The sequence below is a fragment of the Apteryx mantelli genome, chromosome 19 (assembly GCF_036417845.1).
Source record: "Apteryx mantelli isolate bAptMan1 chromosome 19, bAptMan1.hap1, whole genome shotgun sequence".
Lineage (NCBI taxonomy): Eukaryota > Metazoa > Chordata > Aves > Apterygiformes > Apterygidae > Apteryx > Apteryx mantelli.
Genome location: NC_089996.1, coordinates 13678335 through 13929899, shown reverse-complemented (window position 1 = coordinate 13929899; position 251565 = coordinate 13678335). Strand labels below are relative to the sequence as shown.

General features: G+C 42.4%; 5 protein-coding genes and 1 long non-coding RNA gene across 13 annotated transcripts; 4 read left to right on the top strand and 2 right to left on the bottom strand.

Annotated features, from left to right (window-relative positions):
* The first annotated feature begins 15140 nt into the window (after positions 1-15140).
* On the top strand, positions 15141-37589 carry CACNG5 (calcium voltage-gated channel auxiliary subunit gamma 5). Its single transcript, XM_067308218.1, has 7 exons — positions 15141-15245; positions 17045-17222; positions 31338-31573; positions 32732-32818; positions 33575-33715; positions 34981-35126; positions 35572-37589. Exons 3-7 carry the CDS (start codon positions 31366-31368, stop codon positions 35827-35829), a joined length of 840 nt encoding a protein of 279 aa, XP_067164319.1. The 5' UTR covers positions 15141-15245; positions 17045-17222; positions 31338-31365; the 3' UTR covers positions 35830-37589.
* A 33809-nt stretch (positions 37590-71398) lies between these two features.
* On the top strand, positions 71399-112750 carry CACNG4 (calcium voltage-gated channel auxiliary subunit gamma 4). The gene is made up of 4 exons (XM_067308344.1): positions 71399-71621; positions 104738-104821; positions 110776-110916; positions 112212-112750. Exons 1-4 carry the CDS (start codon positions 71399-71401, stop codon positions 112748-112750), a joined length of 987 nt encoding a protein of 328 aa, XP_067164445.1.
* An 11218-nt stretch (positions 112751-123968) lies between these two features.
* CACNG1 (calcium voltage-gated channel auxiliary subunit gamma 1) lies at positions 123969-135424 on the top strand. Its single transcript, XM_013953069.2, has 4 exons — positions 123969-124436; positions 131912-131986; positions 134139-134276; positions 134555-135424. The coding sequence occupies exons 1-4, from the start codon at positions 124196-124198 to the stop codon at positions 134779-134781; spliced, it is 681 nt and encodes a 226-aa protein (XP_013808523.2). The 5' UTR covers positions 123969-124195; the 3' UTR covers positions 134782-135424.
* Positions 135425-142642: 7218 nt separating this feature from the next.
* On the bottom strand, positions 142643-234761 carry HELZ (helicase with zinc finger). Of its 6 annotated transcripts, none has more exons than XM_067308108.1 (31): positions 234727-234761; positions 217859-218086; positions 216062-216098; positions 212662-212786; positions 209775-209831; positions 208913-208961; positions 208407-208482; positions 205155-205353; positions 203944-204051; positions 203320-203617; positions 199602-199869; positions 193349-193682; positions 188763-188893; positions 186131-186310; positions 185485-185589; positions 177854-178032; positions 176094-176212; positions 174024-174169; positions 171426-171573; positions 168387-168570; positions 167192-167420; positions 162673-162877; positions 158404-158455; positions 157430-157623; positions 155340-155550; positions 154777-154853; positions 153079-153646; positions 152475-152715; positions 150823-151336; positions 146390-146696; positions 142643-145269 (listed from the first exon to the last, which is right to left on the bottom strand). In XM_067308108.1, the coding sequence occupies exons 2-31, from the start codon at positions 218066-218068 to the stop codon at positions 144938-144940; spliced, it is 5883 nt and encodes a 1960-aa protein (XP_067164209.1). In that variant the 5' UTR covers positions 218069-218086; positions 234727-234761; the 3' UTR covers positions 142643-144937. The 6 variants fall into 6 exon arrangements, with proteins under 6 accessions (XP_067164209.1, XP_067164208.1, XP_067164210.1 ...); XM_067308107.1 differs by lacking the exon at positions 234727-234761 and adding an exon at positions 221422-221596; XM_067308109.1 differs by lacking the exon at positions 234727-234761 and adding an exon at positions 221422-221596 and having other exon boundaries at positions 185485-185586.
* Positions 234762-235066: 305 nt separating this feature from the next.
* Positions 235067-241303, top strand: LOC136993659 (uncharacterized). The gene is made up of 3 exons (XR_010886052.1): positions 235067-235200; positions 237294-237377; positions 240265-241303. It is a non-coding gene; the product is annotated as an uncharacterized lncRNA (long non-coding RNA).
* On the bottom strand, positions 239560-251352 carry PSMD12 (proteasome 26S subunit, non-ATPase 12). 3 transcript variants are annotated; one of them, XR_010886050.1, is made up of 12 exons: positions 251195-251352; positions 249480-249539; positions 249108-249236; positions 247422-247529; positions 246476-246580; positions 245454-245603; positions 245164-245298; positions 244463-244575; positions 243892-244066; positions 243269-243346; positions 241310-241390; positions 239560-239946 (listed from the first exon to the last, which is right to left on the bottom strand). XR_010886050.1 is itself a non-coding variant. In XM_067308105.1 (11 exons), exons 1-11 carry the CDS (start codon positions 251300-251302, stop codon positions 241705-241707), a joined length of 1371 nt encoding a protein of 456 aa, XP_067164206.1. In that variant the 5' UTR covers positions 251303-251350; the 3' UTR covers positions 241472-241704. The 3 variants fall into 3 exon arrangements, 1 of the variants encoding a protein (XP_067164206.1); XR_010886051.1 differs by having other exon boundaries at positions 239560-239843; XM_067308105.1 differs by lacking the exons at positions 239560-239946; positions 241310-241390 and adding an exon at positions 241472-241914 and having other exon boundaries at positions 251195-251350.
* Positions 251353-251565: the final 213 nt, after the last annotated feature.

Sequence of the window (251565 nt, the reverse complement as noted above, 5' to 3'; positions counted from 1 at the left end):
CAACAGATTACTTAGGCTCAGATTTTTAATAAATAAGGGGCTCTCAAGTTAGTCAGTAAATCTGCTGGGAGCAGGCATTATATGTGTTTTAAGAATGTGAAGTGAAGAAGAGACTTTTGAAAAGGGAAATACAGGGAGAAACAGCAGAGCACAAGTTTCGGAAGTAAGTATAGGGGAGAGCTAAACCAAGCCCAAAAGAGGCAGGAGAGAAAGCTGGCAGGTGGCACAAACCGTTCTGGTTTTGGTGATGAGATATGAATTGTAAAGCAAAGTCCCGTTCTGGGTGGTTGGTGTTGACACACCTGGGACAGACCATACTGTTCATACCGGAGCGTAACGTTAAAGAGCTGGTCTGACATCTGAGCAGAGCTGCTCGTTTTATGGCTGCTTCTCACGATTAGTTTCTTAGGCACTTGTGTTTGTTCTGCGGGTTTTCTAAGGTCAAAGCAGGAATTGCTCTTTAATATTGTTACCTCAAATTCCTGTGCTTGGGACATCTCATGTCTTCTTCTGTAGGTGTGTGTAAGGCTTACTAAAACGTACTGTGAACTCATTGATCCTGCGAGAACAAGACAAGATTGCATAAAGCGGGTCAAATGGGATTGAATATTTGCGTTACTCTTTGCCTAATGCACTAGCTTGCGTGTGGCCGCTGACACTTGGACCAGCCCTTTAAAGAGAATTCAAACGTGCACTGGTGGTTTGTTCATCGTGCAGAAATTTAAAGTAGCAAGTAAATCCTTAAGTATCCAGCAAGCTTGTTCGTAATTTTTTAATACAGAAGCTGCTTATATAAGATTTTTCACTGATCTGGCTTTCTAGAGAACATTTATTAACAGAGAAGGATGCATTAAAACTGCTTTTCTTTCACTTATATTCAATAGCAACAATAATCCTAACACCCACATTTTTACAAAGATTGCTAAAAGTAAAATTGAAAATTATTTTGCACTGAAGCTGGGGTGAAAGTTTGGGGAACTGTGTTGCACAATCCCACATACACTCAAGTCCGAAGTGCTTCGGCTCACGAGGACACTCCATTCCCTTCCAAAGGAGAGCCAGGCAGCCGGCATCTCTGCAACTACCAGAATGCAGCGATGGTGCTCAGAAATTGTAGGTGTCAGTGCAGTTGTACTAACTGACTTGGGGGGAAACACACTCAGAGGACTTAGAGTTTGCTAAAAGTTTAGGTTTATGTAGGATTTAAATTGTTTAGAAAAAGTTTTGTATTCGTAAAGCTAACCTAAAATCTTGTGGAATTAAACAGTGTTCTGGTTTCCCTCAGATTAAAAACAACCTCCCCAAACCCTTCTCAGTACTGCTTTTCTTTTAAGCTACTTGCTGTGTTGTTTTTAAGATACAAGTGACGTGTCATTTCATGATTTGTTAGAAACTCCTCTTACTTGTAGAGAGAAAGTTCTTCTGTTTCCCAGGCTGAAATAAAAGGACAGCTGCGTTGCAAAGTGAGCTGTGCAACAGTAGTTTCTTTCCTTTCTTTTAATGGAGTGGGTCCGTTTCCTGCAAAGAACGCATATAAGGCCTTTAGGCCACTTAAAACTTCCCTGCTGTTTTCAGGGATTAAATGAGACTTAACTGGTTCCTAGGCCCAATGATTCATTATCCGGGCACAGTTTTGGGAGCGTTTATCCCCACTCGGGTCGCCACAGCGGGCCATGGGAGCTGGGAAACGAGCAGGTGTTACAGTGCAGCCCGCTACCTGCTGCCTAGGCTCGTGGCTCTAAACGAGGATTGCACATGCATGAGGAGCAGAGAGCACATTCCTATAATAAAATACTCCAACTTAACACAATTTAGAGGAGAAATGCAATTTAGCTTTCTGATCCTTCGTACCTTACCAAAGTATAATTGAATTTCCTTTTACAATCTGAAGAAAGTTGTTCTGAAAATCAGCTGTTAGTTTAAAAGAAGCTTGTCGTATATAAAAGTCGGGGCCTTTGCAATCTGTCCTGTCTTTCAGGGTGAATTCAACTGCATAACGCTGAGCTCTTGTAAAATTAACAAGGGCAAGCAAGAGAGGAATTTGTTTTCTAGCAGGAAAGATAGCGTGTCCAAGGTTCAGGATTGAACTACACCGCTTGCAATATGTATTTTCTCGTTCAGTGCATCCAGATGTAATCCCAGTTAAATGTAGGAGATGCATGCAGCAAGCAGAGGAAGAAGATCCTCCTTATTAAACAAAATCATTGGAAAAAACAATAATAAGTCTTTGATATTAGTAGAAGGAATACTTACAGTGTTGAGTTTACAGTAGGCTTTCTGAGCTGCCACAGAACTCCTGGAAACATTTAATGTGATTTTGAGTTCTTTTAGTCATTAGCATAAATTATTGTCCTTAGGTTTTGTCTCTTTATAAGTCTGAGTGTCAAGCTGTAGGAAATGTGTTATCTGTGCGCTGTTCCGTAGGCAGACACTGAGCTACAAAGCAGTAAAAGAAAAAAGTATAAAAGCTAAAGCACTTTTTTTCATACTCTTAGGTGTGATCTGAAATAGTAAGTGAAGAGTTAAATAAGAATTGACTCCATAAACATGTATGATTTCATACCAACCAATAACTGTGCCAGGAATGATTGGTAATTAAATAGCCTTATAATGAATAATAAGCATGCACTAAAGCCCTCCTGTGCATAGGAAAACCTTGAGAGAGAGGGAGGGGTGCTCCAGTGCTCGGAGCACAGGCCTGGGAGCACACGACGCAGGCTCGGATCCCAGGCTTGCCACTGACACCCTCGGTGGCCTTGGGCAAGTTACTTAACCTCTCTGCCTCAGTTACCTCATCTGTAAAATGGGGATAATAATACTTACTTACCTCACAAGGAGGTGTGAGGACTTCTTAGTTAATGTTTCTAATGCACTTTTAACCTGAAAAGTGTTGTGTAAGTATTATTATAATTTTTAATATTAAATCAGCTTATTCAACTCACATGGTGTTGCTGGATATACCATGCTATTTCTACTTTTTTATATAACTTTAGTAATTCTACTGAAACCATTTAAAGAAAAAAAGAACAGATCTGATATGTTTCTTACAGAATCCGGAGTACAGCTTAGCTTTTGTTAACTGGAGCCAGGTCGCAGTGTGAAGTGCTGCTTGCTGATTGTGTAGAGGTCAGATGGCTCTTACCTCTTTTCCAGTTACTGAGATTTCTATGTGCAATTAAGGAACTCCATGTAAATGGAAGTCTTAGCAGAATTGATTCTTGTAGGGTATGATTCCCTATAGCTAAATAAAGTCAATACAGCTGTTTTTTAGTAATGTTTATACTGACTTCTTTTAAAGGAGAAGTGATATTCTTTATGCAGCTGGCCCATCCATGACAATTTTATTCAGTGGATAGTTTTCTGTTATTTCTGTGTCATATATCTTCATCTTTTTTTTGCTTATGTGTGACACCATAAATCAAGTGTAACAGAAAATCACCATAGAAGCTATGTTTTTTTCTTCTGTTGATGTTGGTTGACCAAAAAAAATCAACAGACCACTAATAATTTTAAACAGTGAAGTGCAGGAAGAGTAATAATAATAAAAACTGATAATTGGCCCTAACCTGCTTCCATTGCAGTTACAGTACTGGATCTCCAACTGGTTTTAACAGGGAAGCCTCGCTGGTAGTAAGTCGAGCTGTCAAAGAGCAGCATCGTGCTGCTGCTACCAAACGCAGGCCCTTGTGCTGCTGACTGCAGTCGGCGTCCGAGCAGGCTGTGGGTGGGAGCCGCCTGCAGCCCCTGTTTCCAGTGGAGGCAGATCTGGCCAAACGTCCGTTCCTTCCTGCAGGATATATTGGAAAATCTGCAGCTAATGTTACGTTCTTTTTATAGTCATACGTAGGTGAAAGAAACATTTTAATAAAAAGTAAAATTAGGGTTGATCTTTATAAACCTCTCCCTGAGAACTATCTGAATCAGTACACCAGTTACTCAGAGGCAATATTACTTATTTCAGTTATGTTATGGCTCAGTCCTTCCAGAGACGCGAGTGCTCTAGTCTTGGCCTTTGAAGGAATTCAGTGGAACTGCTGAACGTTTCCAACTCAATATGTGCTTAACTGCTTTTTTGGAGCCAAGGCTGGGGGAGCCAGCATCTGGCAGCACTAAGCCTGGAAGCCCCAATTCAGCAGAATATTAAGTATGTGCCGGAGTCCGTTCCCATTTAGCAACGCGTGTAGGTTTGTGCTTACCTTTAAGCAGCACATCTTCAAATCCCACCGAAGTCAAGGGAACTTGCTGACTTGGGGCAGAAACACACGCTCTTGCAGTGATAATACAGACCGAATCTGTGGACTGTTCCCCACAAAGCATTTCATTTAGTCTTTCATGTGCTACTAAAATGAATGCAAGAAAAAGAATTTTAACAAAATGAAGCGCTCTGTTGCCTCTTTTAAAAAGTTTTAGTGCAATTCCCAAAACGTGATTTTGCAAGATAATGCAGAATACACCTGAAACATTTAAAATTGTTGCATGTTACGTTAGTTTTATCTTTTCTCAAACAAGGAGTAATACCTTGAACTCATTCATACTTTTGAATATGATTTTAAGACTCCAGTTTTGTATTTATGAAGAGAACATTATTTTCTTATCATTTATCTGCGAGATGCTACCTGAAAATGTGGAGAGGCCATTCACTTTTCAAAAAACCATTGGAAATATAGCAGGCAAGACTGATGTATAAATTACTGCATTGGTTTTTTTCTTAATTCTTGATATCTTCGATCTTTGTTTGCATGAAATGCTTTTGTTAAATATTACTTGTAGTTTCCAAGCAAGTGTGTATGAATAAAAACACTGATCATTGCTTTGTGAGAGTTTGGTGTGGCTTTAGGAAACGTCGTGTCAAAACGCACCCCGCAGAGGTAGCGACGGGGCAGCGCTTCCCCAGCTTTGAGGCTTCTGCAATCGCCGCAGAGGTCGCTCAAGCCCAGACCTCGCTTCTCCCTGATTTCTGGTGTTGGCACATGGAATTTTAGCCTGGGCCTTTTTTAATTCCTGTTGATAAAGTGAGAGAAAAAGACGCTTAACTGGGGAAAAGATATGCATGTAAGATCGCTCTGCAAGCCTATGGCAAGTAATGTAATTATAAAAAGAAAATTAGGTATGGAATCATTCCTGGAAAACATTTCCTGCACATTCATTTAAAAAAAAGATGCTGGGGAGGCCGAGGAAATTCAGACACCTGCAAAACTCGGAGGGAAATTTTCAAAACCTTCAGACAGGCCCGGTTTTCACGCTGGAGGACTGGTTTCAGTCAAACAGCATTTGCTTTCATTAGCAAGCTTGGCTGCTTGCGGTTTCAGGCAGGGAAGTTATATTCTGATTTTGCATTCTGCCCTCTGCCACTTCTGCTTGGGAAGAGGCTTTGTTTTATGATAAATATGGATGATCAGGGGCCCGGGTTGACCTGAAACACCTGTTTTATTGCTCCTGGGGGAGAACAGTGTCTCCCCGGGCACCTCCCCTAGCCAGGGCTCCCGTGCTCCCTGTTTTGCCTGCTGTGGATCTATTTTCAAAACCCCGAAAGCAATGTTCAAATATTGTGACATCTGGACAGACACATTCTTGTTTTGCTGCTCTCCAAAATTTATAGAATCTCATGCTAATTCATTACTTGGGTTGTTTTAATTTGCAGAAAAATCTGGCTAAATTTGCCCAAAGGACTGGTTGAAATTCGTAACTCTTTTTTCGAGGAGGCAGCGTTTTCAGGCTGCTGCAGGCTCTTCGCCCTTCTCTAATGCAGGCGGCTCCTGCCGAAACGGAGCAACCCTGGCCGAGGTCGCCGGAGGGGCGAGGGGAAGAGACCCCTGGCCTGAGCTGACACCCCCTCGCGGCCAGGACAGCCGAACATACACCTACCAACACCCTCGCGGTCAGGACAGCCGTACGCACACCCACCACCCCCCTCATGGCCAGGACAGCCGTACGCACACCCACCACCCTCACAGTCAGGACAGCCAAACATACACCTGCCAACACCCTCGCAGTCAGGACAGCCATACGCACACCTGCCACCACCCTCACAGTCAGAACAGCCATACGCACACCCGCCACCACCCTCACAGTCAGGACAGTCGTACGCACACCCACCACCACCCTGGCAGTCAGGACAGCCATGTGCACACCCGCCACCTCCCTCGCGGTCAGAACAGCCATACGCACATCCGCCACCACCCTGGCAGTCAGGACAGCCGTATGCACACCCGCCACCACCCTGGCAGTCAGGACAGCTGTACGCACACCCACCACCTCCCTCACAGTCAGAACAGCCATACGCACATCCGCCACCACCCTGGCAGTCAGGACAGCCGTATGCACACCCGCCACCTCCCTCATGGTCAGAACAGACATATGCACACCCGCCACCACCCTCACAGTCAGGACAGCTGTACGCACACCCACCACCTCCCTGGCAGTCAGGACAGCCGTATGCACACCCACCACCTCCCTGGCAGTCAGGACAGCCGTATGCACACCCGCCACCTCCCTCGCGGTCAGCACAGCCGTATGCACACCCACCACCTCCCTGGCAGTCAGGACAGCCGTATGCACACCCGCCACCTCCCTCGCTGTCAGCACAGCCGTAACGCACACCCACCACCTCCCTGGCAGTCAGGACAGCTGTACGCACACCCGCCACCTCCCTCGCAGTCAGGTCACCCCCCTCACCCCCCGTACGCACACCCGCCACCTCCGTGCCTGGGCAGGGGCCATGTGGGCTCTTTGGCCGCAGCTGTGGCCGTCGCTGTGGGCTCAGAAGCGGAACCATTTGCAACGCACCAATGTTTTGCGATCCGGGCACCAAGGCTCTGCGGGAGGAGGCCTTTCGCAGCGTGTCGCTCTGCCCCGCGCCAGCACAGCCAGGCTCCACAGCCAGGCGCCCGGCGCACAGCCCGCGCTCCGCGGGGTCGGCGGCTCTCCCGAGGAGACAGCGCTCGGCGGACAAGGCCTCTCACTGCTCCCCCATCGCCTCCTCTCCGGGGAAGGGCGGGCGCGAGCAGCACGCCTCGGTGACAGGGCGCCCGCGCGGGGCCGAGGCCGCCTCGGCTGTCGAGGCCGAGCGCTGCCGCCTGCCCAGGGCAGGACGGGCTTTCTAATCGTGAAAACAGGATTTAAGAGCCAAAGTCTTTCAGTGCTCCTCCTCGCCTTCCTCCTCACTCCCGCATGAAGCGCTGGACGAGCCGCGGCGCCATTACACGTGTCCGCTGCTCCTTCCTCCTCCTCCCGCCCCCGACTCTCGAGGGAGCCGTGTGTTCGGCTTAGAAAGCTCAGGATATTTTTACAGAACTGGTACTTGAGCAGCAAATACAACCACCTCCTCCGAGAGCGCCTGGGGTATATGAAACGATGGTTGCATTAATTACCGGCAGGTAATTACAGCCCCCAGGCGCTCGGGCCCAGGCAGCCCCGGCTGCGGCTCGCTGGGACGGATGAGCCTTCGGAAAGCCGCCCCCCCCCGTGGCAAAACACGGACAAATCGGCAAAGGGGGCAGAGCGGGAAAGCCTTTGACAAGGGACGTCTTCCCGGACGGTGTCACGAATCCATCACCTTCCCAAAGCGCGACAAAACCCAGAGAAATGGTGGGGGGAGCCCAGCCAGCCCTGAGTTGCTTTTTTTGCTTTTCTTTCTGCTTTTCCCAAAGGAGGAAGGTAAAATACGGCAGCTCTCATGGGGAAGTGAGTCAACGCCGTCTCCATCTCGAGGGATCTGCTGACGGGATGACAGTGTGAGACACTAGCTGCCGCTTCCAGCGCTCATTACCGGTCCCTGACTCGGCTCCTGACTTGCCACCTAAAGGAGATGTTGTCGCACAGGCTGATGAAAGGGAAAAAAAAAAATCCCCAAACAATTTTAAGTGCAATACCTGAGTGAGAAAAAAAAAAGAAACAGGATGAAAGTTGCTTAGAAGTGTTTAAAATCCTATTCTCACCTGACAAGGCGGGCAAGCATCGGCCGGCTCCGTTCCTGCCGCCTGTGCCGCACAGCCTGCGAGTCACACGCCTGCCGGGATTTTTACTTCCCTCGGCAGGATCAGACCCCCCTCTCATAGCACAAAAGCTCAGCCAAAAAAATTCAAAAAAATTCAGCTGCTCTGAAAAGAAAATGTAAGTATGGCTGTTTGCTGTGCTGCTGGTGGTTTTTTAGTGTCATTTAAAGTATTTGACAGGTGTGGCTACACGTTATGACACACGCAACGGAGGGCCTGTCTGCCGCTTAGAAGTGAAAGACAGATGGGCTGTAGTTACCAGCAAGTCTTTGTTTGGTTTACTGCAAACTTCCCATTAAAACTATTTTTGAAAGGAGGTGGGTTTTTGCAGGCTGTGCACACCAGCTGATGCTTCCCACATCAGGTTGAACAGAAAAAAAATGAGTCTACTGAAAAAAAATCTAGCAAAAACTGTCAAAAATCCAGACTACGAGACGGAGATGCAGCGGCGAGGCGGCTCGGGGAAGCCGTGGGTTGCCGGCCCCAGCCCGCGCTCCCCACCAAGGGGGCCGCGAGCGAGCTGCTCAGGCGGCGGCGCCGGGAAACAGGAGGGCTTTTCGGTGCTCGTCGTTTCTACGAGATGGACGGTTTTGTCCTCACCCGCGTTACGGTTTTCCACCCCGGCCTCGCTCTCTTGCACGTGTGTCATAAAGCCGCGGCCAGATGCAGGTGAGCAGAGACGCTCGGCGCTTGGGGGGTCAGAATATCCAAGGGTTTGTAGCAGCATTTCAGCTGTGGGATTTGTACATGGATGTCTGTCTTCCAGGCATTATCCAGGCATTATTCCAGGCATTATTAGTAAACCTATGTATATTCTCTATTTTGCCACTTGCATGCTGGCTACAGGAAGCATCGGTATTTGGGTCAGCCGGGGTACAAACCAGCTGTTTCTCAGCACATAAACCAATGTTTGGTCTGTGTCTGTGTTATTTTTCTTTCAGCTCTGTGGTCTTGATCCATCCCCCTTTATTTCACCCCTCTATTCAGAGCACTTAATAAAACACAGTGCCCATAGCAGGTGGACTTCCTACTCCCCATAAAACACTCCTCAAGCTATATTCAACTTCGTTAAAGCTTCAACGTTTTCAGTGACACCTCTGGAAACAGTCTTCTTTTAACAGGATTGATTTGTTTCTCATACAAGTGTCACCATGTATGACACATTGATTAGGTGAGATTTCAGGAAAAATCCATCAGAAATGTTTATAAAAGCTACAAGTGACGAGTGCAATGGCAGAAGGAAGGAAAGAGCTCAGGCCAGCGATGAGAACATACCAGGGCTCCTTGGATCTGTTCCTAGGCCTTTCAGGATAAGTCATTTAGTGTTTTTGTGCCTCATTGAACCTAACATCATTAGAAGATGGGTAATGAATTTCAGTGCTGTATAAATCACATGGAAAACTATTACCCTTAACACAAGTGTTATGAAGCTCTAATAATTAATGTCATCCAAACTGTTATCCAAAACATGACCTTTTAAATCTGATTGCCGTGGCCAGAGTCATTTTTCATGCTGCAAGCAGCCTGTTTCTCGGGCAGCGCACCCAGACCGAAGCGGTGCCCGCGCGGCCCTGGATGGGTGCCGGGGGGAGCCCGCGCCCGGGAGCTCGTCCTGGCCCGGCGCACCCTGCGGCCGGCCCTCAGCCCCCGCGAACGGGCAGGAAACCAAACTCAGGTTCCCAGCCCTCCCTGTTGAATTCATTTCCGCGTTAAGAGAAAACGGTTAACAGTGAGAGCAACCTTAACGCCAGCATCTGTTGCAGGTTTTTTTCGTGGCCAGGCCCTGCCCACTCGCACGGCGCGGCAGGGGGTCCCGGGCGCTTAATCCCCTTCCAAAGCTCCCCGCTCTCCCGCGTGGGGCTGCACGGGCTGCGTAGGCTGGCGCCCAGCAGTGGGGCACAGCTTTCGCGAGCTGAAAGAAGCAGTTGCCTGAGCTGCCAGGGCACAAATCCTTAATTGGCGCTTCCTTGGCTTTCATTAGCTCGATTTAGAACCCATATGATCGCAGAGTGTGTTTTATTTTAAATAAAGTATATAACTTCCGTTCACACGTGCGCTTTTGTTATTCCGTGAGTCAGAGCCTCTTGGTGAGGCTGTCTATGAAAGGCTCTGCGCTTTTTTTTTTCGAAGCTTTCGCACAGCATGTGGGTGCAGAGATAAAAATAATGTTGCACCTCTCCTTGCACTTCCTCCTGAGCCGCTACCGGGGGGCTGTTCGCCGAGCAGAGGCTTGAGGCAGTGATGTGCAAAGAGAAATAACAGCCCGGGCTTCGCTTCAGGATCCAGCAGCTCATGGAAGTTAATCCCCTTAATTTAGTGATGGTGTAAGGTGGGAGTGGGGAACCTCCCCCAGGAAGAGAGAGCGGCTGGTGTTCATTGATGCCATGAACTTCCCCTGTTTTCCTGCTTTCAGTATTTCAAAGCTAAAAAAGAAATGATGTTGCTGCTGGGATAAGGAAAAGAATTTGAAAAAGCCTCTGCTGGCTCCTGCCAGGCAAGGGGACCCCGGCGTTGGCTGCGTGGTCGCTTCCCCCCGGAGCAGAGCTGTAAACGCCTTTGCCTTGTTGTCACCCCCTGCACAGCAGCGCCAGGGCACGTCTGCCGGCACCGGCGGCAGCAGAGGGAGAGAGCAGGGATCCTCCCCATTTGCACGGGAGTGGGGGGAGGCCTGGTGGCATCCCGCAAGCCTGTTTTGGGGAGACGTGGCTGTACGTTCAGGGCTTACCCCTAACCCCAGGCTGCCGGTGTGATTCGTTGTTGTCCGGTGCCAAACTTTCCCGCAAACAGCCCCGCAGGGAAGGAGACAATCTAACGGGGCTCCACTTCGGGGTTTCCCAGCCTTTGCGAGCTGCCCTGGGGAGCAGCAGCTGCACCAGGGCAGCCCCGACTTTGGTGGCCTCAAAGAGCCCCGCGGGCAGCGTGTCCCTCCCGTGCGACGGCTGCAGCTCACCGCCTCCGGGCTCCGGCAGCTCCTCAAGCCTTACCCCTGCTACGCTGCCTACAAAATGTCAAAAAATAGCTAGCGCTGAGGCAGCTGGCATGGAGCATCAGTCACCTCCTACATGAGTCGCGGGAGCGTCGTTACTTTGCCAGTTCATTGCATCTACCTGCAAGCGCTATACTAGGATTTTTTCTGCTGGTACAGACTTTTCCTTCCTATGACCAAAGTGCTTCTCACATCCTGATGTAGAAGTTAAAGTTGGCTGCAGCAACGTCTCGGGGAAGCGGCCGCTGGGTGCAGCGGGGGCGTGGGACAGCCGGGGCCGGGGTGCCGCGCGGGGCCAGACCGTCCCGCCGCGCGTTCGCGGGGCAGGTTCACCCTCTGAATGACTGAGCAGAGAGCAAACGAGAGGGAGCGGGAGCAGCGGGGAGGCAGACCTGTGGTTGCCTATAAATGCTGTGGCCCATTAGTATGTTGGTCAGGTCGGCAGGATCAGGCACGTTCACTGTGTAATGTCCTAAGTGCCTTCAAGGTTACCTCTGCTGGCAAAGAAAAGCAGACCGGGAAGAGAGTCCCCTCGGGATGTCACCTGCATGAATTAAACACTCGTAACGAGGAGGAGGAGGGACCTCCGAGGCACCGGTGTTACCACGCCTGGGTAATCTGCAATGCGGTCAGAATCGGTTATCGGAAATAACAGCTTTGTGTCCATCTAAATCCCCCGTCTTTCTGCCCTCATGTCTTCTGCTACAGAGCACCGCAAGGGCTCCTGAAGGTGCAGCACACAGCCAGCCGCAGCCCACTCCACACCCTCCTTCCAGCAGCCGTCCCACAGCCCCAGGTGACCTCTCTTATTTGGGAAAGACCTCTGTCTAGTTTTCGACTCAGTGCCTGGGCTGCTGGGGACAGGAAGCGCCGTGGTGTCCTTTTGCTCCAGGTGTCCGGGAGAGTGGCCCGGGCTGGGGGCAGCAGAGGCGCGCGGGCAACACTGCAGCGCGACGCAGGGCGGCCGAATGCGCCTGCTGCAGCCCCACGGCCGTAAGGGATGCTCACGGAAGATCCCTGCTACAGAGAGGTTTATCGTGGCCGCTCTTTGTGGTATTTTGGCAGCCCTCAGGTACTGACTTCTTTCCTACTGCACAAAGTGTCTTTGTCCATTGCATTAAATAAAAGGTTCAAAACCCAATTTTTTATTTCTACTGAGAGATGTTTGTTTCTTCTCGTGCAGGTTAAAATCCCTCCTGCTGGGTTTCCAGGAGGCCGTGACCAGTCCCATATACCAGGACATGCTCGTTCTGCCTTTAATTAATGGCTGGGACATGGCTGTGCCTAATGCACTAACACACCCTGCTACAGGACATGGCAGTGAGCGGTGCCCCACTGCTCCACTGCTGCCGTTAGCAGCCCAGAGAGAGCGACTGTGAAGAACTGCTGCTAGTTTGGGCCGTTGTCAAAGCTTAAATCCCCACTCGCTGTTCTGACTTTGGGCCCATGGCAAAGGATGCCAGCTCCAATGTCTGTGAAATTTCTCACTTGCAGGCTGGCTTCAATGCGGTGCGAAGCGCTGCTCCACGGGCACGAGGGCTGGCAGAGGCGCTCCTGCCGAGTCAGACTCCAGCCCTGCGGAGATATGCACAGCTGCATAACGCTACGCAACCTGCAAAAGCCCATCCAGCTCCGTCAGCCCCGCGTGTGGCTGCAGGGTCAGCAAGATGGCCCTGGAAACGCTGAGACGGCACCAGGCGGTGATAAAAATAGCTGATGCAGGGATTGGCAAAGTCCTGCCCAAAATTTGGGAGGGCAGCAGGGACGCTGAGCAGATGCAGGGTGCCAGCCACTGCCTGCGACTGCTGCTCTGACCCCCTGCGTGGGGGAAAGGGCTCCCGTTGATTTTGTCCTTGCTATTTTTTGTAACTGGCAGGGAGGCTGATGTTAGGAGGAAGGAAAAATAGGAAAATTCAGCTGCACTCTTGCAGGCTGGGGCTCGCCGGGCTCTCGGGAGACATCGCGGGGTGGCTCCAGCACCGACATCTGGAGCTCAGCACCACAACGTCAGGAAGAGTTAGTGCCTGGCATGCTCCCTGCGAGGCGCTTGGCTCGCTCGGGGCGCGTTAACGAACGAATCCTCGCTGTGGAGCTACGCTAGCATTGCCCCCCTGCACGGCAGCACCAGGCACGTGAGCAGTGTCGCGTGGCCCAGCCAGCGCGGCTCCGAGCCCTGCTCGCGCCCTCTCCCCTCCGGGCCTGTGGGGAGCGGATGGGAGACGCTGCCGGTGCCAGCGGGAACGCGCTTTGCAATGGTGGGAGCTGCTGCATGAGACAAGCAGCAGTGTAAAATCCATCCTGGCGTTTTCTTTTAGCCTAAACACATTTGCACAGAAGTTTAAAAAAAAAAAAGAGAGAGAGAGAAAACAAAGCCCAAAATGTGTATTTCTAATTGATTATATGCATGGCTGCTGGAGGCCTCTCACACTGTAATGGTTAATTATGTCACTGTCTGTACACCCCACAGCACTTCTTCATGTTGTAGTCAAATAATGCTGCACAGTATGTAGGCAGCTAATACAGCAGATTGCCTTTCTGGAGACAAATGAAGATCTGGTCTGGGTTTTTTTGTTTGTTTGTTTTTAGTAATACATAGGCAATAAAAATGATGAACTTCAGCCAACTACTGGATTAAACTACTGGAGCCATGACAGAAACATGATGCAAATCTAGGTCTAACCGGCCTCTTGTAGCTTTTTGACTTTACTGGTAGTATACTGCAGGTGAGCTCCATCCAGAAAGCCTCCTCCTTGGTGGCGGTGGGGGCCAGGGGCCACCGGAGAGCGTTGCCTCTTTGCCCCTTTCCAGTGCCAATCCCAGGCTGCCGACTGAACCCCCGCTCTCCCCTTGCTCTCCATCACCGGATGGATTTGCCCCTTTTGGTTCTTCCTCCAGAGCAAATGAGCTGTGTTTGAGGGAGGCTAATTACATTTTGGGTTTGTTTTGAGACATCCACCTGCAAGGAAGGATGTGCTGAAAGATGCGCCTTCGCAATGCCAGGCAGTTCTTCCTTTGGGGGCTGAGATAGGAGCTCAGGAAAACAAACAAATTACTGCAATTTAAGTTTCACTGTAATTTTGCGCGAAAGAACATACAGGCACAGTCCTGCAACGACAGATAACCCCATGTGCTTTGGCTGCCAGCTGGGGCCCAAACAGGAGGCAGGTTTCCACCTGCCTGCATCTCGCAGTGGGTGTCATGCGCTAGGCTCTGCCACCTCATGCTCGGAAGAATAAAAGCTTATACACCTGCATCACCTTTTATTACTGCTACAAACCAAAACGGAGCTCAGCAAGCCAGAGCACATGGCACGACCAACACCTCCTCCACGTCTGGTGTCTCAGTTTATTTTGAACTATCAGTGCAGGACATTCAAGTTTTGCTAACTGAAGACATCTCAGGCAGAGATGCCGGAACTTTAGACAAAACACTGGGAATCGGTGAAGCATCCTGGGGGTAAAGACAACATGTGGGTAAAAGCGTGCAGAAAGTGTGATCCAGTATTTATTACAGACTGAACTTTCTGGACTCAGCACAGTTGCTTGCTCTTGTCCAGTAAGTAATGAGCTGCTTTTGCCGCTTTCCTGCGGGGCAATCCCAGCAGCGCCTCCCCACGAGTGCCACCAAGCCGCCGTCCTGCACTGTTTGCCGCTGTTTCACCGCGTGCCCCGCTCTCTGCTCGAGGTGCGTCTGGAGACGCGGCCCTGCGATGGGCAAAGCCCTTTCGAAGAAGGAGCCCCCGCGGCAGAAACCGCCATACAAATCCGAGCCCCGCGCGCCACAGCGGCGGTGGCCTTGGCGGTGGTGGCCTTGGCGGTGGCGGCCTTGGCGGTGGCCCTGCCGCTCGGGCGCCGCGTCTTCCCGCCTTGGGTGAGCTGCTTGCGCAGCGGGAGCCCCTTCGCCATCCCTGACCTCTTCTCCTTCCTCCTGCACCCAAGCCGTGACCCAACGCCCTGGCGGAGCTGCCTCCTTATCGCTGGCTCCACTCGAGTTTCCTGGGTGTCTGGGCGGTTCGCAGCGCCCCTCCGTCCCTCTCCCCCTCAGCCCTGGCTCAGCCGCCGCTGCGCAGGGAGGGAGGGAGGGAAGGGGGACGGCGGGAGGGAGGCGGGCTGGAGGGCGGGGAGAGAGGGAAGGGGCGCGGAGAGAGGGAGGGAGGGATGGCGGGGGTGGGCCGTCCCCGCCGGCGCCGCCGGGCGATGCCCTCGCCTGCCGGGCTCCCCCCGTCCCTCCGCGGCGCGTCCCCGAGGCAGCGGCGGCGGAGCGCGGTGAGTGCGGCGCGGCCGGCGCCGGCGCGGGGCGGTTGGCGGCGGTTGGCGGCGGTTGGGGCCGGCGCGCGGCGGCCGCAGCGCGGGGGGGGGGGGGGGGGGGGGAGGGGAGGGGGCTTCGGCGGCCCCAGCGCCGCGCGGGGGATGCGGGAGCCCGGCGCTAAGCGGGGCCGTCGCGGGGCCGGGGAGCTGCGCGGCGAGGCCGAGCTGCCCGCAAGGGTGCGTGTTAACCCGGCCGGTTTGCGTTAACGGCCGGTTTGCGTTAACGGCCGGTTTGTGTGTCCTGGCCGGTTTGCGTTAACCCGGCCGGTTTGCGTTAACCCGGCCGGCTTGTGTGTCCTGGCCGGTTTGTGTTAACCCAGCTGGTTTGTGTTAACCCAGCTGGTTTGTGTGTTCTGGCCGGTTTGTGTTAACCCGGCAGGTTTGTGTTAACCCGGCTGGTTTGTGTGTCCTGGCCGGTTTGCGTTAACCCGGCTGGTTTGCGTTAACCTGGCTGGTTTGTGTTAACCCGGCTGGTTTGTGTGTCCTGGCCAGTTTGCGTTAACCTGGCCGGTGTGCATTAACCCAGCCAGTTTGCGTTAACCCGGCCGGTTTGCGTTAACCCAGCCAGTTTGTGTTAACCTGGCTGGTTTGTGTTAACCTGACTGGTTTGTGTGTCCTGGCTGGATTGCCTTAACCCGGCCAGTTTGCGTTAACTGGCCAGTTTGCATGTCCCGGCCAGTTAGTGTTAACCCAGCCAGTTTGTATGTCCCAGCCAGTTTGCATTAACCCGGCTGGTTTGTGTTAACCCATCAGGTTGACGTTAACCCAACCAGTTTGTGTTACCCCGGCCGGTTTGTGTTAACATGCCTGGTTTGCATTAACCCATCCAGTCTGTGTTAACCCGGCTGGTTTGTGTTAACCCGGCTGGTTTGTGTTAATCTGGCTGGTTTGTGTGTCCTGGCTGGATTGCTTTAACCTGGCCGGTTTGCATGTCCCGGCCGGTTTGCATGTCCCGGCCGGTTTGCCTTAACCTGGCCGGTTTGTGTGGTCCAGCCAGTTTGCATTAACCCGGCCAGTCTGTGTTAACTTGTCCAGTTTGCGTTAACCCAGCTGGTTTGCATTAACCTGGGCGGTGTGCGTGTCCCGGCCAGTTTGCATGTCCCGGCTGACCGGCTGTATCGCTGCCGCTCTGCCGGCACGGCTGAAGTGACCTGAGTTCTGCGTGTCGCAGAAGCCGTGCCCGAAAGCCTGGGGCTGACTCTGGCACGTGGTCAATCCTCCGTCCCAAGGCCTTTTCTCAGCAAAGCTAATCAAAACCCCCGCAGGCTGTGCGTGTCTCTGGCACTGTGAGCATCCCCGTCCTCACCAGTGGCTTTTGCATGCTGAGCTGAGAAAAGGAAGTGCATTTTTCACAGGGGATACAAAATCCATGGGAAGTAAGGGGCTGCCGATGTTTTCCAGTGTAGTAAACCTCTGGGAGAGGAGAGTGTGAATTCAAGAGAGGCAATATGGGAAAAACCTGACCTGGTTGTTAAATGAAGTAAAATAAATAAAGAAGAAAAATGCTGGATCATGTGTTGCCATATGAACAAGTGAACAGAGATGTGGCGCCTGTCTTCACTTCTGCACACACTAGTTCTTCACATCCTCTGAAAGGTGGTGAAACAGAAAATGTGTTATTTCAGCCACCGCGGCAGCGGGCTGGGAGGATTTCTGACATGCAGTTTGGCTGTTGATTAATTGCTTGGCATTTTGCAAAACTTTATCAGCTCCTCAAGCGTGATTTTTTTTGCAGCTTTTACCATTGCGTCTTGCAGGCACGAAGCAGTCCTAGGGGTGTCGTCGCCCCCAGCCCGGAGCTGGCGTCGGACGAGCAGCAGGAGGCTTGTCCAGGGTGGCCAGCGCTCCGGTCCGACCCGTGGCACCGCTGTTCCCTGCAAACTCCCTAAACTCAGAGGCGGAGAAGGCGAGGAAGAGGAGGCACTCCCTGAGCCGGTAGGTGGGCTGCGTGGCGCAGGTAAGCCTTTGGGGAAGGGCAGCGAGGAGGTTGCATTCGCTGGACATAATCCTGTTTCAGCAAGAACGCTAAAAAAAAAAGAGTATTTTGAGTTCCGACTGTTGTGAAGGTAGCAGAGGGTGCTGCTGGTCTGACCCTGGGCAGACAGCTTCGCTGGAGGAGCATTGCCGCATTAGCCTTGTTCTTCTCAGTTGCCTTTTGATTTCACAAGTGGCGTATGCTTGGGCTCCTCTCGGAGGCTAACGCGCTGCTGTGTTTTAGGGGGACTGTTTCAGTCTGTCACGTCTTGAGCCATGTGAAAAAACAAACAGCAGGAGACTCGCTTTGAGCAGACTGTCACTCCGCTGTCACTCCTTAGCCGTGGCTGAGATCCGGATAGCGGCTTTTCCACGGCTGCCGCGTGCTCTGTGGGGCTGGCCCGCGGCAGCAGGGTGGATGTCGCTCTGCAGATCCCGCTGTCTCTCGTGGACCCCCCGCTGCGGCGGGAAGGACGTCTTCCCGAGCAAAGGCTCCCCGGGGTGCAGCGGAAGAGATGAGCACACTCCCTGAGCGCCCTGCGCTTCTCCAGCGGGGGCTGATGTGCAGCTGTAAAGCGTGGTGTCCAGGAGACAGAAGCGTTTCTGTATGTTTAATTCTCCAGTTTCTTGTTGCGTTATTGTAGCTGTTGAATATATTCACTGAGCTGAATGAATCCCCATCTGGCAGAGTCCGTACCACAACATTTGCAACTTCAGCTTCAGTTTTGGAGAGGGAAGGGAATATAAGATAAGAAAGGGAAATGATGCACAATGCTACAGAGAGTTTATCTGGATCAGCAAGCTCGGATCTGTGCAAGTATTCAGATAGAGTGAGTGCCGGCAGTTTTTTCTCATGTCCAGCTGGGAAGACTTAAAGCTTTGGGTTTAAGGTGGCACTTTTAAAATAACTAGATGAGTGAGTCTAGGTCCTAGTTTCAAAAAGTTACTTGTCTTAATCTCGCTGCATGTCATCGGGGCTTGGGTTCTAAGCGCGTTCTAAAAACAGGATTTGGAATCACAGTCACTTACACCAATTTTATGGTTGTACAGCCACATGCTTACTTCTGACATTTATACTAAAATACTTACTGAGAAAATGGGATTTATCATAGGACCACAGTAAAGCATCATTGAACTTGGAAAATGTGATATTACGGATCAATGGAGTTTGTGTCCAGTGCCTTTGCAAGATGGGACTTCCAGCTTTTCCTTCATTACTGAGGGAAGCATCATTGCTTGTCAGTGAAAAGCTTCGCTGCAGTGGTGCTTACAACTGCACTGGGGGGGGGATTTTTTGAGCAGTACAGCAGATGGCATCCGCTGACCCAAGACAACTTGCAGATAATTCATTTTCCCATTCAGTGCACGTCCAGTACTCCTGGGTGATATCCCCTTCCACAGGGATCAGAAGCTCAGATCTGTCGGGGTTTCAGTGGAGAACAGGAAGGTCCTCACTCACTTTTGCAGCCCTGCAAATGAGCAGCATCATGCCCCAGATTTCTTCTCAGGAGACATTAAATGTTTGATTAAAAGAGGTTTCCCTTTTCTCTGCACCAGCTCTGGCTGTGAATATCTGTGGTCCCTCACTCTCCCTTTGAGAAGTGCGGTGTATGATGTCCTGCCGAGGTGGCCGGAGCATGGGATTGCAGCAGGGTCTCCCGGACAAGCACCCATGTCCCCCTGATTCCAGTTATTAAATGGTATTAAGCAGAACCCAAGCTCAGCAGAAGAAGTTAATACCGTAATGTCAGCCTGAGCAAGAGAGGAGCTGGTTTATACAGGCATGCCTTGGATTAAGAGTAGTTGAAGCTTCATTCAGCAGAGATACAGAAAACGGGGGGGGGGGGGAGCCAGAAATATCATCCATTGCTTAGATCCATGCATGTAGAAAGAGTTTTTCCAGCCTTCCATTTTTCAGGACAAAGTCACTCACTGGATGCTGTCCCATGCAGAAACTAAGCCATCTGTCCGTGAGGATTAGCAGTTCAGGGATTGAGATATTATTCATCTTGGGAAGAGACAGTTTTTAACTCTCTGGGACTTACCTGAGGCGATAGTGAAGTCAGCCACTGTCCTGTAGCAGAGCCAGGGAGAGGCCACTGCGGGTGCACACGAGGATCGGAAGGAGAGGCAAGGAGGTGCTGCGGGAGGAACGGCTGAGGCACGAGGCGAAATAGGAGACCTTGTGCAGCGTCTGCGCCGGCTCTCACAGTGGGACAGACCGTGAACATGCTGTTCGTGCCACAGCTAAAGCCATGCCTCAAAGCCCATGATCTGCGAGATCTTCCCAGCACTTCAGTGGGGTCTGGGTAAAGCCGTATCAGCAACTGTTGTAGGACTGGCTGCTGCTTTTTCTTCCTCTGTGCTTTTAACCTTCAGACGATCCTCTCTGAGTGTAGGTGTATGCCATTTCTTTTTACAGGAGCAAAAAGCCCAGTCTGTGACATTGTCAAAATACCTGAACTGAGCAGTGGCTCTGCTTTCATTCCTTGCCATTACCAGGTTCCCACCTCCTGCCTCTGTGTCTGGTTTCCCCTAATTCTTGCTGGCAGGGAGGCTCAGTGCTTGTGTCTCTCTGGTGACATTCAGGGCTGCACTGACTTTGCATCTGATAGAAAATGACTGTTTCGCTTGGATACTGATGGAGATCCTGGATGCTGCAGATGGCCAGAAACAACTCCACAAATCCAACCTCAAGAACTAGGTGATTTGGAGAGCTGTGTAAAATATTTTTCATGCTGGAGTTACAGTTTGGGAAGCAGCAGATCTCTCCTAAAGCGTAGAAAAGGTGTACTACAGGCAGGAAAGAAATCAGCACGAAACTGTCCTTTTTTTCCATACAATAACTGAAAGAAAGCCAGGATGGCTGAAGAGGAAAGCAATATCTCTGGGGCAGTGTCATATGTTCTGACTAATAATATGTTCTTACTGTAAAACATCTTACCAACCAAACGGAGCAGAAAACATCAGGTTATTATATAAGCGGTAGGAGAGGTACTGTTGGGTGGTTGCTGCAGGAACAAGCGATGCTATAAAGGGACTGCGTGAATAGGAGGACACAGGTAAAGAACACTGTGCTCCAGCCAAGCTTCATCTAGCTGTGGGTGCCAGCCTGGGGGAAGGATGAAGAAGGAGTGAGGCCAGGTAGACTCTCTTCCTTTTCCCTGCAGACTTTTCCAGGATGCGGCTGCGCTTCCCCGTGCTGAGCAGGGGAATGAATGTGCTTAGGAGGTTGCGCGGGGCTCGACAGAAAGCTGTGCTGCTCCTGTCCAAGTCCTAGATGGCTTGTGTGGGGATCGCTTGGGGGCATGAGAACTTGCAGGGTTTCAGTCTCTGTTGCCCACTGTTTGCAGAGGACCTGGCCAGGTCTTACTGTATCAGTGGCTGAACAGACAGTCTGGGCTCCAGAGAACTTATTGGATATGTAAATCAAGCAGAGGAAAGTTTGGAGGGGCTCAAAAAGGGAAGAGAGTCAGTGCAGGCAGGCAGGAGGCTAAGCCGCGCTGTTTTAAATTGCTGATTCCTTGGGAATAGCAAGAGTCTGTTGTACATTGTACATAGTTTTTCCTATCCCATCTGCTGGGATATTAACAGTTAAATCCTTGAACTGGCAATGAATCTTGCTAAAATCCTGGGCAATACAAAGATTAATATCTCAAAAATGCTGTGAAAATGCTTATTATATACTGTAAAATCACATGTCCTGACTATTAAAGCTAACAAGTGCCGTAAAGCAAAGATCCTCTCTCTGTGAAGATCAGCCCAGGCTTCTGTGGATGCTCAATGGCAGATTTCAGGAGCTTGTGCACAAAGACAACACTCTTGTGAGCTTAGAAGCTGTGTCCCAAACTGCTTAAGCAAAGCCAAGAGAGATGGCGGTTGGATTTGGCCAGTTCCTTTTAATGGAAGCAGCTAATGACCCTGGAGTTGTTTAGATGCTTGTCTGAAGTGTGGGTAACACAGCCCTTCTCCAATTTCAATATGCCGTTGTTTCAGTGCTCAGTGGCTTTGCGGTAAAGCTGGTTTCTAAGTGGGGAAGGGGAGTGTAACCTTCTGTTAGCTGAATAACAAGGCGTCTGCTCCATGCCAGCAATTGTCTTTAATAGCGCGGAGTGGTTAGAGGCCTCCCAGGCCGTGGTCTGCACACATGCAGACTGCGCGATGTGCTGTTAGTCTGCAGGGTTCGTTGTTCAGAGGCAAAAACGGTGCTCGGGGGATTTCTTGCTTTCTCTCATTTATCACACGGAAAGTATTCATAAAAATACTACAGCTGTCAGCACTTCCAAGAAGAGCTCCACCGAAGCGCCGAAAGGGAGGAGAGCTGCTCCAGTGGACACGGAGGACCCTCCCTGCCTCCCCCCGTGCGGGTGCCTGGGGTTCGTGTGCTCCATGGGACATGCAAAACTGGAGAGAAGGGTGAGATGGAGTATTTTTAACTGGGTCTTAATGCTATTTTTTTCCTCCCAACACTGCTTAATTTAACTTGAGCTGTCATGCATTGAGCATTAAAGGAAAAAGAAGAAAAAGGGGTGTTGGCAAAGAGATGAGTCCTCTCCGCTGAACATCTTCGCAATAGCAGTCACATCTTCTGAAACCAGGGCGTGTAACTGGGGCTTGTTCTTAGACCTTCTGTAGCAGTAAAAGTTTATAGCCCAGAGAAATTTCTTGCATTGGTGTTCATAATTCATGGCTCCTGCGGGACTGAGGGAAAGGCTTACACTGCATATGTGGTTTCTGTTCATAGCCACATCAGTTTAAAACAACCTAAATATCCTACATGGCTAAATACGGAAAAGGTGTCTGGGATCTTCAGTCACATTATGTCCTGCCTTGCTGCAGGAAGGACACAGAGACCTTGAAAAGCTGTCATGCAAAGAAGAGATTTATTTTCCTCTTTCCAATATATAACAGAATTCAAACCATTGCAGGACTTTGTGCCATCTTAAACAACATTTGGAAGTGAACAAAAAACAACTGCTGAAGATCTAATATTCCGCTAGACCAAACCAGACTCAGTCCTGATGTGATCTGGATGCATATCTGCTACTGAGCCAGCTGCTCTTCCGCTTTTCTCCGGTTACTGCGCATTCAGGGAGGTTAAGTTGCCTTCATTTAACTGTGCTGCTGGGATTTCACCAATTTCATCTGCGTCAGACAAGGTGAGCCAAGGGTGGCACACTATGCTGAAGCCAGAAGAGGGTCACTGGATCATCGGGTTACTGGAGCTTATGTATTTAGGCTGTAAAGTGCAGCCAGTAAATTACAGCGTACGGAGGTTAATGGGGAAGCACCACTTTGCATAGCACAGAGCAATGAGATTTTTGCAGATCTTACAGCAAAGCTCCCAGCTGATTTGCTTTACAGTGCTAAATATTCCCTGTTATTCTTCCTTTGTAGCTCTTGGTAGTATATTAAAACCTGCAGTTTGAGTCACGTCCCTTATTGGGAACAGTCTAGCATATTGCAAGCAGATGAATATCAGATGTCTGCTTTACCCAGAGAGGGTGAAAGGGCATTGGGAAAGGACTCCGCAAAGCAAAAGTCTCACCCTGGTGTTGGTGATGTAAATTTTGAATGTATATATAGTTCATATCTGGAGAATTGGACTTTGTGTGCATGGGCAGTATTGTGAGCTCAAGGCTTTAGCTCCTACTTCCCTCTTGAGAAATGCATTTTGCATAATGCTTTTTTGCAAAACCGCAGTGTTAGAGTCTATCAGAGCATGGATGTGGCGACTTGCCTGCCATCGGCCTGTCCCCTGTTCTCCCAGCCCAGCACACCCCTCACATTAATCAGTCAGAGGTAGAGAGCTGAGGCTGGGCAGTCCCGTGCGGTCCTGGCGGTCTCGTGCAGTCCCGGCGGTCTCATGCAGTCCAGGCCCTTCCTACGCCGGAGATGGCCTTCCTCCCAGCTCCTCCTGGAGGCAGCCAGCAGCCAAGGCTTTGACTGAGGCGATTTTTGCGCTGCGAAACTTGCCTCTTGGTCACCCTGCCAGAACCAGAGTTTGCTGACCTTCAAAGTGAACATCGCAGGTTTTCCGCTTGCCAAAGCATTACTTCAGCTGGGGTTAAAGGAGGTAAGAGCCTTAAAGTGCCAAGCAGCAATGAGACACTTGATCAGTGGGAAGGTTATGTTCAGCATGAGCTTTTGGGGGGGATATTTGTGGATCCAGAAAGACCATGTGAATAAGCGCTAGCTGTATGTGCATGAGCTGCGCTGGAGACTGTGTGAGCTGGGATTCAGTCATCAGTTGTTTGGTTCGGTTCAGTTGATTATTTTATTTGTTAGAAGTTGCTGGCATTATCAAAAGCTGGACTGGAGCCTGTCACTTCGGTGGCTGCAGCGGGGCGGACTGCGTGGTGGGGGCATCCGTTTCCCGAAAGGGTCTGGTTGAAGGACTGGGTTTGGAAAAGAAATTGAAGTTGCTGCTCCTTTGACCTTGGGAATATTTTATCTCCCTGTACTTCGTTCCTGCACCTGTAATGCAGCAGCAGTGCCTTGCAGTCTGCAGCTGAAGATATATTCGGTTCTTCCGTGACACAATCACCCTTGCAAACCTAGACCAGACAAAAAGGGCAAGTTTTGAGTAGCATGCAGCAAAAGGGCCGAGGCATGGTAGGGATGAGAGGGGAGAGCAGTCATGGATCAGCCTTGGGGAGTTCACTGAGTACGCTGGGGATTCAAGAGAAAAATATGATACTTTCTATACAGCATTTTCTTTGTTCTTGCATTGCAGTAAAATGACTGGTTTTAATCAAGCATGAAAAAAAATAACTTGGACAAGAAATGAAGCATGGGAAGTGCAAGGGAAAAGGGGAATTTCTCAAAGAAGTTGAGTGTCAAATTTAAAAGAAAAATCCTAAGTAATACCATGCATTAAATGTGTAACTGGTGAACATTACAGTGCTGCGGTCACACACTGGTTCTTCTAACTGTTTTCCAGGTGGAATAATTCTGAATGCTCCCTGTGTCTGATCACCAGAAAAAATTAATAGGATTATCATTAGTGTGGCTTAATTTAGGTTTAAATGATTCACAACTAGCCTTTTATTAAAAAAAAAACAAAAACTGTCTCTCAAGAGCCTGCAAGCCCAGTATTCTTGATTGACTCAGTGCTGCTGTTTCCCTAATGCCTATAATGCTAGTTTTTTGTGTTGGGCTGGCAGTACAGAGCTGCTGTTAGCAGCCAGCGGGAAGCTTTCAAGTCCTGTATTGATTCTTTTGAAGTTTGTGGCTGCTGGTAGCAGCAGTTACTAGGTCTTGTTCAAACGGCTATGATATAGACCGTTTCATTTCTTAATAAACCTCTTAAACCTCCTCCACATCAAAAAGATTTATTTTTATACTTAATTTTTCCAGTAGGTAATTTCTATCTCAGAAACTGAGCTGAGGATTTTTTTGTGGCTTTAATGCAGCTCTGTAATGCTGCCGTATATATTTCCATCTTCCCATGGAAAACGTGTCCTTGTGGGGCCCCGCGGCCCAGGACAGGGCTCGCGGGCACAGTGCTCCAGCCAGGTCTTGGATGAACCGGCCGCTCTGGCAAGGGCAGATCTCATGGCGTAGGGCAGATCTCTCCATTCGGTCTTCTTCCATTTCCTTTCTGTTAGAGTTCAGGGAGACGTTGCTTTCCTCTTCAGCCATCCTGACTTTCCTTCAGTTATTGTACGAAAAAAGGGCAGTTGCATGTTGGGTTTTTTCCCTGCCTGTAGTACACTTTTTCTGTGCTTCCCAAGCAGTAACTCCAGCATCAAAAATATTTTACACAGCTCTCCAAATCACTCAGTTTTTGAGGCTGGATTTGCAGAGTTGCTTCTGGCCATCTGCAGCTTCCAGGGTCTCCAGATGGAGTTGTGGACACTTCACATAAGATCTTCCCCTCATCCTCGCTTGTGCTGAGCTGCATATTCCCAGCTGCAGATAAAGTGGTCTCACCGCATGCTCCCTCACGCCAAGATCCTTTGAGGTAAAAACCTCTCTATGAATCAATAGAGTATTAGTCAGAGCGTCAGAGCAAAGCTGACACTGCCTGGCCAGCAAGCTGCATCTTGCACAACCTGTTTCAGTAGCAGAGCATTTGCTCCTGTTGGGTGCTTTTTAAGCTCAGTGGTAGTTGCTATTCCACTTTGTGATCATGTTGCTATTTCATTTTGGTTATTAATGACTGTAACGGCAGCCGTTCAGTTCAATGGGCAAGTGAGGCTCGCGGGGAGAGCCGGCTTGTGCGCGGCAGAGGGCTGAGCTGCTGTCTGCGTCCCGGCAGCGTCGGCTCCTCGCTGCCCGTCAGCCTCAGCAGGCTGCTAGGCTCCAACCCACCTGCTGCATCTCATGGCTTTTAGCCTCCCTGAGCCAAGCCAAGTCTGGTCGCCCAATTCCAGGCTTTGAGGTGTTACTCTCTGGGATACGAAATACCTAACCCTTCCCTCCCCTTTGCACGGGCTGAATTAGCAGAATTATTGAGGATTTCTGGCTCTCACTGTGTTGCAGGTGTGCGGTGCACCTGAAAACCAGCTCTCACAGTGTGGCTGTGGTCTATAGTTGTCCTGATTTGCCCAAGTGGGGGTCAGCCTGGCGTTGCACTGTGTAAAGGGGTGTCCTCACCCTTAAAGCACACTAACAAATTGGGGCATGGCCTCCAGTGAGCCCCAGGGCCCGGTCTTATTGCCCAAACCCTCGCAGCTTGAGAAAGTTTAGTTCTGAAAGAGCCACTCTCCTTGACCTCTCTGTTTTTGCCCAGTTATGTGGCCTGCATGGTCCTGAGAAAGAAATCGTGCTACTTGAAGGCCCTTTATTTTTAGCTAGCCCAATTTTTTTGTCACAGCTTAGTGGGAGCTTGTTCTTTCGGTTTAGCTCCATCACAGCTCCTTCTCTCTTCTTGCATTTGCTGGCTCATACCCAGTTCCCAATGCTCTTTGTACCTCTGATATTTCGCTCAGTAGGTTTCATATCCCCTTTTCACCGTTTGTCATTTCTCTTTCATTACGTTCTGCCTAGTCTCTTCTACTGCCTCCGTTTCATGGCTTGACTGTGATTTGCTTGTGCCTTTGCTCTGCAGCAGGGACCGTGCTTTTAAAATTGCGGAGGCAGGCCGCCACGTTTGTTCTGGATCCCAGCATCCCTCCCCAAATGAAACATTCCCTCCTGTCTGCTCTGATAACCTTGGCTGTGCTTCCCCTCATCGCAAACGTCAGGAAATTGGCAGTGGTGTTCTAGCAACATAAAAATCAATAGCTGCCTCCTCTGCTTGGTTTAGCCCTGCTCTTTCTACTCTTATCCTGGGTAAAAAGGAGTGCTGTTTCCCACTGAACTCGGGAGCAATGATATATTGATACAACTGATCCTGTTCAGCCAGTGACATGTTTATTTTTCACAGCCCATCCACGTAGCCTGGAGCGATGGCTTGTGCTCTGTGTTAGGTCACGGAGGGGTGGGCTCAAAAATCGGACCAGGATAATACTTTCTTTTTGTGACCGTGGAGCAGTAAGTGCAGACTGCAAGTCACGCCTAGAGCTGGGTGAACTGGGTTAGTAGCAAGACCAATATTCATTTCGGTTTCTGAACGTGTCAGTCCTAGAGAGGTGCATGTACAATTCCCATCAGAGGCTATGGCTCCAAGACAAAAAGAAATTCATTGAGGACTGCAGCTCACATTGCAGACTGCCTTTATTATTCCCTGGACTGCTACCAAAAGGCACGGTGTGATTAAAGGAGCAGGAACCGTTCTGAGATCCTATTTCTTGGAATTCTTTGGGGCTATATTTGTTTAATATGTCGTACAGATACTGTTGGAAACCGGACAGCCTCACTTTTTTAGCTGTATGAAACATAACACAATTCATAACGGTTACTGGGGGCTAAATCTCTGCTGTAAATCAAGCCAACTCCTGTTTATGTCCTTGAAAACTCTTTCTCTTAGGAACCCTGCTAATTCTTAAGGCACTGGACTTCAGAAAAGCTTTGTTCTGAGCAGCTGCAGTGCATCATCCCTGCATCCCCGTCCCCTGCTTCGTCAGACTTGATTTTATTTTCCAGCACAGCAGTAATAAGTGATTACATGAAAATTAAAGTGTGAGAGAGAAAAGAAATGAGACAACTGAAAGGTGTGATTTTGATACCTGACCCCTTTTTTTCCTGCTCCTAGAGTTGCCCCAGTGACCAGTATAAATTATGCCAAACCAGCATATTTTTCTAAGCCCTGGGTGTTGACAAACAACAGACCACAGGGAATCACATACTTAGCCATTTCTCGCTGAATGGCTTTATCTGGACTTTCACATACTCCCTGCTTTGATTTTTGGCTCCCTATTAACAAAAAATGCGCAGTAAGGAATTTTGTTGATGATACATGAGCCAAGAATTGATTTGAGCTCCTTTTACCATTTTGGCACCGAAATGCCAACAGGGATGAAACGTTCTATAGTAAACACTGTTCATTTAGTTGTGGCAACTAGAAAATATGACTCAGAGTGGGTTTGGGGGAAGAACTGATGAGTCAGAGGATCTGTGCTTTGCCAGGTCATATCGCAGAATTGAAGGGGATCTTTAAAGGGCTGGGAAAAAGCATGTTCTCTGTAAAGGTAAATGTGATTTTATTCCCTTCCCACATATTAAAACAATTCAGCATTGTTATTGGACTGTTAAAATATAGTGCTGCCTTTGGAGTATGTGCTTCTCTGCCCTGTAACTATCACTCTTTAGCTTACTTCAGCTTCTTCAGCTGCTGCCTAATAATTCCTCAGAAAAAGAATTAGGGAATATATGCTGTGTATCTTGCTATTCATCCTCTCAGCAGTGTGTACCTGGCTTAGACACAATAATCTCGCATGGTGACTGATGCTCCTAGGTAAACAGGAGCACCCGTGGTCCTGTTTCACCCTCTACCCTGTGCTTGCCTGAGAATAGCACCCTCTCTTTCCTAGCCCTCCTCTGTGGACACAACGCAAATGCCCAGAATCACTGCTGGGAATACCTAATGTCCTGGTTTTCTTGACCTGAAGGAACCATTAATTAAAAACATAAAAATAAGACTCCTTAGCAAAGCCAGTGGTGCAAAGCTTGCGATAGTGTGAGATGAAGCATTTGCTTGGGCTGTCTGTAAGTGACAGCACTCCTTTTCCTGTAGGTTGGTACTTTCTGGGAAAACTCTGCTCAGTGTGAAAGTAGGAAGAGCCAAATCCTTAATCTCATATGGAAGAGAATTGTCATAGCTGTTACAGCGTTTGAAAGTGCAAGTACATCTGCTTCCTAGCAAGATGTACTTGACTGCTTTGTACTCAGTGTAGTGTGGGATAAGAAGTGTGTGTGTGTGTGTGTGTGTGTGTGTGTCTCTCTCTCTAATTTGTGAGTCTTCTAGTAGCATTCCCTGTTTTTTATCTCTTAGACTCTACCCAGCGCAGCAAGGTGAAGGTGCAGATAGGCTTTGTGTTGCATCTGTTCGGTAAATGCAGTTAGTTGGACTCCACAGTAACTATATGCTTCCCTTATATTATTCTTGTATGAAACTGCTATAAGATCATCCCAAGATAGGACTGTAGGGGAGCTTAGTTGTGTGCATTGGTTTTATAGGTATGCCAGGGACGTACATTGCAAGAGAAGAGAGCTCCTTTGAAAGAGCTTGACTTGCAAAGCTGTTCAGTGGCAAGAAATAACTATTGGAGCATCATCTGCTTATATTAATCATGATGGAACTATGGTGGAAGTCTCTTTGGAGGCTTTCAAGCGTAGAAGTGCACACTATGAGGGTTTTTGGCATCTCTGAGAGTCACTGTAAGCAAGTATTAATATACTTGCATCAGAGGTGGAAGAAAAAAATCTCTGTCCCCCCCAAACATTTCAGAACAGCAAGCCCCTGTCATCTCCTGGACCAGGCAGGAGTCACATTCCCTGATCTAACTGCTAAATCTCATCGTCTTTCACCGCAGCAATACCAGAAGCAAAACCTTTATTCCAAAGTGCCCCTTCACCAGCATGTGCTGAAATAACAAACACAGGATGTGAATATAGATGTGATTGAGTTTTTCCTGTGTAAGTTCATAAGCTGACATCCAGAGAGATGTATGACGTATGTGCCACCGCTCTAATGTTTATCTGTCATTATTTTGGGAATAGATGTTTAAAATGAAATGAAGTTACCACATCTGTTTGTTTAGGATGATTCTGCCTTTCTTATCACGCAGTTCACCACAGTAGCCAAATGCCATGTCATGTTTGGAGGCTAGTCTTCCGTCATCTCCCATTTCTTGTCCTTTGAAACTTCACACAGCGTGAACAAGGCCTGTGTAATTTGAAAAGAAGGCCAAGGAAGATACATCCTGCTGCTACTGTGTTCAATTTGGTAGCTTTGTTGTCTAGCTGGATTATTTTTTTCCCCTCATTGTCTGCGATGCTGAACAACAGCAAAATGTACCTTGGAAAATATACATGATGCGGCACTTATCTGTGATTCATACTGTCTTTATAAAAGCAGTCAACAGAGCTATCTGCCACATTCCCACTCACCAGAACACCCTATCTCTCATATCTTTTTCTTCTTGCTCTTATTCCTCTAATCTCTCATTTCCGTGGCATTTCTTTCCCCCATAGTAGTTGTTCTTTTTCTCTGCTGCACTAGAATTGTGATTTCTGGTAACACTTTATCAGTCTGGGAGGCACTCTGAGAACTGCTAGCTTCTACAAATTAGCAAAAACAAAAGAAAAAAAAAAAGAAGTTCCATCCATAAGCAACATGGGGTGTGAGGGTGTTTTTGCATTTCCATCTATAACATTTGCCCAGAGCCTGACTGCAGCTCTTTGGCCCACATTTCCCAGTCTCCCACCAAAGTACTAGCTCAGGTTGGACCAGTTTAGTTTCTGTGTTCGGCTGGTGCTGGTGCTTGCAGCCCAGTGTGGCTGCGCTCCAGCAAGCACAAGAAAGAGCAAAAAAGGTAGACCAGTGTGTCACAGGCTGCTCCCCTTTCATTTGCTTGCTGATGTCATTTAGTATGTATAAATGTAGCATGCTTTTGATAAAACAGGAATCTCTCAATAATACAAGAACCTCCCATGAGTAAATCTATCACAGAATCACAGAATGGTTGAGGTTGGAAGGGACCTCTGGAGATCATCTAGTCCAACCCCCTTGCTCAAGCAGGGTCACCTAGAGCACATTGCACAGAATCGCGTCCAGGTGGGCTTTGAAAATCTCCAGAGAAGGAGACTCCACAACCCATCTGGGCAACCTGTTCCAGTGCTCTGTCACCCTCACAGTGAAGAAGTTTTTCCTCATATTAGATGGAACTTCCTGTGGTTCAGTTTGTGCCCGTTGCCTCGCGTCCTGTCACTTATCCTAGAAGTGGAAGAAGGCAGCACCGTGTGGGACATGCTGATGACAAGAGCTGTGGCCAGCGGGACACATGTACCGTGGTTGTCCCCTAGCCATAGCTCCCCAGCCCCAGGTACGAGGCTGGTTTCGTGTCTGGGAAACTCAGGGGTCTGCCTAACTATAGGCATGTCACCGCCTGCATCAAAAACATTTTGGTGCTGGCTGCCTGCTGGTGCGTACATGTTTCTGTAGGTCTGGGAGCTCAATGTCCTCGTACCTCAGTGCCCTCCTGTAGCGAGGAGATACCGCTGGTGCTGCCAACCTCACCTGAGCGTTAGATGATAAAAGACGCTGAGGAAGCCAGATACTGAGCTTGGCTGGCTAAATCCTTAGCTAGATGAAGTATTGGATTTGGATGGAGCAGTAGGCATTCACGTAAAACAAATGAAAGCAGAGCAGATAAACTGCTCGGTGGCCAGGATGCATCTCTGTGTCTCCGGGGCTGGCTCTCACATGCTCTGCAGCACGTTCAGCAAGTCCGTGAGCACTTGGCCGAAGCAGGGCAGCAGTCAGGTAGGATTTGGTTCAAATTCTCCATCTGTCAGGGCGTGCTGTGATTTTTTTAATGGCTTATTTCAGCTTGACCCAAATAAGCAGTTGGGGCGGGGGGGAGGCAAAGCTTTTGACGCTGGCATTTCTTCAAGAAAGCAAAGTTGCAAATAGTTGAGGTGCAGGCTGCAGTAGCTGCTAACCCGCTGTCCCCTGTGCCCCCCCAGGCACCCCGTCCTGGCGCCGTGGCCCCCGATGCTCCTCAGCATGAGCACGTGCGGCAGGAAGGCTCTCACCCTGCTCAGCAGCGTCTTCGCCGTCTGCGGCCTGGGCCTCCTGGGCATCTCTGTCAGCACGGACTACTGGCTCTACCTGGAGGAAGGCACCGTCCAGCCCCAAAACCAGACGACGGAGATCAAGATGTCGCTGCACTCGGGGCTCTGGAGGGTCTGCTTTTTGGCAGGTACAGCCTTCGTATGGAGAAGTTCTCACTGCTGAGGTTTTTGTTGTGTTTTCTGCAGAAAAGGGCACAGGCAACCAGGGTTTTTAGAGGCTGGGCCCAGCTTTGCTTCCAGATTCCCGCCCAGCCACTGGTGAGGCATGTAATTGCCCCGCGCCCAGCTTCGGCAGTCAGATGGATAAATTTTCCTTCACATGCAGGCATGAGGCTGGTTCCTTCCTGCCGCGGCGGCCCCTGCCAGAGCTGCCTCCACGGACCAGGACCCGCAGCCCCCCATGGGCACCGGCACCAAATGTTTTTGTCCCTGAAAAATTTAGATTCAGGTCAGCTGAAATGTTTCCTCTGTTCATGCTGATTTTGATGAAGCAATTTGGCCGAGGGGAGAAAGTTTAACAAAACCCAAATAAATAGGGGTTTCAGACTGGCAGTTTCAAAATGTTGTCAAGTTTGAAACACTGCTTTGAAAAAGCCCTAGGAGAGTGGGAGTCTGAGACCTCTCCTGATGTGACCTTAAATCTTCTGGCTTCCAAGTTTGTGCTTTTGTGTTCCAGGGAATCCTTTTTTTGTAATTCCACATTCTGTGTCAAGTGTTAAATATCTGTCCCACATGGAAAGGGCCCGTCGCCCCACCGCTCGCTAGCCACCTTAGCGCTGTACAGTCCAAAGAGGCCCCCAGCAAGGACAAGGAGATTTGGAGCTCTCCGAATCAAAAGAGCAATTGCTTGTGCTAATTTCATTAGAAAGAGCAGTTTGAGAATGAGGATTTTACCTGTTGTTCCCATCTTGGAACCTGTTATTTTTCCTTTCCAGTATTCCCACAAAAATGTGGGAATTTTTCCCACTGAATGACCAGCACTGTATTGATTGAGCTGATAGGTTTCTGAGCAAAACGCTGGCCTCCTTCCTGTCTGTTCAGCCAGCTATCGTTCTTTCAGCAGGGATATTTTAAAAGGCAGGAAGCTGATCTCTCAATGAGATTGTAGTTAACAGATAGATTCTTCAGCACCAAATACTAACAGTCAAGATAGAAGCAGCACGAAAAAGCAAGATTGCTTTTATGCATGCACTGAAATTAATTTTAAAGCCACTTTTCACGCACACACCTCCAAATAAAAAACTGCGATTAAATTGTAGGCATGAATCAGTCTCTATTTCCTGCAGGTGAAGAGCGCGGCCGGTGCTTCACTATAGAATACGTCATGCCCATGAATGTCCAGCTGACATCTGAATCGACAATCAATGTCCTGAGTAGGTGATCTTTTGCGGGGTCTTATTCTTTGCAGCCTTTGCAAAGCACGACGGGTCACTAGGGATCCCCCTAAAAATCCCCTTTGTGTCCTCGCTGAGGACACTCCTGCTTCGCTGGAGGTGCTACCACACCAGGATGCAACTACATGTTTTACTATGTGAATTATCTGATGTGCTGCTAAGTTTTTGAGTGCATCTTTTCCTATTGGCAGGAAGCTCACAGAGGCTGTAAACGGTATAATTTCCTTTCACTGCCTATTCAGCGCTTATGTTTATGGAAGCATTTGGCTTTATATTCTCCTGTCAGTAATTTGCAGCAGTATTTCTTCTGCAGCAGTCAATTTTACACATTACCCAGTGGGATGAGTTAAAGATGGAGCATCATAGCTCTCACTATAAATTCTGTAGTCACTTTTGATTTAATAAGTAAAAGTCTTGAGTAAACAGTTTTGCAGCGATGCTGGAGAAAAACGCAGGTTCTGATGCATGAGGTTTTTTTCTCCCTATGTAATGCTTCACATGGAAACCCTCAGAAATGCAAACATTAACAGATGTTTCCGCCAAATTGCCACTTCAGCCACCTGGTTAGCAAAGACACCTGAGGAGAGGGGGACCCTTGCAAGGGCCGGGGAGCCGCGTAGGTGGAGCGGGAGCGAGGAGGGACAAGGCGGTAGCAGAGCAGGGCAGGTGGAGCCATCCAGCCAGCCGGGGGGAGGATTAACCCTCTGCACTTTCTTCTGCTCCTCTCCCAACCAGAGATGATTCGTTCTGCTACCCCTTTCCCTTTGGTCAGCCTCTTTTTCATGTTCATTGGTTTTATACTGAGCAACATCGGCCACATTCGGCCTCACAGGACCATCCTTGCCTTCGTGTCTGGAATATTCTTCATCCTGTCTGGTGAGTTTTGTCAGCAAAAATTCCCCTTGATCATGTGTCTGTCGAGTTTTACCGCAAGCTTTTCTCAGGTGTAGAGGAGGGTCATGAAACCCCAATCATTTGACCATTTGCCATAAACTATATTTTAATAAATATTATAATTCATAAACATGAATGTATTATGAATATGAATATTATGTTTCAATTTAATCTAGTCCACAGGTAAAACTGGTGCCACAGGTAAAAGTAGCCCACATGGCACAAGCGAAATCTGAGCCAGGTTCACGCAGTAGTTCTGTGTGCAGAATTCGCCACTGAGAGCAGCAATGTAATGGCACACGGGGGAAAGGCTGCCAGCAATACCTAAAAAATGGCATTGTGAGTTTGGGGCCATTCATGTGAAAATGTTTCTTTTTTGGACTGTTCTTGGAGGGGGGGAGGGTAATTAGGCATTTGTCAAAATCTTCTTTCCCCCAAGCTCTCCCCCAAGTGCCTGCCCCTACATGGGCGCCCCGATGAGGCGACTGGGGCTGGCGGATGTGACAAGCTGGTGAGCGCTGGCCTCAGGGATGCAAGCCCTGCTGGACAAAATGAAAATCAATATTAATATCACATCCTGCGCCCTACATCTAATTAGAAAGAAGCAGCAAATTCTTGACCATAGGGGACATTCATTGTGGTACTTTTCAGTGCTCTCGTAGCCCACTGTTTCGGCTCCTCACTCGAGCTGGTGCCTGGGGGGGCTCCCGGCGTGACCCCCAGCTGCACTGGTTTGCAGTATCAGTGCTTGCCTGCTAGCAGGACTCACTCGAGGCAGCTGTGCCGCAAGGAGGCAGGAGGAGAAGCACCTGCAGTTATTCCCCCAGGAGCAGCTCCTGTGAGTGCAGGGTGGGGAGGGGACACTTACTTCTCACGGTAAGTCGGTCACAGGAGAGATCTGAAACCTCAAAATAATCAGCCAGGATATGTCTACATCAGACAAGTGAATGTTTTATTCATGGTGTTATCATAGTGTTAAACAAATAGCTGTGACAGCTGAGTTTTGAAGCAGGCTCCTACACAGTGCACAGTTCAGAGGAACTTGCTTAACAACATAATGGTTCGACTGAAATGGTGTAAACGCCCTGGCTCGGTTCAGCAGGGAGCAGCCTGCTTCCCCAGTCATTTCAAGCGCAGCCTACCCGTTTGCAGTTTCACCTGCAAGTTTGGTCTTAGAGGAGGCTGCTTCACGAACCTCTTCACACCTAAAGCATTTCCTGCTGCCTTTCTCCCTCGTGTCTCCTCAGGTCTGTCGCTGGTGGTGGGGCTGGTTCTGTACATCTCCAGCATTAATGACGAGATGCTGAACAGGACCAAGGACTCTGAAAGTTTCTTCAATTACAAATACGGATGGTCATTTGCTTTCTCTGCTATCTCTTTCCTTCTCACAGAGGTACTGGCCAGCTGTGAGCTCTGTGACATGCCTGTAATGAGCGTATTCTGTTCTCAGGTGCTGGGCACTAGTGTAGGTATTGTCAAGAGGCTGTAAGGAAAAAGAGGACAGTGATGGGTTTTAAAGGCAGACCGTTAGGTCAGATGAGTAATATATAGCATGGTGGGAGGCATGTATAGTGATGGGACCGAGACCCAAGCCAGGAGCACTCATGGGGTAAATCATCTGATGAGCGCTTGAATCAAGAGGAGGAGGAGATGTTGTTACTCCACAGTATTTATTGCAGGGTCCCAGGAGCACAGGGAAGAGAAGGGTCTTGCCTCAGGTGTCCTTGCGAGTCACCAGCAGAGCGAGAAAAGCAACCTTTCTTTGCCATGCTGGTGCTCGTGGAGGAGGCCGGCAGTGGTGCGGCGAGTAGCCGGCAGTGTTTCTCTCTCCTTTCCAGAGTGCCGGCGTGATGTCCGTCTACTTGTTCATGAAAAGATACACCGCCGAGGACATTTACCGCCCGCACCCCAGCTTCTACCGTCCCCGTCTGAGCAACTGCTCCGATTACTCCGGGCAGTTTTTGCACCCGGATGCGTGGGTGCGTGGACGCAGCCCTTCGGATATCTCCAGCGAGGCGTCCCTGCAGATGAACAGTAACTACCCAGCGCTGCTCAAGTGCCCCGAATACGACCAGATGTCCTCCTCCCCATGCTGAGCGCCGCGCAGGGCACAGTGGCGGTGTCCTGACTCCCTTTGTCATTTTGTAGGCCACTCTTTCAGGACAATTCTCTATTTATAGGATCATAAATATAACAGTAGAAATTGGTTATATAGCCAATAATATAACCAAGACAATTGGGATATTTTCCTTCCTTTTTTCTTTTTTTTTCTTTTGATTCTTCCCTGTAAAGCTAAAATCTCTCTGAAGCCCTGTTCTTTCAGCTCTTCCACACATACAGCGTGCCATTGAGCGCACGGTAGTTCTGCATGTGGAATAAATCCAGGGCTGGGCCTGATAGTAGAGAAAAGATAATCAAGTAGAACAAAGAACAACAAGAAAGTGTGTTTTTTGGTTTAGGTAGGTTGCAAAAGTTTGTGCATTTGACTGTATCATTTAATTGTAGATTTACTGCCCTAAAGGCCAGTCGGACTGAAGAATTTGTGTAAATTTCCAAGTGACAGTAACCATTAGAAAAACACAAACTGTAACCTGATTTGATATTTACTGATTGATATCTCTCTTTGCTGAGTATTAATCAGGCAGTAACAGGAACTAGCTCAACTATACCTCGGAAGGCCAAGAGAGTTAGGTTGTTGTTTCTGTAGGGCCATTTGCAAACTGTTCCTTGAACGTCCTGAGTTAGACCCCCGTGCACCTCAACCCAGGGATGCCTTTACTGTTCGGGGTGGTTCAGACACCCAGATTTACTCCATAGTCCAATAGTCTGGAGGTCTGAAGAGCAACTGAGAGAATTTCAGTGCAGCTAAAAACTACCTAAAACCATCCCATAGGAAATAGTAGGCATAGGAGTTAGGTGAAATTACGGCCGCCTGATTATGGCCTGGACAGAGGTGCAAATTATTTAAAGCCAAGATCCCAAACTGGTTTAAAGTGGCATAGCTGAAATTAATGAAGGTAGTCCACTGTAGCAAAGTAATTGGCTCATATTTTATTTTTGCAGAACATGGTATTTTAGCTGCATCTCGTATTACTTTTTTTCTGAGTCTTATTTTGAGTTTTTAATTTTAACAATTTCATATGATGTACTTTGGTCTTAGAGGACCAAAAGCTGCCAGGGTGTGAATATCAATCTAATTGTAAATGAAGGTTGGGGAGCAAAAAGGTAATGCTCCCTCATGCACTCCCGTGGGAAGTAGGAGCTTGTCACTTTGCAGAAGAAAGTTTTGTCAAACCTTCTATTTCTGTTCCTGTTATTTTAAACCTTTTTGAAATTTTCATTTGTGCAAAACAAAACCCTCCAGGATTCTTGGTACATTTGAGCTTGTTTCATCTTATGGTAATTTAAACAAATAGAATATATGCACTTTCAACCTCATTTGTAACATAATACGTAATGAATGTTGCACTGCTTTATTATTATTTGTTTATTATTTATTAACTACTCCAAACTAGGGTCCAAGTCCTGGAGCAGCACCCACTGTCTGTGTTGATTTTGATGCCACAGGGTTCTGTGGGACCTCACTGTATGTGTGTATGCCAGATGACTCTCGTACAAGATTATTTCTTGTCCAGTTCCTTCAAATAAGGAAAGTAATGTATATTTAGTGTCATTTACTCCTTAATTTGCTAAGTTTTAAAACTAGGGCATCTTTTTTGTAAGTACAGTTGTATTTACCCTTAATTTTTGTATTTCCCTCAAGCATCTGTTTCTCATTCTAAAAGACAATTTGTACATTTTATGTAACAGGTCAGCTTCTAGGAATGTTCAAGCATTAAAGAAAAAACAGCCCTACTGTCCGGTGTTCAGACTTGCTGTTCTTCATCTGTTCACCCCAGCTGAAGGTAAAGCCCACCCTTTTAATTTATGGGCTCCAAACTCCCTGTCCAGTGTCACTGAAATGGTGCCACAGCAGGGCTGATGTTGATTAAAATCAGCCAGTGGATCCCAAAATGTGATCTCAAGAGCCTTTGGCCTTACAGGAGTTTACCGCCAGCTACCAGCCCTGCAGCAGCAGCCATCCGGGCTCCAGCCAGCACGCTGAGCGGAGGGGTTTGCAATCCTGCTAGGAATGATTGTTTCGACCTAGTTTGATGTTACTGGTTTTGGTGGCTCAAAGCTGTTGCCTTTGCATTTTCCTCTTGATGGTTCTTTTATATTCCCAGTTAGTCTTCTTGAAAGGGAGACCTTGGGTATTGCCAAGAGCCGGAATAATTTTGATGCTCAAAAAACCATGAGGGTTGTCCCACATGGCTATGGTCTCTAATGCGAAGGAGCTGTTCAGTGCAGTTAATCCTGTGTCCCCTAAGACAACTCTGTCCCAGGGTGGAATTTTCCTTTGTACTGTTTAGATACAGAATTGTTTGTTTTATAACTTAAAATATCTGCCTACATAAACAGAAGACATAGAAAAACTTCACACCTTTCTCAAGCCCCCAGCAGATTTAGCAGTCTAGAGACAAATTAGAAAACTAAATTATTTTAATTCACAGGAGAGCTCATCATCATGTGGCTCCATTTGTGAGCCCAGGAGTTCACACATTTACCCAGGGAGCACAACCCTCCGTAAGTGCAGGACTGCTGAAAGGCAGAGGTTTAACACCTACAAGATTTAAATCCTTAGACTCCCCAGCTCCTTTCCTGCACCTAGAACGGGACGTGTCAGGCCTCTCCGCTGACTGTCATGAAGACCGCTTGGGCAACACTACACAGAAAATGGTTTGCACTCTTACAAGCAGAAAATCTCACGTTTTGCATGAATGAGTAATTGGTGTTGGGATCCTTGGTGCACGTGTCCACATGAGCTTGAGCTATAGTGCTTAGAGCAAATTACTGGCAGTAAGGGTTAAAAAAATTCAAAGCTGCCTGATATATACATAAATTTCACTGTGCTCGCTGACACTTCTAAATACCACACCAGGCTAAAGCTTTTTCTTTCACCTGCCATCAGCCTCCCACTCAACATACACCAATGCAGCTCAGCAGGCTGGGTGGCATATGGAGTTCATGACACGGGGAGGGATAGACGGTAACTGAAGAAATAGCACGTGGGAGGCAAATGCAACTCCAGCCTGAAAAGATCCTGAGCAGCCTGGTCATGAAGCAGAGCTCGGGGTGGTTCTCAGGAGGGAACCCCCGAGAGCCACCTTCTCCCACACATGTAATTTTCCTTCCTTTTTTTTTTTTTTTATCCCCTTTCTGTAGCCCCAGAGAGGCAAGACAAGGGCTGCACCCTGGGGACCGAAAGCAGCCCATACAAGCCCCTTTCCTCCTCAAATCTTCCCACCAGGTGATCCCAAGCTGTGATGGAGCCCAGGTGTCACGGAAGTGGGGATAGCTCAGCTTGTTAGCTAGGAGCATCCTGGGAAGCCTTACTGAACGTGGAGGCACTGAGGGAGGCAGGAGGGTCAGCAGAGAGCAGCCAGGAGAAAGGAGCCTGGGGGCAGCTCATGGCTTCAGCCCTTCCCAATGTGGCTACAGCTGAAATGAGCTGCAGCCCTCCAGAGAGCTGCTGCCCTTGCTTGTCCCTCGCTGCAGGCCCGTCGTGCTGGGGAGGGTAAGGTGAGGCAGCAGCGCCGTGGGGTGGCAGCCACTCAGCAGCGGGGCCACGGCAGCAGCTCGCTGCGGCCGGGTGCAAAGCCAACACGGGTGCGTTGCATGCGGTTCAGTGGTCTTTAGTAGGGCTGAAAGTCTTTGTGTTGCCTTATTAATACTATTTGCTGGGGCTGTATATTAATTTTTCCCTGGCATGTTAGACCCTATGGGCTATTCAAGGTATGCTAAGACATTAAGTAGGTTTATTCCTCCGTGCTGTTCACTTGTCAGCCGTGCAGACAGCAGCCCTTCGGCTCTGGGGAGCGCTTTGTACACAGGCAAAATGTTCACCCGTAGGAAACGCTCCTCCACTAATGAGAACTAGTTGTGAGATTTTTTTTTGTTGTTTTTTCCTTCTTTTCACCTGAGATCTTTTTTTTTTTTTTTTCCCCTAGGTTCACTGCCCATGAAAGCCTAACATTCACGCCTGCCTCCAAGAAACACCATTTCCTCCCCACTTTTCTCATCTGTTTTTAGGGCCTTCTGGTGGGTTTTTCTCTACTCTGCCGCAGCGTCCCTTGTTGCATGGGTTGAGTTGTTCAGTAATCTCTACTGTCCTGAGAACCACAGCACCGCTTTAATTTTTCTTTCTGTGAGCAGGCTGAACTGCAGCCAGCCAGTGCACGGCAGAGCCCGTGGTGGGGGCAGAGCAACTCCCAGCAGCGCTGGCTGCGAGCGGCTCCCGCTGTGCTGGTGCCACCTCATCATGCGCTTGCCGGTGCACGTTACTCATCTGACCTTTCCTGAGCACACCATGGGGTTTCTATCTATCGCCATCAAGAGGATTTCAGATTGCAGACCATTCCCAAATTGCAAACTGTTCCCATGGCTACAGTAGCTTATGGAAAGGGAGAGGCTGCCTCTGCTTTATCCATATGGGAGGTTTTGTATATCTGATGTTTTGCGTTATGGTGGCCTCCGTGGTCAGTGGTTCTAGCTGGGCAGGCGACGGCTGTGGTGATTACCTTGGGGTGTGCATATCTTTAATTGTAAAGCAGCCCCCTGGATACTGCTGTTTAAAGAGGGGGAAAAAAGAGTCAGTCGGGATGGCCTTTGATCTGCAGCAGTCGAGACGTGTGTTTTAGCAAGGGTGCTATCATGTGTGTGGTGTGAGGGTGCCCATCGCCCCGGCCTCTGGGCAGCAGGGCTTGCAGCTGGCCGTGCCACAGGCGGATGCTCCCAGTGCTCCTGTCTGGTGGTGATCTTGGCAGTAGATCAGAGTGGGTATCATCATGTAAGCCTCTTCCCCTCCTTCTCCTGTTCTTGCTTGTTTTCACACCAGTTCGTCTTTTCTGAGTCTCTGGCCAATTCACTTTCTTCTGATAAACTTTGTAAGAAAAGAAAGATGATTTTTTTTCCTTCTTTTTTCTTTTTCTCCTTGTTTGTAACATAGGAAAGCAGCGTTTCAATCAAAAGACTAGACCCACTTGACTGTATTGCCAGGCTCCTATCCCTGGGGCTGTGTTTAAGGAATACATCGGCTCTAACTGGCTGCTCTCGAGCTCCGAGTGATTTGTAGTGCAGCGCTCGCCAGGCTCAGTCCGGCATTTTTAATCAAACCACCTCAGAAGTCCCTAAACCTCACCTTGCTCTCCCTTGAAAGCAGAATTATTCATACGCAAACAGTGATTAATACTCCTTGAAAATACGCAGTGCCAGCATTGAAGGTTATTCCCCAATAAGCCATCATTTTTGACATGAGCGCTTGATAAATCTTTTGGCTGCGATGAGATGCAGCTGCTTTTAATCTTTAATGTTAGGGCAGCGTGAATTCATTTTTCTAAGAGGAAAAACCGTGTGTGAGCAGGGTGCAGAAAAGGTGTTTGACTTGTACACACTCAGGCTTGCAGCTGTGTAAACCTTGGTCGATGTATTTTCGCCTGTTCAAAGGGCTGTTTGAGCCATCACGTCAGTTCAGGCCAGCCTTATTTGATTTTTGCTTAAATTGATTGTTCTGGAACAAAGCCCTTGTTACCCTAACCAGGCCTAATTGCAAACAAGCTGCTGTAAAAGTGCATGTAGACAAATCCCCAAACCTGAGGTTCGGTTCTCTATTCCTAATCAGCAAAGTGCACGGACACGTGTTGTGACTCCTTGGACTCCGGCAGGATCCGTATCAGTGCCAAAACTAAGCACATGCTAAGTGCTCTGCTCAACAAGAGCCATCCTAATGTATATGCTTAAAAGCCCCTAGTATTGGGCTTCTGTAATAGAACTGAAGCGCACAAATGAGGGTAGAGCCAAGACAGGTGCCCATAAATGTCTTATTGTGCCATCGTGATAATATCTTTAATGAGGTGTCAATTCAAGAAAATGTAACTTCGAGACCCTCATATCCGCCTTGCGTTTTGACACACGCCAGCCTCCTGCTGCAGCTTGAGGGCAAAAATCTGTGGATAAAGCAGGAAGGTGTGATTTAATTAGTAAGAGTTAATTGGAATAGGTACTGAAATGTCATTCAGCTTATCTGGAGGAGAGCTTGTTGATCTGATTTCAGTGGGGAAAATGGGATGCTTCCGAAGCTATCGGTGTCACACATGTGACCAAGGAAATCCATGTCTTAAGTGTGACATGTTGTCATGTCAGTAAGGGTCAGATTCTGCTTGTTTCTTTATATTTAGTAAGTAAATGGTATTTAGGATAAGCATAGCTGGGTGCAGAATGTGGGCTTCAATACTGGTTTAATTTTTCTCCAGCCAGAATCATCAAAGGCTGCTTTAAGTGACTGAGGATAAGCTGCACGCAGGGCAAAAGTGTGCGGAGAATTTCAACCCTTCCTTTAACTGCAGAAAATATCCTAGCAAATGCAAGGAAATGGGAGGAATTATTTACCATGTTCCCGTCATGCCAGTTACCAAAGGAGAAACACTGTGCAAGGAGACTGTCCTCCGTGCGATAAGGACTATTCTCCTCCCGTTCCGGACAGGTAGTGAAGGGATAAATGCAAGAAAATAAGTGAGCTTGTTAAAGTGCTGCAGGCGCTTCCTGCGGGGCCGTAACGATGAGGGAGGAGAGCTGTAGCCAAAACGCTAGTAACAGGTCGCACCCGACTAATTCATGCATTTTATCTGGCCTGGCGCAGAGGCAGGAGGCTCGGCAGGCACAGCGGCATCCTGGCCGCCGGTTCCCAGGCACCCCGGGAATTATGAGAATTGCAGGGCCTCCTGTTCCTGGAGCGCTTTATGAGTTTCAGAATGGCCCACATTTGTCCAGGGCAGTAGGAATATCTATTATTATTCATAATTTAGAAAAACAGAGGAGGTCTCTCTTGCAGTGCAGAACACATGCATTTAAACCCTCATCAAATTATTTAGTTCAATATAAATTAGGCACTGTCAAAACTGCTCTGCCACATCTGAAGGTTAAAGGCCCCATCATGGAGATGTAGCAGCTCGCATTTGTTTCAATCAGAATGTTGTTATTTACAGGAAAAAAAAGCAACCTGGCAGTTGTGGGTTTCCTATTGATCTGCTTCAACGTTTCTGGCTGGTGTAGAAGAGCTGAAACAAATGCAATGAGAAGATAAACCTAAGGCTGTTTTATCTTTCCATAAAAAGTAGGTCATATCCTCAAGTGAGCCGTATTTTATTCATGTAAATACATTTTTACAATTAAAAATGCAACAAAAACTACGTTCATGTCAAGAGGTACAAGCCTAGCGCAGCTGGGTGAGGACTGCGTGGATGATTCCCGGGCTGCCTCAGAGGCAAAGCGAACCTGCTGGGCAGGTGGTTTCCCAGTCCGCTTTGCCCGTAGACATGGGGCCTAAAGCACCCTGCCGAATAGTTTGGGGGGGGGATTTTTTTGTTTTTATTTTTCCAGGGCTGCTGTTCTTTCTGGGGGTCAGCAGCTCATCTCCATCCGGTTCCTCCAGCCCAATGTTAACAATTTTTACAGCCTCCAGGGCTGGATGAGCCCTGCAGCCTGGCCCCCATAACCCCACCAGCTGCCCCAAAACCTCCGGGAAGGGGAGCAAAACGGTGGTGGCCGGTGTTTCGCTCGGGAAAGTGCTGTGAGTCTGGCGCTTATGAGCATCAGGATCAGTAAAGCAGACTGAAGGAGGAAAGAAATGAAAGAACTTAAAACTCTCCAGATTGAGCTTTGTATTGGAATAATTATGGCTGCTATTTTAAGAAGTTGTTTAATAACGTTAAACTGATGACAGCCTGAGATTATAACACTGCCACCTACACACTCCTGGGGGCTTTTTCTTTTCTTTTTTCTTTCTTTTTTTTTTTATTTTTTCACCCTTTATCAGCTCTGACATATTTGCATTTTTCCAGGCCTGTGTTACCAATTTTTGTTCCCAAAAGGCTCTTGAGCAAGCCAGGAATTTCACTTTGCACAAGAGGGGGAGATGAGGCATTGAAGGACAAGGGCAAAGCTGTTAGCTGGCCCCTCTACCGGTGCCGAGGTAGCGAGCAAGAGCGTGTGGGTGTGCGAGCGTGTTCAGGAGCAACATCCACACTTTAAATAGGTCCAATAATATATCTGGGGCAAATTAGACTGGATGGGGAGCGGAGCCTGCAAGGCCATCACTGGCCTGTCTCCGTGTCCCTGTTTATAAACCAGAAATGATATTGCTGATTGGCGTGTTGGTTCATTGAGCGCTTTGGATGAAACAGGCTGCCCTCAGTATGCATAAGAAAATTAATAATATTTTTCTGGAGAGTGAATATTTCTCTTGGCCTGCATGGTAATTAGCACCGGGTTGCTCTTAGCAAGATGTTGTCTCCCCAGCATGGGCCGATGTGTTACAGAGTGCGATGATAATTGGGGCTGCTTTTCGAACTGGCCGCTGGCAGGACGCTGGGGCTGTCCCAGAGGCCGGCACTGCCAGAAAACGAGGAACCTGAAGCGGAGACAAATGGGGAAAAGAACAAGCCATGAAGAATGGGGCTTTCTACCACATCTTCCTAATTTCCTGGCACTTTTCTAATCACAGCATGAAGCTTGGGTCTGCTCCAGCTGGCTGTTATTTGAGAAAGCAGCTGGGAGCGCGGTGCCCCTGGGGAGACGTGGGTGGGATGAGCCGGTCCCACCGCGCGGGCCCACTAACACCAAGGCAGAAACTCCCTATTTCCTCTCTTTAACCAGGTCTTAGGACCTGCTCTGTCCCTGGTGACTTCGTTTAACTTTCATGCGCTGGGTTTTTGATTTGTTTGAATAGCTCTTTTTTTCTTTTTTTTTTTCCTTTTTTTAGGGTAGAATTATTCTTTCTGTTACCAACATCCTTTTACAGCCAGCAAATGACAACTATCTTTCTTTTCCCGTGCTGGAGCAGTATAGGAAACAAGATGTTCGGAAGATTAAATGCTTGTAGCACAATGGAGATAGATCTATCAGCCTGTCCCATTTGCTTGAGGTTCTTTGTTGGTTTTGGGCTTCTTTTTTTTTTTTTATGGTAAGATGTCAGGAAAGATTTCTGAAAATAAATTACGTTTAATTCAGCTTGGAGTAATAATTAAACCTTGGAATGGTCAGGGCCTGTTTGACCAGATCAGTTAAAAGATTGGCACAGAAATGGCCTGTACCTTTGGGTTTCACTAACCTGCTCAGGCTGTGAGACCTTCACACTGAGGTCCCCAGGTCCACCCCACGTGTGTTTCCATCAACCGATCCTATAACTTGTCAGTTATGACGTTCTGGCTAGCGTCACTAATCTGCTGATATGGGCTCCTCACTGAGGAGGTCTTCTCTATCCCTGGGTCTTCCAGCCCATTCTGGTTGCAGCATCTGTGCCCCCAAAATCAACCCAAATTCTCAGCCCAGTGCTCCTGTATGCTGGAAACAGCTGCAGAAGTTGAAAACAGCTGCATGTCCCACCCCAGAAGTGGCTGCTTTTCCAAGAGCAGTGTCATTCCTGGGAAGGATGTGAAGTTAATTCAATGAAATGGGTGGGACTGAGAAATCCTTAGGAAGTACATCCACTATTTCTTACTCCCTCAGTGAGGGAGTTAACGTTTTTTATGATTTACAGCAAAACTGAGACAAAGCTCTAGCTATTAAACACCAGATAGGAGCTTGGGAAGGCTTTGGGTCGTAGCATAGGACATCTGCCACCAGGCCTCTCCAGCGTAGCGACCAAGACCCTGCCCGGCCAAGGAGGCTGCAGCCAGACAGACCACGCAGGAGCTGCTGTTCCTCAGGAGAAGGTCACGGACGCTCAGCTTCGAGCCTGCTGTCATGCCGGGCTCTCCGTTAGCTTGTGCTTCGTGCAGGAGTGATGATGCTATGTGGTGGGTCAGGTAGCACCATTGCCAAGGGGCCTGGTGGGCCCGCAGGGAAGCTCACCAGCTGGTATCAGACAGGGCATCATGATAGTGCCTGGCATCCCCAAGCCCTTTCCACGGGGTCTCCTGCGATTTGTGGTGGGGCCTCCCTCCCCAGGCTCAGCACCCCAAAGGGTTTCTTGCTGGCAGCCAGGATCTTGTCCTGCATGGGGAGCTGCAGTGCAAGGTGGCAGAAATCCCCCTCCTCCTCCGGCTCCAGAGCACGAAGTCTCCTGGCATTTGTTTTTCCTTTGCAAACTGCATCAGGGCGCTCAGATACTGAGCACCTAAGCATGGTGGCACCCCTGGGTGAGCCAGGACAGCATGACGCCCTGGTGGCAGGGTGACTGGGGACCCTCGGGGTGGGCGATGCACCAAATCCCTCTTTGCAGCCCCTGGAGCTCCAGCTTGCCCAGTCAGGGAACTGGTAGTTAAATAGCAGCTACCTGAAAACCCCAATCTGCTCTTCCCTAATGGAAGAAACAACAGGTTGTAAAGTTCATCATTAATTCCAGACAAAAGAGAGGAAAGTCGAAGGATTTAAAATACGGTTTTACAAACTGTTTTACCTTCTTTTTTTGAGTTAAAAATATTTCAGAGTAAGTTGCACAGAGTAGGTTTCACATTGAACTGCTCATTATGGGAACGCTAAAACACTTCCTTACAGGCAGACTTTTTTTTTCCTTCTGTACCCATAGGAGAAAATGACTCTTGAAAGAGCTGGGACTCATTTTCCACTTGTCAGGCTCAGAGCCGGTGCTTGTTTCGTGGCACCCCCTCCTGCACCGATGGCGAAACAGCAGCTGGCAAAGGCTGGGGATACGGCTCAGACTCTCTGAAATGATTTTCTTATTTTCTTCCTCTCCAGCGATGTGGAGGAGGACCCCGGGTGAGAAGGGGCTCCGAAACATGCCGAGTGCCCAAACGAAGGCAGCGGCTGCCGGCGTCAATCTCCTTTGTGGCTCCGCAGCTACCGCAGCGGGAATTTCTAGGGACGCGAGAGTGCGGTCTAGCTTGGCAAGGGCTTTCTGAGAATCGGCTGATGAGATGCTTTAAGATGGCATTTAGCCAGATTGTATTTGAAAAGTTTTTTTTTTAATCCCCAGCAATAATATTAATATATTGTTTTACATTTAAACAAGTGACGTGCCAAAGGACTGTGCTAATTCAGGAGAATAAGAAAGAAACCAAGCGAGGAGGTAGCCAGGCAACTCCTGCTCGCGTGTGGCATGCAGGTTGCTCTGCCCTTGAGATATCTTTTAGCCCTGGACCCTAAGCTGCAATTTGCCCATTGCTTTGGCATGTGAAAGGTCATTTCTGGGAATAGAAGCTACCCAAAAAGCAGGTGAAACCCTTGCTGGAGAGGCAGAAGTGGTGCTGTGCACCATAAACTAAACCCCTCCTGCAGAAAGTACTTTCTTCTAATAGTTAAAGCAGAATATGAAAGATCTGTGCACGACCTGCTATCGATAACAGAGCAGTTTCCATCCGAGGTTTATGTCACAAGAAATCTATTATCGTTTTGGGGCTTTTTGTGGATGTGGCAAATAGTGTGACCTCAGAGTCAATTCCCATAGATGACTGGGATTTTCCCAGAGCAGAGGACATAATATTGCTTAAGAGCAGAAATAAATGAATATAACCCAGTTAACGCAGTGGGAACCCACTGCCCCAGTGACACAGCAGTGTGTGGCTGGAGCGATTAACACGGGCAAAGAAGTGTGAAGCCGCTGGGTCAGTGAGAAAAAGCTTTGCCCTGGGACCAAGCCCTGACCAAAGGAGGAGGTACGTAACGCTATGACCGGTCGCTGCTCTTGCAGTGCGTCTGGCTTTGCCCTGGACCGTGAACAAATCGCAGCGAAATCTCTAGCAGATGCTCCTGCTCTGTTTTAAGCAAGTGGAAAAAAATGTATTAAGAAAACAAGAAGTTTCACAAGCAGTGAGACACCAGCACCCGGTTTCTGGAGGCTCTGCACTTGGTGGCTGGAGCCTCTGCTGCCTGGTGGAGATGCATTCGTACGGCAATCTTTTTATCTTTTTCTTTCATCCAGCTCTTTATTTTCAGTGACTTTGTAGTACTCTGATATTGTTCAAAAGCTATGGCGAGAGACTGACCCATCAACCAGCGTTCACACAAAGTTGCACATACACTCACAAAGAGTCAGCATTGCAGGGCGATTGCACAAACCACCTTCTCTTAGGAAACAAGGGTGAAAAGAGACCAGCTGAAAGTCTTATGAATTCTTACCAGACATGCTAGGAATGGGAATGTTACATGAAAGGTCTTTAGGGCAGAATGAAGGACCTCTAAAGGGCTACCTACGTAGTACTGTGATGGAGGAAATGCAACACCTTCAAGCAGACAAAGCTAAACAAGAACGTGGGTTTAGAAAAGGAAGTGGAAAACACAGAAGCAAAAGAACCAGTTAAATCAGCACGGAGGAGCAGGAGATAATAGGGAGAGCAGTGTGTCCTGCCTCAGAGGGGTAGAAAAGATGACCAGGAACTTTCTGAAAAACAGAGGCAAAAATGTAGCAGCAAATATCCAGGTAAAAACGTTCCCACAAGCCTAACGATCCATTTCATGTGTTGTCTCAGCTCCAGCATGTCCTCCCGCCTCTCCTACCCCATGCACCATGGAGGGCGTTTGAGAGCTGAATAGTTGATATCGTTCTGAATTTTTTACTCCTCAGTAGCTATGGGTACACGGTCCAGCGGGAAATCCTTGATGACATCCTGATTGCAGGTGCCACACTCCAGTTGCCAGATTTTGTCATATGCGATTACTGAAGACTCCAGTGTACCCAAACTTTCTGCTTTGTAGAATAACTGTTTTTACGACATTCAAGAGGAAAAGTGCCTCACTTCTGCCTTTGCTCACTTAGACATTCAGGATACTTGGTCTTTATGTTGTTGGATATAGGGGAGCAGAATGGGAGCAAATGCCCAAAAGGAGAAAGAACCTGCCAAAGGGAATATCCTGTTCTTCGCTGGGTACATAGCTCCAGGGACAAGTGTTTTTTCATATAATGGAGTAGTTTTTATTCCGAGAAAAGAGATGTGTCAACAAACACCTCTTTAGTGTGATTTCTGGCAGCCGAACTTTGATTTGCACGGCCTCTGGAACTACCTCGGGGGTATATCCACACACAACACATGGATTTTTGTTGATATGAATCGAATGCCTCAATGTGTGCAGAACTGACCCCCTTAAAAATAAATATTGCCCTAATGAAACCTGCTTTGCATCACCCAGGCTGCAACACTGGCTAGAGAAAGATGTGTTCCACCGGCTTAAAGCTTGGGATAAGGAAATAACCTGACCAGCTTGTCTGAAAAAGCCTGGAGGTAGGGGAGACAGGACAGAAAATTCATCAGTCATGTCCAGTGACCTGGTGAGCACGTCCTCCTGGCTCCAGCAGCAGGACGGGGCCCATGGGAAGTCCCTTGTGGCTCTTCTGCAGAGCACGACTCACCAAGGACCAGAGGAGAGAGCTCGGAGAGTGTTTGTAAGGAAGTGCAGAGACCTGGAATCCCCTTGAGTTTTCCTTTTATTATTTTGAAAAGAAAACAAATGAAAATGATTTTATTAAATGAGCCTATCTCATGGAGCTGAATCCATTATCTGCTTGTATTATTAAAGGGAATGAATCACTAATGCGTCTTGAGATCCAACCACATGTATCAGGATAAATCAATCCCCAGGAAAGAGAAAAATCAGCTGATGGCCCTACTTTCAACTCCGTTTTAGAGCAACCTTGCAATATGCACAGCCCTGCTCCAGAATGGCACCTGGCTGTTGGTAATCCCCTTCCACCGCTTAGCAGCACGCGGCAAGTCTTGGGCTATCAGGCACGCTGCTGCTCTCTGTACAGAAATCATATGCCGTGGTGGAGACCTGGGTTTAGTTTGGGAGACGCATGGCGCTTTCTCTTTGTAATGGTGACAAAGGAAAAACCAGGCATCAGCTCTCAGCAACAAGATGTATTAGTATGACAGATGGCTTGCCAAAAAAGAAAAACTGTCTCGGGGTTTTGAGATTTGTGCTGACTGAGTCGTAGAAAGGAACTATTCCAATTAGCATTTCTACAGAGTAATTGAGGACCATTTGGAGTATCAACCCAATTTGCTGCCATTGTTCAACAGTCATTGTTCTTGATTATTTTTCTCAATTATCCTTCAGTCACAAGTCTGAGGACACAGCAAATGCCACTCTGTTTCCGTCTTCCTCCGCCTGCATCCGCTCCCACGGGCTCCCTCCCCGGAGGACGAGCTGTGCGGACCCATCTTCCTTTTCTAAAGCTTGCATCCCACCAGCAAAGGCGAAACAGCATTGCCGCGTGTGCTCGTTCTGAGTATCTGCCTGGTTAGCGAAGCCCATCGTGAAGATAACGTTGTGATTCATCGATATGGCTCGGGGCACGAGAGCTTCTAGCCACGCAGCCGCACAGCTGACGTTTCGCATCGCCTTGCAACAGGCGTAACGCAAAACCAGCCTGGGCCTCTGTGGACAGAAATTCTCTCCATCATTCACTGTCCCCGGGGTAAAACGCCTCTCAGTACGTGTCCTCGAAGCCACGGCCCCGGCACCCATCATTTATCCGTCCGTAAATCACTGAAATGCAAATGCCTTTTCCGCTTGGTGTCCTTACTGACTGTAGTTGTGCCGCTGGCCCAGGTGTAGGAGGGGGTTTGGGAGACAGGAACCAGCATCTAATGGGAAAATCGCCCCTCACAGGTCCCTAGCTAGGAGGCCTTCGCACGGGCACGACGGAGAAGGGGGAGACGCTCCTGGAGGCACGTTATATCCTTGCAGGAACAGAAGGTGGCAGGCGAGTTTGCACAAGAGTGGCACAGGCTTCCCTGATGTTCCTCAAAAGTCTGGGAGACGGCGACTTCTCGTGGGGGAGCGTCGCGGCCGGGCGCCCACGCCGGCCCCGCGCAGCAAGGCCTCTCGCCTCGGATGATCTCTCTCGTGCAGGGATTGATAACACACCTAAAAACACAGCAGCGCAACTTAGCCTGGAACACCCTCGCCAAAGTCAGGTTTCTCACGGGGAAACCACCTTTTTCTTTTTCGGCGACGCCTCCGTAGCGGACGGCGTGATGGAGGGAAGAAGCCGCTTCCCCGCGGGGCTGCGGCGCCGAGGCTCCCGGTTTTGCCCTGGCACGCGGCGGAGGGCGCGCGGCTGCCATGGCACCAGCACAACGGGGCCGCTGGCGAAGGGGCCTCGTTAGCAGCGGGGGGCTCGGGCCTGCGCGGGCTGTGGGGCTGCCACCCCCAGAAAGGACGCAGCGGGATTTGCTTTGTTATTTTTTTTTTTTTAATTATTTATTATGGCTCTGGTGGGTTTTGTCCCCTTTGAACGGCGCCGGGGGAGAGGGGACATAGAGCACCTGTGTGGAGGGGGCTGTGAGGGGTTTGGGCTTTGGTCTGATGAGGTAAGTGGCTGCTTCTTGGTCTAGCATTGGTGCTTTTCCACAGAAATTTCTCCCCAAAATAACTTCCCCCCTCCCGGTGCTGTTTCAAAACCTGGTTTTTCTCAGTGAAGCTGCTGTGGGCCTCGGCTCCGGCCTCCCGTTGCGGGCAGTTGCTGGGGAGCTGGTGGGGGCTGTGTTTTTGAGGCTACACAGTTAAACTTACCTTCTTCCCTAGGGGAAAAAATAAATAAGTGAGGGCTGGTGAGTGCTGTGTCCTGTAGTCTTGGCCGATGAGGCCGGTTTGGGCAGACTGGGGTCTGTCCCCGTGTGGATGGGCCTCATGGGGAGGCAGGGAGCTATCGGTGTGGAAAAGCTTTAATTCCCCCCTGAAATGAAGGGGAAGCTGCTTGCTGCTGGCTTTAAAAGCCACGTTTTTGTGCTGCTGTCATCACCAAAAAAAGGTGTTTTCAGTATCAGGGCAACTGGGGCTTGGGCTTGGCCTGGGGAACAGGAGAGCTCTGGGAGTAGTGTGTGTGTGGCAGTTTGAGGGGGGGTTGTTTTGGGGGAGGGTGGAGGAATTTTCTGCTTTTGGGGGATTTTATTTTATTTATTTATTTTTAAGCTTGCTTCCCCCCCCTAAGAAGGGAATCAGACACCCAGCTGGTGAGGGTGTTTTGCTTGCTGCACACGGAGAAAGAGCTGAAGACCCAAACTGCACAGGTCTCTGGCTTATATAACTGTGTTTGGGTGGAAACAAGAGCTCCTGCCCAAAAAAGGAGCAGGGTGGAGGACATGGGCCGCGGAAAATAATTACGGTCCTGGTGAGGAATACTTTGATTACAATATTTGAGAGCTGAAGGAACTCATTAATACCTTTAATAAGGTGGGTGGCGGTTCCTTCACCGGATAAACCACATTTCTAATTCTGCTGTATATCTTACGCTGCAGCAAAGCTCGTGTTGCAGTCGGGAATTTAAGGTTTCATCTAGTGGTCAAGCTGCAGCCGTGCGGTTGCCCATCACCAATTAGCAGGGTTTTCTCAAAGCCCTGCCCTCCAGACAGCGCTGCAGGGAGGAGGCGGTGGAGGCTTGGACGTCCCAAGAAACTAATTCCCTAGATCCAGTGAGCTCATCTGGAGCCAAACTGGACAGCAGGAAGGGTGTATCTTCTACTCAGTTCCCTGCTAATATCCAATTTATAAGGAACGCTTTCAGCTGGGACTTGTTTTCCACTAAGGTGCGTGGGTACTGGGAAAATGAGCTGTATTGCGTTAATGTTCCTTTAAAGATTCAAAAATGTTATGCAACAAGAAGAATAGAATTGCCAATTCACACCACTTCTTTAATAGACTTTCTAATGTATACTTTAAAAAGGGAAAAAAGAGAGAGAACAAGAGACCTGGGCTGCAGAGTTTTCTTCTCAAGCTGTCTAGGCTTGCTATCAGGAGCCGCTTCAAAGCCATTTTTCTTTTCATATGCTTGTCTGGTGTGTCTAACTGAGCATGATTACTTTTTCCTAAATGAATAGGTAATTTTGCCTTATAAATAAGTAGAACACCAGGGTTTTTTGTCTTTGACACTATTGGGCTGACTCTCGGGATGACTTAGTGTAGTGCATGTTCATTATTTAATGAAACTTGTTCTTTCTTCTACCTGAATTTGTTTCTGAGTAACATTTTTGCCATAGTGCATTCAAACACATCTGAAATATTAATGAGACAAGTAATGTCCCATTTCAATTGAAGTTTGCAATAATATCTCAGTAATCCTTCACAGGTTTCTGAGTTTTACTAAAGATGATGCTGGAAATGTCTAATTTTCTCCCCAGTCAAATACTGCAGTTGTGTTTTGGTGTGCAGCAGCCATTAGCTAAGTGATGGCTGGCTGAACCTATTGCAGCAACTTTCAGGGAAAAGGGGTGCAGAAGCACTTAACGCAAAAATGTTTTTTAGAGCGCACACTCATTTTCAGTCCAATATCCAAGGCCCTGTTTAAACAAGCTGGCTGGTAAAAAAGTCTGCAATGCTTTTATGGCCCCAGTTCCTTTGGGATTACCCGCAGGTGCTTGCCAGCCCCAGTGTTTCCCATGCTGTTTCCAAAGGGCTGGCTGAAAGGAGGATTAACTCGCTGTAGAGAGCTGATATCCCTGGTTTCACAAGCGGTTGTGGCAAGGCCTTGGCTAACGTCATGGCTTTCCTCGAGTCCCAAACCTTGACAAAGATGCATTCCAGGAAACGCAGCCTCCTCTGTGACCCTGGAGGAGAAAATAGGTTTTGAAAACATTAAGAGGCACAGAGGTCTTGGAGTGAATCTGCTAAAGAGCTTTGTATCACCTACAAACCCATTTTCCTTAGATCACTGGCTTCTTTCAGGACTGTCAGGCTGCTCTGTTCTTAGACTTTATTCAGACTTTACAATAAAAGATCCCTGTCCTAGATGTGGGGCTGAGAACTTGGAGCAAAACACGTTCTCGGCAGAGCTCCTACTTGTTCTCTATTCAACCCTTGTTCAAGCAAAACTCCTGGTAGAAAGGAACCCTTTCCCGTTCGCTGCGGCAAAAAGACACGGGGAGGAAGCCTGGCAGCCCAAGTAGCAGCCGAGGCGGTAGTGTCTCCGGCTGCACTGAATTGCCTCCAGTGCTGTGCCTGTCCCATCCCGGGAACGAGACCTGGCGAGCTCCTGGCGCTGCGGGAGGGCGTTACGGCTCCCTTCCCTTGTGTGGCCGAGGAGGCTTGGAGCAGGGAAGGAAGGGGCAGAGAGCAGATGAAGGCTTCCTTCCTGCTGCCTCGGGCACGTCTGGTTCCTGCTTAGGGTGCGCAGAGGTGGGGTAACCAGGCTGCTATTGCTTGGCTGTCTGTGCGGTGCTGGGACCGCATCTCTGATGGCTGATGGGCCCCAGTTAGGTGATGGGTAAGTACGACCGACTGTAGCTTGCAAATAAGAGGCTGACAGCCTGACCCGAGTTCAGTATTGCTTGCGTTCGGTATCAGGCCAGAGCCATTCTGCATTTTGTGCATACGTTTTGTGCAGGCAGCAACCCCTAGGTGAGCAAAGTGCCTGCCTGCGGGGAGAGCTGCTCCTAATCTCCAGGTAATGTCTTAGCCCTTCCTCCTCTGCTGTCTGCGTCGGCATGGAAAGCAAAGCGGGTAGAAGCAAGTCAATATTCCTGCTTCACTGGGGAAATCGGCTCTGACACTAGGCAGCTACCCAGGAGGGGCAGCAAGTCGTACATCCAAATCCTGGAAACGTAACTTGCTCCGTAGCAAGTATTCATCTTGGGAGCCGGCGAAGCTTTGGGAGAGCCAGGCACCTCATTCTAGCTCCTGCTCCTGCTGCTGGTTTGCAAAGAAAATGTGAGCCTCAGGAAGGCCCCGGAGCAGCACGTTTATGAGAGATGCCGCAAAGCTGAGAGGTGCGTGGGGCTGACTTGGAAAACCTGGTACTCCTACACCAGAGACCAGTCATCCTTTCCTCTCCCCCAAAACACCAGTCTCGGGGCCAAGTGACCTGCCTTGTTTCTTGCTTCTAGTTTCTTTTTCGTTTGCTGGCTGACTACTACGAAAATTGTTGTAGTCCCATTTGTACTACGGGGATGGTACATGCATCACAGCATTCACCGAATTACCCCAGGGCGAACTGACAAATCACTAGTGTGGCTGTGAGCTGGTAATCTGGCACTGAAACCCTTGTCATCTCTTAAGAAACTGCCGTATAACAAAGAGCTCGAATGTACCAATATGCAAACCGGTCACCAAGAGGGACACAGACGGGATTTCTCCCCTGCCACTGTGAGCAGCAGATCCCTCCACCTGCTGTCAGAGAACATCTACACATGGAGCTGGTTGAGGGACGTTTCTATATAGTCTCATACAAAGCCAGGTCAGTCTTTCTGCTGGTGGGTATGGGTCTCACCTGCACCACTCACGGCTGGCAGGAATCCTTTTGAAGCCAGAACATAAGATGAAGCTCCTTGCCATCTTTATGTATTCTGCTGCTTACAGCATAATTTGTCCTAGTTTTTAAATATTGAATGACTTCCTAGGAATTTCATTATATAGCGCAAGTTTTATCAAGTGCATTCTGTTAGTGTTGCTGGAGGCTGCTAAGCATAGTCTATTTTATTTTCCTGAATCTTTTGTACTAACAGATATTTTAGCCAGATAATAGATATCTATGCCACTATGAAAAATACAGCCTGTAAGAAAATATTTTAGCATCACGTTCCTGGAAACAGGTTGTTCTTGTAGAAGGATTTTCTGCATAGCTCTGTAATGGGGAAACCATCTCCAATGACACTTTCAGGTGCAAACATGGACAATCTGGGGGTAATTTGAAGGATTTCAGACAACTTAACCAACAGTACAGCAGTGAGTGCCGATAACTGATTTCAGCCCATCTGCTAGATGAACACCTGCTGTACAATATAGCTTTTTTTTTTTTCCTCCCTACATAGCTGAAGTAGATCTCCATCATTGACCGTGCTATTTGGAGCATATTTGCTAAAACTTGAACCACATTCTAGTGCAACATTAACACTTCCATTGTAGTATGTTTTATGTGTATTGCCTTGACATTTGTACATTCTGTGGATTTTAATGGACTTTTTTTTTCCTTTCTAAGCAAATTTAATTCCATTACTAAATAATGCATTTGGCCTCCAACCTGATTTGTGCTAATTACTCATGTGCTGAATGGTTTTTAAACCTTGTTTGGGAACGCTATTAAGTTTATTGTCTTATTAAAAGCACCTAATGTGAGCTTTTCTTTGTTTTTTCTTTTTCTTTTTTCTCCTTTAAGACTGCAATTGGTCTCCAGTGAAACCAAACAGATAACGCAATAATTTTTCACTAAACTAATTATCAGAGCAGAAGATGCTAATGTGTCTTGCCAACTGTGTCTCATGTCTCCTCAGTTAACGTGTAGGATGGTCACGGCTGTTCAGAAAGACTGTCTCTGATAGCAGAAAACAGAGACTATATGAAGCTTGCCCCTTACTTTATTTGCAGCCTTGTTAATATGTTTATGTGCTACTGTCTCTGCCTGCACTTACAGTGTTAATCCAATATTTTTCTTCCACAGAAGGAATGCAGGGGCACCAGGCATTAATTTACCTGGATTCATAAGGGTATCTGACTTCTCAGTTTCCTGCTTGCAAAGGTCCAGCGTACCCACTCCTCAAAAATTAAGCCTCTTCAGCTGCCTCAGAATTTCAGGTACCCAAAGTTAATGACCTCTATTGAAAAAACTACTAGTGAAATAGTTCTTCAAGCATATATCTGTACCCTGAGACCATTCCAATATGTGTGATCCTGACCATTTGTATAGCCTGCTGGGCCTGACATGTATTTTAAAGAATGAGGTCTTGCTTTTGACTGCAGCATGCGATAAGGGTGGGGCTTTAAATAGCGACTAAACAAATTAAGAGTCTGCAGATATCCTGCTCGTAGGAGCGCAAGGCCTGCCAAATGCCCTAGGTGCTAAGAAAAATGCCTTTTTCTGGGCGGGAGAAAAAAATAAGCATGTAAGAAGGATGAAGTTTCACTTCGAGCAAATGCAGTGTGTGTTTCTCTAGCTCTCCTCATGGCAGACTACATTTGAAAACAGAATTGCATCTTTGCAAAGGACTGGGATTTGCCTGTCAGTGAATACCATTGCTCCCCAAAACAAATAAACAGAATACAATTATCTCTGACTGTTACCCAGGCTAATGTGTACAGCTGGCACTGCGGAGTAAAGCGAGTATAGGACACAGGGCTAAAATCATTAACTGATAATGGAATTTGTATATCTGTCAACAAGACACTCTGCTCAGAGAGCTGAATAAAAAGAATGCAAGCTGCAGAAAAACAATGCATAAATATCACTTCTATTTATTTAGCAGTCTGTCACTACCAGAAAGTGTGGATCAAAGGTAGTAAACGCAAGGAGGGAGCAGTTTCAGTCCAAGGCATCCATCCTGCATTGCATCAGGGTTCACTTCTGGATCAGGGTATGTTCTGCCACATCGTGTTACATCAAGCGCCATGCGAAATGATGGAAGCTAATGTAGAGTGAGTGTTGGAAATGGGAAGTAAAACAACGACCTCGTTGTTTTCTTATCCATTAGTCACCATGGTTTTGGGGGTTATCCAGGAACAGAGATGATGTTTTAAGTGAGGCAGGGAGTTAAGAGTGCCAGACTATGCTTGGAGGAGAGCGCTGTAAATTGCCTGTGGGATTTGATGTTACTCTCCTAACCTCCTGCCTCCAGAACAAAAAACTTCTGGGTAGTGCTTTGGGGCTTATCTTTTGTTTCAGTCCTTAGCAAAACCTTCCCTTTCTGCATTATATCACTTAGTCTTGCATCGTTTTACTGGCCGCACCTTCCCCCTCCTCAGCTACAAGTGCTGGTCTTGTGCCTGTAGCGTGAACCCCTGAGGTAAGGCTCACTGGTTTTGGTGGTGGCGGCTGTGGCATGTTGCTGCTCTCCTGGGAATACTGCTGGAGAGATGCACGCTTCACCTGTGGCAGCCTGAACTGCCAGCCCCAACGGACCCCGATGGGTAACGGCCCGCAAATATTTTCTGCTAACCTGAAAACCAAGCTTAACCCGAAAGGAAGAAAGATGGGAAAAGATGGGGGGAGGTGGAGAAATGAGGATGCAGAGGAGACAAAATGCCAGTTGGAAAATAAGCATTATTCATCTATGAAAGAATGAATTTGAAATTCAGCTAACTAATAATTTTCATTTCCTTGAGTTGGAAAATAAATTGGGGTGGGAGGGGAAGCGAATGAAACTATCGGAGTTTCTTTGAAAAACTTTGCTGGAGAATGCTCCTCTTCCTTCCCAGCCAGCCCCGTGCTGAAAAGCCCACTCCTCAGTCAGAGAAACTGCAGTAAGTAATAGCAGAAACAATTGATTTACATTTCTCATTGTATTCTGTCAAACAAAAATATCTTAAGTGTACAGAGCAGCTTTTGAGTGTTGTTCCTTATCTTTGGTCACCTGCAGCTATTGAGGATGACTGTGCGGACCCTTGCCCGACAGGAACAGGATGGCTCCGTGACTTTCCGTTCACATTCACGGCACGGAGCGGAAGCACCGGTCGCTTTAGATGCTGAAGTCGGGGTTATTAATCACGCTCCGGTTGCAGAATGTCCTGGCTGTGCTCGTGTGTTGGCGGAGTAGCCTCCAGGATTAATTGGTATTGACAAATTTACTTAGCAACTTGCTTAGCAACCACGCACCGCCTGGCACCGATCCTCGGGGTTGCGCAGCCTCCTCGTCCGAAGCCAAGACCACCAGCCCCGCGGTGGGGTACGCGGGGTGGCACAGTGGGAACGGAGGTGGTCTTGTGCCGGCTCCTGCCCTGGTGTCCCTGTAAAGCAGCGGCGATCCGGACTGGCTGGCTCTGCTGGTGGCGGTGCTGCGTATCATGCTCGAACCCATCCTTGCCCGTTAAATCGAGGGCTTTGGGTAGGAGTCGCAGAAGCAGTGCAATCCACATGCTGACGGTGCCTGTGGAGACCCACACTGGGGATAATTGCATCCTTTTTATACTGATAATAATTAACCATTAAAATAATTTACTAATGGGTGTAGTGCTTTCTTTAAATGATGAATTGATATGTTCCAGCACAGCTGTGAGATATGGGCTTGATGCAAATATTACCGAGTGAAATGCTAGCCTGCCTTATAGCCTGTTGAGGTCAGACTCTATTAGCAATAATTCCCCTGGGCCTTAAATTCTCTCCGTCTCTGGAATAAGTTTCCATAGAAATTATTCTTAAAAACTTCTAAATCAGAGCGGCATGTGCTCTGTTGTATGCAAAATACAGCCTTATTCACCAAGTGGAGGAGAGGGGTGCTGGCATAAATTCCAGCCAAAAATACAGCAGTATGCTGATCAAATACAGTGAGTTTAGCAGATCTTCTGGATAAAAGTGAATGAACTTTGCATGTGTGAATAGCTGAAACTATCCTTACTCACATGAATTTAATGGGTCTGATCAGAGTAATGACTGTTGAATAGGTGTAACAGTTAATAATTGAATACGGAAAAAAGTTTTAATTGACTCTTTAAATAGATCTCCAGCATTAACAGAACATAACTGCCACAGAAAGTTTAGCAGAGTATCTGAGATCCCCTAGATCCTGTCAGATTGATTTCTGAACTCCTGATAGTTCTGAGACAATATTGTCTTAATTCTTCTTGTAGCATTTTTAAAAAACTTTAATAACCAACACTTGTGTCTATTTGACAAAATAAAGATAAACTGCTATTTCCACACTGAGGGATGACAGTTCCATTTGCAAAAGAGAAGGAAAGGTTGCTCACCATTTTACTTCCTGCAGCAGGAAAATTTTCAGGCGTGGGACTAGCAAAACAAAGAATTACTTGCTGTAGGTAAAGGTTTTTTTCTTTCACATCCAACCGTTGCTCTCTAATGGAAAGGTCAGGTGTGTCAGAGATGGTTAAGCTTTGAAGAAGACAGATGTGTGTAAGCAGGAGGAACATAAAGGGGAATGGAATAGCTTAAAGGAATAAGCAGAAAGATGTGAGCTTTAAATTTCATCCTGCCATTGAAGGCATTGCTAGTTCTCTCCCCCACCAAGGAAAAAGCTTCTTAAAAACTGCAGGGAGAAAAAGTGAAATATTAAGTATATTTTCTGGCTATCTCAACTGTTGCAATTACAACGCTGCTAATTGAGCTTTTAGCAAAAGACTAAAATCTACTTTCCCCCCGCCCCCTTCCCTCCAGCTTGTTCTCCAGTGCCGGGTTGGAACTGATCCTGGAAGAAGAGCTGAACGTGCTGGTGACGTGGGAAAGGCTGGTACCCTGCAGCCGGCAAGCCCCGGACCGCGGGAGGGTGCGTGTGTGCAGCCAGCACAGAGGTAACTCCTTGGCCTGGAAAGGGCTGTCCTGTCCTGTCCTTCTCAGCAAGGCGATTTCTGTATAATAACGAAGCTGTTTTTGTTTAGGCATTTAGTAACCAAAACCTCCTGTCTTTAGCCTCCTGCTCACCCGAAGGTAGAGGGGTCCTCTCAGCCCTGCAGCCACAACCTGCCCCGACGGCACGATAGCTGCCGCCCCAGGCAATGTTGGGCTGCTCTCGCAGAGCAGCAAATAGCCCGTGTGCCCGCAATTCCCTTTGCATGCAGTATTTCTAGCGTCCTTTAAAATGTCACCATGGGAGTACGGCATTGGACCACTCACTGCGGCCTGTTACCAAAAACCTGAGGTCTACCTAGGTATTTGCTAGGCTTAAACCCCCTGGTTGGCGTTGCTGAGCGCTCGCTGGCGCTTCACGGCTCCGCAGTTCCCACCTCCATAAGGCTGCAAAAACACCCAAAGCGTTGTAAATAAAACAGCGTGGTTTGTCTAAACAACAAGAAAAGCCACAACACATAATTAGTTTATTTCCGATTGGAATGGCTTCTGGCACTTTCCTGTGCAAGCCTGCAGCTCGGAGTGTACGTGGGTGTCTTGCATCAGCCAATACTCATTAAATAATCCTTTCCGCCCATGCTGCCCCGTTTGGTTTGTCTGCCTTTACGATGCTCCATGAGGGAATGATTCTGGAGATTGAAAAGCTTGTGTATCTTCTCATTACCCCTGGAATGTTCCCTCTGAGAGGGGATTTGAATTTCTGATCCATTGCGTGTAATCTTCGGCGTGCCATATTCACCACTTCTATTTATTTTCCGTTTTAACACTTGTAAGACTGGAACGATCCTTTTTATAGAGACGTTAGCAGCATGACAGTTATGGGTAAAAAGTCAACATCTGGCAGCTTTTTCAGTTGAGATACTGTATTTTTTCTTTGCTACCTAGGAACTGTTGTATTAATACTGGTCTGGTTGGAATGATTTCCTGTGGAAAATGTTAAAATTCTGGCAAAAAAACAAACATTTATTTGATATAATCTGATAAGAGTCACCTAAATAATGCCAAAAAGGGAATTTGGGGGGGGGGAGGGGAGATGGGGGGGGGAAAGATGAGATGTTCATATTTTGGGTTTCCAAGTTCTTCTAAGAACATGCACAAATTTCAGGGAAAGTGGTTGCTTCCTGCCAAAACAAAATCACCCAGCTGAAAGCATGGCTTTCTCTCTCTCTCAAAAAAAAAATTTAACGTGACAATTCTAATGAGCCTAACTGTGATGAATGACAGTAGATGTGGACCTTGTAATGGGTGTCTGCCATTAAAAAAGAGGTTATTTACACTCTCAACCAGAATAGCTATTGTTATTTTCTCATTTCTCTAAGTAAATTATAATAGAATTAGTCACACAATACCATTGCTGTGTGGAGCTCAGTGGAAAGCTAATCACTTTTAGTTTTTCTGAAATGTCTGCCTTATATTTTTATAGTTTCCTCATAGACAAGTAAAAAAAAGAAAAAAGAATCTAGTTGGATCAACATGCATGTGATGAACCTGAAACAATATCTAGAGATTTATCTAGGGAATTTCCCAGGTGTATATTTACTGGATATGTCACAAAATAAGCAGAACTTTACTTATTTTGTTAATTGAGATAAATAATTATTTCACTGAGTCTCACAAGAAGAAAATTTTCTTCTCCATTAGTAAAATTAAAAGCACATTGGAAACCTGTAGGTGTATTCCATCCCTTCTTCATGTAGATCACTCAGAAAATAGTGTCTTTTTAATAGTAGTGGCAGTAACGATCTAATAACCTGAATTAGGAAGATTCTAGCAATTGGCAAGCATTTTTTTTTCCTCCGTGTTAAATATTTTGTCAAGGCTTTTCACAGCTCCTGCTGCTGCAATTTGTCATCTTTCTCCAAAAGCTCTTTTTTTCCAAGCTGATGAGACTTGTACCGTCGGGCAGAAGTTCCCCTTTCCTGAGCGCTCTTTAAAAGCCCTGGAGAACATCGATGTGTTGGTGCCGCCGTGCACTTTTGCAGACGTGTCCTAGCTCACCCTCGCCAGGTACCTCTGCCTTCACTGCCCGGAAAGAGGAAACTAAAGCAGGGGCTCGGTGGTAGAAGACTCTTTTCACTTTGGTAGCATGTTGGGTTTGAAGCTCTCTACTCTACCCACAGTTCATGTGTGAATTTGTGTAGTATTCAGAAGTTTCCTAACCGCACCAATTTTTTTTCTGAAAAGAGGTTCTTGGCGGGCTAACAGAGAATGGCCTTTTGGTTTGTGATCTGCTTATTCCTTCAAGGTGTCTCCAATTTATTTTTTGACAATTTCAGGCACAAGCAGCTTGGGGTTTTTCTTTTGCGTTATTTTGATGTGGTTCCTATTTGCAATGGACTGGCTGCTCTAACTTCCTCTTACAAATTTTTCTACATTTAGAGATTACTGCTGAAGGCCTATGGTAGAGCAGTTTGTCCAAAATATTTGCATCCACATCACCATGGTAGAAGCACTTAAACGTAACATGCAGGTGCTACTGTCTAGAAGATGGGAACAAATGTTCACCACGTTGCTTGAACTTGGTGCTGTTTCTGTTGCAGAGCTGCTCCGTGTTATACTTAGCGTTAGCAGGACACGAAGCCCTCGCTGGTCCAACTAGATTTTCCTCGAGCTCTGTGCTATGTCGGGGCACCACTGACTCTGGAAAAGCAGGAGAGAGCACTGGAAACTTTTGTTAACTGAAGGTACTGTCTTTGTCCCAGAGTTTACTTCATGGTTTCGCCATGGAATAGGTGTGTGCTGAATACGTGTGCCTGGCCTGAAGCAGGCAGGCAGCATTTGAGGCGTGAAGACAGACAAAATCAATATACCATTTACCAATTACACGGCCTAAACAAAATACTTCACAGAGATGCCGATGTAGCTTTGAAAAGTCATAGCACAAATGACGGTTTGGCTGAAATGCGTCCGGCAAGGCTGTGCAGTGTTCTGCTGGCCGTATTTAGTGCTCATTTAAAAAAGCATGTCAGGGTAACTTGTTGTTAGTGCTGCTGCTTCTTCCTCTCCTTCTCGTTGTTGCTATCGCAAAATAGTGAACACAGGGGTTCTGCCACTCCCTGCACACGTTTGCTAAGAGGGGAATTGGTGCATCTTCCATACATCTGTTTCTCCAGGCATTTATACCACGCTCCTCTTCCTAGTGTCTGGGCTTTGCTGCTTTCCACTAAGACACCATTAAGTAAAACAGTATATTTATGAGGCAGCAAATCAACTATCAAAAGTATCTTTTACTCATCATTACACTATAAATAAAGAGACTGATGCATTCAAACACACAAAACTCAAAGTTAATACCGTTTACTCTGTTCATAAAGGAATAAATTGTGCAAAAAAAAAAGGAAAAAAACCCTTTCCATAATTCCGAACCTATGTATAAAGTGAAATTCAGACAAAATCAGAATACTAATACACAGACTTCTTGCACTATGTTTTCCTTGTCCAGGAGACTCATAATAGTTTAGTTTTTCCACACATAATTGCTTATATATCATTAAATGTATTGCATGCACGTACTACCTCTATGATGCTAAGGGGTCAGAACTACAGAGGTGCTTAAGTGCCCAGTTCCTGGTTAGGCTCCGTGTCCTTAAGGACTAAACAGCTTTGTTAATTGAGGCCTAGGTGTTTTGCAAGGGGACTAATAACCCCCTGCACCAGGGAGGTGCACCCAGCTCTGGGGTAGGATGTGGCAGCTTAAGAGCAGGCAGCAGAACATTATAGTGAAGGACGCCACATCTATTTGAGCGGGGAGATACTAGGTATGGAGACTATACATGATGGCACTAGAATTGCAATTTGTAGGAACTGGATAGCATAGGTCATTTTTAGTCTAGCAAGAATTGTCAAGACAAATTGTGTTGATCGTGTGATCCTATTCTGACCAGCTGCATCCCTGTTCTCTCCTGTAGGCTTTCGTTGGTACCAGAAGGTCTTCGGCTTGTTACGTATCTTTGGTTTATGACTCTGGGTATGGCAGTGTGTTTCAGCTTCTCTTGCTCGGAGTCTCTTTCTATCAGCATACGTGAACCTTCATTCTGTTCAGCCCAGCGTTTCAAGCTGATTCAAGTTTCTTCTGTGCTGAAGGCTAGCAATAGTTTCATAGGCAACCTTTGGTTCTGATGCTGCAAATCTGACTGCTGCGAGTCTCCCAAAGAGGAAGAGGTTGCAGTGTGGACAAGTATCAAAACACTTCTCAGTTTATCTTTTTACTGAAATTAGCTAGAATAGCCAGAATTTAGAATTGAAAGCAGAAGTTGCCAGAAGAGTCAAAGCCTTTAGTTCATCTTAATGAGCTCATGAAATACGAGCATTTTTCAAGGTGTGCTCTTCTTCCTGTTGAAGACAATGGCAAAACTTCCACTTGTGTTTTCTTTTGTTTTACACGCTGTCTGTCCCTTACTGGCTCTCTATCTGAAAAACTAATTGCAATGAATACAGAGAAGAGTACGGAAATGAGAAACCCTTGATTGAGAGAGGTTCAAAGCCTCTCTATTTAGATAATTTCCGTTATGTGGAGTTAGGAGTATCACAGTAACGCTTTGATTATCTGTTTGAATTCTCTCTCCAGAATGAGACTCCGTGGAAAACACAGCTCTTTAGATCCATATGTTATGGAGTTTGGGGCAGAATGTGGTTTGACTTGGTAAGTCATGCATACCTCTTCCACTTTCCTTTTCCTGTCCTTCAAAGAAAACTGTAATTCAGCTCTCTCAAGATTCTAAGAATTTCATTTATTCTTGCCACCAGCATTTTTTTTATTTTTTTGATTTCTTGTGGCATGCAATTAACTAACGTTGAACATATGGTGAAGATCGTTCTTGGTAATGTGTTCAATACCAGAGACTGCAGGTCCTGATACTGCAGCAGGTTGATCTCAAAGGGCTTCCCAGTCTGTTTTGCAGAAGTAAAAGAACTGGAGCACAGGGAAGATCAGATAAGCCGTGTTCTTTTGGATGTTTGTTTGATCATCAACCTCTTAGAAATAATGGCTAGCTTTAATTTTACCTTCCAATTTCCTTTCTTAATAGACTGAGTGTTTACAAACTTTTCAAAGTGAGCTACAGGAGTGTGCTCCCTAAAGAACATCTCTGATGAATAATCGGCTGAAATTCTAATAAGAAAATCCTTTCACTGGGCAACAGAATTCCTGCTCAAATGCTGTATTATCAGCTCAAAGTTACTCAGACATCGATCTCAATCTTGGGAAGTTACTTTAGGCAGATTAGGAGATAAATTTGATGTAGAATGTTATCATGATTGATATAAATATTTAAGACTTATCCTAAAAACCTGTCTGTCTCAATCCCCCTTCTAACGTGTTTCCTCTGAAGACCTTCTTTTCAGGTTAAAATGCAATCTAAGTGCAGCAAGCAATTTCCTTTTCATTGGTCAGGAGTAATTCTCCTCCATCCTCTAGATGCACCGGTGATGCATTGTTTTTAGAGACAATAAGCTCTCCAACAGATTGCCTCATTTTACACTTCATGTGACTTCAGTAAGCTTCGCTGTGCTGTTCTGCGTTGTGCTCTGCTACAGCACGCTCTCCCTTAGGTCTGAGGAGAAGGAACATTTGTTTGAAATGGGATTCTTTTTTTTTTTTTTCAAAGGACATTGCAGACACTAATGTTTCTTTGTTTGTGGAGTGATTAGAAATTGGTTCTCTGGAATCCTGGCAGTGATCAGCAGGATGTGCATATGCACATGCGTGCTCTAAGAGAGACCTTAGAAGTGTAATCAATCACGATGACATCCTACTTCCTATTTCATCTTTTCGTCTGTCTGAAGTTCATGTAGGTTTGCGTGGAGTATCTGTGTGTGTGTGTGTGTGTGTGTGTGTTTATTTGTATAGTATAAATAGCCTGTTGCTGGGGTGTTTACAGGTGCATAAATATTGCTCAGAGCTGACTTAGAATGGGTGGAATGCAAAAGCCTAAAAGGCAATTTTTTTCCTTCCTCAGTGTACTGTATTCCAGTGTATTCCCAAGGAAGAACAACCAGTCATCCTCATTTCCCTCTGGACACTGCCCTGAGAATGAACGCAGCTCATTCCAGTAGTGCCTTGTCTGGGTTAAACCTCGGTCAGCACATCCGTTTCTCCGTCGTCAAAAAGATAATGAGTTTTTCACTGCATTTCAAGCAGGTCTGTTGTGCTAGAAACTTCCCGTAGAGTCTCATCAGGACACTGCGTCTCTAAGTCCTTTGAAAGGTACTGCAAAATTAAGGCTCCAGTCCTATTAACCCCTTGTTCTTTCTCCTGCTCCCTTTTTAATTCCTCTCTGAACATCTCCTGAGCAAATCCCAGTCATAGTTTTAACTCATACTCCAGAAAATCTTTAATGTGGCATTTAACACTGTAATGAATTTTCCAAGCTTTAGTATATGGACAAGAGGTAGGACTTGAGAGATGAAATTGCATAACAGATAACAGGCACAGTGAACTTTAGATTTGTGAGATGTGGGCAATATTAGTTCATTCTGTAGCTGAATGTGAATTCTAGTGATATTTAATATCTTACCAGGAAGGATGAGTATTTGAAGGATAAGCATTCGTAATTTGCTTTGACATTTGACATGATCAAATGAATAATATGCCATTTCTCCATCGTCAAAAAGATAATGACTTTCATAACTATAGGTATTGTGGGAAAAACATAGCCAATACAGTGTAAAATATGGAAATCATCTGTATATTTTTATATAAATTGTGTATATTGTGCGTTCTTTTGGCCCTATTCAAACACAGCATGTCTCTCCTTTTTAATTTTCTGGTTTGCTGTGCAAGTCTCTAGCAAAGAGATTTTTCACTTCTTTTGAAAAGAAAAATGTTTTCTTCAAATTATTTATAGAAAGAGCAGGGCTGTCATCAAGTCTGTCTCATCATATCATTCTTGGATATCAATTTCTAGGCTCAGATGACAAACCATGGCAGCTACTTTTCCAATAGCAGCATCTGGCTTCTTGGCAAACTTGAAATGGAGTTATCTTGAAAGCTTCAGAGTTGATTCTGAGCACATTTTATTTATTAGAAAGCAGTTGTGTTGCTTTGCTTCCCATGACTAAGCCAAAGAATATTTAATATATTGAAAGGAGTAATAGCATCAAGGCCAAACTGGTGCCCATCAAATGGCAAGTGAATGACAATATTTTTCCTTTAAGATGACTGTTTCTTCAGCTCTGCAGGACAATCTGAAACCATTCATGCTGACTTCAGATGAGCTCTTATGGGACAAAAGAAGAAATTCTGCCTTTTAACTCCTCAAACATAATTCAAGTTCCCCTTTCTCTAAACTAAACTGCTGTGAAATCTGAGGGTGACTTGTCTGTCAGGCTTTCCAGGCTGGCGGAAGTGGATCCTCCGAACAGAGTTGGGTCCTCCGAGATGAAAGACACTACATCCTTAAAATATATGATGAATAATAATACAAGGAATAGATGGGTTTGTGGGTCAGGCATCACACTGGGCCTCAGAAGAAGCAAGTTCAGCCTTTGTTTTGCCACAGACTTTCCCTATGAGCTTGGCAAGTCATTTGGACCCAGCTTCGCCAAGGCCTGCTAACATAATTCAGTAGGTAGCACACTACCATGATTTGAACCAAAGCATATGAGAATAGCGTTTCATAAATAACTTTAATATTCCTCCTACTTAAATATACCTGTGACACAAGTGATACCTTCTGCCATGTTCCTTATGCCTGCAAGGTTTTGTGCTCAGATCAGAGATCTTTGTACCTGTGAAGCTCTACTGCTAAAATTTTAAGTTGAACTGAATCCCACCATCATTCTGTGTGAAGAGGAAACCATCTGACACTGCATAAACTATATGAAACATTTCTCCGGTTCTTCATATACAATATAATCTGAATGAAATGATTAAGGATGATTTATTTCCTACTATTAGCATCAAATTATATAGGAAAGACATCAAGGCCCATAGGAGATGACAACAGTCAATTATACTGATGTACTTATAGCTTCAGGACATTCCTAGATGTTAAAACTCATTCTCACATGCATAGAGCTAAAAACTGAGAAAGGACAAGGGAGAATGAAATAGCTATTTGAGGCTTTGATGCTGGTTAGACTGTGTCTACATCAAAAGCTCCATTTAATTGATTATTTTCATTCTGAGAAAGAACTTTCTTGAATTTTTCTTGAACAATTTCCAACACTCTTAGCAAAATTCTACTTTTATTTTTCTAGATGTTAGATTAAAAGAAGCTTAATGCAATACCCTCTAAAACTAAATGCTGTGTCAATGCATTTGACACTTATCAACAGAAGCAGCAATCCTAAATGGTAAAATCTTGTAGTTTTTGCTATTCTTCTGATACCAGTGGTGTCTCTGGGGCAAGACTTCGTTAGTGACAGCTCTCACTAAATTCAGTCGAAACCGAAGTTTTATCTCCAAAGTAACCATTACTCAGTTCAGAAGTAAAATGATCAGGCACAGGATTACATTTAAAGCTTTGAACAGCAACATCAAGGAATTGAAACAATTCTGTTTCAAGTTTCTGCTTCTCCAATGTAAAAATATATATATATATATTTTTTTTTTTTTTTCTGGTTTTGGACACCTGCCCTTGCATTGCATAGTCTGGCATGCTAAATTCGAGTGTAAAGATGCAGGGCTCTCTCCTCTGATTGTTGTGAGCCTCTGTCTGGTTAGAGCTTTGAACAATCAGGTCTTAATTCTGATTGCGGATGTGGGATGCTGCTGCAGTGCAAAGCACCCTGCAAAGGCTGTTTTATTGCTAAATTCAATGACAATATTATAAGGCTGTATCATAAGCGAAGTCCACAAATCAAAGGTTTCATAATGGGCAACCTTACTACATATAATGGGTCAGATAGCTTTTGCACTTAAGAAAAGGCTACATGCTTTTTTGCTATTGAGGAGCATAAGCACTTTTGCCTTCCTTCCGCCACGAATGGAGATTATTCAATGGTTGAATTTAATGAATTCAAAATCCTTAGAAAATCACTAGAGCCAGACATCAATGTAAAATACTCCACCAGCTTTCAGTAGTGGAATATAATATTAGCTCTCCCACAATCTACTTCATGCATTTCAAAAGAACAGAGAACATTTTTAAACTAAAAAAGATAGCTTGGGCAGAAAATGATTGTCTGCCTTGGATGCTTCTCTGTAACCCTTTGTGAGTCTGAGTTATTCCTCACAGGCCAGTAGAAACAGCTGTTTTCTTTGCAAAAACCCAGGGGGGCGAAGGTGGGGGGAGGAGTAAGGCTCTCACATTAAATGTGTGATTTTGGATGTGGGGTTTGATTAGTGAATTCTGTTAATGTAGACGTCTCTGGTCTTGCACGATAGGGCTAAGCGGGAGAGGTGCCGCAGGGCTTCTCATTCCCAGGCCGTGGGGAGCGGCGGTGTCCTGCAGCTGCCATGCTCCCTCGCAGCTGGAGGAGACCGGCTGCAGAAACCCACCAGCCTCATCTCACCTCTTTCCTTCTCTTGTTGCGTGTCCGAACTGGGAGCACTGGAGGAGGAGATCTCCATGCCGTGCAGGAAGGCTGCCCCCGGCTACAGCTCACCGAACACGTACCCTGGCGCTTGCTGCAGAACACTGACCCGTAAGCAGCTCTCCTAGGCAATGCAGTAATACAAATAAATAATATTAATGAAGACTCGATAGGTTTAAAAATCTATGGAAATAGCTTCTCTCCTGCTGTTTCAGTATCTCATTTTCCCACTCTGTCCAAACCCCCAAAGCACAGAGGTACAAACATATATTTTAAATGAGAAGTTTGTTGAACCTCATTAAACTTAAATGCTCAATTCAGTTTTTTTGAATGAGGCTTCACTCTGCTTTAGAGTTTACCTGGCTTCATTCTTCCATCCCTAATGGAGACATTAATTTAGAGGGTGATTTTGCAAAGGCACTGTTAGATCTATAAACTACAACTGAAAAGTAAAGCATAATTTATATACTTAAATCTAGCATCCAACTTTGGAACTCTTCTGTGTTTATAGGCTTCATGTCTGAGCACCTTGCAGAAGTCAAGGTTTTTGCGAAATAAAGATCAGCTTTTAATTTGTACTTGGGTTTTTTTGCTCTCGTTGTTTTTAGAAGAAGGGCTAGCGACTGAAACACACGTCTGCGTTGGTTTGCCACACAATGGAGTCAGCGAAGCACCTGCAGTCATCCCCGCGCTGCACGGGAAGGAGGCTGTGTTTCTCGAGGTTTGTAGCTCTTGTCCTCCCACTCCCTAATTCACACACACACAGGAGTGGTGTGCTGCCACGTTCGCTCCACACAAACGCATTAGCTGATCAGCAAGGCTTCCCATTCATCTGACTTGTCACTCAGATGAGGTAGAGGCAGGGCTGGCTTGTTAACTCGCGGTGATGAGAGTCAGGGGTGGAAGGAAGGATAGCCTGGTAAAAATTGAGATGGTTTTCCATAAGAAAATATTTTCAAGGTGCTGGTTCCTCTCCATCTCTTTCCAAACAAAAGGAAACCAGCAGTCCAAACACTTGCCCACAACCTTCTTCCATAAGGAATCACTGAGTAAGGCTGCAGGAGGAAATTATGGCTAAACCTCCATGCTCCCACTGCTGGGGCTACCTTGCCCGTGTGGACACCCTCCTCTCGGGATGGCAGCAAAAGCGCTGGGGGATCCCACTGCGCTTGGCACCACTGCTCCAGCGCACGTGTGCGCGCAGCAGAACGAAGGTGTGCTTAACCTACACGGTGCAAACACAGAGCTCTGCAGGGAAGCTGGGCAAAAGCTGCCTGCGGGGGAGGCGGACGGGGGCCGCCCGAGCTGCCCGTGCGCGCCGCGGGGGTCTCCGGGGCGGAGCGGTGGGGACACCCCCGTTCCCCGCCTCCAACCACCTTCCGTAAGGAATGGCAGCAAGGCTGCAGGAGGAAACTACGGCTAAACCTCTGCAAGCCCCGCTGCTGTGGCTACGGTGCCGGCGTCGCACCCGCTCCTCTCGGCATCGCAGCGCCCTTCTCCCCCGGCGTCTGGGCGCCGCTGCCCCAGCGCGCGCGCGCGTCTGCGCAGCAGAAGGAAGCGGCGCTTAAGCTGCGCGGGGCGAGCGGGGAGCGCCGCGAGGCAGCGGGGCGAAGGCGGCGCGGGCGGGGGGGCGCCGGTGCCGCTGCGCGGGGCGCGCGAACAGGTGGCGGCGCGGAGGCTGCGCGGGGGCGGCGCGGGGCGCGGGGCGGAGCGGGGCGCGGCCGGCGGCGGAGCCCGGCCCCGCGGCGGCGGCGGCGGCGGCAGCGGCGGCGGCGGCGCCCCCCCCCCCCCCGCCTCCGCCCCCCGCCCCGTGACTCGGCTCCCTCCCGCGGGCGGCGGCGGCGGCGGCGGCGGCTGCCGGGCGGTGTCGTTGCGGCCCCCGCGCCCGCGCGGGGGGACTATGAAGCACCATGGTGTGGTGTGACCGCGGCGTCCAGATGCTGCTGACCACGGTGGGCGCCTTCGCCGCCTTCAGCCTCATGGCCATCGCCATCGGCACCGACTACTGGCTCTACTCCAGCGCCCACATCTGCAACGGCACCAACATCACGGCCGACGAGGCGCAGGGGCCGCCGCGGCGGGCGCGGGGCGACCTCACGCACTCGGGGCTCTGGCGGATCTGCTGCCTCGAAGGTACCGCGGCGGCGCCGGGGGAAAGTAACTTGGCGGCGCCGGGCCGGGCCGAGCGGGGCAGAACCGAGCGGGGCAGAACCGAGCCGAGCGGGGCAGAGCCGAGCGGAGCGGAGCCCGCTGCAGCCGGCGCCGCGGCTCCGGCGCGGCCGAGGAGGAGGATGGTGTTGCCGTGGCAACCGGCATCCCCGGGATTGCTATGGGAACCGGACCGCGGGCCGCCGAGCCCGACCCGGCCCGGCCCGGGGGCTGCGGGGGGTCGCGGGGGCTGCGGGGCTCCCGCGGGTGGCGGGGCCGCGCGGAGGTGCCGGGGGGCCGCTCCGCACCGCTCCGCACCGCTCCGCTCCGCTCCGCCGCCTCCGCCCGGACGGAGACCCGCGAAGGGGCCGCGGGGCTGCTCGGTGCGGAGCGCGAAAGCCCGGGGGAGCCGCGGGGTTTGGCCGCCCGCAGAGGCCGAGCCCGTGGGGCCCTTTGCAAAGGTGCGGGGCGGCGAAGAAGCACGGGGGGGGGGGGGAAGGATTTGGGGGGGGGGGACACGGGGCACGGAAAGCCCCGGGCGGGGGCAGCAGCCGGCAGCGCGGCGCCCCCAAACCTCTCCCGCCCCGCTCCTGCCGGCTCCGGAGGGATGCGGAGGTGCTGGGTGGAAGGAAGAGCTCGCAGGAAAGCTGCTGCTGGGCTGCTTGGTGGCTCCCGGCGGCGGGGGTGTGCTGGAGCCTGTTCTCCCCCCCCCCCCCCCCCCCCCCCAGTAATGCACTTGCCGTGTGAGCCTCGGTGCACCCGATGCCATCGGCACAACTTAGCTCACACGAACTTTGCAAACCGGGTTTCCTGCGTTATTCTAACCGGCACAGAGCTCAGGCCGGGCGAGTCCGGCTGTAGTTCGGAGACTGGCGTCTATATCCCGAGTCGGTTTTTTCCCCTCTCTTTAGAAAAGGCTGTGGTATCCTAGAAGCTCCTCGTCATTGCATCTGTTCAGATCTTGTCCTCTTCCTAACAATTTAAGGCTATAGTGTAACAATCCTCTTTCTCTTAAAACACCGTATTTGCTACCAAGTGCTAGTATGCATGCACAGAATGGCTGCAGGACTAGAAAATATTTTTAGACAGAAAGAGAGAGGAAGGATTGCTGAAATGTGAAGGTTTCCTGGCAATAATAGCGATTAGCTTTATAACTCCTAAAAGAAACCTAACTCTTGGTATGGGCTTTTTATGGCACCTGGAAAATGCGGGTTGATTTTTGAGAGCTGCTGAGTTTCCTGGGAGATGCTGAGCGTCCTCCGCTTGGACCAAACCTCGTGGTCTTTGCTCAGCTTGTTCTAGTGTCTTCAGCCTCTGTTCTCAGTGTTTCGTTTGCATCTTCCAGGAGTTGCTGAGCATGTTCTGCTAGACCAGGCCTGTCGTATCTAGGAGAAATCCCCAGGTTTCGCGAAGTCAGGATTTCTGCTTGATCTTCTAGGAATCTCATGCATTTCAGCTTTAACTAAAACTGGTGGAATTTTTCCCTGAATTTCAGCTGGGCTTAGGTCAGAACTTTAAAAAAAAAAAGAAGAAGAAGAAGACGTCAGTAACGTCTTGAGAAATGGGCAAGTGTTGCAAACGGTGCCCGGTAATGCTCACTAATATCCATTCCCATTGCTTGCCCTGTGGCAATGCCTATGCCTTCCGGAGTACATTTTATTAGCCAGGGTATTTGTGGAGAAATTGCACATAGCAGTTGTGCACGGGTGGAACTTGAACCTTCCTCAATTCGGGGAACAAAAAGCGTGGCATGCGACCCCTCTAACCAGCTGCAGCCGAGCAGCTGATTCTCCTCAAAATTCAAATGCTCATAAGCAAAGTTAAAAATTTTGAAGTTGTTTGTCAAATATATGCTAAGAGTGAATGATTTGAGAAAACTGTCTTCTGTTCATGGATATGAGAAAAAAGAGACTACATTCCTTCCTAAATTTTCGGTATGCTCTGTCTTTATAAAATAAAATATATAGATACATGAAAATACTAATGTTTTAAACCCTATCATGGCACTTTGATTTCAACATTGAAAGGTTGCTTTGTTTTATCAAATAATGAAATCATTTCTAGAAGAAAATTAAAAAAAACAAACCCGTGTTTGTTTCCGAATGTCAGTCATCCTGAATGGATGGTTCTTTTTAATGAAATCACACTATAAGACTTGCAACTCTGATGAGATATACAGCACGAAAATAATTTCAGTTACAAATTTTTATATACAGTTTAAATAGTCTAGCTTGAAACCTATTTTTAGAACTCTTTTTGTGTTTTGGAATAGTAATTATAAAAGCTTACTTAATTTATTGTTATGGTCTTAAGCACCATTTCACTCTTATCCCAAAACAGACAGATCTAAGACGCAAATGTGCAAAAGCTGGACATTTCTTGAACAGCCTCTTAAATTGCTGTCGACATAAATAAAGCATTGCACTGAGTAAATTTCAGGTCAGCCGAAATTTTCCATTAAAATGTTTTTAAACTATATCAATAAAAATCAATATTCTTGATTTTGAGATGTCACCTGTTCAGTATCCCCAAATTCCAAGTTTTCAAACAAATTTGCTGAAACTGAATGGAAAAGGGTAGCTTTCTGACTGAAATATTAGGCATTTCTCAATGCTTTTCTGTTTTTCTTCTTGGAGGTAACACTTTATGACAAATTAGCATTGTAATGATAACTGGAGCGATAGGATTTAAGGATCCAGCATATTGTCTTTGTTTGGAGCTGCAGTTATCTTGGGGACGAAATCGTGTTTCAGTACTACTAGTCAATACTACTATGGAGCTTAGTCACTCCAGAGGCAGCATTAATGACACATTAGTCAAACCCTTGCCTGCATAATCCCAGTTTTGCTCTTTTACTGTGTTTGTCAAAGGTGGAGGTAGGAGGCTCCTCGCATCTTAGATGATTTTACACAATAGCACTCTTTCTGCACAGATTTAAAACCTGTATCCAAGGCAATTGCCTTAGGTAGCAAACAGTTTAAAACAAGCCTCAGTGTGGATGTGCCGATAGCAGCGGTAGGTGCCGTTGGGTTGCGCGTCGGGGCTGGAGCCGAGGGAGATGGTGCAGAGGCGCCCCGGAAAAGGTTTCCCTGGTTTGGGGGCCCCAGCAAATCTGCGGTGCCTGCAGTTTTGACAACTAAAATCAAACTACCACGAGACTAGCGAGAAGTTTCTCGTGAAGCCCCAGTACCGCGGCATGCAGCCGTCGCGGCCTCGCTTGAAATCCGCCCCTCAACCCTACGCAAGCCAGATTGATAAAAAGAGCAAATCGGCCCCATTTCAAGTGACAGCTGGGATGGCCTGCGTCCCCAGTCAGGCTGCGATCATCGTCCCTCCCCGTGGATCTGTGTCGAGAGGCTGAAGAACAGTCTTGCAAACACTGCAAAGAATAATGCTGTCTCTCACAAATAGTCCCTTAGAGCTCAAACTAACCTGATAAAGACAGATTAAGCCACTGTAACTTCTTAGCAGCCCCTATTCCTATAGTAAATGTGCAGTAATGTAAATGGTAAATGTCCAGCTGTGTAAGCCTTACAGAATCCTACTCATAAGGAGAAACTGCTATTAAACAGATGTACCAAATATTTACCTAAAAAAAAAAGTAATTTTTAAAGCACCACTTTATCCACTGAAACTGCTTCATCTTCAAGAACAATCACGCTGAAGTTAATAGGACTGTTCTCAGCAGAGAGCTCGGCAGGCCCTGTGACATCAATATGAAATCAAGTAATGTGCTTGCAATTTAAATTTATTCAAAGAGTATTTTATTAAACCCTTCAGCATATGAATCCCTTTGAACCTATTGTGTCTGCTGCTTTCAATATTCCCTGTTTGTCGTTTACTTTCCAAGTGGTGCAATTGGTTATTTAATTCACGTGAAACCATTTGTCCTTCCTGACTGGTAACCGAAACATCTCTAATCGGGAGGAAGGACCAAGTAAATCATTTATGACTCAAAAACTTGCACAAATGCACATTTGCACAATTATTTGCATGTCGTCTGGCTTGGATGAATGCACACAAACATGGGTATTGCAGCATGCGCATGCTCTGCTTCCATGGATACTCTTGAAAACAAAATAAAAATGCTTATACAAATGTTTGAGGCAAGCAAATAAAGGAAGGCTGCCATCCATCAATACTGCAAATTCATGGTTCGTCCAAAGAGAATGAGTATTCTTTAGTATTCTTGAAGCACTGTTATGAAGTTCTAGCACCACCACTCTTTGTAATAAGCTAAATACAATAGAGACTTTATTTTCAAATGCTATTGCCAAATTTTTGTTTGCCTAACAGCAAATGTTGTATCACTTTAATATCAGGCATGGCCTGCCTTGGAGATTATATGCACTGGCGCAAGGAGGTGGATTAGAAGATGAGGCAGTAGGTCATCTCCGTCTTCACAGGCATGCGAGCCTGTATCTGCACTACAAACAAGGGAGCTGCATGCGGAGAATACACAAACAAGTGTCTCCGTTATGAAAAACTCATTCTGTGTATGCCATAACCTATTTCTTGGATAATACATATATCTTGTATGTGTGTCATAGGCCCTGAAGGGTGAACTTTTATCCACAAATCTTTCAAAACAAAATCAAACACATTTGAGAAAGACTTTTCTGAGATTCAGCCCGTGTTTTCGTTGTCTTTCTTTCCATACGTTCTTTCCCGTTTCCATTTCCTTTGTAAAACACATGCTGTTGCGAAAGTGCTCGTGCTGTACTGATCGTTGCTAAATGCAGTTCTTGCAGTTGAAAAGTCATCTTTGTAGTGGTGTTTGAAGCAATGGGGTTTTGTCAGAAATTGGTGGAGTGATTTTTGACAGCCTTTTTAGGTTTATTTTTCTTTCTGAAGCATTCTGTTTGCCAGACAGAGGTTCTGAATTTGGAGCAACCTTTGGGGAAGCAGAGTTTAATCTCTTCAAAATTATGTCCGTAATATAGCTTATTTTAAAATACCGAGAAATTTTGTGTTGGAGGAACTGTCAGCATAAGGTGGGCTAAGAGATAGATCTATTCTCTTCTAAAAAAAGCATGGATCTCTTAAATGCACCTCTTTGAACGTTTGTAACAGAGGCTCTGAAATGCCTGTATTGATTTAACTAAACATCCATTCTTCCTGTGATGTTATATGAAACATGGATCTGAAGCTAACTGACTGAATATATGTTGCTTTAATGAATTAATTTGCTCTCTTGAACTTGATCTACTACGTGGCCGGTAGGGAGCTATCAGGCTGCATGTGCTGTTTTTTATTTTTTTCCCCTCTATGGCTTTCAGCACGTCAGATGTCCCAGTGCAAAACTTGGAACCCAAAGATGTTCGGTGCATTACTGATACTCCCCGAAGGCTATAAACCAGTGAAAGCCTATTTGTAATCCAGCTGTAAAGCTTTTTCATCTGTGCAAGATATAATGTGGATAATACTCATTTTACCAAAGTGTTTCAGAAATGTCATGTGAAAGGAGTCAAGAACGCAGTGGGTTATACAAATAGGATAGCTGTGGCTGTGCTGTGCTGTAGTAACTTTTTATTCTGCATACAATCGTACTGTGTATTGTGGGTGGCTGGCAGATGGCATTTGTGGTAGCAAGTCATTTTGGGGTCCTAAGTGACCTTCATAAAGTAATGCAGTCCTTGGGCTCCTTCCAGCTGCCGCTGCCTGGTCCAGCTGACCCCTCTGCTGCAGAACGTGAGCCACCTTAGAAGGTTAGGGGAGAAGGAGCGCGTGGCTGGTACCTTCATTCAGGAGCCATGTATACCTTTACAGAAACAGAACGATAAAAGGGGGAAAAATTCAGTGAGGCCGGTGTGTTCATGTCCTTTTCTAACTCTTTTGACCCAACAGGAGTACTTGCACAGTGTGTGTCATGTGAGTCTGGTATAATACTTCTAAGCATGCAGATATTTAGCAGGAGTCTGTGTGGTTTGGTGTGTCAGAGAGCGGGGCAGTAACTTCTACGTCTCGTGATGGAAATGGAGACGGAGAAGGAGGATGGGCTTGTAGGTCTGGGCTTTGCTAGATTTCCTGCGTGAGGTTGGGCAAGTTACTTTTTCTGTCCCTGAATAGCAGGGATAACTGTGCTTCCTTCCCATCTGCTTTCCTCTGTAGTATTAATGAAAGGGAAAAGAAAATGTGGAGCAACTGGGACGCAGCAATAGGACTGCCCAGCTCAGTGAACTTGTATGAACACTAGTTCAAGTGTTTTTGAAGCACTTTGCTTGCCGCTTATGTTTTATACGTACAAAATTTTGTATTTAAGCATGTCTTCCTTGAGGGACAGGATTAAGTCTGATTCTCCACTTCCATAAATTTAAACTACTTTCTAGGAAGTCAGTGGAGTTATGCCAATATGAAGCCAATATAAGTGAAGGGATCATAGATCTGTCCCTTCAGTTGGACCTCTTCCTGCTAGTCCTTCTTTTCTGAGCCAAGAACCATCTCATGAAATAAATCGTACTTTCTAACATTTTTGTCATACTGAAAAACTGGTCCTGCTTCAAATCATTACTTTGTGGTTATCTTCATTTTAGATTTCTGTTTACTGGTATTTATTATATTGCAGTCTTATGGTTCGGCATCCAAATTCTTACCAACAGATGGCAAGGCAGGATGCAAAGGGGTAGTAAAATAAACAGGATAACTGCACAACTGCCCATATGTCTGTGAGTGATCCACGTTTATGACTTCAAAACAAAAGGATGTTTTCAGTAGACAGCTCTAGTGCCATGCAGGGCTTCTCTGTGTTTTCTACCTTGCACTAAGGTGTCTGAGTTCTTTGGCGTATTTTGCTCAGTTAAATTACAATGCATTTTGTCTTCTCTCTCCTCTTTTCAGATAGTTACTCCCTTTATTTGTTCATCTGCATTCCCAAAGTATATCTGCTCATTTTACCTTAGGAATGTTAGGGTGAAAGATGACTCTTCCCTGGGCTTTGGTTTACATTTTTTTCTATCATCAGAATGGTGTTCTGCATATGTAAATGCATATTTTTGCCATGTGTAGGGGGGCACACCGCAAAAGAGGTGCTGGGGACCAGAGCAAAATTTGAGACTGTGACTTTTTCTATCTTGGGATTTATTATAATATTAATGATATGTGGCCTCTCTAATCTCTCGAAATAGCAAGCCTCAGGGCAAACTGCCTGCAGGATGGATGGCCTGGCCTAGGCAGACTTTAGCTCCGTCTCCCTTCACATCTGGGGGCCTTCTGGCCAGTTGTTGCATGCTATGGGTCAAATTCAGTCAAATCGTTGAAGCTGTTCTTGATTTAGCCTGGCAGATAGTCCAGCCCTTCTTTCTCTTCCTTCCCATGGTATGTTGTAGTCTGAACATCTTTGTTCTCTTTCCCTTTTCCTCCCCCTGAAACGTTATAACTTCCTTTGTGTTAAAAAGGTACTTTCTAAATTAGCTTTTCAACACTATGCAAGAGTCTTTCTTTAGAAAACTGGTAGATACTGCCCCAGGTAGAAATCCAGGGTTTTTTATTTCTCCTCTTAACTCTCAAGCATCTCTGTGCCGTCCTGCCAACCAAAAATATATAATCATACACTTGTCAAAAGATAGGAGATTTGGGCTCTCTTTTTCCTATCTGTTTTACTTTGTTTCTTGTGTGTTTATCTGGGCTCCTGTTCACTTTGCAAAGGGTACTGTAAATTCTTCTTCAGCAGAAATGAGTCACTTACTTTTTGTCAAACTTCGTATATATGGGGGCAATGGATTATAAACATGCCGTCATGATAGGGAGAGGTGGACAAAAGAGAAGTGCTACGTGCAATTATAGTATTTCCTGTGCAGATTGCCAGGCCCTGATACAAATTAACCTCTTTCATTGTTCTTTTTCAAGCATTCCTCCTTTTAATTGCTGTTTTGGAATTGTGCCATTTAGTTATGCCCTTTGAAAGCATCTCACTTAGCCAATCCCATTAGCTTGATAACACCAAATATTTCAGAGATATGCAGAAGCGACAAACATCTCCCGTTCAACAGGAAGAGGTACCCACTTCAGTGAGGAGTTACCATCCTCATTTATGTTCCAACTTTTTTTCAGATTTAGTTAATAACTGTTTTTAAGTCACTGCCAATTTTCTACTAGAGGTCTCAGATCAGCTTTCTCCCATTTATACATTTTAAATAATACAATTTGGGATAGAATATGGATGATTGAACATTTCCTCTTGTCCACAAATATCGTATTCAATAGCATTGGGGCTGTTGTTGTGTCTTACTTGCTTCCCAGGGCATAGTTTATATATTGTTGCTGTAAGACATTAAATAGAAAACATGACATGTCACAATTATAACTTGAAATAGGATAATGCCAGAGGTACCTTGCCTAAATGTAATCAAATCTAAAATACAACTTATTGCATATACCTATCTTACAGCTGCATATATCCGTCTTATGGCTCACTGAATATCAGTGATTGCTATTATCAACACGCTGTGGATAATTCCTTATAAGAATCGCCGTGGTATTTTTTTTAAAGCTCTGCTCCCAGCATTCAGATACCCACAGGCTAATGAAATAGCAAACTCGTTGAAGCTGAAAGACCTTGTGATTGTTTAGACTGAGTTTTCAAAGGTAGCCAGACATGAAGGTTAGTAATATTCCCTTGTACGTCATTTGCTAATGGCAATAGTGTGCTTTAATTGTCCTTGTCCAGTAGGTCATCTAGTCTGAGGTAAACCATAGCAATGTTCTTTTGCATACTTACATACTTTTTAAATGCAAAATTAGCTAGAGTTGGTTTCTTTGCATGCTAGTTTGTTTCTGGCAAACTGATGAAACAGAAATTTGCATTATGTGGCATCACATTTATACCCATAACTCATGAACATGGTTGAAACCCTGTAAATAGCCCAAAATATTGCCTGAAATAGTTGTTATTGTCTGAATATGCCTCTCCTGATGGAGAATAGGACACACTGCCTGTGGGTTATTCGTTGGCAATTGCAAAATCCCCGAACTTCAGAAATTGGGTTTCTATTGCAAGATGTAGAGGGAGAGTGGTCTTGTGCTCCTAGACTCTTCTGTTTCCTCCCAGACTTAAACTCCCCTGCTCCCATCTTGCCAACCTGACATCCATCCATCCATCCAGCTTACAACTGTTTGTTCTGTGCGGTTGGAGCTTGACAGCAATATAAAGAATTGAAATGGGGTTTTGTTATGAGAACTGCTGGAAAATGTCAGTACCAGGCAGAGCTACCCTGGATATGATGAAACGGCTCAGGGATCTCAGTAACAGTTTGAAAATGTCTTCATAAAAACTATGGTTTCTAATCCTGACCAGTTAGGTGCTTAGCCTTCTCCTGCAGACAGGCAGCAGAGCGGAGGTGTTTGCCGTTGCAGGACTTCGGGTACGTGAGTGTGCTCTTTGCAGACAGGCCCAAGCTCATACTTCCAGCCGCCTGGTGGGACACAAGCAGTTCCCCTCCAAACGCCACTCTACGTGGATGCACCCAGCTAATAAAACCTGGCAAGAGGCTGAGTTTATTGGCCTTGGTCTTAGTGCCGCTTGGATGTGACCACCCTGGATTTGGATCAGAGCTGGCGCACATCCGCCTAGCTCTGTGTACTGCTAAAAGACGTTTATGCCTGTCAACAAAAGATCCTTTGAGATGATGGGTAATCTTTTCAAAGAGTGTAGCTTGTGAACTCTAAATATATTTCCAGAAATGGTTTATGTCTTTAAAGCTTACGTTGCGTTGGGAGCCAATAGAATTTGTTTTTCTGAGTTACTTAGGTGTTTCCAAAATATTTATCTGAGACACTGCCTCTATCTGCTAATCATGAGGTTAAACATCCTGTGGTTCTTCTCAGTAGACTGAAGGTTTCCTTCAGTGACTGGTGAGCATTTCTCCTTTGCTGTGCACATTTTGCTATATTGCTGTCCTTGACTTTAGCACTGGCAAATGCAGACAGGTTTGGGGATGCTTTGAGATCCTTAAAGATGCAAGCTCTGAAATAAAGTATAGTATTTAAGAGTAATACAAGGTGCTGCATTCAGAGTATCACTTCTAATTATAGCCAGTCAAACGATTCATTTGCAGTGGCCCGCTATGATAGTGCTTATTGAAATAGAATCCACTTTATAGGTGGAGAGCAAATTAAGAGGAAAAAAAAATAGCTACCCCATTCCATTCAATGGTTTTGAAAGAGATTACTCTCATAACTTGTTTTCTAGAAATACTCCCTTCATTTTTATTTGTAGTCTTGTTCTGATTTTAATGAATTTTGTGTCTCTTGGTAGCCAATTCCCAATGACCTTTTACTCATTTTATTTACATTTCTGTATAAAAATGGCAGCGTTCTAGCTGGAGACAGTCTTGGGACGCAGCAGTAGAACCCTATAGAGAAGGAAATACGGGCCAGAAATTTTCCATCTGAATTCTAAATCTTAGCCCGGGCCTTTGTCCTGCAAAGAGTCAACACATGCTTGACTTTGCAGAATCAGAGGAACTGCTTGGATGCAGAAGTTACGCAGAGGACGAACAAACGTTTCTGAGTCAGGGCCCAGACCTGGGAAGCCAGGACCTCGTTGTCAGGGTCTGCAGGCTACATCTCTGATTGCAGCAATTCCCACAGGTTATCCCTTTTTCTGGCATGAATACTCTGCCCTGGGAGGGCTGTGCAAGTGGTTGCAGCTGGCCAGAATATGGGTACACAGTTACTAATGCTGATTTTATAGCATTAATGTGCACCTGGTTTGGTGGCCAACTGGCACACTGTTCAGCCTAAAATGTGTGTGTAAGCCCTGTATTAAGAGGCATAAGAATTAGCATGTATCAAACATGTTATTAGACACGTGCCTGGTAGACATAATGTAGGATAATGAACATGATCACAGGAATAAATTAATAACTGAAAATATTTTTATATATATGCACACTTAAAACAGGATAAAAACTAAGTGACACTTGTGTCACTAGTTTATAATTAAAATGCAGTGCTTGAATGAAAATGTAAGCTTCAATTAGCCAGCACGACCCTGCTTCCGGCTTTACTTCCCACTGAAAAGCAACGATAACAAGCTCACATTTATTATCAGAGTTTTTCCTGGAGCTGTGCACTGAAACATGCTCACATCTGAGCCCTTTCACTGAAGACATTTTTTCGCTTCAGCAGTTTGGCATGCCATACAAAGGCTCTCTGATTTTTAGTGATGTTCACCTCCTCTTACATAAAAATGTTTTCTGTGCATATTATTTGGTGCTAGTTAAAGTCCAGGTGCATGGGCTACTGAAGACCCGAAAGGATAGCTCATCACATAACACAATGGGTAATTATTGCTGAGCTTCACTGCATCGCACAGACAAATCCTTCCTTGGAGCTCAGCATTGTGGCTGTTAGAGAAAGAAAATACCTACAAGCTAGCCCAAAGTGCTACAAGCGTACAACTAGATCCTCTGATATATCCTTTGCCCATTTCATGTTTAACTGTCCCAAGGGATAGAGCTTAACCACTTTGTTTAGAGATACTAATTTACATTTTAATTTCATCTGTGGCATGTTATGTTAATTATGAGGTCTCGTGTGTTCCCCTGTTGTCATCCCATGAGTCTTCTCTCTTCTAGTTAAGCTTTTTGTAAAATGGTCAAAGAGTTCTCTGAGCTTGGTCCCAACGTTTAGCCCAGGTTTGGATTTATTTGTGCAAGATCCAGACAAAAAGTGAGCTGCCGCACTGCCAGAAAATGAAGCTTCCGATTTCTGCCAGGGCAAGCCGGAGTGCTCAGCTAGACAGTGGGGCTCCCTATGGAGGCAAGAAGAAAGCTCAGGGGCCTTGAAAGAGCAAGTCTGGCAACCCTTGTGCTGGGTGGAGAGCTGCCTACATCACCCTAGAGCAAGGTTAAGTACTGCGCTACGTCTTGGCTCCTGCTCCTCAGTTTGGGCACCTGGCTCGGCTCCATGCAGGGGCAATGCCATCCACTTAGGATCCAGATCCTTGAGTTCCCTTTGGAGAGGAGGTGTTGCTTGGCCATCCTGCTGCTGGACAGCAGTGACACCCTCCCGTACAGTAATCTTGGGGTGCTTCTATGCCAAGGGATTGGGAAACTTTCAATCTAAAACTTCCTCAGCCTGAAAATGTCTGTCATGTCGTGAAGGCATGCATGCAGCGCTAGGCTGGGTGCTCCCTGCGTCCATGTGCAGCTGAGACTACAGGAATCACGGAGTCCAAAGGAAGGGTCGGGAACGTGTTTCTCGACTAGTGCTTACGGCAGCTGGTGAAAGGGATACAAACCCTATCCAGGTCCAAAATGTCAACGTACAGCAGCTGAGACTCCCAGATTATACGCAGGGAGTATGTCCTCCCTGATGGAGATGGGACCAAACGTCCCGATGGACATCTTCTGCAATGCCCTCTCCAATATTTTAAGAAATTTTTAAAGGGAGAATTCTTGTAATGTAGGAGTGGATGTCAAGCTGGAATATCTTAACTCAGAATAGACACATGCTCTTAGCTTTGGGTCAGGCAGTGGTGTGTGGTGTAGTTAGAGTCCTAAGGGACTTTTCAACTTGTAAAAACTACAGACCTCCTGTTTTTTTCACTGGTGTTATTCACATGGGATAGAATGACCTCTCCCAAATGCCTTTCCAACAGCAGCAGCAGCAATCTCCCTCTCAATAGCATTTAATAAGTACCCATGGAGAAAATTACACTCTATTTAAAAGGCCAGAAAAATCATCTTCAGTTTAACTCTGCTGACTTTGGTAGAATTACACCAAAAATGAATTTTGTCTGATATCTTTTCCCATACTAATGTTCAGTGGCTGGGGTTAAAAAAAAAAAAAAAAATGCATTTCAAAGGCAGCTTAAACAAGTCTGAATGGTGAAATATTCTTTTAATTTTCATTCACACGCGTTATTTTAGGTGTAGCTTGGAATGCTACCCTTACACAAGGCATCCCCTTAAATATTTATACAGCATCAATATGTAGCCACGTTCATACGTTTATAATGATATGTTCCTTTCTAAATTAACCATTGGGTAACCCTGTTCTTTAGCGTTTCATATTTTGCACTGCATTTATGCGACCCTTGGAATTTTATTTATTTATTTTGCTGTGGAACGAGGAAGATGTCGACGCAAGGCCCAGGGGCACTGTGGAAATCTAATTCCTGGAAGACCAGGGCCGCTGGTGGACATGGTGGACATGCACCCAATAATAGCGCTCGCTGGGCTGCTCCGCTGATGCGCCGTGGCAGTTCACCACTGCTATTAGCACGGAGGCGGTTCGTTTCGGTAATTGTACTTCCCCGCATCCGGGAAGAAATATTGAAGCATAAACTGAGCAAAGAGGAGAAGCCGCTGAAAAGGGGCAGGAAGGGATCTGATCTCTGAAGTTGTCTCAGGGAACGGCAGTTGTGTCTGGCAGATTTTTGTATTTTCTAGAGGATTTTCTCTTTCGTTTTCTCTGCCCGTCCCTCACTTTGTAGTTGTTAGTACGGATGCCAGGCTACGCCAAGGCGGAAAGGCCACAGCCTGACGCTGTCACCTGAGTCTGAGATCTTTACTGCTTCCTCAGTCCTGATTCAGGCTAAAAGCCCGCGGATGAGTGACGGTGTTGGCCCGAGCTTGCTCCAATGGCAGACTGGTTTGTATGTGGATGGGATTTTGACTCCTGTTTAACTGTACCACAGTACAGCAGTGTCCTGGCTTCCACAGAAGCTGCTGGTGGCTTGTTTTCATTTCAGTGAGAAGGGCTTAGGCGGTACCTACACCCGAGACCAGAGCTGCGTGCCTGAAACGAAGCCGAGCCTCTGCAGGTTGGCGGACAGTACATGGGTACCAGGTTCCGTAGGAGATTATTCCCCCAACAGAAAAGAGACATCAGGAAGCTGGGCAGAGCTATCTCCTTGTCTTATGGCCGGCTTACACTGAAAGCAAAAGCAAAATATTCCTGCACACTGTATCGTAAAGAGAAGTTGCGCTTTTAGGTCTGAAATCCAACCTTTCCTTCTCTTTCACGCTAAAGGGGCCTTATTCTATACTTGTTACCTAAGTAAGATCTTCACCTAAGTCAATAAACGTCTTGTCTGAGGATAACGAGCTAAACGAAATACTGAAATACAATTTACCTGAGTTGCAGCGTATTTGGGAAAGGAATTGATTCACAAGCAATTCCCTCCCAGCGATGGAGCTCATTTCCTGCTGTACACATTGCTGAATCAGTCGTAGTAAGGGTGTCATTGGCTCCGCTGGCATATAAGATACTTCAGAAAAGCACAGGGTATTTTTGTATCGTCTCTCCTATGAACCAAATCTGGTATGATTTGGCTCCAGCAGTGACTTGGTTAGCTCTGCTAATGTACTAGTAAAGAGACATTGTTTGCTCCAAACAAAAGCCATCTGGGCTTGGCATGCCTAAGGCTTCTCGCAGGAAAAGAACCCATGAATCAGCTAAATACAGTGAACTATTCTCTCCAACTACGGGAAGGGAAAGGTATGGCTGAGCTTGAATTCTACAGTTATTCAGGGCTGCTCTTGTGTCTGCAGAGGTAATTTTTGCTCAGTGTTTGCTGCAAAATTCACTTTTTTGGAGGCAAGTAGTCAATGCATCTGAAGTGCATACTTGACATATGTTTCTTTTCACATGCTGTCCTCCATTCATTTCATGTAGCAGATGCTCAGTTTACCACTTCAAATGTATTCTTATTTACTAGAAATTATTTTAGAAAATAGCTATTTGGAACGAAACATTTTCAGACCTTCTTTTGGATGTTTAGAGCTCCTTGTTGCAGCTACCCTTTGTGGCTACATGCAGATGTTGACAGGTTAATTTGCATTTGAAGAGCTGGATGCAGTGAGCTAAGCAAGGGTTTTCTTCCCTGCCTCTAAAGGCAGTCACTTAAACGCTCTATGCCAATTTTAGCCCTGATGCTACTCTTTCTAATTAACTAGAACAACATCCAAGTGGAGTTTGGCCCATTATTAACTGCCCATTTATTCCAGGCTGAATTAAGTCCCCTGACTATGTAAAAGAAAGAATCTTAGTCTGAAAATTGATTGTACAACAGTGAAATGCAAAGACAGTCCTACTTCTACAGCAAGGCGGTACGTACAAGCTGGTTCATCCTGTTTCCACTATACAGGACTATACAGTCCTGTTTCTAGAAAATACAGCTCCAAACCTTATAGCTGAGGTCTCTGGTTTAGCTGGCTGACACATACTGCTGGAGTCAGAAATGTTTTAGGAAAAAGGAAATCGTGCTATCAGAAAAATGGCCAGTTTGCACTACTTGATCCCATTCCTGGATAGTACTCTTTTTTTGTTGTGTGGGGTTTTTTTCCCCCGTAAAATAAGATTGCATTAAGACTTTCAACACAGAGACCCAACTTTAGCCTTCAGTCCCCTCCCAACAGTAAAGAAAAAGGCATGTCTTGATCCACAGCCATGCTGTCAGCCGCGAGAAACTGTTGTTCCAGATCTTTCATGTATGTGATCCATCCACATTTACTCAAAGCATGATTTAGCAGGGACCCAGAGCTTTCATGCACAGCGAAAAGCTAGCAGTCCAGGAGCTGTAGGCCTGTCATGATCAAGGCCTGTACGCTTTGCTTCCTCTTCATCTTCTTTTCTTTCTTTTAGATGTTACAAAACCGTCAAGGAAAGCTACATCCAGGAGGTATTAGAGCACTGAACTGAACCCACAGAAAACAGTAATTAAGGTTGACTCTTTTTTTAACCATCACTTCACTGTGCTTCTGTGCATCCCTACCATAACAAGCGGAGGGCAGAGTCCGGTCTCAGGGTCTCCCCCATGTTCGGGATCTCGGCGGTTATTCCTGTTTCCTCTGGCTGGTCTGGCGCATCTCATGCAGGTCCGACATCTGCAGCCGAGCCCGTTGCGCGTCCCCCTGTCAAATCCGCCGTGTGGACAAAGGAACCCGGTTCAATGTAGGCAGTTTCAATATCCACGCGTAGACGTCGTAACGCACACCGATACGTCGGCCTCGGTCTGCATTTTGGAGCATTAGCGGCAAAATTCTCATTGGTGACAGAGTCAACTACAACCTAATCCATCGCCCCTGGATGGTGGGGGGGGCTATGCGTGAGACCACCAGCGCAATGCGCTTTCTTTTAGAAAAGTATTTCCTCCAGTCCAGCATTTGCGTCATACGTGAAACTTTCCTTATAGATGCCTATTTTTTCATTGCAACAGCTTAAGGGGAGGGGATAGGAATGGTGAATTTTCCCATTACGTAGGCCTGATTCAGGTACCCATAGCGACGTGAGCTCATTCCACATCATTGCCACAAACACAGTAAGTTACCTTGCACAAGAATAACTAAGAACAGGATTTTGACCTTCAAGATTTTCTTATCTCTGAACATTACAACTGGATAGCAACAAGATCCAGCTTGTCAACAACAAGAAATAAAAGAAAAATAAAACTAATTTAAAACCCCACAGTGGCCGTGGAATAAAATCATACATTTATCATTTCAGAGGTTCACATTGCTCCTGCCTCTTTTCCTGCAAGGTTTAAATTATTAGGGTTTTTTTTTTACATTATGTTTTCTCTCCTAAGAATGGAATACAATTTACAGAAGCTCATATGGATGAAAAAGTGTTTTCTTTTTGTGCTTTTGCTCACAAAGTTAACACACGCAAGCCTGCACCTTTTACCTTTCCAAAACCTCAGTTCATACTGACAGATAAATTAATTCAATATTCAGAAATCAGTTTCAAAATCCCTAAAAGAAGAAGATTTATTGCTTGAGCTTTTGCTTAAGAAATATCATGCATCTCAGTGTTTGGCACAAGACTTTGTCTGGTCCGGCTTAAGGCGCCAAGTCTTCATAACACTTACATGTGCAACTGATTCTACCAGCTCTAGAAATTGAGATTTGCATGAGAAAAGATTCTTAAAGTGCAGAAAGGTTTGTAGGATGAGGGTCTATGCTTACAATAACAGCTGGAAAGAACCTAGTAAAATGAAACTCAGTTTCAAATAGTGTAAATCTCACAAGTTTTAAGCTTCAAAGACAGAGAGTAATTTTTAAGCAGAATTTTAACTCACATGTACATGAATTATTTCTGCTCACTTGCTCAAAAATAGCAATTTGACTCTGACTCATAATGTACTTACATAGGGCTAGAGTGCGGCCAGGCAGCCTGCCCATGACTGGGAGTAATAAACTTTTTGCGCACACCTGAGCCAAATATCCAGCCCTTAGATCTGGCGCTGCAGGATAAGGTCACGGTTTTTGTATACACTTTCCTTCCATTGACACGGATTGGCAAGGAATAGCCAAGGTTTTGGGGTCCGACCGTCTCGCTAATGGCTAAGCCCGGAGGGAAAGCCGTAATTCATCGCTGATACAGGCTAGCAGCAAACTAGTATCCCCTGAGAGCCCGGGAGCATCGTGATGCATGACTCAGAGGTGCTCTGAGTCACAAAGCCTCCAGTGGCTTCTCCGGTGATGGGAACATTTTAGACACCGCTTCTTATTCAAGATTGTGCTCGAAGTCACGATCCAAATCATTGTATTCGGGAGCCTCATTTGCTTCGCTGGGAGGATGTACGTTGCACTTCTCAGAGCAGAAGAGGGTGTCTGCGATACTGGAAAACCAGCTCCCATAACACTTGTTAGAAAAGAAAAAAAAAACCCCTTAAAACTGCAAGGAGACAACTGTGTTTCTTCGGGAACCCTTCAGAAGTCAAGGAACTTACACCTGGCATATCGAGTAATTTGCCAGTTAGCAGGAAGCTTAAGTTCAGGTTGCTTGAGGCATGTGTAGCCTGCAAGCAGAAACGCATTCACTTTGCATGACAATTTGACTCTCCTGTTCAGGAGCTCTTAGGACCAGATTCACAGCGGCACTTAGGTGTTGTCATGCCTAACAAGTAGGAACCACCTTACGAGCAGAACCCCTGCCTCCCTGGACAGTGGAAGACGCCAAAGAGCAGGACTCAGGAGCCAGGCCCTGATGCTACATGGGATGGTGTCAGGCCTCAGTGCGCTTCTGAAGACCTGCAGGGCTGGTGTTTCGGGCCGTGTTCGTCCTGGGGATAGTCCTCACCTTGGGGATTCCTCAGGACAGAGGCACAGGAGAGAGGCTGCAGGACAGAAAGGATAAAAAGGTTGAAGTTAAATGACACCAGCAGATCCTCACTGTCCAGTAGCTCTTTGCAGGTACATAACCTAATGAACCCAGTCCACAGAGTATTAGGGATTTGTGAGCACTAGGAAAACTTTCTTAACAGCTAAAGTTTAGGAGATAAAGGCCTGATGCGCCTGTAGCATTGTGTGCAAGAGAGCTGTTGGAGCCAGCTGATATTTCAACATGACTGAGTATTTTTAGAGCCATTCTATGGTGCAGAATTTTTAACTTCCAGTTCACAGACCTTGAAGCCTGGCAAACTTTCATTAACATTTGATGTCTTGAAGTCATGCAAGGTCCAGGAACGGGAAGAGAGAGAAATACACCTTTTGGGAACATGTAGTTTGCAAAGTTGCTGGGAAGCTTAAAAAAAAAAAAAAAAAGCCTCCACCACCCAGATAATTCAAGTTAATACCTTAAACACCTGGAGTTTCTCTGGCCCTTGGGGCACGTCAAGCACTTTATAAACAAACAGAGAGATCCTCACCTTAGAAGGATTGTGCCTCTTTTCCTTGTCCATTAATAGGCAGCTTTGCTAATATAGGGCTTTTTTGAGCCGTAAATCCCCAAATGCTTTATCAGCCAACACTGTCTCCATTGCACAGTGGAGGAGCTGAGACACAGAGCAGTGCAAGGATTTGCTTACGGGGGACAGAGCTCAAGCCTGTCCCCTGCATGAACTACCATTTCTGTACAACACAACATGAGGCTTTTCTGCCCTAATTTATACATGGTAAAAACAGTGCTTCCTGGTTATAAGGCAGATTTTCAGTTGGAGAAGAAATTAACGGAAACTCTTATTCCCTTATTCCCCGCCGCCCCAATACACACACAAATACACGGGGCCTCTTTGCACACAACTGAGATTTTTTCACAGGCTGAGGGAGTGGGAAGAAGAGACATATTTTTGCCTCAGCTCCTTGGCAAAAATATATTGGCAGCATATCACTGAGTTGTAAAGACTGAGTAAGTAGCAGAATGTGGCCCCGTTAAGAGAAGCGGGATTTTGGAAAGCTGCCCTTCCGCTGCCTGCACCAGGCAGCCCGTCTGCCAGGACAAGCGCGAGGCGCGGGGCGGGCGGCTGCCCCGGCGGGGGCGCGGGCGGCCGCGGGGCTCAGCACCGGGCCCGGGGAGCCCCGCACCGGCTGCTGCACTGGAAGGGGAGTTTGTAATAGGTGGAAATGAGAAAGGCACTGCAAGCTCTGCATCACGCCAGATAAAGCGCCTGAAGGGGAAAGCTGCTATAAATCTCTCCTCCTGCATGGCACCGTTCCCAGGTAGGCAGATCTGCCGGGTCCTTCGCAAGCTGGCCTTTCAGGAGGTCTCTCCCAGTGTTAACAACCTGGCCCTCTCCTGCTTTCACAACTCAGGAGGAAATATGGGCCCCGAGATGCCAAGCGTTGCAGAAGGCCAGACGCTGAGCCGCGCAGGTGCAGTGCTGGAAGCACCAAGGGGGATTAAAGCGTCGCCCTGTGAGATGTAGGATAAGCCACAAACTCCCCGTAGCGTGTGAGCATGACCCAGCCACCCCACACAGCCGTCTGCCGATGGAAACGCGGTGCCTGTAAGGTGCTGGAGAGAAAGAGGCTTGAGGAGGAGGGTGCGGGAGGCAGTCGGTGGCATAACCCGCCGAGCGGCCAGGCATACGGGGGGACCTACCTTTCGTTAATTCTTCCCGGCAAAAGGAAAATTTCTTGGGGATGTCGTCTCCCAGCTGTTGACCTCTCCTGTCACTGCCCCTCCATCCTATGCCGGCAAAAAGCAGGAAGCCTTTTCGGTTACAAGGGGAGACGTGTGATTCTGAAAGGAATGGAGCTCTGAGATACGATACTTCAATTCAGGATTGAGATCGCAGACTGGATTGCCCAAAGCTTCCACCAAAATTATCCTTCCCTTATGCAAGTAGAGACATTTCATAGTAAAAATGCAATTCTGAAATGCCAAAAGAGGGAAGAAAGTAACCTCTGAATTCATCAATAAAATATTTATGTGTCTGTGCTTTAGTGCACTGTAATTTTGCATGATGTGCTTTGCTTTTCAAGACTGAATAGATTAGGCACTTCTGATTCATTAAACACATTTTCCCAAATGCTGTTTCTACAAATATTGTTGGACCATTGTGCTTAGTTGTATTTATTAGCTGGTGTAACAAGCAAGTTACATCTTCCGTAAACCTCAGCGTAACCTGCTTAAATGTGTTGCGCTGAATCTCAGCAGAGAAGAAAACAGTTCTGATGAATAATTAAAGCTTAAAGAGCTCATGCTGCTTTCGCAGTCTCATTTTTATTTGTCACTGTTTAGTTTGCATTAGAAAATAGAAAGTTTCAGGTGCGGGATCCAGATGAAATCTCCTCTGCTTGCGTTCATTTAAAGAGCTATTTGGTAGCTGTCTCCCTTTCAATGTATTAATTCATTTGTTGACTTTAACTATTTAAATCAATCCCGGGAATGATAAGTGCGAGGCTCTTAATTTTCCTCAGGCAGCTGCTTTATGCATCACCTTGCCTTCTGTCACTAGTACGAGCAGCGACTCCTTCCCGATACGGGAGAGGAGCCTGCACACACAGAGCCGAGCAGGGATTCGAGCACAGGGAAAACAAAGACCGATGCTCAGAAGAGACCCGGGGTAGCCATCTGGTGCCTGTCTCCACAGGCACTGCCAATCTGTCAGGCTCCCTTCCTCCTCGCCATCCTCTCAGAGCGCTCTCCTCCCCGCCGGCCACCCACAGCCCACCCTCCCCAGCTCTTCCTCCTCCTTCTCCTGCGCTCTCTCTCTCTCCCTCCCACTTTCTTCCATGTTTCCTTCCCTCCTCCCCTGTGAACCACCTCCAGTTTCCTTCCCCCTCTGCCCTGAAGCGCTCCTTTTCCTCCTCCTTTTTCAACTCTCTCCCTCTCTCTTCCTCCCCCAGAGCTGCTAATTGTCGTCTTCCCACTCTCAAAGTCCCTCCGTAGCAATCAGCCCCCCCCATCCGCTGTGCAATTTGCCACCAGCCTCCCCTGCTGCCCCCTCCTGCTGCCCTGCTGGCAGCCGGAGCCAGACCGTCCCGGGCCCCGGGGCTCCCTGTCGGTCCCACACCGGCTCCGAACGCCCCTGGGCGCAGGAGACTCCCTACTTCTGCAAGCAGCCTCCAGAGCAGCCCACCCAGCACCTACGCTGCACGCTGGGTATGGCACCTGATGGGTTGCATGTGCTACAGCTAATCAGCTGTAACTGAAACAGTAGTAACTCTGACTCCAGCTGAAGTCCTTCGTATTTCCTTTAATATTTTCTTGCAGGATATATTTGCAGAAACATTTTTGTTCCTTTTATTTTTTCCACACTGGAACCTGTTCTTTGTACCCAGCAGCCCAGTTACATAGTCCCAAGGTTGGATATTAGCCCTGAGCAGTCTACTAGGCAGCACAGTCTCTTGGAGGCGTTGTTCTAATCCCGCTTAGTGGATTGTCCTTTGTACTGATACATTCTGCAGATGGCTTTGAAACTTGACTTGTATTTCCCAAATTCAGCCATCGTCAGGGTCTGGCAGTTATACTCCCTTTCTCCTAACCTTTAGATTCCCTGTTGTCATCTGTCCTGGTTCAGTCCTGCATCACTGATTGTGCATGATCCATCTCTAGAGATTTTTCTTCTATGTATAACTCAACAAGCCGGCATAGAAATGAGGAAGACATGCTCCAAAATGAATGCAGATCCAACTCAAGGTCACTGCATTATGAAGCCAGACATATTGCAAGCATTCCCTTCAATTAAAATGATTTATGGAGTGAAATTTCCCTATTGCTTCTTCAATATCCAGTCCATTTTTTTTTTAATGCCATCATCTTGTGATGGATCAACATGAATTGAAGAGACATGGAAATTCAACATGATTCCCAGAGTGTCCAAATATCCTGTATATTATCAGTTAACTACTGAGGTCCTATATCACAGCTTTCCAATCTAAATCCTCTCTTCTTTTTTTTTCATGAGAAAAACTTGGGGGTGCATTAATGACCTGCACAGGGAGCTGAGCGGATAAGAGCCAAAATAAGGTTTGTGAAGAAAGAGTTCAGTCCTAGATGTCAGGTTAGAGATGTTCATTGCTATTAGAGCAGACAATAAGTCATTTTATGCAGAGAAATTATTATATGGTGCCTTGTAAGCTTCTGCTACATTGATGACACAAGGAGTATCAGTAATACGAGCCATTTTTTTCTACTCACTAGCTCTGGAGGTTCTTGCTTAGTCTGTTGTAGACAAAGATGTCATGTGTTCTTCGCATGCTGCCACAAACATCCCCAAGGGTTACAGGGGTCCTCATTCTGGAGAGCTGTTTCTTAAATTCCAGACTGCTATATGGCAATTGCAAACCACAGCTATCCTGCCTGTTTGAAATGAAGGCTTTTCAGGAACCTTAAAAATGAATATTTAAGAGGGTCTAAAATTAGAAATTGAGAGTGAGAAGACAGTAGCTCAAGGATGGATGTATAGGACAGTTGAGGTGGTAGAAGATACAGGGAACACGGCATCACACATTGTGCTGGGTATGTTTCAAGAACAGTAGTTCAAGAACAGTATTCATTCCCCAGATGTGATCACGTCTACATCTTAAATTATAAAGCCACTAGGGACTCTGAAGAGACATTAATGTCCATTTCCTTAAATTTCTTCCCCAGGTAGCGATGAACCATGATATAGGCTTTATAGACATGCTGTGATCATAAGAGGTGAACCCATCAAGTCCTGGTTGATCACCATGTTAATGAGGGAGAACTGATGACTTACTGAAGTAAGGGAAACCAGATGGATAAAAAACAAACTATCCCTTAAGGGAAACTTGATTCCAATTGTGCCAGCACGGGAAAAAAAGCACAGTTTGACAATGTGAAAATAAACACAATTTGTCATTTTGCAGCATATGAACACTTCTTCAGACAAAATGACTGTCTGTTCTCAAAGTTGCATCCCATAAAGTTTGGCATTTCATCCCTCTCATAATGATTGATGGACTGGCAGCAGTCTGCCTGAAGGAGCAGTCTTAGTATTGGTGAATGTATGCCAGGGTCATGAAAGCTGGAAAAACAGTGGGGTTTGGTCCAACGCAATGTACATCTGAATCCTAGCTAGCATATGGGCCACCACTGCTTATTTCCTGTTGCTCTCTAAGGTGGTCCAGCTGTGTAGTTACAGTTGTCATGAATAACACGTTAGTCTGAGACACATTGTGCCAAAAGCACTGTTGGGTACTAAGTACCTCGTTAAATTAAGGCATTTTGGACCAGAATGTAACAAAGAGCAGGAAACTCTCTGGAGACTGGCTTTCAGTTTGAAGATATGATAGATGAAGATGTTCACCTGTGAATCCAAAACTAACTATTCAAGTGTGAGACCAATTTTAGCTAAGGTAGAAAACCCAACTAAAAAACTCTAATGGAGGTTTCTATCAAATTTCTAAATTCATTTTAAAAGAAAGAGAACGGTTATGCGAGCTTACATGAACAGAAGCAGCTTTGGCAAAGTTGCAGAGGAGCAAAATATGGAAATGAGTGGTGAGACAAACTTCTGGGCTGCCGGAATAAAGGAATGCCACGAGATGCAGGATGAGATGAAGTGTGAAGGCAGAATACAGAAAGTGTGGGCCGTTGTGGTATATAGAAAAGCACACAGAGAAAAGTGAGTTAACAACCCCATGACAGCTAGAAATGTTGACAGTCTCTTGGGATTCAGCCAGGCATGGGAACGCTTTACGTCTCAGGGCTAACTTAGCTCTGATTTTGAAAAGTTCCTCAAGCAATGCAACCAGCATTGCCCACAAATCACAAGACATACTCAGGGTGAGGAATTGCCCCCATTTCCCTGTGCAGATGATTTACAAAATGCAAACCGAACATCAGGGCTGGAAGTATGTCGGTGCTTCTTCTTAGAAAACACAGATTCGTTCCCTCAATATGCTTAGTAAAAAGAGGCAACAAAGATTAAAATAAGCCACAGAATCCCCCGAATTTCCCCAAATTTGCCATCCAAGAAAAAGCACAAGAGGATATGGTTAATAAGGAGCAAATTGCAGATGGCTGTCAGCAACGCACAAAGGGGAGAGTGGAGATGCCTGAGCAGTGGCTACAGTACGCTTGAAAAATGGAAATGGAAAATAAATGGAAAATAAGTGGCTCAAAACAAAGTATAACATACAATCAAATCTTATCTCCTTTGCTGCTGTCCTACATTTCCCTGATACTATTGATATTCACTGTGGTAGCACAAGGACACTTAGTACTTTTGGCAGCAGTTTTGTAATGACTGAAGAGAATTTAAAGGACAGCAGCCAGATGCTGTGATGTGTTTTATTAGCTCCCACATGTGCAGGTGAGGTGAATCTTCAGGAAATGAGCTCCACTGCCATGGATTTTCTAACATGACTCAAGGTCTCAAATAAAACCTTATATGGAACAAAAGGCTGTCATAGTGTTTTAAGGAAGTTTTTGGCAAGGCATCTTTCCTGCATCTGTTCAGTTCTTACACAGAAACACAAATGCACAACATCTTTGATGATATTCGCCCAGCCGAAAACAGAAGATCGGCTGCTGATCCTGCATATACCCATGTGAATGAAAACTAACTGAGCCTTTGTAGGCACTTCCCCGAATGCCTTCTGGTGTAAGTAATTTAGAATTTGGATATGCTTTAACAGGCTGTATACACACAAGCATTCAGGGTGTTACGTCCTGAATTGCAGAATGACAAAATAAAATTTGCTCGATGAGTAAAATAGTTCATGCCAGAACTAGAAGTCAGCGCTCAACAGCAGACTGCAGCACCCAAATGGGATACGTATCTCATTCTCCTACGTGGTCAAGTTCTTGGGACGATGGCGAGTGTCCACTGATGTCTGGTGGAGGTCAGTTAAGATGCCATATCTGAGCCATGGGAAACTCAAGAGCAGTAGAAGAGAAAAGGGTGGGTCAGTGACATGAAGGTCAAACTGTCCACGTGGGAACCTCGCCGCTCGCTATTTATGGCTGTGAAATCGGCACTCAAGTCAGCAGAGACGGCCCTGCAGAAATGTGGAGTGCGAGCTCTACACTATAGGAAAAAGTAATGCAAGGAATATAGCAACGCGCCTCTAATTCTGTGGGCCAGGGATATGGGGACAGGAGAAGCTGGGAGCTATCTTGGCTTCCAGCAAATGGGGGTTCAGACAGACTTTATAGAGGAGCACCAAGGAGATACTGCACCCAGTAAAAGGAAACGAGATCAGACCCTATCAAAGTGCAGACAAGCTGGTGAAAGATTTGAATGTCCTACAGTGAATACTTGAGAATGGTGGTATAAAACTGTCTTTTTTCTCATACAAAGTGTATGATAATACAGATGGGAGCATTAATTGGTATAAGAAGATAAGAGAAAAAGTGGAGTAAGGTTAATTGGAGGATCAAGCTGGTGGGACTGAACATGTCAATGACGAGCTAAACTGAGAACTGTTCCTAGAGAAAACGTGCTTTTGCCAGACTGGAGGGGAACGGAGACAGCTAAGAATAAAGGCCTGTGTAAAAGCAGAGCACAGTCCCCTGCCAACATCAGCTAATTTGCAACCGCGTGGGCTGAGCGAAGCTGACAGCTGCGCCCTGCGTGTGCGGCGGAGCGCGTTGCATCGGGCTCCGCCGCAGCTGCCGTGGTCAGAGCCCCGGTGAGGTGTTAAACACACCAGGAAGGTGTTTTGTATCTGAAACCTTTAAAGAGGAGCAAGATGGAACAGGAGTCAAAAGCGGCTGGTAATTATTCACTTGGCATCAAGGGGACGGATGAAAAGCACGAACCAGCCAAGGGTCTTTAGGCAGTGCAGGGAGAGGACTGGAGAAGGGGGAAATTCTTGTCACAGCAGAAGATAAGAAAATAAGAGACTTGAGGAGGAGTTTTACTTTGCCCACCAGACAATTGAAAATAGATCAAAAGAAGAACCCAAAGGGTTTCTAAGAGCTGACAGTTCCTAAAGAAGAAAGTGGGGCAAATTTCATACATTTCAACTTTTTAAAATAAGGATTTTTATTTTTTTGGTCCAGGAAGTAGAGCTAAAGCAAACAAAGGGAGAAGACCAGCTGCTGGTATCACTGTGACTGGGTGAGACCCAGATTTGAACCCACAGAACTGAAATCCGAGTCTGGCCCTTAGCTCTGCTCCTTTAAAGTAAGCAGTTGTATCCCTTCCTATTAGAAATAAGAGACTTCTCAAAGTTATGGAATGAAAGACAGAGGAAGAAAGGAAGGGCTTTTATGAGGATAAATACAGGGTTGTCTTTCCTCTCTCTGCATCTGTAGAGAAAGATGGTTAAGATTCAGGACAAAATCCTTTTAAAGACTCAGCTGAGTTGAATTTGTTGTAGTCTAAATATGACACGCACAGCTACTGCTGGTCAGCTCACTTACGGTACCTTGCCGGTTCACAGTTATGGGACTGTACTCCTAATCCTTCTACATCCTAAGCATTTGCTGAAAACAAGGCCTATCCTGGCCTGGTATGACAATAACCCCATGCACGAGCAGTGCACTTCATCAAACTGTCTCTCAGGATGAAACAGAAATATGAACAAACTGTCATACGGACAAAAATTTGCCTGACTGTCAGGACTCAAGAGGTGTCAGACAGCGTCTGTCTCAGCAGTGACTTCCAAAAACCATCTATACTGTGAAGTTTCAAGCTTCACAAAGATCTCACAACAGCCAAACTGCTCTCAAAGCCACACACCCAATAAATGTGTACTTAACCTCCCGAGGTTTCTTGCTCTGCTGGCTCTGCTCGCCTTGACAATGAAGGCAGCGTTACAGCAGCAATGTGGGGTAGCAAATTCACATGCGGTGTGTTTTACGCACTGCCTGCATCCAATAGTGCATGATTTCCTTCATAATGACACCATTAGAGATCTTCTAGGAGAGGCTCACAGGATCTGTGCTTGGCTGAGTAATTTAAGTACCGGTCTATGAAATTCTCAGCAGGAGAGAAATAATCACACTCTGGACAAATTAACGTAGAAAGTGCCAAGTTAAAGAAAAAAAAATCTAATTCTGTTCCCCATGGTCTGAGTGGAGAGTTCAGAACAACAGTACCCTGCACTTGATCATCAGCACCACATAGCAAATTTGGGAAGTAAATCAGGGATGGTAGGCACATCGCCCAGTCTTCTTTTCAAACATTATTTTATGACAAGAAGAATGAAGGGGGAAAAGGTTAACTTAGTGGCTCCATTCGCCGTTGTGTCAATCCACTGAGATAGAGTGGTTTTACTGGTAAGAAAAACAAAAAAGAACACAGTGCACAGATAGACTCTGCGCTATGAATTTTGTGGAGAGAAACATTTTTTGGCATGTCTGATCTCCTTTGCTCACTATAGCTCAAATCACACTGCAGAGGCTTTCAGAACTTGTCAGCAGAGAAATCTTCCTAACGAAAAAAATATACAACTGATTCTCTGCTCCCCCGACGGAGTCCAGCTCTGACACACTCTCACTCACTATAAATAGAGATTCTTCACTTTTGTCAAAGGGAAATGCAAAACCCTGCCATTAAGGAAATTCAGTCCACATATGGGTTTGGTTAGATGGCCACCCTGTTCAGTCAAATTCTGTTACAACAGCCCTTCTCTGAATGCAACGCTTTTCTTGCTGTCTGTGACGTTATCCATCAGTCAGCCTTCTCGGTGCTGATAAATTCAGCAAAGTTGTCATTTAAACATTCAGACATTCAAGTGTTAGCAACAAATCATGCTACTGCTTTGCTCCAGAACTAAAGCACAGAATTCAATCACAGAACAGATGCGACACGTAGAAATAGTGGGCTAACTCTCCCCTGTTTCCTTACTAATTGCCTTACTTTTAATATACTGTCAGCTCCTTACAACTTGTATCTCTTGTATCTGGACACACTTGCTGTAAAATGACCTTTAAAATCTGTTCCTTATACATCTTCAAATCTTCCCAGAATACCCACATTTGCCAAAAAGAAATCAGCTGGTCAGCGTGATTTTAGGCTGGGACACCATTCAGTGTATTTACCTACCTGCAGGTAATTAGTGTAGCCATGGGAGCGCTTCTGAAGCTGACATTCATAGCACTCATTCCATGCACATACGCCCCTACAGAGAAAACCTCGCTTAACTCTATAAATAGTGTGCACACGTGTGCACTAAGTATCTGTAGCTGTTCAGTGCAAGAATGTGTTGTGTTGGCAGGGGATCCAGGGAGGTAGCAAATGTTTAGCATCCTGTGTGAAAACAAGAAAGGCTTCTCAAGCAAGTTCCAAAACGCGTTTTGCTGTATAGTCTTACCAGTAAGGGCAGGGGAGAAGGCTGGTAGGTGAAACAGTTAAGCGAGCAGTAGCTCTGCAGAAGCTGTTGATGGGGAATGAGGGAGACCAGCTAGAACCATCTATCCTCATGCGTCTCCCACTGCTATCAAATATCGCCTTCCCTAAGCTCATGCTCAGAGCAGAGAGACAAAAATTGCTATTGACAGAAGTACCCCGCAGACAAGGTCCTCTGCTGTAAAGCTGCTAGCATCTTGCATGGTGGAAACCTATTTTAAATGACAACAGAACACTGATGTTATGGAAAGATCTTGTATGTAGTTTACAGTATTATGGGGAGGGGGAGGAAACAAAAGTAAAGCTTGCCTTAACAAATATCATCAAACATTGAAGGGCTCTTATCTTCCAGTGCTGAAAACATTTGTGAAAACACTTCCAGTGCATCAGGGAACGTTGTCACTGGTAAATACTAACCGTGGGAAATAGCTATTTGAAAGAAATGGCCTGATGGTCTGGCCAGCGATGATGCAGCGTAATGCATGTTCACAAACAGGGTTAAGCAGAACTTGCATCCTACAGAATTAACCACCGTTCTCACTGGTCACAAAATATAGAGAACAATCCTGCCAGGGGCACAGGTATGATTATTAAAGGATTATCTGAGCAAGAACAAGGAGGAGGTAGTATGTCACCAGAAGCTGGGATCACTAATTTGATTTACTTGAAAACCCTATGTTCTTTGAGAACTCGAACCCAAAAACAAAGCTTAATGTTGACTTAGGCACTACATCCCTCCCCTTACCACATTATCTGAGTATGTCACACTCTAATTATAGTTATCTGAACAACACTTAGTGAGGTTGGGAAGTGCTAACCTTGTAGGTGACAAGTTTGAACACAGACAGAGGAAAGCACAGACTAACAAACAATTTTTAGTTTCTAAGTACCAACTAAGCACATGGTAACCAGTGAAACAATTTCTTTTCTCACAGTATCAGCACCACATTAGCAAATTTGCCTCTTCATTATCACTAACCCAAATTCTGAAGTCCTTGCTCAAAATTCAAAATGAAATTATTATTATGGGGGAAAAAATGCATTATAGTATTTGCATTTCTAAAAGCATTTAAAACATACAAGTAATCATTCAGAAAACGGCGCAGTACTTATGGCATCTCATTGGGATATTAGATCTTACTCTCATGAGGTATCCAGAAGTGCTTTTCAATATTTTAGTATCTGTTAGGCACTGATTGCAGTTTATTTATCTCTCTCTAGCGGATACAGAAGTAGAAGTTAAATATTCCATCTTCCTCTCCGAACTGTATAAGGGACTATCCTGTACTCAAACAAACAAAAAAAACCCCTCTCTTCCACGTCCATGGGTGCCTTTACTGAGTGTGGAGCAGTAGCCACATTTGTACACAGCCTGAAGCCTTTCAGAAGAGCTTTAAGGACTGCTGGCCTTGGGCAGATCCTGCAGAATATTTGTTATTAAATTCTAATATGAGGCATTCCCTTTTCTGTCACCTCCTGTATCTCATGGCTTTTATCCCTTTTCTATTACTTTGCATGTTAGGGCATGGAGCTGGGTATATTATCAAATCTCTGTTTTGTTTTTTTTGCTGTTAGGCTAGTAAGCGAAGGGATGCTTTCATAGCTGAGCACTGCTTCAATAGTTTCCAGCCTAGCTAGTTTTAATTTTTCCCAAATCTGAGTTTTGAAGTTCGTTGCTATGAAGAAAGGTTTGTGTTACACTTCCTAGCAAAACTTTATTTCTGCTACATTGTGGATTGAAAGAGTCCTCAGCCCAGTAGATCACTAGAGTTCTTGATAGCAACTTCAAACCTTGCTGACACTTTAATAAACTGTCACTGAGTTATATGGCACCTGTTAAGTTTATGAAAGAAAATTATCCAGTCTGTTGCTGTTATTAGCTATCAAATTCCATAGACACTGGAGATGACCCTGAACCAATATCCATGACCTGAACCACAGCAAAAATATTTGGAAGAAAATTTTGGATTCCCAGCCTTTGATACAGGTCCACATTTCACAGCCATTTGCTATCATCTCTGTAAAAAGTTGGCCAGAATGGCCAGTCTCAGTTCCCTAAAAACTGGAAACAGAAAGGGAGTCTTGAGCTTCTCTCAAATTTTCAGCTATCTCTAATTATCCTCTTTTTTCACATCTGCTAGACTTGATAGTATACTTCCATGTGAAAGGCTCCAGGTATAAAGAACCTGGAAATTAAGGTCTTTAGCCATAAAACAGGAAAAGCCTGGACCCTGCTAACATAGTTCCATATTGTCCTGCTGATCTGTTCAGTCCCCCGGTGGAAGGGCTCCTGGCTTCATGGCCTCATCAGAAGAAAAAGTTTTGCTAAGGGGCCCATTTCATTCAGGAGTCTAGTAACACAAGGTTATTTTACAGAAACCAAAACCATCCATTGATACATCAGTATTGCAGACACAAGAGAGTCGGGGAACATTTCAGCCTTGCACTTTTCATCTCTTAATTGATTTTCTGAAAGTGGGACTTTTATTTGGGCTCTTGTCCATGCCCATGCTCTGGTATCTAATAAAGTGCAAGTCCACAGGGCAGTCTTAGGTGGAGAGCCCTCTTGCCTTTATGCAACTGTGTGTTTACTTGAAACTTGTGAGCGCTCACTTATCTGTTATTCTTCTATTTTTCTATCAAATTGTGATAAAATCAGCCAACTACCTTAAATGTTATCGGAGAAGGACATACAGACTGACAGCCCACCCCACCTATATTCACACAAGCACAGTGTCATTGAAAAGCCTATTTCCACAGGAAATTAGATTAAGAAAACTATTTAGATTTTTCTTTAATGAATAGGAAGAAAAAATCATACTCTGAATATAGTTCCTCTAAATAGGCTTACCACGATGAAGAGGTCCAAAGAAAAGACCACCCCAGACTCAGAGGCCCAGTTATGCTGGGAGAGATTTGCTTTCATTGTGTGAACTGCCATAAAAATAAGCGCTGGGATCTTTAAAATCTGCATGTTGGATTGCCCTGCTGAAGAGCCATAAGGAGCAACAAGGCAGCTGATGGCAAACAAAAGGCTGCCGGGGCAAACATGCTTAGCAGCACCAGTTCCCAGTTTAAGTGCTCTTATCTGCCTTGCAAACAGTACAGGTGTGTCATTTCCACATGCTACAAGAGCCACTTGCTTGTTTTTCACAGTCTTTGAAATGCTGTGCAGAGAAAGCCTGAGCTGTTATCATAATTAGAGTAGATACATCATTTACTGGAAGATTTAAATGCACTGTAGTAGCAGACCTGTAGTTGACACTCACTGGGTGCAATTGAAATCTTCCGTATTAGGAATGCTTCTGAGAAGATTTTTGTAATCATCGGTAATAGATAGTAAAATAAATCCACAGCTATATCCTACAGACTGCAGCTGTGCTTCTGTTAAAGTAGTATTAACTGATGATTTTTAAATCCTTCTGTCAGCTAGAACTGTAAGCACCAAATACTCCTGTGCAGAAGAGAGCTCATCCTGGGTGATACGTGTTCCTGAGCATGAAAGCGCTGGTTTATGAATAATGAAAGCACCAAGGCAGAATCACACCTCAGGGCTTCGCTCCCACAGTAAGCTCTCCAGGGAAAAATCCTTGTGTCCCCATGTAGCTCACTGTGCAACAGTGGTCTCAGCTATCACATTGCAGCTAAGACTAGTTGTGGCTATGTAGAATCATGATATAAAATAATACAAAACACTAATGTAAGCCTTTACCCGGATGGACAGTGTGCTGAACCTCAAATTGTTCAGTCGGGTGAGGGTCTCATCTAACTGATTCTGGTGTCACCCCTTCAGGTATCAGTAGCATTCAGCTTCCCGAACATTGTTGTGTTCAGCTTCGGTATAAGAGAAACTGAACAAAAAGAGGAGGTGAAAAGGAAGAATTGCAGAGAGAGGTGGAAGATAGAATAGAGAGAAGGATGCAGCCGTGGAGAAAGTGGAAGCTGTCTAATGAGAAATGCAGTGTTTCTGTAAGGGCACCAATGCGTCCAGGCTGGCACACAGGCTTTGCTCACACCCTGACTTACTGTACAGGCTTCTGGTTAACTGAACAAATATGCCCAATAAAAACCGAACCAACCTTGAGGGGGACATATAGATTTAAATTACAGCAAGATATTTATGGACTTGTTTTCCAAGCCTGGAGAGTAATTGAAGAAGCCTCAAACAGCACAACATTCACCAGCTCTGTTAAGGGAACCCAACACTTCACTGGGAATGAGAAAGGAGGGGTGTTAAGCACTATATAGTTACTCAGGTTTACTGTAGTAACATCCAGGAGCCCCAGCAATGGAGCAGGAACCCATAGCAACAGTCACTGTAGGAACAAAAAGCAGCTTTGCAAACTCAGTATCCTTGTAAGATAAGCACGGCATTGATAAAGTAAAGCACAGAGAGGTAAAAAACTGAAGACTATGGTATTAGTGGCACTGTTACGAAAAAGAACCCAGGAGTCCTGGCTCTCCCTTCTTAGGCCAAACTGCCTAAGATGCATGACATAAGAGGTGGTTTCTTTATGGCATAAAATAATTGGTGACCAACCCTACAGGAGAATAATTTACTTATACAACCTGGGAGGAAAAGGAAATGATGGAGAGCTAGCAGAAGCTCGTTTACATGGTTCTGTTATGTAAGTATTATGTTTGCTTTGTTTTCATTTAGGAATCTACAAAGGACATTGCTTCCGAATCAACCATTTCCCTGAAGACAATGACTATGACCATGACAGCTCAGAATACCTTCTCCGTAAGTTGAAAAGTAATACGTAATACACAGGCTTAACAGAGGTAGACAGAGAGACTTTCCTGGATTTCTCTTCTGTAAAGTCAAACCCACGTCTTTCTCATTGCAAGAGATTAGCCCGAACTGGGTGCAAAGAGCAGTGATAATGTATATCCAGTTCAGACTGCAGACAACACAGGCCATGACCCTTCCTTCAGCCAGGAAAACTCACACGATTCTGGTGCCCATTCTCTAAAACATATGGAAATTTTTCAAAAAAAACCCTACAACTATCATTCCCAGCTCATAGATCATAGAGAATATTTTACAGAGAGAATATTTATCGGATTAGTGTATCAAAAAGGAGTGCGAAGAGTGAGTTAATAATAGGCAGCAAAACCTAGATTTCTGGGAGGGTGCATCAAGAAATCTTCTAGTCCAATCCCCTCCTCCAAGGCAGTGTCAGCTATCCTTGTCATCTCCGAGAGACATTTATCTGGTCCAAGGACAGAGACTCCCAGCACTAACCAGCCTATTAGGAAGCTTTTTGTAATGCTTAAACCCAACCTTTAGGCAATTTAAATCTATTACTTCTTGTCCTATCCACTATGGCCACAATGGACAGATTATGCCCTTCTTTGCAGAGCCTCTTATGCCTCTTACGAAAGTTGTATCATGTTCTCTCGTCTCCCTTCCCCTATAGGGGCCAGGCATGCAAACCGGCCATGTCTTCCCTGAATACATGAAATGCTCTAAGTTCCTGCTGACAGCCCAGCAAACCACCTGCTGGTGCTTGCAGTAGTGGAAGTAAAAATGCACGGTGGATACTCTTGTTCTCACTATTTTTTCCATCACACCCTGCTTCAGCTGGGGCTAAGCAAAGTGATGCCCTCCCACCAAGAAAGCAGCATGTCCCTGCCTACCAAAATAATCCATACTCGCTACTGCACCTTATAATGCACATTAACCCACCAAGGCTGCTAACACCCTGTGGAGATTAGTGATGATTGCTATTTTAAGGGGAAACCATGGACAGAGACCAGAAGCTTTGGCCGTCTTCCTCCAAGAGGGATCTGAAGTGCATCACTTTGGAGGAGAAACAAGCCTCATCCTTTGCAGCTGCTGAGCCACCTCCCCATGCAGTGAAATTACTGCATTTTGGGAAGGAAGCTGAGATTTCTGCAGGTAACAGCAAGGTTTCAGCATGAATGTGGGTTATGGTTTCCCCTGCACGGACAGTCGGCCGTTGCTGCTCTGCAGTGGTGTGTCAGACCTCACATAAGCAATGTCAGCTACCAACCTGACCCTTCAAATAAGGGTGATTGTTTCTTTTTCCTCCTGATGACCGTTCATTCATTTCATACAAAATCTTAGAACTTGAGTGTAAAACTTCATGAATCCTGCAAAATTTGAGTTAGATTTCCCTTTCCACATTGGACTCCTTACCTAGTTGTTGCTTTTGTACAAAAGAGCTGACCACCAAAGCTAAAAGAAATGCCCGTTACAAGGGAAAGAAACTGCAGTTCACACGGTGTTTGGGAAAGCTTCAGGGAGCAATGAATGAGGCTGCTGGCTCATGCATACAGCAAGTCAAAATGCTCTTTAATTATGCTCCTATTAATTACCTGAAATAACACTTAGAAACCACTCTGTCCTTCTGCTCATTTCTGGGAAACAGCTTCTGTTTGCTAAGACAGAAAGAAAAAAAATCTCTTAGAAAGGTACAGTTACCAGAAAACCTAGATATTTTTTCATCTTTACTCTTGTCAATTTAGATCAGTCATAGTGCTTGTGTGACAAGATTTCAGTGCTCAGGCTAAGGCAAAATAGCAGAGTGTGAGCATGGCTGCATTTATCTTTCATGCAAAGCCTTGGAACTAATGTTAAATTGATACCAAGTCAGCTTTAGGAAAGAAATATCATTAGTAAAAGGACTGTAAATGAAAGAGCAATTAAGTAGGATTTTGATAAAAGTGTCTTATGCCTTCTTTATTTGGAGAAAAGGGAGAACTGGGAAAACAGTGTACAGCTCCTCAGTAAGACAAGAGATTTGAGCTAAGTGCCAGGGGTAAATTGTTTGTAAGTGTACTTGTGACTAATGATCCTAAACCCTGTTTTCAAAAGTGACTAAGTCCAGGCCTGAAAAATAAGTTGGTCCAAGCCTTTATGAATTCTGCAAAATCAGAATTCAGCTGCTCCCACCACAAAGGATAGCTTATCCTCTCATAGTCTGCATAGAAAACAGGACTTTCCTCTTTTAACTTTTACAAGGAAAAACCCAGTTCTACTTAAAATGCATGCAGCTGACAGTAGAGATTACTGAAAGGTTATGTCTCTAACTCCAGCAGTAAAGAGCTCATAATATCTGTAACAGGGACCGAATGATTGTCTAGCTAGACACAAACACTGAATGTTTTCAACCTGTTTAAAAGGAGATCTGAGACGTTGCTCCCCATTTTTGCCCTCTCTGCAACACGTTGGCAATCTGCTGTCTCCATATCATCTGTCGTGCTTTTTACCCATTTCTTGGCACAAGTCTTTTGAAGGGATGTGTTGGGGGTAGCCCTTATCATTTTTCATCTAAGTCAGGAAAAGGGAAAAACTGTAGTTTCTGTGCAGGCAGATTCTGAACTGTGTAGGTGAGGGCACCACACAGCCACATTTTGTGTATATTGTGCTCCTGAAAAGAGTAGCATTTTTGACATTTCAGCCTGCTCCACAATTACCAATCTAATATGGGCATCAGATAAATGTAAACGTTACAGAGTGTTAGTAGAATCAAGCCCTGGTTCAAACCCTACTGAAATCAGTGAAAAAAAAGATTGATTTTAGGGGGCTTTGGTCAGGGTAGGAGCAAGAGTCCAGAATTTCCCGTTTGTCATTCAGGCTCCTTCCTAGAAAGCCAAACGAATGACAGCCACGGTGACTACTAATATGTGCAAAGAAGCTTAAACAAGACCCCTCCTATTCAATCTTCCCTGATGACAACACACCCCACTCCATGTGTATCTTTAAAAAAAATCCCCTTCACATGTCTGTACAGAGCCCCAGCAAGGGGCAAAGAGAGCTATCACCACCCCGCAGGCTGCATGCACAGAAAGCCGTTCCAGCCCGGGCCTGCCACCTACCTCCCCTGCACACACACGGCAAGGTGCAGGGGCTCCTCTCTCTTGCATTTCTGCAACCACACAGAAATCAAGCTGTCCCTATCCAGCACCACATCGAAGCATGTGCATATCTCCCTTTGTGGTAAATAAGATTTAAGCTGCTCTTATTGCCATTGCTCACACAGGGCCCCATGAGTTATGTGAGGACATTGGGGGTCTGCTGTGGCACAAAAGTACAGCCGTAAAGAGGAGGACCAGGGCCCCTGGTTCATGTGCATTTCTACAGTTTTGTACACCTCTTCCCAGTGCTCTGTAGCATCCATGTTTTAGAAGTCTAGCCTGTAGGGTCTGCTTACCTTCTGCCTTTCAGAAGAGAATAAAAACCAGAGCAGAAAGCCGGAGCACTCAGCCCCGTGGGGAGGAGCAGCACAGCACACTGCAGTTTCTTCACGAAAGGAGGTGTCAGAACAGATCGTGGTGCACAACAGCCTATGCAAACAGACAGGACGGGAAACCAGAAAAAAAAGTAGGGGAGAAAGCAGAAACCAGAGTCTCTTAATATTTTTTGATATGCTGTTATTTTACTACCAGTATCAGGAGACATATGTAAATTCTACACATTACATATGAGCTTACTTTTACATTTCAGAACTAAAAGTACACATTTTAGGAAAAAGCCCCATGCTGTTGTATAGGAAGACAATACCGTATGTTTTGTCTCTCTTCACATTAATTACCTAATAAAGAAAAATTATCTCTGGAGCGTATTACTAGAAGTAGAACAACCCACACTGTGTATTTGGCATGTCTAGCAAGTTCCTTCTAATAATACCACCGAAGCATTTTAGGAAAGCTTTTTCATTTAATTGAAACCATTAAAAACAGCATGAATATAAAATAGAAAAAACAAAAAACAGAGAAGGCCAGGCCACTCTAGTTTTTAAGCCTGTGCTGCTTTTTCAGGTCACTAATAAGCAGCCAGTGATTTGGGATATGTTAGTGTCTGAGTGCACAAATGTAATATCCTCAGAGTGGAAGGCTGAATCTTTTTCTAAAAATTGTCTTTAAAAACTGTCCCAAGAGTCAAGGCACCATTACCTCTTGGCGCTCATGCTGGGTTATACCCAGGACAACAGAACGCACTCTCAGCATTCGCCCTGCTTTGATTAGTGAACTCACACCCTCATTACTTGGACTTGCCAATTATTGCAAGACACTACCTGAATAGTAATGCACCAGATTGTTTGAACTGATTTTAGAGCTGCTTAGGAAATGCCCCATCTGCAAAGGGACCCGTGTAGCAAAGTTGCCAGCTACGGCGGGAGATGTGCGTTTCTCACCGTAGCAGATCAATACAAGCAAAGGCTTCCCAGCAAGCACTGTCTTTTTTTGTGTGTTTACACCAGCCTGATGGGGCCTGGGTGCATAACGTGGGCTCCTGGGGGGCTGCAGCACGCACAGGAGCAATGCTGTTATTGAACGCCCACTCCTGTCCCTCTTGCAGTGGGTGGGAGTTTTGCCACCAGTTACCGAAGGAGGTGGGTCGAGCTCTGGTAAATAGCCAGGTTAGAAAGCAAATCACTAAACTGGAGGAACCACTGCCATCAAAAGTAAAATGAGAAAACATCAGCTATAACATCTGGCCATTTCTCCGTGAGAAACGGGCACCGCTCGCTGTGCCTGTCGCACAGGAAGACGGCACCCAGCAGAGACCACGCCATTAACAGCTCCGTATGAGCAAATTGGGCCAGATGGTGGTTTTCTCCTCTCCGTGTGCTCGGCCCTGGGGGTCCCCTGTGCCCCCCCATGTACCAGGGTGCTTCCCCTGCCAAGGGGCCACTGGGGACAAGCCTCTGCCTCCAGCAGCCTGCAGCATCCCCGGCCCCGCTCGCTTCCCTCCCACCCACCTGCCCCCTCGGTTTTTGGGGCAAGCCTGGATTTCCACAACGGTATTCTGCACTTTACCTCCTCTTCTGCAAAGGATCCTCTCCATAGATAGAACAATATGACTTTGTTCCTCAATATTCCTGTCAGGAACTACCAAGTTAACGCCTTTTGCTTTTACAACACATTCTTGTCCCTTCTGCCTGTTTATTTTTCCTCCATCTTTTCATTTCCTCCTTTCCGCTTCCCTTTTGATTGCTTCTTAGTCTGTTAGTGACCCAATTTCAAAAGCTGGCTTGAAGTAGTATTTTGAATTTTTTTCAGGGATTTTATAGTCCATGTTGATGAATGGACTGAAACATACAGAATTTTAAATGCTTCCACTCAGCTGCCAGGAAACTAAACACAGACATCTGAGACACACTTGATAAAATGTCTTCCACAGAAGTCTGAGCGACCTCAATATCCTTAGTACTCAACGAGAGAAAAAGCGTTGGTAGCTGTGGTAGCTGGTAACACGAACACTAGACTTTATAAGCTCTAATTTGCTCACCTTGTGCATATCCCAATCTGCTAAAGCCGTCCCAAAACCGCTGCACGGTTCGGAGTCAGCTCCTGAATCTCTCAGCGCCGCTCCTGCGTGACGACGCGCGTTACCTCTCTTACTCATGCCTTGGCAGAAACGTCCCGTATGCGGTGGCACCCGATTGTGGCGGCAATGCCTGGCCTCCTAGGAGAAAGCACCAAAGATGTAAGCCTCGAATGAGAAGCGACTACAGCCACAGCTGCTTTGTCCCTCTCGCATTAACTACCCATTCACAGCCTTGGTGCTAAAAAAATTGCCTAGAAATGCAGAACCAGTGCTAATTCTGGCAAAAGCCAAGGGTTACCTTTTGAGAATTTGCCTTGTAATCTCCGCACTAGCACCTGAGGAGGCATCTGAAATGATTATTATCTGTCTTGTCTTTCTTCTTATCTCCCCTGCAGGCATTGTCCGCGCCTCCAGCGTGTTCCCCATCCTAAGCACGATATTACTGTTGCTGGGAGGACTTTGTGTTGGAGCAGGAAGGATTTACAATAGCAAAAACAACATTATTCTCAGCGCCGGGATTCTTTTTGTTGCAGCAGGTATGTTCTCCCTGAAATTGAGTCCTTAAGAAGTGCTGCCTTCCTAAACTGAAAATGCAAAAGTGCAGCCAAGGCTTGGCAGAGAAGCAATTCCTCCAGCAGCAAGGCTACCCGAAATTATCTATCTGAGCCACAGTAAGGCCAGGCTTTCTAAAAGCGCTTAGGGATGACTGGTGCTCTGAGCCCACTGAGAGGCACAGAAGAAAGGTGCTACATCATGTCCCAGGCTCTTCTTCTGTTTCTTGAATTTCCTTCCCACACTTTAAATTCCTTCAGCGCATTTTTATTGCAGGTAGGCATCGCTGAATCCTGTAAACAGCTTTACACTGTTGATATGTTTATGCCACCAATATGTTCATATCCAAAGGAAGAAATCCTGTTTGCCTTACTCACTCCTGATGAAAGCAAGCACACGGCAAGCAAGTCATATTTAGCGTTCGAACCTAATACAAAGCTTCAAGCTTATGTTTCCCATTGAAAAGCTTGTTGGTATTTCTCTCCCTATACTCTAACCTGGATTGAGGGCACTAGCAATGTCAGACTAGGCAAATTTCTTAAGATAAAAATACGTTTTTGAAGCCATAAAATAAGTAAATTCTAAAAAAGCTTTTAGCTTTCCTGGAAATAAAGTTTCAGGAAGCTAAGGTAGGTAACATGCAGTTTTTACACTACTTAAAAGGTATTAAAAACTGAATCAGGTGCCTCCTACATCGAGGGCTTTTTTTTTCTCCTATATGATGGGAGAAAAAATTCACCTGTGATATGTGAGCATGTTTTTCACACTAGAAACATCTCAGAGAGTCAGCCACATTGCTAATATCTTTCCCTGAAGCCCAGATTAAGCATGCTGTATTCAGATGAAAATTCAGCAGGGTAAAAGAGAACTTATGTTGATCAAGGTGAACAGCCATAGCCCTGAGCTCAAAATATATTTTTATTATTATCCTGAATGTTAGAATCCCACTAACAATTTTAGTGAGTTCCCATTTGTGACTTCTTTCCCACCATGGCAACAAAGAGACGGGGACAGATCCTGCACTGCTGAATCCTTTGGGATCTTTGCAGGCAACCATGAACCACTGTGACCATGCGGATAAGGACACTGCTGGCGTCCAGATGTGGGCCTGCTCTTTTCTTTTCAATAAATAAACGAAATCTTTAGCTAAATGAAAGAATAAATAAATTGAATGACATTTCCTGGTCATAATTTTAGAACCATTCAGGTCCAGAAAGAGCCATAGTTTGACTTTTGCCTTCCCAGCCACATAATAACTGATTCACGTTTCTCTCTCCAGGACTAAGTAATATCATAGGGATCATTGTCTACATATCAAGCAATGCAGGTGACCCAAGCGACAAGCGAGATGAGGACAAAAAGAACCATTACAACTATGGCTGGTCTTTTTATTTTGGAGCCTTGTCTTTTATTGTGGCTGAAACCATAGGCGTTCTGGCTGTGAACATTTATATTGAGAAGAACAAAGAGCTGCGGTTTAAGACCAAGCGGGAATTCCTTAAGACTTCTTCCAGTTCTCCTTATGCCAGGATGCCAAGTTATAGATACAGGAGGCGGAGGTCCAGATCCAGTTCTCGATCTACAGAACCTTCCCCATCTAGAGACATTTCTCCAGTTGGCATGAAGATAGCAAGTACCATTCCCATGAACGAAATTTCCATGTACACTCTTTCCAGAGAGCCCTTGAAGGTTACAACTGCTGCCAGCTACAATGCAGACCAAGAAGCCAGCTTTCTGCAGGTTCATAACTTCCTTCAGAAGGAATTTAAGGAAGGACTCCATGTCAACATGGTCAACAGGAGAACGACGCCTGTTTGAAATACTTTGCTTCCTTATGCTTTTTGAAGAAAATCAAAACATAATGGATCTTTCATGAAAGAGAAGGAGCAATGTTAAAATACCCTCTCACCTCTTTAATTGTGGCATGTGTTGAAGTAGCAAGTGGAGATCCTCTGGACCTACAAAAGATATTACATGCTCATAGCTTTTTTTGAAGCTATTTGGAGTTTGTTTCTTTCAGTTCTTGGTGTCACGAGATGAAGGCAGTTCATGTTCCTGCACTTTTGTAGTGTGTACAATGTCTCAGTGAAACTGCGAAAGACTTGCCACCAGTGTGTTTTAAAGGATTACAGAAGAATTGCTGTATGCCTTTTTTTTCTAAAATTGAGATCCCATACTATAAACTTGCAAATATAATTTATAACCAAGCCCAAGGATGAATATGAACTACTCCTCAAGTGATCCACTTTCCTTTGACACAGGAGAAGCTTTGCCTCTTTAAAAAAAGAAAAGAAAAAGAAAAGAAAAATATGGCTGAAACTGGCCTGCGCTACTGAAACTGTAGGGCACCCATGTACTGAGTGTTACAGGACTCCCTGACGGGGCAGTCTTCAGGGAGTCTTCTACTTCTGCTCTTAGGCATAGCCCTGTGCAGCGGGGTAAGGCGTCCCTCCAGGCAATGCAGATGAAGGGGGGAAAAGAGGGTGGGTGCGTTTGAAAACACCTAGAAGGGGAAGGATGAAAGTAGGTGGGACTTGAGCATATTGCAAATATCATTTCTTGCCTAACATTTAGAAAACTTGAATTCTCATTCGACTAGCCCTAGTGCCTGACCCTGCAAGGTGCTGAGTGCTGTCAGGAGCAGGCCCCTATAGACTACTTATTGCGAGAGCAAGAAGCAGAGCTGGGCTGGGGTGGCCAGTGCGGGCGAAACCGCTGGTTCCATGCGATTGCATTCCTGTTTTCCTTACTGCTTCACAAGTGCAACACTAACGCTAAAGGAAACTAAGATATCTAAGCAATGCGTGTAAGAAAATGAAAAGCTAATATGTTTGGACTAGCAAATCTTCCTGCAGCAATGGGAACTGAGCGTTAACATAATGGATGACAACTTTGTATTTTTTAAACTAGAACAAAAAATGATCACCATTTATGAGATATTTATTAAACTCTTTTTATTATGAATAAGTGCCGCATGGTGCAAGGTATAGTTGCTTTTAGATGGAAACGATGGTTCAACCTAATTTAATTTATTTTGTAATGATGAATCTACTTATGTGCAAGAGCCCACAGAAAACTCTATGCATCACATAAGGGAGGGGGGCTAATTTGTACCCATTTTGCTTCTGTATAATGTTTCTAAAAAGGTCTGAAATTTTCTTCTTTTAAATTTCTAGTTTTATTTTTACATTTAGGCTTGGATTCTCAAAGCTCAAGGGCCTGATTCATAGGTCATTTACTCTGATAGCAGTCCCTTTGATTTCAGTGACCACTCGACCAAGCCTTATGAGAATTAGGTGCCCCCAGATGAATTAGGTGCAATGAGAGAGGAGCAGCTAATTCCTTTAGATTACTTTGAACATATCCAGGTCTTGGTCTTCTTTGCCCTGAAAAATCTTTTGTACCAGAAGACTAAAGAAGTGGTGACAAGAAAAAAACATGATTTGGAAAGATTGATTCACTGATGGTGGGCGATCTCAGCCAAATTGTTAAAACCTCTTTAATCTTTTAATTTATACCATAATGCCCACAGTGTCAGTGACTCTGATATTTTGGATACAAGGCTTTCAGCTAGTGGAATGAAGTCCTCCAGTGAAACCCTGCAGGAGCTGCCTTAACATCCCAAAACGCAAGTTGAAAGAAACTCCTAGCAAATCCTGCTTAGGCCTCTCTCCCTGAAAGAACCAAGACACAGTTCTCAATTTTAAAGGAAAGTCTTCCCCTAGTCACTTTTATGCTCTGTTTAGCCTTCAGCCTAGCAGATAGATACATCATTATTTTGGCAAGCAATCCCATGAAGGTGGACTGGAGCCTTCATCCCTGTTTAAGAATTTCCATTCAGGTTAAAACTCTGCTGGGATCCTTTTTCAAACCTCTGAATTCTGAGAGCTAAAGTAAATGGAGTGATGGGAATTATTTAAAGGTGGACAAGATTGTGCTACTTCCTATATCAAGACAGTATGAAGAAAGGTATTACACAAGGTTTTTAAAAAAATTCAAACAAGAGGCAGACAAGAAAACTTTTTTTACCTGCTTTTCAGCTAGGACAACATAAAAAAGTTCTAAAATTATTAAAGTTCTTGACAAAAGGTTTTTTTTACAAAAATCTTTATGCTTTGAAACAATAAATTATTTCCTACTTTTTGAGACTTCGTAATATTAAAATACTTTGATTAGCTATGATAGAAGTAGAAGTTTGCAATGAAAAAAACCTTCTGTCTCATTAGTGTGTCATACTAAGTGCTAATTAATTTACATCTAATTATAGTCGATGTACTTTTCAAGTGCAATTTCCCAGAACTATTTGTTTCCCACTGTGTTAATAAACTAATAGTTAGAAATAAGTCCTCATCTGTGTTTACTGTAATTAAGAATAAAATCATTCCCTTTAAAACCAGGAGTTAGATGTAGGCTGTCTTTTAAACTCATGTACATTGAACTGAAAGGTGACAGTGTGAGGTTTGGTTTGGTTTGCTCTTTGGTTTTGTCTTTAATCATCATTTTCCAGTGAATATGTTTAAAACCAACAATCTGATTCCAGCCAAAGTCTGCGGCTTCTGTAAAGCACTGGTCAGACCTGCAGAGGCATGTGGGAATGTTTGGACAATACTTTTACGCTACGTCCACAAAACTTCTTACCAAATGTTTTAGGATGTTCCTCTTAGCCGCTGAGCCAGCTGACCATGCAGCCGTTTTCGTTCAGATCCTCTTCCCCTAGAGGCTGTGCTGATTTTCCCAGCTCTCTGCTCTCTGAGTGCAAGATGTCGAGGTACGGACACGTTGCCCTACTTCGGTCTGAGACAAAGCATTTGCTCGTTCTTGAACAGGCACATCTGAAAAATGGAATTTAAGCAGGGACCTATTCTTCATGGTGCGATACACAGTCTGGACAGGGAACAAAAGCATTAGGAGATAACAGGGACCTGGACTTTGGTCTCTCTGTAGGAGAAAGAGAGACTGTGCTTTAAAGCTCCATAAGTCATGGTCTGTGTCAAATCACAGTGCACTATTTTGTTCAACCAAAGCAAAAAATGTTGTTTCATTTGAGATTTCCAGTGAAAAAAATCCTCCAAAAATCAGTCTTTTCCTGTGGAAAACTTTGATTCTGACAAAACTGAAAAATTTGCATTCCTACGCATGAACAGCGTCTTTCTCTGTGGATAGTCTATCTGAAATAAATTAGATTATTCTTGGACTTTGAAACCACACAGTAATAGTTAAAAACAAAACTCATCTGTTCCTCCACATCTCTTTGTTTCTCCCTGGACAGCATCTAATACAAATTAGCCCCACTTTCTGAATAAGGCCTGCAGATATCATCATCATATCATTAACAGTAATCAGTCTTTTGATATTATCCTATAATATCCTATAATTCTCTATAATAGCAGACCTAAAAAGAAATGCTATTGGATCAGATTTGATCTTCTGAGAAACAAAGTTTCAGGTATATTGTAAGCTCTCTCTTCCTGGTTTCTTATAAAGAATAGTAGTAAAATGAGAAATTACTTCATATGTCCATATTTCTAACAATAAACTATTTTTATATTTCCTTTTCTTTCTTTATGTATCACACTTCCACAAGGGCTAATATACCATGTCCCTTGAGGTTACATTTCTGTCTGCAGTTCTAAAATGTTATTTCCACTGTGCTTCAGTTCTACCAGTATAATCACAAGTGTGTATAATGTACTTAATCCTTAATTTTTAAATAAACCATTTTAAATGTATTTTTTTGTGTGTGGAAAAGGTATATAGATTTTAACTTCCAGATTCTCTGAAATTTCTGTGTTTATTTTTTCACCTTTCTACCTACTTTGATTCAGGCTGGGAATGTTATCAGCAGCCAGGATATGAGAGAAAAATATATTCTTGTGGTGTCCCACAGATCAAGAAATCTCCAAGACAAACTATCTTCACAACATTTCCAGGCATTTGTGTAGGAAACTAATGGAAAAGCTTTCTAGTTTCTGAAAGCTTTTCCAACTTAAATTGAACCTTCAAAGGAAATGCTCATTTGTGACCATGTCACTGGAAAGCAATGTGGCAGTTGTGCTGATGTGCTAACATGCCACATAGTTTTCAGAAATGTTTGCTAATTTAATGTGCCTCTGTTTTAGGTGCCCAGTTTGAGACAGTTTGGGTCTTGGTTCCCAGGGGCACTGCAAATCGCCATCAACAAAAATAAGTCAATGTCTTTTGAAGTCTTAGCCCCAAGTCTGTGTTTTCCCTCCCTCTTACAAGGTTTCATGTGAATTCTTTTCCGAGCATCCTTCTCTCCCTGCTCTCGCTCACTGCCTTCTGAAGAAAGCCTCCCTCCTCTATCCTGCATGGTGAAGCTCTCTAAAAGTGTTGCTCTCATCACGATTATAAAATCCCCAGCTGTACAAACGGCACTGAACACCAGTCAGGAGTTCAGCAGCCTCTCTTCATTCTCAAACATCCTGAACCATTCATTTATCAGAGACAGTATTTCTTCAAATACTTCTTTTAACTGTACCTTCACATTTCCTAAGCCTCTAGATTCTCTTTAAAGATGAAGAATGCATGTGTATCTATATCTGTCTCCCCCTCTCTGTACATATGATCAATTGGCATGGCTGGAGGGAGACAGAGGATTAATCTTTTTAAATGCCTCCACACCCCGTAGTCAAGCCATTTAAAGCTCCAGCCCAAAGCTTCTCTGCTTGGCCTTGAACTAAAATAAATAAAGGCTGTTCCCACATTGCTGAGCAAGGCTGTGGGTAAATAGCGATCCTTTGAGTTGCGGCTACCCTGCTGCGAGCAGAAATAAATGAAATGTATCAGAAGGGGAGCTTATTTGAGCCAAGATGAAGTCCTTACGGCTTTTCTGTTTGGGAACTGGAAAAGCCTCCAGCGAGGAGGATGTTCCATTTCCTTGGGAATAAGAAAACTAGTCAACATAGGAGGTGTTGAAAATAAAAGGGAATGAAGAGTGCTCTGCACCTGTCTGCAAAACAGCTCATCTTGCAGCAGCAGTCAGTTTGCTTCCCCAGAGTTAAAGAGACCACTTACCAAAAAAGCATGCCAGGAAAGGCTTTTCATTATTTTAGGAGAACAAACCTGCAGATAAAATGCACAGGCAGTGATAGAGATAGTCCTAAAGAAGTATTCCCAGTGCTGTGGTCAGAAGGGCTGCAGAGCTGGTGCCAAGAAAAGGCCTTGTTATGTCGAATGGGTTGTATCTCCCTCTGGTTATCCATAGCAGTCTATTTAAAAACACACACACACACACACTTTTCTCTTGTCTTCAGTGAAGCAAAGATTTCAGCCCAAGAATTAGGGAGCTTTTGGAGGGTGCTGTTTGCTGTGCCCTGGGGTATCTGCTACATAGAGCCAACCTGATAACAGGGGCCCCACCACAGCCAGTGCAATGTGGGCTAGGAAGCCAGAACATTGCTAAGGAGATCCCATTTTCAGGAGGCTGTTTGTAGGGCTGATTTGCTGAAAATACATTTGAGCTGAGAGCAGACCAGGCCCAATCTTTGCCACTCTAAATAGCCCTGAAATTTGGAGAGGTTTAGATTCAGACTTTGCATCACAGGCCCCTTTCTAAATCTGAACTAAAGTAGTTTAAAAACATAGACATATCACATAAAGAAAATAACACAAGTGCCCTGGATTCAACAGACCGTAGGAGGCTTTCCTTGCGTGGCACCACATTAGCTATTCTCTTTCAAATCCCCACACATGCTCAGTATGAATCTCCCTTCGTGTTAGCAAGGGACACAACAGACGTTTGAAGACACAAATCTAGCGACTTACTTGCTGCAGTATGTCAGCCTAGAGAAATGACTGCCCCTGCTAAAATGGATTATTCTTCATTTTAATGCATAAAAATAATTACTTCAGAGGCCTGTGCAAATATGTAAGGCCAAAGAGACTGGCCCCCACAAATCCCTGTAATCAGGGGTAGTTTGTACTTACTTGATAATGGTCTTTTATGTAGTTCTGCAAGAAAGGAACTGCAGAATTTGATTAATCTGGTTGTGGTAAATACTGGGTCTGTTCTGGAAGAGATACAGAAAAGTACAAATTTTGGGGAACAGACCCAAGCCAACGACTCTGCTAGGACAAAATAATGCAATAGCTGATCTCGAGACACCTCATTTAGCATTTTCTGCAGGAGAGAAACATAACCATGTCTCTCACACTCACTGCTGCTAAAGTGCAACTAATTATAACCCTCCCTGCTTCCCAACAGGTCCTCATTAATACTCTGTTTATATTTCATGTGATATTGATTTTTAAATGTAGCTACTTGCGAGCTGAAGCAGGGAGCCTGCTGGAACCGTTCAACAGAAGTTTATATACTGCATTCTTCAAGATCTGCAGGCAGGTTTTGGTGTTTCTTTAGTTTTCTGCTCCTCTGGAAGTCAGTTTTGCTTCTGCATTTGTTAGATACTCACCAAGCCACAAAGAGGACAGTAGAGACCACCAGGCCACTTAGGGAGGCCAGTTTAACCTCCAAGATGGAATAAAAATTCCCTGTAGATTTGGGAAGGGGGGGGGTAAGCCTTTTGGAGACAAGACAAGCCTTTCAGAGCCCACGCAGCACTTTCCCAAGCCAAGCAGCACGACCGAATCCCTGCCAGCACACCCTGAGGCTCTGCCACAAAGAGCAGAAAGCAGCACCTGAGTAGTGCGGATACATCTGCTCTTCTAACAGAGCCACAGAGCTTGTGTGGAACAATATCCCCATAAAGTATTTTCTCTCCCAGGGACCACTGGCTCCAGGCCACGTTTTTAGGCCAGGGACAATGACTCACCTTAGCTTAGGTAAATTTTCAGCCTCCAGGGAAGCCTCTACATCATGCACTGAAGTTCATTGAACTTTAGCTTGTTCACACTCTTGGGTCCTCTCTGCAGAGGAGAGGGAGACAAGGATGAATTTTTCCTTTATCTTTTTGCTTTAGTTGTTTCCCGGTTATTATTCGAAAAATCAGAACAAAACAAAACCCAGAGGAACTTATCCAGATCGTAGTACCTGAATGAGAACAGAAGATGTGATTCTTGCCAACACAGGAGGAGACACAAAAACCAACAGCAACAAAAAAATTAATGAGTTCCCGCTCCTACAGTCTTTACAGGTTGTAATTAGTCTAAAGCATGATCATTAGCAGTTGCTTTCTCAGCAATCAAAGCTTGCTTTGTGCCTGCACTTGCAAACACGCATGAACTTTCCCATGCTCAACTTGCTGAGGGCCTGTGGCATTCCTGGTGTCAAGGAAGTAAAGTCAAGATGCAACTCATAAAATCAACCGATGTCTAGTGAAATTTAACAAGAGTCTACTTCAAAAGAGAAGGCATTACATTTTTAATGCACTCTTTTTCTGTTTTAAAATCTGTTCCCTTTAGGCTTTTCTGCTTTCATGAGAACTCTTGGCTCTGGTTAAGAAAACAGAAATGTAAGCCTCCATAATATTTCTCTGTGTGTGACACTATTCCATTTTTATGCCTCAAAAGACGTGATGTTGTTCAGCTATTTGAAACATAACTCCTTCGGCCAAGGGACAACCTGTTGTACACGTACAGCCATCCCTGGGAAGTCCACTAGTGGACTAACACAGGCCTTCCTCAGCCTGCTGCAGCCGACAGCCTCGCTACCCTTGCTTCAGACACAGCCGTCACTAGCAGAGTGCCAGTGCCTGCTCACCATCTGCACATATGTGGCGCCTTTAATCCTCGGATCCAAAAGTGCTTTGCAAATACTACACCATCACTCTTGTGAGGTGAGGAAGTTTTATCCACCCACCCAGGGGGATAAAAGCCAAAGCCCAGATTCTCAAAGGGATTTGGGAACGTGCCTCTGATCAGTGTTCATTAACTAGCATCGTTCAATGGCAATGATAAATGACATGCCTTAAATGCCTTTGAGAAACTGAGACCACGTACCCAGGGCTAGACCACTTCTGCATAACTGCAGTGCCTAATCCCCAGGGAGAGCTGCCATCAGCACAAACAGCTAGGAGAGAGAGATGCATACTGCAAAGTCGTCAGTAGCCAGGGACTGACTGGGGTATCAGTGAATGAACACAGAAGAGGCCCAAGCACCTCTTTCCAGTAACATCTAAGTGTAGTCGATTTAGACTCACATCTTTAGGGGTGCGTGCTGCTCTGCTCTTTGGTGCCTGGCTGATCCAAAACCTCTCAACTGGCCTGAGAGGTCTCTACTTTGTTGGACAGGTCCTGACTGGTATCTTCTCCCCTTGAGAAAAAGGACAGAACGGGTTTTGCAGAAGGGCCTCTTGGCCAGGTCCTTCTGAGGACATCTTTTAGTACTCCAGCCCTGGATCTGCCTCTTCTTCGCGAAAATAGAGAGATCAGTCTCTGTTACTCTTAGCATACAGTTTGCTTGGGAATTGGTTTAAACGACTCACTCCATTTAGTGCCTTTCTCAGCAAAGCTGTAAGCGGGTGTTGTTTAGGACTGTCATGCCTTCACCCCGTGCTCATGGCCAGCCTACGCTGGCTATTTCCATGCTCGTGGGTCCAGTTTCCTCACAGACATTTTACATATTTGGGATTCCTAAATGCGAGAGTCATTTCTGAAGTGCGTGGCTGCCAGATTGTACATTTGTTCTGGGGACCTCTTCAGCTGCTTCGATTTGATTCTCTTTTATATTTGATATTCAAGGTGGGGTTTCTAGCCATTTTCCAAGACCCGCTCTGGAGAGATTTCCAAAAAACAAACTCCGTTAGGGAACAACTCTTTGGGGAAGAGGCCACAGGCTCGATTCAGACTATTTGACTCACACGGCACAGGACCAGACTCACTCCAACGAGGGTGCGCAAGAGGCTCGTGTCCCAGCTTGTGCTGGTTTCTGCCGGCTCCTAAGACACTATGGACATCGCAAGGGCTCTCAGATGGTTTGAAGCCCAAGCCCAGCACATCACAGCCCCTGAAGGAGAATACGAGCTCTCAGAGCAGCATCGCGCCAGGGCAGAGCTTCTGGACGGCATGTTCTCGCCTCTCTGCAGCTCGCTGGTCGCGATTCGCAGACGTGGAGCAATCTGCGCTAGCAGGATTCAACACCAGGGTTCAACCCTTTTTTCCCCAGCTTAGCGCTTTCAATCTGTGAGTCTAAAGCACTTTACTGATGTTTTACTGACCGCCGCTTCGTGAGGCAGCTTCCTTCGGCCATGCCGCTGCCCCCAGGTCTCCAGCCCCCGTCCTCGTCTCCTTCCCGGCGGGTTTTGCCTTCACTTCTTCCTGCAGCCATCACTGACATGCAGATAATGCTGTTAAATCCTGTTTCAGTTACAGTTATTTTGCATCATTATTTTTCTAACTCACTCTGTCTGTTGCCTGCGCTCCCCTTCTGCCCTTACCTCATTGCTTCGAACTGTCCTCCTTAATTCGAGCTGACACCTCTGTACTTTTATCTTGACATCGAACTGGGGTGTTCACGAAAGAGCGCTGGAGCAGCTCTGCCATTATCTTGACACGATAACATGGTATTTGGAGATTTCCACTGACATTTTTCCAGCCATCGTCTTGACATTCAGGTACTGTCGCCGTCACCGGTTCGACATCGCAAGTGTAACGTCACCTCCACAGTGGCCTCAGCACTGGCATTATCAGGAAATTATTTTCCCAGTCAGAGGAAATACCAAAGGCAAGGAGATAGGCTGGGGACATGCCGGCAATTGAGATTTAGGGGAGCGGGAGTTGCTCCCCGGAGAAGTAAGGGATCCGTGGGGCAGCGCCACAATGGCTGGTGTGCAGTGCACTGGAGACAACGCAAAACACCACGGGCTGGATAAAAAAGGAGCCGACATCAGCCACAAAGAGGGCAGTTTGAAGGAACCAGTGATACCAGTTACAGCAAGCATCAAGGCAAACCCCGGCTGGTGGGAAACAAAGAAAACGCTCTGGAAGGTTCAGGATGAGAAAAATTATTCAACAGGCGCAAAAAAACAGGAGCGAGAGGCAATTTTGTGGTTACTCCTGTGTGAAAAACTGTGGGGCTTCATTTAAGGTGTATTTCCTGCACGGGGCAGGTTTACAGTGCGTGGCAGCAGGGCAGAAACCCGCCGCCCCGGCCGCGCGCTGTGGTAGCCGTGCGCTGTGGTAGCGCCACCGCCATCTTGGCACAGGGGAGCAGTTGGGCTGGTTTCCTCTTCCCCAGCCCGCTGCCCTTGTGAGAAACATCCCGCCGCTCTGCCTCCCCTTGTATTTTGTGTGAAACACCAAATCTGTAAAAAAGCCACTCCCGGAAACCATCAGTGTGAGACAGCAGGAGCTGCAAAACGGCGAGCGGGGCCTGCGCCTCCCTCCTGCCCCGGGGCCACCCATGGCGGGGTGGGAGCCAGCCCCAAGGAACCAGCCCCGCTGCAGCCAGCCCCGCCATGACCGGGGATTTCTCTCAGTTTACAAAACGGGGACGAGTATTGTAGTTAGGGCCAAGGGGAAATGAGTGATGAACAAGAAGCGTCAGAGCCAAGGCAGTCAGTAGTTCCCATTGTAAAAAAAAAAGGGGGGGAGGGAATGCCAAATGATTTTGTTTCAATGTTCTCAAAGTGCAAAACAATTTGCTTAAATTGATGAAACCTGTACTTTCCATAGTTTATATATTGAACTTTAGATACCATACAAAACAGCTCTCAAACCAAAACATTTTCCTTCAGCCTGAACAAAATACGTAGGTTAATTCAAAATTAAATATTTTCATTAAAAAGAATAATTATTTTTTCTCTCTGCTTCAGCCACAGCCAGTTTGTTTTCACCACCATTTCCCCGCTCTGCATGTCTGCAGCAGGGCTTGCGCTGGAACAATGTCCAGCTCTAAACTACTTCTTGCAAATATTGCCGCGAGCGCAAAGCCTGCACCCGCACGTTGTTGGCTTCGGGTCTATTATTCAGCTATTTACAATCAAACCGAGCTCAGGCCCAGCGTTACTACAAGCACAGCTGTTTTTCCTAAGCTAGCTGAAAAGTTAATCCTTCTGCTCATGCCTATTTCTGGGCAGGCTGCAAGTCAGACGACTGCGGCGCTCCCACGGCGGCTGCACCGCCGGCTCGCGAACCCCCCAGGCGACGGCCGGGGAGAGCCGATGATGGCTCCCAGCAGCTGCCCTGGCGGCCGCCCCGCCGCCCGCTCGCCCCCGCGCTGACATTTGAAGACGCCGGGGCGCGCGGGGGCGTCAGGAGACAACCCGCGGCGCGGCTCCACACGAGCGGGGCCCGGCCCAGCCCGGCGAGCCGCCAGCCTAGGCGTCCCCCCCCGGCGCGCGGAGCGGCATGGACGAGAGCAAACCCCTGAAGATCCGGCTGACTTTCTCCATCATCCTGGTCGGCGTCTCGCTCCTCTTCGCCGCCGTGGTGACGGACCACTGGGCCGTGCTGAGCCCCAGGGTGGAGGAGTACAATGCCACCTGCGAAGCGGCTCACTTCGGGCTGTGGCGGCTCTGCACGAAGCGGATTTACGTGCAGGAGCAAGGCGCCAAGGAGAAGGGCTGCGGGCCCATAAGCCTGCCAGGAGGTACGTGACGGCGCTCGTTCCCCGGCCGCGCACAAAGCCCATCGGAGAAAGCATCAGGCGGTTACTCCAGGCAATGTTTAGGAGGTTGTGGGACACGGCAGAAACAAAATACGGTGTCTGTGCCCCTGGCTATTAATCTGACATGGCGCTGCATGTTGCTTTGCTTTCATACTACCCTGCAAACACCACTCGTTTTCATTTCCCGTGTTGTGCGCATGGGCTGCGTTGCCTTGCAAATATATTTTTAACCATATTTAAGTCATCGGTCCCTGCACTGCCAAGAGAGGGGCGGGTATACAGGGAGAAGGATGGGACGCGGTGGGAATCACGGGCGGGATGGAGGATATCTTGCTGACATCTGCCCGGGGGCCCACGGCGCTCGGGCAAACCCACGCCAACTTCGACGAGCGTCAGCAGAGGGAGGATTTGCAGGACTTACAGGGCCACCCTGTGTGGCCGCATCTCTCGGAGGGTTTCCTGCTTCAGATAACCATGAAGAAACAGCTTTTTTGTGACAGTTATTAAGTCATCCACAGGCTATTTCAATAACAGTCATTGCTCAGGGCTGTGAGCAGGGTTGTGATTTACCAGCTTCCAGAAAAGGGCTGTAAACGGAGTTAGGAATGATTTGTCACTGCTTTCCTGAGTCTCCCTACCTTGCAGTGAAGGAAAGCCCTGGGCTGGCGGCTGAAAGCAGCCTAATCGGATACATTTCTTCATTGCAAGTTATTCCACCGAAATCGATAGGAAGGGTGGCAGAGGAATGATCATAGCTGGTTTCCAGGAAGACCGTTACATTCCCATGGTAAAAGGAGCTCATTATATATTTGCTGATTGCAAAGTCAGCAACATTCACACACCATGTACTAATATGCTTTAGCCGTGACTGAGCTACGCTGCTTATTGAGAAGGCTAATAGGGAACTGGCTTCTTTCCAGAACAGAAATAACAAGATTGCCTTCGTGTTAGACTCGCTGTTTGAAATGAAATATATATGTTAACACATATTTGAAAAGTTCTCATGCAAATCTTACTGCCTAAGCTTACTGCATATGCTCTATATTACCTGCAATCCTTTATCTGTTTGGCAAAATTATTTATTCTGAAGCAAGGAGCTAGTTCACAGTGTTCAGATCTGCCTCTAACCAAATTTGGGAGTGCGTGATCTGGAAATTTAATGTCTCTCACATAGGCACTTACACATTCCTCACTCTATGTCTTTCTTTGCACGTGGAGGAAAACTCACACAAAAGGAAAATAATAGAAATTGGTTGATAAACACCAAAATTGCACCAACTGCAGGATAAATATAAAACTCATAAATATCCAGCTGTCTCCAGATTTGCAGGCAGGGCAGCACGAAAGTGGCTGCTGTCTTTGACAGACATCAGCATGTGCTTGCAGAGACGTTGAATCACATCTCCGTGCTGCCTGTCTAACGGGTAATTGTGGCGATATCGAACCGAGCCCTCCACCGGCAGCTCAGCCCCACCACAGGCAACTTGACAGGCTGGTGTGTTTTTGTGGTATTGACAGATATTTTGGAATTTGGATGAAGTCCTGTGTCAAAATAAGCTCGTGAGGTTTCAAACAGCCTTTCCCTTATGAATTACATCGTCGCCTCTGTTATAAAGTAAGACTTAAAACCCCCATTTTACTTACACAGAGGACACAGCATGGTGAGGTGAACAAGTCCCCAGCCACCGAGGATCGCAGGCTGCTGCCACACTGCCTTCGCAGGTCTCTCATTAGACTGATTTCCCACTTTCGGGAAGATGTTGGCAGGGAAACGCTGCAGTTGTGAAACCTGCATTAGTCAAGAAAATGTGAATGAACGAATGTGGTGTAAAAGAGCACAGGTAGACATCAGTTTTCCTGAAAATCATGAGACATAATCAGACATTACTGCTATCACTGGAAAAGAAATATAAGAATTCATCACTGCATTAATAACCATTTACTAGTCACTCTTCAGAGGAAATGGATGGCACTATTAATAATATTTATTAGTTTTTGAGCTTGGCGCAGTGCAAAATGGGGAAGATGTCTTGGCTCATAGTCTACAAAGCTGGCCTGTGATTTAGGCAAAGAGGTTTAAAATTTAACAACACTCTTCAGAGGATGTTGACAAATTGGAAAAGGGTTTGGCATGCTGCTGTGCGGAATAAAAATATCAAGGAGGTGACAGTTAAAACTGGGCAAATTCAGATTAATGTAGGGACATTTTTTAACTGTGATCAATGGACCATTGGAGCCATTTACTAGAGGGTGTGACAGAGTCCTCCGTCACTGCCAATCTTTAACTCCAATGTAGGTGTCGTCTTAAAAAGTGTGCTCTTGTGCACCTGCAAGCTGGGTAGCACAGGTGATGCTCTATAGCCTGTGTCTGCCACAAGCAGGTAAAATTGCTCCTGTTAAATACACGAATCTGAATTTAGCCAATTTGAGTCTGATAGAAAAAGAACTAGAGCAAATGGGGTAACCAGCAGGTGTCCCATTCCCATCCATACAAGAGACTCACCCTGCAAGACTACTATGAAGTTAAACTATTCAGAGCTGCTATCTCTGTGTGTTTCAAAGCCCTTCCTCTGGCTTCCCCTGGCTTTGATGGCCAGGTGGAAACCCAAGGTCTAGCCCCCTCTGTCACTCAGACCTCACTTTAACCTTCAATGCCTCCTCTAAATGTGGCAACAGGTCCTGTCCTCCAAACTTAATATAAGTGACAATCTCAGATTAAAAGCATCCCTCATCCAGCTCTTTCTAACCATCCAGCATGCCACAGAAACCCCAGTGTTAGCATCCTTCTCCGGTTCAAGAGAAAGCCTGTCTCCAACCCCTACCCCGTGCTGACTGGTGATGGCTGCCAGCCCTTAAACTCTGCATGCCCCAAACATCTGCTTGTCTAACCTTCATTCCTCCAGGAGGACTCCACGTCGTGGCACCCAGAGGCTCCACCTTAGCTCTTTGCTCTTGTGTTATTGCTTCATCTTGTGACTGCCATAGCTGCTCTCAGGCTCCCCGTGGCTATGAGTGGCAGGAAGGATTGACTCTGCAGAAACAGAGGAAAGATGAATTAGTCCCTTTCCCTGTGCATAGAAGTCATCCAGGAATCGTGGACCTGAAGGGAAGGGGCCAGGAGTGCTGTAAGCGAAGGTGACCAGGAAGGGGGAGGGCAGTGTCTGATGAACCACACTTGTCATCTGAGTTCACACTTGCCTTCAGGACTTCAGAGTCTGTGGACTGGGTCTGTCAGCAAACTAGGTGACATTGTGACAGAGATTATGCAATTAGGGGTGGAGAGAAACCAAGATTGCCACAAAGTTTTCATCCATTATAAAACCCATCTTAAAACCTATGCATTATGTAAATGTGGTGTGACACAAACAGGCTTTTCTCTAATTTATGATGTCCCCGAGAGGGACTGAAGTCCCTCAGTTCTCTTGAATAAGAGAGGACTTTGTTGATAGAGATATTCCCAGCTTAGCAGAGCACCAAAGTGTCTTCAAACTGAAAACAGTATATCATTTCACCAAAAACAATAACCTGGCTTTGTTCTCCCACAATAACTGCATTTACCAATATGAATACCTTCCCAAAGCTAACTCACTTATGGGATAATCCCATTTATCATACCTTTCAAGAGCTATGCTTTAAGCCACCACACACAGAACCAGCCTCTTTTCCTGCAGATGAGTCCATCTCTGAAAGAGGCTTCCCAGCGCTCCCCAGCTGCTGACCCTGCTTGGGCAGGAGGGGGGATTGCCTTGGCTCAGCCAAGTCGGGGGAGACTTTGGAAGAGCACCCGCTTGAAGACTAGGGCTCCTTAGCACAAGGGTAACACAAATGACCATTTCCTTTTTTGTCTATGTTCTAGTTTAAAAGCAAGTATCACTGAAAAATACATCAGGGTGTGTGTACTAATTTCAGACCCTTTGCCCATCTTCAGGAAAGAACCAGATCCTATGTTCCTACAGAACTAGGCAGCATCCTGTAAATGTGATTTTATTACGATTTACATGTCATTTTATTGTTGGGCAATACTCTCATGGCACCCATATCTGTGGGTCGCTATAGATATTCAAGATAGAAGCAGGAATGGTCCCCTCGACCACACCTGATTTTAGGGTGTTTCTAATCCCTTCAGCAGAATCTGCTCATCCATTGTAGCGCTGTGCTGACCCACACTGAGCCAGCTGCTCTCAAACCAGGGCGGCGTCATCCACTAGTTATCTGTCATATACATAAGTTATCCATCTGCTGTCTACACAAAGCTGTGAAAGGTCACACCATGGCTGGATGTGTTTGACCACCGGCTTTGCACAGTCAGCACCCTTGGGGATTCCTTTTAGTTCACACTTTTCTCTTCGCAGAATTAATTAGAAGCCAAACCAATGATTTCAAGATGAAGTGTCTCAGCTTCATCCTATCTCCCTACCCTTTAGCAGAGGAGTCAATGGACCCCTGAATCAGCCTCCTATCACCATCAGTGATTTTCAGCCTCAACCACCACCAGGTTGTTGGCAAAGATCTGCAGCTGCCCAAGCCCTGCTTACTCAGGGACACGTTGCTCTCTTGGGCTCATCATTTGCAGTTTTAGTTGCAGATGTTTGAGTTCAAACATGTTTGCTCCAGTCATTTGCAGGGCTAATAAAGAACGGGTCAGGAGATGCCAGAGCTGAACAACCATTAACCTAGCTGCAGAGAAAGGAGAACCTGGGAACGCCACACAAGTCAGCTTATAAAAATAGATAACAACGTCTCAGAGGAATCTTCCACTAATGGACCACAAAATGCTGCTTTAGAATTGTCTGTCTCTTTGGAGAGAGAAAATAAATTTTCCTTGAATAAGTAACTCTAAAATCTACCATTAATGTGATCAGAGAAACAAAAGAACCCAACTGGTATCTTGTTGCCACTAGAAATTAATGCTGTAAATAGACGATATTTTCACAGAAGGAATCGCTTCCGCAGAGGTTCTTTTGTTCACAGCTGTTAATGGTCAGACACTCTCATGCAGTGTGTCCAAGAGGTGACACGGCGGTTACAGAAGTGTAGTATGTTCCCCCTGGGTAGACGAAAGGCAGCGCACCCTGCACAGTCTCTGTGCACCGGGGACGCTTGCTCAGGCTTTGCCTCATGGCAACAGTCTCACACTGGAGCAGCACATCCCAGCCTGGACACCATGCAGGCCTGCAACGCGGAGCAGGCTTGGTCCCCCAGACTTATTCCCAAAGATTCACGGAAGTTCACTAGCTCCATTATTTAACAGACAAGAAATGCTGACGTTAACAAAGTAGGCACCATCAGTGGTTGTATTTCATGCAGTCTTGGCAGCTTTCCCCTGTTTCCTGCAAGCTGAAGCACAGCGTACAGAAAGAGAGGCGCTGAACGTGTCCTCTCAAGCGTCTGCTCAGGAGAATAGCTCAATCAGAGCGCTGGCGCTGCTTGCAGCACCTCGATGATTGCACAATTCCAGCCAAATTCTTGGCAAACAATTGTTCTCTCAGCTCTGCACCCCCTTCAAACCTTCAATTAAATAGGTTATAAATAGTGAGAACATGCTCCATCCGAACACAACTGCTGCCAAAGCTTAAAATCAATAGGTCCTCAGCAGACCCTTCCCCATCCCACTCCGACGCTTCAGCTGAAGGCTGAAAGCAGCGTCTTGTTCTGGACGTGCAGAGATGCGTTTCATAGCGCTGCTGAGGACGAGTCCCAGACCAGGCACGCACACTAGTGGGGCCTTCTGCGCCTCGGTACCCAGGCCCCAGCCCCCCTGTCATACCATGCCTTGCAAAACAGACCGAGCCCCATGTATTGATGTTTTGTTCCTGCCCTGTGTCTCTCTTTAGAAAGAAGGTGCAGAGTCCAATGTCTCCCAAGCATGGAGAACCATCTTTCTTCTAATTTCCAGCCTCGAGACTTTCCTGATCGGTTTATAACTGTTTGTTCTCGTATCCCTATCTAACGTAAATAGCATTTCTCCTGCCTGCTGTTTATTGCCACCCACAACTCCTATGTATTTATTGACAGTAACCACATGCCCTCGCTTACTTAATTTCACTATGCTGAGTATTAAACCACACCATGCCCAAGCCGTGTCTTTGAGAGACTCAGCTAGAAGCTTCCCCCCACTCATTATTCCCCTGCCCACGATTATGATCCTTATTCAGCTTACAACCCCTCTACAGATATCCTGCTTATCTGGCAGCGTGCTCACATAAAGGCCAGACGGAGGAACTCCATTAAGCTCCCATTATCTAACTCTGCTATCTTATCAAATTAAGTTAATAGACTGGCCTGACGGGAGCAAACTTTGATAAAGTCAGGTTGCATGATATTCTGTTTGCCCTTGACTTGTGTGGCTTTAATTAACCTTTCCTTCCTTTTACAATCTTTGTTTGCAGCTTTAGATAGCTAATGTCAGGCATCTGACAGTCAGGAAAAAAAGCTGGATCCTCCCTATCATAGTGAAATGTCATGGGCTTTGTGGCATTGCTGCAGTCTCTCTGTGCGATGACCGCAGCGCAGTGACCCTAGGAAGGCGCCATGCAGCAAACTTTTCTGGGCTACTTCTTCCCTCCCAGTCGCTGCCGCAGTGAGGGATAGGAGCAGGAGAAGGGAAGATCAGGGAGGGAGGAGGTGGACGAGGACGCTTGATCCTCCCTTTTTGGAGCCCAGGCTTGGCACAGCCGATCCTCGTATGGCCCATACGGGTCCATATGGGGTGAGGCTCATACAGAGCAGTTGGCAGAGGCAGCCTGCAAAGGGGAGCAAACTGAGATGCTAACTCAGCTGTGGGCACAGGGAGTCTCATTACCAGGAAATACAGCCGCGGAGTAACGGCCAAGACAGAATGAGAAAAATTATCTGTAATTCATGCTTGAAATAGAAGCGCAATCAGTGTGCAAAGCTCTCGGAGGGAGCAGCGTCCAAAAGGTAGCAGAGGTGGCTTCAACCTTGTCTGCACTACCAGAGCCAATGGCCTGCCATGCAAATGCCATTCATCTGCTCCCAAACACAGCAGATTCACCTCAGATTTCTCAGTGTCTCCATCCCCTCCTCTCCCTTAGCAGGGTGGGATACAGCAAAGCCAGTGTGACTGACACGACATGTCAAGCAAAGTAGGAATATTAGAGGAAGTCATCAAACTGGCAGTTTGTCCCCCTATTGCCCTTTTGTGGGAAATGTTCTCCAACAGGAGGGCCTGGGAAGCACAACTTTCAGGCCTGGTAATGCACCCCTTGAGCTGTTTTGATAGACTGAGGCCTAAATCCCTGCAGTAGATCGTTCATTGCCACCTTCATTCTTGAAAGAAAAGTTTGCTGGATGTCTGCAGCAGAACCGAGATCCCATTAGCCTGAACCTTATAAGTGTTTTAAGTCTGACACTTCAATAAAAAAGCAAAGTTAATTCTACTGCATTTTATCAGAGGTTCCTAAGCTCACAGAATTAAATTTCCCTTTGTTCTTCAGAAAGCAACTGTTCCTACTTCAAGCACTTCACTCCAGGAGAAAGCTCAGAGATATTTGAAGTAACCACCCAGAAAGGTAAGAATGGAGCCTGAAAAACATTTTCCTAACATTGCATGAACTGGGTGCACAGAAGATCTAATGTAAATGGGTCCCCAGTCCCAAAAATGAGGGTTCAATCCTGGTTCCACTGAAATCAGTGAAGGAATTTCAACCAGTTATAATGTCGGCTGGGATAAATGTAAAAAGGCCCTGAACAAGGTCAAATTCTAGCTTCCTGGGAAGAATAATTTTTATATATGAGTTGCCTCCACTCTTAAATGTGACCTTATTCAAAGTTGTCCCACAAATATGTAACAATGTCAATATGCATCAAAACTGAAAAAGTCTTTTCATCATAAAAAAATGACATTCATAACATTGACATTATCTTCTACACTCTAAACCTCTACCATCGAAGGAAGAGGACATTAATAAAATCTAAAGAAATAAATCATACCCTGAGCAGAGTCTTGACCCTGAAAAGAAGTACAGAGACTCTATGAAGACCATTAGGAATTTTATGCTTGATATTGATTTTATAAGAAAGTCACATAAAAACCAGAGTGATCAGTGGCAGGAAGGAAGGGAGATCCTGTAAAGACACTTACAGACGGTATTTACACAGCAAGGATCTTGAAAATTGTCTTTCACAAACAAATTACTCATTTCTAATCAGTCCCTGCTAAAGCCAAATATTTTTAGCACTAATCTAATGTGCTCTTCTCTCTTTCTTGCCCTCTCATTGAGGACAAATCCCTTTATAGTTTGCCACACAACATATTTTAGTGTGGAGTAAATGAATTGACAATTACATTACACATATTAAACAATCTGCTCTGCTTCCAGTGGAAATAAAAACGATGGAAAACCCTGCAGCACAGGTTTTCTAAAGAAGCAATTTCCCAAGGCAGGAAAGTTTGTGAATTTTAAATGGGTAAAAGATCATATATCTGAGCTACCTGCTTTTGTTTATTTATATACTGTTAGATCCATCCATCTGATCTTAAAAGTGTATCCAATGATTTCTTGGCCATTTCAGAAGAAATTTGGAAAGAACTTCTTCTCTTTGAAGTAAAAGAAAAAACCTAAGTCACAGTAAAAGATTTTTATATTGAAACTAACTCTTTCAGGCAGTTCTAACACATAGTAAAGAAAACCAAAAAGAAAAACATTAAGAAAATTATAATAAAATAGTGGTATGAAGGCAAAGAGAACAAAGAGTAATACGCTGTTCGCTTTCACAGAAATAGCTCCATTTTGGTGGGAGCTAATTAGTATCAGGCAAAAAGATTCTTCATGATTTTGCCTAGAAGATATGTTTTTTAATGGTTTGAAAGGCAAATATCATCAGGCTCTGTGATGTTCACACATGGCTACACGTGTTAAACATTAAACTAATCTGAAAACAAATGCAATATGTAAATGCAGGTCTGAATTATTCAGTTAGCAATCTTTTCCCACCATTCAGACACTGAACTGTGCTTTGCTGGGTGAGTTGTCTAGGGCATATCCTAGCAAGCTGATCAAAAGAGAGGGCATTTTATGGAAGGTTTAATCCTCTGCCCTTGAGAAGCTGAGTTTTCACAGAACTGGAAATCATTGTTTTACAGAAAAAAAAAAAGAGGCTGTGCAAACACTTCACCTCTGGCCTCCCTCCTACTTGGTCTGGTTTGGTGGCTCTGATTTGGAGCCCTATGGCGCTTACAAATGTCTTTCTCTATCGGTACAACATTGGCACCGGGGCCTCGCAGAGGTCCTGTAATACGGATCTAGAATAAAAATAGCCTAGAGCTGTCTATTTACTCTAAGAGAAGAGCGTGGACTGATGGAAGAAACGAGAGCGCGGCGCGCAGTAATCCCAACAATAACATCTATGCAGCAGGGCTGACGTGACTCCAGCCCAGAGCTTCAGCAGACCAGTGCAGGCGCCGCTTGCTCCTTCAGTATGCGCCCAGAAAAAGATTCCCTCTCTTGCTCTCTCTATTTTTACACCCTTTAAATTCAAAAGATACATGGCCAACGTTTGCCACTGCTTTTCTCTGAGAGAAATAATTCATTAGAACGAATCCTCCCTCCCTCTGCAGCAATGAGAGGATACCTAGTTGACTGACCTTCTGCAATAGCTGACGGGAGCATGCTCGAAATGTGCAGACGTTTACTTTTTTTTGTCTTTGTTTTGCTTTGGCAGAATACAGCATTTCAGCTGCAGCCATTGCCATTTTCAGTGTTGGCTTTGCAATCATCGGAACAATCTGTGTCCTCTTCTCCTTCAGGAAAAAGAGGGACTATCTGCTGAAGCCAGCTTCCATGTTCTACACCTTTGCAGGTAGGAGGGTTGGTGCTGAAATACTTGCACTTAGTTCATAGGAAAATGTAGAGAAACAAGCCTGCGGGTCTTCCTAGAAGGTAATAATCAACTTACATGGCCTGAGTTATAGCAGAGATCAGAGCAGTTGTTACTGTTGGTTCTTCAAGTATTAAAGTCAATGACTCACCTGTGAAGCTCACTGCAATTTTTCTATGCAAAAAAGCAGATAAGGTGGTTAATTAAGGATGAAAAATTGACAGCTGGGTGTTCAACCCACTGCTCTCATCTTCCTTCAGGTCTCTGCATCATCATCTCCGTTGAAGTCATGAGACAATCTGTGAAAAGGATGATTGACAGCGAGGAGACGGTCTGGATTGAGTACAGTTACTCCTGGTCTTTTGCCTGCGCCTGTGCCTCCTTCGTCCTGCTCTTCATCTGTGGAATTATTCTCCTTCTGATTGCCTTGCCTCGCTTCCCCCAGAACCCCTGGGAGACCTGTATGGATGCAGAACCAGAGCACTAATGTTCCCATCACCCCCCCTTGCTTAAAAAGCCAGAAAGTGTTTGGAAAAAATATATATTTTTTAAAATGTCTGGATACTACTATACCATGTGCACCGCCACTACATTAACTAAGTCATTACTGAACCAAGGGATGTTCAATTGCAATTATTATTTTCTTTCAATTTTCTAAGAAAGGAGAAGAAGCGTGAGCAAGCACATGCCACAGAGAGGACAGCATTTTTTAGGGAGAAAATATACAGTGTAGCTAGGCTTAAGAGCAGATGGGTGAGGGATATCGGGCTTTATTCCTGGCTTGGTCAGAGAGACTCAGCGAGAAGCTCTAGCTCCTTGGTGAGTCCGTTTCCCCATTTGTACCACACTGCTGTACCTCCCAGAGAAGTTTCAGTTCACCAGTCTGGAATAAGCTGGAGATCCTTGCACTGTTCTATTGTTCGCAGTGTTAAAATAAAAACACACTTTGCCTAGCGTTGGGATAAAAACTTAGCCTACAAATTTATACCCTGCAGTTCCACTCTTTTGAATTAAGCACAAAAAAAAAATAATAATAATAATTTCCATTCTGCTTAAACTTTGATGGCAAAGCCAAGAAGTACTGCACAATAATGATATTTTCTTTTAATAAAAAGCGTCATCCTCCAGTAGCATGATTTTCTGCAAGATGATTTTGATGGATGAATCACATGGCCCATCAAATTCTGCTAGATCCCGTATTGCGGTGCAATTCTGGATGGTATTTACTGTACGCGGTTCTCATTTGCTCCTTGTGAATGAACTCCGCACAGAATATTCTGCCTTGCTCGCTGCATACACGCATAGAAGTACCTACAAGGCAAAATCCTCCAGGGGAGCTGCCAAGAAGGAAAGGGCTTGGATTTAAACGCTCAGGAGAGTCAGCCACAGGAATGCTACGGAGAAGCATTTACGCTCTTTTTCCTGGGCTCACCGCAGGAGGTGCCCGAGGCGTCGCCAGTGGGTGACACGGGCATCGCCAGTGGGTGACACGGGCATCGCTAGTGGGTGACACCGCCAACGTTGGCCGCCTCGCAGGGGGCAGCGCTCCCCCACGGCCGCCCCACGCCGCCGGGGCCGGGGCCTCACGGCAGCCTCGCGCTGCCCGTGCCTTGTGCACGGGACCGGCCGTGGCGCTCGGCAGCAGGAGGTGCACCGCTACGGTCCTCCTTTAAACCTAAGGAAAAACACGGTGGGGGGGGGAGAAAAGCAAGGAAAGGCAGCTCAGGAAATAGCAAGGCGTTCATACCGCTCACACAATTAGCAATTTCTTTCTCAGTGGTTCCTGTTGCCAAAGGGAGAGTCACACAAGCTGTCGTGGGAGGGAGGTGTCGGATGGAAAGTTTTTGCATTCCAACTTGTGGGTTTTTTTTTTTTTTTTTGGTTTACGGTTCAATTTTTAGAATTCCTTCAGCATTTTTGCAATTATTTTCCAAGCAGGAAAATGCCTTTCTTTTCTGTTTCATTTTTTTTCACTGGATAATTTAAAAAAACAGGAGAAAAGGAAACAGAAATGTTCTTTCCCTCATTGACTAACACCAAGTATTCACAATTTTAAAGCCAAAAGAAGACAGAATTCAGAGCAGAAAAACTCAGATCATTTTGAAGAAATCTGAAATTGTGACATTTTGCTGTTCAAACGCTTAAAGAAATCAAGGAGCATCATCTGCTGGTGATCACAGCACGCAGAACGAAGGCCCGTCCGTGGCCTGCCAGGGCCGGACTGCGCGTTTGGTGCAGCCGAGTCCCCGCAGCACCTGGCTGAGCTCTTGCTGTAGAGAACCAGCTCCTCAACCGTGTGTCTCAGTTTTCCCATCAGGAAAGTGGTAGCGAGAATACAGGGCTTTTGTGCAGTTGCATTAAAATTTTTCAAGCTCTTTGAAGTTGAAAAGCACTACAAATAACATGTATATTATAAAGTTTGGGGATAAAGCATTCATTGGTGCTCAGATCTGAGTATAAACTGGGGAATTCTGCCTACGTCTCATAATGAGAGACAACTGGAAGTCTTCAAGTTGTCAGTGAACCATTGTGAAATGCTAAATGGTTTTGAAATCTTATTTTTGGATACAGAGCTGACGTTCCCAATTTGCATTTTCATTGTGCGAGGAAAACAGGGGCTAGTTTCTAGGGAGAGCCTCTGCATGCTACAACAGCAAGGAAAGTTTGCACGACTCCTGCTGCGCCCGACCCCAGGCTGGGACACCCAAGCACGTGCAGAACCGCAGACTGACCCGGGGGTGACGGCCGCGAGGTGTAAAGACGTTCCCAGCTCAGCTCCGCCAGCAAAATGACCTTACCTTGGATGCGCAAGGGGTTGAGAGAACGCAGCTTTGGGCGTGCGGGCTGGAGCCTCGCCACCCCACGCCAGCGAGGGAAGGCTCCTGCGGGGCGACACGGACGGGACGTGCCCGCGGCGCCAGTGGGATCTCCCGTGCCCCTGCGAAAGCCTTGTGTGCACGTGCTTTTCCATGCACCAGCTGCTTCTTGCAATGCTTCTTCAGCAAAAAAAAAAGTCATTTCTGGGCTGTTTCGTATCCTGACAGGCCAGCTTGTTGCCCAGCCAAGAAGCTGTTTATTCCCGTTAGCGATGTGGCCAATTATGTTTGATATTCGTTAGCAAGAAGAACGTATTTTGGATAAACAGACCGCGGAGGGCCTCACCTTACCAGCGCATGCTCCTCCGCTTGCGCCGGGGCTGAAACACTTCATCCCAGCCCGGCAAGGGCGGTGGAAAGCTTCCACCGAGTAACGGGGTTTGGCCTGGATCCAGGGGTTTTACAGCTTTTCTGTGCTCACTTTACTCATGTGCAAGAGAAAACACACCGCTTAAGGCAGCGAGGCCTTGGACCCACGGGCTGTAACTCGGCCGGCCGGCCTCGATGCCTTCCTAAAGCTCGTGAACTCACCAAGCCTTATTTTCTCTCTGCTGTATGGTAAGAGGCTTTTTGATCGTTCTCTTCTCCAGCCTGTTTCCTGCAGGACCGAGAAGCATGCGCACGACTTCATTTTCCTTTTCCAGATATTAGCAAGCGCTGCCGAGGGACCCATCCGTTAAACCGGTCATTGGTATTCACGGTGGGAAAACCACCGCTCCTCCAGCCGGCTCGTTCTGCCACATCCAGATCTCCCTGCCAGGGAGCCGATAATGTGTTTCAAGGAAGTTAATAAAAGGAATTGGCCTTTATACAAGGGAAAGAAGAATATAATGTCTGAAGGGGGGGGAAAAGGTGTAACCAGGCCGAGTTTTCATTCTCTCAGCTGAGCAGATGGCAGGGAACGGCCACCAATAGTGCTATGGACGTGGCACAAAGATGCGAAAGAAACGTCCACGTCCTCGATGCACCGCACACGAGGTGCCCTGGTGCCGCCGACGGGACACGGCGGCGCTGCTAACGCCTGCCCGCTGCGCTGAAAACCCAAGCACCAAATTGCAGCCGATGCAAGAGAAGACATTCAGCTTTTCTGTTTATGTAAGACTAAGGTTTGCTGTTAGGCACAAGTCACGCAGAGAGTCTGCTTCCTTTATTTTTAAATGCTGTGTTGTGTGAATTTAATGTGCAGAAAGGTGCCAGACTAACAGCCCCGAGGAACCAAATTGCCTGTTTAGCAAGCAGCGAGCTAAACTCTCCAAACAGCGTTTATCCGTGAAGAGATACTACAGCGCTAAGAGCAGCCTCCGAGCAGGTGGGAGCCGCCGGAGCCGTCTCCCGTTTCTCGGCTCCGGGGGTTTGGGGCGCCCAGGGAGCAGGCGCACAGATGGCGTCGGCAGCCACCGAACGGGGCGCGCAAAAGCCTCTGTACAAACCCGACTTCTCCTGCAGTTCCGGCTGGAAAAGTGACACACACACACACACACACACACACACACACACACACACGATGCACACACGATGCTCTGAGGTATGCTTAAGGGTGACTTACATATTTCCCTCTTTCTTTTTCACGGGTTCCCTTCTGCTCCAGCTCTTCCGCGTGGTCCTCGCCTCCGTTTCCCCCTTGCTTTGCTGACAAGCGTGGGAGTTATTCCAGCAGGTCCCGCAGCCCCCAGGGTTGCTTCCCCGCGCTGGGGGCCGCGGCCACGTTCCGGGGGGGCCCTTTCCCTCGCGGCCTCGACAGCTCTGGAGCTCGCATCCCTGCAAGAGCTCATCCGCGCAAGGAGAGCGCGGCCCCCGGCGCTGCCCGGCCCAGGCAGGGGACGGACGCCGAGACCTGGGGCCTGATCCAGCAGCCTACGGTCGGTCGGGCATCTACACGCCAGGGACTTGACCAATGGGCAGAAACTGTTTATAAAACAAACCTCATTTCAAACCTCGTTTAAAATAAATTGCAGCCTCCCGTGGTGGGCCAGTGCCACTTTGAATGCTCTCTATATATTTTTAAACTCCGCTGCTGGAACGTCAGGCCGTGCTGTAGCACAAACTGCCCTTCTAGCAAAGGGAGCCGGCTGAAACGGAGCCACTCAGATTATTTACCCTTTCCATCGTTACCAAGGGCAAGGAAGGAGCTTCGTGGCTTTGTTTCGATTGAGCCCTGGGATGAGCCTGTTCGTGGCTTGTCGTACTTAAAGATGTTCTGACTCCAGCGCAGCTAATGAATATAAATTCAAGCCTTACAGGCATCACATACCCACACGCCGTCTCTAGGTACAAAGCGAGCTGTTCTTCCGCTTTCTGCAAAGAAGTGCTGAGAAAGGCATAAATGCTGATTTCTGGCCTAGTTTCCTTTTAATGAATTTGAGCACGAGGTGCTGGTTCAGAACAGGACTTGAGTCCCAGAGTCTTTTTTTTCCCCTTTTTGCAGGGCAGGGTATGGCAGGTCAAATCCCAGGCTGCTGCTTCAGCTTGTGCCCACTTCAGCTGGTCTCGCTGAGAGACAGCGATGGCTTTACAGCAGGTCTCTTGTGAAAGTACTTGCCCTTCAGGGGAGAGAAAATCTTATGGAAAATGGACTGACATCTAACTAGTTTTGGACAATTCAGATCTCAGAGTGCTTTCTGTAATTTATCAGACACATATATTAAACCCTAATGAAGTAAAAACTTTTCAACATTTCTCAGCTGAAGCTGTTACAAACCCAAAATCCAACTGATGTTTCCATTGCATTTGCTGAAGATCTTTTTACTTTTCTGGAACGAAAGAAAAGAACTTGGAATGATTCAGTCCTCGCTCCCTGACACAGCCAACAAAAAGATCCTGGAGCAAATATCCTATACCAAGAGAAATAGCCTGCATTTCATGTCAAGCAATATGATGTGCAGTTTTTTATAGGCACCATAGATCATCACCATCCGGCTTGACAAGCTAACTGTCTGCAGTTTTTCTAGGAAAACCAGAAATTTAAAAACTAACCATACAAATGAAATGAGTTGAATGATGCTACAGCCAGAGCATAAAGCATCGTGGGCTTATTGCTTTGGAAACGTTACATTCGAGTTTACTTTAAAAAGAAAATTTCCATCTAGTCAAAAACACTTACTTACTGCTTTCAGTGGTAGTTATCATAGAGATGTTACACGTGTAGCAAAAGCACTGCTTAGAGCAGCAATCTCTGCATAAAACATAATAGAACTCGAGAAATCTGGGAACAAAACATTAATTAATCAAAGCAGCGAATGGGACTCGGAGGCTCTGCAAGGTCAGGTTCCACGGGAAGCATTTGCACACCGCGAAGAAAGGGTCGCTAATGCCACAGCCCATATAATTAAACAAAGCGGTACAATATATATCAGATGTCACCTTTCAGGAGAAAATAGGGATGAAAGGGCTTGGATTTTAACTTAGCCTGCTTTTATGCATGAGAGTTATTTATTATTTGTATAGTGGAAACACTTAAAGGTCCTACTGGAACAGGGAAGCCTTATAAAGGGTAAAGACTGATGCTAGACAGCACAGGGAGGGCAACTGTCCCAAAGACACGTGGGTTTTTTTTGTTAAGACGAGCTTGACACTGCGAACGCATCTGAGAAGCCCGAGCTTCACAAGATTATCTCTGTTTCAACACGTCCCTTGGGGGGTCGCATGCCACCTCACCGTGCCTGCTGGTAGCAAAGGCATTTCTTCCTGGGTTTTGGTGGTTTCTGCAATTCATTTAAGTTTTCCCCCCACTTTTCCTCAGACCAGTGACGTGCAATGATGTGAAGACGTTAAACACAACTCATGCGAAACGTGTGCTCATCCCTATAGGACCAGATTCGGCCAAGCCTCTTCGCATCAAAGCGGCACCTGTTGCGCAAGGAAGGGATGTTCAGAGCGAGGCACAGTTCAGCCTTGCAGACCGGCAGGTGGCAAAACCTCACCGACAACGAGCTCGGTGAAAAAAGGATGGAAAACGGGCACAAGCTGGAGCTACGGAAACCTGCCGAAGAGGCAGGATGGCGAAAAGCTCGTCCTGCCCAGGGGGCAAACTCCCAGAGGGCAGTAAGAGCTGCCCTCCAGGAATAACGAAGAGCGGGCGACGACCCCTCGGAGGCGCCACGCGGAGCTCTTAAACGCGGCGAGAAGGCGAGAGGGTCGGCGGCGCGCGGCTCCCCGGGTGGCTGCGCCCGGCCGCTCCGCTGAGGTCTCCTCACCCCCCCAGGGACGCCGCCACCAGCTTCTGCTCCGTGCCGGATCGAGCGCCGTTTGGCGACGACTGCTCGGCGCTCCGAGCGACACCGATGCCAAAAGGCAGCAATAATCCGCCCACGTAGCTTCCTCCGTTACCGCCGTCCTCCGGCACGAGAGCAGGGTCCATTCCGGTTTCTTTTTCCGACACGGTTAAGACCAAGCTTGAAAGCTCACGGTTTCACAAGAATTCAGTCTTCAAACAGGGAGGGGAAAATCTACCAACCGCCTTCGTTAAGAAACTTTTCAAAGGGTAGGAGCTCTATTTTAAATTAAAAAAATAATGTGTTCAAATAATTTATTTTAAATCCCTCTCTCAATTCTACATTAGCTCCTAACAAAACAACGGCAACTTCCCATGAGACATCCCGACGCTCCTCGTGAAAAAGTGAAATTAAAGAGAGTAACATCAGAACTTATTTTTGATACTAAATACAAACTTTCTAATTATAGGGCCGGATCATCTAGTCATTTAAAGTTCCCCAAAGCAAGAGGTGTTTATTCCTGGATAGGGAGCATGGGATTTTTTTTTATTTATTTATTACTTCAAAGCCTGATATTTTAGCTATAAAAAAAGTCAGGGAGTGAAACACTCAACCGGTGAAAATGTCCAAGCCTCCATTCATTTCCTCTGAGTTAAGACAATTTACACAAACTGAAAATCCAAGCTCATAATTTAAGAGTTTCACCATAAATGCAGCTGCTCCATACATACAGCGGAGCCAGAGCCCACTGGAGCCATCTGCAAGGTTTAACTTAATTTCAGTAAGAGTCGGAGGAGGCCCTGGAAGAGTTTACAGTACAGGTTCTCTCAGGCAGCTATGACGCCAATAAAAGTTGGGCAATTTGTTTTAAAAAGAAAAGATCCCACTCAGGGCTATATACATGACATATACGGGCCAGACAAGACATTTTAAAACAAATAATCTTTCGGAAAAGATATTAACTTCAAGAAATGGAAGTGACTCATCCTAAACGTTTCCGAAGTTGATATTTAGCAGGTATCCACCATACTCTCCTCAAACTCCTGGGTGAGAGCACTTATGAAAATTTATAACCAAAACCTGTGGGGATTTTTATAAAGCTATATAACTGAAAATGTAAGTTCAGAGAGAGAGAGAAAAAAAAAAGCCACTTTATCCATAATATTCCCACGGTCGATAAAACGCCGGTGTCAGACGGTAAGAATAAAGCGTGGCGAAGTGCGACCGCCTTCCCCTTAACTAATTCACAGATAGCAGTAAATTAACAAGTGACATTTATTAGTTTAATATTCAAATATGGTGAACAGAATCAAAAGACTGCTCCATAGAAATGAGTGATTTCGAAACCCCTGAAGTCCCAGGCCGGCTTGGCGAGGCGCAGTGCCCGGCGCCCTGCCTCACCTTCGCCGCCCCTCCGCCGGCGCGCGGCCTTCGCTCGGGGAGCGCGGAGAAGCGGCCGACTTCCACCGAGCGCGCGGCCGCCCTCGCGAACAGGCTTCCCACGGACCTTCCTCCGCAGCCCTCGGCTCAGCAAAACCCCGGTTAAGCTAACGGGGGTTTTGCACGATTCCAGGCTGCAGAATTTGGCCTTTGCTCATTTTGGGTCCTCTAGACGTGATGCCACATGCTGAAGTGCTAAGCAGTAGTTGGCAGGGGCTTTCCCCTCCCCCAGCATCTCTCGTTTGGTTTAGACAGTAGGAAATAAATTAACCAGTTATGCATCTTTTTCTTCACAGCAAAAAAAAAATTTAAAAAAAAAAATTGTTTTTCAGATAAGTTTCTGAACCATGAACCAGCAAAGATTTATAATAAAAAATTTATATGCAAACCTCCGCAGCGTACTGAGTTTAAATCAACCTTATTACGTAAAGACCCTTACCTTACAACATGAAGCCAAATGCAGAAAAACTGATTGTAACCAGAGCAAAAATCTGATTGAACACAGCAGCAGCCACTGCGCATTGGTAAGGTATCCCAAGGACAGCCGTACACATCCGAAATCACCCCACACAGCTCTAAAATTTTAATTCTTGCATGTAATAAATGAACATTGTAAATACACCCGGCCCAGTCCCAGTAAAAATTAAATATTTCCCAGATTTAAAGTTATCCCTTCAAGTGTAAAAGGAGGACAACTCATCTGGAGAAGCTACACAAACCCCTCTCTACCTCCCCAGCTGCAGAAGATGAACAGTGTGCAAGAGCAGAGTTCTTTACGGACAACATTTATCTTCCCAGTTTCCACTCACACTTGTTTCTCTAATTTTTACATACCCCGCAGAATTTTGTTTTCAGTCTGCACTCCTGAAGGGCCAGGTTCGTGGAGACCTCAGCAGAACTCATGCACTTAAACAACCTGAAAGCCATTATCCCGCACAGATTTAGATTAATTTGGATGCAGCTTTGACAAACATTAAATCTCTTCTTTAATGATGTTCCTCAAACAAAACAGTTAGCAAAATATCTGAATTTCCTTGTATAATGTCACATTTTAATGTAAACATCAAATAATGTACCAAAAGTTTTACCGGAAAAAAAAAAAAAATTAAAGCGGCACAATTCTTTATACCACTGGAGAAGGGGGGAGGAAAAAGCCAGATTACAAACATTTACACATGCATAGTGAAAAAAAAATTAAACAAACAAACAAAAAAGTATTTTACTAAATTCACGCAATTTTTTTTAAAATAGTTATTAAATCTACTAAGCACCAACATACCTAAAAATTTATTTTCAGCTTCATGATTCATTTAAAAAACCTATCAAATTAACTTTTCAAACAAGCTTATATTACTAGCTTGTCCAAAAATAAAATGTAGAGTATTTTTTTTAAAGTATACCAATACTTTTTATCTGAATGTTTCCAAACAATGGCATAGGTGTCTGCAAAGAATGCCTTTACTTTACCCTACAGTGGATGGAAAATACAATACCACATCATACAGAATCTAAAACTATAAAAGTCTGAGAATGCAGCATCCCTTCACAAAAAAGCTGATAAAACTGAAAGTATTTAGAAGATGCTGCACCTTTATTAAAAAAAAAATTAAATGAATTTAAGCAGAAATAACATACATTTTTACATTAACTGGCCATTTCTGGTACAGAAACCCAGCATAGTATGCTAATGTTATTGAATAAATGTAAATGCTACTTACAATCTTTTTAAATACAATTTAGACAAACTTTTTCCTTTTTTTTTTTTTCTTTCTTTCCTTTTTTTTCTTTTTTTTTTTTCTTTTTTTAAGTTGCACAGGTAACCTCTCAGCTGCTAGTTTAATGCAACACATCGGTAACATTACAAAAATTAAAAAATAATGTGTGTGTTTTTTCCTACAGAAAAGCTTCCAAAAATCCGACCCACATCAAAAAACGCAAAATAATGGAATATAATTAAAAAAAAAATTAGTTGCAAGTCTAGCAGCAAAGCAATTAAGTGAGGATATATTTACTAATATAAACAAAGGGAATATTTGCAACTACAGGTGAAGCCCCAACTATCTTAGATCTACCGACACAAATAAAAATTAAATTCTCTCTAAAAAAAATATTCTGGTTATTTAAAATAGGAGTAAAAGCCGTTGCTACCTGATGAACTACCTAGGCTAAGTTCCTGAAACAAAGACAGAGGGTCGCTATTCTTTTTCGCCTGCTCGGGAGGGGGCTTGGGCTTCGGCGGCGCCCGCAGAGCGCTCGCGTAGGACATGGCGGGCTTGCTCCCGCCGGCGGGCTGCTGCCCGCTGCTGCTGGACTCGACGATCTGCTTGTTGGGCATGAGCGGCGGGAACTGGCCGAGATGCTGCAGCACGCTGTAGTTGAAGGAGTTGGAGAGCTGGATGCTGTCGGCCTTCAGGTGCTCCTCGGGGGGCTTCACCGTCTTCGGCGGAGCTGCGGAAGGAGCAAACACGGTTCATCTCAATGAGCGACTCTGACGTCGGAAAGAGGTTTGCGATAATCGCAGAGCCGGTACGGAGCGGCGCAGAAAGCCACAAAGATCACGACCGTACTTTAACATGGCAAGAGACTGGAACAATTTCAAGACGTGAGCCCTTCCCAGGATCCCTTCAAACGCCCCCCGAAGCTGGTGGAGCTAACTGGCAGAGACGACCGCGCGGGACACCAGGAGGCTCCACAGGGGCTAGAGCCCCTTCCCAACCCAGGGCAGCCGGCTGGAAAGCGCAAGCCCAGGCGCCAATCGCCTCCCAGGGCGGATACGGAGGGATCAGGCAGAAAGGAGCGAGCGGATCGTCAGTGCCCAAACTGCAAGGGCACAAAGCAATATCCTGCTTCTCCCCATTTCCCTCCCCCGTATCGCAGAACCGAAAACTTCTACCCGGGACTTGGCACCCGCCTTTAACAGACACCTAATGCTGCCAAAAGCTTCCCGCAGGAGCAAGCCACTGCCTCTGCCGGTAACCTTCCCCTCGCATCCATCTTCTGCGCTCAATCACTCTCGATCCTAGGGATTTTCTCCTTAAATTATCCATTTCCAGCTACTGGTGGTTCTCCCACATAAGAGGTTATACTTCATCATTACTCTGACAAAGTACCAGAAAATACTAGGAAATACACTGAGATCACTGATTCAATTTATGGTGGTTCCCTTCCAATTGTAATAGAGCAACAAGAAATATTACTGATTCTGGAGAAAAATAACTTATCCCGCAACAAATCCCATTACTTTCCTTCGTTTTAGCACAAACACAGTTGCACTTGAAACCACTCAAAGGGAATATCTGGGTTTACTATAACTTTTTAGGAAGACTAAGAAGTAGTATTGCTTTGGCTAGAGGAAATACTCATACTCAGCAGGACTCTTCCGTAGACATCTGCAACGCAGCAGAACACTAATAACGTGACAACGCAGCAAATGCAACTCCTGCAAGCAAACACTGAACTACGGCAACAACAGACGCTTTCCGAAGGCTTGCTGAAGCTAGGTCACGATTTGAAGGGACGGCAGAAGATATTTTGTGAACAGAGAAAACGCTTTTCCACGGATGCCTACCGAGGAGCTCGCGGGGCGGCGCGGGGCGGCCAGGGCCGGGGCCGGGGCCAGGGCCAGGGCCAGGGCCAGGGCCGGAGCTGGAGCCGGAGCCGTTGCATGGAATGTTTGGGAAGGGGGCGGCCGAGGAGGAGGTCACCCACAGCTCGGGGGACGAGTAGTTGAAAGGGGGCTGGGTGCTGTGGTCCTGAAGCTCTTTACACTGACCAAGACTGTCTTGAGGAGTGCTTAATTCTTCAGAACAAGCCTGGACTGAACTAGAGGAAATTCTTCTTTGGTACAACGGCCTGCCTGGTCCTCTTGGTTCATACTGCAAGGAAAAAAAGAAAAAAAGACCTTTTGTTCCTTTTATTCATGTATCAAATGCTATTTTTATACACAGTTTTACATATAAATCTACCTGCTATCATGTCTTACAAAAAAACCAAAAAAAACCCCAAAACTCATTGCACATAGAAAAAACTAATACATTTCTAGTGGTCTGTTGTACACAACCACGTATTTTAGTCACATAAAACAGAAAGGAAGTACAAACAGCTTCAACTGCATTTCCTCAATTCTTATCAACCTTTTTACCTTCGAATCTTACACTCGGTGTGGGAGATACCTATCAACGTAGTGAGCAGAAAGATCCCCGGCATTTACAGATGAAGGAAAGGGAACACAGAAACATACAGTAGCAAGGGAAAATGTTCAATTACGACAGAGAGAGAAAAAATGGCATCTTTGGCTTTAACTTGCAAAGGGCAAATGAAGGACTCGCGTACCAGGGTCTGGGCGGGTATGGTATCACAGCTGTACGCTGCCTTTTGCATACGTACACCCAGCACAAATGCTCAGTGAAGTGTATCCTCTCGAGAGGAAAAATGAAAAGAACTCCAGCTGAAACCACAGAAATTACTTGCTTCCAGAAATCCCGCAGCTCTTGTAGATGGAAAGGGCAGGAGATCCTGCTGCCTTTAAGAGTTCCGATTTAAGGAACCTCTAAACTTTCTCAAGATCCAAGGCAAGTCCATTGCATTAATTTTTTTGTTTAAATGAACCGGTTATTGCTTCCTTCTGCACTGAACTACCAAGAGCACAAAAGAAGGAAAAGTCACTGAAGTAGATCTATACTTGGTAATGGGAAAAGTAAACATCCTAATGAAATGTCATAAAAAATTAGCCAAGCACATACAAAAGAACTTGCTTGCAATGCCCCATAGTTGTTATTGATCATCCACAAAAAACAGAGAAAGCAAAAAAAAAAAAAAAAGTGCACGAAAGACCCTGTAAGATCTCGTTACAGCTGCCACATTCTGATGATCTATCAGTGAAACAGCACTTAGATTTCCTGTCACTGCATTCTCTTGAGGATGCTCGTTAAAAACAAAAACAAAATACAGAAGTTACAGCCTGAATCGAAGTCTAAAGGTATCCTTTTTATTGAGTTTAATGGGTAATTTCACATTTTTGATAAGCAATTAGGAAGTTATCGACGTTCTGGACACTTGCAAGTACAGACCAGGCAGAATGAGGTAAGTATTCCCTTAGATACGCATTTCAAATCTGCTTTGACTATCTGCAAGCAAAAGCTTATAAATACTGATCTAGAAAATAGTTTAATATGGAAAAGATGACAACAATGTTTCAAGAAGGAATAAGACGTACTGTCGCGTCTCTGTCTTCAGTTTGTTTTCTATTATAAATTATGCCAAAGCAGGTTATTAGCAGTTTTAGAGCTTTTTCATTTTCATACTAAAAGATACCTACTCAAATTCTTCATCGTTTTAAAGGCCACTCTTGGTTCTCATCACAAAATTACTTCAGAACGTGCTTAACTTGAAGCAAAAAATCCTACAGGTTTAGACAAAACTAACCACATTTTAAAATAAAGTGATTTTCACAATGCTTTCCTAACAGTGGTGATTAACAGATCGAAATTGAAGGCATATTAGAGGGTGCAGCATTAGAGGTATTTAGAAAAAAATACCAATTTACGTGGGTACTGCAGTATTTGATAACAGGATACTCCTGCGAGTGACATTCATATACAGGCTTTATATAGTTACACAAAGCTGTGGCAGACGGTAAAGAACCATTCACAATTCTTTCAAGGACGTTATACCTTGCATGTAACTGAGTGAATTGTTTTTCACATCATCTTTTATTCTGTAAAACCTGCAACCTCCCTGGTTTTAATCTACTAAAATGAGTTTAAATGTGACTGAGAGGCTGCTGAAGACATGTAATCACTGGACATGCATCAAGAACTCCATCTTCAAAAAATGTTAGTTAAATAACCTTCAAAATCCCACGCTGCTTAAACTTGCGTAGCTTGTGAACTAACCACTGTATTGTCTGACAAGGTCATTTATACTTTGACTTACCTGTATGTATCCAAAGCTAAAAAACCTCTTATCTTTAAATGTAATGTCTACTTTACTCAGTTCTTCTCTATCATAGCATGTATATGACTAATCTATACATTCATATAAAGAAACAAAATAATATGATAAATGTTACTGTGCAGATTTTTCCACATTTAAGCACCTCACATCCACTGAAATAAACTCAAGTTAGTACCCCACAAACTCCTTGACTTTGGCTAACATTAATTGAGAAGAGTTGTCCTCCCTGATTTCAAAAAGTTCTACATTTTTCATCCATTAAAATGAATACATTTCAAATAAATTGATAAGCAGTCAGTTATTAGAAGCTCTAATGTTTAGAAACAGTAATGTTTCATAAATGGTTTCAATGAATAATAATTTCAGAAACGTAAGACACTGCTTCAGAATACAGTAAGCTATACATTTCAAAATAAGAATATTTTTGTATAATCATATAGAAAACTAATTATGAAATTCTGGATTTGAAATGAGTTTTAAAATACTAACAGCCATTACATCTCCCCTGAAACCTGCCTCATACGAGGAATCGCTGTTAAAATACAACTAAGACTGCGTTTTGACTCCTTTACTTATTCAGTTCTACCCACTAGCTGAACCAAATCTCTTGCAAACTTTGTAAGTCTCTCTCTTTTAGCACTTTTACCGCATCTGGCATTTCTGTCACATATTTTGAAAGGAAGAAGAAATATAAAATGAATTTGCACTAATTACATAAAGACTCACTCTATTTGTCTTCAGATAGCAGGAGCTGTCAGAAACTCTGTCGGAATATTTATTAGTTTATTACTGCTGAAGAGCCATTGTTCTTATGTCCCGCTGTACTGATGCATTAACTGTTGTCACAAGTATTAGATTTTATACAAGGTGGTGTGGTTTAATGGGCTGAGACACAGAATTCCTAAATGTCTATAAAACCAAATCTTACTACAGCTCTAGCTAGGACTTTGAGGACTCTGTTAACCTCTCTGAATCTGTAAAAGACAGAAATTTGTAAAATACAGTGGAATTCCATTTTAGATGTTTCGCTCAGACACATAAAAAGTAAGATCTTTTCTACTTCCAAAATCAAAAGACAATGAAATATGTATTTTATGGGATAGTGATGAGCAGAGATGCCACAGCTAGTGCAAAAACTTGGACAAAAACCTATCACAGGACAAGCCACTTAAATTTACACAGAAATACTGGATCACATGCAGTCAGTTTAAAATTACCTGAGAATATTAATTCTGGCATTCCTGCAGCACAACCTGGCTGTTGTCTGCATATAACTAAATGTCTGCATATCACACTCCTTAGCATGCTGCTTTCCAAGAGGGATTAATAATTCCTGTTCAAAACCTGACGTGAACCAGCTGCGTGCACTCGCATAGTCCGCATCCCCTAACATACATCTCCAGCACGCAGAACAGCAAAGACCGACAGCGACAGAGCCAGCTCTGCTGTGGCAGGGTTTGTGCTGGACCCACATTCACGCTACGCAGCTGGGTATCTCTGCACTGATTTCTAACACTCTGAGCCCCCCCAAAATATAGGATGGCTTTACAATGAATCAGGTCAGACTAGGTGGGATTTATTATATCAGATTTTGACCATGTAAAAGCAACTGTATGCTTCTTGTCTTAAGCTGGTATGAAAAGTAATACAGCCACATTCACGCTGTTTTAATACTGAGCCAACTGGACAGCTGGTTCAAGCTGACTTTCCAGCAAGCCATTTAAAATGTTTTCACCTAGGGCATGGTTAATTTGCACTCCAGGTAAATGACCTGCAGATAACTGAGCAATGATTGCAAAAACTTCTGAATAACATTCTGAAAGCTGAGACCTACAGCTTAGTACAGAAAATGTTGTACCTGCAGGGATGAGATCTGCAAATGTACATAGGATGAACTGAGAAGACATACGGAAAAATTTTACCTCAAAGGAATTTCCAACAGGAGTTTTTAGTATGTGAGGTATTGTGCACTCTCGACCACTTCAAAATATAATTTCATAATAAAATGACACCACACAAATGTATAAGTAGACAAAAACCCCCTACCTCTTCTAAGCTGTGGAGCGAAGAAGCAGATACTGCTCGAGATGTGAGTGGATGAAATGGCTCCTGACCAACTGCATGCTGATGATTCTGTATTTGTATAAAAGGGTTTTGTTGTGATCTATGGGGCAATGGAGGTATACCATAATGAAAGCCCTGCCCCATTAGGTGATTCTGCTGTAGGTTAGCATAAGTCCATGATCCATCAGGTTGCAGGTATTTCAAGGGAGATGGGGTTATATGTTCAGATGGCATTGAGAAAGGGGGATTGTATATTTGGGGTAAATGCTGCTGAAATGCTGGGTTACTGGGTATTTCAATGTCTCTGCTGTTTTCAGTGAAGTTAGGAAAGTGACCACTGTGATTAGAGTTGCAGGAAGGAGAAGGGAGTGCTGGTGGGCTTCTGGGCTGAACTTGTCTGTATTGCAACAGTCTTGACTGAGGGGGTGGCATTTCAGCTAAGTCCCGACTTTCACTTTGATCACGGTGTGACAGTTCTCTGAGCAAATCCTGGAATCTGTATTGACAGAATAAATGTTATCAAGAAAAAGAAAAAAAAAAGGTGTTTTGCTAAAAATCCACTCTTTTTGAGGTTGAGAAAACTTCAAGCACAAAACACTGAATTTAAATTTAAATATCATCTTTGAGCTTACTGACCCTAACTTCAAAGGATATGACTGTGAGCAATCAGAAATTAGGCACAAGAGGATTAATTGGATAAAATACCCACCTGAATCATCTCAAAGTTTTAAGAACTTGAGATTTTCTTTTCAGTCAGAAGAATCAAGCTTTTGTTATCTCTTAAGAGACAACTAAGGTAAGAACTTCCAGCTTTTTATACAAAGTGAAAAACTTCAAGCAGTTTAAAAAAAAAAAAAGACTTTAACCCCTTAAAAGGCAAAAGAACAGAACAATCAAGGATTTCCCTCACTTGTAGAATACACGTCCAAACTTCTTCAAAAGGCTGAGAATGTTCAATTCAGCACATTATGGAGTCAGATAAGAAAGCATATGGAGGCTTTACCATGGCTGTAACAGCTCAGATGGAAAATAAGCACAGTGGAAGATGACAGTAATCAGAGAAAATTTAAAAATCTAGCCATTATAATGTATGTGAATAAAGTTGACAACCACAGGTACCATTTTCCTGTTTATGTTCAACAGCTTCATTTCTGTCTCATAATGCTCCATCTCAAAACTAAGCAGATTTTTTTAAACAAGCAAAGGCTTTTTAAAAAGGAAGAAAAGTTTAGGTTTCATTGGGGAAGAGTGTTGGGAGGGGAGCATTTGTTGTGTTTTGCTTTTGTAAGCACAGAATTCTAATACTGCTACTTTTATTACTAATTCCATTTGAAGAATTCTCAACTTAACACGCTTTAAACTACACCCAGATGCTTCTTTATAAACACTACAAGGCTGTTACTCTCTATCCATTCCCTATTCCATAAATACAGCACTGAGAAACTCCATAAATCTATTTTTTCCACTACAGCTTTACTACCCAATACACTAACAGAATAATGCGTAACACAAAGTGTAACTGCCTACTGTTTTAACCCTCATAATAACAGCAGTCCGTTGTAGTACTTTTAAGTTATAGATAACGTGCCGCTGTTCAATTTTATAGAAATGCTGATGATTCAGTAAAGGAATACCTTGTATACGTTGCCTCTGTTTCATCTTCTGTGTTACTGGCAAGTTTCCAGTTTGCCCTAACTTGCTGCTGTTGATGCAATCCAATGGGCTGCTGAGGAAGATGTGGGAGGTGAGGATGGTGATGGTGTTGATATGGAATACTGCCCTGACTGAGATAGGCATTGTGTTCATTCCACTGCTGTAACCTGGCTTGTTGCTGCTGCCTTATTGTTTCCAAAGCTACATTTCCATGCATACGATCTGTAAAAAACATTAAAAAAAAAAAAATTATCTAATGCTCCTTTTTAAAGATCTTGCTGTCAAAAAAAACACCTTTTTTTACAGTATATTCCAGGACCTGTTATATATTAACAGCATTCCAGTGCATAACCCGTTATTTAAATCATACAGAAAATCCTATAAACATGAATCTTTTAATAAAGTGCTGAATATTCAAACATGCCTCAAGCAGCAAATTATGCTCAATGACATTACTTATGGAAACTAACCCAACAATGACCCAATTCACAGCAATATGCCTGAAAAGGTAAATACCTTCTTCAGTTTCACTTCAGGGTAATTAGAATTGCACAGTCTGAATTTAACTACAGAAGGGTCACCTACCTAGAGTGTCCCCTATGGGCATTCCTGATGGATTCTCTTCAATGAAGTTGTTCAAGTGGGTTGGCAGAACTGGGTTGTGCTGTGCAATAGGCCTCAAAGGATTACTGACTTCTTGTAACATAGGTGGGGGGTGTTGTTCTGAAATCACAGCATCTACAGCAGGAGAATGTGGTCGGTGGGGAACTGGGTTATTAAAAAAAGACTGGCTGGGGCCTGCCTGGTAAGCAGGGGAAAGCTGCGAAGGTTGTGGAGGCTGCTGATTCAAATGATTATGCTGCTGAACTACCTGGCTTTGCTGGGGTGGCAACTGGTTTTGTTGTTCAGGTAAATGATTTTGTTGCTGACTTAAAAGGTTTTGCTGCTGTTGCAGAGGATATGGCTGCCTTGGTATCTGTGACAGGTGCTGGAAGTGGCGATTGGGAACGGCATACTGGGAGTGGGGAGGGGTGAGATGGAGATTCAGCTGCCTGGGGTTAAGATTATCTTTGCGATGAAATTTAGCATTAGGATAACCAACACTGGAACGCGACTCCGGGCTTCTATTCTGAGAATTTGCTTCTAAGTCGACCTAGAAAGAGAGGATGGAAAAACTTTGAAAATTTACCTAAAAAAGCAAAAACCATGACAGTAATGAATAAATTCATTTAACAATGAATAAAGTTTATAAAACTTCTGCGGGGGGGGGGGGACATTATATATGTTAGAACCACTCTTTTCTTTATTTAAGAACAAATATATTCTGCAGTAGTTTGCATCAACTTGTTTTAACTCCTTAATGTTCACTCATGACTTTGATTTTTTTCCTCTCTTGAAAGAAGGTAACTAATTCTACTACCACTATTCTATTTAGTGAAAACTAAGAAAAAACTACTCAATTCTTTCTCTTCAGGCTTCTGTATGTAAACTGACATTCAAACACTACCATCATCAAATTTCATTCTATAGCTACTGTTATTGCAGGGATGAATTACCAACAGCTTCCTTATGACCATCTCTAATTTAGCTAATTACATGCAACTGTTAAGCCTTAAGTCTTTTGTTTTCATTTCTAGGACACACTGACACCACATATTTAAAAGAAAAAGTAATCCTTTATTTGTCCATTTTAGATTATCACTCCTTTTCCTTATTCGCATTGCCATCCATAAGATTAATATTCTACAGTCTACAGTCATTGTGAACCTCTTCTCCTGCTCACCTTCATTCCTAGCAGAATTGTTTATCTCTAGTCATGCAATGTTTTAATTGAAATTTCCATTAATTCCTAAACATTCAAAAGACAATAGTATTCTGTTTTATTATGTCAGGTATAGGCTTACTATGTACAAACTAATACAGTTTAAAAACAGTTTAAGAACAAAAGGTTTTTTGCAAACACTTACTTGTTAGTGAAACCCCAACAATTGGTCTTTACCTCAACAAAGGGTTTAAAAAGTCAATTCTAGAATATTAACTTTTACTTCAGCCCTGGGCAAGAAGAAAAGGGACCTAGTGTCACTCAACACATATTAGAGATCAGTACTGATGGCTTATCATGGAATAGAAATGTTGTAACTATGATAGGAAGTTTTTGATAAAAAGGAATAAAACAAAGGTATATGAAGAGGTCAAAGAGAGATGAACAGCATCTCTTCTCAAAAAGAACAGAAGAGTACCTAGAACAGAGGGAATATTAAAGAAAAAACAAGGCAAACCAACCTGCTTGGATTCCACAGGTTTCTTCTCAGGTGTCCGAATTTTACTGATTTCAGGTCCAGAATTGCTTTCACTTTTACCTAAAAATGTTTAGCAAATTAATTAACTAGTTTCAATGGAAAAATTTATTTTTCTTTGCTTTGTCAGACACAGAAAAACTTATCAAAATAGCAGTTACAGAATAATAGAGAAATTTAATATAATTTACCCAAATAAAGCTTCTTCTTTAAACTGCACTTTGTGCATTAATCATCATTAAGTACTTCTTTCAACTTAACTGCAAGCAACATCAGTAATAGCAACCACTGGACTGCAGAGCAGAAACAGACCAAATACAACCCCCATACACCGCTTCTGACTACTTCTCTCCTCTGAACATCACAGTATCTTAGATATTCTTTTATGGCTAAACACAGTTTATTTCCCCAACTCCTTGCATTCTTGCAGATCCCTCAATTTCACTTAAAATGGAAAAAGAAAGAAAAAAATCCTTTGCACAATTTCCTACTGAAATTTCAAACTTACTCAAAATAAAACTAACTTGCAATGGAATTTCAATGACTCACCATTTCGACTTTGTTCATGTTGCTCCTTGTCTTGATGCTGAAGCTGCTGCTGTTGTCCTATGCTAACTGGTGAGTGATGTCCCAGGCCATAAGGTATAGGAGACCCCCGCCCATGCGCCTGTAACAGGTTCATATTATATGCCATAGCTGCTTGATGAGTAATGATTCGAGGGTCAACTGCAAACCTACCCTGATACCCCGTCCATGGTACCTACAAAATTAAAAAAAAAAAAGAAGAAGAAGAAAAGATGCAATCTGTCAAGGTACATTAAAGGAAGTAAAGTAACAAGCACATTGATGTGAGATCACTAACAAGCAGTTTTCCATATATCAGATGACCTGACACCGTAACACATGGCTGCAGGTAATGCTGCAAAGGGAGAGCAATAAGGGCAGGCCTAGCAGCAAGGGGCAACACAGAAGGAGATTTTGGAGGATTACCCTGGGCAGAAATGCTGGGAGGACACCCACCAGTCTTGTTTCAGTGTTTTCAAGAAAAAAGAGAAAAGACTGATGAACAAATTCTATTTCAATAAATTTTATATTGACTTCTTCTCTAAACAAATAGAAGTGGGTGAAATTAAATAAAATAGATCAAAAAGAAATCATTTTATCTTACATGAACATAATCATATTTTAATTCCTACTTGTTTTAAGCAAACATCCTCCAAGCAATTCTTTTTTTAAATTAGTATTTGTCCTTGAAATGTGCACTTTGAACTCTAGCTTTAGGCTACTATTCCATCTGTACAATCTCAAATCATCTCCAGTAAGTTTCTTTCTAAAGGAAGCCATCTCATTAGTACCTCAGTCTTCCCACTTAATCATTTAAAAATCCATCCTCAGGGAAGGTGAGCTTAAAATACTTATTTTTCATACATTTCTTTTGATTGGAAATGCATAAAAATACATTACTCCTTAAAAAATAAAACAGAAATTTCTAAATTGTCTTGGTTTGATATTAATATAATGTGAGCAAGCATGACAAAGATACAGCTGCTGGCCTTCTCATTGCCTTTAAATTTATTCATCAAATTCTGATTTCTGGTAAGCTAGGAAAAAGGAAAATAACTTGACCTAGCAAAGAAAACCAATCTATTGCTGCCAGCTGATCTAAGACATCAACTGAAACCAGAGTTCTTAACAGCAAGGCCCAATACAGCAACCATAAGCTAAACTTCCATAGAAGACTACTGTAACTACTAAAAAAATGAATGAACTAAGCAAAATTCTAAGCAGATGCTTAGGATTCGGGATGGCATTGTACACATATACAACCCATGTGTGGGTTCGGTGTCCTCCCCAGAGTCTTCAGGAGTCATGTACCATGCATACATGTTACTCCACACAAAATTACTTCTGTAGCCTTTGTTCCTTCCTACCTGATTTCTTCCTGGAATATGTGACTGTGAATATTAGATATAAATCAGAGACTGTTTCTTTAATTTGTGTAAGTTTTGTTGGGATAGTTCTATTTGTAATACAAAATTCCATATATAAATGGTCTAAGAGGCCTGATAAAGTGTCTTCATTGTGGTCTTAAGTGCTACAGAGAAAGTGATCAGAGAGGAATCAGATTCACCGTGATGTTCTGGAAGGGGAAAACATCCCATTATGCTTATTCTTCATATCACTTCACTTCAAACACCTTACATTCAGACATCTATGGTCAAAGCTGGTCATTTAGACCGTATGAGTCAATAAAGAGAAATAAGCTTCATCAGAATTGCCTATGTCTCTCCAATGATTAAGAAGTGGACTAGGCAATTAATTCAGATGCAGATATCTCAAGTCAGATAAGACAGATCCCACTGGTGTGTCTATATCTACAGCTGAAAAAAAACACCAGATGGCATTAACATGAAATTGCTTTTAGACTGCCTAGTATTATTTGTGGGAGCAACATTTCTAAGTCCTCATTTTCTGGTGGTCTTCTGTACAGCCACTCCTAGAGCTAGCTAAGCCCACGTATTTGAACTGAAGTGCTGGAAAACATAGCAAAATATTCACTAACTGATTTTGCCATTCATTTTTATACATACAATAAATGGACAAAAATTAAAAAAAAAGAAAAAAAAAAGAATTCTTACAGGCAAAGGCACAGACATGACCATGTTTCCTCCATAGACAGCAGGTACATATAGAATACTTGTCCCAGTGTGTGGATCTATCCTTTGAACAGGACTTGGAGATTTCCCCAGGTTGGGGTGAGGTCCCAGAGGAGGAGGGGGAGGTGTATATGCTCGGATAGGATTTCCGATTAGGACAGAAGGGTTGGGCTGAACTGAAAAATAAAGAAGATATAAACAGAAAAAGAATATGAAGACCATCTATTTCTTTGTTTCCTTTTGCATCCTAATAGCATTTATCTTCACAAAGCGTGAGGGCAACTCTCATTACAGGATAGGTCTGATATAGACAGAAAAAGCATTAATCATATAGCAAATCCTGTATCCCATTTCAGAAATTTGAAAAGGCAGAAAATGTGAGCTGAGATATAGAGAAACAGGTAGTTGGTAACTGTGTTAATGAAAGAGCATCCCAAACCAATAAAACATGCCAACAGAATTATCCTCCTTTCTTTAGCAGGGAAGACAAGTTTTAAACGAATGCATTTTAAATTAACAACAAAAGCATTAAACTGTTAGATGCTACCTTGCAAAAGTATTACCAGTAGTATCTGATAGATGAAAGCACAATATAAGTCCAAAATATATGATATAACAGCGCAAGCACTATAACGTTTTAACTTTTATAGTGCGAATATACTGGTACAGTATTTTATATCAGGAATTTAAAACACAACCATTTTTAACAGGCCAATGCCTATGCTGTGATAAGGCTCTAAAGTCAGTGTGCACAACACCTGCAAAAGGATAGCATGGGAAATACCTAATGTCTACTTTCCAGCCTGTAATCTGTTTTCCAAATGCACTCAAGAAGTAAATGGCTTTCAAACAGAGAACAGACCAGATACTCAATTCATGTCAAATTACTATCAACTTCACTGAAGCCCAGTCAGTGCAAGCTTGGAGGAATTCCTCCAGTAACAGCAGATACTTACCAATTCCATCAGGTGGGAAGTGGTCATTCTGGTTATGATGATGGACCTTGCCCTTTAAAGGGAAAAATAACAGTAGTGAAGTTTTGCAGACTTAACATAAAGCAAAGCATCTTTATTTCAACTGAACATTATAATTGAATTAAATACAAAGCAGGGTTTGAAAGAAATTAAGCTAAACATTTTATCCTTATGCATTCAACTGTCCAATTCCATCACCTGATTATGAATTCACAAAGTTGGATATTAAATACCACTAACTCAGTTAACCCATGGGTCATTATCGGGAACTCTGGGGACACTCCCTCCCTGCAGGGTCTTCTCTTCACCTTCACTCGCTAAGGTCCGTCTAAAGATACGAGAACAGTTACAGCGAGCTGCTTTGGGTTTCCTTTCTCACCCTTTTATCACCTGCTGTCTCAGTTTGTTAGGAGCAGCACCCAGTACCAACTGCGGAAGCAGGATCCAGCTGTTCCTCCAGGTTCCAGCTCAACCTTGGACGCAAAGCAGCTGCCACCAGTTTTACTTGGCTGCTCACCCAGCCTCCTTCGCAATTACCTCCCTATCCCATCTCCTGTATTTGTAAAGGAGGGTCGCCTTTACCCCTTGGTGACTGCTACCCGAAAAGTATAATATAGTAGAGTCAAGGACGAGAGTACTCTGGGGAATCTCCTTTTCCTTGCTGAATTGTACATGAGAAAGGAGGTTAACAGAACCGAGTTATCCCTCCTACACTCTCATGAGTTTACAGCAGCAACTAAGTAGTTAATATTCATAAAATGTGAGCACATATTCAAATGTCGTATGCTCTTAAGCCATTTGCAGAATGGGAATTCCTTACTTAATCTAACCTAAATACATTCACAAATTTAAAATAAAATTTAAAAAGCCTTTGATGCTGCAAAACTTTTCTCTCCCAGGAGATAAGCCTAGGCAGTTTTCCAGAGGTCTGAGCAAATTAGTTGAGGTACGTAGACAGGTGGTGTGACAATGCTGACTCATACAGAAACTAGATTAAAGAACTTGTCTCTGAATTTTCCCCCCCTTTTTAAAAGTGAATTATTGGAAAATAAAATAATAATTACTTTTCTTTAGAGTACTTAAATAAAAGAAGCCTGTTTATTCCCTACAGAGAGCAAGATTCAAACTAAAACAAAACTTAGAGAAGTTACATGCCTTAAGAATCACCCATGGTTTATACAAGGCACCTCTCTATCTGTTATGCTGTCAATTAGCATCACACAGTACGTATAAACGTCTACAAAATCTCTGTTCTACCTATGATACTTGTTTTTTATAGTGGCCATATTTTTAAAACTGAAATAGCAAATCATTAGATAAATTCAAAAGAAAAGTTCTCCTGTTGAACAGGAGCTTTAGCATGTAACCATATCAGACGGTTGAATACAAATCAACTGGGACCACTGCCGTGTTGGGGGAGGATGACGCTGGCTTTGTTTTGTTGTTTATCTTTTTCCTTTTTTTTCTTTTAATAGTTCTCATGGTTTAACAACTTTATAAAATCATTTGACGACACCTTTGGAGTTACTGTCTCTCAGAGATTTCCAGATCAAGGTTCATTTCCCTGTCAGTCTATAAAACAACTAAAGCGACATAATTCAAGGCTTTTGCATCTAAGAACATTTGTATGGAGTAACCTAGACTGCAAATTTTCAACACAGTATTCCTTTCCAGTATTCCTGGGAAGACAGTAACCACATGGGCTAAGAGTGCCTCCAAGTCACTCAGCTTACTATACCTCAAGATCTGTAGGGAAGTTACCATCAGCTAGACCGACGGCAATTCAGAGCACTGCAGGATGCACTCGGTTTTCTCTAGGAACTTGTCCCACTTTCAGTCTAATACTCTGCACTGCATAAAGGCACCTGGAGGAAATTCGGCCCAAGACTCAGGTACCTAAGTTCAGGCAGTTACCAGCCTCGGCACTCCCAGGATCCCCCTTTAGCCAACAGATGGGAGAAGCGGGTATTCTCCAGACCCTTAATCAGACTCGTGGTCTTCACGGACCACAAAAACCTCTAGGGCACTGACGCATCTCAATTAAGTGCCTGAATCCAGGCCAAAAAGCTGGAACGCAGGCAGCAAGCAGTGGGTAGGTAGAGCTGTATAAATTCAGAGCCTGATTTACTGTATGTTAACTACCCTGCGGTAAGCTCCAAGTTCAGAAAATCTTCAGTTTCCACATCGTCACCTTTAATAAAGACTCTGCCCATCAAACCCCACCATCCTTTAGGCACTTCCACTCCCCCCAGCCAGGCCACCCAGCGCAGCGGGGGCAGAGCCCCCCTCCGATGCCGCTGCCATGAAGCAAGCCAGTATCCTACTGCTGCTCGGCTCTCAGAGAGTGACAGTGACAGGACTGAAACTTTTTTCTTTTTTTAACTAATAAACAACAAAAAAGGTTCTTTATATCTTAAAAAAAAAATCCAAGAGCAATTCTGCTGAATAAGGTGTCATTTTTACAATATCACATTTCACTGTATATCAAAATTAAGCCCTGAGCTGCGTGGATGTCCACAAACTCACCACAAAACAGTGTATTTGGAGGCTGTTCTTCCTATTTTTTCAGCATAGGATACATCAGCACTAGGTTTTCAGCCTTTTATCTTTGAATGCTAAATATCGTACGCAGGGGGCCTAAAATGAGCAAAGCTAACCAATTGCTTTTAAAACTTCAGCAAAGGAAAGTGTATTGCTTATCATAACCATTTGCTGTATGTGTTTGAGTATTACCTGCCCACTGTAGTTCTGTCATTCCACATGCTAGCTGTCAATTACACTCAGAGGGAAGAGATTTTACTATAATTATGATATAGGCGGTTAAAACACTTCAGATCTTAAATTGAAATAGCAGTTTGAAAGTCTGTCTTCTGATTTCTACAGCACATGTGCTTAGTTTACTAACAAACTGGGAGAAAAATATATGGAACTTTTTGCAAGACTTCTACGCTTTTTTCTTTTTTTTTTAATAAAAATTTACTATACCTGCATTTTCAAATATTTTCATTTTGTTTTAGGGAACAAAAATATTAATACATTGTGGTTTTATTATTAATTAAAATGCATTCAAGGCTGAAGCACTCATGAACAATGAAAGAGCAGAAATGACTATTTAAGACAACAATAATTTTTTAATTTGTGGTTTTCTGTAAGCCTTTTTGACACATCACTAGCTGCTTTAGAGAACTGGTGTTTGTTTCAAAGAGTAATGTATCTTGACAAAGAAACATTCTCACAAAATCTCTTTTTGGAAGGACTGCCAAAGGGAAAGCCTCCCTTTTTGTACTGTCAAAAAACCCTGTAGCAAAAATTTCTTTTAGATGATATAACCTGTAACAATGCAAAGCTATGGAAAATACATATATTTCTTCCTTCTTGTATGACAGAATTCCTCACAAAGCTGACAACCTGCATTTCATCTCTATACATAAATTAATTAAAAGAACTGCATTTTGAAATAAATTTAAAAAACTATTAAAATAGAATTGTTTACTAATATATCACAATAAACAGCTCTAGAATTTAATGTTATTCTTTACCATCTTGAGGAAGCAAAGAATGTATTTCCATCACTGCTTCACTCCCTTTTACAGCAAGGGCTGAGGAAAATTATTGCTGTGTGATAAATACACCTATATGTCCTCTTGATGCCAATGAAATCTGGCCGTTTGAAGGATATTATTCCTGAACTAATCCTGAGAAAATACTGTATTGCAATGTATTTTAATGAAATCAAATAATTATCTTACATACTATAAGCTACCGGATTTTACACGTGATTCTCAGATCAAACCAAATAACTTGCGGCTATTGTTCTGTTTACTCCCTGGCACTGTTCGTGTCCACATGTTGTTCGAGTCAGAGTGCAAGCTGCTTGGCACAGGGATCATCTCTTGTTCCGAGTTTTAAATTGGCTTATCTAACCAATGAGGCCAAGATCCAAGCCTGAAGTTCCTCAGCGACATTACAACACAGTCGATGAACAAGCCAAAGTGACCCAAGGCATGTATTTTAGTAAGAGATCCAGGCTTGGCCAATCCCAAGGTATTGCTAAACACCGTGCTATAACAAAGACTAGAGCTTTCATTTGAAATTGCTGAGAATCCTTTCAGAATTTGCACTGATATCTAATTGCATTGATGCAATTTTAAAACAACAGCTTGCCCAATAAACCTTTTATATTATTTCTCAACAGACATTTCTATATTCACTTCAACTTCCTGACTAAATTCATTACCAGTGAACCTTTACCTTTGGTGGTGACTGCTGCTGTTTGGTGGTATTCGCTGAATGCTGATGTCGAAGAGCCCGGGGGATAAACTCAGGAGCCAGTGGGTTCAACACATACGTTTTCTTTAACTCCAAAGCTTCCAACTGAGCTTTGATCTGTTCAAATGTGATACCGTGAAGACTTTCATTCTCATGACATAGGGCAATAAACCTTTCCCAAAATTTCCTATGGAAACAATTTTTAGAAACAATAAAAAGGAGTAAGACTTAATGGCTGTCGTTAAAATTTAAGAGGATTTTATATAACTGAGTAGAGTTTTTATTTCTCCTGTATGCTCATTTTACACACCAGGCCATCAATCCAGCAACTTAATCCACGCATCTGAATCCCATAGCCTAATGCAAAGCTCCCCAGTTATTTAAACTGGACATATGGGTCTGTCTGTGCATATCAGATTGCAGCACTGGGTCTACATCACATTTAGTATTAATGCCATGGACAGCTCTAACTTAGAATTTTTCCTTGAAGACCAAACACAGCAAACAATGCTTAAAATCTTGGAAAGCATGTGATTTATAGAATTTATTAAAGCTCAAAGAGTCACAGGGATTGCACAAGCTCCCAGTCCCGGAGGATGCCAAGAAGAGTCTATGAATCTAGGCAGGTCACTGAATTTCAGCGTCACAAATATCAAAGTTGAGATACACTCTCAGAACTACTCTTGTGAAACACGGACAGAATTACTTTGCAAAACATTGTTAAGACTGGGATGAAGTAAATCCCGGAAGTATCCTGCTTAATTGAGGCAGGAAATCCGAGATGTTGAAGGTAGCTGTGTACTGTACCAATCAGCCCATTTGTTTTCCGTAATAAAGGATGGGAAGGGACCAGTGACTAATGCTGCAAAGGTAGCAGGCTCTATTACTTAATGCTGCAAAGGCAGCAGGCTTACTCTATTAAGCAAGCAGGAGAAATGGTGTGACTCAGGTTCATTTTGTTTTTCTAAGTAAACGAAAAAGATATTTGAAAAGATATTTAAATAAGGTCTGAAGATAGAAAAAATATTGTTCTCTTTCAAAAAAATGAAGAGTAATGAAAGTTACTGAAAAAAAGGATTAAAAAGACAAAGATCTTAAATGTATGTTGATCCACTCCTTAGTGTCTCAATACAAATTAAAATTAAATAACTCAAGAAAAACTCCAATACTTACAGCTAACAAAAAATTGCTAACAACCCAATACTGCTTTGTACGCTACAAGATGTCGAATAAAACTTAAGGACAACATAATGTATTTCCACTACATATAAACAATTTGTACAGAAACCAAGATAGTAATGGTGTTTGTCTCAGGTACCTTCACAGAGCTTTACAGAAAACAGTAAAGCTCATTTTGTAGGTATCACATCAATCCACACACATACAAGTGCTCTTTAAAAATTAAAGATTTTGTCCTAATGAGCAAGAAAAAATTCTAGTTGACTCTTCAGTAATAAAGTGAGGCCAATAAGGGAGTCTGTTACTGCAGTGTTGTCTCCCCAAAACCTGTTAAATGAGAGATTGCTATATACTGATTTTAATAGGAATGTCACATTTGCTGAGTGGCTGTCATTTTTGGAGAAGAAGGAATATCTTTCTTGCAAGAACACGGTAATGTTATTGATGTATTTAACAATCCAAAGCAGTTATCCCTCAAAGCCCTGCTGTGATTTTATTCTGTTGTGATTTTATTCAGGCAAACAATGCTCTCTTAAAACTGAGTATGCAAGATGGCCCCTTCTCTGCATTTTGCCACAGGGCAAAATATATCTTGCAAGGTTTTAAGTAAGGATTTAAAACCAAAATGAAATATTTCATTGGGATGCTTTAATGATGGAACTCCCTCTGATTAATCAATTCAGTCACCAAAGCTACTGCCAAGTACCACAAACCCACTGAGACTCACAGGCTTTTGGTTGAAGTGCCCCAAGCAGTCTCCCTACGCATGGAGCGCTTGTACTGGGGTGTAAGAACAGAGAATAAAATACTGCTGTCTGTGTCTTACAGGGTGCTCTTGAGTTTAACGGGAGTGTCTGCCAAAACAGCCCTGTCGAGTCCGATTGTAACACACGCAAACGCAATGATTACCCAGGGCGTACTTCACAGAGCTCTCTACCACCATCATCACAGATTCTTGACTCATTTTGACAGGTATTAGAATATTTATAAAATTCAAGTACTCTAAACTTTTTTGAGGTCTGCTTTTCCTAACGAAATGTCACTTCTTTCAGACTTCTATACTCCTGCCGTACTAAAAAAGAACCATCTTTCCAGTGTGCCTGAGCCCCTCCAGCACTATTTTCAAAGAGTGAATATTCAATTATTCAGTGAAACAAGACAACGGTGTATTAAAAGCAAAGCTTGAGATATGTCTTAATAAAGCTCCAGTGTTGCTTGTTTCTTAATTATCTTTTTGTTGTATAATTTTGAACAGACTATACCTAAACAGCTGCTGGTCCTAGAAAGGCAGACTGAATCCCTAACTGCCAAGACTGCAACTTAGGTACTCTACTGATAGCCTATGCTTTTATTTTAGTAAGGTTTTGCATGCCCCATTGGAGCTACTTTGAAAGAGCCACTTCAAAAGATACTTCAGAGAAACCGCTGAGTCCCCGCTTTTGAAAACTAAGTCTCTCGCAAGTATCTAATCTAAAACCCTCAACATTCAGACTTACGTGTAAGTGCAAGAGATCATCTTTTCCAGTGGGATTTAGAGAGGCTAAAGGAAATCATCATTCTCCAACAAAAGCGGTATTTAGACAGATGGAGAACCCATAATGGTCCTAGGTACTAACTAGGGAATCCTGCTCCCTGACTTTGGTAACACTGTGCATCGTGAACCCCAGCATGGGAAAGACAAGTACAATTTATCAGCTAAAGCCAATTTCCGTACAAGCAGTAACAGAAATCTTGGGCAGCCTCTGCAACTAAGTCGTGCATCTCTGCAGCTTGAGCCAACGAACTGCAGACTGCAGCAGCCGCCCACAACAGACACTCATCATCTGTGGATCTAGTGCTCAGGAGCACAGAGCTTTTGCTGATCAGGGAGTTACATCCAGGTCACGTCTAAAGACCAAGCAGATAACGGGGAAAACGAAATAAAAGCTCAAGTGGTATTTCTCTTTTAATAACTTGTTACTAGCACTTTAGATCAGATTACTATATCAATGTATAGTTATATTCTCAGGGTGGCTCAAGCAGGTAAGTTAAACTCAGGTTATATTTCATAAACACGGTAAACAAAAGTTTTGATTTCCATTTGGAATTTTCAATTCTAATCTTTGAAAACCACATCCATTTGCATTCCAATAAAGGAATATTGCTCAGAAAAGTGGAAAACAATGTAGATATAACAACTGACTACTATGTATTTTTAGCTCTAATATAATAATGCAGTCTGTGCAGCATTTTCTCTCTTCCAGAAACAAGCCTCAGGCTTTATCTCTGATCATCGCAACATTTCAGCTCTTCCATCGAAAAAGAAACCTTTGAAGAACAAGTACTCGGTATCCTTAAAAATCAGTGCTTACATCTCTTATCATTTTTCACATTTCTTCATTTAGGTCTATAAAAAGTATTTTCACTCAAATCCTATAGAGTTTTTTCCTAGGTTCACAAAGACATAAAAATATATAAACAATGGTTTTCAGTCTTCCACTGTCACATAACTGCCATAACATTCAACTTAGATATACTACATTACATCTTAAATTTCTCTGAACTCTAAATTATATATTACTTTTATTTCTATATAAAATTATACCAGGTATACTGAAAAAACACCTGAAAATAAAATGAAGGGTCTTCAATTGTTACCATCAAGTTCAAATTAAAGCGTTAATAAATACATAAAAGAGCTTATCATTGAGCAGGTGGTAGAGACTTCACCCTTTTTCTTTGTAGGTTGTTACACATAGTGACAATGCGACTCTGGATAAGAAATTAAAAAGAGAACAAAACAGAAACAAACAAAGCCAGGCTTGTCTACCCTTAGAGGATATTAAAATGCTCTGCCTCCCAAGGGTAGCGGTTTTCTTCACTATCTTTGTAAAAAGTTTCCCCTCTCTTGCCTCTCAGCAAGCCCTTCTAACCAGGGGATGGAGCAGCCCTTACACAACCGCATGCTTCCAGCTCCCGAGGCGGCTGGTAGACAGCGGCTCAAGAATTCCTGCACCACCCAGTGACACTGCTCATCGACACGGGGCTACAAATGCCTGCTCTGCTCGAGGCATGAGCTTAAGCAGCACGCTTTGGACAAGATGCAAGCCTCTGCAAGAGCTGGGAACATAGCTAACACGTTCCCGTCTTTAGGATAATTCTGTGGATATATATTTGAGGAATTTCAATTGCACTATACATTTCTTTTATGGATTTACATGTATTGTGTCTTATTTGGCACCTAAAAAAACATCCATGAGTTTATTAAATCCATCAGATATACATAAATGTATGTTTTCTAGCATCCTGAGTCCGGATTAACTAAGAAACATATATAAAGTACCTGCATCTTCCAATGGAACATAAAGCAATAGGATCTCCCACCACAGCTACCAAGGATTGTGCTCTTGTAATGGCAGTGTTGAGAAGTTTGTAATTAGACAGAAAACCATAATCCAAGTCTTCTGTTGAGTCCTCCAGTAACTGCTCTTTCCTTTTAATTGGTGTTTGCTTATGTTTGCATGTATGCCGTGTTCGTACTGTGCTGAGAAACAAAACTCTAAACTGTTTTCCTAAAAAGAAACAAAAAATAAATGTCTGAGATAATTTTAGCTATTTCTGCTAGTAATACAATCAGATCACTGTACTTGCCAGACAGAGTTCGCACCTGGATATTCCGAAGAATTGATAACTACCCTTCACATAAAGAGCTTTATGCAAGAATAATAAGATTTAAAAATTTTAAAAGATGCACTATAAATAGCATTTTCTATTACAAGAGTATCTCTTCTTTAAAAAATGTATTTTTCATCTCAATACTAATCACTCCAGAACTTTCTGAAATTCTGATTATCTTTATAATGTTTCCATTCAGGCAATAACAACTGTTGTATTTATTTTTTCTACTATGAAAAAGTTGTTCTGCACATTCCTGTTTCATATTTTAGCAACTCTCCCAAACTCACATGAATTCAGATACCTACTATGAAAGAACAAAACAAACCATCTCCTGTCACTCAGCTACTTACTTACCCTCCTTCATATATTATTGACTTAACTGCAACCTAGCAACAGGCTGTGCCTACACAAAAATTCTTGTGTTATCAGTGTGATCTCATGCACAAATCCCTAAGATTGCAGACCCCTTTTTGCAGAGTATTCTATAAGTGCAAAAATCAACAGAACATTTTGAGGCTGAAGCCTTGTCGCACTTTTATTTGGAACTGTTTTCCTCCTTACAATAAAAATATATCAGTTTTCACTTTTTCCAGTAAATCAATTTACTTTTGAAATAGGCTTGAACTTAATTTTGAAAAAAAATAAATCTTACGTGCATGAGTTTATTGTTTTGGTGTTCTATGTCGGAATACATCTAATCAGCATCCATGCCAGTTTCATTTCGATATCCCAGTTTTACAGGCTATGTCACAGCTCTTATTCCAAACACTTTAAGATTACTTTAGCAACTTTTCCTTAATTGGAACAGTCATACTTTTGATTTCCATAGCAGATCTTTTATACATATAGCTACTACTTACCCTGAACATTCAGCACTCTTTCTACACTGACATCAGACAGTCTTTTTTTCCGAAGCTCAGCTCGAATTCGGAACACTTGATCAGCGTAAGGTGTTACAACCCCTATACTGCCATCATCCAACTTGCCCCAGGCAACCGGCCATTTTCTTCTTAATTCTTCAACACGCTCTACTACTTCAAACACCTTAAAAGAAAGTCAGAAGTCTTAGAAGTACACTTGACTGAAGGTCCTTCTTTGATACGGGATGAGAATTTGAATTTTAAAGTTCTAAAATATTTAAATGACATAGAATGCATTAGTATTATTGCTTATTGAGTAAGGTTGTATAATACTATAGCAGTAACAGTAGGATCATACTTTATCTGATTTTTATAAGTAAATATATTGCCTAAATAGGGATTTATTTTCACCATGGATTTTCTATACATCATCTGAGAGTTTGATAGCTCAAGAAAGATAGACCAGTGTGCAGTCACTTCCCATTCCAAAGGATGCCACCAAGAGTTACAAGTTATTCATCAGCTGCTAGTTCCTGTCTGAAATACTATTAAGTGTGCTACCTGAAAAGACTAATTAGTAATAAAAACTGAAAACCTCCTTCTGTGAGGAGATGGGCTCATCAAAGCGACTCCTGCAAGATGTGCCAGGCATAGAAGCTTCTACTTCAACATACTGCATGGAGATACTGCAGTGTAGAAAGTATTTCTGAACAACTTTATGGAAGGTTTTTTTATTTTTTAAACATGTATATTGTTATTTAGTAAATATTTATTTAGCTATTTAAGGCATGATAACTGATCGATATAATTTTCTTTAGCATCACAAATGTAAGCTCACTCTCTTAATGGAAGCTCGGCAGACAGCCCTCCCTGCAAGAACCCCAAGTATTCTCAACGTTCTTCTCTTCCCTATTTGTCCACTTATCTTTGACAGGGGCAAGAGAGCATGTTAAAAAAAATGCAGTGTTTTTAGCTTTTATATTATCTCTTCTTCAAATTTGTAGGCTGGGACTATAACTGCCGATGGAGAAATATTTCAAGAACGTTAAAAGTGATATAAATTGCAATGGGTATACACTGTAGTATAAAGGAAAACAGTTCTTAAGCGAGATTACAGAATACAAAGTCTGAAAATCAGGACCACCTTTCATGAGAAATTTATCACAAGAGACCAGATTACCAGCCAGATAAACAGGCAAAACTGCTGAAAATCTGTTGTTTCATGCTGACTTCTTACTATCCGAAGATCTGGTTATGAGATACACATCCTCACTTACAAACTGAATATTAACTGGGACAGATTATTGAAAAACTCAGGGTGTTTTTTAATTTCTAGAGAAATAAATGAAGCAAAAGAAGATCTGTTAATCCCAGGGAAAAAAAAAAACACAAATACTTTATTTTGAACATTTTGGATTCTCAGAGTGCAGTGAAAATATGTGGCAGTGTTTGAGCAAGTCCTGAATATAACTTCACACATCACACATTCCCTTATTTAAAAGCCAGTTCTATTGACAAAGGATGTTAGAATAAATGTCAGGATCTGTAAAAAGTGTAGCACAAAATATATTTTGCAGATATTTTGGAAAGTTTTTCTCAAAGCACATAATTCTAACCATATATGCAGAAGCTAATACCGTGTAGGGAAAGCACAGAATTAAGACCAAAAAGGGAAAGTGTATTTTCCTGACTAATGCTTAATACAGGCACCACTGAACCATAAGATGCCCTAACGCAAATGTTCATTAAGGGTCAGACAGCAAAAATCTCCCTCATCTGAATTTCAGTCTTTCATATTGGTGTTTAAGCAGCTGTTGTCCTTCATTTCTGCCTGTAGCTATTAATGACTCACAATTTTCAGACAGCTACTGGGCCACTGAAGATATTTTAAGCTCTTCCACAAGTCTTTTTTTTTTTTTAATGGAAAAGTCATACAACTACATTAATGAAAATAGTCAGATGCCTTCATGTTTTCTCAGTGATGCATCCAAAAGTCTTTGGCGGCTCAAATACAACTAAACTAGGAAGAGCTTCTTATTTAAGTAGATATGTATAATAAAATAAAGAATGCATAACTAGTGCAGCATAACAACAACAAAAAGGTTAAAAACTGTCCATCGGACAAAATGCATCATGGTCCACAAGGGGTAGACGCAGAGCTCTGCAATACTTCATAATGAATATTGCTGCTAAACTGCAAACTAACTTCAGTTAAAATTCCTCATCTCATAAGTTTAAGAAAATTTAATTTATTTTTCCATGTTTAAGCAAATTAGTGATTTTTTTTTCTTTTTCTTTAAATGTGAAGACATTAGTTCAGATATCCTTTTGGCATAAAAATGGAGTTGGCTCAAACGCCCATAATTTGAGGTGACTACAGAAAAGCAATTTTCACTACAAAAATTATTGCCAAGTCTGGTCTTTCTTTTTTTTTTTTTTTTAACTGAAAGGCAGGAATGAGAATAAAAGTCACTTCTGAAGAATATCCATAAATGTGAAACAAATATTGTGATAATTGAACAAATTCACTGAAAAAATTCACATTTATGCATGATTTGTTAGACATTGATCCCAAACATACTTAAGTAAACATGAAATGTTATTCCAGAGGGCTCCCATCTGAGTGGGAACATTTCTACAACAGTCAAAAAAAAAATCTAAGTTTTACTTTAACCTACAGTTATTTTCAGTTGCTAAGATACATTCACCAGACTGTCATAAAAATTAGCAGGAGAGATATCCTGAAGAATGAAACTGAGAGAACTTGTAAGCAGCTTGCAAATTGCAGAGAAAAAGATGATAAATTAATGAAAATGTTTACTACAATTACAGTGTTCGCTACTCCATGTTTAGTTAACTCCATGTTCCATGTCACTCTCTCCTATTGGAGGACAATTTATGGCCTCTACTTAAACTAAGCATAAGCAAATAGATTTCCAAGGCTGTTCAATTAACAAGTATATATTTGTGACATATAAAATCCCAACGTGTAACAAATTTTTAAGAAAATAGTCAAGGATAAAGGCAAAGAAGAGTTACCTCTGCATTATTGTAAAATGCTGTACTATTTTTTTCTTGCACATCTTCTCCACGTGCCGTGAAGAAAGTCAAAGGGTAGAAATCTTTGTGGGCTGGCTGCTTTCCACTTGCCATCAATTTGCCTTCATAGAAAAGTTCAGATGTGTAACTGCAACAAGGCAAAACAAAATACAATGGGGACTCTCCAAAGGATCTCACTGATAAAATATGCAATCACAAAATACTGCACAAGGAAACAGAACCACTGATCACTATTCAGCACCTCCAAATGATTTCTCTGAAGGGGTATTTCCGCTTGACAGACAGAGACAGGGCAGAAAGCACTACGTGTTTGCCCAACAGTCTTCCTACAAAGGCAATGTTTTCAGCTGATCTACAGCTCGACAAAGCTACTAACAGCATTCTCGCTAGTGTTTCACTCGGAAGGTCTGGTGGCTTGAAACTGGGCAAAAGGAAAATTTGGTGTCAGGGACTTGTTATTTTTTCCCCCCAGGTCGGCCGGACTATGGGCCTGGTTACATCAGTTAACACTTGCTGGACTTGGAGGATAAACTCGCTAAAGATTTCATGTGCACTAAGTACAATCCAGTTCACGGATTCAGTGTCCAAGCAAGCTCTTCCTCCATGGCAAGCTATACTGTTACTCATCAGAAACACGACCAGGATACGTTTCCTCTGCTGGCACGTGGGCACGACAGAGGCTGGCTGACTTAAAAGGAAACATGGCAAGAACTAGTTTTATGGTGAAGAGCAGGAGGAAAGAAGACAAGCTGGAATGAACATGGAAATTGGAACAAAAAAGCAAGAAAGAAGAGACTGCATACTCCTATCACTAGTACATGTTCTTCTGATGTAGCTCAGTGGAGGTGGCAACGTGAATACAGCCTGACATGAAGACACCAAACCTAGAGGACTGTCCCATCACCAGGCCCACTGACTTCTTCCAGGCTTCCAATTATTTTAGCTGTAATCTTGGCTCAAGATGTAAATAACTGGTCACAGAAAAGCCAAGAAACTGATCTGATATCAAATTACTGTCAAGCAACTGCAGCTCACTGCTGACCAGAGCTGACTTACATTGAACAATCTTGAATGAAAAGAATCTGCAACTCATCTGTGAAATGAGTTGTAGCAGTCCACTACCAACGAGCAAAACTACCAATTTCTTCTGCAAGTTAATCCTCAGTAACGAGGTCTCACTGAACAGTAAAACCCCATTTCTACAAGGACTGTTTTACTAATTACAGCTCCAAAGTCAGACTGAACTAATGGCTTGTTCTTTCCTTAATTTCCTTTGGTCTCTTTACTTCAGTTAGGTAGATATGATTAATGAGACCACCATGAATCATCATCTTCCACTTATTTCTGTCATAAGCATCATGGTCCCATGTGTCAGCGGAAATTTCACACTTAAAAGAAAATAGACTTCACACAATCTCTTAAATGGACCACCACGAGAGCATTTAGCAGGTTTCAGTTCACCCAGTAACATTTTTCAGTTGAATTAGGCACACGGGATTTTGGCTAAACGGCCAACTCTCCCCAATGGTACTTTTGCAGTTCTTACCTCATTGTACAACATAGTGGATCTTTTTAGGAACTCACTGTCTGATACTTCAACTGCAGAAATGAATTTTCATGATCTTTCTGAGGCAAATTTCATGGAAATGATCTCTAACCAAAAGCTGAAACGATCCCTTCCCTTTCAGATTCTCTCTCTTTTATAATTTATAATTTCTAGAAATGTATAAGAAATTTAGCAACACTCAGTCTATAATTACAAAGTCCAGAGGATGAAGAGAGATCTTATGCTGTGTAACAAAATACATTATCTTTTCCCTCCCCAGTACACTTAAATATTTCTGCTTTTGCTTTGAACACAGTGATAACCTAATTAGTATGACTGGATACCAACACAATATTCCTCAGTAAATATTTGAACAAGGACTTAAACTTTAGCATTTTTCCCCATGACTGCATTTATTCTTTCTAGCACAGCTCATGGACGAGTTCATTACACTAGCAGCCATTAGTTTATCATAGCATAAAAATGTGAAATAATTGATTAATGTGTCTTGAAAGAAGTAATAAAAAAAAAGGACAATATGAAAGAAACATGCCCAAAATTTGACCTACTTTTTTTTTCCTGTTCATAGTTATTCATCCATATGTTCCTTATACTGCACTTGGCTTATTTGTTCCACTAAGAAAATACACCCCAGTAATTATTCTAAATTTGAAGCAGTTCAAAGAAACATAGAACCAACATAATATACTGTATAGTGGTCCAAAAGCAAAGACCAGCTCTTCTTTGGCTTAGCACGCAAGTCTTGCAGCCAAAGCATCCCGCCCTGAATGAGAGGTCTGTAATACAATTGCCTAACTGTCCCCCGAATTTCTGTTCTAGGAGACTGAATTTCAACTTAGTAACACAGAAGTACCCTGCTAATTAACTTTGAAACAACCAAAATTTCACCGCAGAAACATTTAATACTCTTCGTTCAGCTGTGCTTGGCACAGAAACATCAGAGCTGTTCACTCCAGTTCACTCACGCCAGTCAAACGGAAGCATGATACAGTGAAAAAGTTCACACCTACTTGATGATAGCTTCATGGGAGCGATAGTTCTCACACAGCAAGATCCTGCACGGAAATTCAGCAGGGTAGTGCTCATAGAGCCGATCAAGCAATGAAACATGAAGGTTTCTTTCCCTGGCAAATTCACTGTAGACAAAAGGACTGAGCTGTAATAGACACACACATACAAAGAAAACGTAACTAAATATGCAGACTTAGAATTTCATGCTCCCAAGATAGGTATTTTGCATCAAAACAAACATGTTCTGTGAACCAAGAAATCTCACTTTTAGTGTTTGTCCATAACTGGAGGATGTATATCTATGATTAATTTTTTTGTAATTATTCCATAGAAATGCACATTCTTACTGTAAAAGTGACAAAAGCCAGCATGCTCTTAAAGGAACAGCAAAACACTCAATAACTATGTCTAAATTTTTCCTTCGTGGCTTGCATAGATCAATAATTTCAGTAAAGCAGAGAGCTATATGACCAAAAAATACTGTTTTGAATGCCATTACACAGTTACACAGAGGATCACTTTATGTTTTACATAGTTAAATTACTACATATCAGAAAATAGAGAAATTTGTAACATGGTAAGAAAAACAAACAGTCAGTCACTGGAAAACCTAAAACCTAGCTGTCCTAGCTACTAATACACTAAACTACTCTTGGGCTTGTTTAACAACAAAAACACCATCTATTATGGCAAGAAAAATGCAAGGATGATAAGGATGATAAGAAAACAATTTTAAAACATAATTAAATTTTTTTTAAAGTGGAAATTAAGCAATCTATTTTGAACATACCATCATTCAGAATTCTAAGTTTATTTTGTGTTTCACTTCATTTTTCTTTAGCCCCCAGATATATGTTAGTTTTGGAAATGTAAATACTGCACACTTCATGTGTGCATCTATGAGAACTTTGTGAGAACCTAAACTATAAAAACAGCTCTTCACAGATGATATCCTGAGACATACAGGCCAGAGTCAAGGCTCTAGCCATCCAATTGGGGGCTCATGAGATAAGAGTTCCAACCTCTTTTATAAAGCACTTTTGAGCTCTATGTATAAAAAGCACTATGGAGACCTTGGGATTACTGTATCATGACTGCAAATGATCCGCTAGTATCAAATCACAGCAGTGGGATGTACAGACTGAATGTAATGTCACAGAAGAATCAAAAAGCGAAAGGAAAAAAAAAGATTTCATGGCAAGACCTGAAGAACCATATGTATGACACAGATGAGAGCAGTGGACGGCAACCCTACTCTAAGTTAATTACTATACCAATGCAAACATCCATTCCATTGCCATTGTAAAATGCCAAGAAAATTGAAGGCAAATCTATAAAAACAAATAAATCTGGCCTAAACCAATAAAGCAAGTAAGACTGAATTTTCCAGGCATGCTTTCTCATGCCTGTTAGGCTGCAAAACCGCACGCAGAATCAGCGTTTCAAACTCCAGCAACTACCAAGCAATTCCTAAGCACAGCACAGTGGTAAAAAGGCACCGCTTAGCTTCAGTTCCCTGTTTATTGCTTGTTCAAATCCTTACCAGATGATGAGGCCTTTAATACAAAACACTTGTCTAAATCATAAAACACACTGCCTGTATCCGTCAGTTCTTTTAGAAATCAGCATGGACTACGGGCCAGAAAAAGTAGCAAGAACTTTTACCCTGACTATATAAGCAACCATCCGCACCATCTTACACAAATAATATCACTTGAATTTTCCTTAGTTTCCCCATCTATTATATAACTGGTAAAACTTATCTACCTCCCTCTTTAAAATGAAGTTTTACTTAAATATAGTCCAGTGGCCGACTGGGCCTAAGTCTCTATTCTGTCACAGATTTCCTACATAGCCTTGGGCAATTCACTTTCTTTATATATTCCTGTACTGTAAGATGGGGATAACATCGTGCTCTTACTTAGCAGAAATACTGAGTCTGGGAGACAATGAGGTATTCATATAACATAGAAATTTGGATGAGATAAATACCCTAAATATATAAATACATACACTTTCTCTGATGACAGTATCACACAGACTACTTAAAAAAATCCTACAGCTCTTACCTGCATATGGTCTCCAGCCAAGACAATTCTTGTATTTTTATTAGCTAATGCTAGAGGCATAATAGTTTCACACTCCATAGCCTGTGCAGCTTCATCTAGCAGAATGTGTGTGAAAAACCCTGTAAAACAGAGATACCAGCAAATAAATGAAACTGAGATAAGATAAAATAAACAGTGATAACAATACAATAATTTGTCTTAGGAGTTTTATATTCTGAGTAACCAAAACTAGACAAAAATTCAGTATGGCTTATCCAAATTAATTTCTAGCAACTACTAGAAACCACAGAAGACAAAAATTTGCAAGCCCATCAAATGGCCAACAATGGTCAACTGAATGCCAATGATATTAGCAGTAGCCCACAGATTTATTTCTTTCACCTGATATATCTGAATCAACACAAGTGTTTTACCTAGATCTCTATTCATATGAGAAGAAAGAAGTCTCTTGGGAGACCCCTGCCATAGGTTTCTCAAATATGATTTTTTTTTCCATCAGCAGGAGTCTTGAAGAGGTTTGTACAATGACCAAGAAAAGGACTCCCTCATGTACCTGAGTCCTATGAACTATTTTGTATGTTAAAATTCCCATTAAAGTTGCACGCACACCTGAGCACTTTGCTGGTTACGGACCTTAGGTAATTTGATGAGGGGGGGGAAGGACCAGAAGTTGAAGGAAGATTCAAATTCAATCTTATGATAATGTTGGATTGAAAAGTTTTGCTTTTGTGGGAAAAATTCTATGCACCGGATAACATGCGCATGAAATAACTTGGGCCATACTCTGAAGAGACTATTTCAGATATCTAATTAAGAGGCTTATATTTTAAGAAGTATAAGTTCTGGATAGTTATAGGAGAGAAATATATTCACATATTGGTAGACATTAAGTTTGAAGGCAAACCATGAGAGCACTTAGTGCACTTCCCAAGTAAGATTATATACTAAAAATATAATAATTTTCTTTGGAAAATATGATTTCTGTATACTTAGACACATATTACTATGACAAGACTATACACAGCCCATTTCTAAACAAAGTAGTAACTTCTATCTAAAGACTTGAAAATACTTGCTATGAATTCCATATTAGTTTTATCTATTGCAATGAATGCCTAACTGCAGCTATAATAAGCTAACTTTAACAATTTCTGTAAAGAAGTTACATTCTCCAAAAAGCAGATGAATTTCATGTGGAGATCAAGAAACCAATAAACTCTAAGCCGCCTCTGCCCCAATTAATCAGTCTAAGATATTTCAACTTAGAAAACAACCTAGAAATATCACGTTAACATAGCATGAGTTTGTATGTGTGGGAGTTGTTTGCAAAGCTAAACAATTCACAAAACAAGCAGAAAGCTCTGTGTGCTTATGCTTACATGCTCCATTGAGTAATGACCTTAATGAGCATAATATTCAAAGTCAGAATCTCAAATAGAATTTTCCCTCTTGGATCTCAGAAAACACCAGACTATAGATAGTACTTCTTCTTCATTTAATTACTTCCGTTTTTAAATAAGAAAGAACAGAATAAGGAAAAGCTAATTTGAATGCCAGCAATTTTACAGCTTTGTGGTAAACAAAAGCTTTCTTGCAAGAAAATGGAAGACCATTTTAAGACAGTCCCTCATTTCTTTCTTCATTTTTGAACAATTCAAGGGGCAGAGAAGAAAGAGAAGGAATACTGTCACTGAAACTGGTAAGAGGAAGATACTTCTTAAAGGACTTTAAGGACATTTCTTGTTTAGAAATTATCTCACCTGGTTCAAGATCCAGTTGACATAGATACTGTGATGTATTCAAAGTAACAACTACTACTCGTTGCTTAAGAATGTCTTCCTTCTGTGGCATCTGAAAGGTGGAATGTGTGCTTGAAATCAAACAGTACTGATGCACAACTGGGTGGACAGTCTTTACCCAGCGATTTCTGAAATATACCCTAGAAAAGAAAAAGCAGGCTTATTTTCTATGCAGTTCGAACACTGAGACAGCCTAATATTGCAAATGCTAAGATTCTGTTTTCTGGTAAATAAAAATTAGTCTTTAGGAAGTAAAACATAACTTTATGAATTACATGCTAAAATATACTAAAATGTCTCGGATTATCTTCCATTTGCTGCAGTGCAATACTACATATATGGAAAGTTACCATGGATTAGATGACACATGAAAATCTGAAACAATTTCTTCATATGTTTGAGTTTGTGACCTTCATATCAATATATATTTCATTTAAAATTCAGGGTACTGATAAATTAGAATAAATATTTCCTCAACTGAAACATAAATGTCTTGGAACCAACAGCGCTGCAAAGACATTAATGAAATCCTGCACTTCCTTTTACACCTACTATATGTCTCACAAGTTCTAAGAATCAAACAGGAAGGATATTCATCTGGTTACCATGAAGGACCACAGTTACAATATACTGCATAAAACAATGAGAAGACAGTGCCAGAAAGGGTAATTCTCAAGGTCTAAAATATCAGAAGTCAGAATACTGTCAGCAAAAGGTTGTATGTCAAACATCTTCCCAAGACACTTAAGAAAATTTTAATCATCACATCATGAGATCAGTGCTGATTTTTTCTTTAAAAGTGATGTAATGTTATGGCCAGTCTATTTAAAGGGAGGAGGAACAGAGAAGACAAAAGGCTGTGACCCAGAAAACAGAGTACATATAGCTCCAGAGAGATATACAGAAATATACCAAAGGGCACCAGTTGAGCATCTGGATAAAGATGTCAAAGAACTTCTCTACATGGTGTTCCTCAAAAATATAATCTGAATCAAGCAAGAATTGTGAATTTAAAGTGGAATTTTTAAACTACAAGAAACTACTGGTAAATATTCATATTCTGAATTAAAGTGATTTTAATGTAACTTATTTCCAAAGAAAATTAAGATGAAATAGTTTAAACTAATTTCAGTTCTGAATATGAGATTTAATTGTTTATTTTCTCTATTCATTATATATTCAATTCAGATTAATTCTCCTGCATGCACAGGAAAATATCATTTCATTAAGAAGTATTTGGAAAAAAGTAATCATGTACCTAAGTGAAAACATGATTGCACCGGCTGGAATGTGGATATTCTATCTTATGTCCACCCATGTTTGAAAACTACAGCTCAGTTCCATATAATGTGAGAAAAACAATCTTTAAGGTTATAACAAATTTGGTTTATGAAAATACAGGTAACAACATTCCTTTTGGACAATAAGCACAAAATTAAATGCAAAGATGTGCAAACGCACTGCAGTATTCGGAATAGCTTTTTAGTTCAAAACAGCAGAAACCAGAATGGACACTCAGTAACCAAATGTAATTCCAGCTGAGAATGGATTCAGTGCAGAAGGAAGTGATGTACCCGAGTCATTCTACGATCAAGACCCTTCTAATGTTATAAACATATTTCTTACCAGTCATACTGAAACTTTATTTGATAAACTGTTACTACGTTAATGCGACAACATACAAGGTATATAGCCCAAGAGCTAGAGTAGGGGGGTAGGAGTAAGACAACCCCTGTTCTATTTATCCCAGCCAGTCGGTTAGCTTTTGTAGATTCAGTTTCTCGATCTTAACTGAGGACAATACCTACCTTCTCACAGGAGTACTGTGAGGATTAATGAGTTTATTGTGATTTTATGTTTGTAAAGCACTTTGAGATTCTTGGATGAAAGGTGCTATTGAAATGCAAAATATTATGGTTATTAGACATTATTATACCATGTGCTGTCTTTTATTACACAGATTCAACTATGTGTGACTCACAGATTGGCTGACAGCATTTCAAACTGTATTGCTGCTTACCCATTAATTTCTTTTATTTTGATGTGAGATCAAAAAACTACCCCAGAGCTATTATTCACCACTGGCATAAGAGAACTGACAGATGCAACTAGTTGGAAAATGTCGTGATATAAGTCAGTCTAATATTCAACAGCATACTGAACAAGGGGTTTCTTCCTCGGGTACCGTATGTGTTAATAAAATCTCCTGTACTTTCATAATTGTTAAGTTTTTTTCTTAAAGCTAGATGAACGCATTACAAAAATATATTTAACCTACTTAACATGAATCACAACATTTCATCCCCTGCATTTTTGTGGACTTTATATTAGCAGATGATCCAAAGAATGGAGCAAGTTCTCAGCTAACCTATGTTTCCATCAACTTCAAAAATTATGCCATAACAGAATTTGGCCCAAACATTTCTATTAAATGTTAACCAATTTGAGTCTTTCCTACTCTTCCACATGTTGATTCCACTGATAAATTTTCATCAGAATACCAATCTGCACAATGGACTATTTGCAAAAGAACAAATTTGTATCAGTAATTAAGAGTCAAAATCATTTCCTTGGTCATGTTTCAGGCAGGGACTGCTCCTGAGTGACTTAGGAAACACTTCCAAAAGCCACTAAAGGGAGAGTCTAGAGACAGAAGCTCTGAAGGAGGCTAAACGGAGTTCGATTTCCACTCTGTATCCCACAGAAGTAACTCCTACTTCTCATGACAACAAGGAGTCAATGGGAAATAAATTTACATTCTCCAAGACTTTTTCTGTCCTGAACTGGAAAAAACACCCCTCTAGTTCTTGACAAAAAGGCCAGGATTCTCCCGCAGGCTGTGCTCCAGAGAACTCTTTGTGGAGAAACTCCAGTCCTAACACCTCAGATTCGTGCAGTGATTTCTCACCTGAAATCCCCCAAGCAAAAGCAACACGGAAGCTTAGAAGAAAAAGAGACCTAGCAGTCTCACCTCAGGCCTCTGCTTTAAAAAAAAAAAAAAAAAAAAAAAAAAAAAAGTCTAAGCAGTCCTAAGAACCCTAAAGAAAAATTTAAAAGCATCTGATTTCTCCCTTTTATTTCTTTTGCTCCCTCTCCAAGAGAGAGGCTCACTCTCATGTACAAGCATGATCCACGGGAGGCAGAACACATGTGAAGAACCTGTCTTACAATCTGAAAATTAAACTTTTTACCAGTCCTCCTTTGAGGATGAGATAAGATAGAAGCTAGAGTTTCAAGAAAAAAGTGGCTGAAGACGCATACTAACGTTTGATAAGATACAGGAACACCATCTTTGGTTTGAGAACTTTAGGCAATTTCAAAAGAAGGGGCAATGGTTGTTAAGGGATTGTTTTTAAAACCACTGTAAGTCATCTCTGTAACAGCAGTGAAAAGTAGCTGCTCAGTTTAAAATCACACGAAAAGTGATAAATATTTACTTTCTCAAGAATATCAAAGGTAGATACTAGTTACAGTGATTTGAGCCCACACCTTTATTTCTCCACAGACTTTCCTGAGTTCTTGTGGTAGGGAGAGTTAAGTAACCCTGGGATAACAAAACAAAAACCACATATATGTTTTAGTAGCTCTCTGCTACATTCTCTACATTCATTTAAAACAGGAATATATTAAAGACAGATCTGACTAAAATGCCAGATATATAATTTTTAACAAATATCGGGAAATAGTGAGATTTTTGCAATGGTCTTTCTTGTACTTATGGAATATTCTGGATCGTTAGTTATATATTTATGAGTTTTATATCAAAGAGTTCATACGAAAGCAGCACAATTCTGCCTCCAGATACATAGAAGCAGTTTCAAAGGATGACTTTAGTTGAGAACTAAACAGAAATAGCTGAAGGTAGAGTAACATTTCCTGAGTAAGGAGCACATTTTGTACCTCATAGCGAAAACCTGAGCTGTGCAGAGGGACGGTATCAGTTATGACCACTGTGTGCATCGGGGATGACTGCAGCCTCTGGCAATCTAAATTGTCAATTTAAATTAAAACACCATGCCGTCCCATTCTAATTTCTGTGTGAGGGCTTCATTGCTTGATTTATGGTGCAGTTAAATACAGTGAAGTTACACAGACATGTTCAAAGATAAAACTGCTTCCTGCACGCTCCAAATGAGCAGGTTAAGGGTATCAAGAACAGTCCTGACTTCTGCATTTACTTATGTTTCGATGTTTAGGGCAAAAGGACTAAAGAAATGCAGGGATCCTTTCTTGCTTCTTCCAATAACAAAACAGAACTTAAATCCTTAAAATTAGTATCATAGCAATACAAGAATTCTTTGTAAGAGAACATGCAATTGCACAGCAGCCTAAATTTTTGTAAACGAGAATATTTAACACCTAATTAACACACAGTCAAAAAGTCTTCAAGGAATAAAATGCTAATGAGTGCTACATGTCGTTCAGTATGCGTTTTGTTTTAGCTTGCTAATGTTCTCCACATCACACACAACCAATTAGGCAAATGGCATGTTCTGTCACACTGTTGATATTTGTTTTAATTCAAACCCTGATCTGCTCTGATTGATTCATTTTGATAGTCTGGGTATTGCATAAAGCTAGCAACCACGTATTAAAGCTACCTGGCTTCAGGATATAGGCAGTACTTACACAGTGACAGCATGATTAAGAAATTTAGATAAGGGCTAGTGAACCAGAGAGGTTTCACCTGAGATATCTGAAATAGAACCAGTCTTTTTTCTGACATTGCTAAGCTCATATTCAGCAATAAAATGTTCAGGAATAAATAAAAAATAAATACATTAAAAACCAGCAATAGCTGTGTCAACCGCCTTCCTTTTCCTCTAAAAAATAGCATACAGATACAACTAAATTTGAAATATATAGGTAAAAGAGTAATAAACCCATAGATACCTCAATCACTGCATGCTCAGGCATACAGAGAAACTGCTGTATCTGCTTCCTAGGTCTTGACAAGAGTTTTTCGGGGACATCCCTAACCGCGGATACCTCAGTGCAGGGCCTCCCTTCGGAGGCTGCCCCCGGACGCTCTCTAGCAGGGGACGCAGGGACGAGGGGGGTCGGCAGAGCGCGAGGGCGCACGGCCTGCGCAGCAGTTCCCCCCCCTCGCTGCTCTCGCTGCCCCTCTAAGGCACCTGCTTCTCCGCGCTGCTAACCAAGAGTCTGAGCCCCTGACGTGAGCACCTAGCCCAAGGCTCTCTTTCCTCTTAGGTATAGGTGTGTGTGTGTGTGGGGGGGGGGTGTTTTAGAAACACTTCTGCATTAATCTACGTAACTACAACAAAAATTGTTTCACTGGCAAGCGATAGGTTTTGGAGCGTGCCTCTAACACACTTGAACCATCTAATAAAACCCAGTGGGATTTTTTTCCCAGGTAAAAATTTATTCATGGGCATCAGGACTAGGAGAATTTGGCCTTCAGGCTTTGTTGGTATTTTATTTACGTGCAGAGCTTAGACTCAACAGAAGTTTTCAGTCTTCATTCTGCCTTTGCATTTTCCAAAGGGCATAGATAATTATTTTGTTGGAAAAAAATCATTTGAATTTATAACATGATATTTAGAGAAAACCCCAAAACTCTAAGCTTCAAACTTTTATATCATTGACAGGATAATTTAGTGTGTGTCTTACCCAGAGAAGTTTACAGAAATATTCACACAGTTCTCAGTACTTCATCAATATTAAATAATTAAGATTTCCTTTTTTTAAAAACAATGTAAATATTATGGTGCTCCCAACTAATCTACGGAAACATTTTTAGCAAATGCATCACTTGTATAGCAAACAAAGAAAAAGTGTAAAACATACTGTTCAGCCATTTAGAAACACAAGCTGCTTTGACACTTAGCCGATTCTGCTCCACTTGATATTTCCCTAAAACAAATTGCAAAAGACTCTGGCACCCTGTTTAAACTAACAGTAATGATTTTAATTTGAAAATATCTCTTGACAACAGTTGCCTAAGAAAGGCAACAAATCCCTAAACTGATTTTGTACTAGGAATCTCACATAGTTCTAGCTTTCACTTCATATTAATTGACTCTAACTCCTATTAGCTTAGGTCAACATTCAGATAGCTTTCAGACAACATATGCTTCTCAACTGCATGCAGTATTTTTAAAGAAATTTGGAAATATATATGCATGTGGATGTATAAGCCTATATATAATTCCAGAAGTGCCTCCATTTTTCCAAAGTGGAAATCTTCATAGGGGTAGCATGATTATTTCATACAATCTACAACAGCACTTTCTGAAGCATTGGTAACAAACACTATAACAATTATGTTTAAATTAAAACATTCAGTGACATTTGCATTATACACTGAAACACTTTTGTTTGTTTTACCAATTCGTAAGTATTTCTGAGACTGGACTATATACCTGAATGTAGTGCATAAAAAGACTTAGCAAAAGCCTGGCAATCACAGTAAAATTGTGTTTTAAGGCCTTTTTTTTTTTTTTTTTAAACTCCTTGCTCTGTTAAATCACACTTCAATATTCCTGAAAGTGTCAGTTACATACATTCTTCCCCAGTACAAAATTAAGAGACCATAATGCTTTTCATCACAAAGTGCTTTACAAATCGCCTTAAGAAAACCTGTGTTAAAACAGAACCAGACCAAAGGTAACTTTTCAGAAATCCGCTGCCTTCTCTTCCTCGGCCAGATCCTCAGCTTCTGCAGAACGTCACATGGCAGCTAAAGGCAGCAGACCCAAGAGAGCATCCCCCTGCCGCCGACCTAGCCCTCTCCTGGGACTCAACTGCCTTCAATGCCATTGCATAAAAATATACATCCAGGATGGGTTTTAATAGCTGCCATGTAAACATACATAATCACTTCCTTAGCAGTGTAATAAACTCACACCTTGGCATTCAGAAAATGTGCTCATAATTTGATAAAAATATACTAAGCTGGCAGTATATATTGTACCTTGTGATCACAGAGCAACACATTCCCAGGGAATTGCGTTTCTGCCCACAAATAGTTTCTCCCTTACTGTTTTCTATGCATGTTGATCCTGCTTTCTCTTAAAGTTTCCACCTCTTCTCTATTTTTTTTTCCTTAACTAATACCCCCAAAATACCCATGTTAAGTACATTTAATCACATATACAGTTACTTTATATTGACTTCTCAGAAGAGGCCAAACTAATTGTACATGATTCTCTAAATATGAAGCTTCTATGACATCAGAATTTTTCTTCAAAACCCAGGTGGGTAGCCCCAGTTTCCAAATCATCATTGTAAATGTGAGTCAAAATTTTCTGGAATTAAAATACAATTAAAATTCATTTTATTTTATCATAGTAGCTTTTAGAGGAGCATATCAAAAGTTTGCTCATTAGGAAAGACACATTTATCAATAGAAATAATAAAAGCTTAAAAAAGGATGTCTTTATCTTTATTTAACAAATGACCCAAAATTATGTCGACAATACATTTCATGTTCCTTTTAGTCTATGTTTTTAAAAGGACTGCTGGTAAATGCCAATATGCTTTTATGTTTTAAAAGTTCTTTAACCTTTTTTATAGACACCTTTTCTTAAGAATAGTATTTTATAGATACATAATAAGCCTTAAAAAAATACCTGAGAGGTCTTGCCTGGGGATTGCCTGCTTCTACATATGGATGTAAATAATCCTTTATGTAGAGATCAGCAGCACTATTAGAATGGGTGCAAATGAGAATCCTGCTGGAATAAATGGTGCAAATAAAAAAGCAATGAAGAAACAGAAAACAATTCAAAGCAGTAGAATACAAAAAAAAGGAAACAGTGGCCATCTTCCTGCACACTTCTCTTAATGAAATCAGTCACTGACCTACCATAGTTTGCATGATTCAGCCCTTTAACTCAAATCCTTCAGTTATGAAAAGATTTAAAGTTCAAACACAGTTTTGCAATAATTATTTTCTGATTATTAATCTAGACTTGATTTTAAGTAAGGAACAGCTCTTATTATCTAGCATATTGCACAACTTTTCATGTCGAGCGAATCACAGATTTTACATATCGTCAATTTTAATTAGTTCTGTTCTAAATGGAAAATATAGGCCAAGACTATAAAATTACTTTATCATTCAAAACAATGACGGATGGCTTGGGTTTTGTTTTTTGATTTTGTTTTTTAAGCTGGATGGAAATTCTATACTTCTACCTTCCACTTGAATTTAAGTAAAAAATGGCATTTTCATTGCTAATTAAGTATTGTTCTACATTTAGTGCCCCATCTCACCTAGTATCCTGTTGTTGGAGTATGTGCTTGACTGCCTGAGCCAGAGTGAATGTTTTTCCTGTCCCATAGGGACCGATGATAAGAACAGGAGGCAGTTGTATTGAAAGTGGAGTAGTGATAGCCAGAACAGCCTCTTTCTGTTTAGCATTTAGTCGAGGGTCCAACTGCTCATCCCATTGTCTGTACAAAAGGAGGCAAGAGAGTTTAAAAACAGAAACCATGAAAACCAACTGGCAATCAGAACTGCAATGAGGTAAGATTTCAAAAGCTTTAAAGAAATTAAAAAGCCTGTATGCTACCGTATTGATTGGATCATTCTGAGGCTTATTAAAAGATGATATTGTAGCAAAACAATCACATGCTGTTTATCACAAAGCTTTGATAATATTTGCAATAAATCAGGAAATTATTCAAGACAATCTAACCACTGCTCGATTCATATTACCTCACCTGACTATAATTAACCTGCATAGTACACATTTTGGATAAAGCATATGCTACTCCTGCACCTGATAATGAATGCAAGTAGACATACAATGTTTATCCGCTATTAAAATGCAAAATGTAACATTACATATGTTTCTTCCCCTCCAGTATTAGTGCTGTTGTCAGTTGTAAAAGCGAACAGTTAGACAGCCACAGCGCTTGGGGAAAATGAACTCTGATGAAGCTAACAGTGACAACAACTAATGGCTCCCCAATTAATTAGAAACTTTTCCTTACTTTTTTTGAGATGGTGAAGGCATATACTTCTAATAGGAAAGCAGTTTTAAAAAGTGTTATTACTGTCACCAGCTAATGACACCAGCATTAACGGGAAGATGCTTTCAAAAATTTCCAGCTAGCGTAAGAGGTTAAAGATTTGTATTCAAGTTTTTAATATGCCACTGACCGATTTAAAAGTAGACATGCAGAGTAAAAAGCACCCATCCCTGACGCACACACGGCCATACTTTTGAAACCCGAACGGCCTCGGTGCGAGCACTATGATTCTCATGGACGGGGAAAGCTTCCATTCAGTAGTAGTTTGCAATAGGGAGTAAAATCAAGAGGGAATTAACTGAATTCCTAACTCGTAAGACAGCTATGAACAAGTTGGCAGAAGAATCTAAGAAATACTGGAAAGATAACAGGGACATAAAACAACAATAAAAGAAAAAAAACAAAGGGAAAGACAGTTCTGAGTCAGTCAAAAGTGCTGGGCAAACCAAATCACCAGATGGAAAAACATTCTTATCACATTGACTTAAATTAAACTGCAGCCGTTACATAAATCATTTATATAATATAAAAATTACAAAACCGTTATAGAAATAAATTATAAACACTGCAACCATTATACGAATGTATGTAAATATAAATTTCCTGACAGAAAATGGAAAAGACAAAGTTCCAGCTTACTTACCTTCTTTTTATTCAAATCACAGCTTATATCCAAACTATTCCTAAACCCTATTTCCTTGTAAGACTCACCCAAAATTTAATTAAGTCAGTGAACAGATTGTCATTGTCTCCCATTAGCTCTGTAGAATAACTCTATACAAAACCTGTTCCCTTCTTCCTACCCTGTCGAAGCCTTGATACACACAGCAATTATCCTCACCCAGAACATTGCACCCACTCTTTTTCCATCTCTTCATAAACTAAAATTTTTCCAGTAATTTTTGTCTAGCTTTCCCAGGTTTCTGGCCAGATCACTTCCCCTTTATTCCATGAGCTATCTTCTGATCCATGCTTCATCACAATCATACTCTTAACGCTCACCTTCAGGACACCACACAACTCCTCTCCACCTCGTGCTGCACAGACTGTCAATCCCACGTGCCTCTCGTCTCCTTGGTGTCTACGTACAGAAACCTTACATCTCTTTTAGCCTTCCCTATGCACCAAGAATATTCACCATATCCCCTGATCCACAAAGCCTCATATATCTCTTCCAGTTGTTTTCCTCTGCAAGACAAGCTATTTTCACTTCTCCTTCCTGCTCTAAGCAAGTACTCTCACCACTCTCATCACTGTATCAGTCTCAGTTTCCTTTAAAAGTATGTATATTATATAGGGGGGTTATATTTCATAAAGGAAACTATAAGACACATATACAAAGAATCTCAGAACTGCTTGAAGTGCCATGCTGGTGCTTCCAGGACTCACTCCCATACCTTTTTTTGTCATCCCCTACAGTGATATGTCCAAATTTGGGCTCCCTGCCTCAACCTCCAAGAGTACTATTGGGCTGCTCATGCAGATGAAAGTCTGCACGCATGAGATCTTGCGCAGGAAACTCCTTCTAACTGCTACTTACATTTCTACAAAGTATCATGAATATTTTCAGTGAAGAAAAGCAGAACAGTAAATAACAACAGCAGTTTTCTACAGCTACAATATAACTGCAAAGTCTATTAAAACTGCAGTTCTACTTCAAGGGAACACTGATCAACATACACTAGGGTTAGGATGATCAGTTTTCTTGTTTTATTTAGAACAGTTCACTCCCTTCTCTGAACCATCCTCACCATTAATGAAGAGCAAGGCATATTTCCTGTTTTAGGGAAGATTTCAGCCATCTGTTATGAAAAATTCAATACTGCATTACCATACGATCTTTGATATTAAAGTGTTTGTATTCTTGTACCTGTTGGGACTCCAGGGTATGGTGGGAGTCATGCTGACATCTGGAAACAAAATACTGTTGTCCTTAATCCTGTCCAAGGCATAATGCATTTCACAGAGGGGTAAGCGATTTAACTGAAACTGAAGTTCAACCTACAGTATAAAATGAATGAATGAACAGAAGAACCAAAAATGATTAATTAAGAAAACACTATTTAGACTTTGTTGCATATGATAGTTAACAATTTTCTTTTAATGCAAACTACTCTCAGAAGAAAATAGCAAACACCATCTGATAAAAGATTTGCGATAGTTAACTTGCCCATTTTGAACCAAAATATAGCATTTTTGTAATGTAATTTAGTTGTTTGACTTTCATGAATACATTCCACTGTACTTTCAGAAAATCAGATTCTCAGAAAGTATTATTGTCCTAAAATATTGTTTTTAAAAATATAAGCTTCCATGCCTTGTTATAAGAACCACTTCAGAACACTGACAGGCCAGAAATTTTTACTGATCAGATGATATAAATCAGATACGTGACCAACAGAGATAAAACCCAAATCTTACTTACTTCCAACCAAACATTCTGTAAAAATATAACTTGTTGATTATGTTCAGTTATTGAAACAATTAGCTGCATATCAATACGTTCACTTTCTGTTCTCTCAATTACTTGTGTTTTAATGCTAGCAAATAAAAGATAATGCCAACAAAATCCTGGTACAAAGCCAGAAGCAACATGCAGAGTATGTTAACATCCCCAGTTAAACCCAAACTGAACAACAGCTGGTAAAATTAGTTCATACAAATGTATACCAAGAGCAAAGAGAAAAATACATTCTAAATTTGGAGACAGGATAAAATCAACTCCTGGGGAAAATAATTCATGAAAACATCTCACTCAGGTTGTAAGTTACACACATTTAAATTTGCATTTATCAATTTCTCCAAAAACAAATTATCTTGATCACAGCACTGAGCCAAAGAACTAAATGTTAACAATTAACACAGAAGCCTATATCAATAATTTCACACAAATTTGCACTAATGTTAAAAGGCATAAAGACACCCAAAGTTGCCGAGCAACTTCAAAGTGACTCATACACATTAAAATTTTTTTTCCAGCATTGTAACTGTAGCTAAATAGTCATGTAACTATTGTGCAACAACTCTAATGAGCATTTCATGATTAAACAAGAGCAAATAAGTACCGTACTGAGATTTATAATGAACCGTGAGCATGCTGAGAAATTATTTCAGCCTTCCTGGAAAAGCACCCCTCAATTACCTAGAAAACATAGCAATAATATTTAAAATTTCCACAGTCACCTTTACCGACAGCTCTCATGCTCACTTTGCAGAAGCTGGCTCTGTACTGCCAGCCAGCACACCAGAAAACCAAGAACAGAGCAGAGACACGCCGAGGCCGCGATGTCTGAACCGCTCCACCGCCGCAAGGAGACGTGGGCAGAGCCGGGGCCCAGCGCCCCGGGGAGTCCCGGGGAACGCCGCTGCGATGAAGGCAGCCCTTCTAAACCCGGGCCCCACGACCAGGCCAAAAATCTTGTCTCAGATGTATTGGTTCTCTCCTCTAGCACTCATTGACTCACTATTGATCTGTCCCTTATTGCTTAAGCACTCTTTAATCTCGTGATAATTACTGTTAGTAATCAGAAAGTTCAACAAACACCCAGCAACACTAAAATGCATTTTAAGACGATCTGTTTTGATACCTTATATATAGACACAGTGAAAATTATAAGTATAAAAAGTATTAAAAGACCTAGCCAATTAAATAAATTTTTTTATATAGTATATAGCAAAAAAAAGTGTTGTATTAAAGATCCTTGTGATTATCAAAGTAGCACAGTAAGCTTGAAAACAACAAAAAAAAAGTTAGAAAAGTAGACAGTCACTTCTCTAAACTCACAATGAATTCTCACGAACCTTCTCCTATAGAGGAATAATTTAGCCTTATATATTCAGGTATTTGTTGGATCTGACACCCCATTATCTGCCCATAAAGTTACTTGATACCACGGAGATCACAACTGTAAAACCTTCTGGTGTACTAATAATCTTTATTACTTCAAGAAGATCATCTCTTTCAAAAGGATGTGCAAAATGCAGCTCTTAGACAGCACTTCCTTTTTTCTAGTGTATTTAAATAATAGTATAATATGTAGCATGTAAAATCAATACTAGCTTTGCTGTAAATAAATGTCTGCTTGAATCAGTGCAGAATGTAGCCATTAACGTTCAGTGTCTCACAGATATAAAGGCATTAAATATTTATGTCAACTATCACATTTTACAACAAGATGTACAGCCAAAACTCCAAAGAAAAGGGCAATAACAAATCTGCACGATAGTCAGTGTGGAGTTCACTAAAGCGACTGTAATGGTTAGGAAAACCTTCCCCCCCCCCCATAGTACACAGGAATATTTAAGAATTTCCTCCCTGTCCCCCTGTGCCCACCCCTTCATGTAGCTTATGCCTGCCCAGTTCCTTGGTAAATACCCTGGCCTTTAAAAGCCGTGTGCTTTAACATCTGTCAAAAACGACAGATCCAGCTCACCCTGCCTGAGGGCAACCTTGAGATTCCTTCCAAATCTGTGCCCCATCCGTGTCTATGCAGTGTCCGACTTTGGCTGCCTAACCATGTCCTGCAGATGTTTGGAAAAGACAAATGGCAGCAAATGGCAGCAAATGGCAATGGTCCCGACCTCAGGGCTTGAGGTATGCAGGAAAAACGGCCTTGCTCAAGCAGATCCGAGGCTAACACGAGGACCCACTTCTAGAATGATAATGTAAATGCAGAACAACCATGACGCTCCTCTGCATGGTACTTTCATAGCCCCTTCTAGGAGCCTAAGTAAGGTGGTAGCACTAAACACCTCTTCTTAGCTACAGGCATTCACCACTTGTTTTTAAAAACAGCTTGTTGTTCATTTTATTTTTAATCCAGTTTGAACTGAATCAAATTTGCTATTGTGGAGTACCGAATGAGGCCATCTGTGAAGGAGAGGTATGTAACCTGCTTTAATATATATTCCAGAATAAGAAAACAGTGGGAAAGGAAGTTAATTCATTGCCAGTTTCCCAGCAAAGGACACAGAACAGTGTAACCACTCCAAAAATAAGAGAGTCTAATGCAAGGTTGGTCACCAAAAAGAGCAGCCAAGGGGTTTAAAGTACCAGCTCAGTCCATGCCGTCTTCATGAATGGTGCACTCGATAAAACTTAAGCTAGGACAGCAGGCAAACAAAAGATCAGGAAGTTCATTAGATGAATTATTAAGAGAGAAAGGAAATAAACCACATAACCTTTCCAAAACATACAGAAATAAAAGCAATTTGACCAACATTTAAAAATCACATGGGGAATACTAACTCCATCAAAGAGTCCCCGTGTCTTCAATAAACACACTATACATCTAAATTATAATATCCTCAGGCCTAATCTGAGGATCTCTTTCCAAATTTCAGTTACTTTTCAGTCAACACTCAATTGGAAAAAACTTTCCACACAATTAGAACCGATCACCATATAGGTAAATGTTTAAGGATTTGACCACTGGTTCTCTGATATATTTATGAGGTATTAAATGATTTTACAAATAACTTTAGGACCCAATTCTTAATGCAGAATAGAGGAATTACAAACTAATTTGTTGTCTCTGGCTAAGTTTTATAAGACACTCAAAGAAAAATAAGTTAGTTACTAAAGCCTCAGCTCATTTTGCATTCCAGCGGAGTTTTTGATAAGTCAATTAGTAGGTTTAATTATTGTTTTAAGAAAATAAGCACAAAACAAAGTGCCCAGTACAACATAAATCCTCCCAGACCAATTACTGATGCTAAATTAAGATGCTAGAATTCTTGCATATGTTTCCCCAAAACAAAATGAATGGGAGGAGGTAATCCTTGAGTGAAAAGGAATTAATTTCAAGCAGTTCCAGTGACCTTAATTTGAGATTATTTCTGTTTGGTAGCAAGATCAACCTCAAGGTCTACAGCAGACACAGAGGGGAAGAGTGGGAGGAGTGTAGCATTTAACGACAGCTTTGTCTTCCATTACCTGCACTTCCACTGACGTTCCATGTACTGTCTTGCTTGCAAACTACACAGAATTATTTAATACAAATACTCTTTCCTCACCAATTCAAGTCAACCTCAAAGTAAACAAAAACCGGATCTTCCTGCCAACACAATTTTCTCTAGCAAAAGCGTTATAACTTCATTTTGTGACTGAATGCTTCCGAGACAGATTTAAGTTGTAATATTTCTGCCCTTTACACAAACTTCACATCTCCTTGTCTTCACACGTGCAACAGTATGGTTCTCACAACAGATGACCAACAAAGAGCAACTTCTCCGGAAGGTGAAAGGTAAGACTGACTCCGCTGAATTTATTTGCGGTTCAACTAACTGCTTATTCAAGTCCAGCACCCCAAAGCCATGTCTACTGCACATTCCCACTCAGAGGTTCTCAAAAACTAGCACATTTGTGAAGCAGTCAAGGACCGACATGTCTCAAGGAGCAGGAAGAGACATAATGCAAACAGTTTGCATACCAACAACACTTCCACTCAGACTTACCTGCATTTCACAATCTGCCCGAAGATTAAGTTCTTCACAGCATTCCCTGGATACTCGCAAGAAGATATAATCCTTTGTTTTCTCTTCAATAGCTGCTTCATAAACCTTCTCTTTGGTTCCTTGGGTCTGTGCTGACTTCTCTTTAGTGACAGGCAATAAATAAACAGCATTGACTTTGGTCATCACCAGCCGTCCAGCCAAAGTGTCTTCCGAAAGCGTTTCAGTGAGCTTAAAGCGGCCAAAAAGTTGTCCATTTTGAGCATACTTTGCACCTCCAGAAACACCAGTAAGCATGAAGCTTGCTACAATCTGCAATTGCACTTTTATGTTGAACCTAAGAAGAAAGCATCAAGTCAGTGCAGAAAAATGCTCTCAGATTTAGAAATTTCACGCATTCACAGATTGAGCATGCATTGCCTTACACTCTGGGTGTATAAGAAATTATTAAACATAAGCAAGAAAGCCAAACCTGGCCCTTCACTAGTACGCAGCTTTAGCATGTTTACAGATTTTGCTTTTGATGATAGCCAATATCAAACATATATTTACAAGAATTAATATCGCCTCACAAGAACCCTCACAAGAGAGAATCAAATACTAGTTTCTAAGACCAAAATAAGTCTAGGGTGAAACACAGTTGATGTGCAATGTCCCAAAGCAATAATAACATATATAAACAATTTATATTGTAAGCTTATGTTATATTTACTGATTTTACTAGGTATTCAGGGAGACATATACAGGCAAAGAATAGAATAAGGTTCCTATTTATCCCATATCTCTCTTCCAGGCTGCAGATCAAAGAAGATAATCTACAACTTGAAGAAGGCAAATAGTATGGATTGCTTCTATAATTCAGACAGCTTGATTAAAATGCTTCCTAAATTAAGAATATAGGCATTAAAATGAGATCAGTTTATTTAGAACAGGGGAATGGCATCACAGGCTTGGCCATATGAGTCATCCGTCCACAGAATGCCTATTGGCAGCAAGTAACAAATTCATTCTTTGTAGTTACAATTTTCAAAAAGTCACATGTGTAACACATTAAAGTGACTTATTAGCACATTTTATTGACCTCTCACCAATACATAATAATCTTCTCCTATGGTTTTGTACAGACTGCTTCAATCTGGTTTTAAAAAGAACAAAAGAAAGAAGAGTCTGTCACTCTCTTTAGCAATATTCCAATCTCTTCTCATTAGCAAGGTTTTCCTGAATTTGTAATGAATTACCACGAAACGAAATAAAATCAGACCATATTTTCCACAAATATGAAGCTGCCATTATGTGAAATAACTTCCAATCTTGAATAAAATCTCTTAGAAAAATGTATTTTCAGACAATGTTTTTCAAACTTAAACTGTTTTTGTTTGATCTGTTGCTCTTCTTTCTGATCATTCCTATTTTAAAGTCATAAATCTGGTAATTTATAGTTTTAAAAAAGCACTGTAGTGTCAAGAATCACAACCCATAATAAAATGCAACATCTTAGCTCTCTTGGAATTTAAATATCTACCAAACCAATAGAATATATTTTTTTTTCCATATCTGGCAAATCCTTAGTCTTGCACGAAAATTGCAAGTTTGCCCCCTCGTGGCACTACTCACTTCTTTACATATTATGAGTCAGATACACATCTCAGAGAGATGTCTTCTTATTTAACATGGATTCGTCCTGTTCATCAGTAACTGCAAAGGCTACCGGGCAAGCTACAGTTAAAGTGATCACTCAAAAGCATGAATTTAAGAGAGCAGACTAAAATTTAGCGAAATCCTTCCAATTTCCAAATGCACTAAAAAAAGGAAAAGCAGACCCTTTCCTATGGCAATGCCGCATTATTTTGAGCATCTATCAGTAAGTTAACAACATTTAAAACAGTTCATATCTCATTTAGATGATGTTACAATATCGTATAAAACTTAACACAGTAACTGAGAGCTCTACACTATTACTCAGACACAATCAGATGTTCTTGTGAATTTATTTTGTTAAAGTTTTCCTGAAGTTGAATCCTTACGCTGTTGAAGACGTACCAGCTCATCCTCAAATTCTAATTGTCAGACCCCACTGGCAAACACTATTACTGCCATTCTGTGACAAGGCACAAGCTAATCTTTTCCTAACCAGCTAAAATCAGTGTACTGTATTAAAGGGAATCTAATCTTTACAGATTATCGAACAATTTCCATTGAGTAAACTGACACCTTCTGGTGAGCTGTTAAACTACAGACTCCTCTAAGGACTAAACTTAAAAAATCAGAAGTTGCTTCTTTCATCCATTCTTCACCATTGCCTTGCACTTAAATATCCTGCATTGCAGCAGAAGTGATTCGTTTTCTCTGTTTTTCAAACTGAGGATCAGAATCTGTCCACCTAAAATGTGTGCTTTGGACTTACACTGTGATTCATTTTTGTAAAAAAATAAAAAATAATTAAAAAAAATTTCTAAACATTTACATGAATTAAGATTCTCAAGATCCCTATAAATCACGGGTTTACTTTACAGACCAGGCAACTGATGTATAAAGAGGTTAACTACTCCATTTCCAACGTGGGTTTGATTTTAATTTTTAGAAATGATGAACCTTGAGTTTCTACTGAGTCTTCAATTCTGGTAAGTAGCCCATAGATGCCTCAAGTTGGTCATCCAAGAAAAATCACTGAAAAGTAAAGCTGAGATCTGAAAACGTGGGCTTTAGCGATGATCTGTGAAATAACACAGCAATAGTGGTGAAAGAGCACTACAATGCGGGCTTCTGTTTCGCACTACAACACTCCTTTTCCTAAAGCATTAGTTACTAAAAAAGAGACTATTGAATTTCACTGCTCCCAGGTTTTCTCCATAAATTCCACTAAATACCGCTTTCAGTTAGTTATGTAGAGTTTTTCTACAAGGAAATAATAAACTCTTCATCTTCCAAACAAGTTGAATGAATACGTATGTATGTTCCAGCACTCTCCAATACACTGCAGCATTTTCTAGATTGCATAATGGATCCTTTTGTACTAACACTTAAAGATTTGATGGTCACCTAATCAGAAATGCATGTTTAATTACCATTTTTTAGCATGCTCTTACATAGAAACTTTTTCACAGAAGTCATGATGATTTCTTTTAGCATTCTGATACAGCAAATTCAATTGCAGCATTTAAAAAGTGTTCTTTTCTCAATGCAGGAAGAATTCTTAGGGGGTAAGAATACCTAGAATTTTAGGTTTTTTCATACTTCAATTTAGTCATTTTATGAGCACACTCTTCTGGACACCAGGAATTTTTTCAGGTCTTTGATTACTGCTTGATTTTTGGCTGCGCACAGTGGGCTCTGCAGGCCATCAGACTAAAACAAACCTTTCTAATCATCCAAAACATAAGCATATTTTAACAGCACTTCTACCCCATGACCAATATTTCAACTTCAGCAGAGATGAATGCAGCTTATGCAAAAAAGGAAAAAAAAAAAGTAAGTTTCCTCCCTAGCACTGCAAAATACCAGCAGAATTAGTGTTAATGAAACCAGCTAAAGACGACCTTGTTGTTCACGTTTTAAAATCACAGAAATTAAAAGAAGACTTAATAAATCATTAATCCATCCAGTGCCAATGCAGACAATAATTCCCAAATGGCCGTTCTGAACAAAGAAGCTTCATATAATATTTTCTTAAAAGCAAGTTCAACATGATTTTATTTTTACATTGATGTCTGCAAAGTTCACACAGGGGTGCAGCATGACAGATACCTAGGCATTATTAGAAGGTAAGACACAGTAACAACAAAAATTTATTTTCCAAAGTCAGTGTTTTAAGTTTTCACAGCTTTGAGTATAAATCTGCTCTGTAATTCTGGTAGCAAACAATGCACTGCATGGCAGGAGCAATATGTTACCTCTCAGATTCATTCATGTTCGTACCAGAAAATATACATAAATTCCAACTATTATAACAATTATATGCTGTTTTTCTTTTTAATGTGCAAGAGAAAAAGGAGGAGATTTAAAACCCTCCAAAGATTGTACGCACTCAAAACTTTCCAAAACCAAACAAATATCTAAATCAGCATATTGTTTTGTTTTTTCTTAGAAAGAGTGCATTCGTGTTAGGAAACTAGACAGCAATGGATCCCTTATTCTAACCTCTATTACTCTATTTTGTGAGGTACTCAAGTACTTTTTATAAGTGCCTTGGAATATTAGAATAAATACAATTTAAGCTCTCCAAGACCATCCTAAACCCAGAATGAACTCCCTTTAAAATGAGTTCGAGACTGGCTAAAGCCACTGCAATCTTTATCTTATCCAATACTTTTCAACAGTTCCACTCAGTGACCCCATGCGAAATGTGCAACAGTAAGTGTTTTTCCTAGAACACGAGAAATCATCAGCATTCTGAAAACCCAGCAATTCACTCCAATCTGACCTGCAGACATTCATGTTATTCCAGTCGTCTCATAGGAGACCGTGTTGACTAACCCTAGGACTTCTATGATATATACAAAAATCCATTAAAGAGTAGCAGTTCATAAACATTTTGACTCATGGCACCACTTCAGGTAATATAACCCACTTGCATTTGTATTTCTGGGCCCATTTTCACACTTGCAACCCCAGCAACTCACTAGAGAATACCAAGTGTGTCATCTTATCCGCAGAGGATCTGCAAAGTGTGTTAGTTTGAGCCTTGGTGTAATAAAGTGGGTCAGCTACAAGATCAAAAGAATATTTCTGTCATCAACGCTATCAAAACAGAAGACTTCAAGCACATTATTAAACTTACTTTTATCAATCTACTAGATAGAAAAAGAAGAGCAATAACTTATTGCTGCATCAAATTGTCCAAAAGGGAAGCATTAAACACAGGAATGCACTCATTATTCTTTCATTTCTACAGGCACACTGCTTTTTGGTTTCCTATGAGGTTTGAGATTGTAATTCTTAATGTGAAAATTCACTCAGAAAAAATATTATTTATATCATATTTTATAAAGTTTACTTTAAATGCACTTTTGTTTTAAAAAATCTTGGAAAAGTCATCCTGATTATACACACATACGATGGAGAATATTTTTGTATGCTGAAAGCAGTCTTCAAGCACGATTCCTCTATATGTTAGATTCCAGCTCAAGAACAGAGCACAATAAAGATAAAAGACATGGGAAAAAAATAGCCCAAGTATACTGCACTTCATCTGAGATATGAAAAAGAAATGGAAACATTTTCATGCTTTAAGAACATTAGAAATACAAACCATTAATGGATTTTTTCCCCCTAAATAGCAGAAGAGTGATTCAACTGAACCTCTGTATTTCCAGGATTGGTTCTTCTTATAAAGGCATTTCTGACTTGGAGCTTAAGTAATTTAATTAAACTAAATTTACTACCAAATTAAGTCAAAGGGAAGATATACTTTCTTGACTTTCCATTTTGAGCAATGCATCACTTTAAAACTCTTTCATACAATGAGTGAAGGTGAAATTTTTAACCACAAATATCAAAATACCACAAAAAAGGCCCAGTGAGACTCTGTACATGGGACACTGACATCTTTTTCCTCACTCTGTATTTGTTCACGCAGCTAATCTAGTTGGACAATATGTACATAAGAACTAAAAATATTACAGAACGGAGCAAACAGAGCATGTATATTATATGCCTTTTATTAGGAGATTTATTCAAAAGCTAGTTCTCAGCCTATTTAGAGAATAAATATTACAATATCAGCTCTCACATCACCATAAGATCAGAGTTTGAACCACTACACAATTCAAACTTCTTCTAAAAACTGTATTTTATGCTCCCTTAACATCTTTTATATGAAGGTTTCATACACTGCTGAGCTATAATCTACTTTTACCAAGGAACAAAAAATATGTAAATAAGTCCTATTATCAATTTCTTTCTGTTTAGAGAGCCAGAAAGACTACACAAAAATAAGTATTATCAAGACATTATAAGAATATTGTACAACAGCTGTTCAGTACCTCCAATTGTAAGCATAGACTGATATAACTTATTTAAACAAATATTAATAAATTACACTTGTTAAGTGCTAGTTTAGTACTTTATTAAAGTACTCCAGATACTCTCCAGATTCACACACAATTTTATTTCCAAGAAATAGGAAGACTTAATACCTTAACCATTAACCCTTACAAAACCAATCAGGTAGATTTAGTTAAGAAAAAGTTGCCATCCTCATCATTTTGACAGGACAGCAACAACATCTAAGATACAATTTGATAAATGCATTACTTACTTGCTAACTTCCTTATATTGTGCTATTTCCTCAATATAAAGGAGGTCATGCAACCGTGACTGATAGTTGGTCTTGGTCAATGATTTGTCCAGGACAGATTGTGTAAAGAGCTGGTCAGCAGAGAGAGGAATTTGGTATCTGGTAAGAAGGCTCTTCTCCAATTCAGTAGTTTCATTAGGCTCAAATTCTACAATAGTCTTAGAAGTAGAATCCCAACGCTTAGCTGTGGTTAGCAGCTGTTGCCGTGCGTGCATCAGGTATTCAAGATCTGGATGCAGATATATAATAGGGAAAGGAAATAAGTTCAGACTCTTCAAACTCCTTTCATCAAAAAGATCATTTTCCATTGTGATCACAAACGCTTGATAAGCGTAAGTGGGAAACATTGGATCTCCTCCCACATGACTGCCCCACAATTGCTTACAAGTGAGACAATAATCTTGAGTTTAGGAGACAAAAATCTAATTATTAACAATATATGGTTAAAAAAAAAAAACTCCTAAAAATAATGCCATTCATGATAATAAACTAACTACAAATAACAGTCTCCTCTGCCCAGAACACCTTTAGTAATTTCATTGCTTGTACTTTAACACCCTTCTATTCAGGTGTACACAGAGAGCAGGCAGGCTCTCAAACAATATCAGAAAATAAGATATTCTATAGACTGCAAACAGTCTCGGATCACAGACAAACAAGAAAAGCTTTTATTTCAAAAACTGCAAGCAACTTTGAAGGACTTGCCAACACAGTATGCTTCCAAAGCCTAACTGTAACATCATCTCCTTTCAGAAATACCAAGTAAAGAGCCTCACAACACATGCTATAAAATTTACAAGGTAATAAAAGCAAGTCAATAAGCTAGCTGGTAAAAAAAATCTTTAATTTGCAGCATTTCAAAAGCCTTTAGAAGAATAAAAGAAAATTCCACAATACCACATTATATGTGTATTTTGGAGAGAGTCACATCATATAGCTAAAGTGAGTTTGCTAAGCACAACTTTGGAAATGTAACCCAAAACAATATAAAGTCAGAACACTAAAAGGAAATTAATGTTTCAGTTTACCCTAATTTCAGGGGCCGTGTAGCTTAAATCAGAAACAGAAAACCAAGCACTATCTACAGCCACCCAAAATATATCCATTAACGCCACAAAAACGCTCTGACAACAATGCAGCAGTTAACAGACTTGCAGTTAAATTGCAGAGCTGAAAACATTTGGCCTTTATAGTTAAGGTATAATATTATAATGTATTATTTCTAAATCAGATTTAAGATAGGTATCCAGGATTTCACAGCAATGCTGAAAAATGCGCAAAAAATACTTTAATCTCACATTAAGCACTTAACCATCTTGACTGTCTTTCTAAACAGAGGAAAAATGCAAGGTCTTTTTAGCAAAAGAAATCTTGGTTCAGCATGACTATGACGACAGGAATTTAGTTTGTCTCACTTACTAATCTCATAAAAATCTGTTCGCAAAGAAGCCACATCTAAGTATCTACCTCAAGCCTCAACTGCACGAGTAGTTACAGCTGCATAGGGAGAAAAGGCCCACGTTTGAGCAGCTTCTGTTTGAAATCATCTCATGGAAAATGAAGCTTTCTCTGGTACAAATCGTACCTCGGATCACAGAAGCTCAGTGATTACGCCGGTTTAGCTTCCCTGCTTGCTAGGAAGATGCCATTTAATTCCAAGCACTGCAGAAGCTGCCGCTGCAAACCTGACATAACACCACATCCCGGCTGCTAGCCCAGACTGCGCACATGCTGCCCCTCTCTTTAGGAGACTTTGTACTTTCTCAGTGCACAGAAAACTTCCATTAATTCTCTTTTTCCATAGCAAATAAAGATTTCAAAAAGCACAATGGAGGCTCCTCTGTTACAGTATTTTAATGTTGACCTCTCTTCCGTGCCCAGATATATAGGCAGGGTCCCAAACTACCGCAGGAATTATGCAAAAGGGACTGCAGGCTTCTCAGTTTAAAAAGCATTTTCATGAGATCCCAACCCATGGACGCCAGGCGTAAAAGGAACAGTACAATGAGACACATGCAATATGTTATCCCTGTCACCTGCCTACTTACTGCCTTCTCATGGTAACTTCCTGTTACCAAAAGCCCAGGATTTTGTATTTATATTACCTGTAAAGCACCTACCACTCTTTTAGTTTGAAATAAGCATTAGTAGCAACCTGCTTTAAGACCCACTTTAGCATCCCTCTGCATGCAGAGGGGCAATATGTGAAAAGGAGATACCAGTAACTAATCCCAGACAGCGCTATCTTAACTTCATCTACCACTTTCACCCAGACTTGCATTGGCTGTTCCTGGTATTGCTCTGTTTAGTAGTTAGTTTAAAACAGCAAAGACCCAGACCATAGACAACTCTGACAATTAAAAACTTTGGCTTTGCAAGTAAATGATAAGTTGGCTTTCTTGGTCTTAAACAGCTCTACATTAAAAGGACACCAGCTCTCCAGAAAAAGTGTCTTAGTAAACCTGTCAGCTGCGATTACCCGCACCGTTACATGGAGAACATATAACAGCTCCTGAAAAGACCATAGCCTTGCTTCTAAGCATAGTTTCTCATTCTCAATGCAATATTCTCTGCTTCAAGAGACATTTCAACTTGTACAGTCTTCCTGCTCTTGGTTACAAGAGCTTGGGTCACCTGGAAAGATCAGATCATAATCTTTGGCATCTGTTATTTACAATATCTTTTTGGTAACATTGCAAACGTTAGTCTGTTATATGTAAATAAAGGCCAGGAAGAGAAAACTGCTGTTTTCTTAGTTTCACCTTCTTTTTCCTGGTTACATCCCAGAGCTACAATTTTGTCTCTTTGGTGTTTATATCTCTCAAATCGTTGTAGAAAATTACTATACTCTATCCAAACCCTTTGTTTATTGCCAAGTGACACATATTTAGCTCTTTTAATCTTTTGTCATAAATCAAAGCACTCCCTTCTTTTTTTGCACTTCTGCTTTGAATATCTTCCAATTTGCCGACATCTTTCCGATAATGAAGTGATTTCAGGTTTGTAATGAGAGGCATAGATCAATTTTGCAAACAGAGTACAACACCTACAGCTACACGTAGTTAAATTTTCAACTTAAACACATAAAAAAATATATAGCTACATATTCTTTGCGTTTTTAGAATTCATACCACCATCAGTAATTTGTTGTGCTACAAGCCTACACTTTGTCTCTTCCTTTTTACAACTTCAGTCAGACATTACAAGGAAAAAAATTACCTCTTCTCAGATAGTCTGCTTTTAATTAATGAACTAATTATCAGGTGCATTCTTACACAGAAACATTTCCATCTTTCCACTGATCTTTTCTAAATTTTTAACATTTGCACCCATACAAGAATATATATTAAAACATAAACATACTTTAGCTTCCAAAGATGCTTTCAGGCACATATCACACTACTATTCAGTAACTCCTAGCATTTTGACAAGATTTAGGAGCCAAATCCTGACACAGTGTAATAGTCCTACAGCAATTAATTCCAGTGAACCCAGGCCAATTTTCACCTTCTGAATCTTCATCCGCTATTTATACTCATATACATGATGAACATAAGAACATATAATAAAAGACATCCATTAACCATTAACAAAGATGCTGTTCTGTTCAGAAATATGAAAAGCAAAGAGGTAACGTGGACAGCTTCCACTATTCCAAAAGAAAGTTTTCATACATTACCTTCTGTTGAAGCAGCATCAATCATTACTCGTTGCATGAGGACCGGTTCTAATCCAAAATCAAACACAACAGTTTGGCGAAAAGTTCCAAAGATTTCTGTGTTAAAGGCTATACTGACTTTGTATATATAATGATCTATTCCATTCTGGACCATCTTTCCTCCTATCCATTCCTGACAGTTTTCTGGAACTTCTTGGGATACCTGGGTAGTGCTGTCTCCAGCAGATATTGCAACGATACTGAAATGTGGACGATGGGCATCATAAAGTAATGCCACTCGATACAGCATTCTTGCAGGCTATAAAAAAATGCAAAGGTTGAAATGACAGTATGTTGGGAAACTGAAATTATTTCAGAAATATCTTCATTTGCAATCATATAAGAAAGCTTATAAGAACTCTCAGCTTCTCAGAGCAGGTACAAGTCCTGCCTGCTTTCCAAAAATCAGAGCCCTGGATACATAATGACCAGGACAGCTGAGAGAGAGAGAAAGGACATGGTGCTGCTAGGAAATAGCTGTATTTTAAAAGAAGTATTTTGTGATTGAAATCTCAAGCACAAAAGGCTACGGACTGCATTCCAGTTTTTATTGTTGACCCACTTTCAAAAGATCAGTAGTCCTACCTTACAAGTGAGAGCAAATGTCCATGTCTGATGAGACTTTTTGGTGGTGACAGTTACTGATAGCTCAGGATTATGTTCTACTCTCACTCCTTCTACACTTTCACTAAGCTAGATTTAAAGAAAAAGAAGATAACATTAAGCTTCTACAGACAATATCAAAACAAAAGCATTCAGGAAAAGCTTCTATTTTAGCACAGACAGTGAAAAGAATGGTTTTCTAGATCATGAACTGAACTGAACTAGAATTGTTTTCTAGGATTTATGCAAGTCCTGCATAGGAATTAGAGAAGATGCATGCTAATTCAGAGAGACAAGCAAACCAACTCTACTATATCTACTATAAGCAAAGAGTACAACCATTTAAGGAAAATTAACACAGGACTTCATTTTCAAAAATCAGCTTAATTGTAAATGCTTACGTAGAACATGATTTCATTTGGAAAGAAGGATCTGATACAATGAGGCCCAGAGACTGCATTTCTGAAAGACCCCAGATCTCACTGACTTTAATGAAAGTACTAGAAACACCAGGAAACTAGGCTTTCTACTCATTAATCCATTTTGCAGAGTCCACTCTTCCCGGATTTTAAACAATAGATGGACCGAAAACTCCTTAGGGTCAGTGGTAAGTAGAGCTGGTCGAATGCTGTAAAAACATTCTTTGGAATTCCAAACAGCTGCTGAGTTTGATCACATCCATACCCCTCACTCTTCAGTATTCAAACATTTTTGAATGTTTGGGGAATGGCTGTTCCTCATACAAGTGCCTGCAGCTGCAGGCAAAGAAAAGGAGCCATGCACAAACAAGAGTATTCTCCACTAAGTAGTGAAAGCTTCACCATTTATTGTTCTCCAGTTTTAAAAGTTCTACCACGCCATCAAGGAACAGGAACAATACCATGGGACTTGGCTGAACGAGCCTGCGCTGGGAATAGCAAATATGCAAAATGAACAAGCTGTGATTAACCCACAAGCTGTAATTCACAAACACTTTACTGGATTCCTGAAAAGAATGAGTACATTTGCAGAAATCAGCCCAAGTCTGTGATATCTTTGCAAGCAGACATAGGGCTGAATGGAAAGGGAAGAAAATTGGTTGGACAATTTCTTGGTAATTAGTAATTCGACCAGCTCTGATAGTAAGGGCCAAAAACAGGCTCATCTGTTAGTTTTAAATATGAGCACATAGGGAAGTAGTATATTTTCCTTACCACTTTCTCAGGAGATAACGAATTCATCCATTTCTCAATCAAGGTTTCCATATAACTGCCCGAACATTGTTTGTTTTCCTTCTGCTGTTTTAATCTGATCAAGCGGGAAGCATATCGTTTTTGCCATTCTGTTAGCTCTTCCTGGGAATGTGCTGAAGTACACTGTGCACCGTACCTGCAGATCCCTTGCTCTAAAAATCTACATAAAATAGGAAAAACGATTATGCCTTAAAGTTTTCGGTCTCTAATTTAAAAAGAAATTTATCAAGATTTTACTTCTAAAGCCAGAAGGACTTGTTAAGTCTCTCTCACAGAACTAATGGCAGTTTTAGTCCACGGGAATTGATTTGGCAATATATAAATGTACTTAGCATTTTGTAAGAGAGGTAGCAGCTTCTCTGACTGCAATGTCCAGAAAGGTGTATCAAATTTCTTTCAAACATAACAGGACACAAATCCTATTAAGAAATTTCCAGCTTCAAAGAAAAAAGAAACAAGTGTTTGTACAGCAGTTAATGCAATGAGATCACGGGCCATCCCTGAGATTACAAGGCGCTGCAGTAATATGAATAAAATGCTGTTAATCAGGGGCAGAGGGAAGATACAATGTAATTTCCTCCAGCAGTTACGTTATTAGCTGATAAATGCTCATTCAGCAGTTTTTCCTGGCGCAACAGTGACATCATGTGGTTCTTCCTACTAAATACACCTACACAGAAACAATCTCTCCAGGAAAAGGTTCAACCATCCTCTTCGTAAAAAGTGTCTCAAAGGATCTATTTTATAGAGCTTAAGGATTTGTTACTGAAGTAATTTTTTCATGTAATGGCACGTGCTGATGCATTAAACTCAATGATATACTTATCACCTAAATACAATTTAAGCATTCCGCTTCTCAGAATTTTTTTTGAGTTTCAACCAACAGTACTTAAATGTCTATATAATTTGGGAACTCTTTTTAGTTATAACTTAACTATTTATTAACACACAGCAGTAGCTGCATCTTTATCATTCTTCAAAACTCAAGCACTTAAAAACAGATTACAAAGAAAGAATTTTTTTTTTTTTTTTTTTAAGATATGAGGTTACTAAGAAAGTATTCAATATACAGAATAAACATTAGGCCAGGAAAATTTTTGTTGTTTTTTGTTTTGGAGAGGTTTTTTTACATAAAGAGACTACAAACAGTTAACGTAAGTATCACATGTACCAAGCAATTAAGGCCAGGCAGGAAAATATCTGTTGGATATCAAATATATAGAAACTCTGTAAACATAACTATATTTGAATCTCGTGTAGATAACTGTTCATATACCTATATTAAGAACTTCTTCCTACAGTGGGGAACGACTGTAAAAGAGAAAGGATGAATCAAGACTAAAAGAATACGGCAAGTCAGCACTCCACATCACTGATGAACGCAGCAGAAGGGGACCAGTGACTGAATAACCTTTTCACAGCATATGTATTATGTAATGTGAATTAGCTTGTGAACTCCGAGCTATGTAACAAAAACAAATAATACTTGACTATGACAAGAAAACCTTGCAGCAAAAGTATTTGGATATCCAGGCTACATGTGGATCAGTGGTTGTAACCTGAATTAACATACACTTTTCCTTTAAGAAAAGTTGAAATATTTAAATGTTTGAGTGCCCTAACTGTAAATAAACTAAGAGTGATATATACTATGATGTTACTAAGTTTTCTTAAACTATGTTCCCTAAAATATCTTAAAGTTAGAATATTTTTCTTGGTAGTCAGTTTCAGTGTTTTATATCCATTTTTCCAATCCAACATTGCTTCAGTGAATTAGAATGCTAAAGTACAATTGCTGGAGTACAACTATGATTTTCATTGCCCAAAGTAAATGGAGTGTAAGCATAATATAAATTGTTGACCTCTTCTCATTAGCTACACAGCAGATTTAAAATTAAGTGTTTTTCCTTGTCATCATTTAATAGCAAAGTATATTACCTTAAAAATCTATCATTATGCAAATTTTCTATGTTTTCATTGTTAATATTTTTAACAAACACCTTTTTTTCTCATGTTTGATTTCTTATTAAATACCTCCTGCAATTCCATAACTTTGTTATCTAGAATAAATGTATTTCTACCGCTTTATGCCACACAAGGCAAAAACAAACCACAGCTTCAAAAATTCATATTCAAGACCTGTAACTGCTTCCTTAGAAGGAAGCTAAAATCTTTAATCCATGATCAGAATGATACTATTTACATGGGTTTGCTGAGTAAGGCAGCCTTCTCAATCTAAGGTTAACAGCATGCGTAATAAAGTAACCAGTAAATTTAATTTACAGTTTTAGTGGAAAAATGTTTAAAAGCAAGGGTTGGAAACAAGGTATACATGCTACTTAATAGAAAGTCATAATGAGTTAAAAAAAAATCTTCTTTTTCTAAAATGCTGAACATGCACCAGATCTGCTAAAGTCAACAGGACTTGTCAGCATTTAGCATTTCTAGAAAATCAAGCCAAAAGTAGCCCAAATTCAGCAGATTCAGTCATCTCATCTAAAAAGCAGGTCAGATTCCTGTATACTTTGAAAATAATTTATTTGTATGAGTTACATATATGGGAGAATCAAGTGCATAATGATGGTTTTTTCCTGAGTATATTAATATAGTATTACATAAGTAATCATGGCTAACAATACAATATAGGGAGTATTGGCTAGTGAATTGAAAAACAGAGAAGGAAAAAATCCAACACAAGCACAAGCCATTGGATCTTCAGCAGGGCCACACACCTCTGCATATTTCAGCTTATGCAGAATGGGAACAAGAGATCCAGAGTGAAATTCTACAAGTGTTGCTTATCCGAAGACAAATCCCATTTATCAGCAAAACCCATCCTCTCTCCTGCCAAAGCACACTTCACTGTGCTTCAGTTTGCCAACAGTTGTTTGTGGGAGTGAACTTTTTACATCTCCAAAATTATACAAATTTAAAAAAGACAGGGGAAGAAGACAGATGCTACCTTGTCACTAGAAAAAATGTTCCTCAGACTACTCTCTTATAAAATGCAATTATTGATTCCATTTTACAGACCACTGAGATGCTTCTGGATGAATTGATCTACCCAAAAATCCGAGAACAAATCAACTCTTGTTCTAACAAGTAGCTTCATCCTCCAGACATCTTAGTTATCCTAACCTTCTGTTATCAGCTAAATAAGAGAGGAAATGCTATGATCCCTTAGAGAATGTCAACATAAAGCAATGACTTTACCTTTTACATAGTGTATATTCTTCACTGCTTGTGACTCCCCTCGGTGGAGGGCGGAACTGCCAGCCATCCCGGGATCCTGCAGAATAGTCCAAAACTCAGGTTACTTTTCAAACTTCCAGTTATTTCTGAGTCATGGATAGCAATTGCTCAGGGAACCATGTCTCTAAACATCAACCCATAGCATATTAATAGACAAGCAAAATTATTGACCAAAAAATTAATTCTCAGTCCCTAACAAATTCATTTAGAACAAATGCTCTAAGGATACAAAGGCAAGTTTCAAAGTATATGGCAGACCAATAAGTACAAACTTCTGCCTCCAAATTCAACCAATGATGTTCAAATCAATGGTGTTCAAATTGCTCAACCTTAACCCACATGGCTCATCAAGACAAACAGTCAAGCTATTTTTCTCCTTTTTGACTACTACCATTCTGCTCATGGCTCAGCACTACTTCAAGTCTTCTCATCGCAAAATGAAGTAGCTTTAGAATTGAGTTACATACCTTCTTCTAAATCTTCTACATGGTATCCTGATGGTACCTTACCAGCTGCCTACAATTATTAAACAAAAAAAAAAAAAATTAATTTCACCAACAAAACCTGCTTTGGCTACTTTGCTGATACAATGTGTTTTAGAACAACCAATACAAAATAATTCATCAGAAGTCTGAAATCTATTCTAGTCACAAACATGAATTTCCTATTAACCCAAAACTAAATTACAGTCATTGATAAAAGAAATTCTGACAGGAACACTGAATCCACTCATCCTTAGAAGAAAGCTATAGAGATTTTTACAGGAATTAATTCCATCATGCAATCATTTTAATGTGGATTGCAATAAACTTGTAAAAAAGCCAAAGTCTAAATTGTATTGAGATATCTTTTAGCTTTAAATCTACATTAAAGGTAAAACCCAAATCAATGACTTAAAAGAAACAAAAAATAAATAAAGAAGTGGCAATTCAATCAACAGACATGACAGATTAACCTCCTACTAATACAAAAAAAGGTGACTGAGAGAGCATTTAGATTTGTTAACCAATTTCTTAAGTCATGTTTATAACTTGAGAATCACTTCCAGCAGAGAAAAATGCAATAATTAAATAACAGACACATACATGCTTTGAATTCTTTCCACTCACTATCGCAAGCCAGTCAATAACTATTAGCATCTTTCTCTCTATTTTTTTCATATTATCCAAGATAGTGATGAAAGGCTGCTGAATAGGTGGTAAAGACTGATAGACCAGTGGAAACTACAAAGTAAGATACAGCATGTTCACAGTGGCACCAGATTTCCTGGGGCCTCTCAGCTGTATCAGATACTTTTCATTATTTTCCCAGTAAAGTGCTCATTATTACCTCTGTTTCAGCAAGAAGTGTTTTCAATCGTGTCAGATCTTTAGTTACCATCCCGTTCTGGGTAGGGAGAAAGAATATTAATATATTCAACAAATAAACCTTCCCAAACATTAAATAATAGCAAAAAAGTAACCCCCACAAACATCACCGCCCCAACCAACAAGGAGAAGGGCAAGAAGAAAAGAGAAGATGAGTTTGACTTACAACGTGCAATTTCAAATGACAAACTATGTAATACTGAGCAAACAGTATTGTGAAAAAGGGAAATTTTACACTAGCCAAACACTAGACAGCAGGTATCAGTACAGGGCAAGGCAAAAGGGTGGCATATGTAAACAACTTGGGAAAAAACTCTTCCGAAGTTTGGCTGCCACCCAAGATAAATATTAACAGCTACAGCATTTATTAAACCACATCCTTCAGACCAGTGAGCCTACATGCAGTGTGGCCCAGCACCCTGGAGGCCGTGTGGCCCAATGGACAAGGACTACTGGGTGGCCTTGGGCAAGTCACTTCGCCTCTCCATGCCTCGGTTTCCCCACCTGTTAGATGGGGGCAGTGACACTGCCTGCCTTCACAAAGCGCTTTGAGAGCTACTGATGAAAAGCACTATCCATGAGCCGCATGCTACGGTTACTGAAACATTTCAGCTCTGAAGAAATCAATATAAAAAACTGTCCCTGCTGCTGCAGTGGTGGATTCCCTTCTTCCTAAGAATCCATTCTACAAATTACTGATTTCTATTGTTTCATAACTCTTTCTGCTCTGATGTAGACCATCCATGCCTTTTTTCACCAAAAAGCAAAGGTTAGCCATCTAGCTCAAAATAACAACACATTCAAGTATATTTGAAGTGAAATCTTTCAAAAATGAATTTATCTGAAATAGAATAGCTACACACGACAATCTCACGCTCACATTAGGCAAAAACTTTGAATGCAGGAACCCACACTTGTGTTTTTATTTCAATAATGTTTTGCAGAAATTTAATTAGGTGCCACTGCATTTGTTAAGACTCCACCTTCACATTTTGCCTGTGCTACTGAGCAGCAGAAATTATCTTCGTTAAAAATTTACACACTCAAATCTCACTTAGTTGTTTTCAAAATGCTTTTTCACTTCTTCAGCAGAAAGGTTGTAAATTGAATCTGCTGAGCTTAAATGTATTAGAACATAAATAAAGTTACAAATAATCATTCTCTTCAGTTATTATGGAAGAAATTGGATGAATAGCAACTCCTCAACAAATTTACTCCAAAACTTTGTTTCATTACTCCACTCAGACACTGGCAGAAGTCAGTATATCAACTGCTGATTTTAATATTCCTGTAGAAAACAACTATCATCTAATGATCTAAGGCCTGTAAAAATATCCGAAGTTCTGCTTTGAGACAGGGCTCTGGAATTATATAAGAAGCCACCTTCATTTGCATAACAGTAGTTTAAAACAGGGGCATTATACATTTCCGATGATAAGGAGTTTTGGGCTGTTTTACTAAATTTTTTGAGGGCAAGTTTTCTTAAATCTGGCCAGGAATTTTTCAATGAAACACTTTTTCATTAGAAAACACCAGCTAAACAAAGAAAAAGCTTTTCATGTAAAAATATCCCATTTGGGGGGAAAAGGTGGGGGAGGAAGGAAGGAAGGAAGGAAGGAGAAAAAAATTCAAGTCCAGGATATATATCAGACACAGACAAACAGAACTCTTCTCAAAAATAGTCTACTGATTAAGTTATGCACAAAGATATAGGAAACATGATTTCAGCTCCCTCCAGGTAAAGTCCTAGGTGAATGTCTAATAACTGGACTGCACAATCAGCCAGTGCGTATGTGCATCTCTCTGGCTCAACTAATATACACTTAAGAGAAATTTTTTTTAAAAAGCATCACACCAGCACAGTGACTTTCCACAAATAATAAAATAGCAAGGCATAACTACTATACTGTACAGTAAATATTACAGTTATTTTTAAATAATATTGAACATGATATATCTTTAATCATTAAGCAATGTATATTGTAAGGCAACTCCTATACATCAATATATTATAAAGCAAAAGACACTTTCCCTCCTTTTATTTCCCAACACCAACCACAACAGCTCTTGATATCACACTTTCTTCATGATTTGACCAGATCACTCCTTATCTGCGCTACCACTGTGTTTCTGGATTTAGCACCACCACCAGCTCATGGTGATGAACTGCACACTACTTAATCTAGATTCCAGAAATAAAAAGGGCACTACCCTTTGGAGACTTCCGCATGTCCCTAATTCTCCCCATATGAGTAGTCACATAAGAATCAGTAAGTTACTCACAGATATGAGGTTAAAAACATTTTTAAGTGTTTTGATAGTTCAAAGGTAGAAGAGAAGGTTTGAACTCCAACCTTTACTTTGTCTTTGAAATGCAAGCTTTTTTTCCTGAAAAGCTTTTCATGCTTTATTACAACTTGTTGTGGACTATTTATTTAATAGGCTCATCAATTTTTCTGCTTCAAAGGCTGAACTTACTGAAGTATACACAGAATGGTGTCAAGTGCAAATTAAAAAAGCAGGCAAAAGTTTGAGATTTATATTTCTCTACTCTGTTAAATTGCATTTGTACAAAAAATACTTTGCATTCCTTGGGGATTCAGAGCCAACAACCAAAAATAAATAAATAAATAAAAATTGTACTGACTCGGAAACACTGGTAATGCACCCTAGGTATCCTGATTACACATGAGTGCCCATATACTTATCTTTGTCTTTTCCATACAAATCATTTTTGTTGCAACCTGCCAGTCAAACATATGTTCAGAAGTTTGTTATTAAACACATACACAAAAAAAGGAAATACAAATTGCTTTTCAGGTTATGTAGATCGTAGCAAACCCACTTACCAATGATTCACCCATCAGTGATTTGGAAAGAACATTAGACACAATTTGCAGCTTCCCTTTAAGATGCATGCAGCAGAGCACTGCACGGAAAGATCCATCTCCCTTGGCCAGCCCCTCTCCCAGCACTGCAACACAAATCAGCAACTATTAGCTTCATCATAGTATACATTTAAGTAAACCCTACACAGTTTTTCTTCAACTTTAACACAAAAATAATGTCTGAAACTTGGGTTGAATCCATGGCTTCCTGAAAAGACAAGACTTGGATGTAAAGGAAATATTACTTGATTACATCTCATATTACTTGAAACTTATCTCCCATCATCTAAGAAAAGCTGTACATGAGCTCACAAACAGATTTAGAATAATGTTTACATGCTAAAATACAGAAAAATTAAATATGGGAAGGGTAAATCCAGCTATCTAACACAGACACAAAGGACCTCCTTTTCACAGAAAGAGGAAAAAAACAGCAACCAACAACCTTTCAGCAACACAAACATGCTCAGGAAGATCTATTCATGCTCACAAAAAGCCTACCCTGTAGTTTCCAAATATAGCTAACCTCCTCATGGTCAATTCCTGCTACTTTAAAAGGGCTTTTATTCACTTATGCTGTGAAGTGCAGGATATAGGAGTGATTGTTTGAATCCAGGAATTTACAAGCTCCATGTAACAGAAAACTTTCCTAATGTTTTCTAGCACCGGATCAGATACCGAGCCAGACAGACACTTCCATTGACACTTCCAATAGTGAAAGGATTTATTTCATGATACAGACGTGCTTCAGACAAGTAGGAATAACACTTAATCATATATATTACCTGTCCAGAAAAAGAAATGCCTTTCTGAGTGATTAAGAAGCTAGTAAAGCTAAGCATGTGAGTTGAAAGCAGGCTGGACAGTTGTTAAAAGTACAGAATTATAAAATATATTACTGTTATTGCAGGCAACGTCAACATCTGTGTTTATCCTGCCACTCATGCAGACCTTAGATGCATGCAGCTCCTGTTAGTGCTAACAGGGCTTTTACACTCGCCAGAACTTCTGGATTACATTTTAGAATAATAAATCAAAACTCCTTGCTCAACAGCCATTCATATCATTAACAGGAGTTATGTGAAACACTAAAGAAATAGTAGTCGCACGTGAACAGTTACACAGAAACGACTAGACATCTCTTCAAAGCATAATGGTAACTAAATTCTATTTACAAAGTGCCTCAGCGATTACCCTGAATTCACGGCTCTGATGATACCAACCACATTTCCAAAAATAGAGCTTACTTCCCAAATCAGAAAAAAAGCAGCTCCACAAATAGATTTAGATGTCTGCCAGTCTGCTATTTTAACCTCAAAGTTTATATACCCAGTTATGATATTTCATGTCATTAACTGCATAGTATTACTGAGCTAACACATATATATTTTGTTAAATATTTATGGAATAATTTAACAGATTCTAAGTTGTCATCACCTCTTATGTTTATAATAGTGTAAACGGTATACTATAAAGAAGGTATATTTCTTGAATTATCTCAAGATATACTTATCATTCAGGTTAAATTAAAACACCTTCATAGGTTCGTAACATGTCAAGTCTTGTAAAAAGACAGAACAGCAGCTTGAATAAAACTTTATCTATAAAAAAATTGTAAGCATCAAAGAATACCGTTAGACCATACCAGGATTGTTTCTTTCAAAGAATATTTCAAGAATAAGACTAAAACTGAGGCCCTTTAGGATCATAAGTGCAGACACTCTAAACTGGGGTACAACTCACAACAGCACAATATGGGAACCACAGTCGCATTGTTCATTCATACATTCACAAAAATTATGGTGTGTATACACATAGATACACACATCATTTTTGTATGCCTATATAAATATGGCATTAAGAAGCTGAAAATTTTCCTCAGTTTTAGAACTTGAAAAAAATATTTGCACATCATGCTGCCCTGAATTAAGAAAATTAAAATTAAACTGGGTACTTTTTTTGTTAGTAACATACATATGAAAGCTGTTTTCTCTACTTTTTAAATTAAAAAAGTATCATTGGTGCTCCTATTCCACCCACTTCTATGCACGCCCAGTGAGAGAAGGAAAAATATTGTTCATTTGAGATACTGATATCTGACACATATGTCAAGAGAATAAAAATAGTCAACTGCGGATGAATGCTGCCCATCTACCTCTACGGCACACCCATCAGATCCATCAGTGAGAACACTCCCTCTCCTGCCTCCTCTACCCGTTATTTATCTTTCCACACGTCTCTTCTTTCATCTTTACTTGCCATCACGGAAGACAACTATGAGGATAAGCAGGATATTACACCTTTGGCAGATATCAACAGTGAAAACAAGAAGCAGCTTTAAAAAAAAAAACTCAGACCATTTTAAGACTGGTACCTATTAAGGGTACCAATGTTTTAAACTTTAAACATTTGCTAATTGAGACCCGACCTCCATACAGGAAATGTACACCTGTGGAAAATCAGTCGACTTCTCTTAGTTATGTTTGTGGACCCTTCGCAAGTAGTCTGCAGAGCCCCACATATCCCCAGACCATGGCGTGAAGATGAATTCATACACCACCACCACCCCCCCCCCCCAAAAAGTAACAATTTAAAGGTTATCATTCCTAGCATAGGAATCTCACAATAGTACCCGTATCACATAGTCCCTATAACAAAACTGTGGTTTGAGGAAATTTTCCTTTAAAATTCAAGGGTAAAGAAATAAAAACTGAAAGGTGGGATCTACCCACCTTTTCTTTCCCAATCTAACTGATAAATTCTGATCCAACGCTTACCAAAGTCAGCAAAAAGTTCTGAGTACTGAATCACTTGCACTATAAGTAAGTAACAGAACATTAGCAAGGATCGTTAATTCCTTTAAAATACCCCAATTAAACAAAGAAATAAAACATGAAGGGCTCAGCTTCCACGTGACAGATGCACATGTTTGAAAGCTTTAGCAAACAGGGTTGATCGTAATCACATCAACCCCGTTTTTTTCCCGAATCAACACCTAAAATGCAAACCAAAATATCCACCCATGGCCCCGGGAAAGAAGAGAGAACAATCAGCTGCCGTCATCATCACAAGCGTCCGACACTATCCATCCATCCTACATTCATATACTAAATGATCTGCCAGTCAAATAGCCCCCCTATGCCAAAGGCAGCTGCGTTTCAGTTCCGGTATTTGAACATGACTTACAAAGTAGTGAGAGCTCCGTAGGCAAAATAAGTAGAAGTATTACAAAGCAAACACATAATTTTAACCAGAAAAAAATCATTGTTAGCAAACTAACAAATCTGGGCACCTGTTTTTGAAATTCAGGCAACTGACTGCAATTTATAACACTATGTAATAAAAAAGGAAATAAGCATACCATGCCTACAGTCTTCATCTGCTTGCCCATACTTTTTCTGAAAGGTAAAACATGAAAAGTTTAAAAATAACATTATTCCAGTTAGCATAAACAACTACATGCTTGAATCAGAAGTCTCTTAAACCTTTTAATAATCCATTACCTCTTCTTTTCCAGGGTAGAACATGTAAAGAACATCAGTCATTTGTCAAATATAATTAATTAATCCTTAGAATGCTGCCTTTCTCTCAAATTCTCAGCAAATGGACATTTTAAAAGAGGTACAGGAATGTGCAAAGGTATGTTTATGCATGTGTTTGTAGGAGGCTCACAACACCTAGGAAAAAATACAAAAACTTAACTTTCTTGTCTAGCCACTGTATTTTTTTTTAATTTGTACTGATACAGTGCTGTTGGAATTTGCAGGGTATGCATTTTATTTTACTCTGACTTATCAATGGTGATTTCAGAAATTATTTCTTTCAATAATAAAAGAAGGAAAATTAGGATTTTATTTACCTAAAATCTTTAAGTATCTACATAATTCAAGTCATTGATAGGAATGTTGTGATAAGAATTTCCCAAAGCCCCTAAAGATTTACAGCTACGTTGAACATACAGATAGGTGCTTTGTAGGATTTTCAAAGCATCCAGATCAGAAATTAATATATTAAATACTGCTAAGCATCTATCTGCATATTGCTATATGTAAATAACTTGGAGAAGTCAGCCTTTCGTAACACAACTTCCATTAAAAACATCAAATGATACTAAATTTCTTAGGCATTTCTGAATCGCTTCCCCTGAGGAGCTGTACAATAGGCCGCATCTTAACTTAAGAAAAGTTTCCTGATTTTTGTTTCACACATTGAATAGTTCGATTCAGTTCTCCATTTAAAGAATGTTTAAAAAAAAGGTCCCTAATCAGAGGGGCAAGGTTTATCTTAAAGCTGCCTAGCAGGGTCTTACAACTTGGCCAAACTTTTTTCACCTGGAATACCCAATATCTGAAGACTTGGGGTGAGGAAGGCCCCTGTAAGTCTGCAATAACGTTTCCAAAAATGAAGGGCAGGGAAAATGTAGGTTTAGTCATATTAAGCACTCTAATGTCCATTCCTTTAAGAAACTGTAGTTCTCTAATGCTTTAAAGGAAGGACAGAAATTTGGCAATGGAATGATCTATGATTCATGGATATGTCTCTTGCCTTGCATTTATAAACCTTTACAAAGATCATAGTTTTCACATTCCCATTAAAAATATGTCAGAGCCTAAAAGTTACGTTTTCTATTAGACGTACTCTAGCCTAGAGATGAAAAAATAGTAAGTTTTAAAAGACTACAGCTACGCCCATGCTAAGGCAGCTAAATTATGAACTGGTTACCCAAATTCTGGCATTTCTTCCCCCACCCCCACCTTTTTTTTGTTTTGAGTGCTTAGATTTGCTACCTTAATTTAATGCTCTTTAAAGACACAGCAATTTGATATGTAATTTAATGAACATAATTTAATACTCTATAACCAGATATTTTTCTTCCTGGAATATCTTTCAACTTTTTAACAATATTTTTTCTTTTAGAGAATTGTGATTCAGACCCAAACTACTCAGAGGTCCCAAACCTTAAAAATAAACAGACCCATGCAACTGCTCATAGAAAACTGCAAGACAGAAGTCTAATACACGCTTTAGCAAGGAGGATTCTGCAGAAAAACAACATGCCAATTACAGGAAGATGCCGAATTTTATTCCAATGTTGACGGTAAAAGAGATTTGACTGTTCTTTCCAGTTCACTCGACACTATTAAAGAGTCACACTCACAAGTTGTAAAAAAGAAGCAATTCTATACAGCAGGCTCTCGATTCTGACGCGGTGGGTTTCTGCCTGGCACGCCTCCGAGGGCTGAGCCGGGGGGCAGCGGCTCAGGGAAAGGAGTGCCTCTGTGCAATGCTTCACTGCCACTTCATAATCCTGCTGCTTAAGGGATTCACATGCTTGTTCACATGCCTTCTCTGGTCTTCTGTCTGCCATGACTCAGGGACAGAAATCCTAGAGCGGGGGCAGAGGGGATGATAAAACGTTGGTTAGCTGTATAATGGCAGTGACAACTTGCCAACCAACTTCCACTCCCCTCTCGAGGCGTCGTATCGCATCCCCTCCGTCCTATGCCATTGCCATTTCCTTTCCCCATCTTGCTCGCTAACTAAGCTCTTCCCAATTTTTTTCCTCCGTGCTCCTACTTACATCACTCCTGGCTCTCAGTTTTGGCTCTATTTCAGGAAGATATTTAAGCCTCTGACTAATTTTAAGAATATAAGTAGTGGTTTCAAATTTAAAGTCAGCGTGGATTTAAGCACTTTGCTGCATAGAGGCTTTTGTGTCTTCGCTGGCAATGCAATCTTTGCTTTGGAAGTAATACAACTCATCCACCAGCTGCTCCTTCTCTGAGCCTTCAGTCCTTTCCTGCAAGATACCTTTTCTTCATAGCACTTCTCATCTACGCTTAAGGTGAGTGAGCCATAGCCTTCAGTGGGTGAAGTGCAATGCGGATGGATAGGGATGAACGAGAAAGAAAGGGAGGTCCACAGGAAGCTGCTTGCCTGTTCGTTCAGTCAGTTTATTTTCATTTACGTCTGAGAAAGTCTAGATATCCCAACCAGACCAACACCCTTGTGCAACATGCCATAATACTTTTTTGAAAAATTTTAAGGTACATATATTTGGGGGGGGGGGGGGGGACGACTGAAATAGCTAGGGTAAAAATCTATATACAAGACAGACAACATTATCTGCCAATAAACTTAAACAAATGGTTATCAACATTCTAAATCAGCAGTAAAAAAGCAAAGCCTTTCTATAATCCCTCTCTATATTATCCCTTCTTTGACATATTTAATACATGATATAGCTTTAGAGACATTTTACTTTAAAGCTGACTTCACAAAAATCAGTTCTGATAACTGAAAGAGGAAAATTTAGTTCTCAGTCGCATTTCTAGTAAGCAGAATATTATCAATATTTTTTATTATATTTCAACAGTTATGATTCTCTAAAATAACCATCTCTAGCACACTTTAAAAATTCACTGCTAAAAACTTCCGTTATATTTGATACCTGTAAGTTTTTTACCAGGTTAAGATAAAGTAACTTCAAGAAGCCAATTTTAAGGTCAAATAGATGTATTTTCCTTATAAGAAAAATAATTCACTATCCCACTTCTTTTCATTAACACATCTAAGCCAATCTGCTGTAGAAATGTAGACAAGAAATGGTATATATTTTATAGTATCATGGTGTAATGTTCTATGTGTTTCTTTCCATTCTTAAAATTTGATTTTCAGTATCACAGTACAAACATACAGGAACACTGATTTCTCAAGACAATTTTGACTTAATCCACCTTCTCTTTGTTAACATTTTTATATAAAAATTTCTTATGTACAACAGTGTATCTTCCCAAAGATGAAGGAACATAAATAAGCATGTGTGTTCTGCAATTAACTTGATGAAAATTTGTGACATAATATTTTGCAAGATCTTTGTTAAGACATGTTTATCTCATTCATCCAGGAGTTTACTTGTCTGATAAAAGTAAGTTCCCATTTTTTATCAGAATAGAAACAGGCAAGTAGATTTTGTACCTCTATAGATGTGAATAAATTCATTTATAGAGTAATTCCATTAACATTAAAGACATTCAGTTGGATCATTTAAACAAGCACATATTTTCAATGACATAAATGTCAGGTATTGTTATACTGATTACGCGAGGATCCTTTCTAAATATAAATAAAAATCAATTTGACCTCCATTTCACTAAAATCTTAGGCCACAGTGAATTTTACAGATCTAGAATTTGCTCTAATAATAAAACTCCAATTAATTAATTGATGTTTTTCTCATGTACATTCTGTTTTCCTCCTAAGGGACTGAAAAGAGAGGCTCTCATGAACTCTGCTGTACTTTGGATTTCCTCACTTCCTGGCTGACATATAACCAAAATTCCTTTGACCGAAAGCCTTAGCGGAGCTCCTGCGTGTTTGCTGCAGGAGCACTGTTTATACACAGATCCCATCTGAACTGACCTAGCCAGTCACGCTAAATCAGCTAAATCCGCTAGCCCTCCTTCCCCAGCATGGCACCATGGCAAAGCAAAACATTTTATGTATGAATTGCCTTCTGCTGGCTGTTCTGATAAACGTTCAATCAGCTTGTTTGAGGAGAAGCTGTGGTTGAGGAGAAGTGGACTACTGTACTGCAAAGGCCACACAATTTCTTTGGTCAACTTGTAGACTTAGTGTTTTAGAAGACATAACTGACCTTAACTTAACCCACAGCTTTTTGCTTAAGTGGAATTCAAAAAAGTGAGGACCAGGCTGTTTGGATACCTGGGCTAAACTGAGTCACACTCCCAAAATTCCCAAGTATAATAAAAAAAACCCAACACTGAAGTCACAGTGCATGGGACACAGCAATAGGCAGAAAGCCCCAGAAGTATAATTTGTTTAATGAATTTAATCATAACAAGGAAAAGTGACATGTGGACAACATACAGAAAATTCTAAATTCGGGCTCTCAGATTTCTCCATATATATCTGTATATGCAGACACAAACATGTGCATGGTACCAGCTTGAGGACATTTATTGGGTATTTGCACCATCTGCTTTAGACTCTAATTCAGGTGCTCTAAATTGCTTCCTAAAATTCCTCCCTAGAGGCACTCAGCTCTTCCTTTTGACTCTTAAAAACTCGTGCTCCTAACGTTAGCACCCTAAGCTGCACCAGAATTAGCAACTGAGACTAGATTATGTGAATGTGACTTAAAATCCACCCATAAAACTGAGATCAAAATACTAAGTATGTAAAGAATAAATGTGAGGATTATTCATTTTTTTCAAAACGGCTTGGAGTACTGCATGTCAAAGAGCTGTAAATCCAAATTTGTATCGCTGATTTGAGTGACAATTGGAATAAAGCATCAAAGTTTAATACATCTTTAGAATTTTCTCTGGAAACAGTAAACGAACATATTCCCACTATCTAAAATTACACGTTTAAGGTAGGTGGACAGCGGACCTACCTTGGAAATACAGGCACTGTGTATTATCAACAGCACTTTTATTATCAGTGGTCACTTCAAAGCATTGCTTAGTTTTGAATTATCCCACAGCAGCACCACCATCTAGAGGAAGACTCCTAATTTATGCACTTAAGTAATATATTAAGCAATATATGAGTAACATAGCTCATGTGAGTGAATTCCACCTGATATGACAGTAAGCATCTCACTGACTAAGACACATATACAAGTTTACACAACTCTTCTCTGTAATCCAGAGATCTAACTTGGCTTTCTACTTTATAACTCCAAAAACCTCCTACCTTTAGCAGAAAACTTAATGATATTACATTTCTTTGAAGGCCAAATCATGCTCAGCTTAACTTCCACAAAATAGTTGTTGTCGCTATCGTTTAAAAGATCTGGTTAATTCCAAACAGTGTAACTCCAATCCTGTTTTTCAATGTACTGTGGGGGATTTTTTCCCCTACAACTAATGATTTTCTGGCTTAGTATCCCTCAGTATTTCTCCTTCTTTCCAATGGGATCTGTAAACAAATGAAAAAAAAAGTAACTAGAATCTAATCCCCATACAAAATGGGCAGCTTGAGGAGGAAGAGCGAGAAACAGAGTGATCTACGCAGTCATTTATTTCTAAGTAAACACTACGCCTGCTTGGCGCACTGGAGGCTTTTGAAGAATTACTCCACAGTATGATTAGTCCAACTACAAACTAAAAATCAGTGTAGGAGGAGAGAACATCGTGAACTAAACTAAGTATTTCAGAGCAGTTTAACTCAGGGCAGTGCACTTTTGTGCTTCACAGCTTACGGATGTATTTTATGGAACCAAAGGGTCCGTATATTAAGACAATGGTAAGTTAAGCAAGCGACAGTTACTAAAAAATCTCAAACAGATGCTTTTTCAATTCACTGTAAAGAATCTAGCCAGATAACTCTCCATGTACTTCATAAACAAACAGATTAGAGGGCACAATGCTGTTCCTATTAATGTTACTGGCAAAATTCCCAATGTCTGCCAAGACAGAAGGATCAGATCCAAGGTCTCGCATGCCAAGCTGACAAACAGTAGACAAGTCAGTAAATATTTGCATATTTTAACCAGACATTAACATCTCTTGTAAAGATTTATGCTGAAGCAATGATGTTCAACTTGCAGTCCTACAGTCGGACTGGTAGGAATTCACTGTGAATTGAATATGCTTCCAGAGCCACATCCCGGGATTTGCAAACCGAAGCAAATGAATGAGACCCATTGCTATGGGGAACACGGAGGGGGAAGAGCCTCTCCAGCTGCCTCCCACTACAATCCGCAACCCTTCAAACAGTGCTGCTGTGAGAAATGAGCACCCACATACTCCTTGCCAAAGCTGTTCAGCTCTGTGTCCTCCCGGTAACAGGCTACTGTATCGCAGGACAGCCGAGAAGTAGGGTTCACCCTGCCACCGCCTGGTCCAGTCAAGCTGGCACAGCCTGCAGAAAGCCGAGCAGGAATTCAACTCCTCCTGCGCAGTCTAAGGAAACAGGTAAGGTGACTGCTGTGATTCCTAACCCCTTGGGACTCTTCAGCCCTTCTCACAAGTTGGGAAGGCTGGCCACCAAACTGGGCAAAAGTTTTAAACATACAATAAACTCAGGTAATCCTTCGGGAAAAGACAGTTGTTTATCATTACTTCCCAGCAATTACTTTTAAGAGGCAGGAAGAGGTCAACTATATTTATTTTTGAGGCTGGTTGCTCTGTCCTTCCCCAGTAACTTTTGAACTGCATTTCACAGAAGTCTAAAGGGTCTCAAAGATACTAAGCAACTGCAAGTTTTATAAAAAATGTGTAACAAGACAGATAACAGAGACCCAAAATATTGAGCTCACCTAGGGAAAGGACAAGTTATCATCCAGGCTTTAACTAATACCACCCAATCAATTACCCCACACTGTCGTGTGCTGCCATTTATTCAGACAGAGAGACAACACTGTATGAAAATACCACTCACTAGTAAAAGAAAATTCTTATTTATTTTTCTTGCCCATAATGATAGAAGTAGTAAACCACATTCATTAGTTCAGCTGCTCAAGGATCAATCAATTAGTTTCCAGGTTTCACTAAAGTAGGGTTTGCAAACTTTTTAGACTATGGACACTAGCAATACACATTGCATAAATTCTTGCAACTTGTTACTGGTAAAATTGAGATGTAAGCCATTCACCTATGAAGGTCTCAAAACTCTGTTGCGAGACACGTGTTAATGACTTCCATAATGGAGAAAAGTAATACGTTCAAAGTTGGGGTGACTGGTAAGGACACAATCCTATGACTGAAGAGTTTTCTAGCTCCCTCTCCCTCAAAACTATCAAGAGAAGACTGATATTTTAATTTATAGAGGCATGGAAAGCTCTAGGTTCATTTTATAAGCTGGATTAAGTAAGATACATGAAGAACAATACACAAGGAAAACGTGAGCTACTGTATCTGTGAATGTGCCAGTACTTTAGTTAAGAAAGATGAGTCACTAATGTTCAACTGTCCAGACTCTTCTAACATCCTACATTTGTCAGTCCATGTTATAAAATATAGAATAATACATCTATCTACTGCTAAAGCATATTATATAGTAGCTTTTGCATCTCTAGTGATCCCATCTTAAGGCATGCTTGCACCTCTAAATAATGTTATGTAAGTGTTTTCACAGTACTCAAAATATCACTCAAGTACCTTTAGATTAATAAAATAAAACTAAATATCTTATTTATTTTCCTTACCTATAGTGATAAAAGAAGCTTATCTTTGCCTTAAGACAAAAAAGCATTAATACAAGCATTTTATTCAAGCCTAGAGGAAGGAATAAAACACAGTTGCACGTTAAAATCGAAACCACTTGCAGACGCACACAAAAATGTACTTTCCTAGTGTCTTGACATATAAATCATAAATAATCCTAAACTCACAAAACCTTTTAATAAAAAGAAAGTAGATAATGGTAGTGCACTAACCATCAGTGTGAAAGACTGAACATTGAACACAGAAAAAAGGACTGTGCCTCTGTTATGCACAGGGTGCAGAACAGAATTAATATGAAAGGTGCTTTTGCTTTTTTAAAAAATACATAACAGCAGAGATCTTATGTATTCATTTATTGCAGTTATGGCTGAAGTGAGTAATGTTAGTTATACACAGTGCTCAGAAATGTAATGCACACCTTACAGACCAAATACAAAAGTCCCCCCCCCTTGAGAGAGGACAATCCAATCAGCTTTCTGAAATAACTGAATTACTCTGGTTAATGTAGTACAACTGCAGGCAAAATGACCCTACTTTAAATTCCAAAAATGATGCTAAATCTGAAATGGAGCATACAGAATGAGGAAAGCTTATTTCCGGGTTTTATTATATAGCATAACAGCAGCAAGAACTTCTGCTACAAGGCCTCTAAGGAACATGGTGTGCTTGATTTTGGAAGAAAGAAAAAGAATTAAGAGGTTCATGGTGTCCCCTAACATTAAATACTTAGATTATCCCTCTGCTTTGAAAAGCCAAGAGAGGACAGTCAATTAGAAGGACAAGGGATCTCTGGCCATGTAAATGGAGCCTCAAGTCTGACTCTGTAAGCCTAACGCATAGGATAAACACCTCCACTTTAACCAAGAAGGAACAAGCGCCTGTGGATGGTTCACCATCCACAAAATAACAACAAAAATACAGCAGCAATTCAGATTAAGAGCAAATGTCTTCAGCATCTGGATTCTCTGTGTTCCTTAAATCACTTTACATACATTACAGATGGTAACAACTAAGATCTTACTGCATGCCAGGAATGACTTCAGTACAGACACTTAAGGTGATTATTAGCACTTTATTATCTTTACTAATCTCTTTTGTTTTCACTTTGGAAACAGCAGCAGCAGAGGACAATCTATATAGACAACAGCAGCAACATTTCTACATGGACAAATTGGCTAAGAAAAATCATAAGGCTTTTCAATAGCTTCCTAATGGCACCCTAGGATTGTCAGCCCTTATTTAAGTGGCACAAATAAGCCTACGGAAACCTCTGCCCAAACTACACAGACAAATCCCTTGACTAGGCGTTGTCTAACTAATTTAGCAGCTTTATCAGCTGCATTTCATGAGGTATTCATGAGGTTGAGCAAATCTATAATATCTTTGGCTCAAAATCTGAAAATAACTCATGGCCTCAGCATTTACAACCACCACATCTACCACATCAATATCACTAGTATCTTGATCTCCAGCCTTTTAAATGACTCTTTTGTAGAAAGCTGTCTGAAAGCATTACCCATTCTTGATGAAACAGAACAAAGTACTCAAAAGTTGTGCAATGACAAAATTACCTGTACAAGCTTATGTCGGCCCTCCTGTCTGTCTGCATTATGATATAGCCTTTAACTATATTAGTCACATACTACATTTTCCAAAGGCCACCTGGCTCAATGAGCAGGCAGATCAGAGGCTGTCTGCTTAATGAACAGCTAGTTAAATAGTTCAGCATAGGGCCTAAGGCCTTATTTACTGTATGCTACTGAAATCTGGTTCTCAAGACTGTATTTTAATGTTTTCATGAACTTTTCAATAATGCTCACAAACTTCACAGGTATTAAGAAAATATCTTTACCCTTCTGACTTTGCTCCCACTTCACAGACCAAGAATTGAGACATAAAAAAGTTAAAGCCAAAAGTTTCTATGAACTTCTCATATTCAGCTTAAGACAACTAAAAGTGATTTTTTTTCCCATTATACTCTTCCCTGTACTATACAGCCCTTTATTTGATCAAAGCAGAACACCCAGTGTCTTACTTATGAGTATTCAGCACTTCTCTGTATCACAACACGGGGGCTTTCATTAGAAATACAAAAAAATGAAGTATTGCAAAGATAGGACTTGAGTATGAATTGTCTCCTTTTTCTTATTGCTATTCCCTGCCACATTTATTAAACACTTTCCAATTTATGCAAACAGTGAAACTTTCTAATCACAGTATTTTCAGTCTTAGTCCTCCTGTTCGGCCATCCCTGTCTTCACACTGCTTCTGCACATTCTGTGAAAGTCTGCATTTTGCACCTGGGGATTCTCTGTGCTCTCATTTTTTTCCCAAATTCATACCAGCGAGGAATACAGAAGCCCCAGTCTTCAAATTGTATGGGAATCCCGTTTAGCTCAGGCTCAAGTATATTCACTGCAGGGACAATCTTTTAGATTTGTACAAATTGCTAATTTGACCAATGTTGAGCAGATTTCCACAGGACTGATAACAAGTATACGCTTGCCAGAAACAGCACACTACACCACATCGCAACTTTTTGCAAAGCAGCCCTATAGGACTTCAGAATTTTTTACTGTGAACAAAACAATATTTTTTTTGCCTAATTTTTAGAAAAGATTGAACCATGTTGGCTAAATCCTTCATTTCCTCCACACCACCCAAAAAGCCAGCCTGAGATAGACACCTACCATGGGAAATTTCAACCCAAATAATTAACATTTGGCAAGTAATAACCAACTGAAACGAGGAGTATGTAATAGTAAGCATCAGGTAACTTAATAATAGGTGGTGCTTCTGCCCCACCTAAAGTTCTTTTGGCTCCTTCATAGAAAATCTTCACGTAAACAATCTTTCATAAGAACTGGTTAACAGCAACAGTTTGTATTCTGTATAGCTGTATGTCCTTACTGCTTTTTCAGAATAATTTCTCTCATGCTTTTTCCAAGATGAGGACATTTTAATCATAATACTGCCCTATGGTTACCTTATACCCCTGTAACAATTTCACCAGGCACATTACATACACACACATGCACATATATATATAATATGTATATGTATATATTTAAAAGCATAAAAAAAAGTAATTCAGTCTTTGCTTCTCTTACTGAAATTTGCCAGAGAAAACCAAAGGGAAGACTCAGTCCCGCCTGAGCAGTTAGCTCCCTGTGCACCACGACCAGTCTGCAAGCTTCAAACTCAGAGGACAGAGCAACATGCTTTGCAGAAAAAAAAGTATTCATACCCTAAAAAACATTCCAACATTTAAAACTCTAAGCTACTTGTGCTGGAACCTATCTCTTCTTAAACAGTTCAATAGCAAAACAGGGCCTTGATCCCAGCTGTCCCTGGGCATTCCATAATATAACGTTTCATAGCGAACTTTCACAAAAAAAAAGGGAATACCATTAATCTTAAGGAGTTATACAGTCACTCAATTACCAATATTCTTCTCTGCTGAGTCATAAAAAAGTATTTTTTGCAAAGCATCTGCTGTATGATATATAGGTACATCTGTGCATCCATGACTAAACATCTGTCACTTGCATCTCCAAAACGCCAAGTGAGTACAAAATAGTGTTACTAATTGATGCAAAGGAGAGTCAAAGAAGATCCCCAAGCCTCACTTCAAGGTGCAACAAGTATCGGGACATTTATGAACGGATTTCACAAGCTTAAAGGCAACAACAAACGTCACAGAAGTTCTTCATGATGCTCATTTGGCTAAACTTGCCGCTCATACAGCACTGCCTTCAGAGAGCAGCTGCTCACAGTTCATTTACCAAAGCTCACAAATTTAATCAGTCTCAGAGACAGAATCAGGATTAGCAGATCCTAACTTTCAGTCTTGTGTTCAAATCACAGCTCCCTCTAAAGATGTATTTGGATTTCAGCAATAAAAGTACTGTTAAAATTAGGAAATAATTTGTCACAGCACATCCCCTTTTGGAAAATCCCATACAAACTTATTTTCCTAACAACTAAGCAGCTGCAAAACTTAATTGTTCAATCCAAAAGTTCTCTGCTTAATAGGAATACTTGTAGTGATGCTGAAACAGTCTTTCCTGAAATGTCAAACTTTCATTTTCACACAAGAACATTTTCCACTCTTGACATGTCCCAGTACTGCAAAGCAGTACATCCACATGACTCAGAAATCTAACTGAAGAATACAGCTTTGATCACCGGTGCAAATGCAGACTTCAGCTACAGGTACATATCATGGTTGTACAGATGGGCGAAGCAAACAAACCCTAAATTCATTTTCTGTTTGAGAAAAACATGAATCACTCTTTCAACTCATTCAAAGGGCAAAAAATGCAAAAATCTTAATACTGAACAAAGTGCACAATTCACAAACCAAATGCAGAAATAAGCCAGAAAGTTGTGACACAAAATTGGAAAAATTTCTTTGAATATACTTAAGTCTTCATTGCAGCACAGTAATGAACTTAAATTCATTATAGTAGTGAATAATATTTTGACTTTTTTATTATGCATTTATACAGTGCTTAGCACAAAAGGGTCCTACCACAACAGATCTAATAACACAATGATGCCACCCACAGATACTCCAAGCACATCTTTCCCAAAAACATACCTATTATGTAACCGTGTATGATACTTCTGTGTGCTGTTTTTAAAGTTCAAAGCAATAACAAACCTCCACCATTAAAAATTGCTATCTGTGTTGTATACAACCTTTGAAATGCATTTTTACATGACCGTTTCAAATACTAAGGCATAATATACCTAAGCCTGCTTTGGGGAGTTGTCTTCTAACTCCACATTTTTAATTATATTAACCCTTCTGTTTCTGGAAAATACTTTTATAACTCCCCTGTTTCCTCTCCACAAATGCATGAACATGATACTACCAACAGGTTCAATTTCTAGAAATCTCCTGAGAATAGAATACTGATTCCCAACTTTGCCACAAACAGCAAACCCTGTGGACAACACTACAACTTTGTATCCTAAACTACACAAGTTTCCCAGTAGCATTTATTCTATCCATTCCTTTTAAAAAAAGCATTAGAGATTCAGTCATGTATTTTAACCCTCACTCAAAGAACAAACTTGAGCAGGAATGAGTAAGATCTTGTTGAGGTTAATGGAATAATTCTGACAAAACCAAGGAAGAAGCAAAATGGTGTCTAGCCCAGCCGAATAAACACAAACAAAACTAGAGACAAGTAGTATCAGTCAGTTCAGAAGACAAAACAAATGTCCTGCACCATTCCAAATGTGTGAGTGTCTTAAGATATAGCCAAAGTACAGCTACCCCCAAACCAGTAGCATAAACAACTATAATCAAAAACGTCATTTTAATAAAATACGACAGCACTCAGCTACAAAGCTGCCTTAGGGTAAAATCAGAAGTATGTTGCACACAAAGATAGCCTCCTTAGAGACCTCCCTGTGTAGGCAATAAGGAAAACCCAGCAAATTCTGGCTTCTGAGATGGCACAGGATCAGATTCAAGGCAGCTATCTCATGGCTGTTCAATAGTATTTGGGAATCCCAAATAGCTGATGGGGAATTTAGATGAGCGCTGGAGAAGGAACATTCCTTGGGAACAGAAGCACACTGCCTGCCTCCTTCCCTCCCCGTATCCCAGGATGAAATGAAATAATCATGAAAAAAATGAGAATATCTTGCAGTAACTGAGAAGATATGTAAGTTAGAAGCATTATTTTATATGCTGCCAAAACCACTATGCTTTTTATTTGTGGCATTCTCCATTTATTATGTCCACAAAGATTTGCTACTTTCTTGGTTTGCTGAGCCACTGAATATTTTTCAGCAAATTAAACACTTGTGCTGCATTACTGACAACCAAGGTTCTCAAAACCAACTCCTGTTAGGTTACGTATTTCCCTTTTGCCATGCAATCGAGCTCTGAAAGCTCTTCTAAGCATATTTAAACAGTGTAATTTTTAGTGTTTTGATGAATACAGTATTTTTAGAATACATAAGTATGCAAAAAAAAAAAAAAAACTATGCAATTCAGAGACCAAAAGATCATCTGAATAACGCTTACCCTACTTACCACAGGACCAGTTTAGTGCAATCCACACACTGTTCATATTTCTGCCCTTTACTTCCTGCAGCTCCAACATTTAACAAATTCCATATCTACCATAATTTTATTATTCTTTTTTCCCCCCACTGTTTAGTCATTACAGCTCTTAATTTCATGATCTGTCCTGCTTGTGATCAGTAGGAAGGTTAATGAGTCTATCTCCCCAGACTGCATATAGGGCAAAGATTAAAAAACATCTACCTCAGTCATCTCATTCTTGATACAAGCGGTATCTAACTAACAGAAACAAATGACATAGTGGTTTACAGTAACATCTCCAAAACATTTCTTTACACAAAATCACAAAAATTCTTGCTGCTGACTCAGTAGCACTATGTACCTACTGCTTCTTGAAAAATCAGTATAGTTAAGTGCTGTTAACTCTAAATCACCTTCTTGCTAAAGTATGAGGGATGAGCCTTCTAGCATCCGACAAAGAGTCCAAACCACTTAGAAAATTTGGTAGTTTGGTACTGATTTAGAACTAGGATGAGGCCATAGTAACCACTCAAACCTTTTAGTCATGAAACGGAACCTCTCAGTGTAGTAAAATTACACTGAGGAAGGAAGAAGAGTGAAACCTATAATTTCTTATCTGGCTTTCCTGTCATGAATGTGCAATTTGGTATTTAGAGGAAAGATGAGGTAAATAACCAGTGCCTTTCTCTTAGAATGCTGACAGTTGAATTTGCATATAAAATTGTAGAGAAATATTTGGATATGATGTTGTTGCCACAATAGGTATCCTTTAACATCAATAATCAGTGAAATGGAAATGCAACAGAAAAACAAATTCTGACCCATGGTAATTACAATTTGCTTGCTTAAATTCCTAAGCACTTCTTTTCCTACAGTAATATTCACTTTTCTGTGTTTTCAGACATGAATGATTGCCTCTGATTGAAACCTCATGTTATAAACATTTGTATGAAGAGAAGATGAAAGCCCAGTAAGCAAAACTGTTTTACAAAAAGGAACTTGGGTTACATACCTATACCACCCTCATAAAATCACCAGAAGCTAGCCTATTTCCAGAGAGCCATCTGACCTTGCAGACTCCTAACTTCATTATCTGTAAGAGTATTCTTTTTTTTTTCCCCAAAATACTAAGTCAAAATTTCCGCCCCAGATTCCTGGTCAAAATTTCCAAAAGACTAAGCAGTTCTCAGCTTTTTTACCCCATAACAATGTTACGTGCAAACTTTTTTAAAAAGCAATCGCTATTTCAATATTATTGTTCTCTTTTCTTTCCTGCAGAAAAAGGGATGACGATTTCAGGAGTCTATCAAAGAGAGAAAGAAACTAAACACATATAATGCTGCGTCTTTAAATATATGCCATTGACATACATAAAGAGAAGTGCTGACTGCTGCCAAAGGCCACAGAAGAAATGGCAAGACGAGTAGGAACAAAACAAAAAAAAAAAAAGGAAAGTCTTGTTCATTCTGATAATCTTATCCATAATACTTCCATTTAAAGGGAAATATATATATTTATCATGTAGTGATAATGGGATCTTACCTTAGGACTATTTCAAAATAAGTGAGAAACGATTAAACAACAGCCATGATAGTGAGCAAGAGGGTGACTGTGATCTGGAACACAAAATTTGCTATTTTCTTCCACATGATGAGCCTCTAGCAACCTTGGACTAGGAAAAAGGAATACTGTGGATCTGCTTCCAGAGAATAACAGAAGAAGCCCTGAATCTCCTTCCCCCAGAGACGTTAGGAAAAAGTACAGACAGGATTCACACGTGTACTAAAACTCTTGGCCTACTGATCCACAAGAAAGAGGGGAATGCCAGCTGTCCAACTGCTCTAGCCGTAAGCTACAGCAGAATGACTCCATCCTTCCTTCTCATCCTCCACGTTCCCATGGCTTTCCCTAGTTATTCAGGCTGTACACAGGGGACAGGATTTAAATTATCATAAAACACTTCCAATTTAGATTTCACTCCTGCTATCAGACCTATCTAGGTACCACTGACCTCAAGAGGGAATACCAGCGAGGTGAAAGATTCAAGGGCTTTCAAATAATGTGAATTGCTCCAGCAATTGCTTCTGCCATTACTAAAATGAAACCACCTAGAATAAAGTGCAACAGCAAATGTAAAATGGTGGTAAACAGTTACTAAAACAAGAAAAAAAAACATACTGAAAGTCAGAAAGAATATCCGGCTATAATGCTAATGGGGTTTTAGTAACAAAAATAATTGCCTACATTGGAGAAAACATTTCATCAGACTACTAAATTAACAAACAGCTGGAAAACAACAATAATAATAATATCACCTAGCTCATAGCTCATTGCCTCTTTTGTCCATAGGCGTCAAGACTCCTTACAAGTTGGTAAGATTCACTATTCCTATTTTATAGTCCTTCAGAAAAAGTATAAACAGGTGAAGTGATTTGCATAGGGCTATCCAAGTCTCTCAAGCACCAGTCCAGTACCCTATCCACTACGAAATATCACCTCTTCAAACCTTCTAACACTGTTACTTATATTTTTCTCCAAGATGTGAATTTCACCATGAGTCTGAACTTCAAGCAGAAGTTCTTTCCAAACCCTGGCCCTTATCCTGCATCCAGATCCTTAATACAGATCCCAAAGCCCAGGAACAACTCCTCTGAAATCAATTAAGTTCCCCAAAGGGAAAAGATCCTTCATGACAGATCAAGAAGCAGAAATGGGACAAAATACAGCTTAACATGCTGCTTCCATGTCTCTCTTTAATTTTCAGTTTGCTGGGGAAAGACAACAACAACAACAACAAAAGAAACAGCTATTATTTAATTCATACATAATATGAACTAAAGCAGGGGAAATGTACACTCTGTGTTTTATAAGTCACATTCATGTAGGTGAGGAGTGATAACAGAACTTTGATTTCAGCTAGAAAAAATTAGGATTTGTACTTTCATAACAAATTACAGAGAGAACTCAATTTTCTCAGTCATAACATGTAAATTGCTTCTTCACTTATCAATAAAGAAAAACTGCTCTATACTAATAAAGTGCAACAAAGAAAGCTTGACTCAGCTTTTGCCACTCAGGATTTCTATGCTGTAAAAGGTAAGCCCACCACAGTCTGATTCCTCTAAGAGCGAGTCCCTCGGCCTGCATCCCTAGGAGGAGGGGAGGGGAGGAGAACATGGTGGCCCCTTATATATTTTTCCTTCATGGAAGTTTCAGCTGCACTTTGAGAAGGGGCTTGTCCTGAGGGAGGGACAGGGAGCTGTGCAGCATCCAGACTGTCCCAATCAAACCAGCTCTGCCATTAAAAAAAGAAAGTTTTCACTCATGATCTGCTGTGTCTCAAAACATTGAGACACTTGAATTTAAAACACTTTATTTAAAAACCTCTCTGTTCTTCCAATCAATCTTGGAAAATAATGCAAACTTGCCAGGTTTCATCTCATTTATTTGGTTATATTTTCATTTTTAAAACAGAATGTGTCTTTTTTAAAAAGGGGGATTTTTATTTTATTCTTAGCCTGTTTCAATTACACTGTTTATAAGAATAACAACATTGGAAGACCCTAACAATTCAAACCATCCCAACAAGACTAGTCATGACACATTCAATCTGCCAACAAGGATTCATTTTTCAGATGTTTTTGTCCTTTACAACTGAATTATTTTATTTTTTCAATGGAAAACAGAATATGTTATGTTATTTTAAAACTTAGTCTTACTCATTTTGTCATTAATTTGAAAGCAAAAGTGCAACTGTTTCCCTGCAGTTATTTCTTAACATCCATCAATGATATGTTTAATTGTATTCCTATAATCAAGGAACAGCCTGACTAACAATGCATTGAAACCAGACAACTGTTCGCTCGTTTGGAAATTAATAAAAGGCCATGACCGATCAAACACTTCAAGAGGGGTAACATCGCTCACGCAAACAATCCTCCCTGGGGATCTCCCCTAAAAAACAAAATTACAGTCTGCTGGGGGAAGGATTGTATTGCAACCTGCAGCACAAACTTTGCTATTTTCAGTTTCACAAGACTTGTGTGGTGCGAAAGGCGATCCCAGGTTGTGTGTGAGATCTCCCAACTTCCAGCCACTCGGCCCTGACAAAGCCCTTCTGCAGGAAACAAAAATACAAGCTCATCCGCCCCGGCTGCGTTGCTCTGAGGGTTAATTTGAAAGCAGCTGTTAGAGTCCTACAGTTTGTTTTTTTCACTCCTCCACTAACCCTACGTAAAACAGCTTTTTTGATTATTATTATTATTTTTATTGTTATTTCCTGGCGCTCGCTGGCGGCCCCCCCGCCCCTCCCGGCACGAAAACAAAGCTGCCCCCCACCACCCCCCTGCCCCGGCGGAGCAGCCCCCGGCGCCGCGGGGGGAGCCGGCGCGGCAGCCCCCGGCCCCGCGGCGCCCGGCACAGGGCCGCGCCGCCGCTCCGCCCGCGGGCGCGCAGCCCCCGCGCCCCCCCCTCCCCCCGCCCGCCCGGCAGCGCCGCGGCTCGGCCCGGGCCCGCCCGTAAACAGCCTCCGAGCGGCCGCCGCCGCCGCCGCAGGCCCCTCCGCAGACACAGGGCCCTCTCCAGCCGGCACCGCTCAGCCTCCGGCCCGGCCGGCAGCCTCGCCTCGCCTCGCCTCGGCCGCTCCCGGGGCTGCTGGGGCCTCGCCGCCGCCAGGCTCCCCCCCCCCGCGCCCGGGGCCCTTCGCCGGCCGGGCCCCGCCGCCCGCGGCCGCCACGGGGGGCGAACGGGGAAGTCCTGACTTACCTGTCATTACTTTCTACGCCATCTTGGATCCACTTGTCAACGTCCCCACAAAGCATTGTGGGAAAGCCCTCCCCCGCCCTCCTCCCGCCCCGGCCCGGCGCGGCGGCAGGAAGGCGGAGGGCGGCGGGGCCGCGGCGGGACCGGGACCCGGCCCCGGCCCCTGCCCCGCGAAGCCATGGGCTCCCGCCCGCGCCTCTCCCCACACGCAGCTGCCGCCAGCGTTTTATTTTTTTTTATTTTTTTCCCCCTGAAAACGGCCGGGCTCCCCCTATCCCCCCATCCCCCCCACACACACACACACCCCCACACACTCCTCCTTTCCCGGGAATCGCGGCGCCGCCTCCAGGCGCCCGCCACAGCGGCCGGGTCGCGGCGGGGCCGGCGGCCGTTGTCCCGCCGCGGCGCCTCCCGAATGGGCGTTTTCCTCCTCAGAAACGGGGCCGCGGGCGCTCGCCCGTCTCGAGGCTTCACCTGGTAAGCTGCGAGATAAGAGCCCACCTGTGCGGAAAGTGCCTTTATTTTTTCTCTCTTGCGACTATTGTAGGGTTTTTTTTAATAAATTATTGCCCTTAAGAAAAAGTATTTAAAAAGCTGGGTAAACAGACGGCTGTTGCTGTGACGTGATACAGCGCCTCACGTTGTAAAAGTACGTTGCGTTTTAAAAACTCCCCTTGGCCGCCCGCTTTTGCTGAAGCGGTGCCGCTGACGCGTTTCTGGCTGTGCGCGCATCCCAGAGACCGTTTGCGTAACAGTTTCATTTTCAGGCAGTAATCTTCCCCGTTAGCAGTGTTTTCAAAATGTTTGGCAATCCGTTTTTAGTACCTGCCCGGTTTTGCAGACGGGCTGGTTCAGGGCGCTACAGGCTCTGCTGCCGCCCCCGATGCGGGCGCCCCTCGCCTCGCCTGGGCCATCACCCTCTAGGGCAAGCGTTGACCAGAGAGAGCACGGGGGAAAGCAGCTAGTTCAGCTTCTTAATAAAGGTTATCAACAAAATAGGGTTCCAGCATGCTTTAAAAAAAAAAAAAAAATTCTTTCGACTTACATTAAAATAATTGTAAGATTCAGATCATTTTCGTATTGGATTTTCCTAAAGACATTTGTATTTAAATCTACGTTTTACGCCTCCTGACTCTTTGAAGAATAACCACCAGCTGAGCCTCTGATGCATTGCCACTGCAAGAAGATACTTGTGCCCAAGAATATTTTCAATATTCATCAGTAATGTATTTATAAAGAGAGCCTTGCAAAAATGTAAATGCAGAAGGAAATAAAGAAGAATTCTTTGGCATTTGCAGCTCCAGACTTAAGTCAATCCACTTTTTAATTCAGCTTTACATTTATTTTAGGCGTCGGTTGTGTTTGCTAGTGAGCACTTGTATTACTGATAAATCTTTCTGTTACAATATGCAAGGACGTTTCCTTAAAAAAAAAAAAAGGCATTAGAAAACAGAAGTTTTATATGTGTATGAATAAATAAAGGAACTTCTTTATTTATTCAATGCTAAGGAAAGTGTTGTTTCTATGTGATGCCCCATCCAAGCTCTTTCACAGTTTTTTTACCAAATGGAAAGATGAAAACTGCTGGGCCAGAACAAATCTGGGATCCAAACACTCATTAACCTTGGAAATTCTGCTCAGAGTACAAATCATATAGCAACTGGCCTAGTGGGTGAGATCTCAAATCCAAAGAGCCTAAATATAACTAAGCTTTGGTTTCAGAGCCACTGCTATTATAATAGCACAGAAGACAGAGTATGCCACTAGCATCCAGTTAAACACTACACGGGAGGAGAGAGACTTCTTGTGACTTTTACTGACATGTTTCAATAAAGTATTAAAGGATAATTTAAGGAAATAAGCTTATAACATTAGCTGCTGCTGTGGGAGTGACTCCATGGGACATGTCTTTTTCCTTCTGTCCTTGATGGGTATTATCACCCATCGTGGCAGCTGCCGTTTCAGCTTCAGATCTCTGCAGTCAAACACATCATTCACAACTCTACAGGCTGAGTTGAGAAACCAGGCCTTCGCTCAGTGGGGGCTAGGCACAGAAACAGATGTGTTATCTGTCGATTACTTGTTTGCATTTTTGGAATTGTCCAAACTTCCTAAGTTCCTGGAATCCCCATGTGCTCTGCTCACAAATTGGATTTCATGACAAGAGAGGAGCTCACAATACTAGGCTTCTGCTGAGGAACGTGGGGTTTTGCACTGGGTTTTTATGTTGCAACATACTGTCCTTGCGTCTCTTCTGCATGAGCAGACTAGGAATATCTGGTCACAGAGTCCATGAGTAGAAAAGCAACAGTATAATGTTGCAAATGCAAGAAATGCCAAAGTCACAATGGGGAGGTGCAAGATAGGGATAAAAACAATCAATCTCTGCTCAACATCATGAGACTTGACAGGACTCAGCTCCTCAAAAGTCCAAAGGTGGTATTTCTAGGATCTAATTATAATGCTAAGATTAAAAAAACCCCTCCAGCCAATGCAGCAATCTGATTTCTTACAGATACCAAGTTCAATTCTATTTTTAATTTTTTTTTTTAATTCCAAAATCTTTTCAGATCTGAAAACTCCAGTTTCCTGCTGGAAATTAAGAGAGCCCAACCTCCCAGGCACCGTAACTTCAAGGAAGCCCTGTACAGAAGGTACTAACACATCCAGGCTCCCTACCCCTAAGTCAGGATTCTGTAAATCTTGACTGCTCACAGGGCTTCTCCCTCTCTTGGGAAGCTAGGAGTCATGCCAAGGTCCTTGGAGAATCTAGGATCCTGGCCAAAAAGCAGGAGTTTAAAAACCCCAGGCCACTCAGGGCTACTAGGCTCCCTGCCATGAAGCTAAGATCTGAGCAGCTTGGAAAGGTGTGGCACAGATTCTGGAAGAGTTGGGAACTTTGAAACCCTCGCTTGCTTCAGGGCTAATGGAGAGCTGGTAGCCAAAAAGCCCTAGAGTCCTGGCTCGCCCATGAGCTGCACACTTGGGATCACAGCTTTAGTTTGGTTTCTACATTTTCAAAACAAAATTATTTTAATTATTTCAAACTTACACTGCTGCTTTTTTTCTTTCTCTCTAGACTTTTGCTTCCACAGGAAATTTAGAAAATCCACTTTCCATTCTATGATAAAGCTCACTCCTGTTTCTGGAAACTTTGGCGTTTCTTGAACTCCAATACAGAAATTCCAATTTTCAATCAGCTCCACTCATGATGTCTTACTTCAGAATAAACACCATTACAATTAACCTGTAAAAGTAACGAGCATATAATATACTACATTCAGCACTGAATAGCCTCCCTGACCCTGCAGCCCAACATCCCAACAGCACCTTCAGCAGCTTTCACCTCTGAGAAACAAAACAGCAGGAGGCCTTTCAAAGTAGAAGCTCCAGACTGATTGCAATACCAGAAGCAATGTTTTTATTGTCTTCACACTGGATCTTTTTAATTTTTTTGAACTCTCTCAGAAGAAGCAATCATGGGAAACAGAAGTTAAGTGGTTTACCCACTGCCACAAACAAGTCAGTGGTAGACCTGAGGTTAGATAGCAACAGTAATCTTAATCTTATTAAACAATAAAGCAAACTGTTTCTAGGCAGCCATTAATGTCTGATTATTAGACTTAAGAGTAGCAAGTTTTCATTTTCCAGCATGAAAATTCCCCTGGAATTACTCCAGTGTCCTCTAATGAACAGATGATCTCAACTTTAATCTTATTTCATAATTATCCAAGGATAAAATTTCTTGAACATAGATTCTTTAAAGATGTGCAATTTCTAGCATAAATGATATTCAAACTAATGCTTGTACATTTTTCCTTTGATCCACAAAATGAGAGTGTTGAGAGGCAAACAGCACTAAGGGGATGTTGAGGGGATATTGAGGAGACAGGCACAACAAAGTTCAGATTAATGTGATGGATTGATCCCACATTGTCAAGATCAAAGATCTTCAATCTCAGCGCATTTTTTTTTCAAAAGCCAGCATGCCTTTACGTTGACCTTTAAATTGTTCATTGAGGAGTTACATGTGACATACATCTGCATTCTTCAGATGAACTAGCACCAAAGTTTACTGCTTTTCTTTTTCCTTGTAATTTGAATGTAGCAACCCTTTCCAAGGAGACCCAAGATACACTCCTTTCATTTCCATTTGGTATAATACTAGTCTGCCAATAAAAAAAAAAACCCTCCAGGTTAAGTGAATAGATTCCTATTTTCTACTCACTTGAGATTAGTGTGTACTTCTACACATTTTAAAACTCCTCTTTGAACTTTGTGACATGTAGGGAGGCAAACACTGAGGGATTCTTGCTTCTGGCATTGAGTGCGGGGTACATGATGGGCGTATCTTACTCTCAGGATAGGGTTAGGAAGGGAGTTCACCTTGGATAGTATGTTGTCAAAACAAAATGAAGGTAGTGTAAGGTGAATTCAGTGAAGACAAAAACCTATTTTGAACCAAAAGGGCAAAAGCTTGTTCAATCTCAATCTTTGGTATGAATACAGAGCATGAAAATGAGCCTTCTAATCCTTCTGAATTGAGTTTTAAGGAAATAGCTGGACTGTCACAAGACAAGAGTGCTACCAACACTGAATTTTGATCATTTGATGTCAGCACTTTCTATTGTTCATAGTCTAGATGGTGCTTCAAATCCATTCTACAACAGGCCATCAGTTCCAATGGAATTATAACCAAGTCTAGATCTGGCCCACTGACGATCTGGCCCATTGACTAATGATTTATGTGCATCCCTAGGTACCTCATTTTGGCCCGAAGTCTAATTCATCCTATTTTGCTTAAAACATAGAGCAGCTGATGTGAAAGGCACCAGATTGCAAAGAAAAGTTCTTTATTTAAACCAAAGTCAGGTTGGTATGACTGATACTACAGTAGACACATAACAGTATGATTGATACTACAGTAGACACATAAGGTTAAGTAAGACATATAAGAAAGACACATTCAAGGTCAGCTTTAGGCACATGCAAAGTAGGTGACCACCAAAAGCAGCCATGGCTGCCCCCTCACTTGCTTCCATGTCCTTTCTAGTGCTGACAGCATCAGGTAGTTGACAGAGGGGATAGAAACCACACTGTTCCTCCAACAAACTCATGTTCTAAATGCCAACAAAGACAGCAGGGAGGGATATAGCTGAGCCAGAGAGTAGGATCATCATGAACCCCAAAAAGTAGAGGCCAGGGAACCACTGAACCATTCCTCTGTAGGATAAGAGGAAAAGAGGGTAGGCTGGGGAAACAAGGTCCAGTATCTCTCATCTACCTGGTAGAACAGTCACACAGCTCACAGACTTAGATGCTTGGGACTGTAAATTCCAGACCCTACAGTAAGACCAGATTTGCTGAAGAAAAAGGTCCCTGAGGTTCTCCTCCTCAGAGGAGGAGGGAGAGACAAGTTTCCACTCCTCCTTATGCCCCATTATTCCCACTTCTGATACCTCTTGCCTCAATTTCCAGAAGATTGTATTTTTCTGCTAACAAGGTTAAAAACAAAATAAGTTGCTTTGTTCATTATCCTAGGGGCAGCCAAGCAGTTTTGCTTATGCTAAGGCCAGCCTTGTGAAGACTAGTACATCCCTGCCTCAGAAATGGCCGTGTGACAAGCTTTTACTCAACTCTCATACAACTGGGATTATAATGCAATTTAAGAAGCTGGAAGGTAAGCATTCTATGCATCTTAAACAGTCTGCTCTCCCTTCTCCCTTCCCTCACTGATAGTTCAGTTTTCCATTTTTCTTTTACTTAAATGCAGTGAGCTAGCTTGGTATGGCTTGATAAAGTTACTTTCCTCTGAAATGATATTCCCAAGTTTCCCTTAAGCTATATCCAAAGTCTACATTTCAAATGCAAATCGCTGCTTGGAACACTTGCATCTTTTCCTATCCCTTCACAGACTTCCCTCCTCAAAATCACTGTCTAAAGTTTCATGGCTTACTGTGTATTCATATGATAATTACCTGGGCTAAAAGGGTTAGTCTGAATCAAGTTCAGTGTGCTTTTCAAGAGATAGGACTCATAGACATCTTAATATACCATTTACAATTATACTCTATACCTCATCAATTATGAACAGAATAGTTGGTTATGGCTAGCATTAAAAATCATTTAAAAACAGAGTAAATGTATACTGTAAATTTCATTGATTCTTGCACTTACTGTACTATTCATGCTATTATTTTACTTATATCAAAAAAAACCAGAGGAATAGGATGGGGGAAAAATCCAAGCCTTCCCTCCTTTATGAGTAGGCTAAAGCAAATAATAGGATGTATCTTGTCTGACTATAATACACACAAATATGAGAAGCAGCAGATTTTAAGTACTTAGTTAATTGCATAATTGCTATTGTAGCCATTACAAACTGGAATGACAAAACAGTGAAAATTAGTGACCTGCACCAAGCAGACAAGATTCAGGTAGATTTTCAGCCAGCTCTGAGTTAATAAAATAAAGTCTACGTATAATCCCAAAGCACAAGAAGTATTATTCCTAGATGCAAACATCCAGAATTTTGTTTAAACAGCATCTTTGACATAACATTAAAATAAATATAATCATAAGTTACCTCAATGCAAGCTACTGTAAAACCCTAGGCTTGTATTTTATTTACAGTATGTCCTTTCAATCACAGCCTCAAAAAATAGTCCTGTAATGAAATAACCACAGAATTATTTGTTAGACAGATGAAGGCATACATGGGAAAAGAAGAAATCACAAGACTACTCTATTACACAGGCAATACAGTTTTATTATGTTCTTTCACCAATGTAGCAAAAACGTTTAACAACTGAATGAATAATCAAGGAAACTTAATTGTCAACAGGAATTTAAGAATTATGTTCTAAATTTTAGACCCCAGGAAGGCTTGACAGGGAGAAAACAAACCATATACACACTGTAATAGTCTCTATTATGAAGATTTAATGCCTTCTTTAAAAGCACTGAGATTATTGAGGCACATTACTGCAGGTTATGTATCATCTCCTCTTTGGCAATGAGATGTGTGGTTTTGTTAACTAGGGCCATCAGTGAGTTGAGCTTGTGAGACCAGTCATTGAGTATATTGTTTGGGTCCTTAGGCCTCTGAAAATTGATAATTCCTGCCAGCCTGTCTACTTTAGCAAAGATGGTCTTATTAACTACTAGGTTGGACAGGAACTCCTCCGATTCCTGCAAAGACAAACGGCACTAAGTCAAGACAACAGCATTTTCAGCTACCAAAGCATCAAAATTCCTCCCAAACAGCTTACAGCACAGCAAACAAGGTTTTATTTATACTTAACAGAAATACAGCAGTAGTAATACTGTATTTACAAAAAGTGCACGATACTTTAATACTACAAGTGGCATTGCAAGCTACTAATACCATCTATTCAAAAACATTTTCTTTCATTTGAAATGCATCTGATTACCTTTTATGAAATTAGAAGTTTAATATACTACACCAATAGACTCTTTTACACTTTTCAGTGCTTGTCTACACAGATATCAGAATATGCCTTCCGACAAACAAGACAAATATCCACGTGGACTACTAATCACTGTCAAAGAATTCTGGGGTTGTGGAAAGGAGCAAATTTAATTAAAAGACATTAGGGTGAGTTTTTTCATTTGTACTTGAAAAATGAAGATGCCATAAAAAAGGAATCTTTTTGGAAAGCTCTTTAAAACACAAAGGGAGGTGACAGAAAAACAATACCACCCGATGCTCCCAAAGTGCAACCAACTCTAAACATGGACATCTAAAGACGAGAACCCCCTTATCTTCAGTCGGTTTTAATCACCCATTGACAAGAGCCTTTTAACACTAGAATACACAACAAGAAGCTCCAGCATTTAGATATGACTTTCAATCTAAACAAATTTTTAGCATCATCTTTTACATATGTGCACATGCATCATGCCATTGAGTTCTGTTTGGAATAAAAAACTGTTTTCTAACTCCCATAAAGGCATGCAAATAAACTCAGGTCTTTATACTGAACACTAGAGGCAAAGTGACAAATACTCGGATTAACATAATATTAGTCCCAAGACTTTACACTACTATTTCTCAAAGAAAAACCCCAATGAACTGAAGTTCTGTTACTGTTCTCCATCTATCACTACAGCACACTTTATTCTTCATGGTAAGAGCAGAAAAGCACTGGTAACACAAAGTGGGGAACAGACTAAGGATGAAGCCAGGGGCACTGCAAGGATAATACAAAGACAGATATATACAACGGCAAATACTATATCCATGAACCTTCATACACACAGAGCGTAAATCCTGAGATTTTTGTACTAAGCAGTGTATTTCTACAATGCTATATCTTTCTGCATTTTGTAACATGATGCAATGATGATCTATGGCACCACTTACAGAGCTTTTTAAGCTAAAAGAGTGCCAATAAATTCAAATTAAAAGAGAATGATACACTGCTGCATACTTAAGATTTTTGCCACACACACACACACACACACACACACACACACTCTTCCACTCCCTTTATAAGAGAAGGATAAGCAAGGCAACACTTACATCAACAGAGAGATCCAGGAGCTGTGCCATTCTCTTCATTGTAATTCTGGTATAATATTTAGCCATTATTCTAATATTCTGGAATAAAAGTGTTCAGAGTAGAGGGTTATGTGCAAAAAATAACTGAAGCAAGTTGCAAAAATATAAAAGCCAATGTTAAAAGCAGATTAAGAGCTGTAATGCTCTAATGGCAATCCAGCATAAGGTATGTAAATGAGTAGTAAAATGTTGTGGACAAACACTTCTCCTCGTAAAAGTTCTTAGGTGTACTAAGAAATTACTTAGTAATTTCTGCATATGAAATTACTAAGTAATAAAATCAACTACTAATTATTAATTTCATACAAAACAAGACTTAAAGTTTGTGCCCTATTGAAATCTGAGTGCTAAATCTCACAACTTGAGTACAGTTGTTTTTTTTTCCTCTGGCAACTGTGCCGATACATATCTATAATATAAATGAGCAAATAAAATGTTGAAAAATATAACATAATAGAAAAGGCAATTTATCTGTTGCTTTCCTTAATTTGTTTCTATTTATAACTAAAAAATGGTAGGCAAAAGCATTTTTTATTTGAGGCACAGAATACATGATTAATGCTTAAAGAACCAGCTATACTTACATGTTCCACAACTCTGTTCTTTAAATCTTTCCATCTCTTTTCACCTTCCTCTGTACATCCGAAGACATCTGTTGCAGGACTGTCAAGGGATCCTTCTCTCAATTCTTTCCCATATTCTTCAACTAGAGCAGTCCATCGCATCAATTCCATGGTGGTAAATAGTTTTAGGAGGTCTCTGTAAATGGTTTAATAAAGTTGATTTACAATCTTATGTTAATAGGACTCATTTTTACTTGGGGAAAAAAAATAAAACAAATAATTTAAAATATTTTCACTACTTTATTACCATCAATATTCACTGTTCTTCATAAGTACAGTCTGTAATACTTCACATCTATTAGGGGGGCAGCTCAAGTTAGACTGTGTACATAATACACATCTTTCTCTTATAAATACACCCATTTATTTTAACTTATTATAACTTCCACACGCATGAAAATTTTGCAGTATTTTTCAAACAGTATTAAATTCCAAGTTGTTTACCCCAGATGACAAGTAAGCAGATTTCTTGCACAGCTACTGTAACAGATGTTTTTTTCTGTGAGAATTGTTTATTAGAACCAACACTTACTTATACTTAGGGATTTCTTCTAGCTTTTTATCACTACTAATTCTGTGTACCAAATCAGATTGTTCATTGTCGTAAGGTGAAAGGATAACATAAAGAACAACGCTCTTCAGTGCCTGTTTAAGAAGAAAGAGAGTGGGTTTTTCATCCCCATAATTAAACATAAGAATTGAAAACACAGCTCACAGAGCTTGCTTCAATTAGTCTTTACTAGGAATTTAAAATATAAAAGAATGAAGCCAAGCTTATTAAGAAATTAGGTTTAAAATGAAGTCATCTTGCAGAAATGGACCTTCACACTGATACCTTTAAACTGATCCAGCTTAACTAAAATACTAATATTATACATTAATAAACGATAAAAATTTTAAGCTATGTAACATTTATATTGCATACACGATAGCACCAGTTAGACTGTAATCACACAAGCTGTTTCTAATTTCTGCACTTGCATAAAACAGAAAAGACATTCTCAAGATTTCAAAGACAATATGATAAAATTTTTAGTTATAAATACTCTTTTGAAACCAAGTTTATTATATCTGTTTTCAACTAACCAATCAGTTAGTATAGCCATTGAAAAGAAATTTAAATTAAGAATAACAGATTGATGAACTATTTAATCTGCTGTAAAATAACCCAGTAATGAAAGGATATTTGCCACATGAAAATACAGACATTTTATTTGTAGTGTTTTTTTCTACCTGCTGCCACTTTTCACTTTCAGCCTGGATACATGGAGTATCATAAATGGCTCTGTAGTGCTTACAGATGGAGAGATAGGAGCCTTCATGTTGATCCAGCTGTATCATTAAGTTGTAGTACTTTAACTTTAGCTTCTGGAACAGTAAGAAACAGTAAAATTAACACAACTCCATGAATTGTGTAAATGAAATCCAACAGGATTCCAAAAAACAGAGAATTCAAATACACTTGGACCCAAAGAGGGGCATGTCAGATCAAAATGGGGGGGAAAAATCCACTACTGACTTACTTCCGTGTTTTCTTCTTGGAAAAATTTGGTATTAATTTTTTTGCTGATAATTTGAGTCCGAATATAGTCTTTTACAGCTAAACAGAGTCTCATCTGCTCCAAAATAAATTCTACACGTTCCTTTTTTTCCATTGAACCATAGGTTTCCACCTAAAATGAGAATTGAACAATTTAACATTGTCAAAGACAAATCAGGTAGGGAAGTGTACTCTGATCCAATAAAAAAACAAAAACAAAACAACAACAAAAAAGGTTAATCCAAAGCTTTCGGTCAGGCAAAAGGGAACCAAAGAAAATAAAATAAAATCCTCTGCATATACATACATATCTTGACTTAATGCACAAGAAAAAACATTTAGCTAACAAAAGATTAAGTAGTTGTGTTCATTATCTTCGATAGGAAATTTTTTTTTCATATATAATAACTGTTGCTGTTATATGGCAGACACATAAAGGAGATCACTTTTTCTACCTTTCTTGATACTAAAAATTATGTGCTCTACAGCTATACTCTCTTACTACGAACACAATCCTAAGGACTTTTTCTACCTATTCTAAGCCACTTGTTTGAGTGTAGAAAAATGCATCATGAACCAGACTATTTAACATCTAACAAGAGTCTTAACTGCACAAGAAGCAGGTGAGAGAGGAAGGGGAAATCAGGAACAGAAGGAAAGAAAGAAAGAAGGGAAAAAAAAGAAAGAAAACAATTATTCTAGAGCAAGTGAAAAATGGAGAAAATATTATTTTATTTTGAATAATAGCCCCCACTTGCATCAGAAGAATCCTCTAACACTAAAATCTCTGTACTACAGAATTGAAATTTATTTTCTAAAAGGGAAATACTCTATGCAAATTAACTAACAAAAGCAGTTAAAGCTGAATTACGTTTTCACTAATAGCACCTAATTCCAGACATTTCTGCAGACATACCTGACCAAGTTTCTGAACCCACAATAATTTAAGAGCAGTTAGTATTAATTTTTATTGCTGAGGCAATTTTGAGTTACATGGCATGTTACCTGCAATTCTTGCAAAATAGAGGCAGCCTCTTTCACTTCACCATTCTGTTCTTTTATTGTTGCAAGTGTCTTTGTCAGGCGAGCACGTTCAATTTCCACATATATCTAAAATCAGGAGTAGTTTAAACATTAGATTATTCTAAAGAAGAGTGTAAACTCTAAGACCATAACCCTATTACAGCATATTTTTAATATCTTTAATATTTTACATACAACTAATTAATTCCATGTATATCCATATAATGGATAATTGACACATTGGAAATATTTGGACCAATTAATCTAAAAAACAAAGTCTGAATTAGTCTACTGTTCTGTAGACTAATATGTGCTGAGTGCTATCACTCGCATTTTTTCACTCACTCCTAACCAGGCAGGAAGTGACAATACTTGATTATTAACAATTTAAATTAAGTTTGAACAGGCAAAAGCCTTAATGTTAATACACATTTAGTTTAATCAGAAACAGATTTTTTTTTAACGCAAATGGAACATTATGGAAAGTAATTAACTTGTTACAATGCTTTAGTATCACCTTCTGGTTACCATAACTATATTTAACACCTTGCTAAATGCAGGAGAAATTAAATTAAACCTGCCCATTTCTCTAACAAATTCAAATATTTAAGAGATACTTAAAAGTATTTCTAAAGTGGAAAATAAATGGCACTTTAGCATTCTCAAAAGTATTTTTAATTACATTAATAATACTTTCAAATATCTACATCATAGAAATATGGTAAATGTCTCAGCAAGTTCTTTACTCATGAAATACAGATTTTTTTTATAAAAAATACGCTGCTTTGCTTCTCAGGTTAATTTAAAAATATACTTTTGCTCTTATTTGAACAAGATTAAAAAAATAATGTTATGAAGCTATGCTTTTAAAGAAGGTGAACATTTTTATTCTACCTTTTAGACATTCAGTCTTAAAACAAAATCTTACTTTTCCTTCTGTAACCATACGCAACGTGTCAATTAAGCGTAGTTTGACTGGTAGGTCTGTGATTTCTTCAACATAAGTGCAGCACTGCTGGACCATTTTAGCAACTGCCTAGTACAATAACAGAACAGAAAAATATACTGTATTTTTATATTTCCAAATGCATTCAAATCATAAAATTCAGGGATAAGCACTAAATAATTTAATATCAAATTAAAGAGACTTATCTCAACAAAGTGTGCAAGATCTGTCTCATCACTTTGGCTCATAAAACCATTTAAAATGCTAGCAGCCAATGGTAAGAGTCAAATACGATGCTGTTCTCTCATTTCTTTCTTCTCAGTTGTTGCAATGACATTTAAAGTTCATTCCACGCAGTTCTCCCTTGAAAAGCAGTTCCTCTCTTTCACCAAATCAACACGACTTTCACATACACTGGCAAAATCTCATCTGTTTGCTATAGGCCCTACCTAGTATACATCTTCTCTTAAGTGTGTGCACTAGCCATTCTCTTTAGGACACCTGCTTCAGGAAGGAAAGGAAGAGGAGGAAGTATTTCTGATTGATGCTTTTCCATCTCTGCAGATCCCTAAATAGGCACTACTAGTAAGTTACCATCCTTCAGTGGCAAGCAGGAGTATTGGAATATGTTCTTCAACACTGACAAAGTTATTAGAAGTATTATGAAGTATCTACTTCTAGAAAACCAGAATGAAGATACATTTTATATACTAGTCCCCTCTAATACAAAATACACAGAGGCAATTATGCAAAGTATCCAAAATATCCAAAATATCTAGAGACAGATATTTTCTATTGAGACTTGAAACAAAAGCATGACAACCAGATGTTCCTAAAATATACAGTACTGAAATGCAAAAGTCAAGTATAAAGAATGTAATGTTCTTCAGCTGAGTTAATTTTCAGAAGAATAAAAAGGCTTTCTTCAAGGAAAAAAAGATCAGTTGAAATGATCCGAGTCTCCAGACACAGTTTGTACTAGTCAGAGCACTAAACTGTATTCTACTTGTATACAAAATCCTAATATTTCTGCACACTAAAAAGTAGGTTACCTTTTTCTTAAAGCAATGGTGCCTTCAAAATTGCCTATTGCTAACTTCTAATTAAGTCAAACTAAACATGCAGCTTATAATTGAGCACAATAAGCTTTGTACCTTTTTAAAGGCAAACACTTTAGGCTATCCTGGTAGCTGATTTCTAAGACAGAACTGAATTCCAGAGTCTGACAGTTTCAAAAGCAAGCACTCTCATTTAAAGCATATGCCTTAGTTCATCACAATAAATTGCAACAAGTCTGTTCAATGTACACGTCATACTTAGTTTTCTCCTGTTCACATATGTCTCCAATGCAGACTATAGAACAGTGTAAAGATGAACTACTACCTAAAAACTTAGGTATGCAGCGAAAGCAGAACAGTCACAGTTGTATTACCAAGAATGACAAATTGGACCATGTGGAGCTCAGACATGAGGTTGAGAGATTAATTCCAGGCATCAGTTTCATCACTGACTTTCATATATGTACCAAAAATGTCAACAAAAGCTAATTACAATATATTCAAACGAGTGCTAGACAGCCAGATGAGTCCCTACCCGTAAGGGGTAGTTCAGATACATAATATAGCTCCAAATAGAGTTTTATTTTTTGCTTAAAAGATTTATATTCACCTGTTTTAACTGACTTCTTCTCTTTGACAGAAGAATAATATTTTCATTAAGAGCATCCCAGTCTTTAGCTTCATAACACATTTTCACTATAGCAACTAAGATACGGGATGTGGAAACCATGTCAGATGCCTGTAACAAACAAACAGTATATTAGTGATGGAATAAACAACCTGCAGTCCTCTATCGCTTACACTTTATTATATGAAAGGGGGAAAAAAACATTATATGTAGCCTCACTGATTTTCTTTTCAAAGAAAAGAAGAACAAAGGAGGAAGACTGACACCCCAAATCTCTTCATTGCTTTAACTCTGTGGAACCAAGGTGCATGCAGGACAATGCTGCATAAATGTTGCTCATGGCATGCTACTTACTGTTCGTGTTTGTTTTTCCAAGGAGAGAAGGTTTTCGATTACTTCTTGAAGTCTTCCTTCCTAACAGGATAGACAAAGAATTATCACCGTGACTGAAGAACACAACTCAGCTTATACTGAGAACAACTTTGATCCTCATAGAAGAAAAAAACACAGACTAGCCTGGGCACTAATTTTTTAAGTATGTTATTTCTTAAAAAAAGAAATGTAGATAGCACTAACTTTAAATATGTGCTTATAGATAGAGATTAAACTGCTCTTTCAAAAAATGAAAGCAAAGGCAGAATGGCACCAGTTCCATTTTTAGCCAATACACACTAAAAACTGTCTGTCTTGAGCAAGAAACCTAGCAAGTTTCAGACAGGTTTGGTTAGCTTATACTCACAAAACTAGACGTAGACTGATTTCTTTCCTAGTCAAAACAAAGCTTTAGGTGAGAACAGATAGGCAATTAAGATACCTTGGTGAAAAAACTGTTTTATTGCAATTTTCATCCATATTCATCATATCTTAGTAGTAATAACAGCATACTGTAGAAAGCATAAACTATATGCTTTACGGTCTGAGCATAGAATTATAATATTTCTCTTTTGGGGTTTTGAGGACTGTATTTGTCTTTGTTTATACGGGTTAAAGATACCATAAGATACGGTACTTTTAGCCCTAAATTGTATTTCCTAGCAAATACCTTGGGGAAAAATGTTAGTAGGAGATATTTTTAAACAGCCCATGGCAGCACTGGGACTGAAAGAAAAAAAAAAGTATCCTACTATATTTTAAAATACATAAAATGGCTTGTCAAGCCTGTGCTTTCACTGGCACAGAATTCACGTTATATTGCAATGAAATCCGGACGTGGCTTCCATACCTACTCAGAACTGTGCCCATAGCATACAGTATAAGTGCCTCCTCTCCGTGCAATATTGTATTAAGATAGCGCAAGCTGCAATTTATCTATTGTAAAGCTACTGCCTTCAGAATTCTACATTACTCTGTATAGTATGATATGTCTCTCCCAGTGAGAAATACGGATCCAGGCAGAGCATTTGCAGCCGGTAAAGAGTCAGAAGCCATCCCACCAGGCCAGAGCAGAACGGCAAATCCAGGCTGTCTGCTCTGAGGTTCGAGGTGCGCAAGAATCTCCTACACTACATAACAAAACCATAAGAGAAGCCTTGCGGACGATTAGCAAATATTCTGTGACTGTCTATGGCTGGGTGCACACACACGTTTGCTCGACAGATGCCGGTCATGGTCCCGGCCCTGCGCTGCAGCCTTCTGGGGAAGGCAAGTGTCAGGATGCAAAGAGCCGCCTGCCCAACGTGACACGGGCTCACTCACGCCGAGGAGCCTTTGGCGCACAGCAGCGCAAGGAGGAACGAGACGGTCCTACGCGTCTGCCCAGCGCGGAGAGCGGCAGAGCGGGGAAGGCGCGGCCCTTCCAGCGGACGGGGGAACCCCCCGCCCGCCTCACCTGCGCCCGGACACCTCCTCTCCCTCCCCGCCGCCGGCCGCAGGGAGGGCAGCCCTCACCTACCGCCCTTCCCCGGCGCGGGGCCGGAGGGCCCGGCCCCCCCCCACGGCCCCGCAGCGGGGCAGAGCCGCGGCCGCCCGCCGCCGGGCCGCATCCCCCGAGCGCGGCCTAGCCCGCCCCGCGCCATGACTCAGCCCATCCGCCGCGCCGCGCCTTCCCCCCGCCCCGCGCAGCCCCTCACCTGCGCCAGCCGCTCGCACTCGGGCAGCCGCTGGTCCACCGTCGCGCTGTAATCCACCTCCATTTTCACGATACGGCCGTCGGCCCGCTCCGCGCCGCCCTCCGCCATCTCGCCGGCTCCGCTCCGCCGCCCCCTCAGACACACACCGGAAACGGCCGGGCGCCGCGCGCAGGCACGGCCCGGGGCAGCCCCGCGCGAGGCCCCCGCCCTGCGCCAAGCAGGCGCTGCCGCGGGCACCTCGCGCCGCCTCAGGACCCGCCGGGCGGGCGGGCGGGCGGCGGCCGGGGGAGGCGGCGCTCAGCGGCGGGGCCGCCTGCGCCGGGCGGGCGGGCGGGCACCTCCGAGGTGATTGACCCCTCTCCCGGCTCCGG

What these genes read in the sequence shown, in the direction of transcription:
- CACNG5 (XM_067308218.1), top strand. Translation starts at nt 31,366, where the DNA reads ATGCTCCTCAGCATGAGCACGTGCGGCAGGAAGGCTCTCACCCTGCTC. An exon ending in GAGGGTCTGCTTTTTGGCAG is followed by an intron (nt 31,574 to 32,731) that starts GTACAGCCTTCG and finishes TATTTCCTGCAG; the next exon opens with GTGAAGAGCGCGGCCGGTGC. An exon ending in AATATTCTTCATCCTGTCTG is followed by an intron (nt 33,716 to 34,980) that starts GTGAGTTTTGTC and finishes GTGTCTCCTCAG; the next exon opens with GTCTGTCGCTGGTGGTGGGG.
- CACNG4 (XM_067308344.1), top strand. Translation starts at nt 71,399, where the DNA reads ATGGTGTGGTGTGACCGCGGCGTCCAGATGCTGCTGACCACGGTGGGC. An exon ending in GCGGATCTGCTGCCTCGAAG is followed by an intron (nt 71,622 to 104,737) that starts GTACCGCGGCGG and finishes GTTTTCATTTAG; the next exon opens with GAATCTACAAAGGACATTGC. An exon ending in GATTCTTTTTGTTGCAGCAG is followed by an intron (nt 110,917 to 112,211) that starts GTATGTTCTCCC and finishes TTCTCTCTCCAG; the next exon opens with GACTAAGTAATATCATAGGG.
- CACNG1 (XM_013953069.2), top strand. Translation starts at nt 124,196, where the DNA reads ATGGACGAGAGCAAACCCCTGAAGATCCGGCTGACTTTCTCCATCATC. An exon ending in GCCCATAAGCCTGCCAGGAG is followed by an intron (nt 124,437 to 131,911) that starts GTACGTGACGGC and finishes TTTGTTCTTCAG; the next exon opens with AAAGCAACTGTTCCTACTTC. An exon ending in CATGTTCTACACCTTTGCAG is followed by an intron (nt 134,277 to 134,554) that starts GTAGGAGGGTTG and finishes ATCTTCCTTCAG; the next exon opens with GTCTCTGCATCATCATCTCC.
- HELZ (XM_067308108.1), bottom strand. Translation starts at nt 218,068, where the DNA reads ATGGCAGACAGAAGACCAGAGAAGGCATGTGAACAAGCATGTGAATCC. An exon ending in CAATATAAGGAAGTTAGCAA is followed by an intron (nt 193,683 to 199,601) that starts GTAAGTAATGCA and finishes CTTTCTTCTTAG; the next exon opens with GTTCAACATAAAAGTGCAAT. An exon ending in TCCCATGAAGCTATCATCAA is followed by an intron (nt 171,574 to 174,023) that starts GTAGGTGTGAAC and finishes GCCTTGTTGCAG; the next exon opens with TTACACATCTGAACTTTTCT.
- PSMD12 (XM_067308105.1), bottom strand. Translation starts at nt 251,302, where the DNA reads ATGGCGGAGGGCGGCGCGGAGCGGGCCGACGGCCGTATCGTGAAAATG. An exon ending in AAAGTGAAAAGTGGCAGCAG is followed by an intron (nt 244,576 to 245,163) that starts GTAGAAAAAAAC and finishes CTTCTTAAACAG; the next exon opens with GCACTGAAGAGCGTTGTTCT. An exon ending in GAAGAAATCCCTAAGTATAA is followed by an intron (nt 244,067 to 244,462) that starts GTAAGTGTTGGT and finishes AACCATTTACAG; the next exon opens with AGACCTCCTAAAACTATTTA.